This window comes from Mesoplodon bidens, assembly GCF_964165515.1.
Source record: "Mesoplodon bidens genome assembly, chromosome: 5".
Taxonomy (NCBI): Eukaryota; Metazoa; Chordata; class Mammalia; order Artiodactyla; family Ziphiidae; genus Mesoplodon; species Mesoplodon bidens.
The window spans coordinates 93,418,252-93,706,609 of record NC_138161.1 but is presented as its reverse complement, the minus strand read 5'-3'; the positions used below and the strand labels follow the sequence as shown (position 1 = coordinate 93,706,609).

General features: G+C 38.3%; 1 protein-coding gene and 1 pseudogene across 5 annotated transcripts; both read left to right on the top strand.

Annotated features, from left to right (window-relative positions):
* Positions 1-90,674: 90,674 nt before the first annotated feature.
* TBL1XR1 (TBL1X/Y related 1) lies at positions 90,675-269,824 on the top strand. Of its 4 annotated transcripts, none has more exons than XM_081235653.1 (16): positions 90,675-91,119; positions 176,924-176,998; positions 224,850-224,952; positions 237,290-237,435; positions 239,563-239,785; positions 240,503-240,635; positions 241,023-241,164; positions 243,799-243,862; positions 243,960-244,057; positions 245,291-245,351; positions 256,061-256,182; positions 256,326-256,400; positions 260,122-260,249; positions 260,844-261,009; positions 263,986-264,087; positions 264,943-269,824. In XM_081235653.1, the coding sequence occupies exons 3-16, from the start codon at positions 224,895-224,897 to the stop codon at positions 264,967-264,969; spliced, it is 1,545 nt and encodes a 514-aa protein (XP_081091779.1). In that variant the 5' UTR covers positions 90,675-91,119; positions 176,924-176,998; positions 224,850-224,894; the 3' UTR covers positions 264,970-269,824. The 4 variants fall into 4 exon arrangements, with proteins under 4 accessions (XP_081091779.1, XP_081091780.1, XP_081091781.1 ...); XM_081235654.1 differs by lacking the exon at positions 90,675-91,119 and adding an exon at positions 91,858-91,927; XM_081235655.1 differs by lacking the exon at positions 90,675-91,119 and adding an exon at positions 106,920-107,246.
* On the top strand, positions 203,746-204,475 carry LOC308618254 (translationally-controlled tumor protein-like; annotated as a pseudogene). Its single transcript has one exon. The product of its transcript is annotated as a translationally-controlled tumor protein-like (transcript).
* Positions 269,825-288,358: the final 18,534 nt, after the last annotated feature.

Genomic DNA, 288,358 nt, shown 5'->3' with positions numbered 1-288,358 from the left:
TTGTGGCTCGTGGGCTCAGTAGTTGTGGCTCGCGGGCTCTAGAGTGCAGGCTCAGTAGTGGTGGCACGCAGGCTTAGTTGCCACGCGGCATGTGGGATCTTCCCAGACCAGGGCTCGAACCCGTGTCCCCTGCATTGGCAGGCGGATTCTTAACCACTGCACCACCAGGGAAGCCCAATGAGAAATATTTCTTAAAGTATTACGAGCAAAGGAAAAAAAACAACAAAAACAAAACCTCAGACAAAAAACAGAGAAAAAAATGGTGAATAGTTGAAGTCCTGAAATAACACCCATTCAAAATGATTGTTTGTTATTTAGAAAGAATGAAATGCCCTTTTATATTTATGTATATGAGGAGGACTATCCTAGCCAGGCTGGAGTTGGCTCCCCTGCATGGTTACCCTCAGAGTCTCTGAACACTAACTAGGTCTGGAAATCAAGACCCCAGGGACTAGCAGGAGACTGAAATGCTGCCTGAACACTGGAGATCACCCTAAATTATGCTCCCTTTTCTCAGGACAGGCTTCCAATTTGGTTCTGATATATTCTTGCCACTTTCTCCCTCAGGCTTTAGAGTTCTGGGCCTATCTCAGATAGGTGATTAGAGCCTTCTGAGATGGAAACCAGGGTGCCTGACATCAAAGCACCATCTTCTCTGGATTACCTACTCTTTGATCCGTGGCCTGTACCTGTCAAAGATAATGCACAGAAAGAAATCAAGAGAACTAGCTCACTTATGAACTGTCAATAAAAAAGCCTAAATAAAATAGTGGTCAATCAAATGTAGCACTGGATTGAAAGGATCCACAAATGATGGGGACCTTTATAATAGAGGGAACAGACTGCAACACCTGAAACCATTGATCAATCACTAAACATAGGACAAGCGAGTTGCATGTGACTCCTAATGTGGTACAAAATCAAGGGTACAGCATCACCTCTGACATATTCTTGCTTAAAATTTGAACTTGAATCTAATCAAGGCTGTAGGTCTAACTACCAGTTGTAGGAAATGCGAGGGAAAGGAGACTGTTTACAACCACAGGATGCAGTCAATTGAATCTTGAATGAAGGAGGTCAACAAATGACCCCATTTCTTTAACAAAGCATGAAGAACATAAAAAGAAAGGGAGAGATCTTGTTGATTAAGAGACTTCTTAAACCAATGATTAGAAAAAGCTCAATATTTGTGGCAATTGGAGAAAACTGAACTTGGACAGGTTATTAGATGTCTCTAAGAGAACAGTATTAATTGGTACTTTTGTTAGATATCATAATGACATTGAACTTGCAATTTTTTTTAAGTCCTTATCTGTTAGAGAGCCACATTATAGTATTTACGGGTAAAATGATAGATTGTCCTAGAGTTTGCTTTAAAACATTCCACCAAAAAGGGAAGGATAGAATAGTTGAATCAAGAATGTTGATAATTATGGAATTTGGGTATAGATTATATGAGGATTCGTTATGTTATTCTCTACACTTTGAAGTTTCTTGGAAAATTTTCATAACTAAAATGAAAAAAAAATAAACACCATGACCAAATAAGGGAGTTTCCAGAAATGCAAAAATGATTTGAAAGTTAAAATACTTCACCATGACAAAAAGTTAACAGAGAAAAGTCATTTAATCAAATTAATAGACCCTAAAAAGGTCTTTAAAAAGTTCAATATGTTGTCCTGACTTTAACAACAAAAATATTGGAAACAACAGAGGATCTGGTAAATGTATTTAAGTATCTCCACCTGATAAAATACGATGCATTTGTTTAAAATGATGTTAAGAGAGAATAGTGACATGGAAACATACTCAAGATGTACTAGGTAGAAAAAAACTTTCCCATAAGATTACGGCATGATTTCATGTTATATTAACATATATACCAAAGTGTGGAGAGTGTCTAAATGTGCATTTGGATTTGGTGTTGTTTGTGGTTTTCATTTTCTTCCTTGTACTTGGCTGTATTTTCCAAAATGTCTACAGATAACACATATTACTTTTTAAATAAGGGAATAGCACACAATGTTATTTTAATTTTTTTGAAACTCCTGTGGTCATTTCTTCAGTCACAAATACACCTAAATTAACCCTGGTCTTACTAATATTTCTCCATTTTGCCCAAAAGGATATCTTAAGAGACTTGTCAAATGCCTTGTTGGAATTAAAATCCAATGTTTGCAGTGTCTCCTGTGTAATAATGTTATTGAAATAAAAATCAGAAGCCCTATTGAAACATGGTGTTCATATTAAACATCTTGAACTACCCTGAGATTATTAGGTTATATCAAATGTATTTTAAATAATTCCTATTGTACAACTCTGCATGAAAATGGCACAAAGTTTGAGAAAATGAAAAAATGGAATCAGTTTTTATGCAGCAGGAGATTGGGAATTTATCCGTTTTCATTTTCCTTGCGATGTTCCAAAGGACAAGAAACTATGTAGTACATTTTAGAATGATTTGTATCCAAAGTGAATTAAATTGTTAAAATTTCAGTAAGAGGCTTCAGTTATCTCTCTCTTTCTTTCTCTCTCTCTCTCTCACTCACACACACACACACAATGTGGTACTTCATGAGATACTTCTTTGCTGCAAGAGTATGAGAGACAAACCCATGATTTTCTTAACCAAATAATAAATGAATTATTAGGAAATAGAATTAAGCTTTATTATGAACATGCTTTAAAAAGGGCATTCCCTCAGAAGAGTATAATTAACCTTTAAAAATAAGCTCTGGAGATATCACTGAGCTGAAGGAACAATATGCAGGCTACTATCTTCATTCAAATAACCAAACTTGCCTAATTAGCACCCAGACTATTGTGACTTGAGAGGGAGCATGGCCTAATGAAGGTCAGCTGGACTGCATGCTAAATAAAATGCAAGAATATTAGGTAGCACTGACTACTGACCTTCCTCCTATATTTAGTTTTTCACATCCCTGAAAATACAAAACTATCTTTAAAATGCTCATTTTCTAAACGACTGGGGTGGACTTGACATGAGATGATCCTTGACTGGTGTGGCCTGACAGCTGTATGATACTATGTCCTGAACTTTTCTTCTAATGAAAGAAATACACTGATCCAAGTTCTCATATAATCTAAATTAAATATATCTAATTTCTATATAAATTGTTGAACTGCTATTTTAAATGAATAGGTTTTACCCTATTTTTTCTCATCCTTTTGACACAGGTTCCAAAACACTGACTGGAGAAATACATAATATTGAAAGTAAAAATTTATAATACTGAAAGTTTCAACTTGAGCCAAGTTTTGAAATACCATGAGACTTATATTAATAATAGTATCGTTTATTCATTTAATTCCAGTGAATTCAAGAGCTACATGATATATCAAAGTACCTAACAATCTGTTTTTTTCAGTATTCTTATAAAATTTTTGATATATGTTATATTGGTCTACAAACATGGAATTTTAGAAACTGGGAGAAAGGCAGATCATTTAGCCTACTCTTTTTACTTATTGTTACAAATTCTAAAGTAGACTTGGAGATGCTAGTCTATATGATAGGATGTTACAAAACATTATTCTTTAGGGTCGCAGTTTCTGTTTCCCGCCAACCTAATAGGGAAAAAGAAAATGCACACAGACACACACACACACTGCAGTGAATAGAACCCAGTGTTGATATAAATAAATCCTTTCACAGAGGAATGATTTTATCCATTACCAAGTTATTCACATTTAATTTCTACTCACAAAACTTGAAATAGTTCTTTTCTGTTGGGCGCTAGTCTTTCTGAGGATTTCTCCAGAATCTATAGTTCTAGCCACGATCTCTCTTTCCTAAGCTCCAGATCCATATTTCTACCAGACTCCTGCTCATCTCCATCTGGATGACTCACAGAACTCATTTTCCCCACCCTACATCCAACCCACTTCTTCCTTCAGGGCTCCTAAACTCAGAAAATGCAACTGCCATCCACATAGTCATACTACCATGAAGGTGGGAAATTTTCCCTTACTGCCCGTGCTTCATTAGATACCAAGTCCCAGAGAGCCTATGAAACATTCCTCAAATGTATATATTCTATTCTATTACCAATGGCTTTGTCCTATTAAGGTCATCTTTTCCTTTCAAGAGTAATATTTTAAAGGACTCTGAATAGACTTCTGTTTCTGGCCAACACAAAATAACAGTATAGTTGGTGCCCTGTAACTGTGAGTTCCACATTCAAAGATTTAACCAACTGCAGATTGAAAATATTCAGCAAGGACTTCCCTGGTGGTGCAGTGGTTAATATCCGCCTGCCAATGCAGGGGACGTGGGTTCGATCTCTAGTCCAGGAAGATCCTACATGCCGCGGAGCAACTAAGCCCATATGCCACAACTACTGAGCCCACGTGCCACAACTACTAAAGCCTGCATGCCCTAGAGCCCGTGCTCCGCAACAAGAAAAGCCACCGCAATGAGAAGCCCACGTGCTGCAACAAAGAGTAACCCCCGCTTGACGCAACTAGAGAAAGCCTGTGCACGGCAAAAAAGACCCAACGCAACCAAAAATAAATAAATAAATAAACAAATAAATGAAAGGGCGTTTTAAAAAAGAAGAAAATATTCAGCAAAACAATTCCAGAAAGTTCTAAAATCAAAACTTGAAATTGCCGCACACAGGTAACTATTTACACAGCATTTACACTGTATTTACAGCTATTTACCTAGCATTTACATTGTATTAGGTATCAGAAGTAATCTAGAGATGATTTAAAGTATACGGAAGGATGTACCATTTTATATAGGAGACTTGAGAATCCACAGATTGTGGTATCCACAGGAAGGGGGGATGGGGCTTGGAATCAATCCCAATGCCCACCCCCATTCCTGGGGATGACTGTAACTGAATTTATCATGAAACAAATAAACATTTCTTCATATGAAACAACGGTTCACAAGACTTTGGTCATCAGGCAACAGAGGACAGTGATCTTTGACAGACAGGAAACAAATAAGATTGGCACTATGATTGCCTTAGCTTTGCACTTAGAAAAATTTTTCATGCTTGGCACAGCAAGGGGAATCCAAGTGGAGCCTGACTGTCTCCCTGAGTTGAGCAGACAGAATTGTGAGTGTGAGGAAGCCAAAGCATCTAGAATTCACAGCGCAGATTACCAGAGGGAAAAGGGCTGGACATCTGCAGAGTGTAACCCTTGGTGTTCAGCTGAGTACTGATCACTGCATGCAGGTGAGGCCAAGCTAAAAACACAAAACAAAACTGAAAATATTAAAGGGAATAATACCCTATTCTCAGGTGGACTGAAAAAATTGCCTGTTCCCATCAGCCAAATTAGAAAGCCTCATAATTCATGCGGGCGTCAATGAGAATAGTTAAACAGGGCTTTGCCCAAGTAACAGGGAAAAACTAGTCCTAGATTAAACATTGTTTTGGTCCTGCTTAACAAAGTTTTAAAGCCAGCCACAAAAGTAGCTACTGTTTCAAAGGAATTTAGGCACAACCCAGAATAAACCAAAAGTTACAAAGCAAGAAAAGAAGCAGAAAATATGGCCCATGAAGACTAGAAAAATCAATCAAAATTGACCAACAATTCATGTAGATGACATATTTAGTGGATAAGGATATTAAAACAGTTATTATAGCTGTATTATATGTGTTCAAGAAGCTAGAGGAATGATAAAACATGTTAACTAGAGACATGGAATATATTAGAGACATGGAATATATAAAGACTCAAATTGAATTTCTAGAGATGAAAATTACAGTACATGAGATGAAAAATGTACTAGATGGAATTAATGGCAGATTAGACATTGCAGAAGAAAACATTACTGAATTTGAATACCTAACAACAGAAACTCTCCAAAATGAAACACAGTGAGATTAAAAAGTCTGAAAAATGAAATAAAAAGAGCTACAGTGAGCTGTGGGACAACTTTAACAGGACTAATATACTAATTCCCAAAGGAAAGGGGGAAGGGAAAAAAATGGCTAAAATTTTTCCAAATTTGATAAAAACTATTAACTCACAGATTCAGAAACTGAAAAAAAACCTCAAGTACAAGATGCATGAATAAAACTGCACCAAAGCACATCATAATCAAATTACTTAAAACCAGTGATCATTAGACAATCATAAAAATAGCCAGAGGCAAAAGATATATTACATGCAGAAGAACAAATATACATTTTCATATATATATATACACATATACATAGATATATGAAAGATTTCTCATTGGAAACAACACAATCTAAAAGATACTGGGGCATCATCATTAAAGTACTGAAAGAAAAAATGGTCAACCTAGAATACTTTACCAGTGAAAATATCTTTCAAAAAAGAAGGCAAAATAAAAACTTTTTCAAACACAAAACAGCTTTATCATCAGCAGACATGCACTACAATAAATGTTTAAAAAGGCATTTTAATGAGAAGGAAAAGGATACTATAGTATGTCTACACAAAGCAATGAAGAGCACCAGAAATGGAAAATACATTGGTAAATACGAAACATTTTTGTCATTTTTTAAAGTATCATTAAAAGACAACTGACTGTTTAAAACAAAAATAATAACCATGTATTGTGGGTATACAGTATATGGAGACTTTAAATATATGACATTTTAAAAAGCCTGGGGAGAAAGAAATGAAAGTATAGCGCAGTAAGGTTGGTACACTATATGTGAAGTAGCATCATATCACCTGAAGGTAGATGGTGATAATTTAAAGATGTATACTATAAACCATAAAGAAACTACTTAAATACCATAACATAGAGATACAGCTAATAAGATAATAAAGGGGATGAAAATGTCATAAAAATACTCAATTAATTCAAAAAAGGTAGTAAAAAAGCAAACCAAAAACAGATAACAACGGGTTTCAAGTTTTGTTAATTTTTTTCTCAGAAAAACCTTTTATACAGAGAACCTTACAGTTAAGCTGAATATAATGAATAGATAAAAGTAACAGTGCTCTGGTTAAAGTGGGAGTGGGAGAGCCTCGATTCCTCCCTGCCTGTCCCCCTGAGTAGGTCCTGCAGCAAGAGCGGCTCACGGCACCTCTGCGTGACCCACTCCCAGCCCAGAATTCCTCCTTCCCAGATGGAGAACTGAGGATAAAAAGACCAAGTGTCGCACACAAGTTACTGACCTGTGACTGAACCCTAGATTGTTTTACTCAATATTAACTCCACCATGCTGCTGAGAATAGAAAAATATGTGAAGCATACAAAAACTATCAATTGTTATATCAGAAAAAGAGTGAAGAAATTCAAAAAAGAATAATGAGCGTATCTTGACAAACCTAACCACAAATCTATTTTTTTACCCAAGATAAAAGTAAATATTAGGTATTTGAGCTGATATTTCCACTAATGTTCATTAGTATTTGTTTTCTTCGATCTGCATTGGCCACTTGGGGGCTTCTGATACATGAAGACAACCCAGGGAATAAACTTCAGATACGCTGAATTTGAAATAAAAACAACTTATTAGTTTCAGTGAATTAAAAACACCACACCCTGCATATCCTGCCAAATCAGCTGAAGGCTGAAGAAATATCTTATTCTTCTGGAAAGGCCTCTTTCTCCCCTTTTTCTTTTCATTTTAATGGTGGAAAGATGGTATAATGAATTCTGTGATAATGGCCTTCATTACTGTAAACTGAAATCCAATGCTCCAATTTCAATCTGTTTCAGATTTGAAATGATTATGCTGATAAGTAGTAAAGAAAATAGACATATAAGGGATATTTCCAAATAACGTGATATATTTATTTCAATATAACATGAGCCCTAAAAACAAACACCAACAAAATATACTGCAGAACTTGGCTATAAATTTCAGTGTATGGTTCCCTGAACTATATCAGTGGGAATACTATTTCTATGGTAAACATTTAAGTGTTTAGTTGAGAGGACCATTTCATTAACACAGGTGTGACTTTGGATGGCAGCAGAGCCAAACCTGTGTACAGTGAAGCTGCCATTCTTCAAGTACAAGAACAGTCTTAGACTCTGACCAGCTTCAACATTTCATATCAAGCTAGTACTTACAAATGTTCAGTCCCCTACTTGGTATCTCACTACTCCATTTCTGTGGCTGCCATTGAGTTCCAAAGTTACGTACCAAAAAAATATTTCATAGGTTTTTTTGTTAGAGTAGGCTAAATGAGTGTAAAAGCAGTATTATCAACTTTTTAAACTAAAACTAAAAATTGTGATCACTATATATTGATAAATAGTTTCTTTTAAAACTCTTCAATCCAATATTGCTTCTACCTAAACCAAGATTATTTTGAAAGCATGAATAAAGTGGAATGCAAAATCAATGATGTCAATGAGCTTATTTTACCTTACAGCACGTGTGAGGATATGAAACCTAGTCCTGTGTATGAGCTGCTTTTTTTAAACATGCATTTTTAAAAGGGAAATTTTTTTTAACTCAGTAATGTTGAGATTGAATAAATAAAATTTTAGTTTTCAAAATTAAACTCATAAGCAAATAAACCAGTTGGTTTGCATGATTCAGGTTTAGCTTTATTATAAACAAGGTTTATTACTCAGTCTGACTTTTGATCAAAGCTTTCACAGTTCTCCTTCAAGTCAGTAGAGAACATAATTTTCATGCCTGTGTTTTGAAAAGAATCTTAATCAAAATTAAAAATGACAGTGCAAATCTCTTGAAATCCAAAATGAACCATAAAAATTTATTAAAGTAGGATTAATACTATTAATTGTTTAATGCAAGGATTGCTTGGACATTTTGTCAATATTTACAAAAACAGAGAGCTATAAGAGATTTAGTTACCTGTCTTCAGGTGGATGAATGTCTAAAACTATTACTTCTCAATGGAGACGAGAGATGGAATATGGAATAATCTGAAAACATCCTTCAAACTATGCACATTCCCTCTCCCTATCAGGGGAAATATGAATGGCTGGGAAAATACCCAAGCTTAATCAGAAGGTCACCCCCCCACCCCCCCTTCCTAAGAACTCTCATCTAACCATCTTCATGATAATCTCTATGAATAAAGATTCAATAATAATAATGATAATGATAATAAAATAATGACAAATTCTTATATTGTGTCACTTTGCTATTTACAAAGTCCTTTTATTTAATTGTCTCTCTTTTTTAAAATATTTATTTATTTATTTATTTATTTGGCTGCGCCGGGTCTTAGCTGCGGCATGCAGGACCTTCATTGTCACATGTGGGATCTTCATTGCTGCATGTGGGATCTTTAGTTGCAGCATGTGGCCTCTTAGTTGAGGCATACGGGATCTAGTTCCCTGATAAGGGATCAAACCCAGGCCCCTGCATTGGGAGCACGGATTCTTAACCACTAGACTGCCAGGGAAGTCCCTTAATTGTCTCTTTTGAGCCTCACAGCAATTCTAAGAAGTAGGCATCCCATTTTATAGGGTCAAAGAAATCAAGGGTTTTCCCCAGTTTATGCTGCATATGCTCTTCTAGCTGTATCTGCTAGAGCTGAGGGCTAGAATTTAAGGTTACCTGATGCTCAGTTCGGTTCTCTTTCTCCTGTATAATACAGTCTCCAATGTCATAATGAGACGGTGCTCCCTCAATTTAATTTAAAAAAAAAAAAAGTTGCTCTGACTTATATGCAAGTCAGTTTTTTCATTTAGTTTCCTCTCATGTTATTCCAACTTCTGGGTTAAGACTTCTAAAAAGATATGAAAGGAAACAAAAGAAAGAATTTCCCTCCCCCAACACATTAAATTTCAGTAAAATACAGATTCAAAAACATTCTTAGGCATAGGCTCACCAAAGTCAACCAAGAAAAGAAAGAGGTGTAACCTGATGCCATATATCAAAAATTAATGGCCAGGGAAAGAAAGAGAAGATTCTGAGAGAAACAAGAGAGATGGTCTAACTCAGCTACAGACTCTAATATCAGACCCTCAAAGTCATATTTGCTTCATAAAATAAACAGAAGAAAAGGTACTCAGCTTAGAACCCTTGCTCAGAGAGGAAGTCATGTGGGAATTGAGTCAAGAAGTCTCCCATGCTGTAACAGAGGCAAGCCTGGACAGAACTGATCCAGGCAAGAACAGACTGAAAATAAATGTAAAACTCTGAAAACAAAATACAGGAAAAGAAGGAAGGGAGGAAGAAAAGACAGAAAAGATCTAGAAGGAAATCATTAACATTTGCTTCATGCCACAACATAACTTAAGGAGAATATGCATTCAATAAAGTATGAGCTCAAAGATAAACTGACAACAACACAAGAGTAAAAGGAAGATTTAACTGAAATGATATTATCATAAAACTAATTGATAAACCAGAGATGACAAGGAAGAATAGACACCACTGAATATGAAATTTTAAAAGATAAATAAAAATTCAATTAGAACAACACTAACAAATATAGAGAAAATAAAAGGTTAAAGTCTCAAATAATGGTAACTGGTGTTTCTGTGCTACCGAAACTACAAATAAAGGAGAAGCTGTGGTGAAAGGTATAGTAGCAAAAAATTCCTCCATACCATCACCCCAAGTGAAGGAAAAAACTGGATATGCAAGTCAGTTCCAAGAAAATTTGATATAGACACTACCTGGGTTAGCTACTGAACATCAGGAACAAAGAAAGAATTCTTTAGATGTCCTGGAAAGCATACTACTACTGTGATGGTTAATTTTACGTGTCAACTTGACTGCCCAGACGTTTGGCTAAACGTTATTCTGGGTAGTCTGTGAGCGTGTTTCTGGACGAGATTAACATTTGAATCCATAGACTAACTAAAGCAGATTGCCCTCCCCAGTGTGGGTGCCTCTCATCCAATCAACTGAAGACCTGAATAGAACAAAAAGGCTAAGTAAGAGGGAACTTCTACCTGACTGCTTGGGTCTTGAGCCTGCCGACTTTCAGACTTGACCTTACACCATCAGCTCTCCTACTTCTCAGACCTTTGGACACAGAATGGAACCATACATCAGCTCTCCTGGGTCTCCCACTTGGGACTTCTCAGACTCCATGACCACATGAGTCAATTCCTTATAATAAATCTCTATAAATATCATATATAGGATCTCTCTCTCTCTCTTTTCAGTTCTGTTTCTCTGGAGACCTCTCATATACCTACAAAGAAGAAATAGATCAGACTGGCCTCATCTCATATGTCTTCCAATAACATATAACAGCCAAAGACTAGAGAAATAGCCATAAAATTCTAGTGAAAAGAAACTGACCAGTATCATTCATTCGGTCATAACTTCCTAGTATAAAAACAACAGGTATTTTCAAACATGAAAGAACCAGGAATATGGTACCAATGTGTCCCTTTTGAAAAAATTATCTGACAATGAAATCCAAACAAATAAGAGATGAATTAAAGATCAAAGAAATATAGTACAAAGACTAGTGAGGAACAACACTTCCATTTAAATAAAGAAGTTACACTAAAACAATGAAATTATAATTGCAGAAAGTAAACATTATCAATCTGGATAATTTGAAAATAATAATATAACAGCATTTGAGAGATGGGCAAAGGGGAGATGGAAGAGTGATGATGTTCATGTTTTCATTTTATACCACCTAAAATTGGGGGAAAATACATTTAAATGTTCTTCACTTCTTTTGTAACATTAGAGGGATATTTAGGAAATATCCCTAATGGAGAAGAAGAAAAACACTTACTTGAAGTTTAACAATTCCTCCAGCTGTGTTTCATTTGATTTTTCTTCTATTAAATTCAAAGGTTTTGGGCTTCCCTGGTGGCAGTGGTTAAGAATCCGCCTGCCAATGCAGGGGACACGGGTTCGAGCCCTGGTCTGGGAAGATCCCACATGTCACGGAGCAACTAAGCCCGTGTGCCACAACTACTGAACGTGTGCTCTAGAACCCACATGCCACAACTACTGAAGCCCCTACACCTAGAGCCCGTGCTCCACAACAAGAGAAGCCACTGCAATGAGAAGCCTGCTCACGGCAACAAAGAGTAGCCCCCGCTCGCTGCAACTACAGAAAGCCCGCACACAGCAACAAAGACCCAGTGCAGCGAAAAATAAATTTTTTAAAATAAATAATTTTTTTTTAAATTCAAAGGCTTTTTTTAAAATTGAGAAATAGTACATATCACAATGCCATTTTTATAAAGTATATCTATTTGACTGTATGTATAGAAAAATCCAGGTCCATCCAGCACTAACTGTGGCAATTTCTGGATGGTGGCATTCCAGTTGATTCACTCTTACTGTTCATTTTTACTTTCCTAAATAGTTTTAATTATTTTTAAAACACTAACGTAGTTTTTCTTTTTAAAAAAATACTAGAAGCTAATATGCAAAGATCTTAACAGGAATGGGAATATATCCAATTATTCTTCACTTGTTTTTCATACAAATTTTCAATTTCTAAAAATACCAAGTTGCTCCATAGCTACTGTCTCGCTATTAAAAATTTGACACAGTATTTTAAAAGGATGACTCAAAATTCTTTCACATAACTTCCCCTGCACTCTCTCTCAATGGAGAGAGTTGTGAAGCTTTAGAAGGAAGAAAATTAGACCTCTTACCTCCTTCCACTGAACATAAATGACTGGAGTACCTGCATTTTACCTCCACAGTAAATAAATTAAAATGACCCAGATACTGTCCTAAATAAGACTGAATTCATAAAAGTGTGGGCAGTGGCAGTAGGTAGATCTAGGTTTGTATCAATATACAGACTCCCGCATTTTCTAGCTATATGACCTTGACAAGGTCTTCTATCAGATTCTTAGGGGATAACAACACTGAACATGATATGTGGTGGAAGGAATTAAACAGACAACGTGTAAATAAATTGGCACATATTAGGTCCTCAGTAAGTGATAGCTATTAATACTTTCAAAACAATTAATTATTTCATTTCATTGAAAGGAGGAACTGGAGGAAGAACCCAGTTGGGGGACACTCTAGAAACCTCTCAAAAGGCAGTTTTTGCCACTCCTATGACATCTATTCAGTTATTTGTGTCTATGGTGGCAGAATGGGCTCTTCTCAGGGGAGTTAAGACATGCCAGTTGTAACCAGGCAAAGCAGCAGAAGAAGCCTCTTTCCTCCTCGGCACTCTGTGGCCCCTCACGCAGTGTCACCTACCCTGGACTCAAGTAGAAAAAAGGCTTCTGCTCATTCTTTCATTTCATGGTGTCAGCTTTGTAGCATGTGTCTAGATTAATTTTTATGAGCCCTTAGACTATATCATTGACCAAGCTGTAAAGTGCAATCAGGTTGCCTGACTTCTCAGAAAACAGGTTTGTGAGATTGTGCTGAATCTTTCTGGGTGAATGAATGACCAAAATGAAAACCCCTCCCAGCCCTTCACTGAACCCTGGCATCACAGGGTGTGACTCTGCTTTTATCACTGGGCCACAGAAACGCTCTGCAGGCCAGCTTCCCAGAGCATGAGCCCTGCTCTGCATGCCTGGTCCTTCAGAGGAGGGCATTTACAGGTCACACAGCTGTGCAAAAGGAATCATTCCTTAATAAAATAGGCAGCGCACCTTAGGCTGGGCTTTTGTGAGAGAAGAATAACACATGCTTTGTGGAAATGAAAGATAAGAAAATCCTGTGTTCTGGCTGCAGGTCCAAGTCCTATCTCTTATGTTCATGGAGCCCATCATCTGAGTCAGGAGCACCAAGTTTACCAAATATATATATATCTCAGGCCCATTATTACTGGGATTATTTTCCCTCCTTCAATTTAGACCTTTGTCTTCTCTTATTATGAGACCACGTATAAACAAGGTACAAAAATACAATGTACTACTTTACGAGGCACCCTAAAAAACTCTGAACTCTCAGTTCTGTGTCAAAATCTGATGTGGGTCAGGCCTCAGGCCTAAATACTAGAGGCTGGGAAATATTTCCACAAGCATTGCTTACATTTCTTCCACCACTCATATGTCCCTCCAGAAGGGTAGAGTTTTCAGAGGCACAGTCGCCATCTTACTTCTCTGTAAGCTGTACAATGTCTGGCACCAACAGGGGCTCCATAAGTATTCGGTGAATAAAAGAATAAAGGAATTAATACAGAGATAATTACAATAACTTTCCAAATGGATTTCTTATCCCAGTCTTTTCCTTCCAAGTCACTCAATGTCACATCATTGGCAGTTTCCTCCTCTCCAAATATTTCACTCCCTCATTAAAAAATTCTCATTGGCTTCTATTTGCCTGTACAGAAAAAGGCCTCTTTAGCCTGGCCATCAAGGCCATACAAATCTCTTCCAATATAATATTTCTATAATCCCTTCATATTTCCTGGGTACCTACCAAACTCATCCACGCCCCCCTCATATCCCTACATGCTCCCCATACAAGTTGTTCTATTAATCTGGAGCCCCTTTCACTCTCATCCCTACACAGCTAAATTCTACCTTGCTGGATTTTAAGACGCAGCAGAAAGAGGCCCTTAATGAATGATAAACAGTCACTAATATCTGGATAATTAATTTCTTCTGTCTTGTTAAGTTTTTCAAGAATAGGGCTATGTACAGCCTCCACAATTGTTTTTTAAAGTTGATTTACAATATTATATTAGTTTCAGGTGTACAACATAGTGATTCAATATGTTTATAGATTATACTCCATTTAAAGTTATTATAAAACCATGGCTATATTTCCCTGTGCTGTACAGTATATCCTTGTTGCTTATTTATTTTATACATAGTAGTTTGTGTCTCTTAATCCCCCACCCCATCTTGCCCCTCTCCCCTTCCTTCTCCCCACCAATAACCGCTAGTTTGTTCTCTATATCTGTGAGTCTGTTTTGTTATATACATTCGTTTTATTTCTTAGATTCCACATGTAAGTGATAACATAGGGTATTTGTCTTTCTCTGACTTACTCCATTAAGCATAATACTCTCTAGGCCCATTCACATTGTTCAGAATTAGCCTCCGTGATTTAAGAAGAGCTCTGACTGGGCAATCTCTGTGTAAAGTCTGGCTGTAGGAAAAACTTCTATCCACACAAACAGATCCAACAGGATGCGTGTGTGTGTGTGTGTATTCATGTAATTGGAGAGGCCTGGTAAGTCCAAACTCTACAGGGCAGGCCAAAGACCCAGGAAAGAGTACAAAGGCAGTCTGCTGGTAGAATTCCTTCTTGTTCAGGGAGGTCAGTCTTTGTTCTACTCAAGCCTTCAACTGTTTGGATGAGGTCCACCCACATTATGGAGGGCAACCTGCTTTACTCAAAGTCCACCAATTTAAATGCTAATGTCGTCCAAACCAAAAAAAAATCACAAAAATATCCAGTATAATGTTTGACCAACTATCTGAGCACCACAGCCTAGCCAAGTTGACACATGAAATTAACCATCACACCTTCCAGTATAGCCTCCTCCTCCTGCCACCACTACCAACCACAAAAGGGGGAGTTTCTCTTGGCCTCTTTATTCTAGAGCCATCACCAAAACAGGCTCCAGGGATATTAGGCTCCTCCCAGAAAATCTGGGCACAGAACGGCAGAGGGTTTAGGGGAGGGGTGGGGAGGGTGGAAGTTCCCCTTAGCACAGCTGAAATTTGCAGTCAGTTTCAAGAACAATCCCAAGAGAAATAAAAGGAAATGATTACAGATAATTCAAACAAGTTGCTAAGTTCCTAAAAAACAGATTTCTGGTTTTGCAATTGCATACTTGTTTATAGTTGTATATATCTGACACCTGCCTGAGAACCAAACAATTCCTCTTTTTAATTCCTAGAATTGTTGCTTTTCTTCCCACACCTTTTTTCACTCCTCCTCCCTCCTGGAAGAGGGTTTGAGGTATCCGGGGACAGAGAGACCTTCCCAGGAAGGCAACAGGTTAGGTAATTGCAGTTTAAAGTCCAGCCAAAACCCTCTTCCTTATCTCACTGTCAATTGTCATATAAGGTAATAGTTCAGGCACAGAGATGCCCTCTCTTCCTCAGATCATGAGCTATTTTCTCACAGCTCTTTCCTAACCAGTTTTACCTCTAAAATGGGAGCTCAAGAACAAATCTCTGCCATGTTTACCCCAGGCCTGAACAGAACATGGTTTAATTTCTTTTGGTGTGAAATGGGGAAGATTTGGCCTCCTTGAAGGTAATGACCCATGCAGTTTCTATTATTATATGATCCTTCCCTGATGTAGTTGAGCATAAATTCAGCTAATGTGGACTTAGGGGTTTTGCTGACAGGCCACTAGTTCATGACATGAAGTACACAACTACGGAATTATCTGCCTAGCACATCTTTTCTAAGACACAACTCCTCCTCACCTATATTTTTTGCTACATGAGCCACTGTATGTGTACATTGGGCCCCATTCCTTTACAGGCAAGCACTGGACTTAAGCTGAGCCACAGTCCTTTTTGTGGCCTGTGGCCTTGGAGTTAGGTACAAGTTGAACTAATCTCTCTCCAGTGGCTCCATACTTTGATATAAAACTCAGATGCTTCTGGTAAGCAAGTCTTCCAACAAGTAGAGGAAGGAAGTCTGAAATGAGAGAGAGTAAAGCCAATATCCAGAGAGGCATGTGAGACTGAAAAAAATCTTGACAGCCTTCTAGTCCCTGGCTCAAAGTGTTTATAACCCAGCTGCATCTCTGCTCTTCCTGTGTTTTGATATTCAATGCTTCCTAGAAGTCAATGGAAAAAAACTCATCAGTAACCTTCCAACAAATTCTTTCTTGAATAAGGTAGTTTATTTTGGGTTTCTAACATTTGCAACCAAAAGGTTCTAAAAATTATATAATGTGGCCAATGCCACATGGTGTGCTGATAAAAACATCACCTGATTACTGGGAGAATTAAGTGAGATGATTAATGTAGAAATGCCTTGTCATCTGCAAAATACAATGCATAAATGTGGTTCTTCTAAAGTCTTTACATTCAATTAACTTGGAATAAAAATTTCTGCTTAAAGAGCAAAAGGTTTTTCATGTTTCACAATCTTCTTACTTTTTATACGTTTTGTAATATGTTATCACTTTTTGTGATCTTGAGATTTATCTATATAATATGAAGTCATCTTTACATTAATAGAACTTTGAATACAAAAGTAACATATGTCAGAGAAGTGCGATAATAACATTTGTAAAATGGCCTACTGTACATCTAAATCTGTAATACCTGGATGCTTAGGGATCTGTGAAGTTAGCAAGACATCCTGGGGCTTTTTAAAATATTGTTCAACTTCTAAAGACAACTGTATATGCACCATACATTTATTTACACAAGTTAACTATAACATCTTCTTTGTTTGGGGCTAGAATTATATCAGTTCAGTCTGGCAACTATCTAGCTCAAGTTGCTCAAAAGTTCTGATTGGCTGTTGATGGTACCATAGGAATTTCTCTGATGAAACTGAGGGCTCAGACTGTTATCAGGTTATAATATCCAAACTGAATACCCACAGCAGAATGGACCTAGGAACAGGTACAGGTTGGTAGCCAAAACTAAGGAATCTGCAGCAGGGAATATTGCTTATACATTCCTATGCTTACATAACTTCATTTGAGTGAGATAAGTATGGTTTTATTTACTAGGAAAAATATTCAAAACATGAGATAAAAGGGGAAAACCAAAAAAGGAATCCTAGGTGAGGAAAAGATTGGTAACTTCTAGCCTGTAATATAACCTATAAGGTGTTTCCCTAGGCATGTTCCCCCAAACACTAATTCTGAGGTATTACAATGGAGTTATAAAAAAGAGTTACGTAGGAAAAAATATCTATATTTGGGAAACACTGGGTCACACAAACTTGTTTGTTTTGCTACATGCTTTCTCATAGCCTTTAACATCTTTGTACTTGGTGCATTTCCGAGATGGTGTCTCCCAAACTTATCTGAGTACCATGGAACTCTTCTTTTTTGAGGCATTTTACCAGACTAGAATACCATGAAACATACCTTGGGGAAAGCCAATCTAATAAACTCTCATTAAATCCTTCCTATTTGTATTACCTGGCCCACACAGAGATTTATAAACAGAGCTGGCCCCATCAGTTGGCAGAATATGTGAAATTAGAGTTGCTTCACACACCCACCAAAGGATCTCTTCCACCTCCCATCAAACCACCTTCATTTCTATCAGTAAAGTGCCATTTCTTTGGTTCTTGAATACTTTTTGCCATTCCCAACACAGATGCTCCTAAGAAGAGAAACAAATGAGGCCAGATTTCCTCAAGCACCTGTAGGAAAACACCTCTAGCAGCAGAGCAGGGTGAACTGAGAACCCTGAGGATCTGAGTGAACCGACCTTGAAGCAGCTGAAAGCTCAACATTGATAAATCAAGTCTCCTGTTGGATTTGACATTCATACACATTTTACATTCTACACCATAATACACCCAAGTTTGCTTTAATATAAAACTGTCTTAGGCCGAGTGCCCGGCGGTAGCTGATCTTTTTCTTCAACAGTGTTTGGACCGCACAGACCCAGGGATGCCGCTTCTTCCAGCTTCCCACCACCCTCCAACCTCTTTTCCAGTCCCAACCTTCAGAACCAAGCACTTAGCCATGCTCGGCCTCTAGGACCAGCCAACACCTTTTTTTTTTTTTTTTTTTTTTTTGCGGCACGCGGGCCTCTCACTGTTGTGGCCTCTCCCGTTACGGAGCACAGGCTCCGGACGCACAGGCTCAGCACCCATGGCGCACGGGCCCAGCCGCTCCACGGCATGTGGGATCTTCCTGGACCAGGGCCACGTGTCCCCTGCACCGGCAGGCGGACTCTCAACCACTGCGCCACCAGGAAAGCCCTTTTTTTCTTTTTTTGAGCTTAGCTCCTTAGTGTGGATCAACCACGAGCTCCCAGGTTTGTCAGAATTATTCCACCTAGCGGAAGGCCACGGATAACCGCCTAGTCAACCTGCATCTGCGGGCCTCCTACACCTACCTCTCCCCGCGCTTCTACTTCAGGCTCTGTTGGCCGTCGGCACCTCGTCCAGTGGGCCAAGGAGAAGCTCAAGGGCGCCCAGCATCTCTTGAAGATGCAAAACCAGCGCGGTGCAGGACGATGCGAAACCCTCTTCCAGGACGTGCAGACGCCGTCCCAAGATGAGGGGGGCGAAACCCCGGGTGCTGTGAAAGCCTCCGTGGCCCTGGAGAAGAACCTGAGCCAGGCCCTTCTGGACCTGCGCGCCCCGGCCGCTGCCGCCTTCTGACTTCCGGGAGAGCCGCTCCCAGGTAAACAGGTGAAACTCATCAGGAAGATGGCGACCACCTGGCTGACCTGCGGGCTCCCGACCCCAAGGCGGGGCGGGGCACGTAGTTCTTTGAAAGGCTCACCCTCAAGCATGACTAGAGCCGCAGGAACCCAGAGGCTCTGGAGGGGCTCCTCTGCATCCCCCCCGGTGTCAGGGCTTGGGCCTGAGCCTCTCCCTGCAGCCACTGGGCAGCTTTTTAACCACCTTGGAGCCCTCTCCCAAGCCGTGGACCAAATGGAAACAATAAAGCATTTTTGCAGAAAAAGAAAGGAAATTTTTACTGCTTGGCAGCAAATACAATCGATACTATAAGAAGATGCACTACGTTATAGTGGCTGTAGGGGACCCTGTGTCACGTTGACCAGCTGGATGAGGAGTAAGCCTTGGGGAAGGGCTTTGGTTAGACCCCAAGGAGGAAGTCAGACAGAGGAAAGATACTGTCTGAAAGAGGAGGTTGGGCTTCCCTGGTGGCGCAGTGGTTGAGAGTCCGCCTGCCGATGCAGGGGACGCGGGTTCATGCCCCGGTCCAGGAAGATCCCACATGCCGCGGAGCGGCTGGGCCCGTGAGCCATGGCCGCTGGGCCTGTGCGTCCGGAGCCTGTGCTCCGCAGCGGTAGAGGCCACAACAGTGAGAGGCCCGCGTACCGCAAAAAAAAAAAAAAAAAAAAAAAAAGAGGAGGTAGGTGAGAACCAAAGCAATTATACGGAGGCCAAGCATGTGTTTGTAGCTGTGGGCAGGCTCAGTTAAGTGGGATGTTCACCCCACCGCCGGGAGCTGCGGAAGCGGTGCTGTGGGACCCGCTCAGGGAAGAGGCAGGCCCGGTTCTTCCTTGGAGGCTCTAATTCCCTTTCCTTTCTGAGCAGGAGGGCTGCTCTGTAGCCACAGTAACCTTTCCCTCCACTTCCTCTTTTTTTTTTTTTTCTGTTCCTTAACTTCATTTTTGTTGCCCTCTCCACTCATTCTCTTGATTTCCTCTTCCACGCTCCCCCTAATTAAGATGTAAGGGTTATTATTGTCTATGTGCTGGGAGGTGGGGGGAGCTGGGAGGGACCAGGATCAAAAGTGTGTCAGCTCTTCATAGAGAAGGAAACAATTTCAGTTCCTTTCATTCCATGCCGTAAGATCTACATGGATGTGAACACAGTGGGGAAGGGAAAAATAATGTTCCACCACTTTTTTCCCCACTCTGTACTAACTGACATTGATGCCAGTGTTGGAAGTGGCTTTCGATATCACTGAGTTTTTGCGATTTTCAAGCTTTTGAAATTGAGAACTCTTTCAAATCAATTTATCGGGGACAAAGAACAGTAGCATTATTTTTAGTGTATAGATGTTACCACTGTGTTCAGTATTCAGGACCCAGGAGAGGTAACAGAAAATACTTTATTCCTTTCTCCTCACTGCCCCTGCATGCCAGTTCTCTGGGGTTGGTGTTCCCTGTCCTTTGGATGCAATTCAGTGCCAGCCTTTTCTGGTCATTCTCAGACTTAACCAAGAAAATAAGAAAGTCCTTTGCTCACTGTCCTCCTCCAGACAATTTCAGTTCAGTTATTAATCGGATGACTCCAGTGTAACCAAAACTCTGAGCTCCTTTCCAAGTTTATGCTTCTCCACTCCCCAGTGAAGACGGCTTTAAGCTGGGTCTGGCGAAGGGGCTTTGGGCTGGCTGATTCTTTAGCTTCCCACCTTCTTGTTCCACCTGCTTTGCCCCAGCTAATTAATGGAGTTTCTGACACCTCCAGAATTAAAGGGTCAGGAGAAAGAGGGGAGGCAAAGAGGCAAGGAAATTCTCGCTCATGTCATGGGTGACACAGATGTTCACTGGGTGTATTAACTGTTTAAAGTTGACTCTTTCCTCGGGTGTTGTTATAGTTCTTGGAAGATTCTCTCTCTATGATGGACTTAACACTTGCTGTTCCTGTGACAAAGGTAAGTGAATGTCTTCAAACTGGTTTCTAATGAGTCTTTCATCAGTCCCTACCTCCAGCCTTTTCTACTGAGGTCTCCTTCTCACCCTAGGGTGCTCTCTTAGGTGGAATCTAAGGCAACCCCAAGCTAGTTCTTTCTCTTTCCGAGCCTGCATCTGGTCCACAAGAAGCATGCACCTTTGGCCTTTCACTCAAAGGGAGTGCAGTTACTTCCTAAACCACAGTCTGCCATTCCAGGTGGAAGCCAGCCACTGGCTCTAGATCTCTCAAAGTGAAGTCAGATGCAGGTCCACAGGGTCTCTTCAAACTGCAGGGGGCACAAATCAAGTAGTCCAGGTGTCCTCCCTGAAGCCCTGCTCACGGGTCATGGGGTGAGTGAAAAGCACCTTCTTTCCCCTCTCCATGGGTAAAGGGTACTAACAGCATACTGACAACACTCTCTAAAGGAATCTTCCAATTCCCATCCATTCCTGATCTCTTCAAACTTAATCCTTTTTGATTCCAAAGTGGGTGAGGGGTTAAGGTTGCAAAACTAGTTTCAACATCTCTTTGTTGGTTCTACATAGTGATCCGATTTCTCCTATGATACAGTTTAAGTTCACATTTATAACATTTGAACTAAGATGCTATTTAAATGAACTCAGAAATTTGAAAACAAGAGTTAAGAATGGTCAAAGGTCAGCCTCCACCTCCATGAACTCAAGTAAACATTTGCAGAACCTTAGAAATGCATGCATGAAGCCATCCCTGCTGATAAACACTGGTCTGTCCCAGCTCTTCCTATTAGAAAGGAGGAAACTAAGGCCTACATGCGTTAAGAGATTACCATATGACCCAGCAATCCCACTACTTGGCATATACCCTGAGAAAACCATAATTCAAAAAGAGTCATGTACCAAAATGTTCATTGCAGCTCTATTTACAATAGCCAGGAGATGGAAACAACCTAAGTGTCCATCATTGGATGAATGGATAAAGAAGATGTGGCACATATATACAATGGAATATTACTCAGCCATAAAAAGAAACGAAATTGAGCTATTTGTAATGAGGTGGATGGACCTAGAGTCTGTCATACAGAGTGAAGTAAGTCAGAAAGAGAAAGACAAATACTGTATGCTAACACATATATATGGAATTTAAGAAAAAAAATGTCATGAAGAACCTAGGGGTAAGACAGGAATAAAGACACAGACCTACTAGAGAATGGACTTGAGGATATGGGGAGGGGGAAGGGTAAGCTGTGTCAAAGTGAGAGAGTAGCATGGACATATATACACTACCAAACGTAAGGTAGATAGCTAGTGGGAAGCAGCTGCATGGCACAGGGAGATCAGCTCGGTGCTTTCTTACCACCTGGAGGTGTGGGATAGGGAGGGTGGGAGGGAGGAAGACGCAAGAGGGAAGGGATATGGGAACAGATGTATATGTATAGCTGATTCACTTTGTTATAAAGCAGAAACTAACACACCATTGTAAAGCGATTATACTCCAATAAAGATGTAAAAAAAAAAAAAGATTTGCTCAGGATCACATAAGTACAGGCAGCAAAATGATAACCAAATCACAGTCCTTCCACCGACTCCAGTAAGTTTATCACCATGCAGTCTTGGCCAACTTCTCTGACTCTCGAGAAACAGGAAACTTGCATGGGTTGGGCAGCCTCTGTGGCTGTACAGTCAGAAGCCTGGCCTCAAATCCTGCCTCCTCACACACCCCCCTGAGTGAATCTGAGCAAACCTCTTGTCCTCTCTAAGCCTCAGGTTTCTGTCTGTAAAACGACAGTGATAACAGTAGGAAGAAAATCATGGGTAATTTATAGGAAAGTGCTTTCCAAACTGCTATACCTTGGGCAAATGTTATTTTCCATTATTATTATGATATGGGGGGAGGCGTGGTGACAGTTTGTTCAGGATAACCTTAGTCTTAGGATTATTATGAGATTTATTATAAGATCACTAATGTGTCATGGTGTTTGGTCATAAGAAATGCATGACCTAAACAAGTTTCAACATTTTTCATATAACTTTTCTGCAACTATAAGGCTATTAGCCAGCCTATTAGAAATAAACATTTTAAAGAGTGGTACACATGTTATACTAATGGTACAGTGTTAAAGAGCAGAAAAGGACACATACATTTTGTCTATATCCAAGAGCTATAAAAACAGCTAGATAGGGCTTCCCTGGTGGCACAGTGGTTGAGAGTCCGCCTGCCGATGCAGGGGACGCGGGTTCGTGCCCTGGTCCGGGAAGATCCCACATGCCGCGGAGCAGCTGGGCCCGTGAGCCGTGGCCGCTGGGCCTGCGCGTCCGGGGCCTGTGCTCCACAGCGGGAGAGGCCACAGCGGGGGGAGGCCCGCGTACCGCGCAAAAAAAAAAAACAGCTAGATAAACAAACGGAGACTACAAAGTAGCATCGAACTAAGGCACAGGTGTTACCACAGGCCTGGCAAAACAGTGTCCAGAGCAAAAGGACTTTCACCCCCAAAGACTGTGGAAGAGGAAATGGCCTTTCTCCAAGGAAGCATTCGATAAGGGACCACGAGGCCCCCATTTCAACACCACGTGGTGCCTGAGAGCCTTTCTAACATGCAGAGGACAAATACACACCAGGTGTTTCCCCCAACAGGAGTGACTGGACCTAATTAAAGTCAAAGACACAGAGAATGTCAGGGGATGTCAAGGAGCATCTTACAGAGACCCACAGAAAAGGTTGCCGGCGTTGGAGGGCTCCTCCTGTAGGAAACTCTGCCCTGTATACTTGCTTGACCTCCTGGGATTGCAAAATATATGCCATGCTCTTCTCTGACCTATGAGCCCTTAACAAAGAGGGAAATGGGGCAGGAGAGGAGGACTTAATAGGGGGAAAACTTTAATCTTCATTGTCATCGTTTTCTGAGAGAAGTGAGAGAGATCAAAGGAAAGGGTTTCAATTAGACTGGAAAACTCTAGTAGTTACCATCCAAATTCAGCCTTCCTGGGCTTCCCTGGTGGCGCAGTGGTTGAGAGTCCGCCTGCCGATGCAGGGGACGCGGGTTCATGCCCCGGTCTGGGAAGATCCCACATGCCGCGGAGCGGCTGGGCCCGTGAGCCATGGCCGCTGGGCCTGTGCGTCCGGAGCCTGTGCTCCGCAACGGGAGAGGCCACAACAGTGGGAGGCCCACATACCGCAAAAAAAAAAAAAAAATTCAAATTCAGCTTTCCTGTAAGACATTATATGGCCAAGCTTACATTTGTTTTTATTTGCATTTATTAAAAGCAAGAAAAGCAAGTTTGGAATTAACCGTGTGTAAGTAAAAGCACTGAGCTCAGTAATCAGTATGTGGGTGACTAATGCCTGGGTGGGATTGGTGCAATGTGACATAGGTAAACCAAGTGTCAGTTAACTTGCCAACAGGCTGCCCAGATCCATTTATTTCTGCTATTTCATTTTGCATATTTTCTCAGCATAATCATACATGTACGTAATAAATCACTTAAGTATTTTCTTCTACAGTTTAAAAGAACGTGTTCAATGGGAGGCACATTGACTTTTATTTTTTATTAAAAAGTTGTTTTCGGGCTTCCCTGGTGGCACAGTGGTTAGGAATCCGCCTGCCAGTGCAGGGGACGTGGGTTCGAGCCCTGGTCCAGGAAGATCCCACATGCCGCACAGCAACTAAGCCCATGTGCCACAACTACTGAGCCTGCGCTCTAGAGCCCGTGTCCCACAACTACTGAAGCCTGCATGCCTAGAGCCTGTGCTCTGCAACAAGAGAAACCACCGCGATGAGGAGCCCCCGCTCGCGGCAACTAGAGAAGAAGCCCATGCACAGCAACGGAGACCCAACGCAGCCAAAAATAATAATTAATTAATTAATTTTTTTAAAAAAAGGTCATTTTCCCTTTAGCACTAGGTTAAAGAGGCTCTGAGGACCATCACTCTACTAGTCTATGAGTCTAATCATTCTACTGTGAAAGGCCAAACTGGGCTCAGCCCTGAAGAGATACTGTGCAATTTATTCAAGACATTTGGGAGACTCTTGGGCATCCAGGCAAGATATGACTGAGTGTGGTTAAATGGGGAATGGGGAGAGCAATGAACATTCTGGAATGTGACCCTAAGATTAAAATCTCTTAAGATAAAATCTGTGTTCAGTCAGCATTCATTTGCCAAGCTGGGGGCCAGCTCCGGATGCCCTCTGGATTTTTCAGACTTACTGAGCCACCATCTCTGTTCTGTGACTATGAGCCTCTCCACTGGGGAAATAGGGCCTTAACAATTTAGGTTCCCAGAGGAAGAAGGCTAATTCCTGGAATGTAACAGCGGTCCAACACTATTGAACTGTCATCAAACATCAAGCAAATCATCAAACCCTAAATGTATTTTTCATCTAACCATTCTCCTTCAGTTGCTTCTTTCTCCCACAGGGACTGGTGCTATACAGGCAGGAACTAGTGAGTGAATGAATGAATAAATGGATGTGTTAATAAATGCGTATTGTCTCATTATATATAAAAGCATTTGTAGAGCTTGTGAATGTAATAGTGTTTTTTTCCCATTGTTGTTTTCTCGAATATGGTGCCATTATTCATTATGATAAATGCACATTTATATAAGACTTTGTGCTATTTGCAAAATGCTTTCACATGCATCATCTTATTTAATTCTCACAGCAGTGCTGCAAAGTAGATATTATTATCCTCCACATTAGATAAGAGGTGATTTATCCAAAGTACACTAAGTACAGAGCTGGACTTGAACCCAAGTTTTGCCACATATACTTAGCAGTCTTTCCTGGGTTGAAGGGTGAGTAGAAAGGCAAAGGTTATAAGCATTTTAAACAGGTGCTTGTTTCTGAAGGTTTACTGGTGTGTAGTGTCCAGATAGGGGAAGTGGCATCTCTAAACGGCTGACAAGCTCTCCCACCAGTCACCTGGCTTGCCACTGGCTACATCTGCTTCTAAATGCATAGCTGGTCTTATGCCAGCTCACTCAATAGGACTTACAACATTTGATTATAGCTACTTGATACTAAAATAACTAGTGAAAAGAGGGAAAATTCAGACAACTAACCAGTTATTATTTTGTCTACACAATGACAAACAACCTCTGGGGTAGATTTTTGTCTTTGAGTTGAGTTGCTAAATTCATGGAGATACCACAATTATTTCCTCTCCAGTTAAATGTCAGCCCACAACAAGGAAGCCAGCAGGCTTGAACAGCAGGAGTCAATATTAAAAAAAAAAAATTAGGCTTCAAAATGTGGCCTGCTTCCTAAGGCCCCTGGTGCCCTTTTCTGTGCTAATGATCTGTGTTGTTGGCATTGCAGCTGCAGACACACTTTATATCCTAGAGCTGAAAGGACCTTAGAAATCATTTAGTGCAGCAGTTTTCAAACTTTGGAAAAATGGTACTGAACAATTTATTTAAATGAACTCTAATATAGAAGCCCGATGAGCAAAGCAAATCCACGCAGATTTGCTTTGGTTGAAAAGGAGATTGTGATTAAGCCTGAGGGGGCCTTCCCAACAGGGCTCTAAAAGTGGGGTAACCTATCGTTTTGCATGTGAGGAAATGAGGCCCGGAAAGCAAAATGACTAAGGTCAAGAACCAGGAAATCCACTTAGTGGTTCTGCTACTTTTAGAATGTCTACGTTCCTCGTCTCAGTTTAGCTTTCATTTCTGCCTGGATTCCAGCCTCCTTTCATATCCCATCCTAAGTCCATAGACTTACACCTGCTTACCGCATCCAGAACCACACTAGCATTCTAACCACTGCTTGGAGAACATCATATTTCCCAAATGTACCTGGTCAAGAATTCACAGAAGCCCTTGTTAAAAATGCAGATCCTGGGCTTCCCTGGTGGCGCAGTGGTTGAGAGTTCGCCTGCCGATGCAGGGGACGCGGGTTCGTGCCCTGGTCCGGGAGGATCCCACATGCCGCGGAGCCGCTGGGCCCGTGGGCCATGGCCGCTGGGCCTGCGCGTCCGGAGCCTGTGCTCCGCAACGGGAGAGGCCACAACAGTGAGAGGCCCGCATAACGCAAAAAAAAAAAAAAAAAAAAAAAAAAATGCAGATCCTTAGATTCCCTTCTTTGCAGATTCTGATTCAGTTGGTTTGGGATGAAACCCAGGTGATTAGTGAAGTTTGGGAAACCCTTGCTGGATAGAATGGGCCAAGGATGTCCTCTCACGGGGGCAGTAAAGAGTAAACCTAGGGACTTCCCTGGTGGTCCAGTGGCTAAGTCTCCGCACTCCCAATGCAGGGGGCCTGGGTTCGATCCCTCGTCAGGGAACTAGATCCCACATGCTGCAACTAAAATTCCCTCATGCCGCAACGAAGATCCCGCGTGCCACAACTAAGACCCAGCAGAGCCAAATAAATAAATATTAAAAAAAAAAAGAGTAAACCTATGTGGGCCATTCATCACCTATGCCAGAGAAGATCTCAATATTGTCAGGAAAGTTTTCTCTTTTCATCATAATCAAGGAATGTCAGTTCTCTGGCATAACGGAAAAACTTCAACCAAAAATTAAATTTCCATTCACTTTTGAGGCCACGAGGTTTTGAAGGTGCATTGATCTGTAATGTCATGTTTGACTAGCTGGGTAGGAAAGCACAGCCCACGACGTGATCTCTGCTCCCTCGCCGACTGTCAGCTTTTGCTCAGGCACTCCCATGCAACTTGCTCTTTGCCCACAGGGCCTCCTTCAGGTCCTTGTTTCCTTCCCTAACCATGGGTATGCTTCATACAATGTGCTGTTCCTCTCCATATGATCCTGGACTCCAGGATCAGCTAGACCCACTTACTTATCCACTCTAGACTTGCCAGCACGTCCGTGTAACTATATGTGGAACGCACAGGTCTGCTCCCGGGAAGTATCCCAGCCCTCTACTCTGCTGGTACCACCCTTTCTTTTAACATTTACACTTATCCTCCCCACTTGTATATGAGATTTACCCCCCTTCCATTTTGTCTCAAAAAAAATTTAAATATTTATCTTTCAAAATCTGGAGATTGTCTCCAGACAATCTCATGGTTTGTCTCATGACTTCCTTTCCAAAAACTACGTAACTGTAACCTGTCTCTCCACTGACTTGACTCCAAACCCCTCTGCCTTGGTCTCTGATTTCTTTTCTGCGGATCTTAGAACTAGAGGATCACTCTTTTCCTTTGGAATAATGCTGCTGTTGGTGATGCTGGCCTCAAAGGAAGGGGTCACCCAGAACACTGGGCTTCTCAGCACCTCATCATCCCTTAATTCCCTACATCACTATTAACACAGGCTACTATGTAAATAGACTGTATGAAGATCAGGGGATAATTAGAGGAAATAGATTTACAACTGGATGCCAAATATAAAAGTTGAAGGAAAGGGGATTTCAAACACAGGATAGGGGTTTCCTCATGGACAGATTCCGGTTCCTAGCCTTGGTTCTATCTCTCTTGAGGTCTTCAAAGAGAGCCCCTCCATGATCCTTCACTGTATGAATAAGAACCCTCCATGCCACAGATTAATTATATTTACCCTAGAGTATGTCTCAACCACACCCACGTTGCTCCCCAGCACACACACACACACACACACACATGCATGCATGTACACAGCCTACATGCATGTACCTCAGGACAGTCCATAGGATACATGGTCTGTAGCAGCACTCTGAGAGTATCACCCACACTGGAGAGCAGGGGATATGAAGACAGTTTGGGGCAGATTCCAGACTTCCATATCCTATCTATTTCAGGGTCACTCTGCAAGTATAAGGTGAAGCTCTTTATTCTCTATCTCTATCTCTACTCCTGTTTGTCTCTGGGCCACTTTATTTGTGTATTTATTTTTACTGAGGTATATAGTTGATGTGCAATATTATATAAGTTTCAGGTGTACAACATAGTGATTCATAATTTTTTAAATCTCTGGGTCACTTTTAAAATATGCACACATGCACATACATGCACGCACTCTCAAGAAGAAACAAAAAGTCCCTTTCCTAAAGCCATCCTAACCTGCAAAACTTTCCCAGCCCAAGAGAAAAATACCTTTTTATACAATTATGCAGGGGAATTAGTGATCCCTTTAGCCCAATGTCCTTGTTGCAACCCATGCCTTCTTACCCACAGCAATCAGGCTGAGTGGATTGCTCACATAGCATTTTGGCGGCACCACAAAAATGGGATAAAGCCAGTCCTGTGCTTTGTGTATCTGGTTATGATTTTATCCTCTCCCAAACACTGTGAGGTAGGTGGAGCAGATAAGGCATATTGCTAGTTATCTTTCGATGTCCACCCTCTCTTTCCATAGTAATAGAGTTTTACCTGTACACATAGCTACTTAGCTAAAGACCACTACCTTACCAAACCATTCCTGAAGCTAGAAGCAGTCATGTGACCACTGGTTCTGGCCAATGGAATGTGAGAAAGTGCTTTGTGCCATTTTTCTCAGTTTGCCCTAAAAAAGATTGATGTATGTTTCTGACCCTCTACTTCCTTCCTGATGGCTAAAGCATGGCTAGAACAAAAAGCAGGCACCTTAAACCCAAAGGTGGACTACCTGTCTCTGGGCTTCTGCAGAGAAAGAGAGAAGCATCTACTTTGTGTAAGCCAACGTATGTTGGGTACCGTTTGTTACAGAAGCTTAGGTGGAGCCCTGTCGAGTACAGTGGCCATCCTCATAGATGACAAGTTTCTTGAAGGAAACATAATCAGTAAGAAGCAGAGCTGAGCCTTGCATCTAGTGTTCTAACCATACAGCTGTCCTCATCCATCCTAAAGATGTCTTTGTCAGAACTTGAATACTTTATAAGAGAGTAGAGATATCACAGTATGAAATGTGACATTTTATTTCATGTCCTTTTGTAGTTTCCTTCTTTAGAATAGTTACTAATTTCACTTCTGTTAAGGTAATGCTGTCTGTCCAATGATCATCAGCATCTACCACAACAGCAGCCTTCACTTAGCTTGGGAGCTTAAGAGCATAACACATTTTCTGGAAGCAATGATTTCTTTCTCTTCAGTAGGTTCAGAAGGGAATTTATAGTCCTGAAACTTAAAGGCAGAAATCTTTTAGAACCAACAAGGATAAAAGGGGCTTTACAAATAAGTAGAGGAAATGAGGGTCCAGATAATGAGAGCTCATTCTTATTGACTCAGTGAATGTAACTCCCTCTCTGAATCCTTCTCCAACAGTCCTGCTAAGCCCCGCAAGTGAATAAAAGTGAAATGACCTTATCATTGCCAACAAAAAAAACACTGGGTGGCAGAAATTTAATTTTAAATCACCATTCCTCATCCTTACCAGGAAGAATAAATCACCATTTGACAACCTACGCTAACTCCATCCAAAGAATGGATGTTATTAACCCTATTTTTGGATTTACTTTAATAACGAATAATAGCAAACTCATATAGCATTTACTGTGTTCCAACACCATTCTGTGTGATTTTTACATATTAACTCTTCTAAAATTCTTACAACTATATGAATTAGGTACAATTGTTTCTTCCGTGTTACAGGCAAGGAAACCAAAGGCATAAATATATTTTACATGCTTGTTAGTAGACTAAATATATTTTAGTATGCATGAAAAATGCCACCGTCTAGAGATCTTTTTGCTGGTGGTATGCTGAATGATAATTAATGAAGTGTAAACATTCACATTTCACTCATCATTTCCCTCCCACCTGAAACTATACTCCACTGAAACTAACCTGCTTCCTCAGCAGGTAAAAATAAATTATCCAACTCTACTGGGCTTGTACCTAAAAGTCACATTATTTTCAGTTGTATCAAGTGTTCTGTTCAGGAAAGTGGTATGTTCATGTTTTATGAAGCACATCTCTGTGTTGAAAATTTTCATCATCTTGTTCATCTGTTTATTATCACTCCACAGTTTTTTTTTTCCTTAAAACATCTGGTTTATTGCCATCTAAATTTCCATAAGGACTGGAATACTAAGATTCATCCTTGTTTTAGAAAAAAGTGAATACTTATCTTTCAAAATATGTACTTAATGAGAATTAATAATTAACAAAGAACCCACAAAATTTGCATTGGATTTTGATCATTTCAGTTATGAGCCAGCTCTTCAAGTGGAATTTATTTATAACTCCCTATTTTCTTAGAATAATTCCAAAGATTTTACAACTTTTTAGTGTCAAGACAATATTATCATATTGTATTATCACATTGTTTTACAGTATCCAATTCTGCCATGCAAATGTTGAAATAGTGTTGTTGCTTGACAATTCAAAGTTGGACAGTCCAAATTGCTTTTCTTCCTTAAATAATACTAATTTTCCTCTATGTGGCAAAAATTCATAATTTTCTCCATTCTCACCTTTTTCTATTTGCGACAACAAAGTGATTGACTAATAAAAGCAAAAACTAACAAAATTTCTTAACACATAGAAGTGGCCATGTGTTCTGACCAATGAGGTATAAGTGGATGTCACTGGGTGAGACTTTTAAGAATCCTCTTTAAAAGCAGTCCAGACTCAGCTAAAAATATTTTCCCTTGCCCTTTCCTTCTTCCCTCCTGGAGAGTAGCTGTGATGCCAGGAGTTATGCCATAAGTTTGGGCTCATGAGGTAACAAGCATCCATTAAGGATAGCTGAATGGAAGCACAGAAGGAACCTAGATTGTACTGGTAGCAGGGAGCCACCATACCAGCCCTGTACTGTCTAGCTCCAGACATCACATAATGTGAAGAAAATAAAAGCCTTCATTTGTTTAAGCTTCTGTTTTTCTGGTTTCCATTACTCGCAGCCAAGTACAGTTTCTGACTTCTAAGTGATCAGAAAAGAGCAGCAGAGGATGTAAAGGTTTTCAACATCTTGAAGCTTAAAAATTGGGATAGGTCTACAAAGCATGGTTAAACATTCTGTTATATAGCCATTAGGTATTTTCAAATAATATTTGAAATCAAATCATCTGTTGGTGATTCAGATCAATCATTTGAAAATATGATCCAGTTATTAAGATGAAAATACTAATGCAACCATCCAGTCTCCATTTATTTCAGTAAAATAAGTTTGGACATAAAAAAGAAGACATGCACTATGATTTTCTTTTTCCTGTGGAAATTGACAAGAAGTACAAAAAGTCTGTGGGTTTTCAGCATGAAGAATTCTTGTGCTCAGGAATATCTGTAGTATTGTCACACAAGTAAATGGACTTTTAGCTTTAACAATGGAAGCAATAGAAACCTCTAAATTATAGAATTGAAAAAAGTATGAAAAGTACTAATAATAATGAGTTTTTCCTATATGTATGTACATGTGACGATAGTGATAATCGCTACTATTGTTTTTTTCAGAGTACAACAACATTTAGTGGTCAGAAACAGTTGTACAGTGTTACAGTCACAGAAGCTGTGCTGGATGACAGGAGCTGGCATATGGCTGGGCCCATGTCCTCATCCCTGTGGCCTGAGGGGAGACCACCATCTAATATGCCCCAGCTTCCACTACTCTTCAGAGGAGGAGTGTAAGCCCCACATGCAAGAAGAACCCCTTGCCCCCAGTGTCAAATGGGATGTGAGAGTTATGATTAAGGGGAAACCCTGTGTAAGGTGTTAATGGGGTTCAAAGGGGTAGGGATCACCCCTGTTCTCCATTTCCCAAAGGTGCTCACTTTTCCGGTTTCTTCATCCATTCATCAATGTTGGCAAAGTTCCCCCCAACTATGGACAGGTTTTCACACATCGTTATCTGCACCTGGGTCAAGAGGGTAACCTTGTCCTTGAGGGAACAAGCAATCATCTGCTGTGTGGTATCCAAGTGTGTCAGAAGCTGACCAAACTGCATGGTTTGTTCATGCAATATAGCTACTATTTTTAATGGGCCGAGTTCTGTAGTAGGTCTTGGGACTTAGAAGCAGGCCTTTTGACTAACCTCAGAATCTAGGTTTTATTTCTCTAAATCATTAGAGCAGAAGGATCCTATGCCTGAAGAAGAGAGGTGTTCAGTGGATTTATTGATGGATTGCCAAGTTTATTCTTCTTTTGTAGAAAAGAATAAAGTAGAGATTTGGAGAGGCATTTTATGTGATTAAAAATTCTCTCAGTGGTTGCTCCTAACCACAACTGTATTCCCTTTCTATTGCTGTACAATAAATTTTCACACACTAGTGACTTACGCAATACCCACTGTCACCTCACACGTTCAGTAGGTCAGAAGTCCAGTAAGCCATACTGGGTTATCAGCTCAGGCTCTCACAAGGTTGAAATCAAAGGGTCCATCAAGCCACAGTCTCGTCTGGAGCTTGGGACCCTCTTCCAATCTCACTTGGATTGTCGGTAAAATCCAGCTCTTTGCAGTGTAGGTCCCCATGACTTGCTGGCTGTCAACCAGGGTCTTCAGGTTCTAGCCATGTGCCTCCTTCTCTCACAACCTGGCAGTTTGCTTGTCCTCAAACCAGCAGGAAAACATTTTACTAATGCTTTACCTTCTTGTAAGGAGCTCATTTGATAAGTCAGGCCCACCCAGTATAATCTCCCTTGTGAATAACTCAATGTCAGTTAGTAACCTAATCATAGGAGTGATATCCCATCATATTCACTGCTCCTATCCACACTCTGAGGGAGGGAATTTTAGAAGGTATGTGCACCAGGGGACAGAATCTTGGGGTCATCTCAGAATCCTTTCTGTCACAACAACCTAGAGCATTTTGTTGCTTAGAGAAGTGGTTATAATGCTTTGGGTTTTTTTTTAATTTATTATTTAATTTATTTATTTTTGGCTGCATTGGGTCTCTGTTGCTGTGCGCGGGTTTTCTCTAGTTGTGGCGAGCGGGGGCTACTCTTTGTGGTGGTGCATGAGCTTCTCATTGTGGTGGCTTCTCTTGTGGACAAGAAACCTTTCAGGAAACGAGAATGTGTGGCTGCTTATTCAATGTGGTCAGGTTAAAAGGCAACGAGAATCCATGGCAGCAGTGGAGAGAGTTACTTATATTATTATCACTTGGTCATATGGAATGAGGAGCCGATCAATGCAAAACTTTCAGGGACCAAATAGTTGCAGTTTTGTTAGGGTAGAAAGGCATGTGGAAGAAAAGACTGAAGATAAGTCTAGATGCTTCTAATTATTATGGGAACAAAAAGGAAGTGTGATGGTTAATTTTATGTGTCAGGTAGGCTAGGTCATGGTACCCAGATATTTGGTCAATGTATGCATACATAACCACACACACACACACACACAATCCGATTGCTTCTGTTTCTCTGGAGAACTCTGACTAATACAAATAGACTTAAAGTTTACCATGACCTGGATCAAGTTACGATGATAAAGCTACATATGCCCTAAAAAAATGCCTTATGTGGCCACAGTGCTGTTACAACTGAAAACGTAACACACAGTGTTATCCTATGGATTGTTGGATTACATCAGCTGGTTTCATAGTCTCATTCCTTCTCTTATATGAAAATGAAGCTATTGTTTAGGGAAGAGTAATATCACCCCACAGATCCCTAACAATTAGAATGAGACATACGGGAGGAGTCTGGTGGTTCACTGTACTCTAAGTTGACTAGTTTCACTGAGCATTCCCGTGCCAGCTGAAGCAGCCCTTCCTGAACTATCTGATGAGGATGCCCCTGTCTTTCATGAATTCATGTATGTAATGGCCTAGACAGAGGCAATTCCTTTGTAAGGGAAATCTACTTCTCCTCATTCTCCTCCCCTGAAAATACTCATTGCCTACAGACTTATAATTAGAAATTTCCAGGGGCCAATTACAAAGTCAAACCAGGAAGGAAAAAGCATACATAAATGAATGTATACATGCATGCACACACACAAGTAAGCAAGATTTTGCTAATATATAACAGCAAAAATCTGGGGAATATATGTGGGAATGGGTTTTCAGCATGCTTGATGTAGATAGATTTTCCAGTGATGGCAGAACAATATCTTCCATTTCACATGCCCCTCTTTGACTCTTCTCCCATCAAGACTTTAGGTCTCTTTTCCTTCCTCTTGAATTTGAGTGGGCTTGTAGCAGAAGTGAAATTTTGTAAAGTTGTGTGACTTCGAGGCTGCATCATAAAAGGCAGTGGTTTCCACCTGGCTTTCTTTGGAATGCTCACCCTTAGGATCTAGACACCATGCTGTGTGGTAGTCCAAGCAACCACATGAGGAAGTCACATGCAGGGCTCTGGACCCATGGCCTCAGCTGAAATCCCGGGCAAAGTCTTGCATCAGTCACCCAACAGGTGAGTTAGTAGGCCTTTACTCAGCTCCCCACCACACTCCAGCTTCCAAATCTCTCCAGCTGAGGCCTCCAACATCATGGAGCAAAGCTGTCTTCACTATACCCTTTCTGAATTCCTGACTCTCAGAATCCATGAGCTTAACCAAAAAAAGTTTTATGGCACTGACTTTGGGATAGCTTGTTATACAGCATTAGTAGCTTAGACAGTACTTAGGCCAGTGGATGTAAATTAGATTGGTCTGAGTTATTGAAAAGAATGCACTTACTACAGATTCTGGAGTCAATATGCGAAGTCAAATATTTAGAAAGCCCAGAGATAAACCCACACACATATGGTCACCTTATTTTTCATAAAGGAGGCAAGGATATACAGTGGAGAAAAGGCAGCCTCTTCTATAAGTGGTGCTGGGAAAACTGGACAGCTACATGTAAAAGAATGAAATTAGAACACTACCTAACACCATACACAAAAATAAACTGAAAATGGATAAAAGACCTAAACGCAAGGCCAGACACTATAAAACTGTTAGAGGAAAACATAGGCAGAACACTCTTTGACATAAATCACAGCAAGGTCCTTTTTGACCCACCTCCTAGAGAAATGGAAATAAAAACATAAATAAACAAATGGTACATAATGAAACTTCAAAGCTTTTGCACAGCAAAGGAAACCATAAACAAGATGAAAAGACAACCCTCAGAATGGGAGAAAATATTTGCAAATGAAGCAACTGACAAAAGGTTAACCTCCAAAATTTACAAGCAGCTCATGCAGCTAAATATCAAAAAAAAAAACCAATCCAAAAATGAGCAGAAGATCTAAATAGACATTTCTCCAAAGAAGATATACAGATTGCCAACAAATACATGCAAGAATGCTCAACATCATTAATCATTAGAGAAATGCAAATCAAAACTACAATGAGGTATCACCTCACACCAGTCAGAATGGCCATCATCAAAAAATCTACAAACAGTTAATGCTGGAGAGGGTGTGGAGAAAAGGGAACCCTCTTGCACTGTTGGTGGGAATGTAAATTGATAGAGTCACTATGGAGAACAGTATGGAAGTTCCTTAAAAAACTCAAAATAGAACTACCATATGATCCAGCAATCCAACTACTGGGCATATACCCTGAGAAAACCATAATTCAACAAGAGTCATGTACCACAATGTTCATTGAAACACTACTTACAATAGCCAGGACATGGAAGCAACCTAAGTGTCCAACGACAGATGAATGGATAAAGAAGATGTGCCACATATATACAATGGAATATTACTCAGCCATAAAAAGAAACGAAACTGAGTTATTTGTAGTGAGGTGGATGGACCTAGAGTCTGTCATAGAGAGTGAACTAAGTCAGAAAGAGAAAAACAAATATCGTATGCTAACACATATATATGGAATCTAAAAAATAAATAAATAAAAAAGGTTCTGAAGAACCTAAGGGCAGGACAGGAATAAAGACGCAGATGTAGAGAATGGACTTGAGGACACGGGGAGGGGGAAGGGTAAGCTGGGACAAAGTGAGAGAGTGGCATATATATATATATATATATATATATATATACACTACCAAATGTAAAACCGATAACTAGTGGGAAGCAGCCGCATAGCACAGGGAGATCAGCTCGGTGCTTTGCGACCACCTAGAGGGGTGGGATAGGGAGGGTGGGAGGGAGGGAGACGCAAGAGGGAAGAGATAGGGGGATATATATATATGTATAGCTGATTCACTTTGTTATAAAGCAGAAACTAACACACCAATGTAAAGCAATTATACTCCAATAAAGATGTTTAAAAAAATTGTATAACAAAGTTTTTAAATTTTTTTAAAAGAAAAAAATAGAAAAGACCCTAGATGAGATCATGTGTAAGTGATGTATAACTCTTTCTTCTGGCCTTTCCCAATGGGATTTGCAACCATTTTGCAAGGATGACTGTGTACTACTAGAGAAAGGAAAACACTTTGGGGGATTATTGCATTGACTCTGAGTTACAATTAATCCATGGGAACCTAGGCTTGAACTATTACCCACTATTCAGAATGTGAGCTAATGGGGCCAGGTGACATGTGAACTGTGTGGACCTACTCAGTCTTAAAGTGGACCCAGTGCTTCCACAAAACCATCTTGTTGATATTTTCCCAGTTCTCAAAATAGAGTTTGAATAAAAATACTCAGTAACTGGCAAAATCCCCATATTGGCTATTGATCCCTAGAATAAATGCTTAAATTATTGTAGAAATGATCAAATGTAAGTCCCTAGAGCTACCTGCCTTCCCAAAATGTTAAAGCAAATGCAGAACCATATTCCTGTCATAATCATGGAGACTTAAAAGACTTAAGAGATGCACAGCTGGTGATTATTATCATATTCTCATCTAATTTACCTATCTGACCATTGCAGAAGAGAGACAGGTCTTGCAGAATGACAAAGGATTATTTTACACTTAATTGGACTTTCACGTCATAAGGATGCTTAGTAGAGAAAATGAATCCAGCCCCTGCATTGTAGCTAGACTGTACCTTTTGGTCTGGACAATGCCTTTTTCTCTGTCCCAATAAATGAGAACACTGGATGCAGTTTGTTTCCACCTGGCAGGGACATATGTACACCTTCACTGGCTTCACTGCCAAAGAACAATAGGAACTCACTGACTGTGCTATAATTTAGTCCACAGAACATCATAGTGGTCTATAAACCAACGACTTTATGCTAGTGCAACCCAGTGCACAGGAAGAGTATGTACCCAGGTATGTTCATAAACATATACATATCAAAAGATAAAAGATATGAAAAATAGAGACCTGTCAGTTGAGTGAAATTTCTGAAGACCATTGTTCTCAGACTTCTCAAAATGTCTCCTCCAGCATGAAAAAAAAAGTATTACACTATACATCCCCTGTCATAAGAGAGGCAAACAATGCTTGCTCAATTTTCGTATTTTGTAGAAAATATATGTGACATTTGGCTATGCTTCTCCAAATAATTAACAGGTCACAGAAAGTCGTCTAGCTTTCAGTGTGCGCAAAGCAATAGAAGACTCTCTAGAAGATCTAGATGACAGTGCATAACTTCAAATTTCAAAGTACAGTATCTTTTTCAGTAAGTAGCTATGGTGTTCTCCGTTCGAGAAAGTCTTGCCTTGCTGCTGGATCCTGGCAGAGACTGAATGTCGAGAGCAGTACACCATGTGGCTATGGAAATTAACTATCCCACCATGAAGTGTATTTTATCTCATCTACTGAGCCATAAAGTCAGATATTCCTTGCAGCAGCCATCATCCCTGGGAAATCATTTATATTTGAATTGGTTCAAGCAGGTCCTAAAAACACAAGTTGCAAAAGCAGATGACTCATACTCTGAGTGCATCTACTCTTGCCATGCTGCATTTGTTCTCTCAAACCACACCTCTAGCCTCATAAGAGATCTCTAGGACCAGGTGACTGAGAAAAAAATATTTCAGTTTACTGTTAGTTCCGCTGGAAATGACAATACTAAGAAGCACCCTCTAGGAACCTCGATGTTAGAGAAGAATTCTTTTGGTCCATGTCACATAGCAGTATTTCTTTGTCCCTTTTAATGCAGCTCAATCACCCCACCTATAGAAGTGGACTGCTACATCATGTAAATCCCACTCAGGGGTAACCTGACAGTTTGTGTAGAAAAGTAAATATTCCCAATGGGCAGAGCTTCAAACAGGACATCTCATGATCCATTTATCTGGAAAGCAAGATAAGCTACAGGTCTCTGTTAATTTATAGGCAATAGCTAATATTTTCATTGGATAGTCAGGGATGTGGGAGGAATAAGATTGGAGGATTGGTGGTAAGGAAGATTAGAGCAAAGACCAATCTAGGCTTTTAAACTCTTCTAGAGTTTTTTTAAAATAAATTTATTATTTATTTATTTATTTATTTATTTATTTATTTATTTATTTTATGGCCGTGTTGGGTCTTCGTTGCTGCGCGCAGGCTTCCTCTAGTTGGGGCGAGCAGGGGCTACTCTTCGTTGTGGTGCATGGGCTTCTCATCATGGTGGCTTCTCTTGTTGCGGAGCACCAGCTCTAGGGTGAGTGGGCTTCAGTAGTTGTGGTCCGTGGGCTCAGTAGTTGTGGCTTGCAGGCTCCAGAGCTCAGGCTCAGTAGTTGTGGCACATGAGCTTAGTTGCTATGCGGCATGTGGGATCTTCCCAGACCAGGGATCGAACCCGTGTCCCCTGTATTGGCAGGCAGATCCTTAACCACTGTGCCACCAGGGAAGCCCCTTTTCTAGAGTTTGAGAACATTTGTGTCCCATGTGAATACGGAAAAAGACTGACACTATATAGAGCTTCAGTAGATGATTGGACAAGGTGACATACCATGTGGATTTGTTAACCTCTTTCCACAGTCACCCAGTAATTATTAAATGGTCTCATGAAAAAAAAAAGTGATCATGGTTTCAGACAGTATGCATGGGCTTAACAACCTAGACTTCTTCTCCCCCAGATGTCTGGGTAATACTTCTGCTGAGTGTCCAGTCTGAAAGCAACAGTGAACAAACATGAGTCCTGCCATATGGTACCATACCCCAGAAGGAATAACCAGCCACCTGATGGCAGGTTAATTACATAGGGCTTCTTCCAACATGATGAGTGTTGGAATCTGTGCTCTATGAAATTGATATGTTCTAGACATGGATTTATCTATCTTGCCTACCAAGTTTCTGCGAGCAACGTCACCTGTGGACTCACCAAATGCCTCACTGGCTGTCACTGTAATTCACATAACATTGGTTCGACTAGAGATCTTATTTTACAGCAAAATGATTAGGACAACAGATTGATGCATTTAGGACGCATTAAGATTTCTAACTAGAAGCTGTTGGCTGTATAAAGAAGTGAAATGACTTATTGAAGATTTAGTTTTGGTACCTACTGGAAGATACCTTATGAAATTAGGATGACATCTTGTAGAATACAGCCTATGCTATAAAATAGCATCCAATACACAGCGTTTTTTCAGCCATGCTGGAACATATGAGCTTTGGAACCAAGAAATGAAATGGGAGTGGCACTTCTCACTATTCCCTTAATGGCTCACTAATGTAAATTTTACTTCACATCCTTGCCACTTTCAACTGCTTTGGTTTAAGGATCTTGGTACTCAAAGGAGGAATACTTCCACCACGAGCACAACAGTGTCTCAAAGCACTTGACAGAGCAGACAAGGGGATTATTATGTTGGCTTTGGGATTGAGCATGATTAAAAAGGAATAATTACTGTTAAGCAATGTAAATATAGAAGAATATTTCTTTAACACAAGAATTCCAATAGGGTATTCCTCGGTATTTCCATGTCTACTAGTGAAAACTAATGGGAAACTATAGCAACCTCATACAGTCAGAACCACGAGGGCTCAACTCCCAAAAAATGGAAGTTAGGGAGTTGGTAAATAATAGATGAAGAAATCCAGTTAACTGAGCCACTACTGACCTAAAGATAAGAGTAATATGGAATGGTTAGTTGTTGATGAAGAAAGTTATCCACATCAACTAAAGAACATTTGCAGAAAATGTACCTAATTTTCTGTTTTACCCTTGCTTTATTTAGTATGTTTTGATACTATTTACTTTATAATTTAGTCCACATATTAAAAAAACCAAGGTAGGATCGAGGAAACATAATCATCACTACATACATTAGACCTAGAAAAGATTGTATTAAAAGATTGTACTAAATAAAAAAAGATTATACTAAATAGTCTCCGCATCTGGGGAGAGAATGAGTTTATTTGTATCAGAGATAGTCACCTTATTAGGTGGGAATATAGTTTTTGTTGCTATTGTTGTTTTATGTTTAGAAAACGGATGTATGTCCAGATAAAGGGTGACGTCTCTCTCTTGCGGCTGCTCAAAATACTTTAAATACTCTTCTTGCTTTTGTTTCCTATTTTGTACATCGTGTTTTCCCCAGGTGGAAACCCCCAAACTACATCTTTACAGACTCTCTTACAAATAGTGCAAACAGCTTTCTGATTTCAGCCATGAGGGAAAATAGGATCTGCATGAGTCATTCATTTTTTGGTGGTGTGAATGGCACCAGAGGTAGAGGGAGGGATGGAGGCTTCCTCTCTAACCCATGACATATGGTTTTGGAGTTAGTGCCAGTGGCAGATCTGTGGAGTGGTTCTAGAGTCTGTGGTGGTGAAAAATGACAGCTCCCTCCTTAGTGCAGTTCTGTGTGTGCCTCAGGGTGTCGTTCCTGAAAGCTTTATCTGCCCTCCAACTCTCCCATTGATCCTGTATAGGGGATCATATAGTGTGCCATTTGAACTAAGACACATTTGGGAATAAAAGGGGATGCTATTGATAATGTCAAGGATAAACTAGAACTGTACTGAACAGATGGGACACATAGTAACTCTAATACTGTGATTTACTTAATACCTTTTGCTGCTTAAATTAGAATAGGCTTACTTGTTTTTTACTAAGAACGCTAACCAAAATACCATTATAATTTTAGGATTATAAAATTAGTTAACAATATAAGTAGACCCTTTGTACTATATGGTGCCTGTAACACAGGGGAGAATATTCTATTCTACAATTCTATTATAAAGAAAATTCAGATTAATTCAAATTCATAGAATCTATTATATCAATATTAGTTGACTTAATGTAGCCATATGCTTATTGCCTAAAGAGCCATGACTGACACTGATGTTATATGTGGTTAAGGAAGCCTAGGGAATGGAAACAAAATACAGTCACCCTTTGGTGTCTGCAAGGGATTGGTTCCAGGGACCCCCACAGGTACCAAATCCACAGATGCTCACGACCCTTATATAAAGTGGCTTAGGGTTTGCATATCACCTATGGCACATCCTCCCATGTACTTTAAATCATGGCTGGGTTACTTATTATAATACTTAATACAACGTAAGTACTGTGTAAATAGTTGTGTGCACATGGCTAATTCAATTTTTGCTTTTTGGAACTTCCCGGAAATTTTTTCCAAATATTTTCAATCCACGGTTGGTTGAATCCCCAGATGCCGAATCCAGGGATACGAAGAAATACAAAGGGCCAACTATATCTTGTCATGATGTTTTTATTATAAATAGTGATTCACTGACATACAAGAGAGTCAAGGTTGTTAAATGCATTATTACTAGGACAGAACATATACTTTAAAAACTCTTTAAGAAATTTAAGATTATACTTTAAGAAATCTTTAATGCATATAGCTATATGCATTTTGTTCCATGCTATAAATGTTTGCACTAAATGCTACTAAGGCCAGAAACCCAGGAAGAAACAAATACAGTCTCATTCGTCATTCCAGTGTTTTCATTCAAACAGGTGGATCACTAAGTGAACAGTTACTGGCACTTTACTGATTCACTCAGCAATTCATATAGGCACTGGGTTGGTAGCTAAGAATACAGTGATGAGCAAAAAAGACGTGATCCGGGGGGCAGGCGTCTAGTAGTCTCAAAAAGGAAATGCAGTCATCAAACTATACTACAAATAAATATGTGGTTACAAACCGTAGTGAGCACTATGCAGGAAATGCATATAGTATTCTGGGCCATAAGTTATGCAGTGAGTCAGGGGAGATTTATTGGATCAGGTGGAATTTGAAGGGACACCTGAAAATGACAAAACAATAACTAAGGGTGGGAGTTAGTTTAGGAGAAGAGGCTGTTCTAGACATAGAGAAAAGCGTGTAAAGGTCTATGAAGCAAAACTGGGCATGAATTTCAGTTCAAAGCACTGGAAGGAGACCTGTACAACTGGAGCTGACAGCAAGGAGAGTGAGACCACCGTGGACTGTTGGAGGTAGCTCGCACTACCCCAAGGCCCTGTGGACATGCATGGGAAGGAGGCCTTGCTGAGTCCTCTCCCCAACTCTGGAGAGCTGGCAGGTCAGTAACAACTCGCAACAGAATAACAAGAACAGAAATTGGGTTCTTAGACAATAGCTAGTGCAGAAAATCTACCTGAAACTGTAAAAAGCTAGGATATCAAGAGAGAAACCCAAGCCAAAGTCCTTGTGGGAAAGCCAAAAATTAGGAGTCCAGACACCAAATCATCAGCACCAAAGACAAGGCGGATGTTGAAAGAAAGACATCAGATTGAACACATACATTCACCTATCCTTTCTCTCCCAAATTCCATAGCCTACCAAAAATTTTTTTTCAATTTTTACATGTAAAGAATAATTGTGCTGAAAAACAAACAAACAAAAAAATGTACCATCACCTGACCAGAAATTTGAGGAAGAAACAAAGTGGATGGGAAATTGAAAGGAAATAAGAGACAACAAAATAAGAACACATAAAAACCCCACCCAGCCTAAAACACAAACAGGTGAAAAGTACTTGAGTAAATTCATATTTTATAAGCAAAAATTGTTTATAATCAAAATTACCATTGAAAGGGGCTATATTTTTACTGCACCCTTTTACATATTTATAATGTAGTGTATTATGCGTGTATTAGTTGAATAGTTTCAGGAGGCCAGGGTCTGCTAGCAGGGTAGGACACCTGGGCAAACAGCCCTGGGCAATTGATCTCCAATTCATCCATTCTTACAGTAAGCGCTCAGGAATGTGCCAGGGTGGTCATGAGTTAGTTTGCATCTGGTGAACATTAGAAACATAATCAAAATCTCCAGAACAGTTAAGAGTGATCAAGAGTGAGTAAAAACCTCTGAGCAATAGCAAGAAAGACTTCTTCAGAACACTTGAGTTCTCTCTGTCAACAGATGATGCTACCAGGCAAGAAACCCTTGTGGGAGATGACAGCCAGGTAAATTTCCCCTCCAACAGTGAGATTGCGATTGTGCCTTCTGCCCCGCAGAGCTGTCTGGATACAGCAGCTTACATCTTTTCTATTTCCATTTAAGGAAATTGTATTATATACCTGAAACTTTACTCTCTTCCAGTCAACACAAGCATCCTTATAAAAACTGTAAAGCTTCCTATTTCTTAAAAAATGAATAAATAAGGGCTTCCCTGGTGGCGCAGTGGTTGAGGATCTGCCTGCCGATGCAGGGGACACGGGTTTGTGCCCCGGTCCGGGAGGATCCCACGTGCCGTGGAGCGGCTAAGCCCGTGAGCCATGGCCGCTGAGCCTGCGCGTCCGGAGCCTGTGCTCTGCAGCGGGAGAGGCCACAACAGTGAAAGGCCCGCGTACCGCAAAAAAAAAAAAAAAAAAAAGAACAAATAAAAATTATCCTTGAAAAGCCCTTGAGAAAAGGCCACATTTCAGACAATCAAAGTATCTCTTAAGCATCCAGCACAAGTGATTTTCCTAAACATTGGAAAAAACTAATATTTCTTTGGTTAAACACCTGAAAAAATGCTTGGCTTACGTTTAGAAACCATGCTATAACGTACAAAGCTATATCTTTAATCATCATTGTCATACTAAATGTGGTGAATGCTCTTACTACAAGAGGCACACGGATGCTAAGTGTGATGGGAAGAACAGCAGATTTACATCTCCCACCTGAGATTTGCTCCTTCTGGGACAAAACTGATTGAACAGAATGACAGGCAAAGTCATCTGCCATATTTAAACTTTCATTTTTCCTTACGTTTCCCCTATTATGTAATTGAATTATGGAAAATTAAGTGTGAATATAACATAACTCTACCATAAAAATAAGAGCCATTTCAGATATACTCTAAGGTTAAAGGCAACAAAAATGAAAAGTAGAGTAGCCTTGGCACAGTTGTCAGAGCAATTCATTAAACTGTGATCTTTGGATAAGCTACATAAGTCAGAGCTTTTTCTCTTCCCCTGAAAGTAGTAAAGGGTAGCTACTGCTGTTTCCCCCCAAAAGCAAATAATCTGCTTGCAGTGTGAGTGTGATGAGTTTTTGAACTGGAGAAAGAAGAGCAGTGAGGTAACTACAAACCTCCATACTGATAGGAGAGAAAAGAAAAAAGCAAAGAAAAGAAATAAATCAGGCACTTGTCTCCAGGGCAATTTTTAAGATATTGTTCTCTAAGGTGGGTTTTCTGACACAAGAAAATCTAATTGGGACCAGAAAAGCAGTGAAGAATGCCAGATAATTTAAGATCCAAAAGAATGATAGGGAACCCTGCCACCATATCCAAAATCAAGCTGTTCACAGACTTTTACCTAGTTACATGTCCTATTCAACCCCTAAAGAGCATTGAGAATCACTAAACATTTGTGAAAACAATTAGCAAAAATCAACCTAAGAAAAATTACTAATCAAACAAATAAGCAATCTTGTAAGTGAAAATATGTCTTTAGCAATGTTCCAGATATCTATTGCTGCATAACAAATCACCAACCTTGTAGCTAAACAGAACTATTTTACCATATTTCACCATTTTGGAGTCAAGGAATTGGATAGGTCTCAGTTGGGTGATTTTTCTATTTTATGCCATTGACTGAGGTCTCTTGGTTATACACAGCTGACAGATAAACTCATCTAGAGTTTGCAAGACAGACTGATTCACATGCTTGCTGCCTTAGTGGGGAAGCCTACAAGAATGGACTTAGTTGGAACTGCCAACCAGAGCACCTGTAAGTTGCCTCTAAACATGACAGTCTCAGGGTAGTCAAACTTCTTACCTGGTGGCTGGCTTCCCCAGAGCAAAGATTCCAAGAAACCCGAGTCGAAGCTGCAAGGAGTCTTAGGACCTAGTCTTGGAAATTCAAGAATATCACTTCTGCCCATATTCTAATGATCAAGAAAAACTAGGGCAAAGCCTGACTCAAAGGTAGAGAATTAGATTCTCTCTCTCACTGGGAGGAATAGCAAAAATATTGTGATCACGTTGAATCTACCACAGATAGACAGTTTCCACTTATGAACATGATGGAATAACTAGTACCAGTAAACAACTAGAAAACTCGTGCAGTAAACAACTAGAAAACTGGGAAAATGTATGAAACAGCTGTTTTCAGGTATTGGACAAAAAGCGTGAAAGAGTATGATCTCTGAGAAAAGAGAAATAAATGAAGTGACCTCAACTGTCACCTGGCTTGCTGCCTAGAGGCACTTCCCAGAAATCAGTTTGTGGAGAGAAAACCTTAGCAGAGCACAGTGATGTTGATGAGCTGAGTAGACAGAGATTGAATTGCGGGAAGGCCAAGGTGACTGAAAATTGCAGAGCAAAGTACAAAAGAAAGGAGGAAACAATGCAGACAAATAGTCCCAGAAATATGCTTAAGGGCCTGTTGAAACATTGGCTGAATCCTAACTTCAGAGGATAGGAATCCACCATAATGAACAAACTAAAATTATGAGAAAAGTACAACAACAGTAGGATAAACAACTACTGAGTGAGTACTAAGCAGAAAGGTCTTTGACCAGTTGCAAAAGAAAAATTTTAAGTACCCAAAGCATTTGGTAGAGGTCCTTGGGAGGCCATGCCTTATGAGTAGGGTTAAATTAGCCTTACAGCAGTGGTTCTCAACTGGGGGTGATTTTGCCTGCCAGGGGACATTTAGTAATATATAGAGATAGTTTTGATTGTTAAACCATTGGGAGAGCTTGCATCCAGTGGAGAGAGGCCAAGGGTGCTACTAAAAATGATACAATGCACAGGACAATCTTATTAAAAAAGAAAAAAAAAAAGAACTATCTGTTTCCAAATGCCAATAGTCTTGATACTGAGAAACCCTGATTAGAGTAAGACTACTTTAGACCTGAACTAACAAAGTTTTAAAACAAGCTTCAAATTGGTGAAGCTGATATGGCATTAAATACCAATTGCAATATCAATTCTACCAATCAGAAAAAAGATCTCTAGAGTCTTTAAATGAAACAACAAAATTAAAGAAAAACAAGAAAATTCAGCCTATTTTTAAATGTAATCACAATGTCCAAATTCAACTAAAAATTTTCTAAACATGTAAGAAGCAAGAAAATGTAACCCATACAAATAGGAGGGGAATAGAGTCACTAGAAATGACAGACCCAGAAATTACAGAGATGATGGACAGAGAATTTAATGCAGATATTATAAATATCATAAATATTTTCAAGGACTTTAAGGAAAATATTAACATAATGAAGAGAGAAATGGAAACTATGAAAGAGAATGGAACTGAACTTCTGGGCAAAAATATATGTGACGGCCGGTAATGACCCTGAGCACCAAGGAGGGACGCCCAACGTAATGCCGCATGGGCTGAAAGAGCAGTCCCGCGGGAGAGTCGTGGAGGGGACAACCCAGCACCCACAGAGGACAGCTTCCTGCTGGGAGGACGGCAGTGAACCATCTACCTGGAGAAGAGTGATCCACCAGGCAGTGAATGATGGGACCTCCATTTTCTTCAATAAATGATTTGGCAACTGTGGTCTGTGATGTATTTAAGAGGTAAAACAGTTCAGACTCATCACCAGTTCCTTTGTCACCTTGAAATCAATGGTCAGGCTGAGGGCGGATGGCAATTTCAAGTTGCCCAAGGGATGAATAATATGCACACTTCAGGGCTTCCCTGGTGGTGAGTGGTTAAGAATCTGCCTGCCGGGCTTCCCTGGTGGCGCAGTGGTTGAGTCTGCCTGCCGGTGCGGGGGACGCGGGTTCGTGCCCCGGTCCGGGAGGATCCCACATGCCGCGAAGCGGCTGGGCCCGTGAGCCGTGGCCGCTGGGCCTGCGCGTTCGGAGCCTGTGCTCTGCAGTGGGAGAGGCCACAGCAGTGAGAGGCCCGCGTACCACAAAAAAAAAAAAAAAAGAATCTGCCTGCCAACGCAGGGGATATGGGTTCCAGCCCTGGTCCAGGAAGATCCCACATGCCGTGGACCAACTAAGCCTGTGTGCCACAACTACTGAGCCAGCGCTCTAGAGCCCACGAGCCGCAACTACTGAGCCCACATGCCACAACTACTGAAGCCCACGTGCCTAGAGCCCGTGCTCCATGATAAGAGAAGCCACCGCAATGAGAAGCCTGTGCACTGCAATGAAGAGTAGCTCACCGCAACTAGAGAAAGCCCGCACACAGCAACGAAGACCCAATGCAGCCAAAAATTAATTAATTAATTAATTTTAAAAATGCACACTTCACACCAAAAAAAAAAGTGAAAGTGCCACTGGATGAGCTTTTAAGATTAGAAACTGCAGAAGAAATTATACCTAAAAACTACAAAACATTCTTGAGACAAATTAAAGAGGACTTAAGTAAATGGAGAGATATAATGTGTTCATGGATTGATTCAAATTACAGAAAAGTCTATGCAATCTAAACATATTTATAGCTGGAGGAAGAAAATCGGTGGTTGCATGTGAACTGGAAGTAGTGGGAAGAAGGGATTTCAAAGGTGCCCAAGGAATCCTTTATGAGTGATAGATATACTGACTTTCTTGATAGTGGTAATGGTTTCATGACTGTATACTTGTTGCAAAACTTATCAAACTGTACTCATAAGTATAGGCAGATTATTGAATGTTAATTATACCACAATTAAGACTATTAAAAATAAATTTTTAAAAATTTGGCCAAACCTTTTTTTCCACATTTGATGAAAACTATAAACCCTTATATCCAAAAAGCTCAATAAACACCAAACAGAATGACATACAGAAAATCACATCAAGTGTTTTACACATGGAAATACACCACTCAGGTCCACCTTCAAGGAAAGATTTGTTGTCCCAACTGTGAGAGTGCTGTCAGCAAACAGCATTTAGCTTTCAGCCCCTTCAGGGATTGCTTCAGCTGCAGAGAGCTGCCTCACCCCAGGTTACGTCCTTCAGCTGGAGGCCCATGTTTGATGATTGACCTAGGCGGAGGTGTCCAGAGCTCCTGGTGAGGAAAGCTGGGCATTCATCATAGCCTGATGTCCCTCTCTGCCCAATTCCTACTTAACCTGCCATCCTTCCACAGGTGTGGAGCCCATGGGCACTCCCTCATCAACAGTCTGAATCCTAAAGGCTACCTCAGAATCTGCTTCCCAGAGAATCCAACCTGAAATGTCAAGGCACATCATAATCAAATGGCTATAATCCAAAGGTAAAGAAAAATTCCTAAAAGCAAACAGATAAAAGACACATTACATACATAATTTTTAAAAGTCTACTGACTTCTCACTAAAAAAAAATGCAAGCCATACAACTATCAAATCATTATGTTGTATACCTGAAACTAATATGTCAATTATATATATATATATATATATATATATTTTTTTTTTTTTTTTGCGGTACGCGGGCCTCTCACCGTTGTGGCCTCTCCCGTTGCGGAGCACAGGCTCCGGACGCGCAGGCTCAGCGGCCATGGCTCACAGGCCCAGCCGCTCCACGGCATGTGGGATCCTCCCGGACCGGGGCACGAACCCCCGTCCCCTGCATCGGCAGGCGGACTCTCAACCACTGCGCCACCAGGGAAGCCCTATATTTTTTAAAAATGCCAGCCAGAAGACAAGGGAGCAACACCCTTAAAGTATTTAAAGAAAAAAAACTGTTCAAACTAAAATTCTATATGCAGTGAAAATATCCTTCCAAAATTAAGGCAAAATAAAGACTTATTCAGAAAAACAGAAGATGAGGTACACCAGCAGACCTACACTGCAAAAAAAAAAAAAATGACAAAGGAAGTTCTTTAAGTGGAAACAAGATAATACCAGATGGAAAGGCTTGAAGAGTGGGAGAAATGATAAATAAGAGGATAGATACTATGTAAAACTCTTGTTTTCTTCTTGTTTCTAGTTTATTTCTGTGATAACTGATTATTTAAAGGAAAAATAATAACATTGTACTCTGGGTTTAAAACATGTAGAATGTTTGACAACAATAGCACAAAGGACAGGAGAGAAGCAATAGAAGTGTATGGTTATAAGATTTGTGTAATATGTGGCAGCCAGCTTCCAAGATGCCTCTCAGTTGTCTTCACCTTCTGATAGTCATGTGATTGTGTGGCACCCTCTCACTCTGAACCAAGTGACCTGGGTGACCAATAATTTTGTGTCACTTTTGGAGTTAAATGATGGAAGGCATTGTGGTTTCCAGCTTGTTATACTTGTTCTGAGGGAAGGTTTCCCATAACATGGGACACTCAGTCAGCCATGTAGAGTAACCCCTCTGGAAAACAACTAAGTCTGCCCACAATGATCAACATCATCCTGCCAGCTATGTGAGTGAGTCACCATGGAAGCATCTTCTCCAGCCCTAAAACAGCCTTCAGAGACTGAGATGATATTTTGACTGCAGCCTCAGGAGAGGCCCCAAGGCAGAAATGCTCAGTTAAGTCACTTGCAGTTTCCTGACCCACAGAAACTGTGAGAGATTTTTCTTTTAATGTCTATTGCTGTTTTTAAGCTACAAAAATTCCCACTCATTTTATAAGTATTATGCTGATATCAAAACCAGATAGGAATATCACTCAAGGACTTCCCTGGTGGTGCAGTGGTTAAGGATCCAGCTGCCAATGCAGGGGACACAGGTTCCTATGCAATCCGTAACAAATTACCAATGGCATTTTTACAGAACTAGAACAAAAAATCTTAAAATTTGTATGGAGACACAAAGACCCCGAATAGCCAAAGCAGTCTTGAGGGAAAAAAAACGGAGCTGGAGGAATCAGACTCTCTGACTTCAGACTATACTACAAAGCAACAGTAATCAAGACAATATGGTACTGGCACAAAAACAGAAACATAGATCAATGGAACAAGATAGAAAGCACAGAGATAAACTCACGCACCTATGGTCAAGTCATCTATGACAAAGGAGGCAAGGATATACAATGAAGAAAAGACCGTCTCTTCAATAAGTAGTGCTGGGAAAACTGGACAGCTACATATAAAAGAATGAATTTAGAACACTCCTTAACACCATACACAAAAATAAACTCAAAATGGATTAGAAACCTAAATGTAAGACCGGACACTATAAAACTCTTAGAGGAAAACACAGGAAGAACACTCTTGGACATAAATCACAGCAAGATCTTTTTTGATCCACCTCCTAGAGTAATGGAAATAAAAACAAAAATAAACACATGGGACCTAATGAAACTTTAAAGCTTTTGCACAGCAAAGGAAACCATAAACAAGATGAAAAGATAACCCTCAGAATTGGAGAAAATGTTTGCAAACGAATCAACAGACAAAGGATTAATCTCCAAAATATATAAACAGCTCATGCAGCTCAATATCAAAAAAACAAACAACTCAATCCAAAAATGAGCAGACCTAAATAGACATTTCTCCAAAGAAGACATACAGATGGCCAAGAAGCACATGAAAAGCTGCTCCACATCACTAATTATTAGAGAAATGCAAATCAAAACTACAATGAGGTATCACCTCACACCAGTTAGAATGGGCATCATCAGAAAATCTGCAAACAACAAATGCTGGAAAGGGTGTGGAGAAAAGGGAACCCTCTTGCACTGTTACTGGGAATGTAAATTGATACAGCCACTATGGAGAACAGTATGGAGGTTCCTTAAAAAACTAAAAATAGAATTACCATATGATCCAGCAATCCCACTACTGGGCATATACCCAGAGAAAACCACAATTCAAAAAGACACATGCACCCCAATGTTCATTGAAGCACTATTTACAATAGCTAGATCATGGAAGCAACCTACATGTCCATAAACAGACGAATGGATAAAGAAGATGGTACATATATACAATGGAATATTACTCAGTCATAAAGAGGAATGAAATTGGGTCATTTGTTGAGACGTGGGTGGATCTAGAGACTGTCATACAGAGTGAAGTAAGTCAGAAAGAGAAAAACAAATATAGTATATTAACGAATATATGTGGAACCTAGAAAAATGGTACAGATGAACCGGTTTGCAGGGCAGAAGTTGAGACACAGATGGAGAGAACAGATGTATGGACACCAAGGGGAGAAAACCACGGTGGGGTGGGGATGGTGTGATGAATTGGGCGGTTGGGATTGACATGTATACACTGATGTGTATAAAATTGATGACTAATAAGAACCTGCTGTATAAAAAAAATAAATAAAATAAAATTCAAAAAAAAAAAAGAATCCACCTGCCAATGCAGGGGACATGGGTTCGATCCCTGGTCTGAGAAGATCCCGCAGGCTGAGAAGCAACTAGGCCTGTGCACCACAACTACTGAGCCTGAGCTCTAGAGCCCGCATGCCACAACTACTGAAACCCTCGCACCTAGAACCTGTGCTCCTCAACAAAAGAAGCCAGCACAGTGAGAAGCCTGTGCACCACAATGAAGACTAGCCCCTGCTTGCCACAACTAGAGGAAGCCCATGCGCAGCAACGAAGATCCAATGCAGCCAATTTAAATAAATTAATTAATTAAAAAAAAAAGAATACCACTCAAAAAGAAAACAGACCGATATCCCTCATGAACATAGATACAAAACTCATAAAGAAGTACATTTCATAATTGCAAAGAAATACATGTGCAGTTTGTACCATGAATATGTTTAACAATTGAATATGTGATTACAAAATATCTGAGAAAAGCTGTATGATCATACCAATATATGCAAAAAAGAATTTGATAAAATCTAACACCTATTCATGATTTTAAAATAATAATTCAATAAACTAGAATTTAGAAGTTTAGAGAGAAGGAAACTTCCTCAATTTGCTAAGGATATTTATAAAAAGCTGCAGGCAGCATTATACTCAGTGATAAAAGATTTAATGTTGGGCGTCCCTGGTGGCACAGTGGTTAAGAATCTGCCTGCCGATGCAGGGACACGGGTTCGAGCCCTGGTCCAGGAAGATCCCACATGCCGCGGAACAACTAAGTCCGTGCACCACAACTACTGAGCCTGCACTCTAGAGCCCGTGAGCCACAACTACTGAGCCCACGTGCCACAACTACTGAAGCCTGCACACCTAGAGCCCATGCTCCACAACAAGAGAAGCCACTGCAATGAGAAGCCTACTCACCACAATGACGAGTAGCCCCTGCTCACCACAACTAGAGAAAGCCCACGCACAGCAACAAAGACCCGATGCAGCCATATGAAGGACTTGTAACCAGAAGGTCTACAAGTCAATAAGAAGACAAATGATTCCATTTAAAAATGGATAAAAGGTATCCCAAGGAAGATATGTGAATGGCCCCAAAGTCCATGGAAAGATGCACAACACCATTACACATTAGGGAAATGCATATTAAATCCATAATTAAATACTACTATACACCCATCAGAAGGGCTAAAATGTAAGCCTGACAATAACAAATGTTGATGAGGGTGTAGAGCAAATGGAACATTCATACATTGCTGGTAAGAATGCAAAATAGTACATCTACTTCAGGGTACCGTTTGGCAGGTTCTGATGAAGTTAAACATATATTTATCATAAACCACTCCTTGGTATTTACCTAAGAGACGTAAAAGCGTATGTCCACACAAAGACTTGCAAGTGAATGTTCATAGTAGCTTCATAGCCTCAAACAGGAAAGAACCCAAATGCCCATCAACTGGTAAGGCAATTAAACAAATTGTAGCACACCCAAATAATGGAATACTACTCAAAAATAAAAAGAACAAACTATAGCCATATGTAACAACATGAATGAATCACACAAACATTATGGCTAACAGAAAAACTAAGTATGAAAGACCATATATTATATGATTCTATTTATGTGAAATTATAGAACATGCAAAACTAATCTACGGTGATAAATTTCAGACCAATGGTTGCCTGGTGTGAGGAAAATGGGGGGAGTATTGACAGCTCCAAGGCACAAGGAAATTTGGAGGTGATGAAAATGTTCTATATCTTGATTGTAATAGTATATATTCTATACACATGAGTATATGCATTTGTCAAAATCCATCTAACTACCCAAAATATGACTATTTTGTTGTATGTACATTATACCTCTAAATAAAATTCATTTTTAAAAAATAAAATCTGTATTTATAAATGAAAAAGCGTGTCTCTGAAATTAAGTTCAAAACGTGGGATAAATATGTAATATATTCTATTGAAGATCAAATCAGTGAGCTAAAATATCAAAAGCCATGTTTCTTAACCCAAAAGGACATGGCAATGTTACGTATTATAGAATAGTTTGATATTTCAGATAATTAAAAAGTTCTAGCAATCATTAACAAGAGTTATATAAAGAGGAAATAGGAAGAATGGGGAATTTTCTAGAAGAAAAATACAATTTCCCAGAGCTGAAGAAAGTCAAAGGGCTTCACACTATGAGTACCACTGGCTGCAGAAAAATCAGGACAAATGAAAAAAAAGTTGTTTTAATACCAACACAAATACTGGTAAAATTTTAGTATTCTCAGGAAAACAAGAAAATTCTAAAAATTTTAAATACAGAACAATCTACAAAGGAACAAGGATTGACTGGAATCAGATTTTTACATTGGAAACACCGATTGTTAGAAGGAAATATAGCACTGGCTTTCATATTCCGAGAACAAAAGTGATGTATAGTCTAAAATTTTGAAGCAAGTCAAGCTAGCATTTACTTCTGAGGGTAGAATAAAGATATTTTCAGACGCACAAGAACTCAGAAAATTCATCCTCCTGAGACTTTCCCTGAAATACCTTGGATCTTTTCACTTCTTTCCATCTCAGCTTGGCCGACTGCTACCTCCTCTCTCTGCCTCTGGCCTTGCCCCATCCCATACCTGTTTCTTTTTGCAGCTGGCGTGATGTTTAAAAGGCAGATCTCATCATTTACTCCTATCATAAAGCCCTTCACTGAATTTCTTCTCCACACTCATCTCCAGCCACTTTCCTTTCCTTCCAGCTACTCCAGGTCTCCTGAGAGTCCTGCCTTCTCTCCCGTTTCTCCCTGGGCTAAAGTCTTGGGTCTCTAGAATGTACCATGTTCCTTCTGATTGCCTCTACTGAGAATGCTCTTCCCCTGGCTCATTCCTCATCTTCCTTCAGGTCTTTCTTAGTCTTGATATCATTTACTTAGAAAAGTGTTCCATGGGGCCCCACTCCCATCCCTGTTCTTCCATCAGATTAGGTTTGACTCCTTCGTTATTGACCCTAACAGCACCTGTAATTTTACTTATAATTACAGTCATTGTATTATACAGCCATAACTTTGTATAATTATTTGTATAATTATTTTGTATAATCTGTATAATTATTTAATGTCTTTTTTTCCTAATAGACAGTCTCATTCCACCCACAGCTCGGTGAGTGAGAATGCTGTCTGTCCCTAATATTTGTTCTTCACTTCCCTAGTAACAGACAAGATTTTCCAGTCTCCCCTGGCTGTGTGGCTAAGTTCTGGCTACTGGGTATAAGCACAACTTGTGGGTTGTGCTCTTAAAGGAAACAGGTTTGATCCTCATGCCCTCATTTCACCTTTCTGCTTGCTCGTAAGCCATCATAAATCTTACTACAGTCAAAACCTTAGGGACAGAGGAACAATAAGGCACAAACAAGTATCCCTGACTCCAAGAGGACCACCTCATACCAGTCCTGGAATAATGTTCTTAAAATGTCACATGAATGAAAAAAGAAAGATACTCCAGATGCAATTGTCAGACCCCAGCCTCCTTCCTGAGAAATCCTTCCGCCAAAGAAACAACTCTAAAATTGCCTCTTGTTTCACTTATGATTTCTTATATGCTTTTTCCTTTTACTCACAGGTGCCATAAATATTTATTATATTCAATGATCTACTTATATAATCTTTCAATTTTTTATTATCCAGTTATCTAGATGCCCTCTATAAGACCCACTGCTTCCACATTATCGATCTTAAATTATAATGGGGAAAGAAGATGTAACTGCAAAATACCTTCTTACAAGTTGTATTTGGAGTCCTAAAAGTGTCCTCACCTCAAGGAGAGATAGGATATCCATGCCGAAATAAGCAAAATTCAAGTCCGTGTAGAAAGGTCTTATTGTATCTTGAGTTTCAAGGGCCATTGGCAAGGACAGCTCACACAGATGTGGCAGTCAGTTGTATAGGGGTAAATATCTGTGGACAATTGCAGTAGCCTCTTAATTGATCTACCTGCTTCCACTATGAACCCCTCAAATCTGTCTGCCAAAACAATCTGTCTACAATGAAAATCTGATCATGTCACTCTCCCTGCTCAAAATCCTTCTTTGGATTTCCATTGGTCTTGGGATAAACACCAAAATCCCCACTGTGGCTTGCGAGCCTCTTCAGGATCCCCTGCTATGTTCTTCTCATGCCTCCCTCTCCCCTGCTCTCTGAGTGACAGCCACATTTGCCTTTCTTCAGTTCACTCCAAAACCCTGCCTCCTTCCTTCTACTCTGGACATTCCTTTTGCTTGAAATATTCTTTCCCCCATCATGCCTCCCTCGACTTATTTAACTACTACTCAAATGTCACATTTTGGGGGAAGCAAACCTTGCCTGAATCTTCAGGCTTACATTCCCCATTCTATACATGTATACTCATCTACTTTTTCATAGAACTTATACAGTTGTAATTAATTTATCTATGTGTAAGCGTATTTGGCTTTTTGTTTCTCTGTTTGGTCGTGCCACGTGGCTTGCGGGATCCTAGTTCCCCGATCAGGGATCAGACCTGTGTCTCCTGCAATGGAAGCACAGAGTCCTAACCACTGGATGGCCAGGGAATTCCCTTAATTTTTATTTTTAATTTTTATTGAAATATAGTTGATTTACAATGCTATGTTAGTTTCAGATGCACAAATAAACATATTTGATTCAAGTATCTCTCCTTTATTGGCTACAAGATTCATGAGAGCAAGTACCATGTCTATTTGGCACATGGTTATATCTCATGACTTTTGAGGGGACTTAATAAATATTGGTTGAATAAAATGAATGAATGAATAGGATATGATTTGTAGGTAAGGGTAAAAGTCACTCCTGCCTGTCTTTTCTAACAGCTTGCTATTAGGGCCTGGAATTCTTTTTATTGCTTTAATCTAGCATGGATTAAGGGTTTCTAGGATTTGATTGTTGAGCCTGAAATATATGCTTATCAGGCTCTATTTCTATCTATAACTACCAACCAGAAGCAGTGTGAAAGAACAATGCCCCTGTGGAAATGCCTACTGTGTACATAATGTTCTGGGGTTGCAAACTCAAGTGTGGAAAGGGGAGAGAGAGGCTTGCTGGAGGGGAGGTAGCATGGTGTGGTACTTAGGAGCTCAGACTTTCCAGCCCGAGTCTCTGGTTTTGAATCTCTGTCCCATCAGTTATGAGCTATTACTCATAGGCAGTTTTCTGTCCTCTCTGTGCCTCAGTTTTCTCATCTATAAAATGGAACTAAATATTGTGTGCCTCATAGGATTAAAAGGATTCAGTGAGTTAGTATTAATAAAGCACTTAGAAGAAGCAGGACAGAGGACAAGTGTTTGTATATGTGTTTGTAAGTAAAACATGTTACATGGGAGATACTGCTCCCAGATAGGTAAAAACAAGTCACTAGTCACAACAGTCAAGTATAAATAAATGCAACTTCAGAGGATATAGATCAGGTCTACCCCCTTCTCACCACCCTCAGCACACTGCTTTGGGTTAAGGAATTGTGCCCCTCAGGCATTTCTTGTTGTATACAGTTGTCATATATAAACAGGGAGCTATTTCACCACAGCCAGTCTTAGCAAGGTCCAAGTGCAAGGCCTGAGGTGATTCATTTTACTAAACAGAGGTGGGAGAGAAGTAGTTCATTTGAACTAGCGAATATTTACTGAGAATGGTGGAGGCTGGCCAGCTGTGCCCCTTTACGCATGCTCTCGGCCTCCTTGGTTGATGGCTAGTCTGCACGGTGCAGGCCCACTGCACCTAGAAAGTGACCGTGAAGAGCTCTCCTCAGTAGACTGTGGGCTGAGTGAGGGGCGGCACTTTTGCACCCTGGCAATAAAAGCAGGTGTTCCACTCTCCTGTACCCGCTCTCTGGGGATGTGCTGGAGTACTCAGACTTCCTGCGTGGGCCAGAGCACCGACCCTAATTCCAATCCAAGGTTTCTATTTGTGATGGGAGTTTAAATTGGAGCCTTAGTTATTTCAATGGGAGCTCATTACCGAGAAGCTTGATGAATGGCTTTATATTTAAAACTAGCCTTGCTATTGAAGCTATAGATTGCTATTAGACTGTTATGTGAGCAAAAAATAAACTTTTATTGTTTATTTTATTTATAAACCACTGAGACTTGGGGGCCGTTTGTTACAGCATTTAGCCTACTCTGACCAACACCCAAAGACTGGGCCAGGCACTCATGATTATGTAACTCAATTTCGATTGAGATTTCCCCGTCCATTGTAATCCAGATATGCTGTTCAAGTGTATACAGTTGTCATATATAAACAGGGAGCTATTTCACCACAGCCCATCTTAGCAAGGTCCAAGTGCAAGGCCTGAGATGATTCATTTTAATATGGGAGAGAAGTAGTTCATTTATTTATTTTTTTATTTTTTTATGGTACGCGGGCCTCTCACTGTTGTGGCCTCTCCCATTGTGGAGCACAGGCTCCGGACGCGCAGGCCCAGCCGCTCCACGGCATGTGGAATCTTCCCGGACTGGGGCACGAACCCGTGTCCCTTGCATCGGCAGGCGGACTCTCAACCACTGCGCCACCAGGAAAGCCCGAGACGTAGTTCATTTAAACCAGCGAATATTTACTGAGAATGGTGGAGGCCTTCTTCCCTTGGGAATGGTGGGAACGGCCTTCCCCAAGATTACTGTAATGTCTGTGAAGTTGAATTGTTTTGCTCATCTCTGGCACTGATCTGTTGGTTCAGCAGAATTAGAAGACCGTACTCATGCTATTTCTCAAGCGCTTTCTTTATCCCCTGCAGCATCAACTAAATATGAAATGCAACCTTGGCTCAACTTCCACCTCCCTCCCCCTGCCAATTCCACGCTCACAGTACTTTTGTCATTCGGTTGACTTTACTGAAGGTGGGAGTACAGTGAGACAGGGCAGGCATTCACCTTGCACCTTCCACGGAAACTCAAAGAGAACAGCGGGCCTTCTTTCCTCAGTCTTTCAACACTACTCCACCCCATAAAACTACAAGACAATCTTCCACCTCACTGCAATCCTTTTTTCTTCTCAACCCTCTGCCTTAGCCTGCCCCTAATTTGAGAACATCACATTTTTCTCCCCTGCGTATGTACTTCAGCAGTTTTGATTTAATGAAATTCACTTCTAAACCTTAACTTATTCCAGGCCCATCTTTGTGATGCCAAACCCATTAAGGTCATCTTCAGTGCAAAAGGGTGCTCCGTGTTTCAGGATCCTTTCACAGAGACACAAAAAATACACAATCGCTCCTACAGGAGATTTATAGTCTCGCGGAAAAGATAGGACAAATATACAAATGATTATAAATCAGAGTATAATATTACACCTCGCCAACCAGGCTACTTCGTTCACACCCCACAGGATTCTGGGGGAAAGGAGCAAATCTGGCATGGTTCCTCTCCACACTGTCACTAACAAACATCACTCAGCTTTCGGGGAATTAAAATTTGTTTTCCCTCACGAAAGGGGAAAGACCTTTGGTCTACAGCTTTTTAGCTTCATGACAGTCTTCTCTCTCCTGTGGAGACAGAATTAAATCCTAACTCTCTGTGCTAACCCCTCAAATAGTAAATGGAGGCTACAAAGACGATTCTAATTCAAGGTTTCTTTTTGTTGTGTGAGCTTAAATTGGAGCCCTGGGGTTATTTTAATGATACTTTGTTGCTGAAGAATATTACAAACGGTTTTATATTTGATACTAGTCTTGTTATTGAAGCTATAGATAAATGACTCTCAGTAATAGTAAGCTTTGGTGCTTCAGTTCTGGGATATTACATTTTAAATAAAGTACAATGCAGAAAACAACTCAGCACCTTAAAAGTCTTCTGGAATAGTTTGATTTCATCATATTACTGATTCTGAGCCAAATGGTTTATTGTATCAAATGATATAAATAGGAGTGCAGAAGAAAATACTGAGCGATTATAATCATCCATTACAGGGCTGATGTTTGATAGAAAGCATTAATTCATTTTCATTGTTAAGTGTCCACTGAAAATGCTCTCATATCATAGTAGTATGAAATAGGTACTATCATAGTAGTATGATCACTGAATAAAAGGCTGGTATTATTATTAGAATCTCATGGCTAAACCTGTCTTAACTGATAAAATAACAAAACTTTGTTCACTTAAGATAATACATTTTTAGGTCTCAAAACACTTGTTTTCTCTTTTGTTCTTTAAACATTAATAGATATAATTTTCATTTTACTATAGTCTTAAGGAAAAGTCAAATTTCATTAACTATTTACTTTTAAAATATAACATAGACTCCAAGTTTCTTCTCTGAATCACTGGCTTTATTCCTTTTATGCAGGAGATATAAAACTTAATGAGAAATTGAGGTGAGTTAGAAATATTTTGTCTACATTTATTTAAGAATGAAAAATGAGGGAATTCCCTGGCAGTCCAGTGGTTAGGACTCCACATTCCCACTGCCAAGGGCCCAGGTTCGATCTCTGGTCAGGGAACTAAAATCCCACAAGATGCAAGATGTAGCCAAAAAAAAAAAAAAAAAAGAATGAAAAATGAAAATACTACATATGATTTCTAAGCCTTCCATATTAGCCCCATTGAATTGATATTCAAAAACAGGTCTTAGATGAACCCTGTGTTCTAAATTATTATTGGTCGACTGGCTGTACCTTTGAATCAGTATATTATGTTTTACTCTCCCAGAAACAGGCTGAATCTCAATAAAACTTTTATGTTAGCATGTTCCCCACAGAGATAGAGAGTTGGACCTGCCAACTGCGTGTATATTTATCTAGGATCTATAAGTCTATCTGAAATAAAATCATAGATTTTCAGAACCTCAAGTGACTTTGGACTCTTCAATTAGAATCTAAACAGCCCACTTGCCATTTGTCAGACGGCATCTGTTTGAACACCAAGAAAAATCTTAATTAGGCTTGGAAAAATAATAAAATCTTATTTTTCAAAATCAACATTTAAATAAATTGAATAAGAAGTGAGCTAATAAGGAGTAACAGAAGTGAGATTGGTTTTAATTTGCTTTTAAAAAATGACTCAAGAGCTTTGCTTATTTTAACTAACTTAAGCTTAACCTTGTGCTGTTACACACAAAACTCTTGGGCTGCAGTGAAAACTGCGTGGGGCCTGGGGTGATGAGAAGGGGGGCAAAAAGGATGAAGGAGAGAGGCCCTGAGAGATGATAACCCGGTCTAGTGGGTCCCAACCTGCAATGCATCAGAAGCTCTTAGGGAGTTTTTGAAAATGCAGATTCCCAAGTCTTGCCCTAGAGATCTAGATTCAGTAGTTATAAGTCAAGACCCAGAAATATATGTTAAATTTCTCAGGTATTTCAGGTGATCAGTTGACCTGTTGCATCTCATTTTAGTCTAGCTTCCCATTTTCGAGTATCTGAACATGGCTTCCACAAGATTAATGAGTAATTAGAATTGAGATTTAAATCCAACTATCCATATCCCATGGATAATAAGTAATTATTCTAATCAGTAACCAGAATTGAGATTGGAATTCATATCCTATACATTCCCATATCCATGTTCCTTTCATATTACTGTGTTTGAGGAAGAGAAGAATGAAGGGACTATGGGCTGAACACTGAGAACCAAAGGCCTGGCTACATGCTTTTTACCTTAGATAGTCCTGGTTATCTGTTCAGATGAATTTGATTCAGCAGTTCCACTTAGACTAATTATGATAGTGGAAAATTAGAAACAACTTAATTGACCAACTATAAGATATTTGATACATAAATTATAGTAGATAGTTATGGTACAAGGGAAAATCTGTGGCCTTTAACAAAGGTGGTGTAGACATATACTTTGGACATGGAAATATATTCACAATATATATATATATATACACAGAAAAAAATTCTGAAGGATATACCTCAAAGTGTTAGTGGTTTTCTTAGTGAGTGGTTTTCTCACACAGTAGTAGTAAGATCATGGAAATTTTTTCAAAAGTTTGCTAATCACGTCACATATTTTGACAAGAATCACATATTGGTTGTAATCAACATATATGCACAAAACACTCACATACAAATCCAGAGGTTGTATGGCTTTGGAGGCAACATGTTATAGTTCAATGATTCTGTTGAACCAAAGTTCAGACCAGCTAGAGTAAAAATGAGAAGGTTGCACGTTTTTTCCTTGAGACACTTTTCTCTGGGCTCTTTTTTTGTGTGTCCTAATAAAACTGAAATAAAATTATGCATAATGTATATATTTAAATAAACTATTTGTTGATGGTCTGTGTTTGTGTTTAAGGCTCTTCCATAGTTCCTAGCATATAAATGTTAACATCACAATAAATGTTAATTTCCCTTTCCCTTAGGGATTTGATTGGTAGTTTAGAAGAGGCTATAATAATACATGTATAGTAGGTTTTTTATAGCAGGAAAGGAGTTAGATTCTGTAATTGACCTAATATTAGATCTACAGTTACACACCAAAGACCTTGCCTTCTACTGTGTTTATTAATAATTTAGCTATAGTGGTGTACAAAGGAAGTGGTGTGTATTTACAGAGAAAATATTGAAACCTCAGTTGAAGATAAGGTTATACGGTCTGGCAATAAAAATGTGTGCATGAGTAATATATTCCTACCTTTCCGTGTTGACTGTAGCTCTAGTGAGTCAAAGGTGGTTATTTCCTCTACAAGACAGGGTTGTTATGGAAAGAGCATTAGCTGATTTCATGATTCTAATCTTGTCCCTGCTACTGACTAGTGTGATCTTGGGTAACAGATAAATGTTAAGTTCAGGGTTCCAAACAAATCTGACACCCTCTATAGAATGTGCCCGACTTAAATGTGTGTCTATCTACACAATTGTAAGTATATGTTTATGTATGTGATATGTATCCATAAGCTATATATACAAAGTTCTTAATATATAGTCTTAAGCTAAGAATTTCAGAGTCCATAAACTAGACTTATCACTCTTTTATAGGTCATCTAAAAATAGATATCTTTTGTTAAGTCAGATGCCCTGGAACATTAAAAATTAAGCATTAAAAATAGAGGGATGGGGCTTCCCTGGTGGCGCAGTGGTTGAGAGTCCGCCTGCCGATGCAGGGGACACGGGTTCGTGCCCCCGTCTGGGAGGATCCCACATGCCGCGGAGCGGCTGGGCCCGTGAGCCATGGCCGCTGAGCCTGCGCGTCCGGAGCCTCGGGAGAGGCCACAACAGTGAGAGGCCCGCGTACCGCCAAAAAAAAAAAAAACCCAGGGATGACAGCACAAGGTACTTTTCATAATTCCTGCTTCTTACTGCCTTAGGACTTTTCTGCTAGTTTTCTAGTGGTGAGTACATCATGCTGAGGCACAAAGCAAATGGCTGGCCTGGGAATATGATTTGGTTATGTTGGCTCCGTGTTTTGAGAGTATAGCTCTATATATCCTTAAGGTATCTGGTGTATTCCAGGCTCATGGTCCCAATAGTGGTAATAACTATTATTCATTCAGTGCTATTGTTTGTAAAAAATATTTTACATGCATTAACTCATTTACTCTTAATTTTATTGATGAGGAAATGAGGCACTGAAAGGTTAATTAACTTGCCTAAGTTTACTCAGCTAGTGAGAGGCAGAGCCAGGACTCAAACTTAAAATATTGATGCTAGAATCATACCCTTAATTCTCTGCACAGCCTCCTTGATAGGATGACTGCCAAGTTCCATGAGGAGAGAGGCTAGGACTCTTGTATTTTTATTTTATTCACAGAATCTGGTTCTGGGTACATATTAAATAAATATACCTAAATAATGAATAAATGATATTGGTATTCTTCAAATCAGTTGCAAGGTATTTTGCAAATGATTTGTTTTGAATGATAAAGTACCAAAACTTTGAAGTGTCAACTTAAAAAAAAAAATAGAGCAGAATCAAGGTTGACTGGGAAGTGGTATCATTCTTTACTGATCTGCCTTTTTAAAAATTATTTATTTACTTAGTTAGTTATTTATTTGGCTGCGTTGGGTCTTTGTGGCATGTGAGCTCTTTCGTTGTGGTAAGCAGGCTCTTCGTTGCGGTGCACAGGCTTCTCTCTAGTGTGTGATGTGCAGGCTCTAGAGCACGCAGGCTCACTAGTTGCAGCATATGGGCTTAGTTGCCCTGCAGCATGTGGGATCTTAGTTCCCTGGCCAGGGATTGAACCCACGTCCCCTGCATTGGAAGGCAGATTCTTAACCACTGGACCACCAGGGAACTCCCTGATCTGACTTTTGATATTGTAATAAACAAGCTCAAATATCTCAGTGACCTAACTGCCTTTTGATATTATAATAAACTAGCCCAAATATCTCAGTGACCTAACACATTACAACATGGCCACTGTAGGCTGAGCAAGTTGCAGGGCATCTGTTCTCCATAGAATGCCTCAGTACACAGGCTGCTTCCATGTGCCCCACCATGCCAATGTAGGGCTCAGAAAAGGAGCTGCAAGTTCAAGCAGTATGCACCTCAGCCTGAAATGACATGTAAATGACCTGTCACTTCCACTCAGAACTTATTGGCCAAAACTAGTTACACAGCTCCAACTAATCACATAGGATCGGATCAGTGTGTCTTCTGTGTTCCAAGCAGAGAACTGGATATAGGTAAGCCCTAGGAATGTCTTCCATAGAGAGAAAGGGGTGGGCATTTAGTAGGTGCTGGAATTTCTCATAACATTAGAAAGATCTGTTAAAATGTGCCTTACTGACCAGTTTTGCCTTAGGGGTAGGAGAGAAATAAGAAGTGTGATGGCATAATTAAAAAGGCACAGGGAGGGACTTCCCTGGTGGCACAGTGGTTAAGAGCCTGCCTGCCAATGCAGGGGACACGGGTTCGAGCCCTGGTCCGGAAGATCCCATATGCCGCAGAGCAACTAAGCCCGTGCGCCACAACTACTGAGCCTGTGCTCTAGAGCCCCCAGCCTGCACGCCTAGAGGTGGTGCTCCACAGCAAGAGAAGCCACCGCAATGAGAAGCCCGCGCACCGCAATGAAGAGTAGCCCCCACTCTCCGCAACTAGGGAAGGCCGGTGCACAGCAACAAAGACCCAACTCAGCCAAAAATTATTAATTAATTAATTAATTTTAAAAGTTATTTTAAAAAGGCACAGGGAGAGGATGTTATCATGTCTCCTTTCTGCGCAGGAGTTGGAGAATTTGTACAGTTTGTCATATGCACATACAGAATGAAGAAAATTACCTAACCATATACAAACAAAACATTTTCAATGAGTTAAAGAGCTAAATGTTAAAAAAAATCTATAAACATATTTGCAAACATATAGGAGAGTGTCTTTACTTCCTTAGGCTAGAGAAGCCCATCTTAAGGAAGACAGTATAAAACCTATGGAGGAAAAAGACCGATTTTTAACTACAGGAAAACTAAAACTTCTCTTTGACAAAAGACGCTGCAAACCAAGTTGAAAGAAAGTCGACATAGTAGGAGAATATATTTTCAACCAGTCCAACAGGAAAAAGAATTAACAATCAAAATATAAAAGGAATACTAAACATAAAAAAACCCAAAAAACAAAAACAAAACAATGCATTGAAGAGGAAATACCAGGTACCAATAATCTTTTGAAAAGATGCTTTCCTCACTAATAATCAAGAAAAAGCAAATTAAAACAGCAATGAGATACTTTTAACTCATGAGATTGGCAAAAATCAACATGATTAATAAGAGTCTCGGAAACATTGATAGAGTTATACCTTCCTTTATAATGTTAATGGGAATATAGATGGTGATACCTTTCTGAAGGCTATTTGGCAGTAGTTATTACAATACACATTCTGTTCAACCCAGCAATTCCACCTCTAGAATTTTATCCTACAGAAATTTGTATGTATGCAAAAACGCATGGGCAAGACATTTGTTAAAACATTATGCAGAGTAGGAAAAAAAAGAAAACAACTTAAATGTTCAACAATATTGGAGCATGAAGTAAATTATAGTGTATCTATGTCATAGACTATTACACTTCACAGTAAAAAGAGTAAGAGGAAAGTAATTAGAAACAGCAGGAAAAATAAAAGCAAAACTCCATAATAAAAGGTGTGATGTTAGTTTTTTTAATACAGCATGATTTTGAGCAATTAGTAGACTGGAATAGGGAGAATTCATTGTAATATTGACTATTAAGAGTGTGTGATGTTGGAATGGCAGAGAAGGAAATACATCACATCGTTTATCTCTACATTTACATTTATCTCTAATATTTACAGTCATGATAATGTAAGTGCTGTTTATTACTTTTCATCTTTTAGAATTAACCTAGAAAGCAAAAGACTTAATTAAGGTTATTAAAGATTCAAAAAGTTACCAGAAATTGTTACCAACCATAACAATGTTACAACAAAAGTTAACACTGGCATAATATGGTTGCTGGAAGGGGCTGGGAAGCATGATGGCAAGGGTCAGTGTGCTAACATCCCCTTTTTTTAAAAAAATTTTTATTGGAGTCTAGTTGATTTACAATGTTGTGTTAGTTTCAGGTGTACAGCAAAGTGAATCAGTTATATATATATATATATATATACATTCTTTTTCAGATTCTTTTCCTATATAGGTTATTAAGTTGGTAACATCCTTATCTCTCAGAGGAGGGAGAAACACTGTCAGGGCGAGTTTTGCTTGGCCTGAATAGTTTCAAATTTTTGTAGTGTGAATATACTCATATATTCTTTGTGCACTTAATAAATTTAAATTTTTTAATTCAATTTTATAAGAAAAAGAAAACAAGTGTGAGAATAATTTTTTGAAAGCCCTCAAAGATCTAATTTAAATATCTAGATAGATCTGTGAGTATATTTTTTATCCAATTATCTGGGAAAATCTTTTTATTTTCCACTTTAGTGTGCAGAGTAGAATCATTCTTACAATTCAATACATTTTTAAAATGTTTCCTAGTATATTCATAGAAGGAATTCAAAGTGTTCCTCTTTAATTTTCCCTTTCAGGTCAATGTGTATTAAATAACATATTTGAAATTTCTATTAATATTATAGTAATATAATACCAAATGAGAAAAATAGAGCAGAAACATCACTCTAAGATGATTTTAAAAGCATTTAATTATCCAATATAATTATTTCTTAAGCCCCAATTATAATACACTATTACGTTACTGAAATGCCAGCTGTCTTGGGTCATAGACAAAAGTGGTGGTATTAAGAAAAATGTACTCCTGGTCAACATCTGTTTACTGTTTGCAAACACCTTGCTTTCCTCCAATTTCCTGAGCTATGTAGCTTCCAATCTCATGTTAAAATGAACGGGGAAGTTGAGGCATAAAAGTGTGTTAATAAGAGCTATTTCTGGGCTTCCCTGGTGGCGCAGTGGTTGAGAGTCCACCTGCCAATGCAGGGGACACGGGTTTGTGCCCCGGTCCGGGAATATCCCACATGCCACGGAGCGGCTAGGCCCGTGAGCCATGGCCGCTGAGCCTGCGCGTCCGGAGCCTGTGCTCCGCAACGGGAGAGGCCACAACAGTGAGAGGCCCGCGTACCGAAAAAAAAAAAAAAAAAAAAAAAAAGAGCTATTTCTACTCTGACTTATTATTTGTTCCCTCTGTATCTTCCCTAATCAGCAGGATGGTGCCTGCCATATCCTTACACAAAGCATCAAAGAGCTTCTGCCTCCTAGAGTCTGGAGGCTGCTGGGACTCTGCTGACTTCAGAGTCTTGAGCCCCAGGGGGGTGAGATGACAAAGGCTGCCCATCATCATCAACAGAGGAAAAAGCCAATGATGGCTGCCTTCTCCCTTCTGCCTTCCAAATCTCTCACCAATGCATCTGATTGGCAGAGCCCAAATGGTATCTGAAACCCTGCTGGCAATGAAATACGAGAAATGCTGTTTTCAGGTTTCTAGACACTGCAAAACAGGAGAGATATGCGTGTAAAGGGGCCAGATACTCATGGACAATATCTGACCCATTTGTGTATTACCACATTAATATGAGTAGCCATGTTTGAGTAGAAGAAACATTAAATGTGTATAGAGAAGACTGATTACTGGTTGGAGAGAGTTGGACAGGAGGAAGGAAAAGGAGAGAAAGCTAGACCTAAAGATGGAATGGGGGTCTCCCCTGGTGGAGCAGTGGTTAAGAATCCGCCTGCCAATGCAGGTGACACGGGTTCGAACCCTGGTCCGGGAAGATCCCACATGCCACAGAGCAACTAAGCCCGCGAGCCACAACTACTGAGCCTGAGCTCTGGAGCCCACAAGCCACAACTACTGAGCCCACGTGCCGCATCTACTAAAGCCCGCGTGCTCCAGAGCCTGTGCTCTGCAACAAGAGAAGCCACGGCAATGAGAAGCCTGCTCACCACAACGAAGAGCAGCCCCTGCTCGCCGCAACTAGAGAAAGCCTGCGTGCAGCAACGAAAACCCAACACAGCCAAAAATAATAAATAAATATAAATAAATAAATTTATATTTTAAAAAAAGATGGAATGGGTTAAAGTGATGTTTGCTAGAGATCTGCAGTGGTCCTTAACCAGGAAAGTTACATCATGAAAGCAGTCCTTTAGGGCGGTGATACTGCTGATATGCTAGAGAGGACTTTGTGTGTGTGTGTGTGTGGTGTGTGGGAGTGGAAAGAAAGGAAGGAGGGAGAAACTTGAAGTCAGGAAACCTTATTTGTCCTAAGGGGCACTTTGAAGAATCCACAAGTGAGAATACAGAGGCTACAGATTAGGATAAAAGTGGCAAGAATGGAGGCAAAAGGGCACATGTGCGAGACATGGTCCCTGTATCCAGAAAGAGAACCTTGTCCCCAAGAATATTCTAGTGTCCAGCAGTAGCAGCCCACCACGTGACTGGTCTGTGCCTCCAACACCTGTCTCCTGGGGGACAGCCAGCCCGCAGCAACCTAACAGCCTCTGCAACCAGTGGATCAGCAGTCATCCTTTTCTAAGAAAGAATCCAGCTTTGCTTCTGCATTTTTATCTCCTTTTCGAATGCCTTTGGAGTAATTACACTAAATATAGAAATGAGGCAAGATGAGCTGAGGAGTTCCATCGTGTTCCCTCCCTCTCCCATCGCCTAAGGGAGAACTTGCCTCAAATCCATCATTCTTACAACTCATGAACTGCGCTTTCTACTCCAACCCCACTGGAACACTGCTTCTATCAGGCCGACCTGATCTGACCATTCCTTCATTCAGTCACGCACACGCGCTTCAGTCAGCAGCTATTCATCGAGTAGCTACTCTGTGTTGGCCCTGCTGAGGATTTAAAAGTTAAAATAACAACAACAATAAAAATTCTTGCATTATGGAGCATACATCCTAGTAGCGAGAGGCAAACAAGAAGTATAGAGTATGTTAGAACCTAAGTGCAAAGAAGAGAAGTAGTGCAATGCCCACCATTATAGAATTCTTTTTTTTTTCTTTTTTGCTGCTGCCTTTCTAAACCCAGACTACTTTTCAAGATTCAAAGTAAATTTTCTTTCTACTCTGTGCCTTGCCTAACCCTTTCAGCCCACAACAGCCTCATCTTGTTCAATGCTTCTTATCATCTGCTCAAGTCTTTGGGTACTATTCATGCACACAACACTCCTCACTTTTGAAAGACATGTTCTAAGAAGAGATGTGGTTGCATGTAAACATAGGAGCTTGAGACTTTTTCTTTTAAATGTTCAGTGTGATCGCATGACTTCTGTAGAAAGATGATACTGTTTTATAAGAGACTAATTGATGCATCTGAAATAATGAAGCAAAACTTGGAAGAAAAAGACATACTGACCTGTGTCGGAAATTGGAGGTTAGGCAATAAAAGGGAGGGATGGGGTCCAGGCTGGACTGGAATAGATTTACAAGAAATGAAGAGGTCTTTGTAGTGAAGCCATGGGACAGCAGAAGAAAAAGGGTAGAAGGAATTTTTCTGGCGTAGAACATTTTGAGAGGAACTCTATAACAGAAATATGTAAGAGAAAAAATATGAGGACATGGAAAAAGAATAGGTAGGGACTTCCCTGGTGGTCCAGTGGTAAAGAATCCGCCTTACAATGCAGGGGATGCGGGTTCAATCCCTGGTGAGGGAAATAAGATCCCACATGCCGTGGGGCAACTAAGCCAGCGTGCCATGACTACTGAGCTCTCAAGCCTCAACTAGAGCCCGCGTGCTGCAAACTACAGAGCCCACGCACTCTGGAACCCACGTGCCACAACTAGAGAGAGAAAACCCTCATGCCACAGCTAGAAGCCCAAGCGTCACAGTGAAAGATCCTGCATGCTGCAACTAAGACCCGACGCAACCAAAAATAAATAAAATAAATAATAAATAAATCGTAAAACAGAAAAAAAGAAAAAGAATAGGTGGAGCAGCATCTGAAGGAAAAATATGTGTTAATACAACTCTGTTCATGATAATGTCCTAAGAAGCTGAATATTTTTAACCAGAGCAAGGCTAATCAGAGATATCCTCTGGACCAATAATCTTCAAGTTTGTCTGATAAGAAAAGTCCTCTGCATGTTTTTCCAAATTATAAATTCCTAACTCTATCCCTAGATCAAATGAATTAGACTCTTCTAGGGAAATCACAAGGAATGTACATTTCTGTTTTTATTTATTTATTTATTTATTTATTTATTTATGGCGACATTGGGTCTTCGTCGTGCATGGGCTTTCTCTAGTTGCGGCGAGCGCGGGCTCCTCTTCGTTGTGGTGCGTGGGCTTCTCACTGCGGTGACTTCTCTTGTTGTGTAGCACAGGCTCTAGGCGCTCAGGCTTCAGTAGTTGTGGCGCACGGGCTTTGTTGCTCTGTGGCATGTGGGATCTTCCTGGACCAGGGCTCGAACCTGTGTCCCCTGCATTGGCAGGTGGATTCCTGATCACTGCACCACCATAGAAATCACTATGTTTCTGTTTAATATGTATTCTAAGTGATTCATTTGATTTGGTAAGTTTGGAAAACACGGCTTGGCAAAGTCCGTGGCAGTGGGTATCATTTTACTATCTACAATATTTTTGTTTGTCATTAGCTTTGAGAAGAACCATAACTAACAATGGCCTAGGCCTAGGATAATTCTGGCAAAGCTGGTATGCCAACTCTCTGCCAGTTTATACTGGAAAGCTGTGGTAGATACTGTTGATTGGCCGACCAAGAGTCGTTCTCAACTGCCCTGCCATTTTCACTATAAAGTCCGGAAAAGGAATGCACTTTCCCATGTACCCTTGCTACTAGGCAGGTCCATGTGACTCATATTGGCCAATTAGATATAAGTTGAGGTTTCCTGGGGGCTTCTGAAAATGCTTTTGTTTTCTTGGTATAACAGGCAGACATGAGGTACCACCCCACACTTTCTTCCTGGTCAAATCCAGGTATGATGCCTCTGTAGTCATAGGAGCCATTTTGGGATTGAAAGGAATGAGCAGGAAGGACAAGAGAGACAATGACCCTAACATTGTGGGTCCAGATTGCTTGTTGTGGTAAAGAAGGAGGGGCGGAGAGAATTTCTATTTCTAAAAGCCATTTTGTTTGTTTGTTTGTTTGTTTTTTGCGGTATGTGGGCCTCTCACTGCTGTGGCCTCTCCCGTTGTGGAGCACAGGCTCCGGACACGCAGGCTCAGCGGCCACGGCTCACGGGCCCAGCCACTCCGTGGCACGTGGGATCCTCCCGGACCGGGGCACGAACCCGTGGCCTCTGCCTCGGCAGGCAGACTCCCAACCACTGCGCCACCAGGGAAGCCCCGGGAAGCCCCTCTAAAAGCCATTTTAAAAGCTGGTTTTCTGTTCCTTGCAACTGAAAACATTCCTAACTAAATCAAAGGAGAAGTGGGGTAAGCCCAGGCCTGAGGCAAGAAAAGACCCCCTCATCTTTAGAAACACACGTGCATGAAAGGGTGGGCTCACCTTCTCATTAGGGGATAGATGAGGACAAGAGTACAAGGATTGAACCCTAGAATCTGAGTCTGAGGGAGAGTTCTAGAAGGGAATAGAACAGAGAAAGTTGATACGTCATGCTTGGGCTATCCTAATAATAGGATATTTGCCCAGGATTAGGCAAAACTAATTTGCCTTAAAAGGATACGTTGTAACTTCACATTCCCTCAACAAAATGCAAAATTGGCACAAGCAATGTACAGAGAGTAGTAAAAAGGGATTCAGCTATCAGGGCATCTGTCTCGTGCTAAAAGCAATGCATCTGATCAATTGGTAACTTGTTTTTCTGACAATTTCATCTGGTAAAGGGTAAAGGACACAACCAGAAGAACTGCTACTTTGTATTTAATTTTAACCAAAAAAAAAAAGAGAGAGAGAGAGAACTGTTTGTGGAATGGATATGGAGTCTGGGGAGAAAGCACACAGGTCACCTTAGATGGTATGATACCCAGCAATGTCAAAAGTGCTCTTAGACACCAGGAAATTAGATTTTAGGAAGTAGAAAGGAAAGATGAGTCAGATTCAATGCCTAAAACTCTGAAGGAAAGATTATTTTGAAAGTCTTTCAAAAATGAAAATTTCGGGCTTCCCTGGTGGCGCAGTGGTTGAGAGTCTGCCTGCCGATGCAGGGGACACGGGTTCGTGCCCCGGTCCGGGAAGATCCCACGTGCCGAGGAGCGGCTGGGCCCGTGAGCCATGGCCGTTGAGCCTGCGCGTCTGGAGCCTGTGCTCCGCAACGGGAGAGGCCACAACAGTGAGAGGCCCGTGTATCCCCAAAAAAAAAAAAATGAAATTTTCAAGTCAACAAGTATTTAATGATCACCAGCAACATGGGACAATCTGTACCAGGAGCTATAAAATTCTTACTCTCAAAGAATTAATTGGCGGTGGAGGGAGGAAAAGGAGACAAGCACTCAAATGCACAGCTACCATTTATTGAACATATACTGTGAAAAACAATATGATTAAAAATTTATATATAATATGTAAAATATTTACAAATGCTTTGCAAGATAGATATTATCCTCAGTTAACAAAGAGACTAAATGTTTAGAATGGTTGAATAAATTGCTCAAAGCCTCACAGTTCAGGAGGAAATGAGCCCAGCCCCCTTCCTCTTGCATTTATTGGATCAGCTTGATCCCAGGGGCCTCGTAAAGCAAAAGGAGCAAAAGGACACTCTTTTCCCTTCTACTTTCTCCCATGTATCTTCAAGAACACCAAGAGTTCATTGGCATGGATTTGGCCCTTAAAAGTAGAAGCTTTTAGCAATTGACTGCAAAGGAATAAAATTAGTTCCATCTTTGAAACTGGAATATCTGCTAAACCCCTTGTGGGAGAATTCATTCCTTGAGCGAAGACTTACCATTATCAATCCTTCTATATTGAAAATCTTTCTCCTGAACTCTCAGGAGCATAGGTAAATCAGCACTTAAAAAACAACTGCTTAATGACAGAATATGTAAAAAAGATTTAGCATTCTAAGAGAAGTTATATATTAAAAAAAATAAATCGACTCTTTAATGTTGAAAATAACATATTGTGCAATGTGTTCAGAAGCCTAAAATGTTAAGATGTGGATAAAATTATAAGAGTTTTACTCTAAACATTTAATGAATTATATAATAAATCATCGTTGACTAAATAAAACTGAAGACTTGACCAGTTGTATGTTGATCAAATTTGGCATATACATGTATCTTTTTTTTTTAATGTGAGTAAAACAAGCTAAACACTCACTTTCTTCACTTTAGCAGTTAATTCTTGACTGAATTATTGAAAAATTAAATTTACACTCCTATTATTTAGCTATGGAAATTCAACTTACATGTTTTAATTAAAAAAAAATAAGAAAGCTAATCAGGCCACTAGATGTGAGAAGTCTAGGAATTATGTCTTCAGAGGTTCACTGACTCTGCTTAAGAGGACAGCAACAAGAGGAAGGTTCAGCCAAAGAACTTCACTGAAGTGAAAGAGCCACACAACTAACCACACCCCCTATTTCCTGTATATTCCCGGAAGGGGAAAATATCCAACAAACTGAACATGGAGATTACATTATAACACTTTTAGTGTACACAACACCAGCTTTCCTGAAAGTTGGGGGAAAGTTGTCCACGTTTTTCTTTTAGTAGCCAAAAAGGACTATGTTTAGAAGTAAATAATGATGCAATTTGGTCCATTCACATCTCTCTATATGTAGAGAAATTAGAGAAAATCATTTAGCACATTTAATCAGTTATTTGCTTTGTACAGAGACATACATGTATAGAATTGTCAAAATCCCCTCATTGTTAGGTAAGGCCTGGAATAAAATGGCAAAATTGGGGCTTAGCATCCAACCTGCTCCCTCTGGCCACACCCTGGGCCCTGGCCAGTGGTAGGTCCCAGTGGAGGAAGGTGTATCTAGTTCTAATTGGTCCACCCAGAAGAGATACAAAGACCTTGGTTTGCTGGCTGAGGCCCTCGATGGCCCTGGTCTCATGAGTAAGAAGGACAAAGGAAGTAACCCAGAAAGAGACTTTCTCATGCGGGCATAGGAATAACTGTATCAACTGGCCCTCCTGAGCTCTGTGCATTCTGGACAGCACGGATCTGAGGCTGCAGAGTATAGGGCCACATACTTGGTGCTTTGCTAGAGGGAGTGGGATGGACCTATTCCTGCACAAAACATGCAATTCTTTGCCAGAAGGTGTTTATATGACTGGCCTGGCTCTCAAAGAATATCACCTTATTTGTCTGCTGAAAACCATAGACCCCTGGCCAATACTACTTTATGGCTCTAATGGGAAAAATACTCAATAACTTGCTCTCTTCCCACCTCCTCATAGTTGTTTTCTTCCCCCTTGACCCTAAGTACTCCTTGACCTAGAATCCCAGGGTGTTAGAAATTGAGAATCCTTTGAGACCAAACCCGGCCACCTCTTGCTTTCTGCATGATAGAACTGAAGCCACTTTGCCCTTTCTGCCCCCACTTAATTCTTCTGATATCCGCTCATATTTTATATCATTCACAGCTTTTGGAAAATATGAGTTAAAAAATTTGCTTACTGCAAATCTTGCTCTGCCTACTCTCAACCCAAAACTAAGGAGTATGAGAAAAGCAAGAAAGAACATGAGAAACCTACATGTTTTGAAAATGTAAAGCATCGGTGACATTCATTATATTATTTGTATGCCATACAAACCTTTTATTTCCATAGTTAAAAACTTCTTTGAGAGTAGGGGCTGTGTCTTTTACATGATCTTTTAATATATATGGATTCCAGCACAGCATCATGAATGCCTAGGAGTATAATAAGTGTTATTTGTTGACGATGAGCCACTCTATCCCCTGGCCTCCTAGGAGGGTCCCACATAATCATCCCAGACAGACAAGAATCCATCCTGCTTTGAAAGACCTACAGGGAGTGAGAATCTAAACCTTCTTCCATAACTCATTTCAGTGTCTAATAAAGCTTAGTGTCTGCTGGAAGATTCTTCCCAAGAAGGTGGCATTTGGGAATGTTGCAGAGTAAAAGCTGAACTTCTGCTAAGGCCTTGGAGCCAGTCACTTGAATGACTAAGAACTATCCTGGGGGAATGGGTGGGTGCTGGTGGGGAAGGTAGTCATATGAGGAAGAAAAAAGGCAGAGATTAGGTTTCTTTGCAGCTCAGAGGAAGTGGCATTATTCACACTTGCTAGTAGAACTGCCCAGTGTTAAGGATTTGGGATGGGTAGAAGTCAGGAAGCTGTGGAGCTGGGGAGAGCTCTATGATGGAGGAAGGCGAGTCTGCCACTGGCTACCCAGCTGTTTACATCCCTCCCTGGAGCTGACTATGATGATAAAATTGCCATTAGTATTCCCCATTAATATTCCATGGTCATCAGTGTTAGTTCCTGTTAACAGGAAAGGAATACGCATACCCTAGCCATGCTACAAATGAGATGAATGCTTCCTTTGCAGTGTGTGTGTGTGTGTGCACACACACATGTGCAGATGAAAGGGTTTGTGGAGGTGCAGACCTGGAGTGACAGGAGGTGAATAAAAGAAGGATTAGAAGGACGCTAGCAACCTCTCAGGCCAAAGCAGACTCAAGCAAGTGGTCCAAATCAGGGCTGAAAATCAAAGCAGATGCCCAAAGGAACTGCAAATTCAGTGGAAGCCTAGGACAGGAAGTGGGAGGGCAGACTTGGAGGCAGAATAAGGATTGAAGTGAGGAAGTGCAGGTCAGAGAAAGTAGGCCTGCTGAGATACCTGGCACTGGAAGGGATGAAACAGAACTGAGCCTCCAGGAAAATGCGTTGAAAGATGGAGTTGAGAAGTAAGTTTCAGCCCAATGGTTGGGATACATGGCAGGGCTTCCATCCACCCTGTGCCCGTGTCCTGGGCTAGTGGAAGGGCTCAGGAGTGCTGTGAGCAGAGGACCTAGGCTGAAGGAAGGCATGTTGGTGGCCAGGCCTCCCTGCCAGGGGCCTGGGATGAAATGCAACCAGATGAAGTAGGTGCCACTGGTTAGATCTGAGAAAGTATTTGGACCGGGAAAAACCAAGACAGTTTTCAAATTCTGTTGTGCCCTGATTGTCTGGAAGAGAGAACAAGGCCTGCATCTAGTTAGAAGCTTGTTTTGCGGTAGCTGAGACCAGGCAAGGTTGGGGCACACAAGGCCTGTGGAGGGAACTGGTACCTCAACGACAACCAAGTAATCAGTCACTTAGAATCTAAGTCAGTTTGGGTGAAAAGCGCCCTGGTCCACCGTGCCTTAGACAGTCCTTCTCAGGGTCCCCACAAACAGAGAAGGCAGCTGATTGGAGAACAGTAGGAAGCAGTGGAATTAAAACCCTAGGATAACACAAGAAGCCCTAAGTGGTATTAAGAGCTTGGAGAGGAAGTGTGGGTGGAAGGGTAAGTCATAACTAGTGGCTTGTAAGCCTTCTAAGGACTGTCAACCCCTTGGAACAGAACAAAAGCTCCATTCACTTGTTCCAGCCCCTGTTTCTTGTTAGCTCCCACAAGTCATTTTCCATAGCCCTGCAGGAACCTGATGTTAGTTTGCTCAAATTGTAAATGATTTATTTTATGAATGCTGAATAACAGGACCATGGTTAAAGGAAATAATCTTCACATATAAGAATCCCTGATCTGCTCCCTAAACACTTCTTTTCTTCCCTCCCTTGTGTGTGTGTGTGTGTGTGTGTGTGTGTGTGTGTGTGTGTGTGTGGTGTGTTGATTGGAACATCTGTTCTAGATATCAGCATCATCTTTAAAGCACACATTTTGAGGAGCTTTCACGTCAAAAACTTGAATTCAAGTCCAAAACTGGCCAGAGCCCTAAATACCATTCCTGCTTTTCTTGGCACTTTCCAATTTCTTTGGCAAATATCTGTGAAAAATAATGGAATACCATTTATTAAACATTTTGGTTATAGTAGGCCTTTTGTACATTTTTGCTTATGTGTTATTATGTACCTGTTTTACATTAAATCAAGCGGGAGCACTTAACATATTTACCAAATGCAAACCCGATCTGAGACAATACTGGGATTTCTATAATACTATATTAGCTCAAATATTTCCTCTATAAATCAGGGATATATTTATACCTATATATCTATAGATATAGATATATGAGATTATATGCTTTAGAAAACAATGTTTTACCACAAACTGATCTAGGCTTAAGAAATTGTGAGGGTGTGGGTATGGATCTTACTTACTACTACTATCCTGATCTCATATTTTTAAAAGATTAGAGAGAAAGGAATCCTTTTTCTATATTTTGGGTGCATTTTGTAATCTTCTTATTTAAGCACTTCTCAAAGTTCTCATCCTGCTACCCTTAATGGTAGAATGTGTGCCCCTGTAGGCTGACTGGGGTGAAGGATGGGGTTGGGGGTGTCTGAGGGGGGCCCTACATTTGCTGCCCACAGATCAAAAGGTCTTTAGAATGTCTTTTATTTGAAAACTCCATAATATCTCTTGGTTATGCTATAAAAATACACCCCCCCACACAATACACCCATGAATAAACCAACCCTTCAGAACAGTATACTCTGTTTATCTAAAAGCATTGTTTCTTATGCTCCTACTAATTTATCAGATGGAATAGTTTGGCATCATGCTTACGCATAGGTTTTGTTTTGTTTTGTTTTGTTCCTAGTCAATTTTGTAAGTGGTAAACTTGTTCACAGCGTTCTAAAAGACTCCAAATGAAAAGCTGATCTACTGTTCATATAGACGTATATAATAATAACAGCTCACCTTGAGTGCTTTCTCTGTGCCTTGTACATTAATAAATAAAACAAGCATAATCTTTGCCATTAAGAAGTTCATGGTTTAGGGAACCCTCCTACACTGTTGGTGGGAATGTAAATTGGTACAGCTGCTATGGAGAACAGTACGGAGTCTCCTTAAAAACAACTAAAAATAGAGCTACCATATGACCCAGCAATCCCACTCCTAGGCATATGTCCAGAGAAAACCATAATTCAAAAAGGTACATGCACCCTGATGTTCACTGCAGCACATTTACAATAGCCAGGACATGGAAGCAACCTAAATGTCCATTGACAGAGGAATGGATAAAGAAGATGTGGTAGATATATAAAATGAAATATTATTCAGCCATAAAAAATGAAAGTGACACTTGCAGAGACGTGGATGGACCTAGGGGCTGTCATACAGAGTGAAGTAAGAAAGAGAAAAACAAATATCGTATAATATTGCTTATATGTGAAATCTAGAAAAATGGTGGAGATGAACTTATTTGCAAAGCAGAAATAGAGGCACAGATATAGAGAACAAATTTATGGTTACCAAGGTGGGAAGGAGGGAGTGGGATGAATTGGGAGATTGGGACTGACATATGTACACTACTATGTATAAAAGAGATAATTAATGAGAACCTACTGTATAGTACAGGGAACTCTACTCAGTGCTCTGTGGTGACCTAAATGTGAAGGAAATCGGAAAAAGCGTGGATATATGTATATGTATGACTGATTCACTTTGCTGTACAGCAAGAAACTAACATAACGTGAAGCAACTATACTCCAATAAAAATTAATAAAAAAAAGTTCATGGTCCAGTGGACGAGACAGACTGTAAATCAGATAATTAGACAAATGCACATGAAATGGCCACTGTGATAAGCACTGTGAAGGAGCAGAGACCTGTTATAAAGAGATCATATGAATCACGGGGACATTTGACCTTGTCAGCGGTCAGGAAAGTCTTCCCGAGGAAGTGATGCTTGAATTGAGACCAGGGGGTAGGAGTGAAAGTGCGGGGTTAACTAGGAAGAGGGAGGGTGCGGAGGTTAGCACGGGGAGAGCAGGTGGTCCACGCAGCTATTACTGCAATGGCAAAGGCTTTGTGGTGGGAGGGAGCACAGTCCATGCACTGAACTGGAACAACTCAGTGTGACCGCAACACAGCGCGGGGCAGAGGGGCACATGCAGGTGGGGCTTCAGAGAAGTTTGGGCATTAGAGGTTTTCAGCTGCTTCATGCAAACGTTTTGGAGGAAAGCCGGAAAGGAAGCAAAGACTAGGAGGTTATTGCAGATGAGAGCCACTGCTCCTTGGTCTAAGTATCAAATATATAGAGATATATATAATTCATAGGATATAAAGGGATCTCTAAGATAAAATGTATTTCAAAGCTTCCAAGTATTAATTTACCTAGACTACTCCAAGTAAATAATTATTTGTAATTTTAAACCTCCACAGAACATTTTCCTAAAATTTACTGTGGGGCAGTTCTCTTATTACTGTTTCTTGGTTGATAGGCAGTCTAGTCGGCCTGCCTTGGTCAACACAGGAACCGTTGTCAGGGAGATTGCAATGGGCCACCCAGGCAAGGGGAAATGTAATGAATTCAGTAAGTGCTTCCTAGTGTTCCCTTTAAGCAGGTCCCAGGCAGGATTTGTGAACTAGGGGAAATGGTTTCTAAGACCTTTCTGCCCCAGCCAGTGGCCACTTTCAGACCTCTAAGCCATGGTGGACCAAAGCTTCTCAACTGGATGTTTCTCTTGAACCCTTCCCTGTCTCATTTTTTTCTTCCCAAACTTCATGTTCCTACTGAAAACTTTTCTGTCCTTTGCCCCATATCAATAACCTTTCCCTGTATTCCATTATACATAGTCTCTCTGACACTTTAAATTCATGTGAAGTGTATTGGAACGTTCTAATAATTATTTGGATGCCATGATCTCCTGTAAATTTTTAGGTTAAAAAAAAAAAGCGTTATAAGTTCCCTCCCCTTTTCCCACCTCCCTGCCTTAAAACTATGCCTTTGTGTTAAGAATAGCTTTAGTAAATAGCAGTTCAAATTCAAGGTGGGAAGAGAAGGACTGTTTTGTGTCTAGCTATGAGACAGATAATTTGGGGCAGATGGTAGGACAATGAGCTGCCCCTCTAATAGCAAAATATGTAAAGCTGCTTTTTTTTTTTTTTTTTTTTTTTTTTTTAACCACTGAGCTTCCTTATTGCATATCTGGGCTCTTCAAAGGAGACATTATGACTGAAAGTCAAGTTTACTTAAAGGTACAGTTTCTTCCTGCTGAGGTCAGGCTCTTCTCAAAGACATTGGGACATTCCATTTTTGGGTACTGAGAGAAAAATTTGCTACTCCACTTTCCCTGAAATAGAGTAATACTGAGTATCATTGCTCTGCAATATTGTCTTGGGCATCAGTTCCCAAATGGAATGTGGCATGAAACATAAGTCTTGCAGAGTTGCTCATGTGTGCAACTGTGCATGGTATGATAATCCCCAGAGCAAACTTTCGGGTTGCCAAAAAGAGTTAATCCTGTAGCACCCCAGTGGAACATACCTCACTCAGATTTCAAGATGCATCACCAGGGTCAGAACATTATGCCCTTTTCCTCATCACAGTGATCCTCCAACTCCTTGGAGGGCCCTAGTTGGAGGTAAATGGCCAGTTTTGGAGAGGAGGGCAGGGTCCGACTCGGGTAAAATGGTGAGGCTTACCACTGATTTCTTTAGATCGGGAGTTGGCAAACTATAACCCGCAGACCAAATCCAGCAGCAGCCTGGAGCTAGGAATGGTTTATACTTTTTAAAAGGTTGGAGGTATAAAAACAAACAAAACAAAGAAGAACATGGCCCGCAAAGCCTAAAATAGTTACTATCTAGCCCTTTACAGTAAAAGTTTACCCCCCAGCTTCCGAGCCCGCCATGTCCCTTTCTCTGCCCTCACTCCTCTGTAGCTCCTCTCTGACTCCTCGTTAGAAGGAAGCCTGGCCCAGCTCTCAGCTCCAGGGGTACTTACTCAAGAGAGCTAATCCTCCTGCCCAAAGGCAAACCCATTGACCTGGCCGCCTTTTCCCAGCTGGAGGGAGGACTGCAGTCTGCTTCTACTCCTCCTTTCCTCCTGCTCCCTTCCCCTGGCTTCCACCTCGTGCTATGGTCTGGAGCTACCCTTCCTCAGGCTGTGGGTGCCCCAGTTCTCAATGCCTGGGGCCAAGGGTTTCTGCCAGCCAGGAGCTTTTGGAGACCGAGGGTCTCATGCATCCCCCGCTAGAGTAGTGAAGAGGTCTGCTCCTTGAGACTTCCTCGGGTTCTAACACCTGCGGTCCTAAGAGAGGCCTCCCAGGACCTCCGGGCTGGCTTGTGACCCAGAATGCTCTCTGGCTGCAGCAGTTCCGTCCCCACCCCCGCCCCTGCCAGGCTGAGATCTGCTTGCTGTGTGGAGTAGTGGTTAAGGATATGAACTCACCTGCCTAGATGAAAATCCAGCTCTGACATTTATAGCTAGGGAACCTCAGGCAAGTCACTTAACCAGCCTGTGATTTGGTTTCCTCATCTGTGGACGGGGGATAATAATAGTTCCTCATTCACCGGGCGGTGGCGAGGATTAAATGTTAATCTGCATCAAATGGTTTTGAACAAAAGGCCTAACACATGGTAAGTACTCAATAACATGCTCGCTCTTACTACTATTTGATGTTCTGAGGTTAGCTGCGTCATGAGCTGGTCTTGGCCCAGGTCTCTACTTCCTCTGGCTGTTGCTCAAAGTGACTTCTGCTCTCAAGGTTAGTCAGGCCACCCCCGGGGGGGTAGGCAAGCCTTCCAAACAGGTGAAATGTGTTTAAGAGGCTTCCCATAGCTCTTATTCTTTATACCTTTTATTATGCAGAATAATGACTAAAAATACCTTGCTTTTGAAAGGAGATCGTGATCTGCTTTCACAAACATTATTTCGTCAGAGGCAATGCGACAGCCCTGTGAAATAGCTGGCACATGGTAGTCACCGATAGACGTTGACTGAGTGATGGAGATGGGCTGTGAGCCTGCCAGTTACCAGGGTGATGTGGCGTGGCCATGCAGAACTGGCCACTTCGGAGCAATCTTGTTAATGTGCTCCCTACTTTATTCACGAGGAAGCTGAGTTTCTGAGCTGCCTGTTGCTTTGTCTAAGATTACACACAACTCGGATAGAGCTGCATCTAGAACCCAGTTCCTCTGACCTCTACACTAGCCCTGTGGTTGTTATACCTATCACTAAATGTGTCTACAATCAAGTTAATTTTATTTGATTCAGTAATAACCTGGGTACTGGCCTACACAGTCTTTACTTTGTGTTGCTCAAGGAAGATCACAACATCAAAAGCTGTAGAAGGGGAGGGAGGTCCTGTGCCCCACGAGGAGTTCTCTGAGTCTCTGCAAAGGACAGTGACTTTCAAGTGTTGGAAGGAAGTGAGCACAGGTGCTCAGTGACTTCCCCTCTCTTATTGGAGGGGACTTGCCACGGGACACATAATTTCTCTCGCCTTTTGCCCCTGGGAGAGCAGTTTCCCCTGTGGGGAAGGGCTGTGACTATTCAGTTCTGTCTGTGGCTGGGTGGGATAAGTTTAGGGGAAGGGAAGTATTAGGAAGCCCATTTAGTTGTATATCTAAGCTTTGATCTCCAAAAAGTAGAAAAATAAAAGATCAAGAATGAAAATAAAGACATTTTACCAAATTTGAACACAATTTACCAAATGCGTTCCACAGAATGCTAGCTTTGCAAGATTTTGAAAGGTACGTCTTTAAAAAGGGGGTTCAAAGGGTTTATAAGATTTTCATACTGCAAGGTTTCTCAGTCTTTAATATGCTAACGAACGTTGCAAATCTCTAGAAGGTGGATTTAACATGTGAGATATCCCAGACTTCTTTAATGTTGAACCTTTTACTCCCCAAAGTGCAGGCTATATGCCCATGATGAGTGGAACACAATTTAAGAAATCTTAACATAAGGGCATTTGGCGTATTCTTATAAAGTGAAGTCTGCTCACTTTCTAGTGGCCATAATAAGGGTGTGTGTGTGTGTGTGTGTGTGTGTGTGTGTGTGTGTTCAGAACTGCAGAGCCAGCCACAGACATGAGAATGTGCAGTTAATTTCTGTAAGAATTGTAGTCCCATCAGAGAAGGAAAAAATACAAACAATTCAGAATAAAATGAAATAATTTATAAATTGGTTGAATTCATCTATGTGTGTCAGCAATCTAGCAGTAGGGGTACAAATACCAATCACTTGGAAGAAGTAGGTTCAGCCAGAATCTATGAGCAGGAACGGTGGCAAGACCACTACCCACCTGAAGGCAAGAATTTGGGGTTCCCTTTGGCAGCATTAAGGAGGGTTCAGTATGTCTTATCAGCTGTGAGAAATACTACTCCGATGTCTGCATCTCCAGCCAGACCTCTCAGGACAATTAGCCACTTACCCTAACTCACCTGGGCCAGTAGAATTTTTTATTTAAAGCATGTTTCTTTTAGCCTCAGTAAAGCATAAAGTTAAATAAAGAGATAAGTATATCAATACTTACTTAAAGCTTATGTACTTAAACTTTTTAAGTCTACTAAAGTAAATTTTTTATTCTATGCTTAGAAATAACCTGTGCATATTTGTATTTGATGTTTTAAACATTTGTAATGTTTAAGATAATTTGATGTTTTAGAATGCCTGACAGGTTGTCCTTGTGGTGCCAATTTAAACCATTTATGTGAGCTCTGTAATTGATTTAGATTTGTGATTTCCAGTGAAAAGATATGAGAATTTTATTAAAACTGTATTTTTGTTATATTCAAAAGAACTTAAGATTCATCATATTTTATAATTAGTTTATCATATTTATGAGCATTACTTGTGATTCTTTTGTTTGTTGAGCAATGAAGTATTTTATCATTTATTTTATTTTATTTATTTATATTTTTTGTCTGCATTGGGTCTTTGCTGCTGTGCGCCAGCTTTCTCTAGGTACCACGAACGGGGGCTACTCTTTGTTGCAGTGCGTGGGCTTCTCACTGCAGTGGCTTCTCTTGTGGCTCGTGGGCTGTAGAGCACAGGCTCCATAGTTGTGGTGCACGGGCTTAGTTGCTCCACGTCATGTGGGATCTTCCCGGACCAGGGATCGAATCCATGTCCCCTGCATTGGCAGGTGGATTCTTAACCACTGCGCCACCAGGGAAGTCCAATGAAGTATTTTAAAAAGAAGATTGAATACATTAAATGACAAATGAAGTTTAATAATTCAAAGGAATTTAATTAACCAGATTGTAAGCATTCACTTAAAAGAGAGATATGGAGCTTGAAACCTTAAAGGAAAACTAGGTTTTCAAATTTGTAATAAATAAAACTGAATTACAACATATTGCCTTCTTTGCCCACAAAACCTGTCTTCGAGAACACGCCACACCCAAATTGCCATGTGGGAGCACTGGAGGCGGTGAGAGGTAGGGAGTGAGTGGGGCAAAGGTCTTCCTCGTGTAATCGTTTCTTCCTTGTGTAGGTGCACTAATACCTCAGAGTGCAAGTGACTGAATGCAGCTGGTTGATTATAACCACTGCATTCAATAAGCATTTTTTGAGATTCTGATCTAGCAGATGTGGGTCATATAAATGAGATTAAGATGTGGTTCCTCCCCTGAAGCAGTTTCTCCTTTTCTCTACTTTGCATTTCTCTCCTCCATTCATGGAAGGACTTTGCAGCAAACACTTGCACTTTCTTGCCTTGACCTGCTTAGTTGCACTCAGTGGGAAAGCAGACAAGGCTCTCAGACAGCCTCGAGTGCAAATTCTTGTTTTGCCATTTGCCATGTGAACTTAGATAAGCTATTTGGTCTTGTTACTTTAGTTCCTCATGAGTCAAACTGAGATAACAGTATTATTTACCTCTACAGGTTTTTGAGAAAATTAGGGACAGCAAAGATAAAAGTGCTTGGTAACAAGCAACAAGCTTCAATAACTGGTAGCCATTAATATGACCTATGGTTTTTTTCCATCAATGTCCTTGCACAGATAGAATGTCACCTTATATCCATCTGTGATAAAATATGTTTAGGCTTCTGAGCCCATCAAGAGCAGGGGAGACATTTTGGGCAGGAGACAGCTGAAGGTGATAGGGAACTCTTCTTTACCTACACTCACGCTCTAGCCACTTGTATCCAGATCTGTGATTTCAAATATCCTTACTTAACTGATGAGTCCCAACGTTATATTTTCAGCTCTGGTACCTCCTCTGAACACTAGGTATGTATATCTGGCTCCCTATTTGACATCTTCACAGGGATGTCTGATTGTCACATCAAATTCTAAAACAAAACTCTCGATTTTTCCCTCATAAACTTTCTCCTCTCCCAGACTCTCCCATCTTGATAAATGGACATTCCATTCTTCTACTTGCTTGGTCTAAAATCTCAGAATCACCTTTGAGTCTTGTGTTTCTCTCGCATGCCACAAATATATTTCCTGATCCTTGTTTAAAATGTACACAGAGTTTAGCTTCTTTTAACCAGCTCTTGCCACCATCCTCCATGCTGCCAACCTCTCATTGGGATTTCTGCACTAGCCCCTAACTGGTTGTCCCCTTTCCACTGTTGCACTATTGCACTTAACACTCTGCATAGTAGAACAGAAGTCGCGTCAAGTCACTTCTCCACTCGAAACCTTTCAATGGCTTTCCATCTCATGAAAAGAAAAAGGCCTTCACATGTGGTCCCTGGCTCCCTCTCCCACCACTCCTTGGCTGACTTTGTGCCATTCAACTGGCATCATTTTTATTCCTAGAATACAGCACGCTTGCTTTTGCCTCTGTTCTTTTGTATTTGACATTCCCTCTGCCTTCTTCTAATATTTGCCACTCATCCCCCAACTTCATTTCGTTTCCTGCTCACAGGTCACCTTAACTGAGCAGCCTCTTCTAAAAGCCCTGTCTAAACTAACATATGCTCCCAGCCCTCTCCCCACCTTATTTTACTTAAGCTTGGTACCTGTTATTTTCCTGACTTACTAGCAGCTAGGTATGGTCATATGCCCAAGTTCTGGCCAGTTAAGTACGAGTAGATGTGATAAGAACAACTGCCAGGACAAGTCCTGAAAGAGAAGACAGAAGTCCTCTATTTCTCCTTCTTTCTGGCCCGGTGGCTGGAATTTGAATGTGATTGTGGGAGCTAGAAAAGCCACCTTAGACCACTAGGTAGGAGATACGTGTCGAGCTAGTAGAACAATCTGGGTCCTTGATACCTTATCCGTTCTGGAATGCTTACATTTGAATGGCCATGTTAGAGAATAAGCTTTTATTTTGTTTAAGCCATTTTTTATATTGTCTTTGTTACAGAAGTCAAACGATAGCCTAATGCAGACATATTTTTTGAAAGTCTGTCTGTCCTCCTAACCCCCACCTGACTGGACTAGACCATAAATTCCATGAGAGTAGGGACTGTGTTTGGTTTACTGTAAACAGCTTCTTGAACAGTATGCTAAGCATTCAGGAAAAGTTTGTTGAATGAGTTAACAGCAAAACCATCAACATAATGTGAGGCCTTGAGCACTGCCTGAGGAAGAACATGGCTGGTCAGTATAAGTAAGTGATTGGTACAGCAGTACGCTCTGTGTGTGGCTGGTTTTCTATTCTGACTAATCACAAAGGCAGGATACAACCTGCTATTTCCATTATCTGAGAGGCATAAATACTTGCAAGATGGTTGTGTGTTGCTTTTGTAATTTAAATGAAGACTCCCAAGTAAAGTTCATTGTTGTAATGAAATAGGGTCACAGAGTCACGGAAAACTGTGACAAGGTTCACACTGATGAGGAAAGGTCACACGTCGCATGCTAAGCACAGATGGAGAAAAGGAGCTTGTGTGCTGAGATCGAGATGTGTGGCTGAGATGTGTATCAGTGTGGATGGCAAAAGCTGATGGCTGGAAGAACCACAAAGAATTGCACAAACGGAGTCAAAATGAAACAGAAACATGTCACAGGGTGCCAGCAAGAAGCTTGGGGGTAAATGCTGCAGACATAAAGCCACTGATTTCATGGGTGAGTAACAATACGAAAAAGAGTTACAGTGCCAAGATAATATTTTTGGTATCAAATACCATTTTCATGCTGTTAAGTTTGTTTTGAATATTTTAATTACATAGATCAGCTAATATATACAACTTAAAACATCATGGTGACGTTAAAAATATAGTAATGAGATCCTGAGGTCTGGGATTAAACCACCTTAATTTTAAAGTGTTCTATTTCCTGAGTGATAAAAGTTGCAAAGGTATAGGCTATCTTGCCATACCACATAACCTGGGTGTAATATTACTGAAATAAAACAAGTCAAGATTTGTTTAGTCATTTTATAATACACATGTAACTTCTGGTAACAGTTACTGGTAAGAAGTTTCTCTTCCTTGAGAAGTTAGCTAGAAAGAAGAGAACTTTCTTCATAATGTGCCTCTTTGCTTTAAAATTTCTTAGTAACAGTAATTTCTCCTTTCTAGAAACATATTAACATTTATATTCAAAACATAAGGACAGCTTTTAGATTAGGACAAAGTACTGGAAATTGGTTGTTACCTCACTCTTGTGCCTAATTATTGCTTGCATTTTGGTGAGGCCTCTGATCTGGTATACTGGATGTGTTGGAATGACTAGTGGGTGGAGTAACAATACATGCGACCTTTGTATGGTGGCTCTTTTATCTGAGTATTTCATGTTGAAGCCACAGTGTCTTATCAGATAGGTTCTGGAATATAGAAATCCAAGTGATCAAAATATGGCCTCCTTTAAAACCCCTTCGCTGAGAGAATCAAGGCTTTTCCACATTTGGTACTGTTTTTGTCCAAAGGGTGCTTCAAGTCTGTCTTCAGTGAACATAGTGGAGGAAGTTCACTTTACTGGAACAAGCTTATGGCACAGGTCCCCTTAGGTGACTTTTATTATGATATTCAAATAAAGTCAATTATGCACAGAAATACCTTGTAAACAAATGCATGGATTATTATTATCATTGTGATAATAACGATTTAGGAATTTCTGTTAGGAAAGGAGGCAGCTTGGTGTAGGGTATAAGAATTTCAGGCTAGAAGCCCGGGACCCCATGAACCTGAGGGAGGGAATGAGGTCATTTTGAAGGAAGATAAGTCTGAGGTCCCAGGTTTGGAGATGACCCTATTAAGGAACGGTGTAGTTGGGAAGTCCTCATTCACTGGATGAGCGGTTTGATTTTATAGTAGCTGCTGCCTGAACAGGACCCATGCACAGTGGTGGCACAATGTGAAACTTCAAAAACAAGCTAGGCCAGTAGATATGTTTCATTGGGTGGCTCAGATAATGAACCCTAGCTGTATTGAGATAGCTTAATAATTGAAGAGAGGATTATGCTTAGTGACATACATACATATGTTACTAAAAATATTGGAAAAAAAAGAAGATATATTCTCAGTGCTTCTGGAAAGCATCTTTGCAAAGGTACTAGTTCTCTAGCAAATAAGCCTAAGCTTTAGAATCTTACTGCAATGCAAAACTAGCTCTCTTTGTGCTGTTTCCCTGTACACTCAACACAAATGTTTTGGAAACCTGCAGTTATCTGAATTCCCATCAGGTGACATTGTTAAATCTAACATTCCCTCTTTCACATATGAAAATAGCTCTAAGGACAAACCACCGAGATGCTTTGAACTCTCTTTCTGGTGGTTCAGAGGGAGTTTCCAATCTCACTCCCTTTCCTCTGATGATTTTCCTGCCCCTCCTGCCCCGCTCCCCCCCCCCCCAAAGGTCTGGAAAGGCCTTCAGCTGCTCCTCCTGACCCTCCTCCAAGAGCTCATCAGGGGCAAGAGCCTTTGACCTTGGCCAAAAAAAGCACCTGTCTCATCACTGAGCTTATTAGGCCACCCGGAGTCCAGACGTGTAAAAGTTACTTCTAATGAACTTTTTTTTTTGGTGTGAAAATTTAGGTCTCTAATATTGAGAGGAAAAGGCTATTGCTTCAAAATAATGACTACACCGATTTCCAAATATTGTTATGAAAGTACGAAAGTAAGAAAGCAGAACCCCTTACCTAAAAAGACTGCAAAAAATGTTATTTTACTTTGAAAACAGCAATAACTGAAAATAACAACAAAAAGGTTTCTCCGAGGCCAAATCTTAAAATTAAAAGGGTAAGCTGCTTTCTTTACCCTAGGCTTATACAAAGGTCTGAGAAGGCTCCAAGATCTGCTTTTTGAGGACCTTAGATGAACACATTTGTTTCAAAAACTGTGAGGTGCCTTCCTTTTTAAAAAACAACCCGTTGCACTCATCATATTGTCACATTATCACTCATCTAAGTTGTACTCTATAAACCGCCTTGATGTGCTACACACATGCAAGAAGTACACAAAGTGGATATACTTCTACTGTCTTTGCTGCTGTAGAGGTATATATGTTTAGTAAACATTTAGTTACATTATTTTATTTTTGTGAAACGCGAACTGATCGACCAAACCTTTCAAACAGACCCACCAGACGATAAATACCACCATATGTTTAATTCACAGTACATTTGGGCATAAACACTTCAATTACAGCTTTGTGTTTAGTATCAAAACCCTTTTCTTGTGAGTGTGTTTTCTCCACAGATCCCGTGCTCTGGATTACATTTTGAATATCGCTTATTACAGATAAAGCACCTTTCCAGGTACACTTCCGAGAAACACATGTGTTTACGCACACAAAGGTGTGTGCAGATCTTTTCACAAACGTCCATATGATGCCTGCGCCGCGCTCCCCTCACATGCTCACCGCGTGCGTGTGGCCCACCGGCCACGCCGCGCAGCCCGGGTGCCCGATGGGCCAGGCCGTCCCCGAACATGCGGGAGCCCCGCCGGCCTACCCAGAAAAGCTAACCGGCGTTTCCCAACCGAGGCGACACAAGCCTTCCCGCCCCCACCGGGCCCGGGACCGCGTAGCCAACACCCAGGCTGCCCCGCACCCGGCCGCGCAAGGCGGTGGGGGCGGGGCGGCCGGGCAACACCTCGGAGCGCCTGCGGGTCTGTCTTTCTTTTTAAAAGCCTGCGCCGCGCCCACCCAGCCCCCAGAGCCGCCGCGGCGGGCGGGAGGGAGAGGAGCGGGGCCGGCAGTGCCCCCCCATCCCCCCGCCGCGCCGCCGCCACCTCCTCCCCGCGTCCGCGGCGCCCCTCCCCCGCCGGCCCCTCCCCCTTCGCACCCGCCCGCCCGGCGCAGGCCGCTTGGGTTTGTTTTGCTGCGCGGCCGCCGCCGCCGCCGCCGCCGCGGGCCTCGCGAGCTCATTTGTGCCTGGCTGGTCCCCATTCCTCTCTCCCCAGTGTTGAGTGTCTGAGCCGTTGGCTGCTCCGAACCGTTTGGCTCTTTCCCTTAGTAACAGCTTTTACCTTCTGCCTCAATTCCTCTCCCCGCTCGCGCCCTTCCCCCGCGCGCCGCCTCCCCCCGCCGCCGGCCGCGTGCGCCCCCGCCCCTCCCCCCGCGGCGGGAGCACCTCCGCTCGCCACCTGGGGACCCGCGCCGCGCTCCCCGCCCCCGCCCGCCCGGCGCCCATCCCCCGCGCCCTCCGCTCGCCGGGGTTATAATTGCCTCTCACCCCCCGGAGGGGTTATTTTGGGGGTGGTTGGAGGTGGCGGCGGCGGCGAGGAGGGGAATTTCCTTGTGTCTCCATTCCCGGGAGGGGGGAGCGGCGTCGGAGGCCACGGTTTCCAGGTAAGCGCCGGGGGCCGGACCCCGGGGTGGGGGCGGCCGCGGGCCCGGGCGGGGGGCGCGGGCGGAGGCGGCCGGGGGGCGCCGGGCCGCCGGGGGGGGATGGGCGCAAGTGGAACATGCATTTTTCAACTTGGCCCTTCGGGGAGCTGGGGGTTTGGCGGGGGAGGGGAGGGAAGGCATTTAGGGTGCCCCATCCCCCCTTTTTGCTCTCAGGCTTCTTTGAAATGCTCACGTGCCTGCCCACCCCCTACCCTTTCCTGGTCCCGGGGGATCCTCACCCTTATTATGTTGTTGTCCCCGAAAATGTGCACCTCGGCCTTCTCCCCCCTTCCACCCTTCGTGCATTTACACCCCCATTGTGTGTGTGTGTGTGTGTGTGTGTGTGTGTGTGTATGTGTGTATGTATGTGCGGGAGGCTTTCAGGAAAGAATTTGCAGCAAATTGAATCAAGGAGCCATCATGAGGCCGACTCCTTTATAGCCTATTTTTAGCAGGGGAGAGGGATCTCTTCGGTGCACGTTATTTTGTTAAACCTCAGGCAGCAATGGAAATCCGCTCCCCTCCCGCGGCGCGGCCCCGGGCCCGGCGCGGCGACCCTGGCCGGCGTGCTGGGGCTGCGGGCGGCTGTTGGGGCCGCGCGTCCCGGGCGGGGGCGGGGGCGCGGGCGGGGGAGGGGCGCGCGGCCGCGCTCCGGGACGTGTTTATTTGTAACTTAGTGCTTTTTATCGTCTTGAGGAGGTATTTGATAGAGCCTCTTTGAAGTTGGGTTCAGAAGTGTAGAATTGGCAAAGTTATTGCCAGCTTCCTGGTAAGTTTTGGGTGGCTCAGAGTCACATTATTTTCTGACAGTGTAAAGGCCACGTTGTGAGAGTGGTTTATCGGTAACTTCCTCTTTGCAACCGATGTCATTTTTTGAACAGAAGCAGACTTTTATAAGTGAAATATTAATCTGAAATGGCAGCTCGAGGGAAGACATGCGTGTGTTAGCGTGTTCAGTATTTTTGGAAGTTCCTAATTTGCTGGAACAGGCAGCACTTTGCAGTTGCAACCGAAAATAAATTTAGGTTGTGAAAATGGTGTGTTTCATGTAAAATTTGGGTTGTAGTGGCTCTTAAAAGACGCTCCCATTGTTAGGTTATCTAATAATATTCTCAAAAATAATTTGGTGATTACAAATGATAAAAGTGTTGGAACCTAGTTAAAAACTAGGTTTTTCCCTCATTGTCTGGAGTTTACTTAAAACCGTGGACTCTGTGGGCACCAAGGTGAAGAGTTTTAGTACTTATGTGATTATAGTTGACAGAGGGAAGTTGACTTTTGGCTTTCTTGTTTTCTAAACAAGACCCTTATGCTGATCTCAACAAGCTTGTTAATAAAATTTGGTGGGTGAAATGTGGGTTATTTTTAGTCTGAATGGTTTGATTCTCCCTCCCCCATATAATTAAGTAATCGTTTCTCTTTCCCCCCCCTTTTTTTTCCCTAAAGACTTCTTTATCAGGTTGGATAATGTAAGGCCCTGGTGGTGTTTTCATCTACTTACCTTAAAAAAAATTGTAATAAATATCCTGGTTACACGTTGAAGATAGAGTGAGTGACTTTTTGGTTTTCCCAGTGTGGTTTATTTTCATTTTTTGTTAAATAAGACCCATGCTGCATTGGTGTATTTTAGTAATCTTGACTTCCTGGAACTGTATGTTCTCACCATTTTAATAAGTTTGTAGTCTAGGGAAATAGGGCACCTTTGTCTCCATGAAAACAGTGTGTGTGCTGAGTTGTATCATGGGAATTCATGGCAAGCAAGCCTCAGAAATTATCCTTGAGTGCGTTCTAGAAATAGTTAGCGTTTACCTGTGGAGGAGGAACAGCAGAAAGAAAATATGCCTGAAAGTGGTTAGGCGAGTGATTCGTGTTTATACTTTTTGCTCTTAAATCGAGGTTTTCCTGCTTCTTTGGAATATGAATTTTTTCTCCCAGTTCTGCTGTTATGCACCATGTGATATATGTAATCACAACCATTAAGTCTATAAGTAACTACTATTTTTTGTCACTTGAGTTGTTATAATCAGACCTAGAGGGCAAAATACTAAACTGTATAGGGGATGAAAACAATATGTATGTGGAGAAAGTTTTTCTTACTGTTAAGGAACTTAATTAAGGTACTTGTTAATGGCATAAAAATTGTTGCAGAGCTCACCATCAGTTTCTAAGATGTTTTTATTTCAACGTGTACCAGCTTTGGTTATTAACATGGGAGATACCCGTGGTAAATGGAATGGCCCTTTGTGAAGGTTGTATTTTTTCACTGGTTGCTTCAAAGAGGCAAATATTTTAATACGTTTTTACGCGTGTTTAGGAATCTTTGTTACCTGGTGTTCACACCATAAGATTTATCATGATTACCATGATACATGCCTATCAAGAACGAGAAGTAACTGCTTCCTTTGTACTGGGAGAGTTTCAAGCTAATATGCAGAAAGGGCAGGAGCTTACTATAAACATAGGGGTTACTGATAAATAGAGATGTGACTAATGGACCTTTTAAATGACAACCTGTTGAACGAATACATCTGTTCATATATAACAATGAAACATAAGTACGACCTTGTCAAATGAGTAGCTAATAAAGGAGTTCTTCTCCAATATACTACAGCAGTTACTACTACAAACAATTTCTGACTTGACACATTTTGATGAAGAAATAATTTGTTGGGTTTGTTCATTTTCTGTGTTATTTGTATAAAAAGAGTGGAGAAGAATGTGAATAGTAGTAAGTCGGGGAGAGAGAGTGGCAGAAATATTGGCACTGTTTGGGACTTTGTATTTTTCTAGTACATGGAATTTGACTCATTTCAAATGATGTTTATAGTATAAGTCATTGACATGCAAAAAGAGAAAGCAGCTAACATTGAGACATTATACATCCCCATAGTACAGAAGGGCTAGGACCCCAGGGCTGTGTAGTAAAGAATTGGTAAGAGTATAGGCTGGTTTGGAGACCCCATGGTGGGATCTCCTGCTCTATCACCAATAGATACTTGAATTAAAAAAAAAACCTGTGTGAGAGAGCTTATGCTGGAGAAGTTTGCTGTTCACCTCCTCTGGGATTGGACTCCCTAAGTACAGTTAACTGCCCTGTTTGCAGGAGTCCAAGGAAAGGGACTCTGCTTGGGCTATACTATAGGAAAGGTGTGAGGTGCTTTCTACGTCATTTATATCCCAGGCTAACCCTGAGGTGGGTAGTATTGGGCTCTTTTTGTGGATGATAAAACAGCAAGGTCAAGATAAGTTAATTCACTTGTTCAGGGCCACAAAAGGATCAAATGATGCACTAGGATTTAAACCTCGGTCTGTCTGAGCCCTAGTCCGTGTTCTTTCTAGATGACTGTAGCTGTGCCAAAGTTTCAGCTGTTTCGTCAGTCTTTAGATATCCTTGCAAAAACTAGTGTTTCCAATCAAGTTTATAATTATGTACTTGGGAGCTGGGATCTCTACTAACTGGGTCAAGTGATTGCATGGATAAATGAAATTCATAGGGCTCAAATACCATTGGCTTAACTCTCTAGAACTGTTTAATAAGATGCCATCTTCTTGTCAACTGCTGTATTTCCTACCTTTAGATTCACAGCGGTGACGTAGCCTCTCCACATACTGCCAGCAGAAATAAGGAAATGTGGTTCCATACCTACAATTAATTAAGAAGGAAAAGCAAATAAGAGAATCATGTATTTCTGAAAACTTGTGTAAGAAAAATCATAGAAGTCTTTTTGTGCAGCATACTGATTCTGTCAGGGGTTCTCAAGATGAACTGCCCAGCTTCAAACTCAGGCACCATCCCTTACTAATTATGTCACCTTGGGGGAGTAACTCCGCTATGTCTCAGTTTTCTCCTCTGTGTAATGGGACGGTCAACTTCAAAGAGTTGAGAGGATTAAGAGAGTTGTGTGTGTGATGCAGCTGGAGATTATCATACTAAGTGAAGTAAGTCAAAGAAAAAGACAAGTACCATATGATATCACTTATGTGTGGAATCTGAAATGCAGTACAAATGAACCTATCTACAAAACAAAGAGACTCACAGGCATGGAGAACACACTTGTGGTTGCCAAGGTGGTGCGGGAGAGGGAGAGGGATGGACTGGGAGTTTGGGGTTGGTAGATGCAAACTATTACATTTAGAATGAGTAAACAGCAAGGTCCTAATGTATAGCACAGGGAACTATAGCCAATCCCCTGGGGGTAAACCATAATGGAAAAAAATATATATAAAAAGAATATATATATGTATAACTGAGTCACTTGCTGTACAGCAGAAATTATTAGCACAATGCTGTAAATCAAACTATAATGAAAACCGTATGTGTAAGTTGCTGAGAACAGTAGCTGACAAACAAGCATCATGAAAATGTAAGTTGTTGAGGATGATAATGGGTTTGGATTTGAAGTTTGTTTCTTTGTATTACATTTTATTTGCTTGTTTTTTAAGTAGGGGCATAATGTCATAGAAAGTATTTGGCAGTTTTGTTTCCTGAATTATTGGGCAAAATAGTCGAAATAAGCTTGGCAAAATTTATTTACTCCTGAAGTTGTGATTTAAGGCTTACTTGAAGAATTAGGTTGGGTTTTATTTCATTTTATTTAAAAAATTTATTTATTTTTGGCTGCATTGGGTCTTCGTTGCTGCGTGTGGGCTTTCTCTAGTTGTGGAGAGCGGGGGTAACTCTTCGTTGTGGTGTGTGGGTTTCTCATCATAGTGGCTTGTCTTGTTGCGGAGCATGGGCTCTAAGCACGCAGGCTTCAGTAGTTGTGGCATGTTGGCTCAGTAGTTGTGGCTGACGGGCTTAGTTGCTCTGCGGCATGTGGGATCTTCCCGGACCAGGGCTCGAACCCGTGTCCCCAGCATTGGCAGGCGGATTCTTAACCACTGCGCCACCAGGAAAGCCCTAGGTTGGATTTTAACACTAAGTGGAAACAATACCAAGTTCCATGGTTGGTGTAGGTAGTGGTGGGTCTTTTGTGTGTCTTTGTTGCCGTTCTTCTGTCACTTGGGCTTGGACTTTTTAAATCTGTTTGCAGCATTTGAAACATTTTCTAACTCTTTTTTTTTTTTTTTTTTTTGCGGTACGCGGGTCTCTCACTGTTGTGGCCTCTCCCGTTGCGGAGCACAGGCTCCGGACGCGCAGGCTCAGCGGCCATGGCTCACGGGCCTGGCTGCTCCGCGGCATGTGGGATCTTCCTGGACTGGGGCACGAACCTGTGTCCCCTGCAGGCAGACTCTCAACCACTGGGCCACCAGGGAAGCCCTTTCTAACTCTTTTTAAATAAAAAGTGATTTTGTTGTTCGAGGCTGGATCTGGCAGTACCTAGGATCTGCTTTTTAAAATTGGAGTGATTACTTTTTAAGTAGGTTATTGTTTTCTCCAGCCTCAACCCTTCATCTGTGTTCTTGTTCTACATTTTCAGCTGCTGTCAAGACAGTTCTGCTTGGAGCTGTGTTCCTCTGAAATATCTTTGAATCTTGTCTTATTTCCCTTCCCATTTTTTATCGTTTTTAATTCAGCAGTAATGTTAACGACTACTAGAGTTCTGTGTGTCAGGATTACGAAGTTTGCTTTGACAGGTACTTGTGACAATCTAAGCGACTGGTATCCTGGTTACTAACAGCGTGGAGACCAAGTCTCAGGTACTAAGGGCTGCAGAGAGGGGTTTAGGTCCAGTGTGTCTGGCTTCTAGGCCAGTGTTCTTATTTATTTAAATTTTTATTTGACTGCATTGGGTCTTATTTGTGGCATGCGGGCTCTTCTGTTGCGGCGCACAGGCTTCTCTCTACTTGTGGCACGCGCAGGCTCTAGAGCGCGTGCATGCACGCATGAGGGCTTAGTTGCCCCTCGGCATGTGGGATCTTAGTTCCCCGACCAGGGATCGAACCCACGTGCCGTGCATTGGAAGGAGGATTGTTAACCACTGGACCGCCAGGGAGGTCCCTAGGCCAGTGTTCTTAACTAGCAGTCTGTTTTCTCAGTGAGTGAAGGAGAAAATGAATGAATGGTTTTAGGTTTCTGGGTTATTGCATTACTTTTCAAGTAGGTTGCTCGATATCTTCTTCTCCATTCTATCTTCTCTAATCACCAACAGTGTAATTTATTTAAATATTGGTTTCATGACGTCAGTTCGCCTGCTGAAGAACCCATAATGGCTTCCCTTTGCCAACTGGATGTATTTCATATGCTTCAAGTCTGGCTTTTAAGGCTCCATTCTAACCTATGCAGCTGTATTTCCCACTCTTCTCCACCTGAGATTCTTGCCTGCCTATCAAATACTGCAGTTTTGGCATACTCATTACTCCTCTGCCTTTGTGCATGCTTTTCCTTCCCTTTATCCTTTTAATAGCTTAGTTTCAGTCCCACTTTCGTGAAGTTTTTTCTGGCCGTCCTGACTCAGGATATTTCTTTGAGATTTCATCGCATTTAATGAGTATCACAAACTCCATAATTATTTATTGTTTTGTGAGTATGTGTCACATCGCCTCAACCAAATGTTACATTTCTTGAAGGAAAGGGCCACTTTCCTTATAGTACGTAGCAAAACTCTTGAGTTTTGTATTATACTATCTTCGTAATAAAATGGATTGCTTCTACAAGGGCCCATGTTAAAATAAGAACAGTGGCAGTCCTGTTTCACTCTTGTTGATGTGGCAGAAGCTTCTTTTTGAGTTAGACCTTCAAAGTTTAGTTGTACTATAGGCACATTTAACCATTAATTTGAATTTTCATGTTGGCAGTGTTGACAAGGAAGGGGAAAAATGTCTAGTCAACTTTTAGAGTGAAATGGAAATGGATAGTTTTATCCTCTTAATCCTGGAATAGTAGCCACAGTCCTGGTGAAAAACCTAGTCTAGTTGGGAATCATGTTTCACTAAGTTGGCTTTATCTGGTTATATTTGTGTTAGTTGTTATGAAACTTAAGATTTTGAATTTTATTTTTTTAATCTTCAGGCTTTTTTTGCTTGTTATTTTCTTAGTAGTATGTCTAAATAAGATAATGTTTTTAGCTCTGAATATGTGTGACAGCATTCTGACCACATTGGCGTCCCATTTGAGCCATTACTATGAATGTATTAACATGTATCTATCATATAGTGTCACTGGGTTTACTCTACCAGAAGAATGCTGTTGTAACCATCTCTCTTCAATAGTTTGTTTTTTTTTGGGGGGGGGCACGTGGCACGGGGGATCTTAGTTCCCTGAGCAGGGATTGAACCTGTGCCACCTGCAGTGGAAGTGGGGAGTCTTAACCACTGGACCACCAGGGAAGTCCCTCTTTAATAGTTTTCTGTGGTAAAGATGTGCCAAACAACCTTGGTAATTTATTCTAAAGGCAGCTATTTTGGTATTATGTCCTTCTGAAATTTTTAATATTTAGAGTTTAAAATATGAGGGTTTCAGTGTCAAACAAAATGAGTTGGATGTTACCCTGCTTTTTGAGAGCTTAGATTCATAACTCAGAAATAATACAATCAAACTATAAGGGTCATGCTGAAAGATCAAAAATTAAATTTCAGTAAGCATAAAGAGTGTCCAGATTAAGTAAGATATTTATGCGAAATGAACAGTTTGAGGAATGAATGAGGAAGCATAAGTATTGAATGTTTAAACTGGGAAGTTTGCCACCTGTTTTCCTTTTATCTATTGGAAGTTTCTTTAAGGAGGTAGAATTTAAAATACAGAAAACATGGGGGCCAAGGGTCAGAGATGGTCATTTGGTGTCTTTTTTATCTTCTTCTTTATGTGAAATTGTACTCTGGACTCTCAAACATTTTTTTTAAACAAAGGAGATGTTTTAAATTTTTAACTACTTAAACAGAGTGAAGAATTTTTACTTTCTAAGAACTAGATATCAACTTACATCTTGGTATCTTTATTTTGTCTGAGATCAAAGTTGGTACCAGTGCTTTCCTCTCTTCCCTCCCTCCCTCCCTCCCTCCCGCATTGTGTCTTTTTTAGCATACTGAATGATAGGCATCATAACTAGGTGATCAGCGACTTGATTGGGTTTTTTTTTTGAATTTTATTTTTTTATACAGCAGGTTCTTATTAGTTATCCATTTTGTACACATCAGGGTGTACACGTCAATCCCAATCTCCCAATTCATCACACCCGCACCCCCACCCCCCGCCACTTTCCCCCCTTGGTGTTCATACATTTGTTCTCTGCATCTGTGTCTCAATTTCTGCCCTGCAAACTGGTTCATCTGTACCATTTTTCTAGATTCCACATATATGCGTTAATATATGATATTTTTCTCTTCCTGACTTACTTCACTCTATGACAGTCTCTAGATCCATCCACGTCTCTACAAATGACCCAATTTCGTTCCTTTTTATGGCTGAGTAATAATCCATTGTACATATGTACCACATCTTCTTTATCCATTTCTCTGTCGATGGGCATTTAGGTTGCTTCCATGACCTGGCTATTGTAAATAGTGCTGCAGTGAACATTGGGGCACATGTGTCTTTTTGAATTGTGGTTTTCTCTGGGTATATGCCCAGTAGTGGGATTGCTGGGTCATATGGTAATTCTATTTTTAGTTTCTTAAGGAACCTTTATACTGTTCTCCATGATGGCTGTATCAATTTACATTCCCACCAACAGTGCAAGAGGGTTCCCTTTTCTCCACACCTTCTCCAGCATTTGTTGTTTGTAGATTTTCTGATGATGCCCATTCTAAGTGGTGTGAGGTGATACCTCATTGTAGTTTTGATTTGTATTTCTCTAATAATTAGTGATGTTGAGCAGCTTTTCATGCGCCTCTTGGCCATCTGTATGTCTTCTTGGAAGAAATGTCTATTTAGGTCTTCTGCCCAGTTTTGGATTGGGTTGTTTGGTTTTTTAATATTGAGCTGCATGAGCTGTTTATATATTTTGGAGATTAACCCTTTGTCCGTTGATTCGTTTGCAAATATTTTCTCCCATTCTGAGGGTTGTCTTTTTGTCTTGTTTGTAGTTTCCTTTGCTGTGCAAAAACTTTTAAGTTTCATTAGGTCCCATGTGTTTATTTTTGTTTTTATTTCCATTACTCTAGGAAGTGGATCAAAAGAGATTTTGCTGTGATTTACGTCCAAGAGCGTTCTTCCTATGTTTTTCTCTAAGAGTTTTAAAGAGTCTGGTCTTACATTTAGGTCTGTAATCCATTTTGAGTTTATTTTTGTGTATGGTGTTAGGGAGTGTTCTAATTTCATCCTTTTTAGCTGTCCAGTTCTCCCAGCACCACTTATTGAAGAGACTGTCTTTTCTCCATTGTATATCCTTGCCTCTTTTGTCATAGATTAGTTGACCATAGGTGAGTGGGCAACGACTTGATTGTTAAGTGGATGTTTGTGTTTTTGTTCTTACTGCTTATCTACTTGAATGGTGACTAGCATTTTAATGTGAATTCAGTATTAAGGAAATGAATTTTTGCCATGTTTTTCAAAGCCATAGTTACATGGGTAAGTCATTTAGCTTCTAGAAATGTGTAAGAGGATCAGATGAAATGCTACTTAAAGTTTGCTCTTTCATTCTACCAGTACTTATACAGTCAGTTCCTGTATTAAAATTCTGAGATTTTTGTCATTTAATTTTGTGATTTTTTTTTTTTTTTTTGGAGAGAGAGTTCTAAATTTTCTTGGCGTTTTTAAGGCCTGAAAATCTACACCTTATAGAATAATAGTCAGGAACTACTTGACATTAGCGTGAGCAAACACCTAGTCAGAAAAGTTTAGTTAATAGCATATTTTGGTGGTTACCTTCAACTGTTAATAGAACACAGCTTATGGGTTAGGAAGAAGTGTTTTATGCTTTCCCCTTAATTTAAAAGGGCTAATTGGGTAGACTGCATACTAATTTTGTTCTATTTCTGTTTTGTGGCTATCAGATGTCATTAACTGACAGTGTAAGGCAATTGGGTCATCTGCTTTGGGTTTCTGAAGTAAGGTAATGGGAATAGATAATGAATTTCCTTAATATTTAATAGAATTTCCTTAATATTTTTTCTTTTTCCATTTAATTCTTTTATGGGATAAAATTTATCATACGTGTGAATTTTTAGATGCTGTTTGTAGTCATAGCAGTTTTTTGGGGCATCTTTATTTTAAAATGTAATACCCCTATGTACTTAAAATTTTTTCACCCACTAAAGTGATGGATTTTCCTTAAATCACCTTTCTGTTTTCCTTAGTAAGCAATATACATTTGTGAGATCCTAGACTGGGGTTAGGAGTGAAGTCTGTTTCTGTATCAGGGAAATATTTTTTTATTCTTGTGCAAAAACTCATAGACCCTCAAGGGGATTACTTCTTAGCCCTTGGACTTCCATATGTCCTGCCAGCAGAGGTCACCAGTTTTAACATCTGGTGAAAGATGTTTTGTGTGAATTGTTTCTTTACAGGTTTTGTTTAGATTTGATGTTTATGACTTTCTTGTTAGTATTTATAGGATCTTCTCAAAGGTACATTTAAATGAAAAAAATGGAGGCAGAAGATCTTATATAGTCTTCTGTCATTTTAGCGCAAAAAGAGGGGGAGGAATGGAAAGGAGGACACACGGGATGGAGTGTGTGTGTATGTTTAGGTGTGTTTATGTGTTCAAGGTGACTCCAGGAAGATACACAGGAGACCAGTAACAGTGGTTTGGGGGGTGGGGTTGAGGTGGGGAGATCCTGTGGCCAGATGTGGGAAAAATTTATTTTCCCGTATAATCTTTGGAACTGTTTGAATCTTACTATGTTAGTATTACCATTTCAAAAAAAGTAATGATTGTGAAAGAACAATCATTAAGAATTCTTAATCTTTCTAGTTCTTTTGATTTGGATAGTCAAAAGAAGAGAGAAAACTATGTAAATTTCTCCCCTGCTTTCCAGCCAGTTCTTAAAGAGCTGGCACTGTGTATGTTTTTGCAAACACTTATTTTTATTTCTCAGATTTGTTGGCAGAATTAGAACCACTGAATATGATTAAAATGTGTTGTTACTGTGTCATGAGTGGGTCATCAGACCAGTGGAATTATTTAGTGATAGTGAACTGATGATTTTCGAGTTCTGTCCAAGGTTGATAATTAGAAATTAACTCGATGCAAACTTTAAAAAGTGATGTTGGTTGTTCAGAAGTAAATAGGTATTGCCTGATTTCAAAAGTGGTGTTTTGCCAAGGGTTTGGAAATTGGGTGAAAATGGGGGTTCTCATAGTTTAGTAGTTAATTTCAATAATTATGGTAGTCTTTGGTATAATGGGATTCGTGGAACTGTAGATTCTGATAATTGCATGCATCCTAACATGACTTGTGAATTTGGATGTATGTGTTACTGACTTCAAGGAGACATATATTAGATTTTGATTCCATTTTGGGTTGCAATTGGTGTCACTTGTAATTGTGTCACTTGTAACTTAAGTTTTCAACTTAAGCTAGAACAACCTCTGGGAGAGAGAGCGCCTGTTTCCGTGCTTCCAATTCTGCTGCACAGACCTGACGCTAGCCTTTCCTGAGGGCAGTGCCTCTTTCTTCAGTGATTAGAGGGCTAAGTAGGGTCTGTGTCTGACCTTTGGCAGTAAAGTCTTCCTGTAGGGTGTTACTGTGGCAAAGAGCTCAGCCTCTGGAGCCAGGCATACCTAATTTGAATCCTGTCCCCCCAGCTTATCAGTTGTATGGCTTTGGGAAATTGTGTAACCACTCCAGTTGGTTTCCACTCTGACAAATGGGAATTTTTCTCTGTAGAGCAGTTGTGAGGATTGAAATGTGAATGCATGTAAGGCAGTTGTCATAGGGCCAGCACATAGGAAGTACTCAATAAATGCTAGTACTTGGTGCTTTTGTTAGCTGCAGCAGCAACAGCTGAGGAGAGAGGCAGAAAAGTGACACTGCTCCTGCAAACTATCATGGCTTTCTGTGGCAACTGCAGAGAATGGGATGGTTAACATTCCCAATTCAGAGAGCTACAACTGCATTTGATGACTGAGCTTTTGTTGCTTACTCTAAAATTCAAAATTGTACTGTGTACTATGGAGCTTTGCTGTGTCTCTGATACATATGTTGTTTTACAGTGATGTTTTGTGTTGAATTTGGTCACATCTTGATGTTTCAAGAAAAAAAAGATATTACCTTTAAAAAAAAGAAAAGTCTTTTTGCTTTTTGGAATGGAATCGCTCTTCCTTTTCTGCAGTTTCTGGGAGATCCAGCACTGTTCTGGCTCTCAGTGGACACTGCTTGGATGACCATTGCAAATACACATTCTGAAAATTTTGAATTGTACTTTCACTAAGAAATACATATTACATAACACAGGGTATGTATATGTGTAAAAATACTGAAGTAAGTTTTCAGGAAATTATGCTTATTTTAATATGTGGTACACATTCATTTTCTATACTCTTTTATTTATAAACATGCTTCTATAAACTTGTAAACTGATTCTGTTATTTTACAGGTAATAATGATTTCATTATTCACTGGATTTAGAAAAGACTGGTTCAGAGGAGTGTGGTCTTTATGGATTTAGAATTAGCACTCAAAATTAAAAACAAAGTATTATTCTGAATGATAGAGTATAGGTAAGTTACATTTATTGGTGCTAATGTCTTTAGGTAGTATTCTGAGGCTCTGTTAGGATTCTGAAGTTCTAATGCCCCAGATTTTGTAAAGTATATGTACAAAGGATAAGGAATTTGGTTGCTAATAAATTTGAATATAAATGACTTTTATTGGAGGGGTAATTTGCAAACAGCTCTTGATTAAGAACCTTGGATGTCTTTCATAAAGAGCAGTAATTATTAACAAAGGAATAACCATCATACTAAGTTTCTTATATCTCATTAGGAAAGAAATTTGGATAGTTGTTTTGTACTATTTAGGAACTAACATACATATCTTAACATATTGGCTGCCTGAAGTTACACGATTTGATTGAATATTAAGCATCTTTCTACGACATCTTTAAATTAACATCCTATGTCCACTGGTCATCTGTTTCTAGCACAGACCTCTACTTGATTGTTATTTGTTGACTCCGTCTCAATAGGCAGGGCCTTCCTTGAGGACAGTTGCATTTCACCCATCTCTATCCTCAGCATCTGGTCCAATTCCTGGCACGCTGTAGACTTTGCATTCATATTGAGTTGAATCCTTGAGGCTCTCTGAATGAGGTACAGCTTTCCTAGTATAGACCCTTACTTCTTTGAGGTGATTCAAATATACAAAAGTAGAAAAGGGATCCCTCCATTTTCACAAATTCATTGACCCTTGGATTCATCTTCTTACTGTAAGACTTGTGAGGGTCTGCTTGATAACCTAGCATTCTGTCTTTGGTGTCTGTAGAGACAATATGTTCAAAACCTGGGTTAAAAGAAACAAAGACCTTGTCCTGATGTTAGCAATTAAACTTGATTTTGGGGTGTTGTGTGGACTTGTCCGTGTGTTTCTGATACTCATGCACTTCTTCTAATGTATTCCCCCTTTTGGTCTTTTTTTTTCCCTAATTACCTGATACTGATAATGCCTTTCTTGGTTGGCTCCTGGTTCTTGATCTTAGCATGTGTGTTCGGTCTGTGCATCTACTGGAGCTCCTCCCTTTGACCGTGGCCTTCCCTTAGGGCTTAGAGGAGATGCACACTCCATGCCCTTTGTCTCTTTAAACCAGCCATTGCGGTACAAGTGATTCTGTGGCCCAGATTGGGTCTTAATTCTGACCTCCTCTTTTCCTGATCTGTAGCTACCCCCATTTTAGCATAGGGATATCCTATACTTTCTGAGTTTCTGCTATTGAGTGTAGGCTGGTAGTGGCGTTACATTTTCATTTAATGATATTAAGTCATGATGAGACAGAGGTGGAAGATAGAGGGGGGTCAGAGCTGAGGCAACATCCTCTACTTCTAGCTACTGTTGAAAATATCCAGGATAATCTGAGATATTGGGTGTTTGGAGTGGAGGTTGGAGATAAGTGGTCCTAGTAGCTGTGATTCTGTTATCATTTGGAGTCTTCCAAAGTGACCCCCCCTTCCTCCCCCACCCCCAGCTTTATTGAGGTATAAAAGATGATCCTTTTGTCAGAAGGAGATAGTTGAGTTGCTTTCTGGAAACCAGGGAGGATAAGATTTTCAGTTTTAAACTTTGAACTACAGTGGTGTTTCAAGAAATATTTGTAGTCAATACGTAAAAGTTTAAAATTCATCAGCAGATTTAAAAAATTACTAAGGATAGTACATTTAAAAGATTAACATTTTCACTTTCCTCTGAACGTTGTTGAAACTGGCAAGGTACTATTAAATGGAATGAACAGATAATTTATCATAGAATAAGCTTTTGCGGTTTTTTACCCTTTGCTTACTTGTCTGCCTGAGAGTACTTTTGTTTAAATAGGTAACTAATCTTTCATATCCCTATGCTCTTTGCTTGTTGTATTAAGTATGTTTTCTAATTTCTTCTCTACTTGGTTTGTTCCTTTTTTGGGATCATATACTCTTGTGAATAACTGGCTGCCTTATTTTATCTAGTCTCATTTGCTTTTCTTGCATTTTCTTCATGCATGTTTTGCTAGTAGATAACATTGGTTGGTTGGTTCATTTGGTCTGACAAATAAATGTAGAAGTGACTTCCTATAAGTGAGAACTGGTAGTAACAGGAAAAGGGTTTTTTTTTTTTTTTTGAGTTTGTGCATAACAGCATACTAATGATCTTTTGATAAATATTGTGATAAATACACATGGTATAATTTACAGGAATGCATATATGGTATTATAGAATGCATGGCAGAAACATTTGTACATACTATTTTGTAGGCATACGTAAAAAGTGTTAGTTTCCTTCCCTTTTCTCTTTGGGTTTTCTATCACACTCAGTATAAAATACAAATGTTTTTCCTTAGCCTGTGAGGGTCCCACCACCACTCTGCCCTTTGGCCACCTCACAAATCGTATCCTATTTCACGGCACCCTTCCCCTTATTCACTGTGCCCAGCCATACAAGCTCCACACCCACAGAACAAGCTTGTTCCTGTCTCAGTGCCTTAATTGCTTTGCTCTTTGCCTCAGGCTTTGCCCTGCGATTGTCATATGGCTAATTCTTTTATGTCATTCAGATTTCATTTCCAATGCCACCACCTCAGAGAGGTCACATAGAGGGGTCACAGTGAAGTAGCTGCCCAGTCTCTAGCCATTTTCTGTCACATAGCACTTATCTCTCTCTCTGATATCCTTAATTGTTGATTTTTTTTTTTTAAGTCACCTCTGTAATTTAAACTCCCTGAGAACAGGGATGGGCTCTGTCTTGTCACTCTGGACCTAAAACAGGACCTGGTACGTGTTCAGTAAATATTTGAGTGAATTGTTTTCTCAGGAATGTTTTCATGACCAGCTGATAGGCTTAAGTTAGTTTGTCCTTAGTAGAATACTGGAAATAATTCATTAAAAGGTCAGCATTTAGAGGAGTGTTGGAAGAGGCTTTACTATTGATACCTTGGTTATCTACGTTTGGAAGCCCAGGGACATATGTGAGTGCTGTCCACTTTCCTTGGAGGAACATACTTAAAGATGGTGTTTGAATCAGGAAAAAAAAATGTAGATGGATAATTGAGGAACCAATTTGAGTATGTGCATGTGTTAATAATAAATGTTAGATTTAAGTAGGTTAGTACTTCACTTTAACATACATATTTCATTCAAGAAAAATGATGAGGGCTAGATACCCCCGTTTAAGTTTTGTGCAGGTTCACGAGATTTTGTAATTTACCTTTAGTTACATTTACCTGTGATTTTCTGTCTTGAGTGATCATGGTCAGCTTCCCAAGGTTGGTAGATGACTCAGAGCTCTTTTAGTTGTACGATAGATACACAGTTCAGACTAGCTTAAGCCAAAAAGGGAGATTTATTGGTATATGGAATCCAAAATGGATTGAATAACTCAATTATAAGGAAAAACATTGAGCCAGCCGGGCTTTAGGGGACAGACCCATTTGAAAGCTACCAGAAATCTTTGCTAACAACCTTGGTTTTTTTGTTTGTTTGTAGATTTGTTTCATTTTCTCATAGCAGATTTGCTTTCTTTACCAGGGGGAAAATATAACGTGCCATTGCCAGTGTTTATCCTGTTTTCTCCTGCTGTAGAGTAAGGACTACCTCGTTCTCTTTTTCATTTGGAAAATTCTTGAAGCACTGGCGAGTTTGATTTGGGAAGGGGCCCACCATGGCCATTGGCCATATAAAAACTACGGCTGTCCCACGTACTCGGTGGAAGTGGGGGGAGTGAGAATTGAGTGAAGATGGGAGTTCTGGGCAGCCTCTGCCCCTCCTGCCTCCCCCGCCTGTTTCACCCCTCACAAAATGTGTGTCCATTTATAGTTGGGGAGGTTGTGCCTTTAATCCACCATGGATTGTCAGATGAAATTTTCCTTTAACCAGAACTGGCACTTTTTTGGGTTTTTTTGCTCTGTGGTTTCCAACCTTTTCAAATACAGATCCATTTTTTTTTAACGAAAAATTGAGGTCCCTCATGTGGTAGCAATTGTAATTTTATGAACTCTGTCTCTGGCTAATATCGGTATTTAAATGAATTTGTTTTCTCAAAATGAGTTACATAGTAAACAACTTGATGCTGTTTATGTTGGCTTTGTTTTTAACATTACTTCTGCTAATTTAACAGCTAATAGAAGCCAATATTTGAGGGCAGCTGTTAGAAAATTATCAACAGGTTAATTATACATATTTCGGGGATATTTTAATTTCTGAGGAAGATAACCTCCTTCCTCCTAATCAGTAGTTAAATAATTTTAGCGTGTAACAACATTAACAAGTTACATGTTCCCAACAATTATTTTGGGCAATATTTCAGCAGTTCACTAAAATAAGAAAATGGTTAGCCATGTAGGAAAAGCCTTTTATGACCCAAAAGATAGTAGTCTTCCTGGACTTCAGTTGCTTCATCTTTAAAACATTGAACCAGGTCTCTGAGGTCTCTTCTGGAGTTAATGCTCTTTGACCCTGTGATTGCACATATAATTTAAAAATTAGGTCTGTGTTCAGCCAAATTAAATGAAAATGTACAATACTGATCTCTTCAGGTTAATCATTACCTGAACAATTTTTGCTAAAGAAAATACTTGCATTTCTCTGACACCTTCTCAATTTTGAAAAAGTTAGCTATAAAGAAAATATTTTTTAGACGTCTGAAGAAGAAACTTCTGTTGTTTAGTCCAGTAGTCTTTGAGTTCAGGTGCATTTGTTACATCCGATTTCACTGTAGAGTAAATTAAAAGAAATAGCACCAAACACATTTTTGAGAATGATTTTTCTTTAATGCCCTTAATTGTGTGATTGCTGACTATCAAAGCCAATAATTTTTCAGGAGTTCAGGTTTTACTTTGCTCTGTGTACTACACATTTTAGAAGTTGTACCAAAAGTATATGTCTTAAGTACTATGAGAAAATGCTGTTCACATTCATAATTTTTTAAATACTAAAAAATAAGTTTCAAGTGTTGCCCATATTAACTACTAACTGAGAATCTATGTATATTAAAATAATTTACAATGAAAATAGATATGTGAGTGATATAACAAAAGGGGAGGACATATGTTAGGGCATAAAGATGCCAAACATGTTGATCTTTTCTCGCAAACAGTTTGGTTTATGTGTAGCACATGATTTGAAAGCTGGAGAGTTATGAGAATGCACAGGATAGGTAAGTAGGGATCATATCATGAAATGACTTCTTTGCTGTGATAAGTATTTTGGACATTCTTCTGTGACAGGAAACTAGTGAAGGACTTTAAGCAGAACTGCAGGATTATATTTTATCCCTGGATATAGTGCATGAACGATAACATGATGGTTTCAGTGGGAAAGGGGCCTAGCTCTGGACTGAAGGGAGAAAGTTGAGCTGGTAGTGTTATTGGTGAGAGTGACACCACATATTTTTGAGAGTCTTGCAAACTCGTCCACATTTCTGAATTCTGGAAAAAAAAAAGGCAATTGGAAGTTCAGGAGAGAATGGAGCATCCAGGTTTTCTTCTCTTTGGCTTGTTACTGCTCTTCTTTTTGTGGGGAACAGGGGTATGAAGACTAGGGGCTTGTGGGGATGGGGGATTAATTTGATATCCAAACGGTTAATGGACAAAATAGGGACAATGCAAGGAGGGGGAAATTGCCCTTGTCATCATGATATCTTAACTGAGGGATAACTAAATTAGGTACTTATTTGAGAATAGTCACAAAAAAATAAATTGGTATAGTACTGCTAGTTCATGAAGAGTCTAGTGGGTGTAATTTTTATTGAATTCTAGGTTAGTGACATTTTCATATATTTTCAAAGCTTTTAAAAAGAGTTTATATTAGTATAAAAGTCATTAGACTCTCAGTTTGTTAACTAGAAGTTAATCTGAATTAAGTACTGTTTAACATTACATAAATGTTGTGTTTTAAAAAACTTATTATTTTGAAATAGTTTTAGATGCACAGAAGAGTACAGGGCTGAGGTTATGGATACTTAGGGAAGAATACCACAGAGGTGATGTACCTGTCTTATATCAGGGGTACATGTCAGTGTTTACATACAATACTATCAATTGTTATAGGTGATGTTAACCATGATCACTTGGTTAAGGTAATTATTACTGGTGATGTTAACCTTGATCACTTGGTCAAGACCGTTAACCTTTCATCTAGAATTGTTTAGACTGGCACTATCCAATTACATACACTGTGTACCACACATAATTTAAAGTTTTTAGTAACCACGTTGAAAAAAGTGATAAGAAACAAATGAAATTAGTTTTTAACAAATATGTTTTATTAAACCTAATATAACTACATTATTATCATTTCAGCAGGTTTATTCATTATGAAATTACTGTTTTTCTGCTTTCCATACTCCATTCATTAGAAGTAAGTAAGTTCAGTCCTCATTTAAAGTGTGAAGGACATTAAGTTCCACCTGCTAGAGGGGAAGGTATCAAAGAATTTGTGGACATGTGTTGAAGTTACTACAGTTATTAAGAAATATTTTGGGGAGGTACTCTGAGGATTTTTCTGTACAAACGTGTTCCTTTTCCCTCATGTATTTTTTCAATCGAGTATGTGCATGTGGATCCGTAGATATTTATTTCGTTATTTGGGTTATAAATTAATATCATTTCTCCTTAATTTGTTGCTCAGCTTGTTCCAGCTTTGGCCACTGGGAACTCGTCCAGGCTGCCTCCTGCACCCTTTCAACATGACCCATCCTTTGTTTTTTTAATCACTTGCTTCCTGACATACAAGATGCTCCAGGTTCATCTTGTATTTTCCCTTTCCTAGCCCTGGAATCAGCCATTTTTCCAAGAAACCCTGGCTACCTTTTATTGGAATCACAACAAAATTTTATTCTAATTCTGGAAGTAATGTCTTTATACAGATCTTACAGAGTGTCAGTATTGGCTTGTGATTCTACAACAGATTTTTCTTATGGTTTCTGAACCACGTTTATTCACTCAGCAAACTTTTAAAAAGTGTTTATGTGCCAGTATTCTTACTGGGGATCCAGGGTCAAATAAGACATGGACATTGATCCCAAGGAGTCTAGATACGAGAAAGCAGATCTTTTTTTTTCTTCTAACATATTTTATTGAGTGCCTCTTATGTGCCAGATACTGTGCTACAAGTGAACAGGAAATACTAAGAACTGGAGGATAGTGTAGGTTTCTTTTAGGAACACATGGGAGGGATTCTTAACCCAATGTTGGGCCAGGTGGAATGTGGAACAAGTCTTGAAAAATGACTAGATATTAGCCAAATGTGGAATTGAGTGGAGAAGTAGGGCAAGGGAAGCTATTCCAAGAGGAGGAAGAGCAGTGCCAAGACCACTGGGGATGATGGTACGTGAGGTAGGTCTAGAGATCTCTGTGTGGGATGGTGGTGTTGGAGAAGATGGGAGCAAGTGGTGGCAGGATCCTGATCATGAAGGTCTTGTGGGTAAGCCAGGCTTTGGAAAGTTGAGGGACCTTTTCAAGGAGTTTGAGTTGGAGGGTAATGTGATCAGATCGTCCTGCTGGCACCTTGGAGGGTATGTTGGCTTTCTTGAGGGTCTTGCCATGGTAGAGGTGTGAGGTGAAAGTCTTAACTGAGAACTGTGTTGGTAGTTTTCAGACTTCAGTGTGGATCACCTGGAGAACTTGTTAAAACTTGTTTTAACATCTCTCAGCCCCACCCGCAGTTTCTGATTCAGTAGGTCTGGGATGGGGCTGAGAATTCACATTTCCTTGGACAAAGTAGTACTGATTATTTTCTGTTCAATTGTAATAAGTTCAGTTCAGACTCTTGATAGTTCTTAAGGATTAAAAATAAAACAAAACTTTAAACCAGACTTATTTAGGGGGAATCTGAGACCATTATGTATATTATGTGTTTATACAAGTATATCTCTGTGTGTATAGGAAATGAAGCCGATAACTGCTTTGAAAGTGATTTGACTAGGTAATTTATTCACCTTGTTCAAAATTCAAAAGTGTTCTTTCTCCTGTGCTTCTCCAGTCCTCCAAGCCACCAGTTACTTTCCTGAAACCAAGCAGTGTTATCAGTTTCCTCTGTATCCTTCCAGAGAAATATCATATATATAAAAGCCAATAAGTGCATAATTTACATTCTCTTCAGTATTGTTTTAAACACAAATGATAGGATACTAGTCACTTTACTTTTTTCACTAATGTATTTTAGATCTCTCATCAACACCTGAAGAGCTCCCCTCCTCTTTTTTAATGGTGATAAGGTGTTTTATTGTATGAATATACCTTAATTTATTTAACTTGTTCCCACAGTTGATGGATATTTAGGTTGCTTCAGTCTGCTGCTATTGCAAACAATGTTGCAGTAAATAACCTTGCTGTATCTGTCTTATGTATGTGAGGATATCTGTGTGATGCATTACTTGAACTGGAACTGCTGGGTCAAAGGATATGCGTGTTTGCGAGTGCTGTTGCTATTGCCAGACTTACTCCAGAGGCTGCCTCAGTTCACACCGGTGCTCCCAATGTGAGTCTCTTTGCCCACACTCTTGTCAACATAGTGTTAACCAAGTAAAACAGTTTTGCTTTTTGCTAATATGATAGTAAAGATGGTATTTAATGTCCTTCTAATTTGTTTTTTATTTTGATTGAGGTTGAGCATCTTTTTATATATCTGGGTCATTTCTTTTGATGAACTGTTGTATTTTGGACTCTTCATTTTTTTATTGTGGTAGAACTTGCATAAGGTAGAGTACACACATTTTAAACTCAGTAAACTTTGTTTCAGTTGAGGTATAATTTCCTGTAAAATGAACAGATCTTAAATGTACAGTTTTGATGAGTTCTGACAGCTTTATATGACCATATAACCAACCCATCCTAGATTTAGAGCATTTCCATCACCCAGAAAAAAGTTCCTTCAGGCTTCCTTTCCATTCAGTTTTCCTTTCTCCCTACCTCAGGCAGTCACTTTCTAATTTCTCTTACCATCAAATTAGTTGTGTCCATTAATTTTTAACATGTTATAAACCCATGTAACTACTAAGATCAAGATAGAGAACATTTCCTGCCATCCAGCAGGTTCCCTTGTACTCCCCCTGTAGTCAGTTATCTCTCCCACCAAAGGGAACCACTACGCTGACCTGTGTCCACTCTCTAGATTCATTTAGTAAATCTGTGAGTCACCACTGTGTCGTGTCAGTGTTTTTGGTTTTTTCCTCATTGCTATGTATGGGAATATAACACTATTATTAATTTTATTTTGGATGGACAGATATTTGGTTTTTTCAACTTTGGGCTATTTGAATAAAACTGCGGTGAATATTCACAAATATGTATTTTGGCAGATCTAAGTACTTACGTTTTCTTGGTATATTAGAAATGTAATAGGTGGGCTATAAGTTAGTTATAGATATATGTCTATTTAACTTTAGTAGATACTGTCAAACAGCTCCTCAAAATGGTTGTACATTTACATTTCCAGTAGCAATGTCTGAGAGTTCTGGTTGCCTGTATCTTTGCTAAAACTTAATATTTGTCCTTTTAGTTTCAGTCATTCCAGTGCTATCTTATTGTGATTATAATCTGAATTTCCATGGTGACAAATGATGTTGAGTGTCTTTTCATGTGCTTATTGTTGACACATGTTTTTTAACTGGGTGATGGGTCTTGGAATGACTTGTAGGAGTATTTTTTTTTTAAATTTTACTTATTTATTTTTGGCTGCGTTGGGTCTTCTTTGCTGCGCGCAGGCTTTCTCTAGTTGCGGTGAGCGGGGGCTACCCTTCGTTGCAGTGCGCGGGCTTCTGTTGTTGCGGAGCATGGGCTCTAGGTGCATGGGCTCAGTAGTTGTGGCGCGCAGGCTCTAGAGCGCAGGCTCAGTAGTTGTGGCGCACCCGCTTAGCTGCTCTGCGGCATGTGGGATCTTCCTGGACCAGGGCTCAAACCCATGTCCCCTGCGTTGGCAGGCGGATTCTTAACCCCTGTGCCACCAGGGAAGCCCAGGAGTTTTGTATATAGTGTGATAAGCCCATTGTGTTGAGTTTGGAAATACATTTTTTTGTTAGTTTGTAATGCATCTTTTACTTTTGCTTGCCTGGCAGAAATCACAGGGGGCAGACTTTAAATAAAGCAGACTTTATCTTGATCAAAATTTTCATCGTTTCAAAATTGCTTCTCTAAAAAAAAAAAAATTGCCTCTCAGTTTTGTGGTATACTTTTGAAAGGCTTTCTTCATTCTGAAGTTAACATATTTTAATGATTTTAATGTGTCATCAGATGTATGATATTTTGTTATTTTGCATATCCCCATAAAATAGGAAAATTGCTGTTAAACTAAAATTTTTTCTTTACCTCTTAGAATCTGTATCTTATAGTGTTTTTTTGTGTTATATACTACTCTTCCAGTTAAATGAGAGGAAAATATACATGAAATAAATTGATTAGAGTATTTCCCCTAATTTTTCACTTTTACAGTAGGACTTCCAAGTCACTTTTTGACTTACTAATGTTTCTCCATTGTCTTCAGTGCCACGAAGAGTGTTGGTGGGGGTGGTGGTAGGAGCACTTCTTAAAAGAATCCAGAAAAGAACCAAAAACCATTGGTGCTTTGCTCTTAAGCTGACTTTGCAATTAGGTAGACCTAGTTTATTTTTTTATTTTAGCTTTAGGAACTGTTGTAAACATTTCTTATTATTCTCCAGCTCCTGCACCTTTTCACCTTAACTCTGATATGTGGGGTTTAAAAGAGTGGTCAACTATTGTTTCAGCTTCCCAAGTTGCTGACCTCCATTGTGCAAATGTTGATGCTGGTTGCGTAATTACAAGCAAGGACAGATATGACGTGATGCTAGCTGGCCAGCACTAATTGTAAGAAAATCCTTATTTTAGACTCCAAGTCTTACATTTAATGAGTACAGCATGAAATCAAAGAAATACATTTTTTCTAGATTGATCAGTTTGAATTATTATTTCCCTAAGTTAAAGAAATAAGAGGGCTTCCCTGGTGGTGCAGTGGTTGAGAGTCCGCCTGCCGATGTAGGGGACACGGGTTCGTGCCCCGGTCTGGGAAGATCCCACATGCCGCGGAGCGGCTGGGCCCGTGAGCCATGGCTGCTGAGCCTGCGCGTCCGGAGCCTGTGCTCCGCAACGGGAGAGGCCACAGCAGTGAGAGGCCCACATATCGCAAAAAAAAAAAAAAAAAGAAATAAGAATGTTTGTTACTGAACTAATCAAAATTAGTTCAGTAACTAATTTTTTGTGTATATACGTGAATATATAAAATTTAGTTCATGGAAGGCCAAAAAACCCACCAAACACCCTACTATATATGCTGCTGAACTATTTACTGCCTTCTGAATATTCACAGCCTTGGCCAGTGCTGCTTGGGGGAATCAGTCTGGTGCTGATGGTCATTTTACAATGATTACCTTTTATGTAGGATTATACATGTTTAGTGCTGAGGTCAGAGTCTCTGACTTGCATTTTACTAATTGAAAATGGAATTTACCTAAGTGGTTCATAAGGTACATAAAAAAGTGAGGTAGCTGCAGGAAATCATCTGTTTACCTACTGCTTATAGAAATCTTTCTTTAATAAGGGTTTTGGGAAAAAGAAAACTTAAAGGGCACATAGACCAGCTAAAATAACCACATGAAAAGTGAGAAAGGCCAAGAACTGGCTTGGGTATCTGAGATAGTAGGTGGCAGAACTATCAGAAAAGTAGCAAAGCATAACTTAGTAGCAGAAATGGAAAATTATGGTGTTAAACATTTATCAAAGTTTAAAACCCAGTGTGTTTGTGCACATTTATGTATATGATTGTTGTTTAACTGGGTTTGATTGTTTAGTACTTAATTGTACATTTATAATTTTTTAAGCTTCTAGAGTGTTATAGACTAGGTTTGTTTTATGATTTAGGACTGAGTTTAAAATTACAAAACCCAATAACTGGGAGCTTGATGAAAAAGGAGAATTTATTGGAAAGTATCTCATGAAATTTGGTGTGGGGATATATTGTGGAATTGGGAACAGAGTGAGAAAGACTCAGTGGACATTCTGGACATGTGATTCTTTCTTTCTGCAAACTAGATACTTATATCTGGTCCACAAATCAGCGAAACAAAGCTTCCAGTAGCTCTTTAATTTATATTATTTGGCTAAGCTAGAGAAAAGCACTCCTACTTTTGTTCCTTCCCAATCCTTTTTTCTTTCTTAGATTAAGTAATGTTCTTGGATCACATGGAAATCTGACTCTAGCCATGCTCTTAACTACTACTTGATGTTATTAAGTTAAATTAGATATAAATTCTGAGGTTAGATACATGAACATGGTGGTATCAGTGACCGTGACCCATTGATTACACTTCTGAAAAAAAATTATTTAAATTGAAGTATAGTTGATTTACAATATTGTGTTAATTTCTGCTGTACAGCAAAGTGACTCAGTTGAAAAATTTAAACATGGTACATTTAGCATGTTAAAATTAAAACATGCGAAACTTTACTGAAATAAAATGTTGAGTCCTTGTGAAGATGTGTAACTAGTGTCTTTGAAACTCAGCAGCATAGCCACCTGGGTTTGGGACTAGCATAGCTTGTCTTAAAAATATGAATGGTCATCATCAGTCTTTACCAAGCCCCATGTACCAGGTGGCTGCAGTAATGTTATTTGCTTAGAGAGGGCTTTCTTGGTGTCATAGAAATACTTCTCTTAGTATTTACTCCTGATTGTAATTATACATTTATTTGGATGACTTTTTCCCTTCCATCTGTTTCCCACTAGAATGTTAAGGACTGACACACCTTTAATGCTTGGAAGGGGTATTATAAATGCTTACATTAAGAAAGAAGAGAGACTGGATATAAACTCATGCTACTAAAAATGTGATGAGGATTTTTTGTCCTCGTGTTTTCAAGTAATTTTGATTAGACTTGTCATTTATGTTTGTGTAAATTATATACATTGACTTTTACATAGTTTTTCTTTTTAATAACACATGCAATTCTCATAACAGTGTCAAATGTGCTCTGTTTTCAAGTATAGGGTTTTTGTTTTCAAAAGTGATGCTTTAAATTGTGCTGTAAGTGGTAATTTACTTACCATTTTTGAAGGAATCTTTTTAGCATTAGAGAATTGATATAATTTCAAGAAGCTTGTTCATGCAGTTCCTCAGCAGCAGGAATCAGGCCCAATGTTTAAAATCCATGATGGAAATGGATTTCTTCTTTTTTCCCATTGAGAAAATTCATCTGGTGCCACATAAGTAAAAAATACTCTTGTCACTACAGGAATTTAAAAAGAATTCTTCCTGTTCTTTTTACATTTTAGAACTGGAAGTCTAAAACTCTAACAGGATATCTCTACACTGAGGCTATTTGTTTTTTTTTCAACTTTTTTTTTTTTTTTTTTTTTTTTTTGCTATCAGACACTTTTATCGGAAACATTATATGTCCAAAAAGTCAACATTAGATTTAATGTTTTTAAGCAAACTTTTCATTTAACTACAACATGCATATGGAAAAGTACACAAGATTTATATTTGTTCTAAAACAATTACATCCTTGCAATTATAACCTAAATTTTAGTAAATATTGGATAAATGTTTTCTTCCACAATATTTTGTTTCATTTGTCACCATACAGTGCCAGTAACACCCTTTTACTTTTTGCATGAAATTTTGCCTTCCCCTAAGTGGATTCACTTCAAAGTGTTTTTTCCTTTTTCCCTTGTACACTTGTTCTTTTTTTTAATGAATATCTAATTTATTTATTCTTAACATCTTTATTGGAGTATAATTGCTTTACAGTGGTGTGTTAATTTCTGCTTTATAACAAAGTGAATTAGCTATAATATACATATATATATACCCATATCCCCTCTCTCTAGCATCTCCCACCTGCCCTATCCCACCCCTCTATACATTGAGGCTTTTTGAATGCTAATGAGTTAAAAATTTTTTTATACCTTTAGTTTTGCAAGTGAGGAGAGATGTCCTCTTAGTGGCCTCAGTAGTTTAAATGTGGCCTATAGGATGGACGTTCCTGTTTCTTGACTTATTGTATGTGTGTAGAAGAATATTTGTTTAGTATTACTGCAGGGAAGTGAGGTTAATTTTCTGGGTTTATATAACCTTAATGTTGTTAGTGGTTGCCCAGTGGTACCACAGATGATTCCCCAGTCGTACCACAGATGATTCCCCAGTCACAGCCACACCCAGGTCTGTTGGGTTCTTAGCTCCTCTTAGTTACTGCTTCTGAACTGTCTTCTAGAAGCAACACCACAGCAACATGCAGGATTTTCATTTCTTAATACACAATATGGAATTTAGGAATGTACCACTGCTAGAGTTGTAACTTGTTCTAAATTCCTATACTTGAACTGGAATTTGCATCAGGTTTTTCTTTAGAAATAATGTTATAAAAAGTGTTTATAGTTCTCCAATGGTAAATATTATTTACTCCCTAGCCATATAAATCGTTTTACTGAAAACTTCCATAGTGGGAACTTAAAGTATATGAGAAAGATAGGTTGGAGTATTGAGGTTATGAGCCAACTAGAACAAAATACCGAGTAAAGATAGTATTTATGACTTTTACAATAAACAGTTGAGGCATACTTTAGATATAATAAAAGGTATCCATTTGAAGTATTTATATAGTTCACTGAATTTTGACAAATAAGTATACCTGTATAACCACCACAATTCAGGCCAAGGCTCATGTTCATTACAGAGTTCCCAACTGCAGTCAGTCCTACTCTTCACTCTGATCCGCTTTCTAACACTACAGATTACTTTTGCTTCTTTTAAAATTTTATATAAATGGAATTCCATTCTGTTTCCTGGTAGGCATAATAAAAGATGTCCATACTTTAATCCACAGAACCTATGTATTTTTTACCTTACATAGCAAAAGGGATTTTGCAGATGTAATTAAGGGCCTTGAGAGGCAGAGATTATCCTGGATTATATAGGTGAGTATAATCTAATTACTTGAGTCCTTAAAAACTAGTCTGAGAGATGACTACTGAAGAATGGTCACAGAGATACAATTTAGCAAAGTAGGCTTTGAAGATTGAGAAAGGGGGCCCTTGAACCAAGGAATGTGGGCTGCCTCTGGAAGCTAGAAAGGTCAAAGAAATAAATCTCCCCCTATAAGCCTCCATAGAGGAATGTGGCCCTACTCTTACATGTTAATTTGAGCCCACTGAGACCTGTGTCAGATTTCTAACCTACAGAACTATAAGGTAATACTTTTGTGTTGTTTTAAGCTACTAAATTTGGGGTAATTTGTTACAGCAGCAATAGAAAGTGGTACATACACTTTTCTTTTGTGCCTGCTTTTTTTTTTTTTTTTTCCCTCTGTTTTAAGATTCATCATGTTGGGACTTCCCTGGTGGTCCAGTGGTTAAGAATCTGCTTCCACTGCAGGGGGCACGGGTTTGATCCCTGGTCAGGGAACTAAGATCCCGCATGCCGCGTGGCGTGGCCAGGAAAGAAAACAAAGATTCATAGTGCTAATTGTCTCTGTCAGTAATTAGTTCCTTTTTATTTCTTAGTACCATTCCATTCTATGGATGAACCACAATTTTTTATCCATTCACCTGTTGATGAACGTTTATATTGTTTCCAGTTTTGAACTATTAAAAGTAAAACTACTGTGAATGAATATTTGTGGACAGGTCTTTAGACATAATGTTTTCACTTCTTTCCACCTAGGAGTGGGATTGCTAGGTCAAGTTGTAAGTGTATGTTTAATTTTATAAAAAACTGCCAAATTGTTTTCTATAGTCGTTCCAGTTCACATTCCTGCCAGTAGTTTCTCCACCTTGGAAGTTTTAGCCTTTTTAATCTTAGCCATTCTATTGGATGTTTTGTAGTATCTCCTTGTGTTTTAGTTTTCATTTCATTGATGACATTCATATATCTTTTATGAACTGTTTAAATATTTTGCTCATTATTTATTTGGGCTGTATGTCTTAACATCATTGTTAAAGTTTTTTTTTTTTTTTCTTTTTTTCCTTTTTTGCGGTATGCGGGCCTCTCGCTGTTGTGGCCTCTCCCGTTGCGGAGCACAGGCTCCAGACATGCAGGCTCAGCGGCCATGGCTCACGGGCCCAGCCCCTCCGCGGCATGTGGGAACTTCCCCAACCGGGGCACAAACCCGTGTCCCCTGCATCGGCAGGCGGACTCTCAACCACTGCGCCACCAGCGAAGCCCGTTAAAGTTTTTTTAATATGTTCTGGATATAAGTCCTTTGTCAGAATTACATAGAATACTTTTTCCCAGTATATGGCTTGCTTTTTCATTCCTTTCATGTTCTTTTTTTTTTTTTTTTTTTTGCGGTACGCGGGCCTCTCACTGTTGTGGCCTCTCCGTCGCGGAGCATGGGCTCCGGACGCGCAGGCTCAGCGGCCATGGCTCACGGGCCCAGCCGCTCTGCGGCACGTGGGATCCTCCCGGACCGCGGCACGAGCCCGCGTCCCTTGTATCGGCAGGCGGACTGTCAACCACTGCGCCACCAGGGAAGCCCCTGTCCTTCATTTTTGAAGGGTATTTTCACTGGATATAGAATTATGTGTTGTCACTGTTGTAGCTGAGTACCTAAAAAAAGAAGTCCATCCATTATCTTCTTCCTTGCATTATTTCTGATTTCTGATGGGCAGTCTACAGTTCTTTGTTCCTATGTATTTAATTTGTTATTTTTTTCTGGCTGCTTTTATGATTTTTCTTTTTAGCACTGATTTTTTAGCAGTTTGATTATAATATGTTCAATTTTCTGTTTATTATTTTGTAGTTTTTAAATTTTGCTTGGATTCTGCTGAGCTTCTTAGATTTCTAGATTTATACTTTAATAGAATTCAGAAAAACTTAAGATTTTTTTCTTTCCCACCTTACTTCTGCAACTTCAGTTATACCTTTGTTTGACTGCTTGCTATTGTCACACAGATTACTATGGCTTTCCTTTTTTTTAATGAAAAAAAAAAACCCTTAAATTTTTTTAAAAACTCAATTTAAATCTTACAGGATAGTTGTGGCTTCGGATAGATGCTGGGTATTACTGTTTTCTCCTCAAATTTAAAAACTTTTATATTGCATCTGTGAATTCATTCTGGCACTCTAGGGTGCCTCAGTGACCTGTTTGGGAACTGTAGGCCTGTGGCTATCTTCACAAGTTCTGTGAAGGTCTTGAGATATACTACTCATGTATATTAAGGGCCTGTTACTCTAGAATGTTTTATTATTGAAGACACTCTTCATTATATACCAATGTCCTTTTCATGAGGACTTATGATAGAAATATCTTTGTGGTGTCAGTAACAGGGACTGATACACAGTCTTTTTTTAAAATTTAAATTACAGTTGTGAATTTTTTTTAGCAGTTTTATGTTCTTTTTTTTCTTTTTCATTTGCTTCTAGAAACCTGGATTTTCTGTGGTAAAATGCACTGAATATAAAATTTACCATTTTAACCAATCTTAAGTGTAGAATTCAGTGGCATGAAGTATATTCACAGTGTTGTGAATCATCACCATTATCCATTTCTAGAGCTTCATTATCCCAAACAGAAACTCTGTACCCATTAAACAATACCTCCTCATTCCCCTCTTCTCCCAGCACCTGGTAACCTTTATTCTACTATCTGTCTCTAAGAATTTGCCTATTCTAGGTATCTCATGTAAATTCGATCACAGAATATCTCTTCTTTTGTGTCTGGCTTATTTCACTTAGTATAATGTTAAGCATTCCAGCATATATCAGAATTTCACTTCTTTAAAAAAAAATTCTCCCGCAGTTTTATTGAAATATAATTCTCAGAGAACATTGTATAAACTTAAGGTATGTAACATAATGATTTGGTATATGTATCTATTGTGAAATGATTACTACAATAAGTTTAGTTAACATTTGTCTCCTCATACAATGTTACTTTTCTTTTCCTCGTGATGAGAACTTTTTAACCCCTTAGCAGCTTTTAAATATGGAATATGGTGTTGTTGACTGTAGTCATCATGTTCTATCCCCAGAACTTAACTTATCTTAGAACTGGAAGCTTGTACCTTTGACTATCAGTAAAAAAGAATTTTATTTCTTTTTATGGCTGAATAATATTCAGTTGTTTATGTATATACCATAATTTGTTTATCCACTCATTTGTTGATGAACACTTGGGTTGCTTTCTTTTGTTGGTTATTGTGAATATTGTATACAGTTCTGTGAACATTGGTATACAAATATCTTGAGTCACTGATTTCAATTCCTTTTGAGTAGATACCCAGAATTGCTGGATCAAGTGGTAATTCTATGTTTAATATTTTGAGGAACCCTGTATTGTTTCCTCCGTGGCTGTACCATTTTACATTCTCAATGTACAAGTGTTCTAATTCATACAAATCCTTTCCAACACTTGTTAGTTTTTGTCTTTTTAAACTTTTAATATTTTTAATTGTGGCAAGGCACAACAAAAAATTTACTGTCTTAACCATCTTATGTATACTTTTTGGTCATGCTGAGTACATTCACGTGGTTGTGCAGTCAGTTTCCAGAACTCTTTTCATCCTGTGAAACTTAACGTCTGTACTCATTGAACAACTCACTAATCCCCGCTCCTCCTCCAGTCCCTCACATCCACTTGTTGTCTTTATGAACTTGACTACTCTAGATACCTCATAAATGGCATCATATGGTATTTGTCTTTTTGAGACTGGCTTCTTTCATTTAGCATAATGTTCCTCAAGGTTAAAGTGTTTAATAGATGTATCAGAATTTCCTTCCTTTCTAAGGTTGACTATTACTCCATTGTATGTATAGACCACAGTTTGTTTATCCATTTCATCCATCGATGGACACTTGGGTTGCTTCCACCTTTTGGCTGTTGTGAATTATGCTGTTAGGAACATGGATGTGCAGCTGTCTCTTCCAGACCCTGCTTTCAGGTTTTTTGGGTATATACCCAGAAGTGGAATTGCAGGGTCATATAGTAATTCAATTTTAATTTTTTGAGGAACTGCCATACTGTTTTCCATAGAAGCTGCACCATTTTACATACTCTCCAACAGTGCATAAAGGTTCCAATTTTTCCATCTCCTTGCCAACACATATTTTCTATGGGTGTGGGTTTTTTTAATAATAACCATACTAATGGATGTGAGATGATATCATTGTTTTGATTTGCAGTTCCCTAGTGATCAGTGAGTGATGTTGAACATCTTTTCATATGCTTTGGTCTTTTGTACATCTTGTTTGGAGTAATGTCTATTCAAATCCTTTGCTTATTTTAAAATCAGTTTTTTTTTTTTTACTGTTGAACTGTAGGAGTTTTTATATAGTATAGATATTAATCTCTTAACAGATATATAACTTGCAGATGTTTTCTTCCGTTCCCTAGGTTGCCTTTTTTTTTTTTTTTTTTTTGAGGAACAATTTCTCTATTTTATTATTTTTTTCTCTAGGCTACCTTTTAACTGTTGATTGTGTGCTTTGATGCACAGATTTGTTTTCTGTTTATTTGGTAATAGCTATCCTAATGGGCATGTGGTGGTATCTCACTGTGGTTTTGGCTTGGAATTGCCTAATACCTAATGATGTTAAGCATCTTTTCATGTGCTTATTGGTCATTTGTATATTGTCTTTGGGAAAGCTTAAGAATTTAACAAGTGTTTTTGTGCCATAGCTTCATTACTACTTCCATTTATTTTTCTGTTCTTATTTGAATCATGCATTAGTGTTAAATTAAAATTTTTTTTTACATTGTTCTCTTCATTTTTCTATGGCCCTCTGTTTTTTTTTTTTTTTTTTTTTTTTTTGTGGCCACACCACGCATCATGTAGGATCTTAGTTCTCCGACCAGGGATAGAACCCACGTCCCCAGCATTGGAAGTGCGAGTCGTAACCACTGCACTGCCAGGGAAGTCCCCTGAATTATTTTTGAAACAATGTTTGATAAAATTCTGGGTAAGGTGTATGCTTGGTTGGTGAAGAGTTTCTCTATTGTATTAAATCTTGACCTTGCCATTATTCAGATACAAGGTACTGGGCAGATCATTTTACCTTCTCTGGGTCCATAGCAGGTAGTAGTGTTACTTGTGTTGGTTGTAAACCAGTCTTCAAGCGGGGGTAGCATCAGCTGAATAGGAATGTGAGAGCAGGAATTGTGAAGAGCAAGAGCTAAATAAACCTTGAGGAGAGCTGTGTGGAAAACGGAAAAAGAGCAGGGGGAAATGGAAGCAGTATTAGTTCATTTAGGGAGCAAAGTAAATGGGATATCAAACTCTGAGGAGGTTCTATGAATGAGGACTAGAGAGATCTACATAGAAAAAAAGTAGAAATACGTAGAACTTGGGGCCAACTTTGCCTGAGTAGGTGAGGGAAATAAATATGGAGTAGAGTGGGGCTCAAATTAGTCAATCCTTTGGCTCTGGAGAAACCTGAAAGAGAAGGATAGTGGTCTGGGAGTGAAAAGTAAGATGCATAATCCAGAGTAAGATGCCTAATCCAGAGTGAGTATAGCAATTTAAAAGTCTGACTGCTGGGAGTATCTTTGGAAGAAGTTTTGCAATGCAGCCAGGCCAATTTGAGTAATCTAACAAAATTTTTAATTTGCTATAATTGTATTTAATTTATTTCTGAAATTCCCTCACAGTTATCCATTTGAATCAACTTGGAACAAATTGTATTTAGTGGTATTTAGGACGAAAGAGTATCTAGGACTACATATAGTGGGGAAACTCCCTTTACTCTTGGGTGGTGAAAAATTATTCTGAGATTTCACCATAGGTGAGGCAGGGAGTATACCACAGGTGTTCTGGAGTGCAGCTGGTTTCTCACTCAACCTATTTACTACTTTACTATGTGAAACAACACCAACTAATACAGTCTAATGCAAATGTTTTTTAAATATTGCTTCTGATACATACTGATAAAGTTACACCATATTGGGATGTATATACATTAAAAAAATACTTGATGTGTAGAGATGGTGAAATCTGACAACATATGGCTTTAATGAGTCATAGATCTGGCTCTCTTACCAGTTTTGATTTTATATGTACCACGGTGACACTGGGCAAGTGACCCAACTTTCTCTTCACCAGAGCTGCGATATCTGTAAAATAAAGGAGTTGAACAACATCTTTAGTCAGCATTATATCTGATTCTGTGATCCTTTTTTTGGGAGGGTGGTTATTAGTTTTCCTGAGCTATCTTAGAAACAAGTATAATACATTATATATAACCTTATTCACTGGAGAGAATAGTTCTGAACAACCAACTCACGTTCCAAACCTTTTATCAATGGTAGAATTGTATTTTATTGTATATGGTGAGGTCATATCTCATGGATTCTCAAAAGTTGCTCCAACTTGTGTCTTAATTTTTAAATGAAGGTAAAGTATGAAACTTTGTGACTGTTTCTCCTTATTTAGAAGTAATTCCCTGTACTTTATTCTGAGCCTATTTGGATTATGTCACAGAATCCTTAGATAACTGATTTCTGTTAGTTGCCTTCCGAACGCATATGAATAAAGGCTTATACATGACTTATTCCACACAGTAACATCATTTTGGGGCCTGGAGATAGTTAGATAGAGCTAGAAATACTACCAACAGATGGGAAATATTTTTTTTTTCTAAAACGTTATTAAACTACATGACGGGAAAAGTGTTTGAATCTGAGTACTTCAAAGGGACAAATGATTTTTTTTTGCTAGGTAACTCAGTTCGTAGACGCTGAAAGAGGAAAAAAGAATCAGGGATGGGTACTGATCTGGTGACTTTTGGGGTCTGGATTTTGGCATGCACAGAAGGCACCCTGTTATGAGCATTTTTTAGCAGCTGCATGTTCCAGTCATGGAGTCCTGTTTGGGCTCATTTTGCTTAGTTTTAGGAATTGAGGACTTTTTATCCCCTGCAAAGCATCAACCCTTTGGACACTACACTTATTTGCTCCTTTTCTGTAATCTTGAATCCTGTTCTCCCCCCTCCTCCCCATAAAAACCTTAATGCCAGTTATTTTTTTAAAAAAAGCTCCCTTACTGCTGGCTTTCTCAGTTTCTACAGAAAATGAATAGTCAGGTACATTTGGCTCTTGGTGACTTGGTATTGTCCTGGAAATAACGTTTTTTGACACTATCTTTTAATTTGATGTGTTTGCCCTTGCTGTAGAAGCAGGTAAGTGACAGAAAAAAAAATTGGACTTCGTGGTTCAGCTTTAACTATGAGTTAAATTGTGCAGTGTTCCATGTCTTATGTTCTCAAAGTAGGTAATCAAGGATGATAGAAATACACATATATCTACTTTAACATTAGTTTACATTGGCATTTCCTCAGTTATTTTAGAAGAATTTTAGAGCAGAGGTCGGCATACTGTTTCTGTAAAGAGCCAGGGAGTAAATATTTTAGGTAGCTACTCAAGTCTGCTTGTTGTACTGGGAAGGCAGCCATAGACAATATGTAAATGAATGGGCATGGCCTGTGTTCCAATAAAATTTTATTTATGATAGACACTGAAATTTGAAATTCGTGTAATTTTTAATATTCTCCCCCAGCCCCATTTAAAAATGTAAAAACTATTCTTAGCTTGTGGATTGTACTAAAGCAGGTTGGATTTGGCCCATTAGCCATAGCTTGCCAACTCCTGCTTTAGAAGAATGATGATAAATTTGTTTCAGTCACTGTCCTGTAGTATTTAAGTAATTAATTGTAGAATTTGTATACTATAAAAGAGCAAAGTCTCAGCTTTCAAATCTGAGAAACCAGATATCAGCAGATTATCTAACAATCTAATCTTTCAGTTTTCTTATGTGTAAAATAGGAATAATACAAATATTGTAAATCATAGTTCTTTATAATAAACACAACTCACCCTGGTTATTGTAAGCAGAACAGGGAATTATTAAAGAATATTGGGTAGCTCACAGAATAAGGAATTATTAAAGGATATTGGGGAGTGCTAGAGATATGGACTTTAGTCCAAGCCTCTGGGAACATTTCCCAAAACCATACTGCAGAACTAGGTTTGAGAAAGCTACTGTTGCTGACCACTAAGTGCCACGTACTTAACTTGATTGCAGATGGTACTACTGTTGGCTATGGTGCTTTTTCAGTGACAGGAACTCTATATTGTAACCACTGGAAAATGGCTGCCACCACCATCAAAAGTCAAATGTATCTGTTGCCTTGGGCTTGAGCAAAACTGGAAGTTCTACTCGTTGTTTACTTCCAAATCAGAGTCTCTTGGAGGTTTATGTAATACAGAATAATGTGCGATGTCCTTAGCTATAAAGCAGGCTGGAAATTTTAACTTCTATTTTCTACATTAGAGATTATATCAGCAAATTAGAAACTACATTAATATATTAGGCAGTAGATCATAAAATTTGTAGAAATACCCACAAATTAAAGCCTGTTGAAATTTTTAGTAGTGATGAATATGATGGGTGTCCACAATAGTAGATACGTAACTGTCCCTATTAGTATATATACCTCCTTTTTGTACTTAGACATCAAACAACTATAATAAGCTCTCACCTAAAAACTATAATTTATGAAAGGTTTGTGTTCTGAGTTGGTATGTGAATTGGTTTTCTAGAACCTAAAACGGATTCTCCCTTCAAAATAAGAAGGTAATAAATAATGGACTTGTTTCCAGGGTAGTCAGCATAAGGTTGTTTACAAAAGCCAAGTGTCTATTTCACAGAGATAAGTTCCTTCATGATGGAAAGATCCTGAGTGTTATCAGCTTGCTACCAGGTGGCTCTTTGTCCACAGTGAAATATGGTACTGTTTGGTGTGGACGTGAGAGGGACTCAGTTGCTGCTCATGGTAGATTGTATTATTCTAAACAATTTGATTCCCTTCTTTACTGGGCTTCTCTCTGCAGGGTCCCTACCTATGGGAGGAGTACTTCTTTCTTTCCATTGACATCAAGCTTGGCCATGGGACTTGACCAAAGTCAATGGAAGATGAGAAGTGATACAGGTCATGTTTAAGAAGAAGCTTTGGAAGCCATTGCATGAATTTATTTTGCTCATTTTCCTCTGCCACAAGAAAAACAGGTGCCAGATAAAGGCTTTTTCTTCTGCCAGGATTCCAGAATGAAGAAGATACCTGTAACCAACCCAAAGTCAACATAACAAAAATGAGAAATATATTTTTGTTCTAGTAAAACAGTAGTGCTCAAAGTGCTATCTGTTGAGCCCAAGACCCTTTAAGGGTTAAAACTATTTTAATAATAATACTGAGTTCCTTTTTCATTGTGTTGACAATTACACTATGGTTCATAAGCTGTGGTGGAGAAAACTGCTGGTGCCTTAGGAAAAATCAGTGCAGTTACTTCAAACTGTGCTCTTTGTCACCATATATTTATAGTAAACAAAAAATATCATACCTGAGAATGTACTTGATGAAGCAGTGAAACTTACTAATTTAAAAAAATCTTGATCTTGAGTACGCATCTTTTTTTTTTTTTTTTTTTGCGGTACGCGGGCCTCTCACTGTTGTGGTCTCTCCCGTTGCGGAGCACAAGCTCCGGACGTGCAGGCTCAGCGGCCATGGCTCATGGGCCCAGCCGCTCCGTGGCATGTGGGATCCTCCCGGACTGGGGCACGAACCCATGTCCCCTGCATCGGCGGGCGAACTCTCAACCACTGTGCCACCAGGGAAGCGTGAGTGCGCATCTTTTTACAGGTCTTTTTACATGAAGCAGGAAGTGTTGATGAAGCACTTCTGCATGCTGAAATATGGTTGTTGTCACACGGAAAAGCACTTGTGATTATTTGAGTTATGAGCTGAACTAGCCTCTTTATGGAATATAATTTTCGCTTGAAACAGTGATTCACTAGGGTTATTTTGACATGAGCATTTGACAGACATTTTGTCAGTTGAAGTGAGCCTTTACTTCAAGAAAAGCAATTGGCAGTATTTGTTGCCAGTGATAAAATCTGAGGTTTCAAATGTAAATTAAAATTTTAGAAAATTGTCAGGCAGTGTGTGCTTGACAGCTTCCTAGTACTTAGGCTTTTTCTGCTGAGCTTGGTAGTGATAGTAGTGAATGCAATTTTTTTTTAAAATTCGATGTTGTATAATGAAATGCCAACATTTGGGAGCTATACCAAACTCAGTGGACCAGTATTTATGATTGATGGATGAATGATGTTGCAAAATTATACATGCACAAAAGATTGATTCATGTTGCCAGACTGATGGATTTTAATGCAACAGTATGAAAGTTAATTGATAAGATTCTATGTTTCAATGAACCTTTTAAAAATATTTCTTTAATTGACATATTGTTGATTTATAATGTGTTAGTTTCTTCAGTGAACCTTTAAGACACTATTACTTGTTGAGTTTTGATATAGAATCAAAGAATAATATTCATAGATACTCAAAAGAACCATCAAATATTCCTCCCTTTTCCAAATACACATCGGTGAATTTGTATTTTTTTTCATGTATTTCAACCAAAACAACATATTGCAGCTAACTAGATGCAGAGGCAGATATGGTAATCTGATGTCTTCTGTTAAGGCAGACCTTAAAGAGATTTTTAAAAATACAACACTTCTTAAAACTTTATTGTTTCTTTTTTTTTTTTTTTTTTTTGCGGTACGCAGGCCTCTCACTGCTGTGGCCTCTCCCATTGTAGAGCACAGGCTCCGGATGCGCAGGCTCAGCGGCCATGGCTCACGGGCCCAGCCGCTCCGCGGCATGTGGGATCCTCCCGGACCGGGGCACAAACCCGTGTTCCCTGCATTGGCCGGCGGACCTCAACCACTGCGCCACCAGGGAAGCCCTGTTTCATTTTTTTTGAAAATGTAGTTTATTTTAAAATAATTTTATTTGTGTTAACATGTAGTTGGTTTATTATTTTAAAATTAATTTATAAATACACATTTTAAAGATTGTTTAATTTCTAATGTAGTAAATATTGTTAAAGCTCATGTAAACAGAAGTTCGAGAGCCTCGGTTTTTTTTTTAATTAATTTTTATTGGAGTATGGTTGCTTTACAATGTTGTTAGTCTCCACTGTACAACAAAATGAATCAGGCATACACATACAGTCCCTGTGCTATACAGTATGTTCCCATCAGTTGTCTATTTTATACATAGTATCAATAATGTATGTGTCAATCCCAGTCTCCCAATTCCTCCCACCCTACCTCTTTCCCCCTTGGTATCCATATGTTTGTTCTCTACGTCTGTGTCTCCATTTCTGCTTTGCATATAAGATCACCTATACCATTTTTCTAGATTCCACATATAGGCATTATTATATGATACTTGCTTTTCTCTTTCTGACTTACTTCACTCTGTATGACAGATAGCCTCGATTTTTAAGAGTATAAAGAGGTCATCAGCCCCAAATATTTAAGAACCACTGTTGTAAACTATTAAGGGTTTTAGGATTGTTTGTTACTACATCATAACCTAGTGAAAGATGGTACATTGGCAGGGTAGCTAAGTCAACCTTTTTGTGACGTGCAAGTTGGTACAATTTCTTGAGCCTCTTTTATGATGGTGGCTGTTTTTTGTGAGGCCATTGACTAGGCATTGAAGTTGCTGGTGAAAGTTGACTGACTTCCAAGGAATGGATTATCTTGCCTCATGATTCCACATGTTTATGGAAGTCTGCACCACAGCTGGGACTTTTGGTGAGCCTTTGCATGGGACAGAAATATTTTCACACTTTGTTAATCCTAAGAGGTCCATCTATGTATCTCTTCCTTAAATCATTGTCCATACCTGTGTCTTTTGAGGACCTGAGCTTGGTAGTGATAGTAGTGAATGCAGTTCACTACTAGCAACATGATTGCTCCCCTTTTAAGAATGGATATGAACCTCACTCTGTTTCCCTTTATTGACAGTGTGGATCATGAGGTGTACTGCCCAGTGGGAGGATTTCTCTTTCTAACTTTCCTTAACAGTTACTCCAGATGGAGCAGTAGGATAGAAATAATCAGTTTCTGGGTGATAGCAGCATGTCGTGCAGAGTCATGTAATCCAGGGTCATATATTTTCTTTCTCAACTAGCTAGTCTTGGAGGATCCTCCATGTCGTGATAGGCCTTGTGTGAGGAGGAATGGGCACACCGAAAATGTGAGCTCTATGCTCGTGCTTCACAACCAGCCTGAATCCTGCTCTGCATGTATCATAACCGCTTGATGATGGAGCGTTTCTGTCACATCAGCTTTGACTTGGTAGATCAGATGATGACAGTTCCCGACGGGCAGCTCAGGTTTTATAGTTACCTGTGGCCATGTGTTCATTCTCTACCAGTACAAAAGGTACAAGAGTTATTTTCAAAAGAGGGTCTTAGTTTGATAAAGAAAGTATGACTTTGCCCTAAGAACTCTTAGGAGTCTGTGCTGTGATTTTCCTAGAGGGATTTGCCAATAGTTCCTTATGGCATTGATACGTTGACCCTTGGAACACCATTGCAGTCAGAGGGTCATTATGGTCAAGTGACAGAGCTACTTGAACTGCAACCTGGATTGGCTAGGACATTTTCTCTTCCTCTGGGATAAACTTAAAACTGCTGGATCTCAGGTCATTCAGTAAATAGAGCAGCACACACAAATTGGTATATGTTGTTTTCAATATCCAAAGCGGGCCCAGCAAGCTTTCTGCTTCTTTCTTTGTTATAGGAGGTACAAGATAATGACTTGCTTTTTATTTTGAGGGAATATCCAGAGTTGCCACTCTCCACTGGCTCCTAGAACTCCATAATGGTGGCAGGACACCGTATTTTCCTGGGACTTATTTTCTGCCTTCTGGCATACCTGTCTTTTTAAGGCATATAGAGTATTGCTATTTCTTCCTCACAAGGTCCTTTTGGCTTCAGTTTATCAGTGTCGTGGACCAGTGTGATGCCGAATGGTGTCATTAGATAACTAAGGTCATGTGAAAGTAAAAACTTGACTTAACCTGAGGCAAGATAGTGAATATGTACTGCTGTGCAAGCGAAGTGAAAGCAAATTGTAGAGACAGAGACACCATTTGCCAGAACTCTAGCGTTATACCAGGTACTGCACTAAAGAGGTCAAATTTGGATTACCAGCTTTGCTTGTAGTCATTAAGTTTAAAATACTGTTCTTCTCTAAGAACATTTGTGTGTTCTGCATTAGCCGAACAGTTGTACTAAGTGAATATCTGCTAGGGATTCCAACCCTTGTTGCTTTTGATTCTTGGATAATTCCCCCAGGAATGCAGTGTTTGATTGGTGGGAGAGCTCCAGGGGTCTCTCTCTGACTTTTCCTGATATGATACTACCCCACTGCTCCACCTGTTCTGGCATAAGTGTGGGCTTTTGTCAGTTGGTAGTCAGCTGAAACTACCCTTTTCAGCTGTATGTTCAATACCTGGAGAAATAAGCATAAGATGGGAGGATTGATCCACTCTCTGATAAATGGACTTGGGCCCAAACTTCATATATTATTTGGCTACTGTAATCCTTCATTCTGACACGTATGTCACGATGGTGCTATCTGGGTACTCAGGATTAGTTTAAGAGTTAGATTTTATAGTCCCGTAAAGGTTGGGGTATTTCTCTTTCCCAAGTGTATGGCTACTCTGATAAGTGGCTGTTGATCTTTTGTGGAAAGCCAAGAGAAAAATCACAGTGCTTGTGATGCAGTCATAGAGCCTTTTTTGAAGGGTACTTTGCCTTACCCTTATTCGAGAGGCTCTGGGTCTGGGAACTTTGAGTGGCTGTGGTTTATGTTCCCTTGGTCAAGCCTAGCTGTATGCTGTATCTAGAGTTGTTTGTATAGATTAGGGATCAGCAAACCTTTTCTGTAGGGGGCCACATACTAAGTATCTTAGGCTTTGTATGCTGGACAGTCTGTGAAAAAACTACCTGACACAGCTATTGTAGTGCTAAAGCAGTCTTAGATAATACATAAGTAAATGGATGTGTCTGTGTTCCCAGAAAACTTTACTTACAAAAGCACTGTGGGTCAAATTTGGACTGTAGCTTGTAGTTTCTGTACCTCTGGTACAAATGATATAGGATTATGGTGGGATTTCCTAATATCATGATCTTAGGGACTTTCCAAGATTCTTGGCAGATAAATCAGTTTGATAACCACTACGTTCCTGTTTCTTTAACGTTGCTTGATGTTATAATTAGGCAGTTAAACAAAATCAGACTATGCATTTTGGTCTTGCAAGATCTAGGAGCAGGGGTTGGCAGACTATGGTCTGCACGTCATATGTGGCCTACACTTGTTTTTGTATGACCCACAGCTAAAAATGTTTTTCACATTTTAAAGTAATTGGGAAAAAATCAAAAGAGTGATACTATTTCATGACAAGTGAAAATTATATGAAATTCAGAATTTCATATATAAGGATTTATTGGAACACAGCCACATTAATTTATGTATAGTTTCTGGCTGCTCTCACTTCACAACAGTAGTTTGGTAGTTGTGACAGAGACCTTCCATGACCTTAAAAAAATGACTCTTTGGCCCTTTATTGAAAATGTTTGCTGATTGCTGCTCTAGAGTTTGGAGAAGAATTCTTTTATGTTGTACTTAGTAACTGCCTTATTTTTTGTCAGTGCTTTGAGTCAAGAATTTACACTGTGAATGTCACTTTCTTTTTTTTTGAACTCTCCACCGCTATTAGAAGCAATAGTCCTGCTTTGTTTTCCTTGTATGTCTACCTCATTCCCTTCATAGTTTTGTACTACTGCTTCCACTTAGGCCCCAAAGCCTTCTTCGTTACAGACGACCACAGTTGATAATTTAATTTTGTTACAGCCTGAATGAACTATCAGAGACAGTCTTATATAGTTGTGTGTACACTGCATTCAGACCCAACCAGATTAGATAACATTCTCAGATTCCCATCACCTTGAAGGTTTGCTCATATACCTACCTCACAGAGTGATTATAGGAATTTAATGCTATAAATAATATGAGGCAATATTTTATTGAATTTTTACCATGTGCAAGGTTATCCGTGAGTAGTAAAGTACTTAATTAACTGTGTGCTATGTAAGCATTCAATAAAGGTTGGCTGATACATATATATATATTTAAAATATTTATTTATTTCGGCTGTGCTGAGCCTTAGTTGCGGCACACGGGATCTTCGTTGCTGCATGCGAGCTCTTAGTTTTGGCATGCACGCGCATGTGGGATCTAGTTCCCCGACCAGGGATTGAACCCGGGTTCCCTGCATTGGGAGCGCAGAGTCTTACCCACTGGACCACCAGGGAAGTCCCGAGCTGATATTTATTTTTATTTAGAAATAAATTACCCCCCCTCCATACTTCATGTATTATAAGAAACTTCATTAACCATTAAAATATTTTTATAAATCACATTAAGTTTAAGTTGGAGTGATTGACGTAACTTAATTTTTTGGCTTATAATATTGCTCCTTAAAAAAAAAAACTTGTAGATAAATACAATCAGTTCTCATTATTCACAGTAGTTAAGTTTATAAAGTTGCTGTGATCACTGAATTAGCAAATATTGAACTGTTGCTTCCTAAGGGAAATACGGAGTTAGGTTCCTGTGAGCCTCTGGTCACAGCAGTTTTGTCAGTGGATCAATAATAACTTTGTTTTGTGTTTAAAAGACACCTTACTGAATATATATTGTTGATTCATTAGCATTCACTCATGGGCAACAGCACTGTAACTCCTGTATGAATGAAGACCGTCTGCCACATGTTTTCTCCATAAGGCACATCAGGCCGTCTTGTGCTTAGGAACACTAGACAGCTTTTCAGCACTATGCTGGGGATATTTTAAATAGCAAAATCACCAACAAAAAGCACCAAAATATAAAAATGTGGCACTAAATGGACCACACAGAGGACATTTGTTTATAGAATGAGAGCTGAAACAATAAGGCAGAGTGCTGGGCACGTGAACTATAGGCAACTCAAATTTTTTGCTCTTCTATACATGTCTGAAGATTGCAGGAGTGTCACAAGTATTAATTTGGGGGTTGTATATAACTTTTAGCAAGTAGGCAGATCTCACAAATATGAAATCAGTGAATAATGAGGATTGACTGTATCTCCCCAGATGCCACAATTTATCTTTTATTTGTTTTAATTTTGGGTTTTTATCATTTGCTTTTGAACCTTATTTATTTATCTATCTATCTATTTATTTATTTATTTTTGGCTGTGTTGGGTCTTCCTTTCTGTCCGAGGGCTTTCTTTAGTTGCGGCAAGCGGGGGCCACTGTTCATCGTGGTGCGCGGGCCTCTCACTGTCGGTGGCCTCTCTTGTTGCGGAGCACCGGCTCCAGATGCGCAGGCTCAGTAGTTGTGGCTCACGGGCCTAGTTGCTCCACGGCATGTGGGATCTTCCCAGACCAGGGCTTGAACCCATGTCCCCTGCATTGGCAGGCAGATTCTCAACCACTGCGCCACCAGGGAAGCCCATGAACCTTATTTATTTTTTAGTTGTGGTAAAATACACATAACGTAATAGTTTGATTGCACTTGAAGATACTTAACTAATCTCCAGCACGCTTTTCATTTTTATACCCATTAAACAACAGCTCCCTATCCTTCAACTTTCTGTTTCTATGTGTTTACACTAGATACCTCTCCTAAGTGGCACTATATGATATTTGTCTTTTTGTGACTGGCTTCTTTCACTTTTAGCATAATGTCTTCAAGGTTCATTCATGTTGTAGTATGTGTCAGAATTTTCTTCCTTTTTAAGGCTGAATAATATTCCATTTTATGTATGTAGAACACATTTTGATTATCCATTCATTCGTCAGCACACACTTTGATTGCTTCCATCTTTTGGCTCTTGTGAATAATGCTGCTATGAACATGGGTGTGCATGCATCTCTTTAAGACCCTGCTTTTTTTTTTTTTTTGGTGGTACGCGGGCCTCTCACTGCTGTGGCCTCTCCCGCTGTGGAGCACAGGCTCCGGACGCGCAGGCCCAGCGGCCATGGCTCGTGGGCCCAGCCGCTCCGCGGCATGTGGGATCTTCCCGGACCGGGGCACGAACCCGTGTCCCCTGCATCGGCAGGCGGACTCCCAACCACTGCGCCACCAGGGAAGCCCAAGACCCTGCTTTTTAAAACGAGTTTATCTTTGATATATCATGCATACGTATGAAAATGAGTGAACCAGATAAACAGAACAGATGTATATTATAAAGTGACAGGTAAAAGTTCTCAGTTTGACCTCATTTTATTCACTAGAGACAGCTAAAGAGTTTGGTGTGTATTCTTTTAAATGTGCTTTTGTGCACAGTTAAGGACTATTTTATATATATATATATATATATATATATATAAATTGATATATGTATCATCTATATGTATGTATAATTGAGAAAAATATTTACTATGACTCATTTACATACAGTTTAGTAGCAGTTGGGATGATAATGCATACTGTTCTGTTGACTGGATAACCTAATATTTTTAGAGTAAAAATTGCAGTTTGAAACTACTTAGTTCTGTGCTTCCTTTTTTCCTATAAGATCATTTTAGAAATTGAAAGAGAATTACAAATTGTTTAACTGTTTTTTACTATGTAATATTTATGAGGAGGAAGATACAATACTGTCTTATTAAACGTTTGCTGTTAAAGGAGAATCTCCCACTGTCAGTGATAAGCACATCCTCTTTTATTTTCTTATTCATTTGTTATTTCTAGATCATACTCAGCTGCACTGTTTCTTCCATCTCATGTTGTGTTTTATTGGATTCCTTTTTTGCTTTGGTGCTGTATCTTTTGATTTTTTTCATAAGTAAAATTTAAGTTCTTGAATGTCTGAAAATGTCTTTATTTTGACTCTTGATGGAGAACCTGACTTCTGAGAGCAGTGCTTTCCAACTTTTTTCATACCATAATATGTATATAGAAAATGATAATATTTGTATGGTGAGTGAAATTGTTTGCAGCAGAGGCCTCTGGCTGTGCAGGCTACCTGGTAACCCATTTATTTGTAACACACATGTTGGTAAAGGTCTATAGGAATCTGGTTTCAAAATATCTTTCCCTTAGAATTTGGAGGATACTGCTCTGTTATCTTCCAGCATCCTGTATTTTTGATGAGAAGATGAATGTTAGAATGATTCTAGTTTCTGGACGCTTTCTTAGCATTCTGAAATTTTTCCAGCATGATCCTGGATATGGGTCTTTTTTCTTTTTCTTTCCTTTTTTTTTTTTAACACTTATGTTTGTTGTGTTGTATGTCTTTTCAGTTTGATTACCAAATCTTTCTTTAGTTCTTGGAAAGTTTAATATGTCCCCCTTTTTGGATTAATTTCCCTCCACTTTTAGATGTCTTATGTAAGTGGATGTTGGGCCCCTTAGATCTCTTTTTTTTAAAATAAATTTATTTCTTTATTGGCTGCGTTGGGTCTTTGTTGCTGCGTGTGGGCTTTCTCTAGTTGCCGTGAGCAAGGGCTACTCTTCGTTTTGATGCGCGGGCTTCTCATTGTGGTGGCTTCTCTCGTTGCAGAGCATGGAGGGCTCTAGGCACACGGGCTTCAGTAGTTGTGGCACGCGGGCTCAGGAGTTGTGGCTCGTGGGCTTTAGAGCGCAGGCTTAGTAGTTGTGGCGCATGGGCTTAGTTGCTCCAAGGCATGTTGGGATCTTCCTGGACCAGGGCTCGAACCCGTGTCCCCTGCATTAGCAGGCAGATTCTTAACCGCTGAACCACCAGGAAGTTCCACCGGGCCCCTTACATCTTAATTCACATTTTCTTTTTTCTTACAGTTTCCATCTTCGTGTGTGTGTGTGTGTGTGTCTGTCTGTCTGTGTGTGTGTGTGTGTGTGTGTGTGTCTGTATCTGTGTTTCTGTTTACCTTGAAAATAAGGTAAATTTCACTTCCCTCTAAGGGAAAATCACTTCAACCTTATAGTATAGGTAAATAATCTGATGTTTAGTCATGCCTGTCCGTGTGTACCCTGACCCCCGCATTTTTGTTCTCTCTGTTCATCTTGTTCCTCTTTTATGCTGTTAGGTTTCCCCAAGTGTTTGATGGATCATGGTTAATATTGGCAGTTGTATTGTGTCTGCCTCCGTGTGTAGTTCTTTCTCTACCAGGCCTCTATCTTGAATGGTAGTTTTGGTATGATGGATTCTTAGGTATGGACCAGCAGACCAGACCTCCTGTGGAGGGTGGTGCGTGAGGAGTGGGTGAGGCAGTGCCCTTCTCACCTGGGTAACTGTGGTGTCCTTAAGTACTGCAGGGGGGGTAGTACTCTGACAGATGTCACTCAAATGGTATTGAGATTGCTCCCTCTCCCCCTTCTTTTCCTCACTTTTTCCCTCCCTCCCTCTTTATTTCTCTCTTTGTGTTAGAAGTTTGATGTTCCCTCCATCTTGCTGCTTTCCTTTTCTCTCAGGTCTGGCTGCTCTCATAGGAAGCCTAATCCAGGCAGAAATTCCTGCTTTATAGAGATCAGCTCCCTGGCTTTATCTTAAAGGCAGAAGCTGCCACCACCTGTATCTCTGTTCATAAAGTGAAGGGGGGAAGGGGGATCGTGTGTCTAGAGTAAGGCAAGGCAGCACCCTGCTGAAGCACCCTAATTGTTTCCTCCTCTTTGGCGTTGTGATTAATTTGATTATAACTTGAACTTCTCTAGCATGCCCTTGAAGAGACTTTGGTGTCTTACATGTGGTTTCATCCTTTTTTCCTTTTTTAATCCAGTCTTTCTACTTTCTGTCCCCCCAGAATTCTTTAAAATTTATGATTATCGAGTGACGTCTTTTCTTGTTCTACAACAGTGCTATCATTTCATTTTAATTTAAATCTTTTTCCTGCCATTTCAATGGGACCTTGGGATGGAGGAAAGAGAGATGGATACGTTTATTCAGTCCACTGCCTTGTCCTGTAATTGACTAATTTATGACTGATTTTTAAAAGGTAGGTAAGTTCTTAAACACATGTCTCTCTTAATGTGCATGACTACTTTTGTGCCTTAGAAGATTTACTAAATCATCTTTTTCCCCCAGTAATAAAGGACATTTTAATTTTCAGTCTAAGTCATAACGTTCATTGCTGTTCTTTGGGCATATGGCCTCTTGTAGAAGAAAACATGCATAACCATAGTGACATTGCTGGCCATCACCTTCTGAATGCTTGTGTGTGTGTGTGTGTGTGTGTGTGTGTGTGTGTGAGTGAAGTCATCATCTTTTTTAAAGAAACAATATAAATTGGAGAATATCCAGTTACTCATGAAAATGGTCAGAAAACTGATAAAATTATGTTGTTACCTCTAGTGAAGCATAGCAAAGCAGGGAAACATTTTTGAAAATGATTTAGTAAAAATCTAGGGGAAGAGAGTAAAGGAATAACTAGAACATTTTTGTTCTTTGCCATCTTGTATGGATGTGCAGTGTAGTTTAGCATACACTTTGCTGGAGGGGAAAAATATGGTACTTGTGTCCCAAATACTACCTTTTCACTTAACACCTTGTAACCCTACCCCACCCTCCCTTTTTTTGGTAGTGTCTAGGATATTGGGTGACGGATTTTACTGCCCAGATGTTTTTAAACATCACGCTTTTGATGAAAAATTGAGAAGATATGTCAGTGCATACAACTGTAATAAAGACAATACTTATGTCCACGGCTTTCAGAATTTTTTGGTCTGTGGTCCACAATAAGACATACATTTACATTGCTGCCTTGTATGTGTGTGTAACATTGGAATTAGAGTTTCATTAAACAGTATTTACCCTTGATGTGATGTACTCATATTGTCTATTTCATTAACAAAAAGAGTATGACCCATTAACTTTATTTCATGATGTACTAATGGTTGTGACCTGCAGTTTGATAAACACCTGATTTAGATCCTGGTCTGTAGGAATAGTGAGAAACTGGAGGGATTTGGATTCAGGTAAACCTAGGGGGTTCTAGCTTAATGGTTTTGGGTAATTTCCTTCCTTGAATCCGTTTTTGCAACTGTAAATGGGAATAATAATATCTTGTTACGTTGATTGTGAGAATTAGAAATAAATGCAAGGTGCCTGGCAGTGCTAGGAATGATGTAGATAGTTAATAATTGGAAGGTTTGTTATTATCTTTGTTATTTTTATTGCATGCCATCTGTCTTATTAAGTAGGCACTGAGATTCAAACGTTCTTGCTTTTAGGGAGATAGATAACATTTTATTGATATAGAGACCTAACCGTCCTACAGGGTGAGAAGGATGTTACTAGGGCTTCCCTGGTGGCGCAGTGGTTAAGATTCCGCCTGCCAATGCAGGGGACACGGGTTTGAGCCCTGGTCTGGGAGGATCCCACGTACCGTGGAATAACTAAGCCCGTGCGCCACAACTACTGAGCCTGCGCTCTAGAGCCCACGAACCATGACTACTGAACCCACGTGCCCGTGCGCCTAGAGCCCGTGCTCCTCAACAAGAGAAGCCACCGCAGTGAGAAGCCTGTGCACCGCAACAAAGAGTAGCCCCCGCTCGCCACAACTAGAGAAAGCCTGCATGCAGCAATGAAGACCCAGTGCAGCCATAAATAAATAAATAAATAGATAGATAGATAAATCGATCGATAGATAAATACATAAATAAACAAACCTTAGGAAAAAAAGAGGTATAGTAAACTAAAGGACGAAGTCAGTGTTGGGAAATTACAGGCATGCCTCCCCGCCCACCACCACCCCTTTTCCCCCAAGGAACAGGGTCTCTCAAATTAGTTCCAGGTAAATGGGGTTTTTTACTTCAAGGATACATAAGGGAGGTAAGGAAAAACAGTCGTTCTAAAGCTGCAAAGCCAGGTGTTTCAGAGACTTGCAGTGCTGTTTTGACCATAATGGATTATTTTCATTTTCTGACTTCATGGATAATTGGCACATCTTCTAGAATATAACAGTCTTAGGGACTGAATTCTCATGTTTCCCTACAGTAGCGGCAACCCTGGGCCTCCAAGTCCAGTATTCTACCATTATGACTCAGTTTTGTCTCCCACTAGATCACCTTCTCCTCTACTGTTCTTTATGATTTCTGCTGTGGTGTGACTTCTGACCTTTGTCACACTCTTGGTTTCTTGACTCCTGTTTTTTTTTTTTTTTTTTGGTTGTAAGCAACAGAAATAGATTTTAGATAATTGAAGCAAAAAAGAGGAAAGATATGTGGTAGTTGAAGGAAGCAAAGAAAAACTGAAGAGCAAGAGATCTAGGTCATAGGAATCAATGAGCTGGCTTGGCAGTAATTAGTGATCTGCAATTATTTTCTATGTAGTTTTTCTCTCTTCACATTCAGAGATCTAGGAGAGAATCTGATTTACCTACCTTAAGTTGTTCCCATTCTTTGGCCAGGGGAGGAGAAGACACGCTGAATGAAAATCCAACCAAGACTCCGTGTAGTAGAAGATGTATTGTGTTTTAAAAGCAAAATTGGAGTGTTGTTCCAGAAGGAGACTGGACGTTGGCAGTCAAAAACAACAGATGTCCAATACAGTGTTACTCTGTGTGTGTGTTTGTGGAGGGGTACACATACATATTATTCAGCCTCCAGAGAGAAGTTGTGTCCGGTTCTTAATCATTATCCTATATGGAGTATGTTTACTGGGCATGCTGTGTGGTTTGAAAAAATGAACAGAACTTTGGGAAAGTAGGTGACTCGGCCTTAGGGCATATATTTTGAAACTGTGTGATACAAGAGCAGAGAGAATAAGCAAGATAATGTCATTCCCAGGATTGCAGATTCATTTATTTTAAGCTGTCAAATTATATGATTCTATTTACCTTTTAGAAAGTTTACTCTGGAGGCCTTGTAAAGGTTGGAGTGAGGGCGAAGGGCTGTTTAAACAGATAGAGGTAGCAAGACCAGTGAGAAAGCTGTCTGGTTAGTTGCAATGCACATTTATAAGGCCCTCTGTGATCTGATTTAATTTTCCACCATTTATCCCTTGCTTACCACTGTCTAGCCATACTTTTGCTCAAATCAAACTTGTTCTCACCTCAGAGCCTGTACACTTTATTGGAATTCTCTCACCTTTGTTTAGCACTTGCTTGGATTCAGCTTGTATTTCCCTTCCTCCTCTCCTGGCTATAGTCTCTAATCTCGACACCCCTTATGGCATTTCACTATCAGATTATTCTGTTTTATTTTTTTCATCACAGTTATTACATTCTGTTACTTTCTTTTTTTTTTTTAACCTGTTCGGCTAATAGTGGCAGGTAGTCAAGGTTTGATTGCTAAAGAAGACTCAAGGGACCTGAAATGATGGTGCTAATCTGTGGTTCATTGCTGAAAAAGGATGTAGTACAGCAACTGCATTGGAGTAAGGTTATGCATCACAACCACAGCTTGCCTCACAGTAATGGAGCTGAAGAGGCTGAGTGTGAACTGCAAGTGTCCTGCCTCTGTAGCATCATACCGGACATGCTTTCGCTCTCAGCTCAGGATCACTGAGGTGTGCACGAAATACCCTGCAACCAGGGAGCCCACGATGGAGTCTTAGCTGGGACTTCTTATGTCCTGCTGGCAACAAAGGCGTGTCTGTGCTACGTAACCCCAATGGCAGAGCTCTCTGGCGGTCTCACCAAAACCACGTGTAAACCATCAGTCTCACTGTTAACAATAAACATTGCTGACCAGCTGGTACAAATAGTCCAAAGCTCATTGGACCCATAGTTTCAAATCAGCACTATTAATCAGTATGTTTTATGCTTTGACCAGGCATGGGTGCCATGTAAGAGACTTATTTGAGGAATATACTCAGGCCAGTTCCAGGCCTGCTGGAATTAACCCTCAGAATGCTTTTCGTTTATATGTTTACTTATCTTTTTCTTCCACTAGAATATAAAGGCCAGTAGAGCAGGAATCTGTGTTGGAAGATGTCAATGATTTCCTTCAAGATTTGACAGTGGATATTCAGAATGACCAAAAGTATCTTTTCCATTTAGTTTTTTTTTTTTCCCTTAAACTTTTAAATTTGGGACCTTAGTGTTTTGACAAGGACCAGGCACTTTATGCAGTGTTGAGGTCAGGAAGCAGTGAGTGATAAGAAGGAATGGGTATAGAAGTGAGTGTGATTGTCTTCCCTTTCTGTTACTCCTTCATCTTTCCCTAACCATATGCCCTTAAGGGTCTTCATGTCTAAGCAATAAGGTAGTTTCCCTTCTTTGTTTGTTGCTATGTGTCTTAGAGAGTTAGATACAAAAAATTTGAACTGTCTCCTATAAAAAGAATTACCGTATATTTACAGGCAGGGGAGGCAATAATAAATAGGTGCCTTTTTCTTGGGGGTGGGGGAATGCCTTTTATTCACCAGACATTGTACCAAGGTTTGTTGTTGTTTGATTTTTTTTTAAAACATTCATCATCTCTAATCTTTATGAGAATACTACAACGTGGGTAGTAATATCCCTATTTTATAAGGCTCAAAAGTTAAGTACTGTGCTCAAGGCTGTTCTTGGTAATTACTTGGCAGAGATAGATTTGGACCTAGATCATTGGGGCTCCAAAACCAGAGTTCTTCTCATTGTATGATGTAGTAGGAAGTAGAAGATAGCAAGAACCTTATAGTGAATGCTTACTACCATAACCTTTCAACATACGCTGGGAATATAGATCTTTAAAAATTCAAAGTTCTGCCCCTTTCAGCTTGCTGATTCCATATTAAACATAATTTCCGGGGGCTCTATCATCTGTTTCTGTTTCCTTTTATAGTTACGTATTTAGAACTGTCTCATCTATCTTATTTGGATTCATGTCAGATATGTTGGGGTTGGACATCTCTGATTTGCTAAGTTCTCTTTATCATATTCTCTGAAACATAGTTTCCCATTGCTACTGTATCACTGACCTCGCAATAAGCTACAGTAATTTGATTTCCCAGTACATCTAAATCCAAAATATTGCGACCTTTTCTTTTTAAAACATTTCTAGATAGTCTTTCTCTGAGAAGTGATGAATAATTGTTTTAATCTAGACTCTGATAATCTCTTTATGGGTTCCTATTTTTGCTTCCCTTTCAGGTAATTATTTCTTAGCTTCATCGTTCTGAACATTTAAACATTTTATACATGGCTCAAAGTTTAAAATTTACAGAAGTATATACATGGAAAGATCTTGCCTCAACCACTTGGTTCTCCTCCCTGGAGCAGCCAGTGTTATTTTCTTATACGTCTTTCCAGAGATGATGTTATATACAAACAAATAATATGCTTTCTCTCAACTTTTTTTCCCCTAAAATCTTGTGTATTATACACACTGTTTTGCCTTTTTTTCCCCTTCCTCTTTTTTGCCTAACAGTATATCCTGGTGATCAGGACCTTATCAGTACCTGAGGAGTTTCTTCATTCTCTTTTTTTGACTGAATAATATTTCAGTATTACCAAGCTCCTATTGATGGACAGTAGGTTGTTTCATTTCTTTTGCTAATTCTGCAGTGAGTAACTTTGTACATAGGTTATTTTGCATATATGCAAGCATATTTTGAATGATAAATTCTCCACAGTGGGATTTTAGTGTCAAAGGATATGTGCATTTTTAAGTTTCACTGCCACGTTGTCTTCATGGAGGTTGTAGTAGTGGGCACTACTACCAGCATTGTTTACGTGTAAAGCTACAAAAGTGTTATAGCCCTTTTTATCTTTACCAAACTGGTAGCTGAATAGTACTGTCTTGTATTTTTTTTAAAGATACGCTTCTTATTATAAAATACATAATAAAAGGACACAAAATATAGCTTGCTGAATTTCACAAATTGGGCACACTCATGTAACCACTAACCCCAGTCATTGCTCCATCCCCAGCCTCTGGAAAGGTAAACACTATCCTGATTAATATTAATTCATTATTTTGATACTTCATTTAAATCATACAGTATGTGTCCTTATTTATGGTTTGCTCAGCATTGTATCTGAGGTTTAACCAGGTTGTATCAGAAGTTCTTGGTGAACTCTTAATTACATTTCTCTTACAAGAAGAGAATCTTTTCATGTTTCAAGCTTTAAATTTTTACGAGCATCTTTTCATGTTTCAGGCTTTAAAGTTTTTATTTTCTGTAAGCTATTTATTTCCTGTATCCTGAATGGAGGATCATTTTCTTATGGATGACTTTATATGTAAAGGAAGTTAATTCTTTATCTGGGATATGAGTTGTAACTGTTTCCTTCAGTTAGTCATGCCTTTTGATTTTGCATATGATGGTTTCTGCGTGAAGATTTTTAAAAATTATGTAACTGAATTAATTTTTGTTGCCATTAAACTTTTCCCTCCATAATATTCCTTACTTGTTTTCTTCAGTAAGTGTACTCACTGTTATTTGAACATCACAGAACTTTTCTTAAGCCACACCTTAATATTAATAAAAATGAAAGTGTAATAAGGAAATGAAAAGTGATAACTCTGAAAGTGATATTTGAATCAGATGTAAATGGAGTTACTGAAGAATAGAATGTTGGCACTGTTCAGGAGACTCTAGATTTGCAGTCAGAGGAACTTAATGAAAGCAAACTTATGTATAAATGAGGAAAGTGGTTGTGCTGAAATGGGTGATGTCCAGAGGAAGTGATGCTGGCAAAAACTTCACACTGATGGGACTCTTTTGACATTGAAAGTGCAATGGATAAAATGTTAGAAGCTGGTCACAATTTAGAAAGGAATATGACAATTACCCAAGATGTATAAAAGATGCTCCCTCTGTACTGTAAGTTATACCATTAGATGAGACAAGTGCTCTTCAGACTACTGGCTAAGTTTATTTATAAGCAAATAAAGCACTTTAGTTCACAGTGGTTCTCATTTCTTAAATCACAGTGTACTAAATGAATATTAGTTTTACTATATTTTTATCTTCTTACACATTTGTAACTGACAGTTTTTACTCTTTTGACAGTTTTTAAGGTCATGGAACAATTTCCCCCATTAAGTTTTACTTGGCTTGGTTTCATCTAACATGGTCATTTTTATGGTCCCACACCAGTGTACAAAATGAGGACTGCCTGTGTGTGGGGTTTTGAAAAATTAATTATTTATGCATTTATTTATTTTTGGCTGCGTTGGGTCTTCGTTGCTGCGTGCGGCCTTTCTCTGGTTGTGGAGAGTGGGGGCTACTTCTCGTTGCGGTGAGCGGGCTTCTCATTGTGGTGGCTTCTCTTTTTTAAAATAAATTTATTTATTTATTTTTGGCTGTGTTGGGTTTTCGTTGCTGAGCGTGGGCTTTCTTTAGTTGTGGCGAGCAGGGGCTGCTCTTCATTGTGGTGCGCGGGCTTCTCATTGCAGTGGCTTCCCTTGTTGTGGCGCATGGGCTCTAGGCGGGCGGGCTTCAGTAGTTGTGGCACGTGGGCTCAGCAGTTGTGGCTCACAGGCTCTAGAGCTCAGGCTCAGTAGTTGTGGTGCACGGGCTTAGTTGCTCCGCGGCATGTGGGATCTTCCCGGACCAGGGCTCAAACCCGTGTCCCCTGCATTGGCAGGCAGATTCTTAACCACTGTGCCACCACCATGGAATCCTCTTCTGTGTGTGTTTAAACAAAGCTGCTTCCTCTCCCTCTAAAACTCCTTAAATTGACCTGATATTTTTCAGAAAGTGATCCCTTCATTGTCTGTTCTGACCTGGGAGTCCATCATAGATTAAATAGGATTCCAAATATGGTATGTTAGTTTTTCTTGCACTTAGGACTTGAGTTGTTGAAGCTGCTCTGGATCGCATTTCTTCTCTAAATTGCCAAATGTAGATACTAATAGTCTTATGCACTTATATGAAGAAGAGTATGTGAGATCATGAAAGACACAGTGGTTTTGTGTATTTCTTGAGCACCTGTCATTTACTAGGTTCTGTGTTAGTTATTGGGGTATGAATAAAGTTCGGTTCTCTTTTTTTCTTGAAGGAACTGATAGTCTACTAAAGTGGGGTAACAGATGAAGGATAATATAATGGAGTTATGTAGAAAGGTAGGAGAATTATAGTTCATGATACTGAAAATTCAGATAACAGAACATTTTAAAAGTGTTGCTGAGGGCTTCCCTGGTGGCGCAGTGGTTGAGAGTCCGCCTGCCGATGCAGGGGACACGGGTTCGTGCCCCGGTCCGGGAAGATCCCACATGCCGCAGAGCGGCTGGGCCCGTGAGCCATAGCCGCTGAGCCTGCGCGTCCGGAGCCTGTGCTCCGCAGCGGGAGAGGCCACAACAGTGAGAGGCCCGCGTACCGCAAAAAAAAAAAAAAAAAAAAAAGTGTTGCTGAATTCTTTGCTGTGTTCTGTGTTGTTCTCTGATGTTGGAGATACCACAAGGACGATTCTTGTTTGCAAGGAAATTGGTGGGAACTGTGTATACAAGTTGAGCCTCTTTATATAGGTCGGGTGGCGGCATATCTAGTATATGCTGTAACTGATGTATTTTTTATATAAATAATATAGAAATACTTGTACTTGGACAGCAGGTACATACTGATTGTAATCTATCTTTGGCATATTAATCTTGAAAGCAAATATCCTGATTTTGGATTGTGCATGCATTTTATGAGCAGAGTAGGTTAACTGACCAACTCGAGGGTTATATTGTAAGTTTCTGTTGGAGCTAGGTTTTGAGCCTCCGGTCCAGTGTTCTTATTCCTACTCTTGTGCCTAAATTGTTAAGTATTATAATTTAGCATTATGTATAGTCATTTGAAAAGTGTTTGGTTCTCAATTCCTTACTCCGTAAAAGCTTGACCTACTGTACCTTCCTTCTTTTTCCAGAGATGAAATCAAAGATACAGATTCTGATTATTTACTGAACACATTTTTATTCAGTATTTTTGGAGAGCCTGTGCTAAGAACTGAGTGATATGAAAATGTCTAGCTGTTGGCTACCATGAATTTTAGTTTAATTGATGACATAAGTCTTGAATACAAATAGCTAAACCAAATAATATAATACAGGCTGGCAGTCATTATCTTATGGGTGGTACAGGTGAGGACTTGGGTTCAAAGGAGTAAGCAGTTATTTACAGCCAGGGCAATCAAAGACTTCATGGATGCAGAATAATTGATCAAAGACTTCAAAGATACTTCATGGGCATGTTAATAGAAGCATGTACCAATTGTTTGGTAAATGATGTTTGACAAATGATCATCAGATCATAAATATTACCAATTTTTGTTCTCAGTAGAATATTGTTAATATGATTCAGGATCATATAGTATAGTAGGTCTCAAAGTATGGTCCCTGGCAGCATCAACATCTTTTGATAACTTGTTATAAATGTAAATCCTTGGTCCCATCCTAGACCTAGCAGAAAGTTGGGGGTGAGGAAGGGGGAACCAGCAGTCTGTGCTTTAACAGTATTTTCTTGTTTTGAGAGAACCAGGCATTTATAGTTCATTATTATCTTTGGAAAAAATGCAGTATCTGTATCAGCTTTATTTGATAGAGCTTACTTTTTTGTACATGATCTTCCTTTAGAAGCTATTAATGATGATTAGTCACCCATTCTGTGACTTTGATTAAAAATCATTGCTCTCGGGCTTCCCTGGTGGCGCAGTGGTTGAGAGTCCGCCTGCCGATGCAGGGGACACGGGTTCGTGCCCCGGTCCGGGAGGATCCCACATGCCGCGGAGCGGCTAGGCCCGTGAGCCATGGCTGCTGAGCCTGCGTGTCCGGAGCCTGTGCTCCGCAACGGGAGAGGCCACAACAGTGAGAGGCCCGCGTACCGCAAAAAAAAAAAAAAAAAAAATCATTGCTCTCCAGGGACTTCCCTGGTGGCTCAGTGGAAGAATCCGCCTGCCAGTGCAGGGGATACGGGTGCGAGCCCTGGTCCGGGAAGATCCCACATGCCACGGAGCAAATAAGCCTGTGTGCCACAACTACTGAGCCTGTGTCCCACAACTACTGAAGCCTGCACACTGCACGCTTAGAGCCTGTGCTCTGCAACAAGAGAAGCCACCGCCGTGAGAAGCCCGCGAACCGCAAGGAAGAGTAGCCCTTGCTTGCCGCAACTAGAGAAAGCCTGTGCACAGCAACGAAGACCCAACGCAGCCAAAATTAAATAAATAAATAGATTAAAAAAAAAAAAGTCATTGCTCTCCAACTTAACTATTTGATTTTAAAATTTCTGTCACTTTGAAGGGTAATTTTTTTTCTTAAAAATTTGAAAATCTAGAAATTGAAGAAGTTAGCTGTTTTAATTGTCTGTCAGTGGTAAGTATAAAGAAAATTGCCAGCACATCTCGGCACATCAAGATATACTGGCTGCTTTATTCCCATCTAGAATTTAAAAGTGATTTATTGTGGGCATTGGTAAAACATATAGAAACATGTCCTGATACAAGTTTTTCATTTTTATGAAATCTTTTAATGACACCTGTCAGTTTTACACTAAATAATTTTTTGAAATTTTCTAATAATTCATTTTTTCAAATGAAATGGTAACAATTGAGGAACTGCCAGAATTTTTCTAAAGTGGCTGCATTTTACATTCCCACCAGCAGTGTATGAGGGTTACTGTTTCTCCACATCCTCAATAACCATTATTGTTTTTTTGTTGATGTTGATAAGCATCCTAGTGGGTGTAAAGTGGTATCTCACTGTGATTTTGATTTGCATTTCCGTGATGGCTAATGACGTTGAACATATTTTCATTAGCCATTTGTATACCTTCTTTGGTGGAATATCTATTCAGATACTTTGCCTGTTTTTTTTTTTTGTTGTTGTTGTTTTTGTTTTTGCGGTACGCGGGCCTCTCACTGTTGTGGCCTCTCCCGTTGCGGAGCACAGGCTCCGGACGCACAGGCTCCGGACGCACAGGCTCAGCGGCCATGGCTCACGGGCCCAGCAGCTCCGCGGCATGTGGGATCCTCCTGGACCGGAGCACGAACCCGTGTCCCCTGCATCGGCAGGCGGACTCCCAACCACTGTGCCACCAGGGAAGCTCTCTCATCCATTTTTAAGTAATCTTTTATATGGTATGAAGTAGGGTTTCAACTTCATTCTTTTGCATGTAGATATTCAGTTGTCCCAGCACCCATTTGTTACAATGACAGATTTTTATGAATTTAAAAAATTTTTTATTTTATATTGGAGTATAGTTGATAAACAATGTTGTGTTAATTTCAGGTGTACAGCAGAGTGATTCAGTTATACATATACATGTATCTATTCTTATTCAAATTCTTTTCCCATTTAGGTTATTACAGAATATTGAGCAGATTTTTGTGAATTTTTATCTATACTTCCTGGATCTTATTAGCAGTTGAAGAGATTTTTACTATTCCCACCCTGTTGTCTAAAATAAGAATAATTTTACTAAGTATTAAGGAAAAAATGCTGTGAATAAAAGAACTGTGTTCCATCTTAGGAGTCATATTTTTAGAAGGACACAAACTGGAGCAGCTTTTGTAATTGTTAGGTCACAATTTTTTAAAATGGGAAATAACAACGTTTGGCAATGAGACTGAGAGGAAGTCCTTCCATTCAGTACCTAAAGGTTTTCATTTGGAGCAGTTAAGATTGTTTTATGTAGCTCTACAGGCCCTAAGTAGAAGTTACAGGTAGATACATTTGAATGCTAGAGAGGAAAGAGCTTTGAAACAATTAGATCTGTCTAATAACATAGTAAAATGGACACCTAGGAGCTCAAGCAGAGGTTGAGTCATTTTGTCATTAAATTGACAGAGTGGATTTCTGCATAGAACAAAGGTTGTTGAAGGGTTTCCATTTTTCTATTCTACTTTGCTTTCATATTTGTGAAGGGTTTTTCTCTTCAGGGTTCATCCTCTTCCAGACTTCTGTCACATAGCAAAATGAGAGTGAGTTAAAATAGGAGGTTAATGTTTTGAAGGATTAAATGACAGAAGCACTGTACTCCAGTTTTTGATTGGCTGATATTATGCATTATCCTGAAAACTGGTCTCCTTCTTGAGCTAATTCTTTTCTTTTTTGGCTTCTCCAATCCTGTTGGAAAACACAATGAACAGTGGGGATGAGGCACTGTAGCAAGAGGAAAAAGTTGGTGAGAACTAAAAAATTAAAGCATTAGTCTAACATCACATTTGTGAATGGTTGTGATTTGTCAACTGTTGGTTGAAGAAAGTTTGCACGGATTTCAGGAAACTGTAAATTGTGATAGTGTAAATGGAATTTCATTGTTATCCTTTCAGGAAAGTCTAAAAGCTACCTTTTCTGATTCAGGAATTTATGCTGTTATTTTGTAAATGATCCATTAGAAGAGAATATAGTTAAAAGGAGAACATGTACTAGTACCTATTGTACTTTTGTGATAGGTGTATTTGAATCCTATGTTTTAAGGTGTGGAAGAAACCTGATCGTTATATAAGCTGATTGACGCAAATGAATTTAAATACCTGGCTTTTAGGCAGAATGATTTAAGGACCTTTTAGTGATAAAACTCTCAAACTGTGTTACTCAAAATAGAACTAGGAACTTGAAAAAATTAGGTGTCTTTATTTCTTTGAAGTGAGATTTTTGGAAGGGTTTTTTAAATAGGGGAAAACTTTTGAGCTTTGCCTGTTCCATGTTTTAAACATTTATCTTGTTTGCTCATTTTATAGGCTCTTCCTTATTTGAAAGACTATGCCAAAATCTCATTTTGAGCACAGCGTGGATCTTAGTAACAATTGGCTTAAAATAAAAGCTTTCTTTCTGTGATGTTGGTACACGTATGCCTCAATGCAAAGTAAAGATTTTATATGACTAACTTTTTAAGACAAATTAAAAATTTTTGTTAATTGTGTATTCTTTTATGCTCAAGAAAGTAAGAATACTGTTTTTAATATATATGAGTTTTCTCCTGAACTACTTACACATTAAAAAAAAAACCTGTTAAAGTATACTGTCAAGATTTTCATTTCCTTTGCCTGCTTTTGAATGGACCACCTAAAGGTTCCTACTGTTCACAGGTCTCTCTCTGTGACCCCACCAGAAGTTAGTAAAAGCCTTCACTTTTTCTCAGTTAATAGATATAAGACATATATGTGCAATACAGGATAGAATGTGGAGGAAGTGTTACACAACGTGATGTTTTCCTGTGGTTGCCTTTTGCTTGTAATGTTTAACAGCCCTATTAGCTAAATTTATTAGAGAGGGATTCACTGTATTAAAGAGTACCCTGCATCCAAGTAGAATTAGCTGCATTGCAATTTAAGAAACACTGTTGGAATTGGAAGATGAAGACATTGTGGATGCTGATTATTTGGTATTTGCAAAAGAGCTTGAAAAGACTGATACCTGACCACCAGTTTTTTCTGCATGTATGTGATCTGTGCTTTGATTCAAGCTACCACCACTTATTTAAAGAGCCTGTTGCTCTTTGCAACAGCCTATTTAGCTCTGTTAGACAGGAGCCATTGATCCAAAAGCTCTGCTTTTCCTCAAACTCGACTGTAATAGCGATATGAAAGCTAGCCCAGCAAAATTGAATTTCCAACAATGCGGCTTCACTGTTGGTGGACTTGCAGTATTTTAGGTTCTAACATTTCAGCTCAGTCTTTTAGGTTCTAATATTTCAGGTCATGTCTTCTTCAAGTGCACAAGAGTTCAAATTAGAATGTGTAGAGCCAAATTTGACGTCTGTGTTAGAGGCTGATCTCATGACAGTATTAAGGGATTTGGATTAGTACTTAGAGCTTTTCAAGGGATATGCTGAACTTTTTGATGTTCTTCTCTCCATTCTGTCATCTCACCTCTTCTTTTGCTCCAACTTGGAGTGATACTCTTATCTACAGTTGTAGGTGCTTTGACACAAGCTTACAGTGTCCACCGCGTGTCTTGTATAGCAGTTATGTCTTCATGTGTCTTATTTTAGAGGAGGAAATTTTTGAATTGTTGTATACCCTGTATCACCTAATAGAATCTACTTTACTTAATAGACACAATATTGTGGAATACGTAAATTTGACCGTAGTGCTCAGAAGCAGAATTTGGGTGAACATGTCAACATTGTATAGATATATTGTAATTTACGTGTATCTTCTCTTAATATAATAAAAGTTCACTTATTAAGACTACCGTAGTTTTTCAACACGCTTCATGGTTTTGACTTCACATTGATTAATTAGGATGCTGGAATTAACCTCATTTCTTCATCTGTGGGATAGGGGATGAGGGTGGTTCTTGTAATTACTTCAAACCCTATCTTATTCTAGGTTTCTAGTAATCTGTGCTTCTTAATTAGTTGCAACTTCCATTGATTTTACTTCTTTAGCTAAGAAAAATGTTGCAAAATCTAACAGTAGTCCCATATGAAGGCCTCTGTACCAAAACCAGGCTTGCCTTCCTTACACCTCACAGAAACAGGTTCAGTGAGGTTGTGAAGGTTTCCTCTCCCATGTACCAAAGAGAGACCTGAGTTCAGAGCCAGTGATGAAAGGTGCTACATCATCCTTTTAGGCCATGAAATTTATGTGAATCACCAGATAAGACCCTTTTTATCAAGGAGTTTAGAATTTAAAGAGAAAATTAATGCATCAGATTGTGACGTTTTTCTGGAGGAGGTAGACTGTAGAGGGAAGGAAGAGATTGACATATGGGAAGATTTCTCAGTGAAGGGCTTTGTTTTTAAACTTTTATTATGAAAAATGTCAAAATACATAAGAGACTAATGGCCAGTCTTTTGCATCTGTATCAGGGGTCAGCAAACTAAGGCCAGCTTTTTGTAAATAAAGTTTTGTTGGAACATAACCAAGCCCATTTGTTTTTATTATTGTCTGTAGGCTGTCTTTGTGTTACAATGACAGCATTGAGTAGTTGTGACAGAGACTGTATGGCCTCCAAAGCCTAAAATATGTGTTATTTGGTCCTTCACAGAAAATGTTTGAATATGCCTACCCATTCCTCTCTTAATAATATCTTTTTTCAACTTTTCTGTAAATTTGAACTGTCGCATACCTTCCAAATAGATTTACCAGTTTTAGACATTTTTGCACATTTGCTTTATATTATTATTCATCATCTCTTTTATCATTTTTATTTATCTCATTATTCTTATTTTAGCTGAGCCATTTGAGAATAAGTCCTAAATATCATGATTTTTTACTTCTCAATACTTGTGTGTATCTCTTTTTTGAAAAATAAACAAATTTATTTATTTATTTATTTATTTATTTATTTATTTATTTATGGCTGCGTTGGGTCTTCGTTGCTGCGCCGGCTTTCTCTAGTTGCGGGGACTGGGAGCTGCTCTTGGTTGTAGTGTGCAGCCTTCTCATTGCAGTGGCTTCTTTTGTTGTAGAGCACATGCTCTAGGCGCACGGGCTGCAGTAGTTGTGACACGCGGGCCCAGTAGTTGTGGCACGCAGCCTCACTAGTTATGGCGCATGGGCCTAGTTGCTCCACGGCATGTGGGATCCTCCTGGACCAGGGCTGAAACCCGTGTCCCCTGCATTGGCAGGTGGATTCTTAACCACTGCGCCAGCAGGGAAACCCTTGTGTGTATCTCTTAAGAACAAGGACATTCTCTTGTTAAAAGTAACCTCAGTGCGGTGATCTAATTTAGGGGTATTGATGCAGTATTCATACAGTACTATTATTTAATGTATTTCATATTCAAATTTTGCTAATTGTCCCAATGATCTTGCTAACAATTGTTTTTCCCTGATGTAGGATCCAATCCAAGAGCACACATTTGACTAATCTTTAATCTGGCCTCAGGCTTTCTTTGTGTCTTACTACATTGACATTGACAGTTTTGAAGAATGTTCCTCAGTTTGAGTTTGCTTCCTCAGGAACAGGATCAGATTATGTTAACTGTGGTTTTAAAGAAAAGGATGGAATCCTATAAGAAGAAAAAGCTATAGGTTATAATTGCAAGAATTCTGGACCAAAAACCAAGAATGAGCCTGAGTTCTAGTTACAAAGAAAATTGCTTATCCGTTGTGTGTGTGTGTGTTGGGGAGGGGGGTGAGAAGGAAAAAAAAAAGAATTGAAGTATACTATATTTGAAGAGCATATACTTTGGAGTGGTGACATAGTTCTTAATAGCAGCTGTTTGTGGAGTAACTATTATGAATAATTGTTTGAACGTAAGCAAATTACTTAACATCTTAGGACCATTTGTAAAATGTGGCAAATATATTCCTGCCTTTTCAAGTTGTTTTGGGGAGTAAATGAGATAACACATGAAAGTAAAAAGGTGCTACATTGTGTGATACTGATTTAAATGTAGTAGGTTTGGAAAAGAGGGAAATTAATATGAGTTAGAGCTGTCAAAAAGAAACTTGAATAGAGAAGATTGCACTTGAACTATGAGCTGAAGGATGGGTTGACTTTGGATAAAATATCATGGAGAATCCATTGGAAATTTTTAAAGGTAAAGCAATATGGTCAGATTAGTGTGGGAAATAAGATTAGAGAGATGAGACTGCAAGAACAGATAAACCTTGATTTTTAAAAAAATTTAATTTATTTTCAGCTGTGTTGGGTCATCGTTGCCGTGTGTGGGTTTTCTCTGGTTGTGTTGAGCAGGGGCTCCTCTGTTGCGGTGCGCAGGCTTCTCATTGTGGTGGCTTCTCTTGTTGCGGAGCACAGGCTCTAGGCACACGGGCTTCAGTGGTTACAGCATGTGGGCTCAGTAGTTGTGGCTCGCCGGCTCTAGAGTGCAGGCTCAGTAGTCGTGGGGCACGGGCTTAGTTGCTCCGCGGCATGTGGGATCTTCCCGGACCAGGGCTCGAACCCGTGTCCCCTGAGTTGGCGGGCAGATTCTTAACCACTGCGCCACCAGGTAAGTCCAAACATTGAATTTTGAGTATGAAGATCTGGATTATATTCCAGCCTTTGTCATTGGCTAGTTTGAATTGGGGTAAATTACTTAAGCTCTCTGGACTGTATTTTCCAGTCCTATAACATGAATTGTAAATTGCCAGAGTTCTGCAGAGAGGAGAAACATCACTGGTAGGTTGGAGTATTAAGGAAAGATTTTCAGCAGGAAGGAATTGAGCTTAGTCTCAGAAAATGGTTAGGCTCTGGATAGAATGAGAAGGAAAGGGAAAACCATTAGAATAAACATACTAAAGAAGGCACCGTTGAAATTAAACCTACTCTATCACAGGTTAAGAAAGGATGCATGTTGGACAGTAGTGAGAAACTAAGGTTCAATTCTAGGCTCTATAAGTGGGATCTTTATAATTATGTGTAGCATTTAGAGTTGTGGAGTAGGAAAATGGCCCTCTCAGTTATTTGAATAAAGTTTGGTGAGACACGTATTGCAATATAACTAGATATAACTATAACTTTATGTAGCATTTTGGAATGATGGTTTGTGGATAGTTTGATGAGGGAGCCTGAGGGCTTTTTGTTGGAGAGGAGGATACCTCAACTCTCTTCTTCCAGAAATTTGGTGTTAGAGATACCAAGATTTAGAGGAGGGAAAGGGCAACGACAGCACTGCAAATAAAATGACCTTGAAGAAAATGCAGGACATTGAAATATAGGCCTAAGTAGTTTTTGGAGTGTTTCTGCATATCAGTTGATTTTGGAGCTTCTGTTGATCTTTCAGGAACAATGAATGGTTTTCGAAGTATAGCCGATTAACAATGTTGTGATAGTTTCAGGTGCACAGCAAAGGTTTTCGTCCATACATATACATGTATCCATTCTCCCGCAAACTCCCCTCTCATCCAGGCTGCCACATAACATTGAGCAGCGCTCCCTGTGTTATACAGTAGGTCCTTGTTGGTTATCTGTTTTAAATACAGCAGTGTGGACGTGTGGATCCCAGTCCCGGTATATTATAGTGTACTCATTTTGTGTGTATGTTCTCTTCTACTAGAATATAAACTGCAGGGAGTTTTCTTTACTGCTCTGTACTTATCATTTGAAATGATGCCTGGCATGTAGTAGGCACTCAATACATAGTAATCAAATGAATGAAGAAATATGGTATTTCACAGCATAATGTGTAATTAATCCTAATAATAATTATGAATTAAGCCCCAAAAATGAGAATTCACAAAAGGATTCTTTTAAAGTTTCCCTAAAGTCTTTCTACTTACTCCCTTTTTTGTTCCCTCTTTGTTTATGGGCTTTGCTTTGGTCAGTGAAAGGGGAATATGACAGGTCACATTTTAATTTCATCTAGGAATCCAGTCATGCCTTTGGATAAAAATATGTTGGCCAGATTTTTAGCCTTAATTGGAAAGGACACTTAACATCCTTTAATAGAATAAAGCCAGCAATTTAAAAGTTTATATTTATACTAGTGATCATTTAAAATTTAAAACACATTTGGTAAAACTCCATACTTAAAGTTTTTTACCTAAAAATTATATTAAATCTCGTTAAATTACCAAATTACCAGTGATCGGGGTGTGCGAAAGGCAAGAGTAGTTAATGTTTGTTATTTGCATAAAGGAAGTTTTATTTCCTGTCTTTGGATGACCTAGAAAATCGGAAATTTCAGTGTTTTTTTAAAAAAAAAATACTGTGGAAGTAATGAATGCATGTAATAAAATAAAAAATAAAAGGGGGAGAGGACTTCTTTATTAGCGCTATCATCAGGAGACAACGATGTTAAGAACTTTTGTTTTGGTTCTTTTGCTGGTTGCCATTATTCATTCATTCATTCATTTTTTTTTGCGGTACGCGGACCTCTCACTGTTGTGGCCTCTCCCGCTGCGGAGCACAGGCTCCGGACGCGCAGGCTCAGCGGCCATGGCTCACGGGCCCAGCCGCTCCGTGGCATGTGGGATCTTCCCGGACCGGGGCACGAGCCCGTGTCCCCTGCATCGGCAGGCGGACTGCACCACCAGGGTAGCCCCTATACATTTATTTTTGTTTTTCTTGATCTGTGAGCTTTATATGCAATTTATTGTCTTCAACTTTTAAATGAAATGTCCTTGATAACGTTGTAGTGAAATGTGTTCTTTGAATAATGCCTTGGGGAGAGAAAGTTGTTGTAGACTGACATAAAGAAAACATGAGAATGTACAATAATAAGAGGTTTATCAGGCAGGAGAAATATTGGGAACTGTCGAGGAAAAGCATTACTGTGGTTTTCTTTCCTCACACACACAATACTTCTGACACTGCTGATCACCAAACGTGATCACCACACCAGTTCTCTGCAACACCAGCTGAGTGTCCTACAATTCATTTTAGTTCTGACACTGTGTGCCTGGAGTTAGCATCATCTCACAAGTTAAGGGGTCAGTCCCACAGACTGCCTCCATTTCAGACGCCAGACACAAGTCCTAGGTTGTTGCTTCTGATGAACTGGCTATAAATTGGGGTTCCCATGACCCCCTTCCTGGGTTTGATAATTTGCTAGAATGGCTCATAGAATTTAGGAAACCACTTATTGACGTTTACCGGTGTATTATAAAAGGATTTGACAGAGGATACAGATGAACATCCAGATGGAAGAGATGCATAGGGCAAGGTATGGGGGAAGAGGTGAAGAGCTTCCATGCCCTCTACAGGTGCACCACCTTCCTAGTACCTTCATGCATTCAGCAGTCCAGTAGCTCTCTGAATCCCATCCTTTTGAGGATTTTATGGGGGCTTCATCATGCAGGCATGGTCAGTCCTTAACTCAGTCACCAGTCTCTCTCCCCTTGCTGGAGGATGACAGGGTGGAGTGGAAAGTTCCAAGCTTCTAATCATGGCTTGGTCTTTTTCCTGACCAGCCCCATCCTGAAGTTATCTGGGAGCTCACCAAGAGTCTCCTCATTAGAACAAAAGACATTTCTATCACCCAGCAAATTCCCAGGAATTTAGGACCTCTGTCAGAAATCAAGATCTAACATCAAATATTAGAACAAAAGACATTCCCAGTGCTCTTACCATTAGGAAATTACAAGGATTTTAGGAGTTCTGTGCCAGGAACTGAGGGCAGATATATGTATGTATTTTTTTCTATTATTTCACAGTATCAAATGGATCAAATTAGCTGTAAGGTCATTCTAGATATACTTTGAACGAAAGTCTGGTGTTTCTCTGTGTTCTCTTTGTATACTTAATGCCAGTCTAAGAATACGTATCTGGGTGTAATTGGACTTCAGGGAGATGCAGTGTCTGCCAAGTCATTCTTTATGCACAGAATTCCTTGGGGACTTGGAGTTTGAAGCAGTTCTAGAAGTTTACTTTTGCATGTGTAGTATGGTTATAACTAGCCTGTTCTTTCACCCTTTGCAATGTAAAGTCCATGGTGCTTAAATAGGCTCTGAATAAATGAATGAATGTTGAAGGACATTGAGAGTTTGAAGAGATAAGTGATTTTGAAAGAATAGATGTTTTATATTGGCTTGGAATGGAAAACGTTTCTTAGAATGTGGCTTAATGGTAGTCATGGCCTGAGTATTCAGCATGTGCTGAATTTCTGACCAAGAACAATGGATAAAGTAAGTGAGGAAATGAAAAAAAAAGTCAAAATTTATATACCTTTAAGAGATGTATAAAAGGCCATTGGTCCTAGACGACTTATTTTTTTTAAATTTATTTTATTGAAGTATAGTTGATTACAATGTTTTGTTTATTTCTGCTATATAGCAAAGTAGACTTTGTTTACTACCTTGCATGGTCTAAAAAAGCAAATTGATGGGGTCATAATGTTCAGTGGTTCTTGGTTGACATTCATCTTATACTAGCGAACCCATTCTGCTCTTCAGTTCTGCTTTTCTGTCCTTTGAACAAAATAGCCAGCTTTGCTCTATATCTCCCAATCATTGACATGGAAATCAAGCAGAATTTATTAAAGCTCCAAGTGGGATTTGCTGACTTCTTTCAATTTAGAAAATTAGTCTCTTACTAGTGGCGTTCGAAGTTAGAGTGAATCATACTGTTAACATCATTATTACTATACTAGAGAAGATGCATATAAATGGAATTTATAGAGCGCATTAAATTGGCCAGGGTAGCAGACATCAGGAAAACTGAGAGCTTACACTGCCTGTGGGGAACTTCCTGGAATGGGAAACTACAAGTTATTTCCTATTCATGTTTGTAAATTATTATTGATGTTATATCTAGAAAGAAAGTTTAGACTTCACAGATATTCAGTAATCTATATGACATTCAAAAACAAAATAAAGGTACTATTTTAAAATACTGTTTAATTATGGAGAAGGCTTAATGGAAGCCTTATTAAACTTACCCATTATTTGCTATCACTGAAAGTTGTAATTACCTGGAATTAAGTGTTGCTGTTTTAGGTAGTAGCCTCATTGCTTCTCAGCTACTGTTTGGAAGCCAGGGAGCAGGAATAAAAATGTTAGACGGATATTTCTTTAAAATGTGGACATTTGATTAATCCAATACCCACTGTAGATAATTGATAGTGATGTTAATTAAAAATGGGTATTGTTTCTTAGGGGCCAAAATCTTGACCACCCCTGCTTCATTGTTTGATAATCCTCTTTTTTTTCTCTCATTTTATATCCAATATTTAATCCAGAAGTGATACCCCATTTTCAGAATGCCAATAGCAGTCTGTTTAAAAAAAAAAAAGAGTTCCATTTTTGTTTTTATGAAATAAACTGTGCATAGCATTCATGAAAGCACGAAGTTTTCTGCATAATTAGGTTGAGTGTATTGATTGATAGTTTATTCCAGCAAATATCTTCTATTAAAGGACAGCTCAGTGTGTTTCATCACACACAAAATCTAGTCAAGTAACAGTGCTGTCATTAATTAAGTGCTTTTTATATCTCAGGTACTATTACATGCCTGATACGCATTCTCTTTTTTAGTTCTCATAACGACACCCCTATGTAGTTTTACAGGTGAGAAGACAGATTTAGAGAGGTTGAATAACCAGCCTAATGTATCATACTCAGTAAGTGGTAGAGTCACAGTGTTTTTGCAGTTCTATTCTAGTTCTGTGGGTAGTTTCTTTTGTCTTAAATCCAAGAATTTGGTGAAGAATGGGTGAAGCTGTGAAATAGAAGACAGTGTGAATATTTATTGAACGAATGCACTAATGTAATTGAGTAATGGTAAAGAATTAGACATTTGTTTTTTATAATCGTGTATTGTAAAGAAATGGCTTGGCATGGGGTTATTAAATAATACATCTGGGAAGGAGTAGGGAATTTGGTGTGGTTAGAAGAGAGCAAGGACATAAAATATTCAAATCACTCTGAGAGGGGAAAGCAAGAAATAAAAATGATAGGTATGAGATACGGATATAATTTCATAGTGGCCACGAATAAACCTAGAAGTTCTGAAAATGCCTAGACAGCTTCATTATAGTAAACACGTAAAGAACATCCATATTCTTTCAGATTTTATTTCCTCCAATGTTAGAATGCCAGTAGAGCAAATTTGTCTACCTTCCTTGTCTCTCTTTCCAGGATCTTGGGGTTAGAAACTGATGATGAAAGGAGTCCCTGCCTATTCTGTCCAGTTTTTGTCTGTAGAACAATGAAGGGAAAAATAGCAAACCTTAGACCTTTGTCAGCGATTCATTCACTTTAAGCTGTTGATAATTCCTTCTTTTTATGCAGTTGTCTTTTGCCCTCCCAGTTCCTCTAATCTGGCCTAAAGTGATCAACGGGATCAAAATCAAACCGTGAACCCTAAAAAGAACAAAACTAGGAAATTCCTTTTAAGAGTAGCCATTATATTTTAAAATTTGCATCTGCATTTGTAGCAGAGTGGCACTGCATTGAAAGGGTTTTACTAAGTTGTGATAGTTATGATCATGTGTTTGAGTAATACAGTATTTTAGAGCAAAGCGTGGTTGTTAAATAAGTGGTCATAGTTCTTATTTTTTAGCCTTGGAACAAAAATTATACTTCCAGGATTCTGAATTTCACATACGGTTTTCATTAGAATAACATTTGACTTCATTCTTCCTGAAATTGATTTTGTGAGGGAGTGAAAAACAATACAGTGATGTTATTGTCATAGATTATGGTACCTATGCAGATAAGGTCTTCATTTTAATCACCAACCCCCTTTTGTGAGAGGGGTACATTTTACCATATTTGCCATGCTTTGTTCTAGGCATTTTTCAAGATAACATACCCTATATGGAAAGGAGACAGGCATATAAAATAAGTATCCACAGTGGTGGTAGAGCTTAGGTGGGATGTAGGTGATCGAAAATTTAGCTAGAGGATACAGCATGTCCAAAGTCATGAGGGTGTGGGAGGTTTGGGGAACTGAAAGCATATTTGTGAAGTAACACCCTAGAGATAGAAAGTAATGGTGTTTGCTGATTGGTTAAGCTGTAGGAGACGAAGGAGGAGGAGGAGCCATATTTCTACCTTGAGTGACTGGAGGATGGAGCCATACACAGAGGTAGAGAATATAAGAAGAGGAACAAGTTTGGGGTGGGAGATGAATTAAGTTTATATATAGTAAGTTTGAAATGCTTTGGGGACATCTAGGAAAGAGTGATGTCCAGTTGGTTTCAAGTAACTGAAAGTACTATTTTAAACAAATTTTTAAAAAATAGAGAGACAAGAGGTTGCTATTTTTTTATCCCATTGTCCTTAGTGGAAGGGATTTCATCCGGCTCATTGCCTCAGTTGAAAAATGGCTACTGCTTCAGGAGGAGTTCTGTTAAATAATAAAGCAGAAGGAAGTGCTGCATCTGTTGTTTATTTTCAGGAAAGCAAACGCTTCCCTAGCCTCTTCCCTTGCCCTGATGGCTGCCCTCCCCAACCCCTGTTTTTTAACTTTTAAATACACATAGCATTTCAAGAACTAGTTAGTTATATGAAATACTCTAGGTCAAAAGTATTTGGAAGCTGGGTAGGTGTGGGTGGCAAAAAAGTTGTATTTATTGGTGGGTGGACTTACACTGTCCCATGGTGGGGGTACCTGAGGTCCATACTGTACTTGACTCCATCCTACCTGCAGCAATAAGAATTTGGATATAGATTTCTTCCTCCTAAGTAAGGTGATACTTTCATTACAAATTATTTGTCGTGTTGGAGTAAGAAAACTCTTTTTGGAAACAAAGGTTTTGAAAATGGACTCCGGACACCTAGAGGAGAGTGATAAGAGTTTATTAACCCCTCATCTGATGTCCCTTATTCTTCCGTTTATTAGTGTCGCGATCTTGGTCTAATAACTTCTTTGAGCCCCAGTTAGCTTGTTTCTGAAACAGAGATAGTAATACCTGCTGTACAAGTTGGTTATGAGATTTAAATGATACTGAGTGCATAAGCAGTGCAGAGTTAAGTATTCATTTTGTTACTTCTGGTAAGAAATATTGAACCTCTGGGCCTCAATTTCTTTATAAACTAGACTGCTTTACTTTCTTTAACCTTCATATCATCAAAACAAATGCTCTATGCTATTTATAAGATACTTTTAATTTTTTTGGCTGCACCATGAAGCTTATGGGATCTTAGTTTCCTGTCCTGGCCTGTGGTAGTGAAAGCACTGAGTCCTAACTACTTGTCCTCCAGGGAATTCCCTATTCCCTGGGAATTTGGTTAGTTTGGTTAGTTTGGTTTTATGTCTGTGTTGCCTTTATTTTTCAGAAATCAGAGAGCCTGTTTTTTTGTGAGCCTAGTTCTTACTTTTTAAAAGACATCAAAGGATTTCACAGTTCAACCCAGTCATTGCTTATATAGGAGCTGAATTAGTCCCATAGAAGCTTTAAGTTACAGGTCCAAGACCACTGACATCCTAGAGGCAGAGTAGGGATAAGGACCCAGGTGTGTTGTGAGGAAAGGGTTCACCGAACCTTTCTCTTTCTGTGAATAAATGACCTTGGTTTAATTTTTAGCTGTGTTTCATGTGACACGTAAAGGTGGAATGTCAGCAATATTACCAGCCAATGTGGAGCATGGCAAAATGGTCCCTGACTTGTGAGTTGCAGCTGGAGTGGGAGTGAATACCTGGTAGGAGGACGTGGTACATTCTTCTAACTGAGCATATCCCTTGATGGGTTGGGTCCCCTGGAAGCTATACCCATGAGACTCTTAAAAGATGGTATTGGTTCCTCTGTGGAGCTTAAGGCTTCCAAGCCAGGGTGGCTTCCACACCCCTCTATGAATTCTTGCACCGTTTTACCTGAGCAGTCACGTGGCGGTGGTAGGAGGGAGAAGTGCAAAGACAGCAGCTCCTGGATTGCATGTTCTGCTGTCTGATACCCTCATAGGCTTTCCTGTCCTACAGCCTTCTGAGTGAACAGGTTACAGCTGTGGCCGGCTTAGGTCTTGTGAATTCCTCTAGTCGGAATCATCAGGGTAGTTCTTTTCATCTGATTGTTTACCCTTGACTTGAGATCAAGAGGCCGTGAACAATCACAACAGACTTTCATCCTCTTTGATTTTCCTCAAAATATTCTTTAAACAATTTCTGGCTTATTTCCCTTCTTACCAGGAAGAGGTAAGATCTTGTTGGCACTCCACAAATCTTACCAGCACTACCACCCCTGTCACTGGAATCTAGAATTACATTTTCGGTATGATAGTGGGTACAAGCTATAGAGATACTCTTATTTTTTCCAGGATTTTACAGTTGAAATTATTGTTGTTCTACTAAAGAATATGGAACACAGTGGGAGGAGGGTGAACAAGACCAGAGACCCTTAAGCATTTGAGGACACCTTGGTTTACATCCACAGTTGTGTTTAGTTCTTTTTCTCTAGTTAAGTATTTTAAGGTGATGATGGGTAGGTAAGTGTATGAAGTACTAGGCACAATATAAGCATTTGGTGGATATTAAAAAATTGAGTCTTTTTTCTAAACTGTAGTAGGACTTAAGTGACCAGGCATTCCATTTCAGTGACATTTTTCTGTTTTTCAGTATCCTGTGCCTTGAAAAAGTTTGAAGCTCTTTGATGTTAACTTTGTAAGAATGCTTGTATGAAAAATAATTTGACTGAACACACTCTGGGCAACAGTTAACGAAGTTTCTCTTATTTAGCGTATCTTTTCTTTTGCATTTGATAACTTTTATGATGGCCTCCACAATATTATAATGCTAAATATTTAAATAAACCTGTCACTTATAATGCCTAATATCTATCCTAGGAATTATAGCTTCATAATACATAGTGGATGTAGGTAAGAACAGACATTTCAGAGAAAAAATTAGAGTAATTGAAATATAAATGACCTATTTTGTGAATACGGAGGTTCTGTTTCCAGCGCTAAGCTGACAGCATCAAGATAAGGCACATCTTCATACTTGACGGCCTGCATACAAAACATAGAACGTACAATAGCTTCCTGAGTGCCTCGCCACCTCTCTATTGAAATACAAACCACTTCTGACCATCCTACTGCTACTGCAGTATGGGCACCAGCTCCTCCTTCCCCCAGAAGACTCCTAATTCTCTTCACCCTATTTGGACTTTTTCATTTTTTTAAAAATGTGTTTTGTGTTTTTTTGTTGTTTGCTTTTTGTTTTTTATTTATTTTATATATTTTTAAATTTTTTTTGCTGCGCCATGGCATGCGGGATCTTAGTTCCCCAACCAGGGATGGAACCCGTGCCCCCTGCAGTGGGAGCGTAGAGTCCTAACCTCTGGACCACCAGGGAATTCCCTTTTTCATTTTTCATAGCATTTATCACCTTTTACGTAACAATTTTAAATTCTGCTGGAATTTGAACTTTGTGAGGGCAAGGATCTTTACTGATGTATTATAGTAATTTTGTTCCATTGTTAATATTATGGATATCTAGTAGAGATGTTAATATTAATGTCAACAATATCTGGTAGAGATGTTAATAAAACTTTTCTTCCCCTTCTTTCTCCCCTCCCCCTCACTTTTCCATTCTCTCCACAGTTCTGTTGTCTATTGCAGATATATCTTAGAGTCAGCTTAAAAAAACAACAACAAAAAACCCCAAAACCTACTGTTTAACTTGGTTTAGAGATAAACATGGGTTTTAAATTACATTGCATCCTGGTCTCCTGAAGGAGAATCTGGCTTTCTTCTCAGTTTGCCTTTTCTTGAGTAACTGATGCATCTCTAATGGAGAGAGTTCATTTATAGCATGCGGATCCTTTGTTATTGACGGAACTTTTAGTTGCTTTGATATTAGAGAAGTGGGAGTAGATAAGAAAATTGACATTTTGTTTTAAATATAATTCTGTCTATAGATAATTGTATGAAGTTGTTTCTAAAAAAATAATTACAAATACACAATTTACTTGTTTCTTTCCCTGATTTATCTGTGAATTATATTATGATTTAGGAGTGTTAGAAAATGTGAAAACATCTTTTGCAGTAACAGTTTAGTTCACATTATAGAAGTGATTTTTGGTGTCCACTTACCACTAACCATGTCAAAAAAGTAAAATACAAGATCATTTTCTCTTAATTAAAAATATGCAAAATAATTCTTCTTACTCACTACTTGGTGAACATTAGCTAGTATTGGCAAAACTCATGGCCAACATTTTTTCTTGCTTCCATTTGCTCTGGCGAAGAGAGTTCATTTCCAGGACCACTTTGATATCTCTATGCCTTCATTGTTCTCTTTCTTTGTTGTTGTTGTTTTTATAAAAATATTTCCCATTGCTATTTTTATCTCATGGTAAGTCATAAAAGTCATAAAGTTTTTTTATTTAGAACCTAAATTTTTAATCTTTCAGTACTATTCTTAACCCTTTTATACTCTTACACTCTACAAGCAGTTATAAGTAGCTGATATTTATTAGTATTATTTCTGTGTGAAAACATCTTTAGAGATTTAATAGGATTGGTGCTCTCTTGTTTTTAATTCATAGTTGTTTTTTTTTTTTCTTACAAAAACCCAAACTATATGTTCATACTTGCTGTGAAGCTCTCTAGTGCTCACACAGTCTCAGCAGAGTGTAGTCTTGTAGAATAGCCTCATTCTGCAGACGAGGACACTGAGGACTTGCTCATGGTTGTAAGGGTGTGACGTGAAGGACTTGTGTTTTTAAGCAGCAAGAGTAGAAATCTTTTGTTCTTTCCATTCTGCCTCCACTGCCTTTTAAGTCTGAAGATGGCAGAGAAATACTAGAGTTTTAATACTCTTCCTTTCTGACTGAACTTCATTATTATGTATAGTGCCATATAATATGTTTGAATGCATTTGGAAAATTACCTTCCCATAGAATGGTTACATAGTTTTAGTGGAGAATGCTTGAGTAATTTATTTTTGCTTGGTCTGTTTACTTTATTTGATTAAAAAATTTTTTTTTTAAATTTTGTTTAACCTAAAAGTGTTATGCTCTGTCCTCGATCAGTAGAATTTTGGATGGTCTTGGGCATTACTTGAGGGGCAAAAAGTGTTGCCTGTAGCCCTTTTTTTTGTATGTGTGTTTTGAGTAAAGTTTTTGTGTAAACAGAAATACTCATTCATTTCTATATTGCCCGTGACTGCTTTGCGCTGTAATAGCAGAGGTGAGTGGTTGTGAGAGACTGTGTGGTCCGCAAAACCAAAAATATTTACTTTCTGGCCATAGTGTCAACCTCTATACCATTGCATGACAGTGACTGGAAAGTCAGGTGGCACCTTTGTAGTATTCATATAGTCTCCATTAGTGCTTTATTGTAATTTGGGTGGTGGGCAGGGAGAGGAGTAGTGTTTTGCATTGAAGTAAATAAATTGAATTACCTAAGAAAGGTGGTCTTCTTTCTTTTCATGACCCCCTGGAGAGAGTGAGTGTGAAAAGTGTATATGTGTGTCCCTATTCCTGTGTTTGTGTGTCCTGAGTGGATCAGGCAGACAACACAGTGTATTTGCTGGTTTAAATGTTTCATTTTAAATTTGGTGAAATTGAAAGCAGTTTGGCAAACCAACATCAGATGAGAATTAGGCATATTTTAGGATTATGAATATGTAATTTATTTTATAATATACTCAGTGAATTATGTTAAAAGACACCCCTGATTTCTTAAAGGAGTGTATTTCTGACTGCCATTCTGATAGAAACATGGTAGTTAAATGAGCAATTTGTTTTAACTTACTGAAGGCAAAACATTTGTTGGTACTGTCTAGATTATACCTTAAGCTATATGTAAGGAAATACTCTTAAGACACAGAAGAGTGCCTCTTCTGAATCTGAGAAGAGATAGAAATGTAACATTTTAAAATTTTGACGCTAACATCTAATTTAATGTAAATATATTTTTTCTTTTTGTGTCTAGAGTACTTCAGAATGACAGTTTCATTTCAGTAACTATGTGCTGGCATGTTCTTAATTTTTAAAAAGAGTTAAGAAGCATATTCCTTTGTATTACAAACTGAAAGTTGAAGACTTAGTTTGAAGAGGCTCTGCTTCAGTGTGTGTTCATTGTCACTCCGTGTGGTCACACTGGTTAAGATAACTGTCATGTTCATGCACACCGCAAATCTGTTGTAATTTAAGACTTTTATCCATCATTACTCTTTTTTGTGTGTGCATATAGTAATGCTCTTATATCAGCTCACAGAAGACAAAGCTGGACTCTACAGTCATATAGCACACAGTATAGCGGAATATGAATGGGCAGTTGGTGTCCTGCACAGAAGTTCTCAGCCAAGGGGACAAGTGGGTGCTGACATTCAGGCCACACTCTGTCAGCCAAGCCATTTCCCTGGTATTGGGACTGTGTCTTCTCAGAGGAAAGGCCTCTTTACTTATATGTATTATTTTTAAATGATTTGAATTCTGTGCGAGGCACTGTTTAGCATTTTATAAATATTAAGTTTTTCAACTCTCATAACAGTTTATTTTACAGATGAGGAAACTGAGGCACTGAGAGGTTAAGTACCTTGTCTTAGATCATCTAGCTGTAATTTCAGAGCTGTGTGATTCCACAGTTCAGGCTCTTAACTCTCTGTACTGTAATATGCCTTCTCTTTTTTTCTCATTTGTCCTGCTGGTGTCTAATTTGCACAAAGGTGCTGCAGAGGTTATTGGTGGCTCTGATAGCATACTTGAATGAGTTGGAAGGAATTGGACAGGGCACACATACAACCCCGTATCATATCCCACTGTAATAACTTCCTTGCTGAGTAATAATCCAGGTTTTGTTTAAAAATTTCCATTGATTTGTAGAACAGTTTTTCATTAGAGCGAGCAGAAAAAAAATCTTTCTATAACCTCTATCTACTACTTAGCATTTTGTGACACAAAGCTGAGTCTCATTTGGTCTTTCTTGTGTCTTTATCTAAATGTAGGTATCAGCAATGTTCCTTTTGTGCCTTGTTAAAAGATAATTCCTGTTTTGTGGTCTGTCTGGCTCTCTTTCTGTTTGAGATGTCCTCATTATTATTGTCCTTCCTTTCCTAATTCATTTTTGGGGAGAAGGATTGAGTTTATCATTTATCTTTTGTTTCTTTTGTTAATCTTAAAATCAAATTAATAAAACTTACACTCAGTGTAGTATGTTTCCCACTCTAGTTCTGAGAATGAGAGGACTCACTTTGCAATGCTGATGTTATTGAAAGAAGTGATCCCTCTGTGCTTTCTCCCTCCCACCCCCAGCCCCATAGATTAATAATTAGACTCTGACTAGTAAAACTCCCCATCCTGCCCTTTCCTGCCACGTAGTCCAGTGGTTCTCTACCCCATTGGAATCATCTGTGGGAGCTTTTAAATTCAACGGATGTGCAGATTCTACCTTAGACCAACTAAATCCAAGTGAAGGACCCACTATGTCACAGGTTAGAATCTGGAAAGGTATTTCTGTAGGACAGATAATCAAAGACCCAACATCCCTGACAAAGCTGTTCTCGTTTCTTCTGGGAATGGATTGTTCAGCAGAATTTTTGTGTTGTCTTAGCCTAATTAACTATTCAAATTTTTTGGTATCTTGAATCAATTATTCAACCCTTGGGAAGAGTAAGTAATCTAATAAGATTTGGAATTATGTCACTTTTTTCTTCTAACTTGTTAAGTGCCAAGGTACCTTACCTGTGTGGTCTTAGGCAAATTTGGAATACGGAAAGTTTAGGTTTTTTTTTTTTCAGTCCCATTATTTCTTAAATCCTTATGCTATTTCTATTGCCTCCTTTTACCTTTTACTTGTTTCTTCCTCCCAAACTACTTAAAAAAAAAAAAAAAGATTTAGCTCCTATCAGCTTTGCCTTAAGAAGAAAACAATGTCAGATCTGTCATATTTCTAAGGCATCTGAAATTATAAGTTGCACCATTAATTTAGTAACTGTTTTTTGGGGGAGAAGGAAAAAAGAAATTAGTCACAGTTACACAATGTTGATGTTCTCGCCTTTTAAAAAAGTAAATGACAATAATATATTTATTCATACATCTAAAAAATTTTTTAAAATTGGAGTATAGTTGCTTTACAATGTTGTGTTAGTTTCTGCTGTACAACAAAGTAAATCAGCTATATGTATACGTATACCCCCTCCCTCTTGAACCTCCCCCCGACCCCACCATCCTCACCCATCTAGGTCATCACAGAGCACCGAGCTGAGCTCCCTGTGCTATATAGCACGTTCCCACTAGCTATCTGTTTTACACATGGTAGTGTATATATGTCAATCCTAATCTCCCAGTTTGTCCCACCTTCCCCTTCCCCCACTGTGTCAACATGTCTGTTCTCTACATCTGCGTCTCTATTCTTGCCCTGCTAATAGGTTCATCTGTACCATTTTTCTAGATTCCACATGTATGTGTTAATATACGATATTTGTTTTTCTCTTTCTGACTTCACTCTGTATGACAGACTCTAGGTCTATCCACATCTCTACAAATGATCCAATTTCATTCCTTTTTATGGCTGAGTAATATTCCATTTCATACATTTTTATATCACCTTTCTAGCATCACAACTTAAATTTGAGTCTGAGCCTTTTCTCATATTCAAGTTCTCTACCACTGAAAGTTAGTGAACTGGAAGCCTTTGATGGGTGGTTGTTAGTGCCTAAAAATAAATTTTACTTTTAATAACACTTGAAACTGCCCAAACCAACCTTTAATTTAAAAATCTCTGTGGCTTTGTATGAGAGAGTTTATTGTTTTTATTGTTTTTAATTGCATTGCTTACTTCCTGACAGGCAAATTTTGGGGTCCTTGATAGTTTTTTGTCTTTTTCCGCACAATAGTGTTTTTTTGGTATAAATTTAATATAAAATTCAACCACATGTGATACTACCAGTGAAACTAACTCAACTGAAGTAATAATTGGATGACTAGACACCAGTGCATGTTTAATTTTTTCTTTGTGTGTGTTTGTGTATTTTTTAGTTTTAGAAAATTCGGGATCATAATATACAACTTTTTAATTCGTTTTCTCGAAATCACTTAAATAACAAAGGGAAGTGAAAATCAGAGTCAGTGATGGCAGAGTTGTGTTTGACTTGACTGTTCTGCCTCTGAGCCTGATCTCAGGGTCAGTTTTCTTAAGATAACCCTCTGTCCCAACTCCTTCCCCCTTTTCACTCACCTCATCTTTTGGCTGCCCAGAATATTATCTGTGTATATGATTCCGTGGGAAATGAGAATAGGGTGAGGAGAGTGCAGGATATAATGCTTTAGAGCTTTGATGAATGTGTAGTATGTTACTGGAGATTGCCATGTTGTAGAAGGCAACTAACAAAGTCATTCTGTGTGAAATGGATCAGTGGAATTGAGAAGATTCAGTTGAAACTTTGATTTACAAACATATTCTTTTTAAAAAAGTTCCAGTTGGAGGTAATCACCATTTATTTATTGTGCTTTGAATCTTGTGCTAAGCAATTTAATTTGAACTTTATCTGTGACTTTTCTTTTGCCCAGAAGTTCACTTAACAAACACCTTTCTAAGCAGGTTAACTATGATAGCATTGTTATGTTTTTCTCTTAATTCTTGAGATGATTTCCCCCAATTTTCCAAATTTAAAAAATTCATTTGTAACTTCTGTTCCTTAGGGATACCAGGTACACATTCTTGACTTTGATACTGACCAATAGGTTCTAGATTAGATTATGTCACTACTATAAATTATAAGCAAATCTTTTTTTGTTTGTGCTTTTTTCTAGGGAATGGGCTCATAATCCATTAGCTTTTTTTTTCTCTTGAATTTTATTTTATTTTTTTATACAGCAGGTTCTTATTAGGTATCTATTTTATACATATTAATGTATACCCATCAATCCCAATCTCCCAATTCATCCCACCAACACCCCCCCCACCCGCTTTTCCCCTTGGTGTCCATACGTTTGTTCTCTACATCTGTGTGTCTATTTCTGCCTTGCAAACTGGTTTGTCTGTACCATCTTTCTAGATTCCACATATACGTGTTAATATACAATATTTGTTTTTCTCTTTCTGACTTAATTCACTCTGTATGACAGTCTCTAGGTCCATCCACGTCTCTACAGGTGACCCAATTTCGATCCTTTTTACGGCTGAGTAATATTCCATTGTATATATGTACCACATCTTTATCCATTCGTCTCTCGATGGACATTTAGGTTGCTTCCATGACCTGGCTATTGTGAATAGTGCTGCAGTGAACATTGGGCTGCATGTGTCTTTTTGAATTATGGTTTTCTCTGGGTATATGCCCAGTAGTGGGATTGATGGGTCATAGGGTGATTCTATTTTTAATTTTTTAATGAACCTCCATACCGTTCTCCATAGTGGCTGGATCAATTTACATTCCGACCAAGAGTGCAAGAGGGTTCCCTTTTCTCCACACCCTCTCCAGCATTTGTTGTTTGTAGATTTTCTGATGATGCCCATTCTAAGTGGTGTGAGGTGATACCTCACTGTAGTTTTGATTTGCGTTCGTCTAATAATTAATGATGTTGAGCATCTTTTCATGTGCCTCTTGGCCATCTGTATGTCTTCTTTGGATAAATGTCTGTTTAGGTCTTCTGCCCATTTTTTGATTGGGTTGTTTGTTTTTTTAATATTGAGCTGCATGAGCTGTTTATATATTTTGGAGATTAATCCTTTGTCCACTGATTCGTTTGCAAACATTTTCTCCCATTCTGAGGGTTGTCTTTTCGTCTTGTTTATAGTTTCCTTTGCTGTGCAAAAGCTTTGAAGTTTCATTAGGTCCCATTTGTTTATTTTTGTTTTTATTTCCATTACTCTAGGAGGTGGGTCAAGAAAGATCTTGCTGCGATTTACATCAAAGAGTGTTCTTCCTGTGTTTTCCTCTAAGAGTTTTATAGTGTCCAGTCTTATGTTTAGGTCTTTAATCCATTTTGAGTTTATTTTTGTGTATGGTGTTAGGGAGTGTTCTAATTTCATTCTTTTACATGTAGCTGTCCAGTTTTCCCAGCACCACTTATTGAAGAGACTGTCTTTTCTCTATTGTATATCCTTGTCTCTTTTGTCATAGATTAGTTGACCATAGGTGCATGGGGTTATCTCTGGGCTTTCTGTCTCTGGGCTTTCTGTCTTTTCCATTGATCTGCATTTCTGTTTTTGTGTCAGTACCATATTGTCTTGATTACTGTAGCTTTGTAGTGTAGTCTGAAGTCAGGGCGTCTGATTCCTCCAGCTCTGCTTTTTTTCCCTCAGGATTGCTTTGGCTATTGGGGTCTTTTGTGTCTCCATACAAATTTTAAGATTTTTTTGTTCTAATTCTGTAAAAAACGCCATTGGTAATTTGATAGGGATTGCATTGAATCTGTAGATTGCTTTGGGTAGTATAGTCATTTTCACAATATTGATTCTTCCAGTCCAATCCATTAGCTTTTAAAAGAGATCTATAAATCAAATAAATTTGCCTTTGGAGACTGCAGGGTAGGATGTTTGAAGATCAGTCAAAATATACTGTTATGCTGTTTTATAGGATTTTTGCATCTTAAAAAAATCCTAATTATGTATAGGTGGTAGATTTAAGATGATGTCTGCTGAGATAGCAGTGTCAGTTTCTTTACTGAAAGATTAATACTTCATTTATTTTAGGTAAAATGTTCTGAAATACAGATTCTAAAAGCAAAGCTTTTTGTTTGGAGACAGAACCAAAGCCTACAAACATCTATTTCATCACAAGAAGTAAAGCACATGGGTTTAGTTTATGTAGTACACCAAGTAGTTGGTCGCTGTACACATTTTATAATGTGACTTATCATAGAGTTTTTTTTTTAATGGCAAAAGATCAACCTTTATTGGCCACTTTCTGGAAGTGATACTAAAATTATTGGTATAGCCGGGCTCTCCTAAGTATTTTAAAAAAACAAAACAAGATTCACTGTTGAGTTCCTCCTTATCATTGTGATTTATTTGTGTTGTAATTCAGTATCTACTGTGTTTTATTCTCGAGTATGTATGTACCTCTTCCCACACATTTAGATACTATATCATTTTATCAACAAATGCATCTCAAGAACTATGTATGCTCAGGGCACTATTCTTCTGTGGTGAGACAGCAAGATGAGCAGATTAGCCCCTGGCCTGGGGAGGTCTGAAAGGGGAGGCATGGTGAGAGAATAAGGCATTGCAGAGCTGTGGTAAGAGAGACTGGTATTTCTCTCTCAGTGGGTAAGTAATCAAAGGAGGAAGCTGATTTGGGCTGAACCTTGAAAGAGGAGGTGGACTGGGTTTGTGGGTGGAGCCACAGTAGAAGGACATTTCTGGCAGAGGAATGAGCAGTGTCATGGCAGCCTAAGAGTGCAGAGAACAGAGAGGGTGATATGCTGCAGCGAGCGTACAGGAAGTTGAGCAAGTGAGATTATAAAGGCATTTGTTAAGGATACACATGGTTTTGGTTTTTGGACAATTTGATTCACTTTAGTACAAATAGCTTTAATATATATTCTATTGGATTATCTTAAATCACTTTAGATTTTTATAATTCCTTTGTAGAATATATAATTTTATCTTTTAAAATTCAGATACTCATTTTATAAAGCTGAAGAATTGTGGTGTATGCTTTAGAAATGCACTGCACAATGGCCAGGGCATAGGTAAATGGGTCGACTAGGAAAACATTAATACAGGAACCTAAATACAGCCCTGCATACGTTTTTTAAAGTTTCCTGGGAATTCCCTGGCGGTCCAGTGGTTAGGACTCCACGTTTCCACTGCAGTGGGGGCATGGCTTCGATCCTTGGTTGGGGAACTAAGATCTGCAAGCCACATGGTGTGGCTGGGGGGAAGAATTCTCAGTTTTTCAGATTTTATTGTATGTGCAAATGGGCAGACCTGTTGATACACCATTTTCCACAGATTTATTCACCCTTCAGATCCTAGAATCAGATATTTAACCCCTTCAATATTTATTAAATCACCTTTGTGGCCTTTTCCCATAAGGAGCTGTAGTCTAATAGGAAAAGCTGAATGAGTGAATGAATGAATGAGGAAAAGAAGGGAAGAGAAAATAAGTTTAGAGAAAACTGAGATTAGAGACCTCTGTGAGAGTGATGAGAGAAGAACTCACCACAAAAAAGTAAGAGGAGAGAACCAGGGAGAGGAGGTAAAAGAAAGACTAGCAACTGGAATGATCTGATTTAGTATTTCCCTAAGGTACATGTGTGTAAGTTTGTGTGTGTTGTGTGTGTACACACAACAATAGTAGTGAAAACAAATATCCTTTGAGATACAGTGCGCAGTTACTCCATATACGTTCATTTGAGATTTTAAAAATTAAATATAATTAGTATTTAATATTGCGGTTAATTTGCACCTTCATTTGGCTGTGATGTCAGAGAGTCATGTATAACATGTGGTACATAACGGTATTCAAAAGAGTTGGGGGTTCCGCAGGGCAACAGTGGCATTCCCATTCATTCATTCCATTTCTGGGAATTGCCATGCATATGAGCTTATTAATGTATGTTTGCTTGTGTTTGATGATACAGATTTGTGGATTATATTATCCAGTTTTACCCAAACCCCACAAAACAGACTAATAATGTAAAGATTCCTGCAAAGAAACTGAATATAAGAAACATGAATAAGAACAGAAAACAAGAAAATGGTAGAGCTGATACTTAAACTATTAGAATAAGCTTTTCATCTGCCATGATCTAATTATTTTAGAAGATGGCTGAAAAAATTGGAGATTCTCAAGAAAGGTATTTGACAGACAGGCATACGTTCACTATTAGTACTGATGAACCTTACTCTAAGACTAAATTGTCTTGTGATAGTAGTTAATAATGATATAAAACCATCATGATTAAGAAGACATTTAAAAGTTAAGGACCTAGAATGTTATAAACAAGATTGTATCACTGTAAATATGTAAATAATTTATCTTTATTTTTTACTTCGGTTTTGTGTGTTTTAAAATGTATGAAATTCAGTAGCATATGTTAATTATTTATAAATAATTTGAATGTATGCCAAACTACATAGCTTAGAGCTCAAAAATTCATGAAGAGTTTATAGTAAAATAATGGATGTTCATAACAAATGACCCTGAGTTAGACAGAGCCTAGCAGTAATCTAGTTTTTATTTGAACTCAATCATGATGTCTATAGGACATTTCCCCAATAGGTGCTAGAAAATATCTACTAACTAGCTCACAAATGTTTTGTGCCAGAAAGCCTTGGGGCTCACTTACCTGTCTTGAACCCCAAAAGGCTGGTGGAATATCGTATGTTTATAGCTGTCTATAATTCCAGTTATAAGTGTGTGGCGTGTTTAATAAATATTATTTTAATTCCTAAGAATTAAAATTGGAATTATTTTAATTCCTGTTACTTTAATTTCTACAGCTCAGCTATCTGAAAGTTACATAGAAGCACTGAAGTTATTTAGTGTGGCCTTGGAGTTGGTAATGAGCACAAATGAGGGTTCCAGTCAATTAAAGATAAAATCAGAGAGGAGCAAATTTCAAGGGATTAAATTCTTTCTGTATTTATTCAGTGTATTTGCTTAGTTATCTTTTTAGTGTTACTGACTAAATTCACCTTTTTGGTGTACGAAGAAGAGCTCTTGCATTTCTTTGTTTGGCATCAGCCTGTACTCCTGCAGAAAAGTGCACTCTGCGCTTGCACACGGCGGGAGCTGCCCTGGTCAGTGTTCCACCTGAGAGTCGCCACTCTGACAGCGTTGTGAAAAACCACTTGTATATTTGCAAAAAAGGTTCTTGGAAAATAATGTGCTGTGACTCAGCAATTGAGAAGACTGGGTAAACTCCGTAGAATATAAATTCTGAAGAGATAAGGTTTAATAAGTTTTGATTGAAATTGTTTCAAAACCAATTAGGTATTTCTCTTTATTGTATTAAACAGTATATAGCATATACGTTTATACCATTCTTTACAGCTCCTGATGATAGATTATGAACCTGCTATACTGGGCCCTATTGCAGTAGTATTTGCATGAGTTGAGTTGAATGGGAGTGAGTGCCTCCTTTATGCAAATTCATCTCTTGAGTCTCATTCTGTTCATTGTGTCAACCTTTTAGGAATGTTGTAAAGATTCAGTGCCTGCCACGTACTACACGCTCAAAAGTTGCTGCTGTTTATGACAGCAGTTGTTTAGGAGGAGAAAGATACTCACTGGTTGGGACCTTAAAGACGTAAATAGTATTTCATACATGTAAAAGTTGGTATGGGAAATCTTTTAAACTGGATTTGTTTTAAGACACACTGAATATTTTACTTTCCTTTTTCTTAGCATCAGCAACAGCAATTTGTGATTGGCAGTACCAGACATTCAGTTGTACATCCCCACATCAATGCACTGCCAATGGTAAGAATTCCTCCTACTCTTTTTGTCAGAGCTTGTTTTAATTTGTTTTTATTATTCTCTTATTTTTAAGAATCTGTTAAGAATTTTGGAAGTTTTTCACAATTTGACAAAATACATGTGTTCTCAAACTGAAGAAATGTTTTTGAAAATACGTAAGTTTTAAGGTACCTCAAATAATGTTTGATTATTTGGTTTTTTTTTAAAAAGGCAAAACCTCTAATTTGAAGATTTCTATTATCTTGGCTATGGTTATCAGAATGAAGTGTTACTATACAGTTAAGATCTTATATTTTAACATGTGGACTATATTTTGTGAATAAAATTTTCTCATTAAACTTAAGTTAGAGTGACAGTAATGGCTCTTGTGTTTTTGTCCATCATCTTACTAAAATAATCATATTGGATTTCTCCTAATATTTATAGTTAATGGGCAGTTAAATGGCTAAAATTCTACCTGTCTTTAGTTAGTGGATAATTTTCAGGAGAACCATTCTTATTTATTTAACAAGGTCATTTAGAATCCTTTCTCTGTGGAATGAAAATGTCCACCATGTTATATAGCAGCAAGACCACTGGACTCTGTGGGAATTGGGAGTTGCTTTCTGCTGCATATGTCTTGGATGACTTTTGGCAAGTACTCTTGTAAAATTTGGTGATAAAATTGGACTAAATTTCTGATGTTTATTCTAGCTATAGGCTAAGTGATCTCATCAGTGTTCATTAGAATTCAGAATGGTTTTTTACCTTACAAAAAATAATTCCTTATATAGATGGTATGGCCCTGTATTTGGGGCATCAATAAATAGCAGGAGAATGAATTTTAATTTTTTTTGTTTTTTTAAAGAATTAATTGCTTAACAACTGTTTTCTATAGTGCATTATCAAAACTTTTAATTATTTTTACTTAAATTTTTATTTTAAATATTAAATCAGGGAGCTATAGAAACTGATTAAGGTTTATAGAATTTGGTGGGAAACTATAGATGCATCAGTCTGAAATAAAAAGTAGTAAAAATTAACCAGAACGAGGATGAGTGAGTGAGATGTGAAAGTTATCTGTGAAAATATTCCTAGGTAATGATTCATTTTTAAGATGAACTTGTCAGTATGTCAATAAGATTTCCTCTGCCTAAACTATCTTCTGAATTCTTACTGCTGAAAAGAAAACGACCTCTCCCCCTCTCCAACCTCCCTTTCTTCTCCCTTCCTCCTTTCCTCCAGTAGTTAATGGGGAATGTTGGGGAAAATAAGGATTTTTGTTCTGGCTTTACCTGGCACGAAGGATGACACCGTTCTTCGTTAATATATGAAAATACTTGCTGGGTTCTTTATGGTACCTGGGTGACTCATTAACCATCATTAAATCTGCTGTTTCTTCTGGAGCACTACACTTTCTCACGTAAGCAGCTCATCTTAGGTATTTTGAGTATCTGGCTTTTTTGAAGTTCACATTTGAAACCTGTGCATTTTTCTTGGTTGTTGGAGTCTTAGCTATTTGTGGCACATTTCCCCTGAGAAGTGAGTTGCACAGGCCTGTTGGGTGTCTGAGAGCCAAGTGCCATGCCACTGGCTCTCTCTTCTAAGTGCCTGTCCTCAAGTGACTTTGTAATGTGCCACTCACATAGCCGGCGTGTCGTTTTGTTTGGGGAGCAGCTTGTAGACTGTATTTTAAATCAGATTTCAGATTATCTCAAACACATTTGCCATCACAAATGTTTATGTTAGTGTTAATTCTGTATATGTGTTAGTGTGAAAGATGAAGAAGGTCAGGATTACACAAATTCGCTTATAGTCTAGCTGTGGACATCAAAGCCATTTCTACACATTTGTAAGATGTGCTAGTAAGTTTATAGATATTGGGTTCATAATGGTGGTTTTCCCATGAGCCTGAGCAATGTAGTAGCGTTCGGGGTTAAATCTGTGCTGTGTGCTATCTCACGTGGTTTTCTCTGGAAATGCCATAAAGGAATGCTTTGTGAAAAGTCGCCTGTGCCACCCCCCACACCCACTTCAACTTTGTTTTTCATATAAGAACCATGAATATTCCTTTTTTTGCCTCACTCTTCATTTGCCTAAGTGCAAGCTATTTTAACTCTCTTTGCACCTTAAGTCACCATGATTTACAGCTACTTTTCAGTATAAATGTTTCATGCTACTTTCTGTAATTATCTTATTGCATTATCTTATTGTAATTATCTTATTCTGTCTTATCTTATTGCATTATTATTTATCTTATTATTACCTGAACCCAGTGATTAGTAGGTGTATATTATTAGTTAGTGTGAAAAATTTTAGATGTACACTAGAGAGAATGGCATGATGCACTCTCACCCAGCTGCAGCATCACCAGCTTTGTGTCCTGTAACCGCTTTGCTCCCATGTTGTTATGCCTCGTTCTTCCCCACCCCCACCCCCATTTATTTTGGAGCCAATACATATGTCACATGATTACATTAATAAATATTTCAGTAGGTATTGATGGAAGATGTGGGCTTTTTAAAAGTATATACTACAGTACCATTATCCCACTTTAAAAATTGACAGTCATTTTTTTATTTGAAAAGGCATTTAAGTATACTTTAAAAAATTATAGTAAAAAACACATAATGTAAAATTTACCATCTTAACCATTTTTAAGTGTACAGTTAGTACACTTAAGTGTAGTGTTAACTATATTCACGTTGTACAACAGATCTCTAAAAATTTTTTATCTTGCAAAACTGACTCTGTCGTCTTTGAACAAAATCTCCTATTTCTTCCTCTCCCCAGCGGCTGTCAACAATCATTTTACATTTTGTTTTCATGAGTTTGACGTCTTTAAGTATCTTATATAAGTGGAATTATACAGTATTTGTCTTTTGTGACTGGCTTATTTAACTTAACGTTCTCTAGGTTTGTCTATGTTGTAGCTTATGACAGGATTTTCTACTTTTTAAAAGGTGGAACTTTTGTATGTATATATCATTTTCTTTATTCATCTATCAAAGAACATTTGGGTTACTTCCAACTTTGGCTATGGTGACGAATGCTGCAGTGAACATGAAAGTGCAGATATCTCTTTAAGATCCTGCTTTCAATTCTTTTGGATAAATATCTAGACGTGAGATTGCTGGGTCATATGATAATTCTAGTTTTAATTTTTTGAGGAAGCTCCATATGCTTTTCCAAAGTGGCTGCACCATTTTACATTCCCAACACTAATGCTCAGGGTTCTGATTTCTCTACATCCTTGCCAGTACCTGTTATTTTCTTTGAGAGTTTTTGGCTGTTGTGAGGGTTGGAGGGTTGGTTTGTTTCATTTTGGGGTAGTGAACACTCTAATAATGGGTGTGGGGTGATGGCAGTAATTTCTTAATATCACCATATATCCTTTTAGTTTGAGCTTTTACAGATTGACAACAAAATCCATACATTACGTTTGGTTGCTACGTACAGCTTATGCTTTACCTCTTTATTATATTTTCCTTTTTATTTGTCTTGCAGGGTTTCCTCGTTCTGTATTTTGTTAATTGCATCCCTGTAGTAAAATGCCTCTCTTTCCCTTGAATTTTTTAATTTAAAAGATTAATGTAATTCAGGGTTTTTTTTTTTTTGCGTTATTTTGGGGTGGGGGTAGGATGGCAGAATATTTTGTAGGTGGTACTAAGTAATTCTATGAAGAGGCATATAATATTTGCTTGTCTCTGTTTGTGATATTAGGTGACCATTGATGATCATTGCCTAGATCATCTCATTATTTATTATCTGTAATATTTCTATAAAGAGAAACTTCCCTCATCAGATATTTGGTTACTCTGTGGCACAGTTTGCACAGGAAAGGCATACCAAATTCTTGATTCTTCCCTTTATTTACCAATTTTCTACATCTGTAACTCTATTTCTGTTTCGTAGATAAGTTTATTTTCCAATTTTCAAAGTGCTAAGTTGTTTCCTAGAATGCTGGGAAAAGTAGACCAACAAAGACTTTTTAAAAAGTGTCTCTGTGAGCTTGGGGATTTAAATATTTGATATGTTATTGCATTGTAGTTTTTTTTCTTATTCTTAGGATACTCAGATTGTCTTGGCCAAAGGAGCCTTTTTAAATTGACTTCTGAATGTTTTTGACACAACTCTAGTAGTCTCTGATAGCTTCCTTGCTTTTTGACATAACAAGATGTACCTGAGCTCATCTTGCACATGTTCTTCCTCAGTCCCCAAATCAGCTGTGTCTCCAGAAAGTCCAGTTCCTTTTAGTGAAAGCAGTATGTAGAGCCACAGTCTAGTGCTAAGGGTATTCGTTGTTTCTGGATGTCTGGTATGTCTGTGATATATCTGATAAAAATGTTGGATTTTAATTTTTCAAACTTAAATTCTTTGATTTCAATATTTCTATCCTTTCTCATGCTGAAAAATCTCTTTTTCTAATGGTATTTACATAAACTTGTTTCTTTTGTATATTTATATTATGTATAATGTTATATATACTTAACATATAAATGTATAAAACAATATATTATTTAAAGGTATAAAGTACAGAATATGTAAGATATAAATATGTAAATATATAAAATAAATATGAAATCATTGTACATAATATAACTTGTATCTTTATAAATACATTTTTATATATTTAAACCAGTACCGCCAATATGATTACTGAAAACTGCTTTTTCTTTGGCCCATGACCCACTGGGGGTTTACATTCACAGTATTTTGAAGTACTCAAAGTAAATCCACTTGTATGATTTTTCTACCAACTTGGTACAGAATCAGGTCCATTTGTTTCATTTTTAATTTTTAGGATTTTAAAATATTGATTTAATCTTATCATTTTATAGAAAACATTGATATTACTTCAAAGTGAAGTATGTACTTAGTTTCTTCTTCCCCTTATAGGTAACCAAGTTTAACTAGGTTGCTATTTTTAAAAATAAGCAAACCTATGTGTATATATATACTGAACATTTTGGAGATCACCTTATAGTAGTAGTGTATAGAGTTAGTCCTCATTCTTTTTAATAGCTGTGGAGTAGTGCATTACATAGATGTAGCTTAGCTGTTTCACGAATGGCAGTTTTAGGTAGGAGCATAAATGTTCATGTAATTTTGAGGCAGTTTGCCAGATTCTTTTCTGTAGGTTTTATGCCATCTTATATTTTTTCCAGTAATGTAGGAGGGTGTCTGTTTTCCCACTTGTAAACAGTGTATAGTCAGAACTTTTTGGATATATACATATTTAATCTGATAGTTGAGAAATGGTGTCTTGATGTAGCTCTAATTTGCATCTTATGTGTTTTAGAACAATTTGTATGTTTTTTTTCTTTAAACTGTTCCAAAGATAGATTCTCATTTTCAAGAAATGTCTGTCAACTTTGTTGACCAATCCCTTTAGGCCTCCTCTTTTCTCTTGTTCTAATTCTACAGTTATCCCACAGCTTCTAAAACTTAATTTGGTTTAACAACAAGATTTTCCTGCTAAGAATAGAACCTCGCTGACCAGTTGTTTTAGGTTTGATTTCCGTGGAATCAGACCCTCGATTATAACCGTTTTATTTGAAAGCTGAACCCAGGAAGTTCCTGTGGGGAAATGAGAAAAGGAAGATAAGGAGGCCAGTACAAGATGCCTTTGAGTAAGTTAATATTTTAGGCTGTTGGGACTCACATCTTGTGGGGACCTCTGGGAGCCAGTATGTAGAACATGCCTCTCAGCTGTTCCACTCATGGGTCAAGAAAGCTGGGGTACTTTGTCCGCCAACTCCATTCCTTATTGGTGGAGTTATGCTTTGGGAAGGGCAGGGCACCAGCTCCTTAGAACTTCCCCTCTGACCTAACTGTGGCCAGAGATGACCCTCAGGTGTTTGCAGTAAGAAGCTGCCTAGTTCCTAGGGAAAACTGAGTGATCAGGGGTTATGGGCTGGGCACTGCCAGCCTCTGTTGCATCGATGAATATTCTAGTCTGCTGGCAACTATATTTCTCAGTGTAAATTAGTAAATCATTCTTCTCATTCATAAATTGCTCTAGTGTATTTTGTTAACATCTGTTCTCCTAGAACTTGATTATCCCAAGAGAACAGATAAAAGTAAATTATGGCTTGCCAGACTGAGGATAAGACCCCAGAGTTGTAACCCTACCAAGAGGTAACTCCCAGGAAGCAGTGTGGTGTGTACTGAGGAGCTAGTGATCTGTTCCCTTTTACTCTCCACTTCTCAAGCGTGTCATCTGTAAAATAATTTGTTCTGTTCACTGTAGAGAAGTTCATTGTCATTATTTATCATATGTCTTTCACTGTCCTGTACTTTTGAAGTGTTATTACTAAGTGTGAAGCATGAATGGCACTGCCATATAGACAAGATTGTGTGAAGTATTTATTTTATTTTGGTTGAGAATTTATGCCTCTGGAGAACTAATTTTCAAGTCAATAGTAAGAGGGTTACATTGAAAAGCTCTCTTAGTTTTGGGGATTTTTTTTTTTTTCCTTTTAATGGATGGAGTTGAAAATAGCTACAGGCTGAATTTCTTTCAGAGGGGTCTATGCCTTTGCTTATGTCTGAGCAAGTATCCCTTTGAAAATGTATGGTTTATTTTCTATTAAAAACAAAACAAATGATAAGCTGAAAAGAGCGGAGCACACGCACACTGGAGTTGTAGTTGACTGAATGCCTTCATCTTTACCACTGGACGTTTGTTGTGTGATGTGAGGCTGATACAACTGTCTAAAATGGAACCTGAATGACTGTGGCTTCATTCGGAAGGCAAAGAAGGTGTGGATTCTTTCACGAATTTAATCCTTAAATTAAATGTGATAGTAGAACTTGTTATGGTGAGTTGATGTTGCTATTTAAAAATTGATCTTCATGCTTCAGATAACTTGGTGTCTGTTCTACAGGTTCTTAGTATAGGCACCATGCAACCAGAAATAAAATGTACCTCTCTTTTTGTCTCAGGGAACCCAAAATAAAGTGAGCAAGAACTTCCACCTGCATGGAGGGATGAATATTTAATGGAAAAATGTTAAAACAAAAGGTGTCCTGTCATTGATTATTTTCTGGCTTTATTTTTTTAAGTTTTTGCAAGTTCTCACTCTGTTAAATTCAGTTAACTCTGTTAACTGACCTCACTCTGTTAAATTCAGTCTTAATAGGGTCTGACACATTTAGGATTGAGTTGCCTTGTCTAATATTAGCAGTGTAGCCAGATTTGAAACTACAGGCCATATTTCGTAGGTGTATTGAAGCCATTTGGGGTCTTCTGCCCCTTGCTTTCTTTCATCAATCCATCCATCCTTCCAGGGGATAGTATTGCTTTTTAAAAAAAATTGAGTTTTAAGTTTTTGCTCCAAAGAAAAACTAACATACTGAAGTTTGGTATGTAGAAGACAGGAGTTTACAAATTTAACAGATACTGTTTGTTTGCTTCTTCGTGTTCTGTCCTCTTCTGTAAGCCAGTTCATTTCAGTCATATCTTTTGATTTTTCTCTTGGTTCTTTTTAACAGAGTCCCTTCATAATGCCTATTTTTCCTCCTATGCTACGATTACTATTTCCTCCTGTAAGGAGGATCTTTTTTTAAAAAAATGCTAATGTTCTTATTTTTCTACATATTTTATATATATATATATATATATATATATATATATATATATATATATATATATATATATATATATATATATATATATATATATAAAGGACCATCTTGATTTGACATTCATTTCCAGTCAGATTTTAATGGAATCATCTTGAGTTCATTGTAATATGATATTTTAAAAAAATGATTTAGAGCGTAAGGGTTTATGAGTTTAGAACAGAGTACATAGAAACATATTAAATGTGTAGGAGACACCAAGAGACATTTTGATTAGTTTAAAGTTTTTTGATATATGAAAAAGTAAATTAAAATCAGACCCAAAATGGAAAGATGAGTGAGTGTTCTGAGAGAGAGAGTAGATGTCTTATTTAAATGTCTCTGTAACTCTGTGAGTCTGTTAATATTTCTGTCTTATAGATGAGACCATCATTCTTGTTTATAATCACCTAGATAATAAATTGTAGAGTCTGAAGTCTGAATCAGGTCTGTCTCCACAGTTCTGTCCTCTCTTCTGAGAATGTGTATATATTTCTGTTCTAATATGGAAATGATAGGAACTGTGATATGATGGAACTGGGGTGGGACTCTGGGTTCTTACAGAGATTGGTTATTGCCCTTTGTTTTACCTGAGGAACAATTAAGGAATAAAACTGTTGTAGAGTCCATTTAAAAAAAATTATATCCATGGAAAAAAAAATAGGGGTTTCGGTATTTGCAGATTTACTTAAGCTTTTTGTTATTTTCATTCAGAAGAGGGATTCAGTATTTTGGCTGAAATTTCAGAAGCTAAATAAGTCACAGCAAAGCATCTAAATTGAATATTGTGTACTTTAAAAATATATTTTGTGTATCCTTCACCAGTCTTTTTTTTTTTTTTTTTTTTTTGCGGTACGCGGGCCTCCCACTGTTGTGGCCTCTCCCGCTGCGGAGCACAGGCTCCGGACGCGCAGGCTCAGCGGCCATGGCTCACGGGCCCAGCCGCTCCGCCGCACGTGGGATCCTCCCGGACCGGGGCACGAACCCATGTCCGCTGCATCGGCAGGTGGACTCTCAACCACTGCGCCACCAGGGAAGCCCCTTTCACCAGTCTTTTAATTCATTTGATTGAGAAATGTATTTGTTTTATAAAGTCTTCTAATGTATTTCTTACATACTTTCCCCTCAGTTGTGGATAGGATAGAATAAACATTGGCTTTCATAAAAATAAATGTTCAGTACTTGTTAATTCATTTATTTTGAAATATACATAAGCCATTTTTTTTCTTTTAATTCAGTTTCTACCCATAGTAGAGATGGAACTTTATTTCAAAACCAGGCTTTCTCTGATTTGTCCTCCTGCCTGTACCATGGCAGATCTCATAACCATCAGTGGCATACAGTTTTTGTGTGTGTATATATAAGGCATATAAGCCATCGAGACACCTTGGGCCTTGTTTGCCATTGCCTCGCTTTCCCCTCCCCTCCCACCCCACATCTGCACCTGCACTGGGTAGTGTGGTGGCCACTCTATGTGTAGCTGTTGAGCACTTGAAATAATTGTAAATATAAAATGCATGCTGGATTTTGAAGACAGTTTTTTTAAAAAGTGAAATCTCAATCTTACACGGATTTCAAGAAATGATAATATTTGGATATATTGGATTAAATAAAAATACATTATTAGAATCAGTTGCCACCTGTTTCTTTTTAAGTTTTTCATGTGGCTACTAGAAACTTAAAACTAAATATGTGGTTTGCATTGTGGCTTGCATTGTATGTCTGTCGACAGTGTTGTTCTATACCTTGCTGGTCATAGCTACCAGACCTAAAGATTCTCCTTGTCTGCCAGAAACAAGTAATTAGAGCAGTGAAGAACTTAAGATCTGGGGAAACTGGACTGACCCTCAGAGTTCCTAAAATAGATCATGGGACTACATTACAAAGCTAAGTAGGTTGTCATTATTTATAAAATGAGAACCCAAGGCTTAGAGAAGTGATGCCAGATCACGTACTTTGTTATAGTGGAGCACCAGGACTTGAACCAGACCCCCTAATTTGTAGTCCAGCTTTCTTTTAAATTCTGTGTTATACAAACTGTATAGAATTGGAATATTCTTCAAAGGTGAATCATGCGTGCTTTCACAGGACCTTGAGAGGAGACAGAATAATAAGGATTAAGGCATCTTGGCTAGAGATCTCTAGGTTTTTTTCCCCACTATAGTTAAGAGTTAAAGGTACAAACTGTGAGGAAATTCTTCTTTTATTAAAATTAGATTTTTATTCTCATCTGTTTGTGTTAATTTCTTATTCAGGAAGATCAGTTATTCAATGTTTGCTCTCCTTTGTCCATACTTATTTTCTTGTCAAATCACTTTTCCCCTAGATTTTTCAGTTATACAGTTTTCGTTTGGTTTACTTCTGAGAAGTTCTGTCTTCACCATCATTTTAAGTGCCTACCTTTAGCCCATGGAGGATGGATAAAATAGCTGCCTTAACGTCTTTGTTTGATATTTCTCACATCTAGATCATCTCAAGATTGGCATCTGTTATTGTCTTTTTCTTTGAGAATTAGATTTTCTTGATTCTTTGTATGTTGAGTAATTTTTTATTGTATCCTCTCAGGAGATGATGATGATGATAATGATGATGATGATGATTTTTTTTGTCTGTTTGAAAACAGACAGGTTCATTGGAAGTTGTGTTTGTGTCATGGACAGTGGTTCCACTGTGAGTTCAGTGTTCAAAGCCTTTGCTCCACTGCTTTGGGTGTACTCCTCACGTGCATCCCTCGGTGTTAGTGTGGGATGCTGCCGGTGGCTCATATCTTCAGTTCTCAAAGCCTTTGCCTTTTTGAGTGTGTTCTGCATCCACATCCTGGGATGAACTTGGGGCCTGGGTTGATGCGTATACAGAATTACAGGATCCAGCTCCCAGAGGCCTCTTTTTCCTGGTTTAGTTTGTCTCTTTTGAATCAGGGGGACTGGCTCAATCAGGGTCTCGGGGGAAAAAACATGAGAAAGGAGGTATGTCAATTACAGTCTTGAATAAGTGTGTTCTTAAGAATAGTAGGGGGTTGGGCTTCCCTGGTGGCGCAGTGGTTGAGAGTCCGCCTGCCGATGCAGGGGACACGGGTTCGTGCCCCGGTCCGGGAAGATCCCACATGCCGCGGAGCGGCTGGGCCCGTGAGCCATGGCCGCTGAGCCTGTGCGTCCGGAGCCTGTGCTCCGCAACGGGAGAGGCCACAACAGCGAGAGGCCCGCGTACCACAAACAAACAAACAAAAAAAAGAATAGTAGGGGGTTATAATTTAGGGTAGTGGCTCCTATAGGACAAATCCTCCCACAAATAGTGACTGCAATCTCTAGACAACATATGAAAAAAAAAAAAAGTGTGAGGACACTGTAGAGCAAACAGAAACAAGAAGAAACTGGTCTGGAGTGGTATCTTAAAAGAAGGGAATGGCTTTGGGTGAGCTTCCCATTGCGATGGTGTTTTGTCAGAGGGCAGGCTCCTGTGGGCTGGTTTGCAGTCTTACTGGCTTGAGGAGCCACACTGTTCAGAACTACCACAGTGGCTGCAGAGCAGTGGAGCCCAACAGGAGGAAGAGGGGGGAAGCCTAAGAAAGGAAAGAACCACAGAGGTCGAGTACCAAATTCTGTGTATAAACTGTCAAATAGGGGGACTGACCCCTAAACTGGAAACAGTCCGAGTGTCTATCAACAAGAGAACAGATACACAAACTGTGCTGTATTTGTGTCACAGAGTACTACTGATCAGTAGAAAGGAGCAAACTATTGGTACCTGAAGCAATTCTGACTAATCTCTGAGACATTATGCTGAATGAATGTAGCCTTACATAAAACAGGACATAATGTATGATTCCGTTTATAAGATGTACTAAAAAACAGGCAAATATCTATTGTGTATTGGGGTGGAGGGTGCAAAGCTAGTTGATGTTGGGGGCAAAGTCATTGGCAGGGTTTAGAAATGGAGGAATGGGTGCTGGGGACAAGGATTACGTAGGAAAAGACGTGTGGGAACTTTCTAGGGTGATGGTAGTATCCTATGTCCTGTTAGGGATTAGAGTTACTTGAGTTTACGCATTTGTCAAAACTCATTGAATGGTACACCTTGTAAGTATCCATTGTATTTTGTTTGCATGAAATTTTTTCTTTAAGAGAAAAACCATACTAAATACTTTATTATAGTTAATGATAGGCAATAATGAAGTTATATATGGGGGAAGTTTACTGATATCTGTAACTTTTTTTGAAATGCTTAAAAAATTAAGATTAATTAATAGATGTGGTAAAACAAGTAGAAGGAAGTGTTAATTTTAAAGTCTTGGTGATAGCTATGTGAATATTTGTACAGTTCTTTCAGTTTTTCTGAATGTGAAATTTGCATAATAAAACATTATATTGAATAAAAGATACTACTAGGCAGTATATCTCTAAACTAGTTTCCTGTTGTTAGTACGTTGTTTTTAGTGGCTTTCATAAAAATTGATATTTCTTTGAATTTCAAAAATAGGTTAAAGAGTTTATCATTGACATTTTTCTGCCTATGCACTAAGCTCTGAACTGTTTAGGATGTAGAAAAATATAGAAGTAGAAATAAACAACTAAAGTGGGAAGACAAACATATCCACACAATAATTTGATTACTTCAGAGTGATATAGCAAAATCTCACTAAGATCATTTATAATACATAAATTCTGAGGGAATGGATACATAATTAGAGTGTGATCAGAGTTAAATGTAATTAGTGGGAGATGGAATCCCTGGGGTTGCTTATTTTGAACAAGTTTTGAAAATGCTATTAGAGGAAATTATTAGATTCCCTTTCCATTCTTTTAACTGGCCAATTGTGGTTTATAAAGTATGGTTTAGGACACATTTTTTACTGTGTTATATTCATCTTTCAGAAGAGGAATGCTACATGATTTTTATGCTAAAATTGTTAGATTGAATGATGAGAATTTATTTTAAAAAATCTGTATTTTAGGAATATGGTAATTGTATGTTAATAAGCTGTTCTATTAAAAAGCAAATGATCATTGTTCCAGAATTTTGTAATTCTTTTATAAAGTTTTGAGAGATAAGTATAGTGCTATTAAAAAATATTGACATAATATCCAGTATTAAGTATAACCATTCTAAAATACTGTTTCATTTTTTATCCTCAGTTTACTCTTCAGAAATCTATTCTGATAGACTGAATTTTTAGATGTATATATTGGAATAAATTATAAGTGGATAAAGATGAGAGAAAACTGAAATATTAAACTATAAATTGTAATTATGAAATGTGAGATTTTTTTAGCCATTAATTTGATTATCTCAATTTCTTTTTATTGGCAGTTTTTTCTTCCCCAATCCTGAAATGAGAACTTTGAACAAAACTAGGCAGTTATTAAATACATTTTAGAAAATAAAAAGTTATATGTAATTAATTGATGTTTAAATGGCTTGATAATTTCTAGTGAGCAGAAATTAGTCAGGTTTGGACTTATTTTTGGTCTTTTGTGTGTTTATTTTTCCAATTATATTGCAGTAATAAAAAGAATGACCATTTCTATTAAAACTTTCTCAAAGCAAATGTGCTGCAAAAACCCCCCCAAACAAACAAAAAGCAAATGTGCTGCTGTTTTGTGTGCAGCATCTAGCCACTTATAACTGTTTCTACAATTTGGTATTATTGATCTCTAAATGAGGCGTTTTGGTCTTTGGGAAAATTTTACTGTATGCTGACTTATGTAAGTGGTAGGAAGAATAACAAATGTGCTTATGTTCTACAAATTGAAATTTAGTGAGGAACAATCCAGTGGGCTTCTTGCCACATACCAACTAGTTATTTAAACATCAAATTCTCCTTTAACTGCTAATCTTGGTACCAACACCTTCCCAAAGGAGAATAATACTTTACCCAGTACAGTCATCCAGTCCTGAATTTTTGAGGAGCTGGTTTACATCTGTTTGATATTGGCTAAAAACTATACTGCTTATAGTAATCATTAGTAATAGTATTTTTATTAGTAAATAAGCATAATGTTTAAGTGTCTCTGAAAAAGTCATGGGGGGAGGGGGAAGTGAGGTAGTTGGAGTAATTGCTGAAAACAGCTTAGGCTCAAAATAGCATCCTAAAGTATGCTTCACATATCATACTGATTTCTGCTGTGTGCAGCTAAATGTAAGGTTATTTTAATCAACTCATTAGGGCTGTAAATCAAAATACTCAGATTAAAATCGAAAATATATTTCATGTGAGGGAAAATTTTGTTTCACAGATTTTCTGTCTCAGAGATACATGGATATCACAACTATTTTAAGACTAGCCAAGAACAAATTTCATTACCATCAAGACTGCTTTATTTTTGCCTTTGTTTCTACCAGACAGAGAGAAATTTTATTAGTGATTCTGAATAACATATTAGGTATTATATTGCCAGGGTGAAATGTTCAAGTGAATAATTAATGGAATTGTGTGTATGCCAATTTATTTTATAATCACTATGTAATTTGCATAAAGTAAGCTTTAAAAACAAGTTTTTTTATTGACTGTTTCATTTTATCTTTAAATCCTTTAAAAGATATAGATTACATCCTTTAAAAGAAGAGATTTTTGATAGATTCTTGATTGTAGAGATATGTTTATTGGTTCTCATATACCTAGAGTTTTAAAAATCTGCCAGGTGAAAATCATAGCATTCACATAAATTAAAAAATAAAGTATAACATCAGCTGATCTATGAACTTAAAACTGAATTTATTAGACCCTGGATGATTAGCTAGGACCAATCAGTTAATTACCTATATTTAGGAAATTGCAGTTAGGAAACCACAAGTTTTTGAGGCACCAGAGCCTTTCTATTATTTGTTACTTGTAGAAGCTTGATTTCTTTCAGTATAGAAAACTTAAACAAAAGATACTCTTCTCTTTTTATATTTCTGTGTGTCACCAGTGGAAAAAAATGTCATTTATTTCAAATTACCTTGTTGTCAGAAGAAGCCAGGTTCTATTTTGAGAGCTAACCAGGAAAGAAATTATTATGCATAGGGAAAATACTCTAATTAACAAAAAAGGATATCATAGCATAATTATTGTTTTATTGCAACTAAAAGTAATTGTTTAATTTACTCTAATCATTTTTTTGTGTCATTTTACTCTTTGTTCAGTTACTTAATTGTGGAAAGTTATGAGGCATTTTATCACCTTAAGTAATTACTAGCCCAAAGGTGTTCCTGTACTGTTTCCAAGATTTACTTGGGCATTCTGGCTGGTGAATAGGTTTTTTGAGGTCATAATTTGGTCACTCACTGCTAATCTAGTTTAGATGATAATGTTACTTACTAAGGCTGGTATATTGTAAAAACCTTTCTGGTAGTTAAAAGTTATGAAATAATTGCTTTCTGCAGTTCAATATTTGTGAACATTGTTTTCATCCCTGTTCCACCTGCTGTTTGTAATGTTAACTTTACTGTTAACAAAAATCCTGCATTTTATTGCTTCTTCCTAAATTCATCTGTAGAATCCCTCAATGTTAAAGCTAGAGGAGCCCTTTCAGATTATCTAATTCAGCACCCTCATTTTACAGATGAGGAAACTGAGGCCTTGGACTAGAACAGAGGTCTCCTGACTCAGTCCAGGACTCTTTCTATTACATCATGCTGCCTGATGTTTGTTTATGGAACTCGGCAACATCACATACAGGGTGAGCTTTTTTTTTTTCCCCCCCCAAATGAACGCACAAAGTAATTAGCTACTTATCAGGTGCTGTTCATCATTCTTAACTTTCATTTTCCTTTTTTACCCATACCTATTTTAATCCATAATATAGCCCAATTACTCATGACTTTATTTTGCTGCTACTTCTTCTTGGCATTTAACCATTATTTTTAAGAGCTAAACTCTTAGTAACAAGGTTTCTTATCAGTAACCACCGTATCCTTACCAGGCACTATAGCAACAGTAGATTAAAATTCATAACAGGAACGATTTATGGAATCTTAGGTTTAGATTTTAAAAGTGAATTATAAGTAGGTAAGTACAAGAGTGTGTATATGAGATCTAAGAGCAGATGTGATACCAAATATGAAAGCAATTTTTTGGTGAAATAACAAAATGCCAAGAAATATTAGCCAGCAGTGTGGCATGGTTGCAGTAAAATGCCTTGTCCTGTGAACTCATGGATTTAAACACAATTGGGTTTTAGATTATTGAATTATTTTCTGTATTGATGCGCATATTGTCCCATTTTTGGCTAGTGAGAGCCTCTTCAGGTTGGTTCCTTTGTCCTTTAGATAAGACCTTGGTTATAGGTAGCTGTCTTGCTTTTTGGTTTGACAAGGTATTACAGGTTTGTATGGTTTTCAAAGGTAACTCAAGGACTTCTAAGTTCTTGTAGTTAAGTTCAAGATTTATAAGTTTCTTTAGGACCAAAGTATCATTCCACTCTTCCATTTTTAAAAAAAGTTTTTTTTGCGGTACACAGGCCTCTCACTGTTGTGGCCTCTCCTGTCGTGGAGCACAGGCTCCGGACACGCAGGCTCAGCGGCCATGGCCCACGGGCCCAGCCGCTCCACGGCATGCGGGATCCTCCCAGACCGGGGCACGAACCCGCGTCCCCCGCACCGGCAGGCGGACTCTCAACCACTGCGCCACCAGGGAAGCCCCTAAAAAAAGTTTTTTATAAACACTGTCCATCATTAATTTTGCTTTTTATGAAATTAGGAAAAGACAAAATCTTTCAGCCTAGACAAAATTAACATGCTTCTCTTGTATATATTTTTAAAAATCTCATTTCATGTCACTGAAATAACCATAATGTTAACCTCTAGAATTTTAGGGTAGACTAAAGCACTAATGCTCAACTATGAATGCTGGATAAGTTTGTTGGATTGGTAGAATACTGCCATCATAGTCACACCTTAATCACTTACATATGTATTATATATATGTGTTACTGGAATTCTTTGACTGCTTAGCTATTTATCAGCCATTTTAAAGGGTCCCTACCCACCTGCCAGTTAACTAATTGTGTTTTGTGTTTCAGGTGAACTAAATCAGAGGTCCAGAAATATTACGTGACAGTAGTTTTTCTGAAAAGATATCTGTGGGGAGAAGGATTGTAGGATGTTTTACTTTGACAAAGTCATAGAACATCAGTTGTGCTTTGATTATATTTCTTACGCATGAGAGCTATATTTTATGTCTTATGAAGATGTATATATATATATATATTATATAGCTGTTATGTGTTGAGTGCTAGAATATAAAGTACAGGCTGCCTCTTTTTTTTTTTTTTTTTTTTTTACGGTACGCGGGCCTCTCACTGTTGTGGCCTCTCCCGTTGCGGAGCACAGGCTCTGGACGTGCAGGCTCAGCAGTCATGGCTCACGGCCCTAGTTGCTCCACGGCATGTGGGAAAAACTATGCTTTGGGGTACAGGTGGAAAGGAGGAAGCATCTTTTTCAAGGTTGGCGTTTGAATAGGCTTCATAAGGAGATGACATTTGAAGAATAGAAAAATTTGAACACTTGTAGTTGGAACAAAGAGCTTAAAAAGCAGAAATGTGGGAATTGGGGGGGATGTTAGAATGATACAAATATATTCACCTGAAGGTAGAGTACATTCAAGGAAGGTGCTGTACAGGTAGATGGATACTTTGAGACCATATGGAGAAGGAGAACTTAAATGCTTTGATAAACAATTTAGAGTGAATGTGGAAGCTAATAGATAGCGATGAATACATATGACATAATCAGGGTTATGTTTTATGCATAGATGTTAGAAGACAGTATGAAAAAACCTAGGAGACATTGAAGTTATTGTAGTAATACAGGTGGTAGGTACTGCAGAAAGGAAGGCATGGATGAAAGTGGTGTTGTATAGGTAAGAGAAGATGGATTCCAAAGGATTGCAGGTAAAAGCTGAGATAGAAAATTGAATCCAAAATAATACTAAAATTTAAAGTGTTGGTGAATGATGGAATTAGTGATAGTTACAGGCAAGAGGAGAAACACGTTTGGGAGTATAGGGCATAAGTTGCCGCCAGTAATGCTGAGCGATGATATCTGAAAGGACATAGATATTTGCACATCAGTCAGCTGGAACTGGAATGTTTGGAATGGGAACGATGAGGGGATGTGTTAGAGAGTGGCACGCAATGGGAGAGATGGTGGTTTTGTAATTCTTCAGAGTGGATGAGATCCTTAGTTGGGGTAGTAGAGTGAAGATCAGAGGGCTAAAAAAGAAGTCAGCTGTACACATGTTAGGGCAGGAAGAAAAATCAGTAAAAGAGATAGAAGAGGACAGAATCAGAAAGTCAAATGTTGGAAGTTTAAAGATTTTTTATTTCAGTCTTCTCAAATGCTGGAAATGGCAAGGAGTGTGAAGTAATGAAAGAGTATGAAGACCTGTTGTATTTCGAGTTGATTAGTAACAAAGTTATTTAGAGTCCATAAAATTTTAACAATAACAAATGTTTTTCTTCTTTATATGTGTACATGTATTCTTTTACTTAAATGTGTGGATATGCTTATACTTCTTGTTGTGTACTTTTTTCTTTTGCTCCCTCCTCCATCAGTTTATTGTTTTTTGATGACTTTATAATCCATGAATATTATGAATGTACCACGATCTTGTCTTGATACTCCCCTTTAATGGGCATTCACTGTATTTTCTACCCCCCCCCCAACTTTTGCCACTAAAAAAGTGTTCTTAAAATAAACATCCTTAGGAACTTGTGCTTTTATTTCTCTATGTTGTAGAGTATATGTATTAGTTGAACTACGTGACATTGCAACTGTGTGACTGTTGTAACAAACAAACAAAAAAAGGGAAATTCTTATGTTCCAGTCTAGTGTTTTTACTTTTACTAAAAAGTTGCCAGATTGTTTTCCAAAGGGATTTTTTTCACATTTCCTCTTGCATTATGTGACCTATCCCCACATTCCTGCCAGAAATAAACATTCTAGATCTTTTAAATTTTTACTAATTTTAATGAGTATAATTTTACTCCATGTTACTTTGATATGTATTTTCTTGATATCTAGTGGATCTTTATGTACTCAGATATAGCTGTCTTTTCTTGTATAGTATTTGAGTTTCCAGTCTTGGTTAAAAAGATTTTTTTCTTGCTCTCTAGATTGGACATGTAGCCTCGATGTTTCATTAAGATGTGTTGATATATGTGAAGTATCTGTGTATATTTACACACATACACATATATACACAAACATACACATTTATGTGCTTTAAATATTTTGGAATTAAGTTTTGTCTAGAGTAAAACATGTGGGCCCACTTTTATTTCCTTTCAAATGCATAGTTACTTGTGACAGCTCAAGTCTGCACAATAATGCAGCCTTTTCCTTTGTTCAGATCTTTGTATTTTTCAATTGAATATTATGTTGGGTCACATAAATCTGTGCCTTTCTTGTTAGTTTCTTTTGTAAATATTTAATAGTTTTTTGCTCTTATAAGTGGAATATTTATTTTCTCATCTGTATTTATATTATAGGTGCTTACTACTGGAGCAGAGAAAAGCTATTGTTTTTGTTAGCCACTGTATTAAATTCCTTTACAAAGGGCTAGTGATTTTACTAATTATATAGTATATGTAGGAGACCCAACAAATTACAGATTCAATGTTAGAGACTATTTTTTCTCTTTTGTATCTTTTTCTACTACTTCCTCAGAGAGGTAGCACAAGATAATAGGATGAATAAAAATAAAGATTTTTGAATTGAGCAAAAAATCAAGGAAGTTCTAATAACTTTTACCAAAGAAGTAAAGCCACCTGAGATTGAGAGGCTTTTAGTGAGCTAGGGTCCCTAAGAGAAGTTAAAATTTTTGAAAATCCATGATGGCAAATCTGATAAGGATGTTAAAAACCTAATAAAATGATTGCCAAATAGCTCAGAGGTTGCAGAATGGTTTTAGACACAACATGGTTTGGGATTTACATAAGTTACATTGCTTGAGTTGGAATTGGTAAGACTACGTGAGTTAAATGTCACAGTTCTTGAAATGTCTGATCAGTAGGTTTGCATGAAAATGGAGGGAATGCAGATACAGTTCAGGAGGATGATATGGGATTGGAGGACACTGAGAAGCATGAGTAATGTTACGTTATCTTGAAAATCTGTTCAATTAGAAACTGAGTAGAGAAGGCAGGCAGCAGAAGCAAGAAGAACTACAGTTCTTTGGCCTCTGGAAGGAAAACCACATTCACAGAAAGATAGACAAAATGAAAAGGCAGAGGACTTTGTACCAGATGAAGGAACAAGGTAAAACCCCAGAAAAACAACTAAATGAAGTGGACATAGAAAAAGAATTCAGAATAATGATAGGGAAGATGATCCAAGACCTCTGAAAAAGAGTGGAGGCAAAGATGGAGAAGATGCAAGAAATGTTTTACAAAGACCTAGAAGAATTAAGGAACAAACACCTGGAAGAATTAAAGAACAAACAGAGATGAACAATACAATAATTGAAATGAAAACTACACTAGAAGGAATCAATAGCAGAATAACTGAGGCAGTAGAATGGATAAGTGACCTGGAAGACACAGTGGTGGAATTCACTGTCGTGGAACAGAGTAAAGAAAAAAGAATGAAAAGAAATGAAGACAGCCTAAGAGACCTCTAGGACAACATTAAATGCAACAACATTCACATTATAGGGGTCCCAGAAGGAGAAGAGAGAGAGGAAGGACCCGAGAAAATATTTGAAGAGATTAGAGTTGAAAACTTCCCTAAAATGGGAAAGCAAATAGCCACCCAAGTCCAGGAAGCACAGAGAGTCCCAGGCAGGATAAACCCAAGGAGAAACACGCCGAGACACATAATAATCAAATTGACAAAAATTAAAGACAAATTATTGAAAGCAACAAGGGAAAAATGACAAATAACAGACAAGGGGACTCCCATAGGTTAACAGCTGATTTCTCAGCAGAAACTCTACAAGCCAGAAGGGAGTGGCACAATATATTTAAAGTGATGAAAGAGAAGAACCTAACACCAAGATTACTCTACCCAGCAAGGATCACATTCAGATTCAACTGAGAAATCAAAAGCTTTACAGACAAGCAAAAGCTAAGAGAATTCAGCCCCACCAAACCAGCTCTGCAACAAATGCTAAAGGAACTTCTCTAAGTGTGAAACACAAGAGAAGAAAAGGACCTACAAAAACAAACCCAAAACAATCAAGAAAATGGTAATAGGAACATACATATCGATCATTGCCTTAAACGTGAATGGATTAAATGCTCCAACCAAAAGACACAGGCTCACAGAATGGATACAAAGACAAGACCCATATATATGCTGTCTACAAGAGACCCATTTCAGACCTAGGGAGACATAAAGACTGAAAGGGGATGGAAAAAGATATTCCACGCAAATGGAAATCAAAAGAAAGCTGGAGTAGCAATACTCGTATCAGATAAGATAGACTTAAAAATAAAGAATGTTACAAGAGACAAGGAAGGACACTACATAATGATCAAGGGATCAATCCGAGAAGAAGATATAACAATTATAAATATATATGCACCTGACATAGGAGCACCTCAATACATAAGGCAACTGCTAACAGTTATAAAAGAGGAAATCGACAGTAACACAGTAATAGTGAGGGACTTAAACACCTCACTTACACCAATAGACAGATCATCCAGACAGTAAATTAATAAGGAAACACAAGCTTTAAATGACACAACAGACCAGATAGATTTAATTGATACTTATAGGGTATTCCATACGAAAACAGCGGATTACACTTTCTTCTCAAATGCACATGGAACGTTCTCCATGATTGATCACATCTTGGGTTACAAATCAAGCCTCAGTAAATTTAGGAAAATTAAAATCAAATCAAGCATCTTTTCTGACCAAAACACCCTGAGATTAGAAATCAATTACAGGGGAAAAAAATGTAAAAAACATAAACACATGGAGGCTAAACAACATGTTACTAAATAACCAAGAGATCACTGAAGAAATCAAAGAGGAAATCAAAAAATACCTAGAGACAAATGACAGTGAAAACACGACGATCCAAAACCTATGGGATGCAGGAAAAACAGTTCTAAGAGGGAAGTTTATAGCAATACAAGCCATCTCAAGAAACAAGAAAAATCTCAAATAAACAATCTAACCCTACACCTAAAGGAACTAGAGAAAGAAGAACAAACAAAACCCAAAGTTAGTAGAAGGAAAGAAATCCTAAAAATCAGAGCAGAAATAAATGGAATAGAAACAAAACAATAGCAAAGATCAATGAAAATAAAACCTGGTTCTTTGAGAAGATAAACAAAATTGATGAATCATTAGCCAGAATCATCAAGAAAAAGAGGGAGAGGACTCAAATCAATAAAATTAGAAATGAAAAAGGAGAAGTTACAAAGGACAATGCAGAAATACAAAGCATCCTGAGAGATTACTATGAGCAACTCTATGCCAATAAAATGGACAACCTGGAAGAAATGGACAAATTCTTAGAAAGGTATAGCCTTCCAAGACACAACCAGAAAGAAATAGAAAATATGAACAGACCAATCACAAGTACTGAAATTGAAACTGTGATTAAAAATCTTCCAACATACAAAAGCCCAGTACCAGATGGCTTCACGGGTGAATTCTGTCAAACATTTAGAGAAGAGCTAACATGCATCCTTCTCAAACTCTTTCAAAAAATTTCAGAGGAAAGAACACTCCCAATCTCATTCTATGAGGCCACCATCACCCTGATACCAAAATCAGACACAGATACTACAAAAAAAGAAAATTACAGACCACTATCATTGATGAATATAGATTCAGAAATCCTCCACAAAATACTAGCAAACAGAATCCAACAACACATTAAAAGGATCATACACCATGATCAAGTGGGGTTTAACCCAGGGATGCAAGGATTCTTCAATGTATGCAAATCATTCAGTGTGATACACCATATTAACAAATAGAAGAATAAAAACCATATGATCATCTCAATAGATGCAGGAAAAGCTTTTGACAAAATTCATCACCCATTTATGATAAAAACTCTCCAGAAAGTGGGCACAGAGGGGACCTACCTCAACATAATAAAGGTCATATACAACAAACCCACAATAAACATCATTCTCAGTGGTGAAAAACTGAAAGCATTTCCTCTAAGATCAAAAACAAGACAAGGATGTCCACTCTTGCCACTATTATTCAATGTAGTTTTGGAAGTCCTAGCTTCGGCAATCAGAGAAGAAAAAGAAAAGGAATACATATTTGAAAAGAAGAAGTAAAACGGTCACTGTTTGCAGATGACATGATACTATACATGGAGAATCCTAAAGATGTGACCAGAAAACTACTAGAGCTAATCAGTGAATTTGGTAAAGTCGCAGGATACAAAATTAATTCATGGAAATCTCTTGCATTCCTATACACTAATAACAAAAGATCAGAAAGAGAAATTAAGGAAACAATCCCATTCACCACTGCAACTAAAAGAAGAAAATATCTCGGAATAAACCTACCTAAGAAGGTAAAAGACCTGTACTCAGAAAACTATAAGACACTGATGAAAGAAATCAAAGATGACACAAACAGATGGAGAGATATACCATGTTCTTGGGTTAGAAGAATCAATATTGTAAAAATGACTATACTACCCAAAGCAGTCTATAGATTCAGTGCAATCCCTGTCAAATTACAAGTGGCATTTTTTATAGAACTGGAACAAAAAAATCTTAAAATTTGTATGGAGCCACAAAAGACCTGGAATAGCCAAAGCAGTCTTGAGGGAAAAAAACAGAGCTGGAGGAATCAGTCTCCCTGACTTCGGACTATACTACAAAGCTACAGTAATCAAGACAATATGGTACTGGCACAAAAACAGAAATATAGATCAATGGAACAGGATAGAAGGCCCAGAGATAAACCCATGCACCTATGGTCTACTAATCTATGACAAAGGAGGCAAGGATATACAGTGGAGAAAAGATAGTCTCTTCAGTAAGTGGTGCTGGGAAAACTGCACAGCTACATGTAAAAGGATGAAATGAGAACACTCCCTAACACCATACACAAAAATAAACTCAAAATGGATTAAAGACCTAAATGTAAGACCAGACACTATAAAACTGTTAGAGGAAAACATAGGAAGAACACTCTTTGACATAAATCACAGCAAGATCTTTTTTGATCCACCTCCTAGAGTAATGGAAATTAAAACAAAATAAACAATTGAGACCTAATGAAACTTAAAAGCTTTTGCAAAGCAAAGGAAACTACAAACAAGACAAAAAGGCAACCCTCAGAATGGGAGAAAATATTTGCAAATGAATTAATGGACAAAGTATTAATCTGCAAAATATATAAACAGCTCATGCAGCTGAACATTAAATAACAAACAGCTCAATCCAAAACTGGGCAGAAGACCTAAATAGACATTTCTCCAAAGAAGATATACAGATGGCCAAGAAACACATGAAAAGCTGTTCAGCATCACTAATTATTAGAGAAATGCAAATCAAAACTACAATGAGGTATCACCTCACACCAGTTAGAATGGTCATCATCAGAAAATCTACAAACAAATGCTGGAGAGGGTGTGGAGAATAGGGAACCCTCTTGCACTGTTTGTGGGAATGCAAATTGATACAGAGCCACTATGGAGAACAGTATGGAGGTTCCTTAAAAAACTAAGAATAGAGATCCAGCAATCCCACTACTGGGCATATACCCAGAGAAAACCATGATTCAAAAAGACACATGCACCCCAGTGTTCATTGCAGCACTATTTACAATAGCCGGGTCATGGAAGCAACCTAAATGTCCATTGACATTTGAATGGATAAAGATGTGGTACATATATACAATGGAGTATTACTTAGCCATAAAAAGGACCTAAATTGGGTCTTTTGTAGAGATGTGGATGGATCTAGAGACTGTCGTACAGAGTGAAGTAAGTCAGAAAGAGAAAAACAAATATTGTATATTAACGCATATATGTTGAACCTGGAAAAATTGTACAAATGAACCAGTTTGCAGGACAGAAATAGAGACACAGATGTAGAGAAGAAACGTATGGACACCATGGGGGAAACGTGGCGGGGGTTGGTGGTGGTGGGATGAATTGGGAGATTGGGATAGACATGTACATACTGATATGTGTAAAATAGATAACTAATAAGAATTTAAAAAAATTCAAAAAAATAAGTAAAAAAAATTAGTAGATCAAAGATATAAGGAGTTAACAGTGAAAAAGAGGGTGTGTGTGTTCTGTTTTGTTTACAGTTACAGGATTTAAAGATAAAGACGTTTTTGAAGTGTGTAGTGTGATGCGGCATGGTTTGTATGACCTGAGGAACTTGTTAAGATCGACATGCCTGGGCTGTACTTCTGACTTGCTGACACTTAATTCTTTTCCGAGTTGTCACAAAGTTTATGACATTACTTTGAAGAAGCTGCCACAGGTGATTTTGATATACCACACTAAGCAAGAGTCACTAGTGGGCCAGAAACTGGAATGTGGCCTTTTTCTTTTTTCCACCCCTTTATCCAAAAAAAAAAAAAATGGAGATACAAGTTATTGAAGTTGAGAGGGTAATAGAGATCAATATAGGAGTGGATGAGAAGGAACATTGAGTTGTAGTCATCACTGAAGATTATTTTTTGGTCTTTTTAAATACTACTGACTAGTGGGGGAAAAAACGTTATTCATTTATTTTCAACATAATAATTGGGTGCCTCTTATGAATCGGGCTATATTTCAGGCATAATTAGTGAATGTTAAGGGTTAAGTGTGTCCTTTCCCATAGCTTGTATTTTTTTAGCTTTCATTTTTAAATAAACATGAATAAGCTGTCATTCCTAGAGTATTTAATTGCGTCACCACAGTGTTTGAAATATCTAACCTATTCCACACATTGTATGATCCAGTCTGGTTTCTTTAGCATAGTGGTCTATGTAAATAAAAAATTAATTTTGTAATGAATGTTTTCACTTGCTGCTGTTCCCTCTAACTGCTTTTTTATTGTTTTAAGTATTGCCCTGAAAGTTTCCTTTACCACTAATATAAAGAGGGACAGAAAAAAGAGGTGAACCCATTTCCATTACATAGTGGAAAGGAGGAGCATTCTTTCAGTTCTGGCAGTCTTGAGCTTCCCCACAGTATGCTTCTTAAATACAGAACAATTGAAAGGAAAATAATTCCAGACTCTTACCTACTGGCTGTGAATAGGTTGAAAACCTTTCCTATATTAGATAACCCTGTGATAACTGATCGAGTAACCAGAAACTGAGAAAAGTGATGGAGGTTCTTCTTTGTTTCATCTTCTCACTCTTCCTCTCCAAACCCAAATCTCTGTATAAGTTTTGATAATAGCAGATGCTTTGTGCTCATGTCTGTTTTGCAATCACTATTTTCATGGGTTCAGTTTTGCATACTGCTCATATCTAGTACTATAGCCATCCATTTTAGGTTTTTTTAAACCAGTTTTTTAAGGAGAAAATGACTGTATATTTACATGTAAATGTTTTGAGGTTTTAATTAATAGGGGCAACCTGAAGCAGGAGGAGAAAAAAATCTCTTGTTCCCTTCAGCTCTAAAGCCTATGATTCTTAATATTTTATATATTATAGGTTGTATCAGTTAACAGTTATTTTATACCAGCAGGCCCAAAAAAATAGTACTATTTTCCTGATTTGTATTATATTTATTATAATTTATATTTTGGGCTTTTAGGTCAGTAGAGTACTTATAAAATGCTGAGAAACCTTTCAGTAGAGTGAAAATAGGTATGATTTGTGGGAACAATTTTATTCTTAAAAATTTATATGACAGTTCAAATGCTTATTGTTTCTAACTTATGTATTCATTTTCATTATAACATATTTTATATGTAACATTTTTATCATAACAATTACTCTTTTTATAACTATATAGGTATTTTAATTGAGGTTGAGTGTTTTTAGATCAGTGGCCTAAACAGAACGTCATATTTTTTTGAAAGAATGTTTCTTTTTCCTTTTGTTCAGAGAATTGTATAAGAAAATTCTGCTCCAAAAAGCAGTTTTTAGTTACATAATTGAGATTAAAAACAAAGATTAACTTTTCCACTGTCCCCGAAGCACACCATGCTCACTCTGAGCTCCAGGCTCCTACTAAGCTAGTGCCGCCGTCATCTCCACCAGTCCCCATCACGATTATCTACCAGGACCTCACGAGCCGTCATGAGATGTTCTCTGACATCTACAAGATCCGGGAGGTTGCTGACAGGCTGTGTATGGAGGTGGAGGGGGATGATGGTCAGTAGGACAGAGGGTGACATTGATGACTCGCTTATTGGTGGAAATGCCTCTGCTGAAGGACCCAGGGGCGAAGGTACTGAACACAGTAATCACTGGTGTCCGTATTGTCATGAACCATCACTTGCAGAAAACCAGCTTCAAAAAGGAAGCCTACAAGGAGTACATCAAAGATTACATGAAGTCAGCCAAAGGGAAACTTGGAGAACAGAGACCAGAAAAAGTATAACCTTTTATGACAGGGGCTGCAGAACAAACCAAACACATCCTTGCTAATTTCAAAAACTGTCAGTTCTTTATTGGTGAAAACGTGAATCCAGATGGCATGGTAGCTCTGCTGGACTATTGTGAGGATGCTGTGACCCCACATACGGTTTTCTTTAAGGATGGTCTAGAAATGAAAAAATGTTCACAAATTTGGCAGTTACTTTGGATCTGTCACCTGTCATCATAACTGGCTGGCTGCTGCTTTTCATCCACACAACACCAGGACTTAGACAAATGGGACTGATGTCATCTTGAGCTCTTCGTTTGTTTTGATGGTGATTTATTTGGAGCTGAGGCATTGCTTTTGAGAAAAATACGTCATATAGTTTGTCTAAAAATAAAATGCATTTAAACTAAAAAAAAAAAGGATTAAATATCTGATGGTAATCAAGGGGTTTTACTATACTAGTAAGAAAACTTACTACTAATTCCTTGATGTTTTTGAAGTAAACTGATTCTGAAGTTGATGTCTCTGGGTGTAGACAGTATTCTTTTTTCCCTGAATGTGTTTCCTTCTCCAAAAAAGAGATGAGGTTGAGAGCAATGAGAAGAAAAGCACTTTCACTCTCTCAGTTCTGTTTTGTGTGTGTGTGTCTGCAGTTTTTTTTTTTTTAACTATTTATTGAGCACCTAGCATGCCTTTGCATCATATTGAAGGAAAAAGGCTATTCTAATACCTGTACTTGAGAAGCAGAAAATTGATCAGCAATTTGATAGTCTGGTGGAAACCCTTGGAATATGTCTAGATGAATTTATACCAAGTCATCTTATCTGGAGTTGTTTACTATCCAGAGAAAGAGTCAAGCCCAGGATTTCATATTCAAATCAGGATCAGAAAACTAGGATACATGTTGAGTATGAAATAAGTCATTGTATTGTCTCTGCACTCACTACCCTCATCCTTATAGATTTCCTTATCCTTCCCATTCATTACTGTGGAGAAAAGGCTAGGCTTCTTATGTTACAGTGATCTAGAAAAGATGAAAGGCTTATGAGAAACTGGAAGAGGTAAAGAGAATTAAAATTTTTCTTTTGCCTTCCAAATGACATTTTCAGATGGTTACTTTTAAACAGAATCCAAACAAGGTCTGCACACTGCTTTTGGTTGCTAAATTTCAGTCTCTTCCACCTGTTGGTAGAAAAAAAATTGTCCTGTCAAATTCCCCACATTCTGGATTTGGCTAATCACATCCTTGTGGTATTACTAATACATTCTACTGTCCTCCTGTAACTTCTGTAAAGTGCTAGTTGAGGTATGATTAAATTCACTTTTAATTCTTTGATCACGAAGTCTTCTTTTTTCTTCCTTCTGCCTCACACCATGGGGCATACACCATCTGGTTGTATCACTTTCGGTGGTGTTGATGTTGATTAGTGGATTCAGTTGTTGTTAGTCTGATCTATCCATTATAAAGTTCCACATCAGATATTCCCCTGGTGGTCTTAGTGTCCATTAATGATTATTGCCTAGGTTCTTTATTTTCTTAGGGATAGAAAATTGTTGTTTTAATTATATCATTGTTTTTGCATTGATTAGCTGGAATTTTGTGAAGAAGGACTCTTCCTTGTCAAGTATTGGGATACTGAAATAGAACTTGCACAGCAAAAGCAGGGTATGTGCTTGAGTTGTTTTAGTTGTCAGTTTTTAGACTGATGAGTTGGTGGTGCCCTCTCAAGGTGACCAGTGATGTGAAGTTTATTTTTAATTTTTATAATCTCATGGATTAAGAACTATTTTTGAGGTGTTTTAATCCATTGCGGTTCCTGTCTCCTTTTGACATGACACACGTGGCCTTCGGTTGTTTCCTTGCTTTCTTGCATGGCAAGATATTCCAGGTTTTCTGCTTCAGCCCTGAAATTGGTCTTTTCTCCAAAGCATTCCTATTTTTATGAGAAGTGTTTATTTAGAGACTACAATGAAAGCATAGAGTGCTTTTTACTACTAGGTTGTCATTAATTGCTGCTAGGCCTTTTTAGAACAAGGAAATGTGTATTTAGTAAGAGAAATAAATCACAAATTTATGTTTATATTTCAATTCAAATTTAAGATTACTATAAGGTTTTAAAGCTTGATTTGTGAATTTTATTGAAAATACATCTGTATTTTCAATAAACATGAAAATAATTTTAATTTTTTGTATGCAGTTCTATCAGATAAGAGATTTTTATAAAAGTAAAATGGCCAAACTTATTTATTATCAAGAAAAATTGTTCCTTGGGATAATGTGACACATTCATCCTCTGCCTTCTCATCCTGCCTAGCATATTGCTATATATCTTTCAGGTGTAGCCAGCTTGAGGAGTACAGACAGTACTATACCATGAAGAGAAGATGAAAAGATTTTTACTGCTTCTCTATTTGTATATTTTTTTTTCTTTCTGAAAAATTTGATTTGTAATGGATTTAACATAATTTATTTGTTTTATATATATTTATAAAAATATTCAAGTTAGTAATGCTAAAGAATTACTATAATAAGACTACAGAAAGAAGTTTAAACTTTCTTTGTGATTCTTTTTTGTCCCTAGGTTGTATCCTCTAGGGATATATGAAGTCAAAATACTACTTTAAAGTATATTAGTTTTCTTTATGATTATAAATAATTTCACTGGTTTACAAAAATAAAGATTTATTTTCCAAATATTTTGCATGTAGATAATGTGGGTTGGCTGTGCCTCTGTTCTGTGTCTTCTCATTTGGGGATCCAGGCTTTCGGAGCAGGCCCCATGTAGAACATGCTCATTCATGTGGCAGAAGAAAAGAGTAAGAGCACTGGCAGATACTTTTTTTTTTTTAAGATTGTTTTGATGTGGACCATTTTTAAAGTCTTTATTGAATTTGTTACAATATTGTTTCTGTTTTGCTGTTTTGACCATGAGGCATGTGGGATCTTAGCTCCCCAACCAGGGATCGAACCCGCACCTCCTGCATTGGAAGGCAGAGTCTTAACCACTGAACTGCCAGGGAAGTCCCTGGCAGATACTTTTAATACCTCTTAAAGCTGTGATTGGACAGCTCATCTACTCAGTTTCCATTGGCCAAGTTATGTCACATAGCCAGGGTCCAAGGGTACCGTGGGGATGAATAACTATTGCAGGAAAAGAGAAGAGTGATTAAATTCTGAACAGTAATACATTTGATGACATAAAGTTACTTAAATTATTCCATGCATGTTGATGCCATCATAGTTAACATAATTAGTGTTGGTATGAATTTTGTTTTAAAGGGATTTTATCTGATAGCCAAGCTAGAGAGATAACTGAAGGTCAGGGGAAAAGGCTTTTGTTAGCCTTTGTTTACAGCTGCCATCTACACTTTTGGAGGGGTAAAATAATGGCATCTGTGTTTCCTAATCCTGGGCTTTCTCTGCTTAATGACATAGGTTGAATTGTGTCTTATGAAATTCATTAGTTGAAGTGCAAACCCCCAGTACCTCAGACTATAACCTTATTTGGAAATAGGGTCTTTACAGAGATAATTACGTTAAAATGAGGTTATTAGAGTAGGCTCTAATCCAATAGACTGTTGTCCTTATAAAAATAGGAAATTTGGACACAGACACACAGGAAAAACAGTGTGAAGAGCCACAAGGAGATATGGCAAGGTGGCTAGAGTAATGCATCCAGGAGCCAAGGAAGCTAGGAGAGATCCTTACTCAGCACCTTCAGAAGGAGCCCTGCCAACACCTTGATGTTTGGACTTCTGACTTCCAAAACTGAAAGGCAATAAATTTCTGCTGTACGCCACCTTATCTGTGGTACTTTGTTATGGCAGCGCTAGGAAACTAGTACAGTGATGTAGTTTGACAGTGCTGTCCAGTTTGGCTTGATTGTAAGGGATTGGAAGAAATATAAGCTATACCTTTAGGTTACTATATCAGAAGGGACTTTATTGTCAGGCTAAAGAATTTTGGACTTTGCTAAAGGTGTGCCTTAAAATAGAAGTTTGGCAGTCAAGGCTAGAAGAAACTAGCTTGAGGGTAGTTTATTATTTTAACCTTTATAGTTTAATAATGGAGTAATTTGCTGCTGAGGAGATGAAAGGATGGATGCTCTGTTTAAAGTACCTTCAAATCTGTTGTCCTTTCAAGCTCTGAAAATGTGCAACATAGTTGAGTTAGTTCTCTCTAAGCTGGAGTTCTTTGTTTAACTGCATAGCACTAAATTTTATAGTTGATTTGTTAGGGAAGTTTTGAAAGTTAAGTGTATGAGTTGAATTATGTCCCCTCAAAGATATGTTGAAGTTGTAACCCCTGGTACTTGTGAATGTGACCTTATCTGGAAATAAGGTTTTTGCAGATGTAATTAAGATGAGGTCATTAGGGTGGGTCCTTTTCCCACTGTGACTGGTGTTCTTATAAAAAGAGGGAAATTTGAACATGCACCCAGGAGAAGGGCGTGTGGTATGTGAAGACACAGACACAGTGGGAAGATGGCCATGCAAAGATGGAGACAGGGATTGGGTTGCCACAGGTCAAGGAATGGCTGGGGCTACTACCCAAAACTGGAAGAGGCAAGGGAAGATCTTCCTCTAGAGGCATTGGAGAGTGCATGGCCCTGCCAACAGCTTAATTTCACACTTCTAGCCTCTACAACTAAGACAATAAATTTCTGTTGTTTTAAGCTACCCAGTTTGTGGCACTTTGTTATGGCCGCCCTGGGAAACTCATACAGAAGGACACATGGATTTTGAAAGTACTTTGTGTGTGGTCTGAAGATCTGCTTCTCTTAAGTCATCACATTTTGCACAAATTATCAGAGTGCTTTCAGTTGGGTAAACAAGGACTTCCCAAACTTTGCTCTGCCCTGTATTCACCTGGAAATCTTTAAAAAATATTGCTATCTGGCTCCCACCTCCAGAGATTGTGGTTTAATTAGTATGGGATGCTACATGGACAGCAGTCTTTTTAAAAGTTCCCCAGATGATTTAATGTGCAGCAAATTTTGAAGAACCATGGGGCTAAACCTTTTAGCTTAGTCAGATATTCTCCCAGGTCCCTCTACACATGCAGTTTTGTGTTCATTTAGTTTTGATTAGCCTCTAAGTAATATACTTCCCCCTCCCCCCACCAAATTTGTTTGTGCCTTGGCCTGTCATGATTTTTTTTTTAGTGTTGTATTCTATTCTGTTCTTGCCAGCTGGTTAGGCATGTGATTATATTCATCTTCATATATGATGCATTATTTATAAAGTTGTTCTAAGATGTCTATTTGTATTAAAACACCAAATACATTTAAAAAATTTCTAAGTCATATATGTATATCTGCTTTTGAAGGTTGAATTATATTAGTGTTACATAAGTTGCAAGTAAATGAAAAACTAACTTAAATTTGTGTTGAAATAGACTTGCATTTCATGAATTATATAAGTAGTATAATTATTCAAATTATTATTGACCATTTCCTACAAGATTATATTAGGAATGATAAATTGAAGGACCTGAAAACATCTACTTTCTCGAACATTTCTTTTTGTTTTCAGGTCTCCCACTTTATATCATTTTTTTTCACGTTGCTAGATCACAAAGTGAGTAACATCCAACATCTATAGATATATTCTGGGTTAGTAATTTCTCCATGAGAAATTAAAAAAAATTTTGTCCATGTGGTAGTCTAAAAATAAAATAATATACATAACACATTTTAGATCATCTGGGTGGCCACTTTGTAACAAAGTAAGACCATTCGTGTTTATTTTAATCTTGTAGTAGACATTGTACATAAAGTACCTTGGTATTTTATTTTTTTTAATTTTCTTTTTTAATTTTGGCTCAGTTGGGTCTTTGTTGCTGTGCATGGGCTTTCTCTAGTTGCAGCGAGCGGGGGGCTACTCTTCGTTGCCATGCTCAGGCTTCTCATTGCAGTGGCTTCTTTAGTTGCAGAGCACAGGCTCTAGGTGCGCGGGCTTCAGTAGTTGTGGCTCACGGGCTCTAGAGCGCAGGCGCTCAGTGGTTGTGGTGCATGGGTTTAGTTGCTCTGCGGCATGTGGGATCTTCCCAGACCCCAGGGCTTGAATGTGTGTCCCCTGTATTGGCAGGCAGATTCTTAACCACTGCGCCACCAGGGAAGCCCAGTACCTTGGTATTGATAGGTAGTTTTTTTTTTTTCATTTTATAGTTGGAAGTGCCTTCAAGATGAGGACCATGCCTAGTGTTTTTATTTATATTTATATGTTAGTAACATAATAAAATATACAAACCAACTCTTGGGACTAGTGTGTTACTTTGTTTTCTTATAGAAGGTACTTGGTATTACTCAAATTTGAGAAACACTGAGTTAAGGTAATGTAATTTATGCATTTGTTATAAGTTCCTTGGAAAGCAGGACATCAAGCCATTATTATTCATTAGCATTTTGTTACATCAGATTGTTAAGGTTGTCATTTACCTGACTTTAAGGGATGAAATGTATTTGTTGGCTGTGTTGGTTGGGGACGTAGTGTAAAAAACCTAGAGTACAACTACCGACTGAGGAGGGCAGGGGCTCAGCTGGTTTTAGATTGTAGGGGGTCAGAGGTGGGGCTCAGGGGGAAGCTGGAGGGAGTTGTCAAGGCAGAGAGTTTCATTGGTAGAGTAGTGCTAAGTATTAGAGTGCTCGGAAAGGAGACTAGTCTGGGGAAAGGATGATGGGAGATCCTGGGGACAGCTGTGTTTACCCAGCAATTCTGCCTGGGCCTAGGTTTCCCTACTGGCAAAAGGGTGGTAATGGCTTATATACAATTTCAGAAAGAAGGGAAACCCGATTAGCTTAGGCTTGAATTTCTTCTAATATATCCATGGCAGTTATTGATATGATTTGGAGTAGCAAAATGTGTGGAATAGTTACTTGCCATTATTAAACACAGATGTGCCTCTGTTCCCTGGATCTCCACTCCCCACATCTCCTCTACATCTTTCTTTTGTGTCCTCACAGTGCAGAGGGGCAGGTATGGAATTTGTACCATGTATAGCCTGGAAATCTGACTATAAAGAATTGCAAATTTGTTGCTCAGCTAGCTGTCTCCTCTTATTTCTCATGTAGCTAACAGATTGAGTATATGATTTAATTGATTCTGTAGTGCCAAGGCCCTGCATTATTTGTTTCCATGTATATGGTGAAGAAGGCTGCCATTGTTTGCAGTGTTGAATGTATTCTCTTTAGGAAACAAAGGCTGCAAGACAGAGACCACCTTCATGTTTCAGTTGTTGGGGAAGGGATTGAAGCCCTTTGGAACCTACCACTTAACACAGATGTGAGGCTGGGCGGACACGCAGGATAGTGGGAATCCACACCATTGGAGGAGAAACTGTCACGGGGGCAGTGCTCCTTTACCACATCCTCCACACTGTTTCACAGCGTTTTGTGAAGGAATTTGATAAAAATATGGGATGCAGCCTGGAATTTGGCTGTGAAGACTATTCTGTACAATATCATTCTTTGTATTAATAGATTTCTGTATTATTGCAGCATTCAGGGCGTAGAACAGTGCCAGGCTTATATTAGCACTCAGTAAATGTTTGTTGAATGAAGGAGAGAGAAACTGAATTTCAGTCAAATTATTGAAATTTACACACAAGCGGGTGTATCTGGAAAGAAGTTCACTTAGAGGTGTAGTCTCAGAAAATGTATAATTTTCACTCCTCCATATTTTAGTTAATAGATTCCATATGTTTTATCAAAACTAGAACTTTAACATGAAGATGTTTATGGCTTTTAAGTACCTTTTTTGTTTATTAGGTATAAATTTACAGGATACCTAATGTAATTCCAATATGAACATAACAGAAATCATACCAGTCATGATTTAGGTCACATTATAGTATGAACAATATTGTGGCATAAGAGGTCTCTTTCCCCAGGGAAACTCTTGAATTTTTCCAGAAAACATTAGCACCAATATTGCCAAGAGGGAATCAGTTTTTATACTAGCAGGTCTAAAACATTTTAGACATAGTACCTCATTACATTCTTAATTTATTAATGACTCTAGAAAAATTTTCTTTAAATGGGTTATAGCTGTCAATATATACTGCATCAGAAATTAACACTGTGAAGTTTTATAGTACTAATGCATTTTAACATAACAGTAACAAACCCATCTATAACATGTTAACACACATAATACGTTTTATGGAAAATAATTTCCAAGACAAAAAATTTCCATGAGAAGAGTGGCATTGTTTTAAATTTTTGAAAGTCCCTGTTTAATCTCTGGTTTAATAGAAGACATCTGGGTTCTCACATCTGCTTCTGCATTCACATGTTGAGATACATTGTTACAGTGGAAACTTATGGGAAAAATGACCTTTCAAGGATAGATAGATGTAAATTTTTTAAGTCAAAATAAAAATTCATTTTTCCAATAAATGTGGATGTTCTTCTTTGCTACTACACCAAATCTCAACAAGTGGATAGTTTCTTAAGGGTTAGTTGCAGTGCAAGTTCTGAAATTGTATCAATGAACTTTTTGTATTCTGTTATATTAAAATCCATTAGTCTCTCTTGAACTTTGAATGGATTGTTTTCATCATGCATAATCTTATGCTAGTCATTGGGAAAATATTTGTTCACTGAGTTATACAGATCTTCCAAATGTTCATTACACAATAGAAAAAACCAGAGTCATTAACATCCCCACTGATTTCATCACAGAAATTTTGGAGTAGTATCAGGAAGCTCTCAAGCTCATGGTGGCTGATAAATTTTCCAAATCCTAATTATCTCTTAAAAGCTTAAGTTTTATTCTTGCCAACAAATATTGTTAGTTGTTTTCTTAAAAGTGACAGTTTCACTTTGTTTATTTGCAAGAAAATGTCTGCCAAATTCTCAATCTGAAAAACCATACTTTGTGAGTTGTTTGAAGTAAAAATGGTGTTCCATGAAAAAAGTAGCTAGTTCAGCTTGCAATTCAAACATTTTCACAGTGCTTTTCTTTGAGACAACCATCATTTTAGTATGCAACAGAAATACTGTATGTGTACTTTTTGTTACAGAGGATACTGAAAAGGTGTATTTCAGGGTTAAGATTTTAATAAAGTGTTTTTCATCCTTCATCAAGGAACCTCTCAGTGAAGAATTTTTGTGAGTTTTTTTTTAAGTGCCTAGTGGTGAATAGTATAATGACTACTAATACTGTAAGGTGTTAGTGCCTTGATTCCTACTAAGGTGTGAGCAGTTTTACCAACTATTGGTTTGTAATATCAGTGTAAATATCAATTCAATGAAAAAGGCATATTATTTTATAACAGTATTTTATATTACTGTAAAAATAATTTTGATCTTTAGGACCCCTTAAAAAGTCTTGGGACCTCAGGGGTCTACAGACCTCATTTCTGTACTAAATAAAATAATCAAACTTTGTCATGGGCATGACAAAGATAATGAATCTGGGTTTTAGTTTTGAGCACTTTGAATAGTGTTAGCCATTGAAGTACGTGTACTATGAAACAGAAAGAAGCATCTTTTAATGAGATACTATTAAAAGTCTTTCTTTGCAGTTATGAAGTCTATATAACCTGACTAGGTAGAGTACTTACAAAGGATGGACACGGGAGACCCTTCTCCCCGTGTGGTTATGGAGTGATGTACTTGATTTGTTTCTCTGTTGTGTTTTTTGTCTGTCTGTTTTTTAAACAGAAAATCTTACAGGATAGTTCTACTATTTTCTCTTACCCTGTGAAATTGACCTATGAGGTTTTCATGGTGGAATCCCTTCTCACTCCACCTTTTTCAAGAAAACTTTGGAAGCCTACCTCAATTCATATATATCAGCAATTTCTACTCCATTTTTCTTTTGCCTTTTGTCTTCAAGATTTACTCATAGCTGGGTTGTGTGTGTGTTGTGGGGGGTGCGTGCGTATCAGTCTCCTGAGTTTTAAACTTGGTTTTACATCATCTTCTCTTGATTTGAACAAGCATGTATTGCCCATTGGGATGAATGTGATCTCTTTACGTCTTTTTCCCATACTTGGACACCTGATCTATATTAATCATACATCTCTGCTACCAGAACAGTCTTCTGCACATTTTTACTACTGCTCTCCCAAAGAATTTACCACGTATCAGTATAACCAGTCCGTGGACACTTGTTTTGATTCACTTAGGGCTTAGTAGTCTTAGTTTTTATCTACTTAGTCTTTTTTCTTTTGAGGAACCAAAGACTATCTATTCCTTATTCAATAAATTGTTTCATAAATACTGTTATAGGTAATATTTGTTTACATCTCCATGAGTTTGTTACACCTGGTACCTTATTCTGTTTATTTCACCTGCGATATCTCAGTTTTAAGCCAAGTATCCATTCATTCAGGTGACTGTCGTCTTAAAGTTTTAGCTGCATTCCAGTCTTACGGGTCCTTATAACATTTCTGCTCCAAAGCCAGAATAGTAAGTTTTTAAGCTGAGAAAATCCTTTTACCATTCTTATATTGGTTCCCATTCCCACAAACTCAGAGCTTTTCTTGCTAGTGGGAGGGGACTAGGGTCTTGATTTTTATTTTCTTACCTGACTTTCATTTCCAGACTTTTCCTTCCCAGACTGACTGGGAATGACTAATTACTGCTCAATAGTTGAAAAAGATAGACCAGAACTATGGCCTATCTTCTGTTTCCTTGGTGTTTTAATTTCTTGTCCTTCTTTATTACCCTGTCAGCATACCTTGACTATAATTTATTCAATCATTTAACACATGTTTATTGAGTCCATCCTTGAATCATATAGTTTTATATTTTAAAGGGATTTTAGAATACATCTGTGTGAACAACCACTTTTTTATATGTTTGGGAAGTTGAAATCCACACTTGTGGACTATGAAGCAGCTCATCAGAGGCTTTTTGGGTATAAAAAGAAAGAGAGCTGTAGCGAATGTCGGTTGAACTTTAAAGTTGACTCATCACATAATGCATGCTAGTTTACTCTTCTCAGTCTAGAGAGCTTTGCTGAGACTCTTAAAATTGCTTAATTGGGATTCAAAGTTAGTGTTCCCTGTCATCAAATCAACGACACACGTTCTGTAAAAACAGTTCATTGTTTTGTGAAAACCACAAGGTATTGTGGGCTAAACAAAAATGGGTGATGGGTTGGAATTTACACACAGGCCAAAGTTCGTAAACCCCTGGTATAGATCACAGTTGAATCAAATGATTGACATTAGAAGTCTCAGTTGCTAATGAAAAATTGGTTTGATATACCATTTGCCTATGCTTTTATATGTCAGTATTTATAAAGGATAGCTGGTCCTAATAAGCATTATGCATAATAAGTTCTTAAATATTTCTTAATGAGGTGGACTCATTTATTTTCCCTTTTCCTAATTCCTGAAGATGTCCATCTGAGGTCTGACAGTTTTAAAAATCCTCTCATGCACTTGTAAGCCTATTAAAAAGTGCTCTGTTAAAAATCATTACGTGATCTGGTACTCTCTTAGCCTGCAAGATTTACATGTAATACTCTGTGTACTTGTACTGGCTCAAATCATTGAAGTTTAAAAGTGAAAGAGACTACCATCTGCTTCACTTTCCTCATTTTCTAGATGAGGAAACAGGCCCAGAAGATTTGCCTAAAATCATACAGGATACCTGAGATCTTATTTCTCTCTCATGTTATCTTTAATTTACACGAGAGCTCTGGATTCCAATGGAAGAGGAAAGGAAAAGCAATTTAGAAGTTTATCCCTTCTCAGTTATGCTTTAAATTCTTAAGATTCACCAACTTTGTTGACCATTAATCTGGTAACAAAACAAACAAAGCAACAACAACCAAAAGAAAAAATTCTAACAGCACAAAAATTGTCTACAACTACAGCCATACTTCAGAGATACTGCAGGTTCTGTCAGACCACTACAATAAAACAAGTCACATGAATTTTTTGGTTTCCCAGTGCATATAAAAGTTACCTTTATACAATACCTTAGTCCATTAAGTGTGTGATAATAGCATTATGTCTTAACAGGTATATACCTTAATTTAAAAAATACTTTATTGCTAATAAATACCGTCATTTTGACAATGCAGGGTTGCCACAAACCTTCCATTTGTTTAAAAAAAAAAAAGAAAAAAAACACTTAAGGACAATAAAACAAGGTATGACTGTGTTAAAAAAAATAAGAAACATTTATGTAAAATATACATATTGCCAGGTACACTCTTAGTAAAATTATCTGAAAGATGCTCATGTGCCAAAATTGGACGGTAAAAGTCAGTGCTAGTGCTTGCTAGGTTCCCTTCACCAAACTATCTTGTCTACCTTTTTTTTTTTTTAATTGTATTTGTTTCTCTTGGGTGGGGGTGGGTACTATAGACTTTTTCACTAGGACATTATATTCTAATTATTAAAGATACCCTTAAAAAACTTACATAAAAAATGAGATACAGAGCTAATTATTTTAAAAGGATATTTTCTCCTTTTTAATAATATGAGTAAAAATTATCTCATAAGATTGGGTCTTTAAAAATATAGTTTAGGGCTTCCCTAGTGGCACAATGGTTGAGAGTGTGCCTGCCGATGCAGGGGAGAAAGGTTCATTCCCCGGTTCGGGGAGATCCCACATGCCGCGGAGCTGCTGGGCCCGTGAGCCATGGCCGCTGAGCCTGCGCATCCGGAGCCTGTGCTCCACAGCGGGAGAGGCCACAACAGTGAGAGGGCCTGTGTACCGCAAAAAAAAAAAAAAAAAATATATATATATATATATATATATATATATATATATATACATACATATATATATATGCACATATATATATAGTTTAAATTCAGCCTTTATCCTAATGTCAAGGGTGGTAGAATTTTTGTTTGTTTTAAGGAAATGCACTACTGTGCTTCTCTTTGGGCTTAATGTTACAGACATCCATGAAAAGACATCCTTAAAATGTCTGACAAATAAACCATGGTTGTAGTCCAGGGCTAATGCTCTATAAAATGTATGTCTGCTGCTGTTGTCATTAATGCTTTAAGAAATCAGTCAAATAATTTGGTTTTATTGTACTGGGTTTTATATTTTGTTTTAAATTTGGGTAGTATTAAAATATGCTGAAATACATATTTCAATTAGAGCTTAATGTTTTTTTCTTGAGATTATGTGTTTCTAAATCCTGATTTGTTGCATTTTATAATTTACAAAAGTAAGTTTTGTAAACATGATTTCATTTAGTCTAATATAATTTTGTGAAATCTTTTTAAATTTAACATTGCAAAAGTTCAGAATGTACTTTATACACATTTTAAGCTATATTGCCAAAGACTTCAGAACTAAGTCTCAGAATACACCTTCCTTCATTGTACCATATGTTATGTACACAAAAGTGTTATTACCTAACATTAGTAGGATTTTAATTACTGTTTTTAATGTAGTGGGACATTAAGCATAATGCATTTTTTTGGTGCTGTTCATGAGAGTGTTGCATGGGGAGTGGAGGAGACAAGCGGGTACTGTGGGGAAGAGGATTATGAAGTGTTAATGCATCCTGTTAATGTCGTCGTCTTTGACAATTACAGGACAGGATAGGTTCCTAAAGACAGGCAAATTTTCAGAAAGGCAGAGCCTAGCAATCGTGAACTTAACATTGGTAGTTTTAAAGTTCTCCAATGAATAATCAGAGTTTTACAGAATTTGTGATGATGGGTATGTATCAGTTTACTAGGGCTACCATAACAATACCCCAGACTGGGTGGCTTATAAAACAACAGAATTTTATTTCCTCACAGTTCTGGAAGGTGGGCGTCCAAGATCAAGGTGCCGGCAGGTTTGGTGTCTCCTGAAGCCTCTCCTTGACTTGCAGGCGGCCGCCTTCTCCTTGCCTCCGCACGGGGCCTTTCCTCGGTGCACATGCATTCCTCATGTCTCTTCCTCCTCTTAAAAGGACACCAGTCACGTTGAGTTATATTCACATTATTAAAAGTTTACCCTAATGGCTTCATTTTAACATAATCACCTCTTAAAAGACCCCATCTCCAAATAAAGTCACGTTCTAAGATACTGGAGGTTGGCCTTCAACGTATGAATTCTAGAGGGGTACAGTTCAGACGTGAGATGGTAATAACCACCAGTGACTTAGCTAATGGATAAATTGATTTAATTTCTTTCCTCACTCTATTTCATTTCCCTTCCATACACTTTGTTTTGTTGTTGTTAGTTGTCCTAGTTTGGTATTTTTGCAGTGTGTCCTGGTTTTAACAAGACAATTTGACAATTTCCTATGATGACCCATTGAGATAGCACGGCAGTGGATGAACTGTAACTTTACTTCACAGGCAGATTGAGAATTTATATCCAACAAATTCTGATACATGATTCTTTGTGAGTTTAGAAGCTGTTATTTAGCAGGGTATTATAAGCAGTTTGTTTGTGACTGTAGTGGTGGCTGACCATTTAGGACTGCCAGTCATATCAAGGTGCATGTAAGCTGTGTAGTGATAACCTGTGCTGTACATTTATCCTTGGCAACATATGTCATGGCTTGGAATTAGCAACTTCCTAGGACCTCCTAGTGCTAAGAATTTTGATTCTTTTTATAGTTATTACATTCTTTTACATTATACATTCCATACGTTTTTTTTTTCCTTCTCTGAAGAGAGTCAGTATAGTATTTGAGTATCATTTCTGAATGCCCAGATCTGTGTATAAACATGTAATTCTCATGTGTCGGTGCTCTTGCGTTAAAATGAGGAAGATAATACTGAAGAGGAAATTATATAATATGTGTGTGAGCTAGCCCCATACATAGCATGTAGCAGCTACTCAATAAATGCAAATAGTCTCCTGTTTCATTTTCCTTACCAAATTAATGAGAAGCAGTGTACAAACAGATGGGAGCAAAGGCAACTTGGTGTGCTCCAGACATTTTGAATTAAAAGGAAAATTAGTTCTTCCAACACTGTGCCTATTACAGAAACCTGTAAGCCACCCACATTTTACATCCTTCACCTGTCTGCACCCCCAGCCTCAGGGTGTATGCTTTCATAATTTTCTGTATTTTTTCTTATCTAAGTTGGAGTTAATTGTTCTCTATCTTCCCAGCAAGATCTGGTCCTGGCATTGGGTAGCCATGTCTCTAGCACCTGTCATAGTGCCTTACACATTGGAAGTGCTCATCCAGTTTTAAACGAGTGAATAAAATAAATCTGTCAGAAAAGTAGTGCTTTAGTGCATTTTCCCCCCATAGGCTTTGTTAATTCATCACCATTGTAGTGTTTACTTTTCACTTGTCATTGCCCCATCCTCACAAATGTATCTAGTCAGCATTTGTTTGGGTTGGTTTGTCACCCCAAAGTAATATAAGTAACTGGAAGTTTGACCTTCCTGTATGAAGGGAACAGAACCAGAGGTACCGCTTTCCATGAGCAGTGAATTGTAATATTATACTCTGGAGCATTTCTGCTGGGGTGTCCTCTTTTACCTCTAGTTTAACACATATAAACTGTGACTCCCCAGAGGCCTGTGCTCTCTAGGCAGCCCATTTCTATAGGTAAGTCTCTCCACTTTCTAGTCTGGAAACAGCTGGGAATTTTTGGATTCCACCCCCCTCTCCACTCCTTATCTCTCCAAATATAGTCTATCACTGACTTTAGTCACCTTCTTGTTTTAAAACATTTCTTGGGTTGTCTGCTCTCTTTAAGTTGCAACTGACAAATCTTCACTGGATTATACAATAAAATTCATTTTTCACTTCTTCAAAATACTGTGGTAAATTAACTTCAGATAGTATTTGATCCAGTTGCACAACAGATATTTAATGTCATCAAGGACACAGTTTCTCTTGTCTCTGCTCTGCCCTCCTTCTGTTTCTCTCTGATAACTCTGTTCTAACCTCAGTGATGCACATTCATCCCAGGCTTCACAGAGTGCCCTTGTTGCCTGCCCACTCCTGTGAAAGGAGTAGGTTGACTTTCATAGAAACCAGCACACGTCTTCTAATGTTTCACTTACTGGGAGTGATTGAGTTGGGACACGTGGGGTATGGTGTGAGTCTGTGGAGGAGGAATGTCAGCCCTAAACCAAAGATATGATTTGCTGGTTGGCTTAAGCAAATAAATGCCTTCCTTTGGACCAGGAGGTCCATCCCATTTAAACCACAGGGCTGAGAATGGAATAGGTCTCCAAATGGAAGGCAGTAGTGGTAAAGTAGTACTGTCTTTCGCAGATAGTGTCAGTGAATGCTACAAGAGGCAAGCCACAGTTTTCTTCATCTTGCTAATTATGGTCACCCCGTGTCTCAGCTGCTGAGTTCCAGAGAAGCCTGAGTCATTCTTTCTGCTAGATGGACTCCCAACATATCAATCACCTTGGGCCCCTGTGGGTCATTAATGTTTATTAGGAAGGGTATCCCAACATGTCCAGGGTTACATTGTTTGATAATTATTTGTCAATATTCAAACAACTGTTATTTTAACATCAGAGTTCTTTTAACAGCTTTTAATATTGTTGCTCTTTTTTTCAACTATTAAACAGCTATGGCCAGTAGTTGTAGATACTGTATTTAAAGATACAGTTTCTCTTTTGTCACCAATCTTGATAATATTGAGTATTATTTTTAAATGTTTGCTGATGTTATGGCCAACATGTTTTTGTTGTTGCTGTTGTTGTTTATTATTGGTTAAGTTGAACATTTTCCTAATGTTTCAGCTTGAGGGGTCCTGAATTGGTTGTCTTTTGAGTGGATCTAATTTATTGGTATTCATTAAGAATCACAATAGCTATTTAGCTATACCCTTTGTCCAGTAATTTACTTGTAGGGACTTTTCCTGATCTTGAGGACTGTTCATAAATGCACACCTACCAAGAAGAAATGGAAGAAAAAAACAACTTTAGGCATAAATATTCTTCTATGAGTCTTAGAATAATGAAAATTTAGAATCATCTAAATGTTGAACAAAGCAAAAGTGAAACTAATGTGTCTGTTATGGGATACTATGCCACCACTATACTTTTTGGACTAAATTATTTTTGTAAGATAAAGAAATTTTGATCGTACATTTGATTTTGGATAATGCAAAGGGTTTTCAGACCTCTAAATAGTGTGTTGTAAGCAGGAGATTTAAGAATATCTTTATTGTTTTTTTTTCTCTCTGTCCATAAGTTTTACTGTTTTTTCAATCTTGTAAATTTAAAATAATGTGATTTAGGATCATAGTTGGGCCCTGGTATGCTCCAGAAATGGTATCAGAAAAGAATATGGTATGTGTCCTATTTGAGGCCAAAGGCAGAAATACAGTGCTAGATATATAGAAGAACAAATGAGGAGATGGTTAATATTTGGAGCAGTTATTATCCAGTTTGTGAATGCTGAACTCAGTTTTGTGGTGCTGAAAATGCCATACATATTCAGTTGAAGGAATCATATCTGAATTGCATCAGCAGTCCTGTTTTTGTAATATTTGCTAGATTGTTGTCTATAAAGTCTTGAAGTAAAATATTTCATACTAAACATTTAAAATATTAAGCGTGCTTTTAAATATAAACACTTGGCTAAATATTGGTTAAGATTGTAATTTTTGGTTTTACTTCTGGCTACTTTAATATAGCTGTGGGTTTTGAATTAAGTAATTGATTGCCTGTAACTGATGGAAGTTTTGAATAAAAGCTTTTACGATTTTACAAGCTGTTTCTGAGACTTAGGAAAGTACAAAGGTATTTAAATTTTTTTTTTTTTAGAACTCAGTCATTTACTATTTAAGGATGAATAGGTATGATCCAGCAGAATATACAAATAAAATGCTGTGTGATTTTAGGACGTGTTGGTTTATTTTGGATATCTTGTTTAAGAGTCCATCAGCTCCTTGAGGGCAGGACTTATTTTACACATAGTAACCTCTACCAGGCGTGACATTGAGGCCTGGACCTCTTTGGTATAGGGTAAAGATTGGATGAGTGTCTCACTGTTGTTTTGTGACCTTGTTTAAGGGTAGTTGTTCTGAAAGATACCACGATGGAGGAAGTACAGTGCTAAGGTTTTTATGTGCACCTTGAAAATCGGTGATAGCTGGTATGAGTATCTGGTCTTCACCTGAGGCAGATGAAGGCTACATCATATTATAGATGTATAAACAAACAAATCAAAATGGACCAGCTCTGCAAAGCTATAGTGAGTCCATTAATGAAAGTGGTGGCATTTTCTCTAATTTTGTTCTCTGGCATACAGGTTTTTAAGGTGTTTTGAAAGTGAATACTGAAGTTTTCAAGCAGGGAATGTCTTAATGTTTGTTTATTTGTTCAGTGGAGTATAATTGCTTTTTACAGGGTTGTGTTAGTTTCTGAAATGTTGTCTAATTTCCTGTTCTTTTCAGGTGACCTTTTGATGTTAGAATTTCAATAGACCAGTTTCATACGAAAGCATATTCTAGAATTAAATGTCTTTGAAAGTGGATAAACTCAGGTCTTTACAGAGTCTATGTAATTTTATTGCTACTGTGACTGAAACTTTTAATGCAGGATTGCATTGACTTTGCTGGGTTTTTTTTTTTTTTCTTTTCAAGGACACATTTGTTTGTATGTTTCTCTTCACTGAAAAACTGTCAATTCTGCAAGGCTTGGGACAACTTTATTTCGTCTCATCTATTCCTAGCTCTTAGCACAGTGCTGTCCATCCTAGGGATATACTTGGTATAAGGGAAAACAATAATGTTCTTTCTCTCCAGGAATATAAGAGCTAGCTGAAGTAGGACTAGAGCTAGAATAACCCTTGAACAATTTACCCTTTTCCCTTTAAAAAAAATTTGGTTCTGTAATTTTTGGTTACAGAAACTAACCTGGTACCATGATCAATGTAATAAACCCATTCATAGCAATTTGAACAGATAAGAACTTTCCTGTTCTTCATGTTTAGTGTTTCTTGTTGACTTTAAAAAATATACCACCAATAATATGTATTTATTATGGGAATTTTTATAGATAATAATCTATATCATTTTGACTTGTGTTTTTCTTTGCCCTGGAATATATTAGGTGATGCAGAAACACCCATGATCACTGCTTTAAGTTGGAACATTTTGGGACCTTTGCTTATTGGAACCAGGCATTGTTGAAAATTTTTACATAGGTACTTCAGCGCCATTATTCATTATTTGAATATTGGACTGAATGATATATTAGAGAAAAAGAATACTTACTCTGTTTTCGTTACCAGTCTTTTACTAGAATTCCACCTAACCAGTCTCATTTTGTGAAATCCTCTTCATCAAGCAGTGACTCATTGTTCCCCTGGCAGACAGATACCTATGATTGGTCAAGTTGTGATTTAATTTCTTATAATGATAATATGGGTGGTGTGGTTTTATTTTTTAAATCATTCAGTCAACAGGCTTTCAAAATTGACTGTTGAGTACCTACTACATGTGCCAAGCACATTATTACACATTACTGTGGGTCAGGATAGAATTGAGCAAGATATCCTCCAGAGCACAAATCATCTGCTGTGCCACAGGGACATCTAGACAAGGAGTCTTGAGCCACAATTATCATAGGAGCATTTACCTTTATCATTCTGTTAAGTGTGATGTATATGTGTGTCACATTCAGGTGACTAATTGTAGTATTTGAGTTAAATCGGGGCGGGGGTGAGGTGCTTTTTTCTTCACATGAAGGTGGTCATTACTTTTCCTCCATGGTTTCTCATCTCAGTAAATGAAGTACTACTCATCCAGATGTCCTAAAAGATTCTTCCCTTTTCCTGAACTCTGTGTCCAGTCAATCACCCTTGAGTCTGCTTCCTAAATATCTTTGGAATCCTAGTATTTCTCTTCAGCTCTAATGCCACAGTCCAGGTTTTTAGTCTTCTCCTAGGTTACTCCAGCACCCTCCTAACTTGGCTACCTTTCCTTCTAGTCTCTTCTACGTATTAGAATGCTGGATGATCTTTTTAAAACGTAAATGTGGTCATTCCCCCTCCCTGCTTAAAACCTTTTAGGGCATTAATTTTCTCTTAAGTGATGGTTTCAAGGCCCCTCTCGAGCCTTACTTCATGTTTTCTTTCTTTTTCTTTCCCCAGCCCTTCCACCGACTGTTGCTGCTCACTGGATTGCTTCTGTTCCTTGCCTTCCTCCCCAAATATTCATGTTCTCAGTCTCCTCCCATCTATCCTTTAGGTCTACTGTTGGGCTCTGAACAGGAAAAGTTTGCTGACCTTTGCTTTAAATACTTTCTGTGACATGAGAACGGATAAATATAATTAGGACATATTTAAGTTATGTCTCCGTTTCCTTCTTTCCCTCCTTCTGAGAATATCATTTGAGTTTTCAGAACTGTACTCTAACTCTAACCTCTCTGCCTTATACATTCCTAGAGCTTTTTTAAACTTGAACATTGCAGATTAGATGTTGAGAAGTTAAAGACTTCAAATTCTACTGAATTACGTAGACAAAACCAGCATGGGTGGCTCATCCCTCATCCAGTAGTCTAAAATCAGTCTTTTCCTAAATAATATTCTGATTCTTAAAATATACTGTTCTTTTACAGTTAAGGAGAAAAAAGGAACGACTTTTTTATGCTATTTGATATAATCATTAAAATATGATGCCAAAGGCCCTTTTGTAAATTTTGAATCATTTTTGCCAATATGTTGCAGAAAAAGAGACTCAGCCGTATTTTGGTTGTATAATCTATTACTAATTATTGGAAGTAACTTTATTTGTTAGGGTTTATTAATAGGCAATATCTAACCTTCATTTTACATTATTTAATAAAATAAAATGGTTTTTACAACATTGTTTACATTTTGTTTAAAATATTTTATTGAGAAAATACTTAATTAACTTTGTTTTATTTTTAGGGTTATATCCTGTGTTGTGACCTCATGGTTTAAGTGGGAATAAAGATGAGTATAAGCAGTGATGAGGTCAACTTCTTGGTATATAGATACTTGCAAGAGTCAGGTGAGTACTTTCATAAAGTAAATAGGCCTCAAATTATTTTAATATTCTCAAAATAACTTTTTATGCATTTGAAATTTGTACCAGTCCAAACTGTTGAACTTTGTATGTTTCCTTAATGTCTGGACTGCCATTTTAAAGCTATGTGTTACTGCATGGTTTAACTCTCTGACTCTTTCAAATATGTTGGAATCATCTCAGGCAAATATTTGTAACAAGTGGTTTGGCTTTCACTGTTCAAAGACCATTTTTATAATTTGTAATGAAGTGAGATTATTGCACACGGTTGGTAGGAACATACAAATTCTCAGATACGATCAATTTGATAATGTATATTCAGAATCCTCAGCTTAATGTTACTGGTCCTAATTGCAGTTAGCATTTCAAAAGGTAAATTAGCCATACTTTTTTGTAATGCTTTCATAAATGTCATCCCAATTGATTAAATGTGTCTTTGACCTGAATTTTACTAATGTATTTCATTGGGGGGTGATTAGTAAATATAAGTCATTGAAAGTCATTTGTAATCAATATTAAGTCAGTGATCTCCAAGTTTTCTAGATAGATTAAGAGGTGTTGTCATAAAACAGAAGGAAAACTACTAGGGAAGATGTGGGATAGATTAGGGGAAAAAATGTAAAAGTAGAAGAGGGAAAAACTTGGGTTGGATGGGATATAGGATGGTGGAAAAGATTGACTGCAGTGGTAAGTTAGGTTGTTAACATGAGATTGAATCATTTGGTGGTTGAAAAAATGCTGGAGAGGTGGAATTTTAGAAATTATAGTTTAAAGTTAATTGAGATGTTTAGTAAGGTATGGTTTGGTATAAAAAGATAATTTTGGTAGTCACTTTTTTTTTTGCGGTACGCGGGCCTCTCACTGTTATGGCCTCTCCTGTTGCGGAGCACAGGCTCCGGACATGCGGGCTTAGCGGCCATGGCTCACGGGCCTAGCCACTCTGCGGCATGTGGGATCTTCCCGGGCCGGGGCACGAACCCGTGTCCCCTGCATCGGCAGGCAGACTCTCAACCACTGTGCCATCAAGGAAGCCCTGGTAGTCACTTTTGAGAGGGGATGGAAGGAATAGAGTAGAATGTTGAGCCTTCAATTTTGGTTTGAAACTCTAGTTATTCTTCTTATAGGGCTTAGTTAGTTGTTCTTTCTTTTGCAGGGAATGTAAACAAGGCCTTAGATCTTAGATTCTCTGCTTGTTGAGATGTTCCCAGCTGCACTCCAGTTCTGAGCTTTTCTCTTGGGCATGGGGTTTTCTATTCCCAAGCACCATCACTTCTCTCTGGCTTGGAACAGCTGAGAAAATTATGTCCAACAGTGGCAGGGACAGAAAAAGGGAGAAGAAAGTAAAGTAACCAAGAATGCAGAATAACTTGTTATGAAGCTTTGAAATGAATAGATCTTATTTTGTTTTGTTTTATTTTCAATTGGTATACTGGTATTGAAGGCATATCCAAAGAGGACATCCATAGACTATTTTGCATAAGATATAATGATTAATAAAGTGGAAAAGGTAGTGATTTAATGACTGTTACATATGTAACATGTATGCTCATGTTTGGATATTGTTATATAGTACTTTGGACCATTTGGAAAGAATTTGTTGGGTCAAAACGAACTCTGGTTTTTCTGCCTTTGAATCTGACCACCAGTTAAGCTAGAGCTTTGAGGCCTTAGACACTAAAGCAAAAAACAGTGTGAAACATTAGTGCATGGGAAGTATATTGTAATGGCTTGTAGATGTGTTGTAGAGGCAGCTATTTAGGTTCAACTGTATGAAGCTACTGTTTCTGGAGATGAGAAGCAGTTGTAATGCTCAGCAGCATCCTGTGGTTCAGCCTACGCTGAGGTGAAGTAGGAGAAGGTGAAGTTAGAGATATGAATGAACGCTCAAATCTTATTTCCAAACAGAAACCCACAGATTGATGTTTTATGTCACTATAAGAAAATACAGCAAGTGAAAGGGACAGTAAAATAATACTCTGGATTAATTTCTGAAAGAGTGTCATCCAGTGATTAAATATTATCAAAAGTCTTAAAGTTGCTTATGTTCTCAGAGGACATCTTTCTAAATTTCATGTTTTAAGGTATTTTATATTGCAGTAAACATAAAGCAAGAATAATATTTTTTTTACAAAAAACTTTGTATGGTAGACTGATATTTATCTTATTAAGTCTGTGTAATTGTGAACTGTGTTCCTAGTTGTGCTTTGTGTATTCTTTAGAAAACTTTATACTTTACAGTCGTACTGGTGATGAAGTATGATGTTAAGCCACATCTCTAAAAATGTGAACACCAGTCCCTTTATAAAATTGGTAACTTCCTGTTTACATTATGTTTTATAGGGGAAAATCAGACTACACTGATGACATATTTTTTTTAATACAGAAGTGACTTTATTATGGGTTTACATTGTAAAATAACATTGTCTTCCAGCAAATTAAAATATAAAACAACTTGATAATAGTACATGGTTGCTAATTATTTACAAACTCACTTTAAAAACTCAAAATCGAAGATTGTGCCATTTTTCCCTAAATCTAATTCTAGTTCTTGAAATCTTTGATTATGTTGAAATTGTTTTCTCCTGCATGAACTATTAATACAAAGTTTTCTCATTCAAATATAACTTTTTAAATAATTTTTTTATAGGCAAGGTCACAACATAAATTTGCTTTATAAGCTTGAATATATAGTACACACATTTGAAAAGTACATGTTTGTTATTCTCAACACTCAGAACTTTGTATTAGGCAGTGGTTTCCATCATATTTGCTCTGGCAGTTGTTTCTTAAAAGTCTTTAATTTTTTTGTTTTCTCCACACAGAGGGAGAAATGACACCCCTACCCCCTCATATCTCTGCTTCAGAAAGACTCTGAAACTGCAACAACCAAAATGATAAACTACTGAGGAAAAAAGCCCACTCAAATTGATAGGTTCCAAATTCCTTAACTCAGCTATTTCAGACTAATTTTAGGTGTGAATAGCTCATAAGTGGTATTCTTTCATGCCAGATATGTCCGATTTATGATTTTTTAAAACATAATTGCTGTAAACGTGGGCAGTACGCAGCCTTCGTATAGGTTCTGATAGGAATAATTGAGTAAATTTCCCACTTTGCCTTATTAAATTACACATTATCTTATACTGCGTAATGTGGTGAATCTGGTGCTCATTTGAAAAGGAAGGAGGTACTTTTCAGAGGAGCTTGTGTTTTGAAGACTGTTGGGGAACGGAATGAGAAGTCAGCATAGTAGTACTTCCAGTTTCCTTTTCTGGCCCTGTCACAGAAAGGATGGACGCAGTAAGAAGGTCAGAGATAGAGGATGTGTTCCAGGGAGAGGGAAGGGGACCTGGTAGCACTGATGACATTTTGACTTTGCTCCACTGGTGGGTTGACATGCTCCAGGTGGTTCTTAGGCTCTATTAAGTTTGAAAGCCACTGGTCTGTGTTAGTTGTAGGACAGTTAGAACTTGACAAGAAAGTGTTGCATGTCCACAATATCTTTTTTTTTTTTTTTTAAAGAAGATGTTGGGGGTAGGAGTTTATTTATTTATTTATTTATTTTTGCTGTGTTGGGTCTTCGTTTCTATGCGAGGGTTTTCTCTAGTTGTGGCAAGCGGGGAGGCCACTCTTCATCGCGGTGCGCGGACCTCTCACTATCGCGGCCTCTCCTGTTGAGGAGCACAGGCTCCAGACACGCAGGCTCAGTAGTTGTGGCACACGGGCCTAGTTGCTCCGCGGCATGTGGGATCTTCCCAGACCAGGGTTCGAACCTGTGTCCCCTGAATTAGCAGGCAGATTCTCAACCACTGCGCCACCAGGGAAGCCCTGTCCACAATATCTTGAAAGAAAAATTATATTTAGTAAGTATATGAGCTAAAGTAGAAAGCCTGAAATGTACATATTGAGGTTTGGAGTGTGAGAATATCTCCTAAAGAGGGAGGTGCCCCTAAAGTGGTGTATTTTTATTTGTAGGCAAGGTTTAGCAAGAATGATGAGGCATGTTTATGACATAAAGGTTACCATGAGACATTCATTTGAAATTAACTCCAGAGATAAGAGGAAAGAGTTTAAGAAACATCCGTCAACTCAGGACAGGTTTCAGATAGAGCTCGGAATCTAACCCATCTTAACACTTGCCACTTATGATTCTGATCTCTAATTATACATAAAACTGGCCACTTTTGTAGTGGATTATAGTTTTTGGAATCACCTAGTCCAGTAATTCCTTCTCTGGGTTGTTTTGGGGATTCAGTATTTATTTATCACTGTAACTTAAAAGAATTTCATACTCTTACGGAGAATTAGTTGTTAAATAACTAAGAAAAAATGATGTAAATTACTTTCAGGCCATAGTTATTTCACTTGAAAGATTTAAAACAATGCAGAAGAAAGTAGAATCTTAATATTGCTACCTTCCCTCTAAAAGAGTGCTGAATCGGATTAGGAGATAGGAAGAAAAGTATTTACAGCAAGAAAGTATCTGTGCCAAGACATTCAAAGGGCTTGTTTGTAAAGACCTGCCACAAAGGAAAATAAAATTTCCTTCCTGCTTGTCTCATTATCTGAAAAGTTCTCAGAAAGTCTAAAAACACCTTATGAGGGGCTTCCTTGGTGGCGCAGTGGTTGAGAGTCCGCCTGCCGATGCAGGGGACGCGGGTTCGTGTCCCGGTCCAGGAAGATCCCACATGCCGCGGAGCGGCTGGGCCCGTGAGCCATGGCCGCTGAGCCTGCGCATCCGGAGCCTGTGCTCCGCAACGGGTGAGGACACAACAGTGAGAGGCCCATGTATGACAAAAAAAAAAAAAAAAAAAACACCTTATGAAAGTGTTGTTCTTTTTTGATAAATGTGTGATTTAGAAATAATGTTTCCAGTAAGAGCGTCTCATATTCTCTGCAGTGTTTAATGTTGACTGGACTGTGGTATCCATCTACAGAGGAAATAAAATCACTTAAATTGTTTTAATCTTAAATACTTTGTACTGTGTGCTAAATCTTCTATTACGAATATTATCAGCACTAGAAAATATTACCTGTTAAAAGTACCCCCCACCCCCAAATACATAACTTCTCAGAGCTCCCCATTTTCTCATTCATAAAATTTGTTACTTGTTGGAAAAGGACTATAGTGTGATAGCCTCAAATGTTTTATAAACTTCTCTTTGGAATAAGCCATCCTTCCCTATTCATTAAAATTAATTAAGAGGAAACTTTATTTATTGTGGGATGGTTTTACTGCGTTGGAACTTTTGTCTTTCTTTTTATCTCTAGAAAGTTCACCCTAAACATATTACTTTGGTTATCTTCATCATTTTGCACTATTATGAATTAGACTTTTCATATTTAATACATATTTCCTGGGGAATAAAATTTGTTAATCTTTTTTTCTTTTGAGATAACTTGGAAATTGAGTGTATTTGACATGTAGTACTGTAAGTAATGATGGATTTGATTCAGTATGCTCCCTTTAATTAGCATTCACCCAAGGCCATTAATAATTTGATTGCCCTAACAACTCCTGTCTAGCAACCATATGCAGAATAAGTACTAAGTGGTACATACTATAGATAGTTGTATATAACAGAACCTGATGCAGTGTTAATTTTAGAAGAGCTAAGCTGGTTTGCATCTGTTAACTTTTCCTTCCCCCCATCTGCTCCCCCTTTGTATCACTTGACTCTCCTGTAGTTATTCACAGGTTTTTTTTTTCCTAAAGAAACTGTTCCTGGCAATTATTTGTGAACTTTGTGGCACCCGTCTTTCTTGTTACTTTGTTTAAGATGAAATTTTATTTTGCTTAAATTATGTATTTGGTTTAGGGGAGAATTCTGGATTCTAGATTTAACTGTCATCTGTTACATGTTTAGGAACTCAGTAACATATTTATGGTGAACTTGAATGTTGAATGCTATGAAACGGTTGCATCTTATGATTGAAAACTAACTGGAAAATGCAAAAACAACATGTGCTTGTTACTGAGTAATTTTCTAGGTTGTGATTCTGAGTACTGTTATTTTTAAAAATCCTCATGTTTTTAGAACTAAGATTCATTTTGCCATGTAGTCTCCATTTATGAGAAGGTGATGATATATGTAGGCTTAAAGCATTTGCTTCATGAAAGATCATCTTGTCTCTACTGCACCCCACTTCTCTCCACTGTTTCCTAATCATTTCAAAGGGATATTGTGTCTCCTAGGAAATAGGCCTTGTACCACACCACTTCTTCTGACATGATGCTTACTTAAAATGTTATATTTGTTTTTAAGATCACACATCAAACACACCCTTAATTTGGAAATCTAAACATGATCATAGTGGGCACAAACTAATCTGAATGTTTATGTATAACATTAAGGTTCTGATTTATAACACCAAAGAGCCCATTCATTTGTCTTTTTCATTTAGTGACTTTGTATTAACCCAGACAACGGACAGTAAAATATCAGCAATAAAACGACAGTGTAGTTTCTCTTGACTCAGAACTGGGCTAGATAAACATTCCTTCCTACATAAGCCCTGCTGGTGCCATTTATAAACAGATTTTTACAGCAGGCTGGATGGAGTTAGGTTAAACTGGCTATCAGTAATGTGCCTCTAGCCGTGAAGAATGGGAGTGAGGGGAGCTCAGCATCTGGTATGTCCACCGTGAGTCTTTCAGTTTTTATGAGTAGATGGTCAGTTACAAAAGTGTAAGTAGGTATATAGTTTTGCTTTATAATAAAATAAAATATGCAGTAACATTGATTTGACACACAGAGTTGTTTTATACATGACTCCTTAGCAACAAACAGCAAGCAGTTGTCATAAATGCTGGTAATTACTATAATTTTATACTTCCAAATCAGTTTTTCTCTTCTTTTTGTAAGCTGACTGACTGTTTTTTGCTGATAAAGGAAATTCCTATTACACATTCCTACTGACATACTTGTTAAAAGACAAAAGTGCTTTAATAGTTGCCAAACAGAGAACTTGTTCAATCTTAATAGTAATCTTTTTGTTTTTTTAGGAATAGCCAGCGTAGCAAGGGTATAAGGAAACATAAATTGCTGATGGCATTATAAATTTGTACAATTTTTTGGAAAAGGAATTTGGCAATCATGAACTTCCTTTAAAATGCTGATGTCCCCTTCTACTTTTGAGGGACTCCATCCTAAGGAGAAAAAGATAGATATATATATATATATATATATATATATATATATATATATATATGGCAAAAGCCTATACACCTAGATATTTGAGGTAAGAGTCTTTTTCAGTAGTGAATATTGGGAAAGTCCAAATGTCCAGCCATAGGATGAATAATTTACTAGCTAAGTTCATTTATTGGCTGAATATTATGATAATAAAATTATTTCAAAATATAATTCATATCAAATGTTCATAGTTATATAGATATATATTTTTTAAGGGCACAAAACTGTATAGCCAGTGTATTGTGCTGGAAAGAAGGAAATAAAAACTTTTTTTTTTTTTTTTTTGCGGTACGCGGGCCTCTCACTGTTGCGGCCTCTCCCGTTGCAGAGCACAGGCTCCGGACGCACAGGCTCAGTGGCCATGGCTCACGGGCCCAGTCGCTCCGCGGCATGTGGGATCTTCCCGGAGCAGGGCACGAACCTGTGTCCCGTGCATCGGCAGGCAGACTCTCAACCACTGCGCCACCAGGGAAGCCCGGAAATAAAAACTTTTTAACAGTTGTATTTGGGTTTTGGTATTGTAATTTTTTTCTTCTTCTTCTTTTTTTTTTTTAAAGTGCTAGGTCTAACTCTTCAACATATGAGGTCCCCTATAGCATTTTTTCCTCTACTTCTTTTTACCTTTTCTAAAACCTCTTTAAGCATTTAAGTAGGGAACTTTTTATAGTAAACAAAGCTCTGGGTCTGTAGGACAGAATTGGAAACAGATTTGGGGGCAAGGGAGTATTATGGTGATGGAAGCAGGGATATAACTTTCTGGGCTTTTCTGACCTGAAGCTTAAAAAGGACCTTGGATAAATCAGATTTTGCTTCCAGACCAGGGCACTGTGCTGTGATAGTAGTTAAGCTTTGCATTTCCCCGCCCCCCCCCCAGACACCCACTTGTTGAGACACCCTACGCCATAACCGTGTTCAGGGCCCCTTTTCATGGTCCTGTATTCTCAATTTGCAAAGTAGACAGGCTCTAGAGGACTTGACTTCCCTTTGAGAATATAATCCCTGTCATCCCAAGGGAAAGCACTCCTGAAACAAGCAATATGTAGAAAATGGTTGTCTTGTGACCTCATTTCTTACATGGGAACAGTGCATGGTCTCAAGGGTAACTCCACATAGACCCCGTACCACTGCTGGTCTTTATCACTGAATGTCACTGAAGTACTGTATACTGAGCTTTGTGGTTTTCAGCCTTACTCCTCTCTGGAATTCCTTTTCTACCTCCCAAATCTTAATCACTCTAGTGAATGTGTAGAATATTTGATTACAAAATCTTTTATACAGAGTATTATTTATATCAGATTTGCTTCTACCCCTGGAAAGAAGGGATGCTGTATTAGGCAAGCAGGCTAGACTTCAGCATTTCACAGATTTAAGTTGATCCTTTTTGCCTTTTACCATGTAGATCAAAAGTTGTCCCTGAAAAAGTATTGCCTGCGTATATATTTACAGATAAATGCAAATAAATATATTTTGGCATAACCCTGGTTCAGGTTTTAGTTTCTCAAGGGAGATTTAAGTCGTATGTTTTTTCTGGATGCATAGATTTCCTGATGTGCTAAGATAAATTATAGTAGAATTGCATTCTGACTTAACAAATGTTTTTTGAGCGCTAGTATAATTAGGTGACATCTAGTTTCCCAGAATTGAAAGATTACTAGACATAAACCCCATCCTCAGGCAGCCCAGTCTGTTAGTCATATACATACACACAACCCGTAGACGCTATACATATACAAGTTACAGGGTTAGCATAGAAGAGAATGATCAATCCTGGAGCAGCAGAAGGAAGGACTTCACCTCTATTCACATAGGAGAAAAGAGCACAGGAACCCATAAGTCCCAAAGGCATGAGATAGCACAATATATTCTGGGTGTTACCTTGTAGTTGGCAGTCACTTGAATTTAATGTGCATTGGGAAGAGTGGGAGGGTGGAATTGGGGAGATGAGCCTGGGGAGATGGGTAGGGTCAAGATTACAAAAGTAACTGTGTGCCACACTTAGGAGTTTGGCCTTGATTATGAAGGCCAAAAGGATCATTGAAAGTACTCAGGAAAGGAGTGGTATGATCCGTTTTTTTGGTTTGTTTTTAAACATACTTTGTTTTTTAAAATTTATTTATTTTATTTATTTATTTTTGGCTGCATTGGGTCTTCGTTGCAGCGCGCAGGCTTTCTCTAGTTGCGGCGAGCGGGGTCTACTCTTCTTTGTGGTGCGTGGGCTTCTCATTGCGGTGGCTTCTCTTGTTGCAGAGCATGGGCTCTAGGCACGTGGGCTTCAGTAGTTGTGGCTCGCAGGCTCTAGAGCGCAGGCTCAGTAGTTGTGGTACACGGGCTTAGTTGCTCCGTGGCATTTGGGATCTTCCCGGACCAGGGATCGAACCCATGTCTCCTTCATTGGCAGGTGGATTCTTAACCACTGCTCCACCAGGGAAGCCCAGCATGATCAGTTTTTGTTTTACAAGTAGTAGTCTGGCTATAGTGTAGCAAGCGTACTGGACTGGGGAAGAGAGGAAAGGAACTTATGACAGCAGTGGTCCAGGCAGAGGATGATGGGGGACTAAATTCCACATTCTGGCACAAAAGGAAAGCTGATGACAGGGACCAGAGAGGGAGGATTGATAGGATTTGGCAAAATGGTGGAATGCCAGGGGCTGAGGTGGAAGTTTAGGATGACCTTCAGGTATAGCAAAGTAAGGTGAGAAATTTCTAAGGAAAAAGAAGTTTTAGGGAGGGAAAGAAGAAGAGTAGTTTTGAACATAATGATTTTAAGCAGTTGTGTAATGCTGTAACTAGAAATAAAAAGTTATAGTTGAGTTCAGCATGTATTTAAGCAGAGCATTTAAGTATGGACCTTCTTTAGGGTAAACATTAGCAATAAGTGCCAAAACAGTGCTAATGACTGCTTTAGGGTTATTTTCTTGCTATTTGAGAACATTCTAAGCACATACGTAATAACTTGAGATGGCAGTGAGCACCTGATCTCACAAAACAAATTTGGGATATAGGCAGCATTCCAGCCCAAAATTGACATCGTTCTACCTGCAAGTCTTAGGATATTCTTTGACATAAGTTTGAACTCTACCATCTAATTAAACAGGGTTAAATGTAATTAATGATTATTTACATTGTACTTAGGAGTTGGAGTATAGAAATCACAGACACTGTTACAATTTAGAAGGCTTATGAAGATCAAAATAACTTGCTAATAAAGTGTCTTAATGTTTCATGCACTACCGATGCCACTTTCTAATACCCTGAGATGAAACAAGAACAATGATGCAGTCTTTTATTTTTTGTTAATAAACAGGAGCTCACTCTGCCTTAACTTTATCCTTGACCATATTCTAACTGTTCAGTAGGACTGGAGAACGCCGTGGTGACGGCCATGGTCCCTGAATGAGTCCTTATTGCCTATGTGACTGTTTTCACATCTGCTAATTCAGATAATAAAGTAATAAAAGTATATGTGTGTGCATGGTATAGGCCCTCTATAAGTGGTATCATCTATCTTGAAGTCTTTTTAAATCCCTAAGCCACTTGGCTGTTTAGCTTTATTTTTCTATTTATGATCTACTGCAGAATTTATTTGGGGAGGGATATGAAATTGAGAACAGGAGTCTCCAACCTCACTGCTCATGGATTTCACTGCTGTATCTCTCACCCTTTCACCCCATCCTTCCCAGTCTTTTTTCTCAGCTTCCTATCCTGGTGATCTGGAGTCTACTCACGCTCAAGTAGTTTTGGGTTTCCTGACAGGGACAATGCAAAATGGTGCATTTTTTATTTGTATGTTTCTTAGCCTTCCTTGTGAGCTCAGGTTAAGTTGCAGACTGTACATGCGTTTAATAATGATCTTGTCTGTGGGCGAAATCAAGAAGTCAAAATTCAAGTCTTAAAGGTAACATCTTTTTACTTCTCACTATGGGTATTTACAGGAATGGTTAGGTGTCCCAAAGAGGTAAGGAGCACCCCTAAGGAAAATCAACCTTGGTGTACTTTGGCTCTCTATTAACCAATTAAAGTTTCTCCTAGCCACATGCTATTAGTGAGCCCACAGTATTTTATTATATAGACTGTTCGTAAGTGCCACAAGGAGCCTGAGAGTGGGAGCACAAAATGGAAAAAGACATGGACTAAGCACTAAACAGCTAGGCTATACAGGCTAGATAACACATTATATGGATTAAATTAGTTTATCCAAGACCCAAATAAGCCCATGTTCATTTACTTTATTTAGTATGAAAGTTTCTTAACATTCTGTACAGATGTAGAATTGAATTATTTAAAATACATTAATGACAGTTACTATTTAATGATAAGCTCTGCAGAGGATGATAATGTTGGTAAAGAAAATAACCACCCTTGGGTCTATCAGTTTACTAGAATTTTACTTTTGAATTTGGACTTGATTTTAGTTAAAAAAAATCAAGGCCAACGTAAAGAGATTTTTGTTATGTGAATGTTTTGGTTTAAGTATTTCAAATTAAAATTAAAGAATTGTTGTTGGACAATCACATTGGATTTTCACTGGTCAACTCTTCATTTTCTAAAGCTTTCATTTAGATGGGTTATTACTAAGTAACAAAGAATTAGTAACATTTTTTTAACACTTAATCATACATACAATGAAATTTAAGCATACAAATTATTTTTCATTATTAAATTTCAGTTTTCATTCCTTATAGTAGTTTGCTTTTAATTTCCTACATAGTTTTTAAAAATAACCTGCAAAATACTGAATTTGTAAGGTGTGTGATGATTTGTATGTAGAAATTTAAATATACTACAGAAATATTAAATGTCAGTATACCTTGGGCTAAATTATCTTGAGTGAAGCAGTTGAGTCACATGGTCTACAAAGGCCTTTTTCCAGTTTTAAAGTTTGATACTATTTGTTGAGGAAAATTATGTGCCACCATTATGTAATTAAGGTGAAAAGGAAAATACATAAAGGTTAACTTGTTTGGATTTTGATACTTTGTTTAAAAACATATTTGACCTTAGCTAACAGTCTGGGATTTCAGATGGGTGGAATGTGATTCTGAAAGACTGTAGAGGTCTTTCATTTGTGTCACATAGCATGTTGCCACTTGGAGAATAAATTGTTATACCTTTTCTTTTGCTTTCAGGATTTTCTCATTCAGCGTTCACCTTTGGTATAGAAAGCCATATCAGTCAGTCTAACATAAATGGTGCCCTCGTCCCGCCTGCTGCATTGATTTCTATCATCCAGAAAGGTCTACAGTATGTAGAAGCAGAAGTTAGTATTAATGAGGTAAGGAAGACTTAGTTCAAATACTGATTCTTACTCCTAAATGTTTCCTTCAGTATCTGATATCTTGCTTACTCATTCATTATCTGACTTCAGCTTCACCAGGTAAACAAGATTGAAGGGCATTATTCCTAATGTGGTGGTCAGGTCATACAGCCAAGGCATGTTGGCTCCCAACTGTAAGAGCCATTATCTTACTTCTCTTTACATGGTTTTTATAAGTATACAGTAAGAAATAATTTTCTTTAAAATAAGAAAATTGTGCTGTGGCATACTGAGAGCATAATTGATTGAGAAATTAGAAATTCTCAGGTTATTTGGTGATAACTGATTTTGGAAGGAAGTTTATAATTAAAGACAACTCTTGATACTATTACCTAGGTCTGTATGGTATAGGCAGTTTAACTCATGCGTCAGCCAACTATGACCCATGAGCCTAATCCTGTCTTGCTCGTTTCTGTAAAGTTTGCCTGGGACGCAGCCATGCTTCTTCATTTTCATAGTATCTGGCTGCTTTTGTGCCACAGTGGCAGCATTGAGCGGTTGTGACAGAGACCTTATGGTCTGCAAAGCTCAGAATATTTACTCTCTAGTCTTATACAGAAAGAGTTTGCAAACCCTGGTGTAGCTGAAAATTTTCATATGTGGTCAGGATTTATGATAAGTGGAGCTTTTTTTTAGCTTATTTTCATTTCAGAGATTAACATATCCCCCTTTCCTTATGCAGGTATTTTAAAAACTGAAGCATCCATGGTTTCTACATCGCTGTTTATTACTATAATTATATAGTCTGTTAAATTGATTATTTTTTCGTTTCCTCATCTCTATAACTGAAAAATCCACTAATACTAAATTAAAAGTGTCCTCATTGTCTTTTAGCACTTCTCTCCCAACAGTATCCTTTATTGCAGAGGATGATAAACAATTTGTACCAGTGGCCAGAGATGAAGTCTCATTTTTTCTGAAAAATTTTTTGTAGATTTAATATAGTACTCCACAATGTAGCTGTATTGGTTTTAATATTTTTAAGTTACTTATAAGTTTAAGTACTTTCTCCTACTCCTCAAATACTCCATTACATTTGGCAGTTCAGAAAGATGTGCTGTGTTTTGTAACTCGGAGCACCCCATCACACTGCTGTAGATTATCAATAGTGCATGTTCACTAGCTTAAGTGAGCCAGGCTTCACATGTGCATATTCCTATCTAATATGCACTGTTCCTATTTCTGACTTGCTCTGTATCTGTGTCTCTTCTTGTGCTTGCTGAAGAACTCATTTTGAACTTCCAAATATCAATGAGAGGAGCTTTGGAAAATTATAGCAACTTGACAAAATTAAAGAGCATTAGCCTGTGAGTTATGGCGGTACTTCTCAAATGTTAGTGTGCATAATACTCCCCCAGAGAGCTTGTTAAAACAGGGATTCCTGAGCCCTTCAGAGATTTTGATTCTGTAGGTTTGAATCTACATTTATAACAAGTTACCAGGCGATGGTGGGAGTGTTGGTCTTTTGATTGTACTTTCAATAGCACCAGTTAACAGATTCCAGCTGCGGTTGACTAGCTGTGGAACTGCAAGTCTTTAACCTTGTGGTGCTCATATTTCAACATTAGTAAAATGAGATGCTTGTATAACGTAATATCTGATGTATATTTCTGTTTTAATATTTTAATAAAATCACAAGAAACTTTTGAGTTCAACGAAGCTATTTTAAAAGTTTTTAGTTTTAGAGAAGTATTGAATATTACTAAAATGTGGCACCAAATCTCTTATCATTGTATGAACTATTCCATATTGCTTTTGACTAACAGAACTTTGGAATATAATTAATAAGCCTTTTTTTTTATCATACACGCCTACTTTTTTATTTCTTTGAAAATTTCAGCTTTAATCTGTGCAGCATTTAACAATATGAACTCTGTGAGGAGGATTTAAGCAGCTGTTTGTGGTGCATCTTGTAGGTTCCTTCTTCCCTCCTGATTCCTTTCCTTCTTACATGCATTCAGAAAATTATCTGAAAGTATTTTTTCTTGGAATGAAGATTTCCATTTCTGCTGTTGACTTCTATGAATACAAATTACTCTAAATGTGTTACCTTTGATTTTTCTTCTCACAATTTTTCAAATCCAGGATGGTACCTTGTTTGATGGTCGACCAATAGAGTCTCTGTCACTGATAGATGCCGTAATGCCTGATGTAGTACAAACAAGACAACAAGCTTACAGAGATAAACTTGCACAGCAACAAGCAGCAGCTGCTGCAGCTGCCGCAGCTGCAACAAACCAACAAGGATCTGCAAAAAATGGAGAAAACACGGCAAATGGGGAGGAGAATGGAGCACATACTATAGCAAGTGAGCTGAGAGAAGAATTTTTTTAAGTTCCTTTGCAGAAGAAATATTTGCCTTATGGGGATGCCTCATTTTAGCTGAAATAACATTATCTATTTCATTTTTGCAACTTGTTCCCCTAACTTGTATCACACAATTCAGATTTTTAATGCCTAAAGCTCCATAAGGCTGGATTTACTTTCATGAATTTTATTTTCTTTTTAAAATATTTAGAAACCATTTTTCTATTGTTAAGTGAATGTCATATCTGCATTTCATTTCTAAGTATAATCTGTAACACTAGTCATTAACAAAAACAATGAAGCTTTGACATGGAGATATAAAGGCAACTGTGATGTTATATGAATGATACCAGCAACCCCTACTGGCAGAAACTCAGAGTAGTGTTGGCATAACATTTTCTCATTTTAGCTATGTTTGGGTATAACCTCCTTTCACAGTCTTCCTCTACTCCTGCTCCCTGCAAACCCCATCTCTGAACACACACTTAGATGCACATCTCTTTTTGAAAAAAGTATGTTCATACTTAACTAAAGATAGGAATTTATTTTTCATGTGATAAATACTGTGCAGTCATTTTCACCATTACCTGACATAGTGGAAGAAAAAAAGTTACACTGTATTATGAAGGAGATATTTGCTAGTTAAGAATTCTTTTTTTTCTCCAGTATGTTGTAATATTACCTAACTGGAATTTTCCATTTATTTCTCATGATGCAGATAATCATACTGATATGATGGAAGTGGATGGGGATGTTGAAATCCCTCCTAATAAAGCAGTTGTGTTACGGGGCCATGAATCTGAAGTTTTCATCTGTGCCTGGAACCCCGTTAGTGATCTCTTGGCATCAGGGTACGTTTCTCAAAGTGAAACTAAAATGGATTTCTAAAAGTATCTTACTGAAATATTGCATTTTTTATAAATACATTACGTACATTTTCAGGATTTTGTTGTTGCTTATTTGTGGTCATTTTGCCTCTGTAAACTTTTATTCCTTCATAAAGTAATCTTAGAAGTTTTAATCTTAAAAGTTACTACCTCAGGAGTGTTTGGGCCCCCCCCCCCCCAAAATGGAGACTGAGAAAAACACTGGAAATGGAAATCCATCCCTGATAGTCTAGTTTTTATTTGCCTTATTAATATAGAATGTAAATTTGTTGCCTTGATTCTGGAATACTTGAGAATATCATGAGGATTTAAAATATGTTGAGGATTTAAAATATGTTGCATACTTTATAGGTCTGGAGACTCAACAGCAAGAATATGGAATCTTAGTGAAAATAGCACTAGTGGCTCCACACAGTTAGTACTTAGACATTGTATACGAGAAGGAGGGCAAGATGTTCCAAGCAACAAGGATGTGACATCTCTAGATTGGAATGTGAGTATCACTGTACTGTCCATGATGGATGTAGTTACTAATATACTTAACCTCTCTGAGCCTCAGACTAATCGCAGGGCATGTCAGTTTGTTCAGATATTTTTGGATTTCACCAATAAGAACCACAGACTAGAAGTCCCCACCCCCAAATGTATTAAAAACAAAGACTGGCCCTTGAGCACTCAGACCAAGGTTCATCTTCCAGCTCCTAGTTTATCTAGCTGTAGAACCTTTGTATAACTGGTGGTCGGTCACTCTGTACTTCATTTTCATCACATGTAAAGTAGAAGTGTAATGGTCCTATGTAAATGAAGTAATAGATGAAAATCAATAACAGGCACATACTGAGTTCTTAACTACTAAGTCCTTTGTTGGGGGTATAAGAGAAATCTATATAATAAAAACATTCTTGTTTTCTTATTTTGCTGTGAACTGATGAAAACTTCATCGCCAGCTGCCTTTTAGGAACCATTTGTCTAGATTACAAGCTTTATCCTAGCTGTAGGAATCTTATAATTCTCTGATTCTATATATGATTCAACATCTTTGACTACTCTGACTTACCAGGAAGTTTGATTTCATTATTGATAAAGCTTTACCCTTTCAGTTTCAAATACATGATTAACAGCTTTGTTTGTTTCCATTCCCATGATTACTTTGTGGAAAATTAGCATTTTTAAAGTTTCTATACCTTTTCCTTTATTCCATGTTGCCTTTTTTCTTCCTTATAACTTTGTACCCATTTTTTAATAACCCCCCACTGCACCACCTACCCCCCCCAATTCTAAGAAGCCTCTTAGACTATATCAGTGTTACCAAGAATTTTAGGGGTCAGCTGTCCTTTCCTGCGCATGTGGACATCCTTTCCTTCTCTGGCCTCTGTTTAACAACTTTTTGTGGGGCTTTCCAAAGAATCTTCCAAATCTCATTCCAGGAAATGAGATCTATCTTTAAAAATGATTACACTAGCTAAAGTTCTCAGTTTCTATGAAATTTTTCCAGACTTCATAGGTAAGGATTTTTAGTGTTCTTAGTTCTAAATTTCCAGCAATGTATTTATCCTTCCCCTCCTATAAAGTTGAGAATTCTAAAAATGAAAAGAGGTTTAGCACATTTCAGTATTATTTGATTGTAGGGTCAGAGCTAAGAATTATCTTCTTAATATGGGACCTTACTGTATCGTAGGTCAAAGGCGTTACAGCCTTCTTAAGCTGTTTGGCTCAGAGACCATGTTGATTTAATGAAATTTATAGTTTTACACTGAAAAGGATGGTTAACAAATGGTTTGTTGAGCTTGGTGGTTCTGAACTGCAAGTTAAAGTTTTTAAAAGTGTGGACTTTTCAAAGATTTATTATTCACTGTGAACTTAAATCTTCTGCTAAAAGGGGAAAATGTTACTATTGATTAATGGCTCATTTCCATGAATAAAGCAAAAGCCTGTGAGATACCTGATCTTCAAAGTATTCTTTTCCTACCTTAGTGGTCCGTGATGTAAAACATTTGGGGACCATTAGTTGAAAGGAAACTTTCCATCGTGCAGAGTCTAGAAATAAGCTTTTGCTGTTGGCTTCGACATTGCTCCCTCTTCCTGAGATAGAACTAGAGGGGATTTCCAAATCCTAGCAAAACTGCATCTACAACCCCTAGAACCAGCATTTGTTTGTCACTTACTTGTATAGCTAGATGGCTTGAGAGGTCTGAAAAAGGTGATCTTGTTTTCAGTGCCCTACCAAAAAGCATCAAAAAGTACTGAGTAAGGCAGGATTTCATTCTGTCTCTCCAGTAGTGTTTAATCATCCCAGCAGTAGTCTGTGTAATGAACTCTGTAACTTGCATTTCCATAGAATAAGTTGGATCTTATCAAGTCCTTCTGTTGTACCATTATTCAAGGCACAGTAGAGGAATATAAGGTTAGAGAAAATGGTATGGATTTCTTCTCATAGTAGAGTAGTTCCTGACAGTTGGTACTCACTTCATTAACTGTAAAGTCAGCCTACACTCTTTTCTGGCTGTTTTTCTTGTGTTGCTATTTTTATTGGTAAGGATTTCATATTGGGAAAGAATTAACAAAAGAAAGAAACATTTAGTGATACTTAAGAATCTGATCATCTGAAACAACAATATTGTTTGGAACATACATATACACACACACATACACAGTTTAGACAGTAAAAGATTTAGAGGGAGAATCATATAAAAACTTCTAATAGTAATGAAATATTTTGGAAGATTTTGCTTTTTACTTTTATAAAATCATCATAAGATTATGATTTTGATGTCCTTCCCAATCCACCCCCCCACCCCCATCTTTAGTCATGTGCATCTATGAGAATGCAGCAGACCTTAGCATACATAAGAGTGATGTTGATTCTGCTCCAGAGCAGTTCCTGCCATTCTTGAGATTTGGGTATGAGGCTTGCACACTGACTGAATGCTGCCAAAGTACTAGCTTCACAGCAATGAAGGGTGTTTTGTAGGCCTTTTATGGCACTTCCAAATAGACAAAGCTGAAGATTCTGAAGCAGAGAATGTCACGGATCTGCTGTACTTAGGATTTAAACATAATATATTTTAATAAAAATTAAACACCCTTTCTGGATTATATAATTGAAAGAAATGTGTTTCTCTGACAGAGTGAAGGTACACTTCTAGCAACTGGTTCCTATGATGGGTTTGCCAGAATATGGACTAAAGATGGTAAATGAAGCTTTTTCTTCTTTTTTTATTTGTTGTTATTGTTGATCTAAGTTATAAAGTTTAAAGTAATTTTAATGTTTTTCCTTTTGAATATTAGGTAACCTTGCTAGCACCTTGGGGCAGCATAAAGGCCCTATATTTGCATTAAAATGGAATAAGAAAGGAAATTTCATCCTAAGTGCTGGAGTAGACAAGGTAAAAAGAATATTTAACTTCTGTAAAGGTTAATTTGTTAAAGAGTATAATTGAAAATAATGTTTTTCTCTACTAATCACATAAACAAGAAAACATTCATATTTGGTAAATTCATATATAAATTTATGATAGGAATAGTAATGCTTTCTTAGATTTTCTGTCAGCTCATTCCTGAATCTACTCATTCAGATGCCCTTTATTCTTTATCTGTGTGACCACTCCTCATTTTTTGGGAATTTGAGCCATAATGAATGTCATACATCCTATACTTTTTGCGTCCCTTCTACAGTTTCTAGTTAATCTCATCAGTGATTATGGCTCTGGAGAGATTTCATGGGAAATCTTAGAGCCAGTCTGTTAGCTGAACTCTTAATGTTTAATTGAAAATGTAAGAAATGCTGGATCTTTCCAGCTCTTTTCACCTAACAAGACTGGTAAATATGGATAGGTTGAAATCATGGCCTTCTTTCTCCTTCATTTTCTTAAGTTACTGCCTTTACCACACCTCCCAAAATGAATACAGATTTAAGATTATTTTAATACAGGAAAGTACACACTCAAAGTTAACTGTATATTGTCAAAAAGGGAAGTAGAAAGAAAAGGAAGAAAAATGAAGGAGGCCAGGAATGGGAAGGAAGCACCCTATTAATAGTTACTGCCATTCTACAATATTTTATGACCCCAAAGTTATAAAATTAGTGATGGGAGGGTATTAAAGGAATTGTGAATATATCTATTCAGATTTATGTGTCATACTTTGATGTAATATAAAAGACATTGTTTTACTTATTATCAGAATTCAAGCTGCCTTTATAGGTAAATGTGAGTGTTAAAAATCTTAATATTGGAAATTAACTGATTACTTTATTAACCAAAAATTTACCTCCTTATAGCTAAGCAGCTATAAAAATCTTACATTAAATACACTATTGCAATGGAGTTTCTTAAGCAGTCTAATATAATGTCTGGTACTTTCTAGACAACAGTTATTGTTTTTTGAAGTAAGTTGACTGATAAAAAGTCACCAGGGAAAAATTAAACAGCTTAATAGTCATCTCTCTCCTCCCCTTCCCCCGAAGTGGAATATAGCCTCGTTGTACTAAAGGTAAATGTTATTAAATTAAATGCACTCTGACATTTCATATTGCTTTAATATAATTAGGCATCTGATTTATGCATCTGTGATAAACGCTTTCTAGCTTCTTAGCAGTATATTTTTCTCTTCTATCTCAGACTACAATTATTTGGGATGCACATACTGGTGAAGCCAAACAACAATTTCCTTTTCATTCAGGTAAATCTTCATAATTTACATGAGAATTAGAACTTTCTTCTATTTTTCTAATTAAACTTTTAATAGCATATAATTCATCTAAAATCTTAAAATATCCAATATTAGTCTTGTTACTAGTCCTTTGAGGAGTTGATGTTCTTTGACTTTCAGATAGTTAATTGTCAGAGGATCATCAAACGTTTTCTGTGAAATGTACCATAAAAAAGCATTTGCAGCCTGGTGCAATTAGAGTTGGTAATATTTAATGGTAAGAACATAGATTTTTGAGTCAGGAGGACTAAGTGTGAATGTCGATTCCACGCCACTTAACAAGCTTTAAGATTGAGCAAGTCATTGAACCTTTCTGAGCCTTACTTTCTCTATCTGTAAATGAGGGATAAAAATAATACCATTTGTTAAGAGCATAAGACATATATATGAAAATACTGCATAAACTCCTACAAATTTAGATAGTCATTTTTCATTTTGAATTTATGTATCTAAATCAGTCCACCTGCTTACCTAAAATAAAAATTATTAGGCTTTCCTGGTAGTGTTGGAACTTTGGTGCTTTAGATGTTTTTCTCTTTTAAGAAGTAATTTGATACTTAAACCAAATAAATATGATCCCCAAAATAGTGTGCTTCTTTCTCCATGATATACGGCCATGCAACAGGGCATCATACATCCTGATGTGTAGTGACACCTAGATTTTAGTACCTACACTCTTGTGCAGCCTAGAACTGTTGTGCCTACTTTCAAGGAGGTTCCTGAGGACAGGAACTGATGTTGAACTGGAACAAGATGCTTAATAACTATTAGAACAGTAGTTTTTTAGTACTGCCTGATTTAATTGCATTTTGCAAGATTTTGTTGTGGTTGGGTAGAGTTTTGCATTGGAGGCTGACTTAAGTAACTCTGGTTATTTTCAAATCTTTGGTACCATACTTTTTACAAACAGCCAGTGGCACAGTGTTACCATTAAAATCGAAATATATAGCTTCTGGCATTTAGCTTTTTTGTATTTCTCTATTTAGTGTGATTAAGCAAGCCAAATAAGGTACAAAAATGATTTTTCAGTAGTATCTGAGTAACATAATTTTGCAAGTATTATGTTAAACATTTCAGCTTGATTAACACTTAACCACATTAATAAGCATTTACACGTCAGTTTTTGTTTACCTGTTTTAATCCCGTTTCACCTTTGCCTCTAGTCCTCACCCAGATGGAATTCTCTTAGCCCTCTGGCTGTTCTGCCTAAAGTTTCTCCTACATCCTAGGAGTGATGGAAAATTGAAATAAGTGTGTGTGTGGCACTGTTACTAGCTGCTATATAATGTGTACCACCTTTGTGTTGGAGATGATGCTCTTTATATACACGATCCCGTTTAGTCTTGGCTACAGCCCAATGAGGTAGATGGTGTTGAAGTCATTTTACAAATAAATAACCTTTTTACCCATGGTATTCTTTCCTGTCATGCTTTTTTGGTTTTTTAAATGGCTTTATTGAGGTATAATTGGTGTCAAATCATCTATACATATTTACATTGCACAGTGTGGTATATTTTGACATATATATATATATATATATATATATATATATACACACACACACACACACACGCACACCACTGAAACCATCACCACACTCAAGACAGTACATCCGTTAGCTTCAGAGTTTCCTCCTACCCCCTTGAAATCATTCCCTTCCCCTTCCCCAGGTAGCCACTGATAGTCTTAACTGTCACCAGAAACTAGTTTACATTATATAAATAGAATCACGCAGTATGTATTCTTTTTGTGTCTGGTTTCTTTCACTCTGCATAATTATTTTGCATTTCTTTTGATTTATGAGTAGTATTGTATTATGTTGATATACCAGGTTGTTTATCCATTTACCTGTTGAAGCAAATTTGAGTTGTTTCCAGGTTTTAGCTATTACAAATAAAACTGCTGTCAACATTCATGTGCTTATCTTTTTATGAACTTGTGTTTTCATTTCTCTGTGTAAAGACCTAGGAAAGTTATGGCTAGATATATGGTAGGTCTGTGTTTAACTTGTTAATGCCCAACTGTTTTCCAAAGTTTATGTTTTCCAAACTGGTTTACATTCTCAACAGCAGTGGGTATTCCAGTCCCTCCATTTCCTTGCCAGCACTTGGTATGTGGTCAGTCTTTTTAATTGTAGCCACCCTAACAAGCGTGTAGTCGTATCTCACTATGGTTTTCATTTTCATTTCCTAATGACTAATGATGTTGAGCATCTTGTCATGGTTTAATTTACCATCTGTATGTCTCCTTTGGTGAAGTATCTGTTCAAATCTTTGGATTTTTTTTTTGAGGTACGTGGGCCTCTCACTGTTGTGGCCTCTCCCGTTGCGGAGCACAGGCTCTGGACGCACACGCTCAGTGGCCATGACTCACGGGCCTAGCTGCTCCGCGGCAGACCAGGGCACGAACCTGCGTCCCCTGCATTGGCAGGCGGACTCTCAGCCACTGTGCCACCAGGGAAGCCCAAATCTTTGGATTTTTAATTAAACTTTGTTGTTTTCTTATTGAGTCTTATGAACTCTTTATATATTCTGGATACTTATACATACTTGTAAATACTTATCAAGTATTTACAAATATTGTCTCATAGTCTGTGGATTGTCTCTGCATTGTTTTGACAGTGTGCCTCAAAGATCAGATATTATCAATGATGAATTCCTTAATTTATTAATTTGTTCTTTTATGTATCGTGCTTTCAGCATCAATCTAATATGCTCTTTTTCTTTTTGCTTGATGTAGAAGTTGGGGTCACTGATTTGAGACCTTTCTGCTTTTCTAATGGGGATATTCAGTGCTATAAATTACTTCTAACTACTACTTAGTGACATCTCACAATTTTTCAAATGTGTTTTCATTCAGTTCAGAATACTTTCTGGAGTAATTTTGATTCCTTCTTTGACCCATGGGTTATTTAGAAGTGTGTTAATCTCTGAGTATTTGGAAAAATTTTAAAGATCTTTGAAATATTGCTTTCTAATTTAATTCCATTGTTCTCATAAATGTCATTTAGGTCAAGTTGTTTGATAATGTTCAAATCTTTTATGGCCTTTACTGATTATTCTGTGTACTTAGACCATCTGTTACTGAGAGAGGGGTATTGAAATCATTAACAATAACTGGAAAATACAATAATTTCTATTTTCTTTGAAGCTCTGTCAATTTTTGCTTTATGTGTTTTGAAACAATGTTATTAGGGGCATGAATGTTTAGGAATGTTGCAACCTCATGTTGAATTGACCCCTTTATCATTTTGTTAGCGACCCTCTTATATTTTTCTATTTTATTTTTTGTGCTCTGAAATCTACTTTGTCTCATATTAATGTATCCCTTCCAGTTTTCTTTTGGTTAGTGTTGGCATGGTATATATTTCTCCATGCTTTTACTTTTAATCTATTAATTTTGTTATATTTGATGTATATTTTATATAGGCATCATATATTGCTTGTTCATTCAATATCAGCCTCTGCCTTTTAATAGCAATATTTAGGCTGTTTACATTTAATGTGATTATTGATAATGACTGCATTTAAATTAATCATATTTCTATTTATCTCATCTTGTTTTGCTATTTTTCCGCTTCCAATTGGATTCATTGAATATTTGTGTGATTACATTTTTCCTCCTTTGGTGGGTTATTAACTGTAAATCTTTTATTTTAATGGTTGCCTTGGGATTTATAGTACACATCTTTAACTTACCACCATCTACCTTCAAGTGATATTTTAAAGGGGTTAGATAATAAAATTTTTTACCCGTAGTTACCATTTCCAACTCTTCATTCCTTTACACAGATACGTAGTTTCATCTGGTATCATTTATTTCCTGCCTGAACTGCTTTAACATTCCTTATAGTGTAAATCTTACGTTGATGAATTCTTTTTGTAGGTATTAAGAAGTCTTCATTTCACCTTCATTACTGAAAGATATTTTTGTTGGGTATAGAATTCTGGGGTTGACAGGGTTTTTTTCTTTCAGTACTTTAAAGAAAATGTTGCTCTGTCCTCTTCTTATTTACACTATTTTCAATTTGAACTTGCTACCATTTTTATCCTTATTATTCTTGTCTTGTTTTCTCTGGCTGCTTTTAAGATTTTTCTCCTTATAACTGATTTTGTGCAATTTGCATATGTTGTGCCTTGGTTTAGTTTTCTTTATGTTTTTTCTCCTTGGAGCTTCTTGGATTTGTTCGTTCATAGTTTTCTTCAAATTTTTGACCATTATTCTTTAAAAAATATTCTACCTCCTCCCCACATTTTTTTTAACTTGAAGTTCTGATTATGTTTATTAGTCTGCTTGGTGTCCTGTAATACACTGATGTGCTGTTCATTTTTTTATCCAGTCTTTTTTGTTTTTCATAATCTCTGCTGTTTTCAAGTTCACACATCTTTTCTTCTGCAGCATCTTATCTACAGTTTATTTCATCCAGTACGTTTTTTATCTCACATGTTTCAGTTTTAATCTCTAGAAGCTTGATTAAGGTCTTTTTTACATCTTCCATGTTGCTCCTTAACTGTTTGAACAAATCATATATAGTTGCAAGTGCTTTAATGTCTAGGTCAGTTTTTATGATTTGATTTTTCTCTTCATTTTGGTCATATTTTCCTGCATCTTCGCATGCCTTGTTACTTTTGATTGGAAGTGAGGCATTTTGAATTTTATGTCGTTGGTTGCTGGATATTTCTGTATTCTTATAAGTATTTGTGAATTAATTCTGGGACATAGTTAAATTACTTGGAAATGGTTTGATCCTTTTGGGTCATGCTTGTAAGATATGTTAAATGGCAGTGAAACAGTGCTCGGCGTAAGGCTATTTATTTTCTGGTAATGAGGCAAGAACCTAGATGTAGTCTAACCAGTGTTGCATGAATCAAAAGGTTTTCTAGTCTAGTGGATTTAGACACTGTTCCCAGTCTTGAGTATCAGGCATTGTTTCTTCTAATTCTTTTGAGTGGTTCTTTCCCAGGTCTCAGCTAGTATCTTCAGATACTTGTGCTGATTCGTACTCAGCTAATTGTGTGAATAGGGCCCACTTCGGGTCTTTAGAATTCTTTCTCTGTCTGCATAGCTCTGTCCCTTCTAGTATTGTGAATTCTAGCTGCCTTCAGTTTTCCAGATTTTGAGCTTTATCTCTTCCACTCAGGAATTAATCTCTTCCTAGGGAGATTCCTCTTCCCTGTGCCAAAATCTGGACATTTTTCCAGATCATATGTTTGAGCAGTTATAGAGGCACATTGTTGGTTGATTTCCCTTCTCTCAGGAACCACGGTCCTTTATTGCCTGGTGCCCAGAGTTCTGAACTATTCTTTCATATATTTTGTAATTTTTTGGGTTGTTTTGGGCAGGAGGTAAATTTGGTCCCTGTTACTCCATCTTGATCAGGAATGAAAGTCTACCATGATTTTTAAATTACCATATTTTAATTCCTGTACTGTATTTTTGTCCATATACACTCTTACATAAAGCATAAATCATGATTATAGATGAGTTAACCACTTCATATTCATTAGGATGGCTATAAAACATAACAGTGTTCACGATGATGTGGAGAAATTAGAATCCTTGCACTTTGCTAGTAGGTATGTAAAATAGTACAGTCGTTGTGGAAAACAGTATGACAGTTCCGCAGAAAGTTAAATAGAGTTACCATATGACCCAGCAATTCTACTCCTAGGTAATTGAATTGAACGCAGGGACTTGAACGAATTCATGTCTGTCAATGTTCATAGCAGCATTTTTCACAGTAGCCAAAGGGTAGGAACAACCCACTATCCATTAGCAGATTAGTGGAAAAACAGAATGGGTCTCTATATACAATGGATTATTATTCAGTCATAAAAAGGAATGAAGTTCTGATACATGCTACAACACCAGAGAATTTGTACATGTTATGCTAAGTGAAATAAACCAGACATAAAAGGACAAAGAGTATGATTCTACATGAGTAGAATCTAGAATCATTCTAGAGTATGATTCTAGATATTTCACGAGTATGAAATATCTAGAATAGGCACATTCATAGAGACAAACGTAAAGATTCAAGGTTACAGAGGCTGGGAGGAGGGGGAAATGGAGAGTTACAGAGTTAATGGTTAATGGTTACAGAGTTTCTGTTTGGGGTGATGAAGAACTTTTGAAAATAGTGGTGATGACTGTACAACATTGTGAATGTAATTGATACAACTGAATTGTACAGTTAATTAAATGACAAGTTTTATGTATGACCATAATATTTTAAAATTATTAATGTAATGTACTAAAAACCATTGAATTGTACACTTTAAATGGATGAAATTTATGGTATATGAATTATATCTCAATGAAGCTTTTATAAAAAAAAAAGCAAATGAATATTAAATGCCTTTTTTCCCTTCCCTCATAGGTTTGTTACCTCTCTAAATTGTGAAGGATGCATAGGTTAACCAAAAACTAAATCAGAATTGGAGGACACAGAAATGGAATCTTAGCTCCAGGAATTTTTTTCTTTTTTTTTTTTGCTGCACTGCACGGCTTGTGGGATCCTTGTTCCCCAGTCAGGGATCGAGCCGTGCCCCTTGCAGTGGAAGCATGGAGTCCTAACCACTGAACCGCCAGGGAATTCCAGCTCCAGGAATTTAAAATATTTTGTAACCCTAGGCAAATTAACTTTTCTTAGCCTCTTTCATCATGTGTAAAATGAGACTAGTAATAGTAAACACACCTCTCACATATTACCTACATAAAAATACATTTTACATTAAAGATGTGTTTTTATCCTAAAGAACTTGTATTACCTAGACTCACTCACTCACTCACTCACTCACTCACTCACTCATTTATTTATTTATGCATGCATGCATGCATGTATGCATGCATGCATGCGGTACGCGGGCCTCTCACTGTTGTGGCCTCTCCCGTTGTGGAGCACAGGCTCTGGACATGCAGGCTCAGCGGCCATGGCTCACGTGCCTAGCTGCTCCACAGCATGTGGTATCTTCCCAGGCCGGGGCACAAACCTGTGTCCCCTGCATCAGCAGGCGGACTCTCAACCACTGCACCACCAGGGAAGCCCATTTTAATTTATTTTTTGAATTTTATTTTTTTTTATAAGCAGGTTCTTATTATTTATTTTACACATAGTAATGTATACATGTCAATCCCATTCTCCCAATTCATCACACCACCACCACCCCGCCCCCGCCCCCCTGCGCTTTCCCCCCTTGGTGTCCATACGTTTGGTCTCTACATCTGCGTCTCTATTTCTGCCTTGCAAACCGGTTCATTTGTACCATTTTTATAGATTCTACATACATGCATTAAATATATTTATTTTTCTCTTTCTGACTTACTTCACTCTGTATGACAGTATCTAGGTCCATCCACGTATCTACAAATGACCCAATTTCATTCCTTTTCATGGCTGAGTAATATTCCATTGTATATATGTACCACATCTTCTTTATCCATTTGTCTGTCAATGGGCATTTAGGTTGCTTCCATGTCCTGGCTATTGTAAATAGTGCTGCAGTGAACATTGGTGTGCATGTGTCTTTTTGAATTATGGTTTTCTGTGGGTATATGCCCAGTAGTGGGATTGCTGGGTCATATGGTAAATTCTATTTTTAGTTTTTTAAGGAACCTCCATACTGTTTTCCATAGTGGCAGTATCAGTTTACATTCCCACCAACAGTGCAAGAAGGCTCTCTTTTCTCCACATCCTCTCCAGCATTTGTTGTTTGTAGATTTTTTGATGATGCCCATTCTAACTGGTGTGAGGTGATACCTCATTTTTAAATTTTAGGAATAAATATAAAGTAAGGGAGGTATGGGTTCTTAGATTATACCAATCTGTTATCATTGTATCTTATGAGCCAGGCATATCACAGAAGTATTAATCATATAACTCATATGGCACCATTCCCCAGCTTCCTCCACTTATCTTTACCTGGTTATACAGTTTGTTTTTGTTTTGTTCTGAACCTATTGGTATATTTGTTTGAATGCTGTTTCAAATTTTCTCAGCCTCCTATTTAACATTTTGCAGATGACTCTACCAAATTAACACCCTGGTGGAGCATGGCAGATACTTGGCTTTCTTCATAGCATTTTGTTATACTTTTAATTGTTCTTTAAATTAGTTAGATTTCCAGGCCTTCCCCCCACCCCCCACTTCTTAACACTATAACAAAGTATTTACCAAAGGAACATTTTGTTAAAATTGTTTTTTTTTAATTACATCTTAATGCTTTTTTTTTTTTGCGCGGCACGCAGGCCTCTCACTGTTGTGGCCTCTCCCGTTGCGGAGCACAGGCTCCGGATGTGCAGGCTCAGCGGCCATGGCTCACGGGCCCAGCCGCTCCGCGGCATGTGGGATCTTCCCGGACCGGGGCACGAACCTGTGTCCCCTACATCGGCAGGCGGACTCTCAACCACTGCACCACAAGGGAAGCCCTTAATGCATTTTTGACCAGGGATGTATTACAGCCACAGCATAGTTAGATTTTCAGGCCTTTCCCCCCCGACTTCTTAACACTATAACAAAGTATTTACCAAAGGAACATTTTGTTTAAATTGTTTTTTTTAAATTATATCTTAATGCATTTTTGACCAGAGATGTATTACAGCCACAGGCGTTAGTTTCTACAAAAGTCCCCTGGTCAGTAATGTGTTAAGTAGTAGTTACTGTGAAAATGAAGGTGTTGTCACTGAATCCAGTTCCAAGGCACAAAAACAAAATCTAAACCAGGTAATCCAAGAAAGGGAGCATAATACAAGGAAACAGTTGCAGAAGTACTGGAAGAGTGAAAAATAGAGGAGGATGAGGTAACTCAGAGTTTAACAACTGCAGTAAACCTAAGACTGTAGAGAAGAAGATAGGATCCAACTACCCAGTGGGGATGGGAACCTCAAAGGAGAGGCTGCCTGGCAAGAATAGGTACTGTGGAGCAATCATAGTCACTGCCAAAGACCCAGTCTGAAAAGAGGACCACAGAAATTGCCTGTCTACCTTCTTTCTCCTGACCTCGAACTCTCGACAGTGTCTTCCACTGAATGAGCCCATCTGGAACCTGCAGGCACAGAGGCCTGGGATATGTAATTTGTAAGAGTCAGCCCCCTGCGTGCAGAGCATAGCAGGGCAAAGCGTGGTGAGAATGGACTGAAGATAAGCTGATAGGATGGTCGTCTACATTGCTCTAAGAAGTAGTGATGCACACAAACAGCAGCAAATCAAACATAGTGCTGATCACAGTGGGCCTGTATTTTTGTTCACTGACTGATTTAGTTGGGATTCTCCCAGAAGCAGGATAGGAAAGAGGGAAGGAGCCGAGAAAGGGAGCAGTTGCTGGTGAAGAAGGTTCAGGCTCAACCTGATCCAGACAGGGCTCTGGAATGTTTGTTGCACCTCAGGGTTTTCCTCATCTTGAGCCAAGGGTGCTTGGTTTTTGAATCTCACCTTTCCCCCCAACTACCTACTGCCTACTCTAAATCCAGTGTTTTTGATATGCTTCTGTTGCTTAACCCAGTTACTTGCTACATTACCTTAATCTGCCTTGCTAATTATAGAGAGGCTTTGCACTTTGCACCAGGGGAAAATGAAAGAATCTTTAATCATATCAGAGCTAAAATAAATATTAAATGCCAGCCAGCTTTTGGGCCTCTGAGGTTTTAAATTCAATGATGTAGATTTTAAGAGGTATTTGACAAGAATCACTTAGAAGAAACATGTATTTGCAGATCATGCAATATTCCATTTATCAGTTGAGTAGACAGTGGAAATGATACTTACTCAGTGTAACCTTTGTCTGACTTGTAATTTACAAAGTATTTTCCATACACATAATCTCACTTGATTTTCACAGTATCCTTGGGTACTAAGCTTAAAGGTTTTATCCCCATTTTAAAATTATTTTTTAATTTTTATTTATTTATTTATTATTTATGGCTGTGTTGGGTCTTTGTTGCTGCACATGGGCTTTTTTTTTTTTTTTCTAGTTGTGGCGAGCGGGGGCTACTCTTTGAGGTGGTGCGCGGGCTTCTCATTGCGGTGGTTTCTCTTGTTGCGGAGGACAGGCTCTAGGCGCACGGGCTCAGTAGTTGTGGCTCTCAGGCTCAGTAGTTGTGGCGCAAGGGCTTAGTTGCTACGTGGCATGTGGGATCTCCCCAGACGGAATCGAACCCCTGTCCCCTGCCTTGGCAGGCAGATTCTTAACCACTGTGCCACCAGGGAAGTCCCCCCATTTTTTTTAGAAGAGAAAAATAGCATGCGAGGTGACTTGCTTAGGGCCCACTAGTTAAGGAGTAGCAAAACAAGGCTTCTTATCCATTGTACACTCACAGAATTTCAGAAACAAAAGGAAGTGTAGCATCACATTTAATTTTATCATTTTGCAAATGAGGAACCAAGAATCCAGTGCTAGTAATTTACAGGGCAAGCTCTCAGGAACCCTCATCTCCTGGTGACCAGGCCAGTGTACTTTCTATTAGTCTGTGTCTCACATGGAGACAACCAAACGGAATGTATTAATATTTGTAATATTTAAGTACCATAATTTAAAAAATTCTATTAATACCATAAAAAGTATAAAATAAAATATTTTAAGTTCCTATTAGCATACTTCATGTCTAACCATGGTTTAAAATTAAAGCTCCTAGATTTCAGTACATGTGGAATGAATGCAAACCTTGCCTGTTTTTCTTTTCAGCGCCAGCATTGGATGTTGATTGGCAGAGTAACAACACCTTTGCTTCTTGTAGTACAGATATGTGCATTCATGTCTGTAAGTTAGGACAAGACAGACCTATTAAAACATTCCAGGGACACACGGTGAGAAACCTTTTTTTCCCTCCTTTACAGTGATTATGATGAATAAGTAATGTTTCAGAGTGGTTTTGAAGTATGCATGTTTAATACCCAAAGAACAACCAAGTCTATGAAATGAAAATGTGAATGTTCACTGTTACTTTTAGAATGAAGTAAATGCTATCAAATGGGACCCAACTGGCAATCTCCTGGCATCCTGTTCTGATGACATGACTTTAAAGGTAATTCAGATAATGGGGAGAAATGGGGTTGAGGAGTTACACAGTGTGGCTGCTCTGGCTGTTTTAAGACTGTTTAGAATGTCTCTCTTATAGTTGGGAATTATGATACTGAGTTTTGTGCTATTATAAATTGTCTTCACTATTAGGGAGTCACATATTGGTACAATTAAAGGTTATTTGCACATGTAAGGATATGACTCATAGGTAGCAAAGATCTTTGTAGGATTCATGGCTTTGACTGAAATTCTGAGAATTGTGTTAATTGGATTTTGCTGTGGTGTGAGTATATATCACCCTTTCTGGGAAACTGATATATAGTAGATACATAGCTTAATCGGTGAGTGAGTATAGTTGACATGTCAGTATTCACATCTCAATATGAATTTATGTTTTTCTTGTTGCATAACTAAAAGCAAAAACTAACACCTAGCACCTGCACGTATGACATACCAAAATTAAAGAAGAAAGGCATTTTGAGACAAAGAATAACATAATACTAATCTTCAGAATTAATGAAGCTTGCACCCTATGCTTCACCATGTTAACTGTATGAAAATAATTTATCTTTGACTTTACAGTGCCAGTGACTGCAGACGTGATGACCCTTATAGATAGGATAATCATGAAGGAAAACTGCTTTTCCTCTTCCCATGAACAGACTAAATGTAACCTTGGTAACCTGGTGGTTTTTTTCCTTAAATACCTGCTGTGTTTTTAGTTAGATAGTTTTTTCAAGCCTGGACTCCTTTGTAAACGTTGCTGGTAAAAATGCTTTTCTTCACGCTCTTGTTTGTGAGATTACTTTGCGTGCACATGCATTATGCTTATAAAATGAAAAACTTCTTCTGGAACAGAGTATGGCACACACGACGAAATGAAAGAAGGCTGATGGCTATAGAGAGCCTACTGTCAGGGACTGAGTTGCAGCTAGAGAGAGAAGTTTAAATTAGAAAGTGTTAGAGAGCTTTTTTTAGTTCTAAGAATAATAAAAGGTCATGGAATTTTAAAGCAGAAGCTAGAAGGATGGATAATGTCTAGTGAAGCCATTTTTGAGAACAAGGAACAGCAGATGAGTGAGAAGATTATGTCCAGCTTGGACAGTGCCTTTGAGTCCTGCAAGTGGAGGTGCCAGGTCGGTCTGATGCTCAGAGAACAATTCTAAGCCTGACATAAAAAATTTGGAAATTCTCAATAGGCGGGTAGTCATTCAAAGCCATGGGCATGGACAAAATTGTGTAGGTAGAAATGTACAGAGTAAAAGAAGAGGAAAGCTTAAAAAAAGTCTTAAGAAACTCTAGCATTTAGCAGCTCAAGAGGAATGAGACTCCAAAAGGAAATTGGAATGACCTCAGTGGAAACAGTGTGTAAAGAGAAGAGTACTTCAAGGGAGGTGTTGGATGAGAGTGGTCAGTGTTATCAGTGCTATCGAAAGCTCACATGAAATATCAATATGTTTTGGAAACATACCTTTTGGATTTATTTACATGGAGTTATATATACCTAGGTTACAAAAACATGATGTTATTGCTTCATTATCTCCTTAGTTTCATTGCAAACAGTGTGTAAAGAGAAGAGTACTTCAAGGGAGGTGTTGGATGAGAGTGCAGTGTTATCAGTGCTATCGAAAGCTCACATGAAATATCAATATGTTTTGGAAACATACCTTTTGGATTTATTTACATGGAGTTATATATACCTAGGTTACAAAAACATGATGTTATTGCTTCATTATCTCATTAGTTTCATTGCAGAAGTGTGAATGAAGCACAGCTAATTTTTGTTTCTTTGTTGGTACTTGGGTTTGGTGTATGTGTGTTTGTATTTGGCAAGGTTTCCCCCCATGTCTTTACGGAATGATTTAGTTAGAAATAATGTTGGTGTAGGTTTCTCTAAATTTTTGCTCAAAAATAATATGAATTATTTTTTAAGCTGTATACATAGGCATGTTTTCAACTCTAGAAAGGCGTATTCTCTACTCACCATTTTAACTTTACTGCTTTGTTACTTTTCACGGTTTCTTGTATGTGAATCATTTACAATTTCTGAATTTTATATGGGAAGAATACTTGACATGAGATCTACTCTTAACAGATTTTTAAGTGCACAAAACAAGTGTTATTGTCCATAAGCACAATGCAGTGAGGCAGATCTCTAGAGCTGAGATTTTATGCTTGTTGATTAGCAGCCCCCCCGCCTGTGACCCCACCACCTCTGGCAACCACCATTCTTTTTTTTTTCTTTTCCATTATGTTTTTTTTCTTTTTTACAGCAATAATTTATTTTTTAAACATCTTTATTGGAGTATAATTGCTTTACGATGAATGGTGTGTTAGTTTCTGTCCTTTATGGTTTATTATAGGATACTGAATACAGTTTCCTGTGCTATACTATAGGACCTTGCTGTTTATCCCCACCATTCTTTTCTTTGCTTTTATGAGTTGGACTCTTAGATACATCATGTAAATGGAATCATGCAACATTCGTCCTTAAAATTTATCCATGTTGTCACATATTGCAGGATTTCCCCATATGTTAAGGCTGAATAATACTCCATTGTATATATATGCATTTTCTTCATCCATTGATGGGCACTTAGGATGTTTCCATATCTTGGCTTTTATGAATAATGCTGCAGTGAACAAGGGCATACAGATGCCTCCTCAAGATCCTGACTTCGATTTTTTTTTGATAAATATCCAGAAGTAGAATTGCTGGATCATATATAGTAGTAGTTGTTAAAATTTGGGGGAGCACCTCCATACTATTTTTCATAGTGGCTACACCATTTTGCATTCATTTATCAACAGTTTACAAGGTTTCCAATTTCTCCACAACCTTGACAACATTTTTGAAATTTTTAATAGCCATCCTAACAGTTGTGAAGTGGTATCTCATAGTTTTGATTTTCATTTCCCTGATGATCAGTGACATAGGGCATCTCTTCATACACCACCTATTGGCCATTTGTGTATCTTCTCTGGAGAAATGTCTATTCAAGTCCTTTGTCCATTTCTAAATTGGGTTATTGGGTTTTTTGCTGTTGAGTTGTAGGGTTTCCTTACATATTTTGGAAGTTAACTCCTTATTGGATATATGGTTTGCAGTATTTTCTCTCATTCCTTAGTTTGCCTTTTTACTTTATTGATTGTTTCCTTTGCTATGCAGAAACTTTTTAATTGTATGTAGTACCGCTTGCTTTTTTTTTTTTTTTTTTTTTTTTTGCTTTGCTTTCGTTGCCTATGCTTTGGTGTCAACATGAATCATATTATATTTATCTGTATGTTGCTTATCTATTTTCTCTTCCTGATGGCAAAATAGTTCCTGATTCTAAATTCTAAGAGGAATTTATAATGTAGATCTTTTATTTTAAGGGACAGCATAAAAACTAATGCCTTAAACATTGTAGGATCATGAACTGAGGAACTTACTGAATGTTGAAGTTTGTACCATCTGAAGCTATCAAAAGTAATCTTAGAACTACAGTTAATTGAATCCTGAAGCCTCACAATGGTGAATATTTAGAAAGGACTTGAAGCTAATTTGTCATTTTTAAAAGATAAATATTAAATATTTTCTACATTTTAATTTATTTGTATGTATTCTCTTGATCTCTATAATTATTGTTCTGATTACACCGCTATATCTTGGATTGGCAAGATAATATTATAAAAGTACCCTTTGTATGGAAAAATAATTACATACCTTTTTCCTTTTTGCTTAGATATGGAGTATGAAACAAGACAACTGTGTCCATGATTTGCAAGCACATAATAAAGAAATTTATACTATCAAGTGGAGTCCAACAGGGCCAGGGACAAATAATCCAAATGCCAACCTCATGTTAGCAAGGTAACATTTCTGTTTTGCTTTTCCTTTATGAGTCTCTTACAAAGAAAACCTCTTATAAATATGACAGAAAATTAGGAAAAATTCTATGAAATGGGAATGTATCCTACAAGGAATGTATTTTTTTAATGGGAACCTTTAGACACAGAGTTTTATTATTATTTCAGGTCATAATGGATGTTTGTATCTGGAGATAGCAAATAATTTACTGATAATATCAAATATTGATTAAAACCCAAGTAATTGAGGCATAATGCAATAAAGTTTTTTCAGCATTTAAAAAAATAAGTTAAAAACATATTTAATGTAGCATTTCAAAACCGTGGGTCAATATAAAGGAGTTATTTAAAGAGTAAAGGAATACAGTGAATTAGCTCATTTATGTTTTCCAGTTTACAGACTTGGAGATGCCCTTAATGAAGCTGCCATTTCTCCGATTAGCTTTGTTTCCAGAACACTTTCTTCCTAACAGCACAGTCTGCTTGCTTCTCATGAGGAATTTGTGGCTAGCTATTAGGAATGGCTGAATATTGTAGATTGGGGGTGGGGCTGAGAGTATTTCATTACTTATAAAATCTTTTTTTTCTCCCTTGTTAGTGCATCCTTTGATTCTACTGTTAGATTATGGGATGTAGACCGAGGAATTTGCATCCATACTCTGACAAAACACCAAGAGCCTGTGTACAGTGTAGCTTTCAGTCCTGATGGCAGGTATCTGGCGAGTGGTTCTTTTGACAAATGTGTGCACATCTGGAACACACAGGTATGTCCAAGTTATTTAAATAGTCAAGTATTCTTATATAAGAAGCATTTGTCTAAACAAAAGGTTTTTTTTTTAGTTTTGGTTGTCATTCCTTTTGTGTCATTAATTCAGTTCTTCGTTTTTATATGAGCACTTTTTTGGAGGAGTCTACAGCTAAGTAAAGATTGAAACCAGCTGAAGTGAGATTTTCATAATATGGACCAAAATTTAGAGTCTCTGTTTTATTTTTTCCAACAGTTTTGCAGACATGAAATGTGAGAGTTTAAGATGCATTTATTTAGATAAATGATACCATTTCTTTATTTTCTAAAAGAATTGTCTTCGGAGAAGGTATATATGAGCAGTTAAAAAATGTGTTAAAGGACAAGATTTTATGATTGATCACATAATTTATCAGAAATAAACTTAAAACTAAGTACCACCTTTTTAGGGACAATGCTACAGAGATCCTTTCTTAAAAATGGAGAAAACAGTTTTGTTGCTTTCATTACTTTAATCTTTTCAGTGTTTTAGTTTTTACATGCCAAATACTTTTTCTTTAATATCAGACACGTGACTCTCCCTGCCCCACCCCCTGTTCGAAAATCGGATCTTTGCTGCTTGTATTATATGCACAATAAGTTATTGTGGATTGTTTGTTGCTGACCACCATAGTTGGTCAGCCTATTTTGCACAAATCATCATTTTCCCGTATTATTTTTGATTAAGTTATACATTCAAATGGTCTCCAACACCCTCCCCCCATTATAAAAAGGTAAACACTGAGAAGTTTTGCTCCCATTTTTTTCTTGATCCTCTACAGATAACTATTTTTATCAGTTTCTCTTTCATTCTTCTTGAGGTTTTTTGTAAATAAAAGCATTATGATTCTTTCATTTTATACTCCCACTGTTTTATTTTTTCATTTATATTATACTCCCTTAGAATTGGTTTTTATATATGGTGTGAGGTATAGTTCTAATTCTGTCTTTCTTTATGGATCGCCAGTTTTCTTGGCACTATTTACTGTCCCTTCAGTTTCAGAATGTCACTTCTTTCATATACTACGTTCTTGTATGTTTTGTTCATAGATTCTCTTGTATTCCACTGATTGATACATTTGTATGTACCTGCATTGTTAGTTTAATTTTAATGACTGTAACTTTGTTATTCCCCCTCAAGTTTTTTTCTTTTTCCTTCAGTAGAGTTTTATAATTTCTTCATAAAGATCTTCTTTTTTACAAAATGTATTCTGAGATGCCTTATGGATTTTATTGTTACCGTGTATAGCATGTTTTAAAAAATAATATTCCTTTTACTTACTGGTGGTTGCTCATGTTTGGAACATTATGAATTTTGGCATGTTGATGTTGACTCCATCAAACCTGCTGAGCTCTCTCATTACTTCTAATTACTTCCCAGCTTGCAGGATCTTAGTTCCCCGACCAGGGATTGAACCCATGCCCCCTGTAGTGGAAGCACAGAGTCCTAACCACTGGGCCATCAGGGAATTCCCAATCTTTCTGTTTTGATTGAATAGCAGAGGCTTTATAGATAATCTGCCGGGTGTATACATTTTCCATCACTCATTCACTCCATTTTGAGTAAATTAACTTAAAATAAAATTCAGGTATAGAACTGTAGAGTTCTAAGGGAAGATACTGCTAGACTTCTAAGGGCATTTGAGTAACCATACTGTTTTGTTGTATCACTATTGTGTATCAAAATGTCATTTTACTTTTTTTCTTTTAAGTTTGAAAATAGCAAAATGCATCTTGTGAGTTTTCAGTGCAGGAGAAAGTAATTGTCTTTTTGTCAATATGTACATCTATTTTTTTCTTTCATTACTTGGATGATATGTTATCTAAGCATTTGACAGTTAAATTGTTACAGTCTGGTCAGAACACAGGTTTGAGTAGATGCTGAGGATCCTTTGGCTTTTGTTAATGTGATAGCTCTGGCTTGTTGACCATGCTGTTGCAGTTCAATTATAGCCTGATTCAAGCTTAGAAATTGGTAAGTACTGTTGAAAGACAGTGTCGGTTTTTAACCCCAAAGTTGACAATCCTGTAGATTTTACTCTCTATACAACAGCCTATCTTAGATCTCATTGGCACCACTCCATTCTCTTCTAATTAACTGTAGATAATTAAGGCCTCCTGTACTCGTGCTTGTTCATTAATCTCTTAAATTGTGAGAAATTTTAGGTAGGAGGGAAAGAACAGTTGAGACTTCCCATTGTGATCTTCTAGCTTAGTGATTAGTTAGGGCTGGCTGTCTCAGGAGGTTATGTCTTGGTGCCATGTTGTGTTTAGGTAGTTCTGCTACTTCCAGTTTGAGTTTTTTAGTTCACCATGAAGCTGAGAGATACTTTTCTGGTTTGTCAGGACAGAACACCAGAAGCATATTTTTTCATTATTTTTCATTTCTCACAGCAGAACCTCTGACCTTTGCCCTGTTTAATAACTGGTTTCCTAGGAGAATACATTTTTGTACTAAGTTTCAGTTATTGAATGGCAGCTGAATGATTTTGGTTTCCATTGCCGAAGGAATAAAATAATTGAGTTACATTTATGAGTCGGCTAAACTGATGATGAAATTGGTAGTGTTCCTGGTTGTACTTTGTTTTCTTTTAACTTAAAAACATCTTTCAATAATAATGTACATATGCTCTTTTAGCTTCTTTGATAGTTCTCCTAGCTTAGGGGCACTTCTAGGGTCAAAGAGACCAAAGATACCTTAGCTAAGAAGCCGTGTGTGTGTGTGTGTGTGTGTGTGTGTGTGTGTGTGTGTGATCTGTTGAGAGCAGACTAGTGCTGTCTGTTTAAAAGGATCATCATTTTACGTTTCTGGTATTTCAGAACTTGTTTATTTTGAAGTTGAAGCTAAATCCTACATTGGATTGCTAGAAATAAAGCCATATAATATTTTTACCTCAGTATTTGAACATATATAATAATATATTATTTTTTAAGATTCCACTTCTCATTATTTTAGACAGGTGCTCTAGTTCACAGCTATAGGGGAACAGGTGGAATTTTTGAAGTTTGTTGGAATGCAGCAGGAGACAAGGTTGGAGCCAGTGCATCAGATGGTTCAGTAAGTATATAATGAAGTGTTTCCAAAGGGTGTGTGTGTGTGTGTAAGAAAGAGAGAAAGCATAGTGAATAAATGTGGCTTGTTGTGGTAGTGACTACAAGAGTGTTCTTCTTAAAAAATAAATTTTATGATATGGGTATTGACTTTTTTTACTGAAGGCTCTATACTTTTCATGTTCATTTCATTCAGATAATGTAAACAGAATTTAGGCTATCTTTGCCAGAAGAGTACCTTCATAATCAAGAAATGGACAGTTATTTTTAGTGTAAAACTTCATCACTGAAATTAAGTGTGAGAGAGACTTGAATTTTTAATGCCTATTTTTGCCTTCTCTTCCTTGCAGAAGAGTGTTGGCGGCCCAGGGAAGGGGAAATAGAGGCAGTTGGGTCTGCTTTGAGGAATGTGTGAAACCAAGAGACTTTCAGGATGAGGTTGGCCATGTATTCACAGAAATACTACTTATGGCTTCTAAAGTTCTGAAAGCAAAGGGAAGATGGAAAGGGGACAGCTATTAGCTGTTTACTGAAGCAATAGCTTAATGTAATCTGTAGTATCTTTCATTAAGATCCAAGAGATAGAAAATGGTCTATTTTGAGTATATTTTCTCTACTTTTTAATTAACAGAGAGTAAATTTTCAGCATGTTAGCCATGGTTCTTCCTTTGTAGTATTAACCCATGGTTGTTAACTCCATCTACTTTCAGACAATTTATCTGATTTCTGTTGGTGCCCATTGCTATAATTACTTTTGTTTTACCGGTTTCGTGAACTTCGAACTAAGAAATAGATTCCAAACTGTATAAAAATGTACAATGAAATTCTTTACACACTGGTTGATTATTTTAATTTCTTACAGGTTTGTGTATTAGACCTTCGGAAATAGCGCTACTAGTTGGAAGCCATGGACCGACTATGAATGTGTATATAGCCAAAATGACTGTCCCTGACCCAAGTACTGCTATAGTCCCACTTGAACCATGGCCAGTCCACTACAGCCAAATCTAAGAGAAATATATACATATAGTGTATATAAACAAAATTGCACCCTGAAGATGACAGAATTTTGTCACAGCTTGTGAATTCTGTTCACCAAGTGCTGGAATCTAATCTGCTGTGCCCCTAAAATAGCATTTAGAAGTTTTGGATATGAAAAACAGAAGAGAGAAAAAAATAAGCGTTATAAAAGCAGCCCATACATGTACGAGTTTTTGGATACTAATGACAGCCTTGTTTCTCCCCTTTGAATCAGCAGACACCATGGATTATATTCTTTTTTCCCTTCAGTAGTTTAGCAGTTTGTATGTACAGAGAAAACGGACTTACAAAAACTTGCAGCAGTAGTTTGTTCTTGCTTTTAAACTTTGTTTTTGGTTTAGTTTATGGATGCATGAAGTAAGGGAGTGAATCAGTTTCTTGTTTATATTTTTTTCACCTTTTAAACAAAAAATTCTTAAAAATATTTTACTGCATTCTTTTGAAGAGATAGATGTTTGGTACATTTATGGCTCCCAGAGCATATATTCGATTGGTGCATGTTGTAGAAGGGGGAATTGGAAATTAAATGGAACTATATGACTTTGGTCATGTCAATCTGTAAGACACATCAGTAAAAGGGTATTATGCTCTGTTTTTTGTTTTTGCTTTTGCTTTGTTTTTTTGTTGTGAGGGGTTTTTTGTTTTGTTTTGTTTTCTCTTTGGTTTTTTTGTTTTGTTTTTTGGTGATGTGGCTTAAATGCAATAGTTTCTTTTTTGGGACATATTTCTGCCAATTAAAGACTAGAAGGGCACAAACATTTTTTTTAATACCATAGAGAAGATGCATAAAAAAAAATCTTCTGATGTCTTGTAGCCATAACTAAATTATGGTTAAAATGTGCACTATTGTGAAAAGGAGCAAAGTAGGTTTGAGTTTTTTTTGTTGTTTGTTTATTTGTTTCTTTTGCTTTGTTTTTTAAGAGATTAAAATGTTTCTGGATAAGGATTAGCTTCTCAAAGTGTCCATCATTCTGTGTAGAAGCTTAAATATGTAATGTAACCAAACTCCAGTATTAAAAATCTCTCGTTATTTTTCTTTTTACAAAGCAAGATAACAACATATAACACTGCCATTACATGGCAAAATGTTTGCTACCTTAGTTTAAAAACAATCTTTAAAACAAAAGACTTGCTTCAAGGTGTTTTCACATAGCAGTGATTCAAAATTTTTTAAAAAGGTATAATTGCACTAACCTCCCTGCTGCTCTAATTCTGCATTTGTGGTACTTGTGACTACATTTTTTCAAATAATAGATAGATTTAAGCTGCTATGTTTTGTTTTTTCAGTAATCACTACTATGTCATGTCTTTTACTCTGTTTATAATATCACGTATTTTCTTAAAGGTATAGGTATCAGATCAAAAACCTCCTGTGCTCATGCAACTAAAAGCTAAAATATACAGAATCTACAAATGATAGCATGGGGCTGTGTTTATATGTGTGATTAACAGGGTTTGTCATGATTAATGTAATAATCCAGAAGTGTCGATTTTGAAGAGAATAGTTGTCAAATTTATGTCTCAAAGATTTTAATTAAGGAATATCATTTATTATCAAGCTTGGCAAATTTATAACACTGTCACTAATTATTTTGAAGCTCTTACTGCTAAAATTTTAACCTATGTTTTAAGTTTAAGTAGAAACTGATTTAACCCAAGTAATGCAGCTTTGATTTTCAGCATTTGTTGTTTTGCTATTTTTACAAAACAGCATTGATTGAAGCAAGTCTTGGTTTTACTAAGGTAGGATAGCATTTGCTATTGGTAAAGAGAATAAATACACTTAATTTCACAATACATTGTTATGTGTACCCCCGTTGTTGTTAGTGGGGACTATGATACTGTAATAATATTTTTTAAAATTTACATCCAGAGAGGCAGTCATTCACGATGGTTTTGTGCCAGCTGTTTTTAGGGTTTTCGATCACATTATAGATATTTAGAACTATTACCCTGTGACTTACATAGGAAACCTAATACGCTGAGTATCTGGCACTTGAAATCCTGCTTTTATTGCTGGAGGTCCACACCTATGGTTGACCTCTGTTGTTGTTTTAAAAAAGTAAATAAAATTTTAAAAATCTGTGCAATAATTTTTAAATGTGCTCCCAGGAATAGACACAAATGTTTTGAGTATGTTTAAGCTGCATTTTCCTTTAGCGATGCATTTGTCAATTGCACTGAATTTAAATCTGAAAGTCAGAGGTGATTATTGATAGTACTTTTTGTATTTTGATATGGACAGTTTATTCATTTGCATACAGTTATTGACTTTTTTCCCCAGCTGATTAAAAGATAGTCATGAAGTTCTGCAGTATAGCTGCCAAAATAGACAGCTACATGTTTATGGCGTTGTCATCTTCTCTGTTTTTTGGGGGTTTTTTTTGTTGTTGTTGTTTGTTTGTTTTTTTATCTTTAGCTATTTTACTTAAGCATAATAGCCACAATAGGACATAAAAAAGATTATAAATACAGAGCTTTATTATCCTGAAGTCTTGGGTCTTTTAAGTATAAACTATCAGAAAGGTATCCATTTTGTAGGCTTGGGTTCTTTGTGAGCATACAGTTATTTCTTTTTGCTGCTGTTCTCACCATCATCATTGCCTGCTGATGTGCCACGATGCTGCTCCAGTAGACATAAATAAGATTGCCTCTAATTTGAACAGTAACATGATTATAAGAGACCAAGTTTCACAGCCTGTAAAGTTCTATTTTTGAGGTTCTTGCTTATTTTTCCTTCCTTTTTTTCCCTAAGAACTTATCTGAAGATCTACTGATTCCAGTAGATTTTCTGTGGTATTCATTATATATCATTGTTGTATAGGCTACTGTAAGAAACTTATAAGGAAAAATAGAAAGGAAAACTTGAATGAATAGAATACTCATTGATTAAAATAGAATAAGGAAAGAGCAGCTGTCACTCTTAAACATCGTAAAGGAATATCTTTTTTCTTCTCCATGTAGGAAGTCCCCTAAGTTCTTATATTTGTTCCATTCCCAATTTCCTGTCATTGATCAGGTACCATCATTGACTTTCAAGTGACTTTTAGAAGTGGTTAACTTTTAATTTCCTAATAGGTCTTAGAGTGTATTGAATTCTGTTTTAATTAATTACTCTCTAGGTAAGTATGTTTTAGGATTAAACACCTTTTACAGATACTGAAAGTGCCTCCTTTTGTGGTGTAAAAAACAAATTATGGTGCAAAAAGTAATCATTAGATTGAATTACATGAAGGTTTTTTGCTTTTTGACATATAAAAATGTCAAGAGAAAGGCCAAAGATTTGTACTTTTTCACTTAACTTATAAAGCACTCCTTTTTTCCTTAAACTTATTTCTGTCAAATTAGATTTAATGAGAGAGTACTATTTTTAAGGAGCTATCTGTTTATGTAGAATGATTTTGTTAAGAGTAATGTAAACTATTATTGAGTAGAGGCCTGAAGAGGAGTATGCATTTTTGCTGTTTAAAGGAATCACAAATGACCATTCTTATGTCAGCAAAAATGTTGTTTTACTAGATAAGTAGAAAAAATAAATCTCAAATGCAGTGCTATTTACTCTTTTCAAACAGTTTTCATTTTCTTAAGCACATTGTACATTTCTATAGAACCCACATTTATTCTCACATGCTAAGGACGGTACTTGCATTTGGTGAATTACTATTGACAGTTTCCACAGAAATCCTATTTCAGTGGACCAACATTGTGGCATGGCAGCAAATGCCAACATTTTGGGGAATAGCAGCAAATCTACAAGAGACCCTGGTTGGTTTTTTGTTTGTTGTTTGTTTGTTTTCTTCTGAATCAGCAGGGACGGAAGGGGAGTTAGGGAAGTTATGAATAACTCCTTCCTGTAATAGCTCTGACGTGTCACATTCAATATCAGTTTTTTTTAAAAAACGTGATTCTAACTAAATGTAGAAGAGAGAGCAAAAAAAAAAGAGAGTGTTCACTTTTTTAATACACTGATTTAGAAATTTGATGTCTTATATCAGTAGTTCTGAAGTATTAATAGCATTCTTTATTTCCGCCTTTACGTTGACAGTGTTGAAGCAGGGTGAATAACTAGGGCATATTTTTTTTCTAGTAAGCTGTTTCATGATGTTTTCTTTGGAGTTTCTGGATAAGTTCAAGAAAACATTCTGCATGTTGTATCTAGTCTAATGTACTTTTCCATCTCATTAAAAACAAAAACAGACAGACTGCATTCTGTAGCTCTGTAATCCCTAAATACAGAAGTAATTTTCTTCTTTCCTGACTTTGACATTGTAGTTATAACGTTCTAATTTTGATTTTTACAAATCCTTTGGGTCTAATTCTGTGAGCCTACTTATAGCACTGGATTAAAATGTCTGCATCATTTCTTTAGTTATCCAGTTAACTTTAAAACTGTTGTACAAGTGTAAACCAGCCCATGACAGTTTTTTGTACATGTTAAAGAACTTTATTGTTCAGTTTTCATGATTATTGTGTAAGGAAGACTGATATAGATGTTCTATGCTGTCCTGGACCATGTTAATTACACTTATGATGTATTTTGGTTCCACATCACAATGATTTGTCCCCAATGACCCTTTTCTCCTTTCTAGGCACATTTTTTGTTGTTGTTGTTGTTGCAGTTTCCCTTTGCATTGTATTGCTTTGACAACTGTAATTTGAATCAGATCTGAAAGAGGTCCAGAATAAAATATATTTTGATATTATGTTGGCTGTGTACATATATAAAACCTTTGATATCTATGTAGTTTGTATAGACTATTTACTAGTCAAGTAAAGGGAGAGGGATGCTATTTCTTGTTTACAATTTCTTGTTTACATTTTATTGCAATTACTCCTCCAGTGTTCTTTTGTAGAATAAACTTTTTTGCTCTGACTTAGCCTTCATAACATATAGCATGTCTATTCTCCCATACTGGTGTTACCAGTTGTAACAACTGCCATCAGAACCCAAACCTCTGTATTTCATAAATATATTGTTTTACAAGATAGACACTTTAAAGTAAGCCCATAGATAAAATTACAAATTTTACTATTTTATTACTTCTCATAGGAGATAAGATTTTTTAAATGAAGGGATTACTTACTATTTTTATTAAAGACTAGTAGAGCATTTAATCAGCTAAGGAATAACAATTACTTTTGAATTATTTTAAGAAATCAATGTTGTACTTAGAAGACATTGTTTCACATAAACAGAGACAGATTCATTTGCTTAGAGTCCATTTGAGCACAAAACAATGTGTACATGGCGTTGAAGATTTTTAGGACAGGGTGCTCAACATCCTTAATGCCCTTTTTTCTTCATAGAAACCTATTATAATTTAAAATTTTTTTTCCTTAGCTAGCGGCTTATGTTGCTAACAAACCTTATAATCTGTGAGGAAAGATACTAGGCACCTTCCAGTTTTAATTAATCCCAACTCCTTTAGAGTTACCTAGAGACTTTTTTAAAGAATCATTGAGCATATTTTTTTGTTTTCTTTTGTTTTTTTAAAAAACTTGTATTCTCCAGATCTTCTACATTTCCCTATACCTTAAGTATAAACTACTTATGGGCATATAGCCTTGTCATGTTTTATTAAATGATAAGCTACTGCAGTTACTAGAACTTTCTGACAGCCTTTCATTTTCAAAGGGTTAACTTTTATTGCATGGCATAGATTGTTAATACTGTTCTGCATTTTACACTTTTTCCAAAAGTGTTGGACAACTAAGGATTATAGGCTGTATAAGTTTGAGGTAAAACAAGTGCAGAAGGGGTTATTTGAAATTTCCTAGTTCTTACGCTTTACAGTAGATCAGATTTCTTACCTATTATAATACATAGCAGGTCAAATTAAAGTTTACTGTTTCCCTAGTATATACGCTTGCAAATGCAGCGGAGGAAAAGACACTATGGACAGTAGTTGTACGGTGCTTTTCTCTGCTGTACCAAAGCTCTGTCAACAATGAAATGTTAACCCTATGCTACTTTTTCTGCATGTTTCTTCTCTTCAAATGTCATATATCTCAATGCTTACTTGTCCTAACTTGTAATATTTTTGTATTAAATTTTTTTAGGAGTTCCTTGTAATTTCTTTATAATTTAAAATATATTAAACACAAAGTGTTTAGTAAAGTAAGAAGACAATTATTAACGTTTCTTGGTTGTTGGGTTTGTATGATCAATTGTGCAAACAATTCACACTTCAAAACTAGGACCAGTGGGGTGTAATCTACACAGAAAAATATACCACAATTCTATTAAAAAACAAGCCATCTTAATAAGTTATACAATCCAGTGGCAGATTGGGCTGCTTTAAGAGATACTGCACTACCAGAAATACCAAAATCATAGGTCGGAGGGCTCCTGGACTGCTGTGGAGGGATTTAAACACTGCATGGATACCTCAAGTAGTCAACTCTTCTTATATTAAAAATCCGGTCACACTGAACTCAGTCTGAGATCAGACATTTGAAAACATCAGCTTCCAGAATCTCACACATTCAAATTTAGGGGATTTTGAAAAGTCTGCATATTGTCAGGTCCTTCTCCACATAAGCTTTTACTGACTTAATTTATATACACTACTTGACCAGGTGAATTATCTGTTTTCCAACTTGGGTACCTGAGGAACAGAATACCTCAGGACAAGGAATGGCGACCTACACGTCTGGCGTGGGTAGTATCATACTGAAGGCCCAGAGTCATCAGATAACTCGAGTTTAATATGACATAAAACTATAGCTGTGTGGTATGTTTTTAAATGTCTCCAGTGAAATGGTTGAAATAAACTTAAGTTTGAAGTTGGACAAGTGTGTTGAAATAAGTGAAGTCTCACTATAATCAAGACTAAATTAGAGGTAAGTAAATTTTACTTTTTTAAAAACAATGTTGACGGGCTTCCCTGGTGGCGCAGTGGTTGAGAGTCCGCCTGCCGATGCAGGGGACACTGGTTCGTGCCCCGGTCTGGGAAGATCCCACATGCCGCGGAGCAGCTGGGCCCGTGAGCCATGGCTGTTGAGCCTGTGCATCTGGAGCCTGTGCTCTGCAACGGGAGAGGCCACAACAGTGAGAGGCCCATGTAACGCAAAAAAAAAAAAAAAAACAATGTTGACTTAGAATCCCTTAAAACCCTTTTTAAAGTAATATGCCTGGCCCTACCTTAACCTACTTGCTAATATGATAGCGCTAGGTATGTGTGCCTTTTTTTAATGTTTGTGTGCCATAGATGATATTCATAAGTACACGCTCATAAAGAAATTGAAAAATTCCCATTTCCAAATATCCAACCAGTTCTTCTGTGGTTACACAGTTACCGCTTTGCTATGTGTCCTTCCAAACATTTTTAGTACATGCGTAAAGAAAAAGACAGGGTTGTAATATTCACGGATTTGAGAAACTAGCTTTTTCGCTGAACTGGTCAGGGCCTTTTGTGCCATCAGTGTACATAGGCCCCTCTACTGTAGATGTGGAGTCTACCATAGAGATTTAGGGCATAAATTCTGCCTGACTGCGTTGAATCCCAGCTCCACTCTTAAGTTGTTTGACCTAAGGAGTTACTGTCCTGGCTTTCCCATGTGTAAAATGGGGCTAGCAATAGTACCTACCTCATAGATTGGTTATGAGGATTAAAATTGTTAACGTATATAAGGCCCTTAGAGAATCATGCCTGCTTGTATAAAGCATACTATATGCTACCTTTATTTTGATTTTTAATGGTTGTATTGTATACCATAATTTAATTAGCCCCCTATAATGTATATTTACTTTTTCACTGTTTCCTATTATAAACAGTGGTGCAGTAAACAAATCAGTAGGGCAAACTCAGCAGTTGATTCTGATGTACACTCCTGGTTAATAGGCATTTTCAAAGAATCTAAAAAACTTGCTACCCACCCATTTTCTGGCATTAACTGAATATGTTATTTTGAAAAGAGTCACTTGGGAATTTGTGGAAGGGAGATTTCTTGGGGAAAATGCTCTGGATATTTACTCAATGTACATACAGGAACAAGAGAGAAAATAATTTAGACCAATAAAGGACAATCATGTGGCAGGAGTTAGCAGAAAACCACTAATGTTTTAAGCCTATGTTACTAGTCATTAAATGTTCAAGATATGAATAAAATTTTGTTTAAACAAGGAAGAATATTTCTGCCACGGAGCAAGATACATAGGTTAAATCCAATTATAAAGTTACAGAACTACCCGACTATTTAGTGACATATACTAATAATGCTGGGAGCCAAATTCCTAGTCCACGTGCTAGAATAGCAGACATTTCTTTTTTTATAGGACTTAAAAAAATTCTATCGTTACACATTTTACCTTTTCGAGTCGTGGGTCTTCTTTTGTTACTTTTTCAGCACATATTTATTTGTTGAAAATCTAGTATGTCCCAGGAAGTGCCTTTCCCACTACAACAGTAGTACAATGGTGAGCAGGAAAAGATAGGCTCTGCCTTGGTGAAGTATTGTAATTGAATGCTGTAATAGGGAATTAGGTTGAAGCTGTTTTTTTAAGTCAAAAACTACTAAACACTGGAAATTTTAAAAGGTTCAGCTTAATTTGAGGTACTGTTTCTAAATGGCAAGGGGTTTCTAACAGTTTGGGTTGTTGACCCCTTAGACTAGGTGAGCTCATCTGGCTATATATGTCCCAGTACGGCCCTCTCTGTGTTGCACGTGTAATTACTTGTTTTGTGTCAGTCTTCTAATGCTATTAAAATTTTAAATAATATGTATTTACCTCATTTATTACTTAAAACAGTGTCCATTGATTCCTTACCTGGAAAGCCAGAGAAATTAAGCACTTCATCTCTTCTCACCTCAAGAGCTCTGTTACGATTTTCACTCATTAAAAGGTGATAGGCCTATTTTTGCTGTTACAGTCAGGAACTCATAAATGTTGGAAATGTGTGCCAATCTGTGTCTCAAACCTCACCCCTACCAGGTTTCCAAAGGCAGTTACACATAAACAGTATATGAGTCAAAGTACCTCTTTTTTAATAGCTACAGGAGCTATACTTGTATTAACCCATTCAGCTCTAGAGGGAGGCTGCTTTGAGGTTTGTGGTTTAGGGTTTCGCTACTCAAAACTGGAGCCCATAGGCCTCACCTGGAAACTTGTTAGAAGTCATCCCAAGTCCCACCCCAGGACCTAATGAATCTGAAGCTGCAATGTAACAATATTCCCCCCACACACACACACGCAAGTAAATTGCATGCACATGAAGGTTTGAGAATTACTGTAGGGTCCGAAGTCAAACTAGAGGATCTTGTACCACTTTCCCCCTCCCCATGCCTATCCTGAAGTCCTTGAGACTAGCAACATATGTTGGGACACCATAACAGTTGCTGTTCATGATAGGGGTAGAGGTCCCCAAAGGGACTCTAAAACACAGCTTACTGATAAGACATGGAGTGGTAAAATTTTAGGGTATTAAAGGGTCCTCAAACACAGTACTCCTACTCAACTTAATCATATCCCAGTATCTCAGGCTCTGACCAATCAACTGGGAGACCATGGGCAAGATACCCTGTCTCTGCCTATGTCCTTACCTGTAAACGAAAATGACAGTCACCTGTCTTGGTTGTAAGGATTAAACGAGATGATTAGCATATAGTTTTGAGTACCATGCCCAGGTCATAGTTAGGCATGAGGAAAAGTATAACCATTGTTCTCTGGTGGTGGTGCTAATGGAGGGTGCTAGGATAATGCGAGGAGCAGAAGCTCCTATACCTTTATGTTGAGATGTATGTGATTTGCATTGTCTTCTGTATACACATCTGTTTATATTCAGTTTTATATTGCAGTAAGTTCAGTACTCACTTTGAGACCGTGGCTTCTTTGTTCCTGAGTTTATTTGGACCCAGTTTTTAGTTGTATGGATTTCATCTTCGTGTGGTCCTAGTGAGTTCTGTCTTCCTTGAATCCTTGTGCATTTGAGGCTCTTGCTGCGCTGTCCTACACAAAAATGAATACTTGATAGAGTATATTATTCTTGCATCACATTTTCTTAAATCTCAGTTGATCAGCATTAAAGTGGAAGTCAAGAACTCCCAACGTGAGAATAAGTGGTATTTCACCCAGGACCTGCTGAATCAGATTGCATGCAGAGTGAGGATCCTCAATCTGTGTTTTATGAGGATCCCCAGTCTGTGTTTCCAGAAGTTTCTAATGCACAGGATACCTAGAGAACCACACTGTGCTACTGGCCTGTCTTCTGGCAATCACCGCTGCTGTGCTGAAGTGCGAGACCACCGTGACTTTTGTCTCAGGTAATTATTTTCTCCTGGATTCCTAAGGATTCCTTGTCCTTGAAATTCTGTAACTTCTCAGGATATGCCTAGGTCTTGCTGCCTTCTGAATCTGTTCTGGAACCCAGCAAAACCTAGTAAACAGTAAGTCCACAGTCACGTTTTTCTTTACTTCCAAAAACCTTATTAAAATGTTGAATCTGTTTTTCCTTTTCATGGTATTTTGCTGAGCCTTGCGGCAGTCCCAGCTGAAGTTAGCAATCATGACTATCCAGTGCCACCAGTCTACACACCCTTGTGTGCTTTTTCTCCATGGTGCTCAACAGGCCTGGGGAAGAGGATGTCTTAGGTGGTGATTAAGACTAGCAGGGTCAAGGAGCTTTCAACAGTTCACACCTGGCCAGAGGGTTAGCACTCCCAAGTACTTCCAGGACACGGGGCCCTCTAGTCAGGATATGCCTGGGACAGAGTGAGTAGCACTTGTGAGAAACCTCAGGTTTCTGGAGACTGGAAAGGTTTCCATGTGTCTGGAAGGAACCGTCATGACCCAGCTTAAAGGCACAGGTGATAACTGGCTTAAGTATGCCTGGCGTTCATGCTTCCTGGGAGATAGTGGAAGTTCTGCCGCCATGAAAGAGCTTGTCCGATGGGTTAGAAGGTTATGGTTGCTCAGAGCTGTCAATGAGAATACGTGACAATGCCTGGGAAGGGGACTGTGGAACAGAGGCTAAGTGTGGGGCGGGGCAGGGGAGCAGGGTCGGTTTAGCAACGTGAAGTTAGGTGGCTGAGGCAGCTTTGTCTCTTGGATTCCGTCACATTCTTACCTAGCTATACTGAAATAGATGCACCTCCTGTAAGGTTTCTTCTCCCCTATAGTCATGTAATTCCTGTACCTGGAATGCCTTCTCCCTTGCCTAATTCCTAATTATCAGGTTCAGTCAAGCCAAGTGCTTCTTGGAAGACTGGCCGTTGCCTACTGCCTGCCTTCTGCCTCTGCTACTGCTCTGGGGTCAGTGCCCCTGCCACTCTCAGTGCCCTGTCCACAGCTCTGGTGGTAGAATGGCTTCCTAGGCTGCCCCTACTAAACTGAGTTCCCGAAGGGCAAAGCCTGTCTATTGTATTTCTCTCTGGATTCCCAGAACCTAGGATAGTGCCTGGTGGAAATAGCTGTTTGGTTGATTAATTCGAGAGATAAGGGGTGGAAGGCACTCGTGGAGAGTAAATTGTGAAAATGAGAGGGTCACATACTATAGTGAAGAAAAGCATTACCTTTTTCCTATGGATGTGAGCTGGAACAAGTTTCTTTATATGTGAGCATCAATGTCTTATGTCTGAGAAATATCTATGTAAGGTATCTTGCTTTCAAGGTAGTTTTAAGGATTAGCAGTCTTGTAACTTGTTTAGCACAGTGGCTGGCATAAATTACGCTTTTATACGTGGCATGATGATTATTGTTGCTATTTTTACGGTTATAAACATGCCAGAGAAAACATTTGTTTGACAGGATCATTTGTTGAAAATAATTAGTGGTAATTAGATTTACAAAAGCACTATTATGGACATGAATGTGGAAGTAGTTATTGAACAAGCTGTTATTTACAGTTGCATTTTGTTGTGATGGTACATTTTTAAATATGTAATTGTTTTTTATATGCAGCCTAGTTGCATGATGATGATGATGGCTGTGTGTCTGTGTAATCAGTTCCCTTGTGTTACTTCATCTGTGTTTTTTTCTGTCTTGCCCTTAGTCTCCACTAAATTTTTTTTTGGGGGGAGGCATTGTTAAAAATTGGAGAATGCACTTTTAAACGCAACTCTGTGCCAAACATCTGTTTTGTGATCTATTATTTATAGAAAAACATCAGAAATGGCATCAATATTAAGAACCAAGGTTCTAAAGGAGTAGCATTTCACATTTCGCTTTCTTTTGCCTTGATTTCAATTATCTCACTTAGACTTCAATTTCGAAACATTAATCAAGGTCAAAATAGCCCTCTACTTCTGTGTGTTTGGTCACCTTCATTTTTCAGACATAGACCATTTGATCTACGTATTTGTTTTTTTCCTTATGGTAGTAATGTGTGCTCATTTTAGAAAATCTTTTAAGAAAAAGTGTTGAGGTATATGTGTAAATAAAGAGAAAAATCACAAGTGTAAATTTTATCTAGCTTTGAGCAGGATGCTTAGGTACTGCTAAATATAGGCCTTTCTGCCATTTCAGTGAAGAGTAGGGCGTCCTGCTGACCTCCATGGGATGCATAACATGAGTAAGAAAGATTAATTGTTATTTCAGGTTACTGAGATTTTGGAGTTGTTTGTTATTGTAGCATACTCACTCTTACCCCTACCTCTGACCCACCTGGGCATTCTTTCCTATAGTAGTCTCTGTTAGCTATGTAATATTCTACACACTTTGCTACGTGTTTATAAACATAAACCAATGGTTTGTTTTAACATAAAGGGGATTATGCTGTACTTGTTTTTCTGTGGCTTGATTTTATTTCATTTAGTATATTAAAACATCTTTCCATGTCCTTTTTCAAAACAGCTTTATCGAGCTCTAATTGACATAAAGTACATATTTATTTATTTGTTTATTTTTAAAGATTTAATTTTATTTTTGGCTGCGTTGAGTCTTTGTTGCTGCATGCGGGCTTTCTTTAGTTGCAGCGAGCAGGGGCTACTCTTCGTGGCTGTGCGTGGGCTTCTCCTTGTGGTGGCTTCTCTTGTTGCGGAACATGGGCTCTAGGCGTGCGGGCTTCAGTAGTTGTGGCTCATGGGCTTAGCTGCTCTGCGGCATGTGGGACCTTTCTGGACCAGGGATTGAATCCGTGTCCCCTGCATTGGCAGGCGGATTCTTATCCACTGCGCCACCAGGGAAGTCCCAAAGTACATATTTAAATTGTACAGGTTTATGTGTTCCTACCTATGTATATACCTGTGACATAATCACACTTAAAAAATGGACCTATCTATCCCCTTCAAAGTTTGCTTTTGCCCCTTGGGAATCCCTCTCTCTCAGCCATCCCTGTCCTGACCCCAACCATTCTCAGGTTATCTTCTCCCAGCAAAGATGTGTGGCAACATGCATGGAGTATCGCCAACCAGGAAAACTTGTCCAAGCCTTGGTGTTAATGCCGAAAACTCGGCCTCTGTGCACTGGTGCCGAATTGGATCTTGGAGACAAGAGTTTGGGGGTGAAGTAGAGAAGAATAGTTTTATTGCTTTGCTGGACAAAGGGGGACACAGCAGGCTCGTGCCCTCAAAAACTGTGTCCCAACCCGGGAGGATTTGGTGAGGAGTTTTATAGCCATGGTTCAAGGGCAGGGTTGCTGATAAGGATCAGGGTGCGTGCAGGGCCTACACCCCTTTAATCTGGCCTCAGGTGGTCTCCTGATGATCAGCTTCTCTGCAATGAAGAATGCTAACATCTTCCATTTGTTGGGGAGGTTCATGCTGCAGAAGAGCTCAAAGATATTATCATGTGTATCCCTTGAGGCAGAACCAGGATCCTGCCCCAAGCCTGCGCTTGACTGCTCCTTCCTTGCCTCCGCATCCCCTCCCTTCCCTGATTAACAACCCTCTGAACCTGCCTCTTAGAGCTCAGGGAAGGTCATGGAGGCTGAAGCCTGTTACCTACAAACCAGAGACGGGGAACAGAAAGGCTTCCATGCCCAGGAGTCCCACAGGGTCCTGCTCGATTTCAGTGGTCCAGATCTTCCTGAGGGCTGGGTCACAAACACGTAGTTGACCACCCATGTGGTTGACCTTAGTTTCCAGCCCCTTTGAAGGCTGAGCTGATAACTGTCTGGCCCAAGCCCCTCCCCCGACCCTAACCATAAATCACATTGTTAGCATAGATTATCTGGCATGGCCCAATGCCTCCAGGTAAACAAAGGCATCTTATCAGGCAGGTCACTGAAGAGCTTATAAATCACCTCCCAGGAGCTAGAGGCAAAGGCCAAATCTCTTTAGGCAAGGTTAATCCTTTACTGCTCAACTGGTATTGACTTGCAAATATTTATTTTATTCTTCAGGTTAGAATCCAATGCTGTCATCATCTATTTTGATGATCACATCAGTCCTTATTTGGCCATTGAGAGGTCTTTCAGGTTGGCTTCTGTGCTCTTTCAACATGCCCCAGCACTTTTTTTTTTATAAGTACTTTATTACTTTTTGACACTTAAGTTTGTTCCAGGTTCATCTAGTATTTTCCCTGCCCCCACCATAGAAAAAGCCATTTCTTCAAAGAGCTCCATTTTCTTTTACTGGAGAATGGTATTTAGGCTGTAGGTGTTTTCATTGTTACTGTCCCTGCTTCTAAGTCCCCCTCAGAGCTAGTACACAAATACATGGATGTATATTAACCCATGTATACTTGTATATCTTGATTTATTTCTCTAGCTTTACATGTATTAAAATAAATGTGAGTTTATACTGACATCTGACTTTCTTCTAGTACCACTTGGGTTCCTTCTAGTCTTTCCCCCTTGCCTACATGTCACTTCACTCTTGTAACCTGCCTCTCATTATCTATAATGTATTTGCATATTGATTTAACCCTAGTATACATATAGTTTCAGAATTACTAAACCGTGCCCCTGTGTAAAAAAAAATTTATGAGCCATAATACAATGTTGTTTTGTACAATTCTTTACATTTACAGTGTCTAGTCAAAGCAGTGTTATCCAAAGTTAGGTAAGTTCCTTTTTTTCCCACCCCTTCAGTGAAGTTATGCATTTGTAATATAATTGAATTTATTTTTCAGCCTGGATTTCATACTGACATCCTACTTGAACTATTTCTTAATTCGCATGCAGTAAAATTCACTTTTATGGTATAAAATATGGGTTTTGTTAAATGCATAGTCGTTTATATACCAACCACCAAAATACCACAGAGAAACAGTTCCATTACCCTGAAACTTCCCTGGGCAGCTACTTTGTAGTCAGCTGCCCTCCCCTCCCTCAGCCTTCAAGCAATCACTGATCTGTTTTCCATACCTGTAGTTTTGGCCTTTTTCAGAATGTGATATAAATGCAGTAATATATGTAGCCTTTTAAGGCTGCCCTCTTTCAAATTTTTAAATGCATATGTGATTCATCCATTTTGTTAGATGAATCAATAGTTTATTCCTTTCTATTGCTGACTAATGTTCCATTGTATGGATGTACCACAGTTTTTTAATTCATTCACCCATTGGACATTTTGGTTGTTTTCAGTTTTTGGTGATTATGGCTTAAAGATGCAATAAACACTTACATACAGGTTTTAGTGTAAACAGAAGTTTTCAGATCACTTGGGTAAATGCATGGAAGTGGGAAGAAACAGTCAACTGTTTTTGCAAAGTGGCTGTACCATTTTTTTACTCCCACCACAACTGAATGAGTTCTTGTTGTTCCACATCCATGTCAGCATTTGTAACCATTAAGCTTTTTTAAAAAGCCATTCTAATAATTGTGTAATGGTATCTCAATGTGGTTTTTTTAAAACAAGTTTATTTTCTTTTTTTAAAATTTATTTATTTATTTATTTTTGGCTGTGTTGGGTCTTCGTTTCTGTGCTAGGGCTTTCTCTAGTTGCGGCAAGCGGGGTCCACTCTTCATCGCGGTGTGTGGGCCTCTCACTGTCGCGGCCTCTCTTTGTTGTGGAGCACAAGCTCCAGACGCGCAGGCTCAGTAGTTGTGGCTCATGGGCCTAGTTGCTCAATGGCATGTGGGACCCTCCCAGACCAGGGCTTGAACCCCAAATTCTCAACCACTGCACCACCAGGGAAGCCCTCTCAATGTGGTTTTAACTTGCATTTCCCTAATGACTATCTTTTCATGTGCTTATTTGCCAGCCATATATCTTCTATGGCAGTGTCTGTTCAAAGCTGGCCCATTTTTTAATTGGGATGCTTGTTTCCTTTTTTATTGAGATTTGATAGTTTTTCATATCCTGGATATGAGTCTTTTATCAGATGCTTTTTTTTTTTCTTTTAACAGTGTCTTTCTAAATGCACATATTCTTAATTTTGATGGTGTCTACTGTATCATTTTTTAAGCAGTCATTATTTGGTGTTGTATCTAAGAATGTCATATAGTTGGAATCATATGGTATGTAGTAGCCTTTTCACATAGTCTTCTTTCACTTAGTAATATGTATTTAAGTTTCCTCTGTATCTTTTCATGGCCTTATAACTCATTTCTTTTTAGTGGTAAAATTGCATTGTATTGATGTACCACAGATTTTTTTTTAATTAATTTATTTTTATATTTGGCTGCGTTGGGTCTTTGTTGTGGTGCGCAGGCTTTCTCTAGTTGCAGTGAACGGGGGCTACTCTTTATTGCGGTGCACGGGCTTCTCATTGCGGTGGCTTCTCTTGTTGCAGAGCACGGGCTCTAGGCGTGTGGACTTCAGTAGCTGCAGCACATGGACTCAGTAGTTGTGGCTCGTGGGCTCTAAAGCGTAGGCTTTAGAGCGTAGGTTGACAAAGTCTTTATTTCTACTTCACTTTTGAAAAATTATTTTGCAGGGTACAGAATTCTAGGGTCTTTTTTGTTCTTTCAGCACGAAATATTTCATTCCACTTTCTTCTTGTTTGTGTAGTCTCTGAGAAGTTGCATTTAATTCTTGCCTTTCTTCCTATGTAGGTAAGGTGTGATTTTCCTCTGGCTTCTCCCAGGATTTTTTCTTTATCTTTGATTTTCTGTTGTTTGAAAATTATATACCTAGATGTAGGATTTTTTCAGTTTTGATTTTGGTTTTGTTTTGTTTTATTTGTATTTATTATGCTTCATGTTTTCTGAGTTTCCTGAGTCTGTGGTTTGGTGTCTGATATTAATTTGAGGAGCTCTCAGTCATTATTGGTTCAAATATTTCTTCTATTTCTTTCTACCTTTCTTCCTTGGATGCTCCCATTACATGTATGTTAACCTTTTTGTGGTTGTCCTACAGTCCTTGGATATTCTGTTTTTTTCAGTCTTTGTTCTCTTTGCTTTTCAGTTTGGTAGGTTTTTACTTTTATTGAGATACCTTCAAGCTCAGAGACTCTTTCCTCAGGCATGTCCAGTCTACCAAGCCTATCAAAGACATTCTTTATTTCTGTTACAGTGTTTTAGATCTCCAGCATTTCTTTCTATTTCTTTTTGAGAATCTCTGTCATCTCTCCTTATATTACCTATCTGTTCTTGCATATTGTCTACTTTATCTATTAGACTCCTTACCACTTTAATCAGTTACTTTAAATTCTCAAGTCTGACAGTTCCAAAATCTCTCCATGTCTGAATGTGATGCTTGCTCTATCTCTTCAGATTGTGTTTTTCGCCTTTTAGTATGCCTTGAAATTTTTTCTTCATAGCCAGACATGATGTGCTGGGTGAAAGGAACTGCTGTAAACAGGCCTTTAGTAATGTGGGTGAAGTGTGGGAGGAGAGGAAGTGTTCTATAACCCTATGATTAGGTCTCAGACTTCTAATGAGCATGTCCCTCTGGACTCTGAACTTCACGAGCGTTTTTCAGTTTTTTCCTCCCCACTTACGTGGGACAGGTTGGCTAGAGCTGACTTGAGTTGGGTATTTTCCCTCCCCCAGAAGGTTAGGCTCCGGTTAACTAGTTTCTCCTGAGGGCAGGCCTTGTTAAGAAGCACAGAGTGCTCTGGCGTATTTCAAAATGGTTCCTTTTCCCCTCCCACTGACAGAAGCACAAGGGAGTTTTTCTCAGATTTTTACTGTGAGAACCTAGTTGAGCTCCTTCAGATGAAACACAGAAGTGTGGGGGGTCCCCTATGACTGGGTCCCCCTGGAGTTTTTAAACCTCAAACTTACCCTCACTGAGTCTCCAGCAATTCATCAATTACAGTTCAGGTTTTCCTACCCTGGCACTGGATCCCCTGGCTGTTTCTGTTTCTTTGTGTCTGCTTCCGTAAGCTGTGATGACCTTATTCATCCAATCTGTCTCTCCGTCTTGGAGGGAAACATTTTACCTGTCTCCTCATCTCTCTTATGGGCCCAAGAAGAGCTGTTTTTTCAGTCTGTTCAGCTTTTTACTTGTTAGGACAGAGCAGTAACTTCCGAACTCCTTACACATGGGACTGGAAACCAGAAGTTTTATCTACCACTTTTAAAGGACCCTTTATTTACATTGGGTATACTTGAAAAATCCAGGGTAATCTCTCTATTTTAAAATCAGCTGATAAGCAACTTTGATTCTGTCTGCAACCTTACTTCCTCTTTGCCATGTGGCATACTGTCATCACTGGTTCTGGGGATTTGGATGTGGACATGTTTTGGGTGTCATTACTCTGCCTACCACACCGCACTGTATCTCTTTAAAATATTTTAACAAAGATGAAATGTTGAATAGAGGGTTAGAAATCACTCTTACTACTGCTAAGCAGCTATTGTTATTTTTGGATAATATTTAGACGTACTAAGCTGTGTCCACCTCTTTCTTTGATTCCAGCAGGCAGCTAGCTCTGTGTTCATTGCCTCAGGGAAAGTATACGGCAGTGCAGAAAAATTTTCTCCAAGTCTTTCTGAGTTAGGAGAACTTAGTGGATTTGGAGTCATAGTAAGAGTATGACCAGGAACCATGAAGAAAGATTTTCTCCAGACTTCATGGCTAGTGGCAGGGGGCTGGGGAGCATATGGGGGCAGAGAGAAAGAGGTGAAAAGAATGAAAGGTCTGTGTGTTCCAAGAGCAGAGAAGACCATTTCCTGCTTCCAGACAACACTACTGTGTGGTCCACGTTATCCTGAGAGGAATGGCACTAAGCTATGTCTAGGCACATGGGATCTGTGTGGCCAAGCAGATTTCCATCTTCTGTCCAAGAAGAGCCTAGAAGGAGCAGAGAATCTCTAGGTCTAAAGAGACTATAAACTTCAGGAAAAGTGCTCATCTTTTGCTCCAACAAAGGATTATCTGAAAATCACATCTCTCCCCATGCTTTGGCATATCCGAGGGGCCTGGAACTGTAGTACCACCCAGAGGAGGAGGGTGGTGAGAACTTAATAAAGTACTAGGGTACTTTTTTCTTTGACCCTGTGGCATGGGGTAGACTGGAGGGTGGCTCAGAGTCAGAAATTAAGTTTTGTTTGATAAAAATTCTACTTTTTTATAATTTTGTCGAATGGCATTCCTGCCTGGTGCTTTGTAGTTAATTTACCTGAAAGTCATTTATTCTGCCTGAGTTCACATAGTAAACCGTTTCCGCGTTCAGCTGTGTTGAGAAAGAGTAAAAATGAGTTGTCTTTTTTTTAATGTGTATCTCTCTTAGCAATCCTAAGACAAATGAAGCTTACTTAAAAATCTTCAACTGCACAATATCATAAAAGTCCAAATGTAATTTATACTGTGGCAATCAGTTGGTTTTGACATTTTCGGTGAACAGTTGTAGTCAGAAAGATCCAGGGAGGTTTTAATCTCACCTAGCTTAAAAATTTCTGCTCTAAAGTCTCTCGAAATTTGATAACATTTTTACAAATTCCTTACTTTCCCTTAAAAGAAATTCTTTAAAATTGCTTCCTGACAGGTTATGACAGCATTTTAGACAAGTAGCCTGAAATGATGTTGCTTCACCTTCAATACTGTGTTCCCAAATGAAATTAGAGTTCTTTAGCATGAAGATTACTTCTTGAATACTCAGATTTAACTGAGGGAAAATAGAAAACATCTCAATAAATCTGAATGGAATGATTTGAGCATCCTTGCCTCATCATCACTCTGTACTAAGGAAGTAAGTTCATGAAGAAGGTGCTCCCTGGGGACAGGTGCTTCTTAGTGAAACATTTGAATGCTGGCCCATTACATACAGTAGTCTGATGACTGTGGAAGCAGCCATTATAAAAACCACAAGCTCCTCCCTACCAAGGACCATTCTTTTTCATTTTATATTTCCAGAACCTACCACATGTTTTGAATGAATGACTGCCCGAATAATTGAAAAAATCAGTCATTTGGGCTAAGTTTGTATCAGTTACATACAGGAGAGGATGTGGCACGTGGTTGGTACTCAAAACTCTTTAGTTGCATGAAGGAAAGAACAAATAAATAAATGAAATAAACATGGCAACTCATGATTAGTCATTAGTAAGATCTAATGTTTGCTATTTTCACGCAGTAGAGATTTCCTGTCTGATCAATCAGCTGTTCACACTTGCACCAACTAAGGGCCTAGGCTCGGCCAACTCTCGACTAGTTTACAGGGCTGCGGTCTTTGAATGGAGCAGACAGGAAGGAGAGTCTGGGTGTGAGTGAGTGGAGCCTTGTGCTTTTCACCTAACCTCTCAAAAACCGCTCCCTCATTTGCAACATGAGAACCACAGTGCGGATTTAACAGGGTTGCTCTGAGGATTAACCAAAAATCATACAAAGTTTTGGCACACTCTGCAGATGTTAAATATTGTTATTTATCAGGGGAAGACAAAGGTTCTGGGATTATAGCAGTGCTTACCTTTTTAAAAAAATGTATGTGCGTACCTAATGGTTTTGTTTCTGAAACTAATGTTTAATTAATTTGGATCAGTTGATTTATTCACTATACTTTCTACGGGTTACTGTTATGCAAATTCAGTAGAATTTTGTGTTCCTATCAAACTTTGTTATTGTCAGTCTCCCTTTATTACCCCTAGCTTTCACTTATTCAAAGTCATTTAGCCAACTTCTTAAAAACTTTGATAATGGGAAAAAAATGAAGCATGGTTATCATCAAGATAGGTTAACCTAATTACTTCTGGGACTTCAAACCAGTCTCCATTAGTAGCTTCTCTGCGCATTTACTAAGACATTGAGAACAGTAAATTACAAAATAATGACAATACATTAAGGATGAAATTGAAAATACATTTTGCATAAATATTTGAACCTACATGGAACGTCAAGATTGAGTTTAAAGACCTAAGAAGAGTTAGTGTTAAAAAATTAGAAGTGTTTTGTTGAGAAGATTAAGATGACAGATTATACTCTATCTTGACACAGGAATTTCAGAATTCAGAAGGAATATAGAGATAACCTTTAAACTTAACTGCTGTTTTTTTTTTGTTTTTGTTTTTTTTAATAGATGGAAAGACTGAGGCCAGGAGAGGGTAAGCGGCCTATCCAAAGTTTAACAGGGGAAAGTAAATAAATATATAACAGCTGTTAATAAACATCGAGGTAATGATACAAGACAGAACATGAATTCTAGAGAGTAGGGGCTAGACCTGTGGTATATGTAGTAATGTTTTGTTGCTTCATAAGTTGAGTCAGTGAAAAAGAGCCACATAGTAATATTTGGTCCTGGTTAATATTTCCTCCAATTAATTATTCCCTGAGACTGTGGTGGTATAGTAGAAATCTGGTTCTGAAAGTAATGATTTGAATAACCTCAGGCAAATCTTGTGGTCTTTAAAATTCTGTGTTGTTGCTTTTTTTTTCTTTTAATCTATATAGTGGAAATAATCTGCATCACCTATCTGGTTATGTACAGAACCACTTAGGAAAGAAGAACTGACTCATGTCCAAATGAAATTTTTCCATTAACAACACCCTGCCTCTAAGGGTGCTCAGGTGTTGGGCCAAGTGACCATGACCTTAATGGACTGACACATGTTAGGAGGCATCTTAACATTTGGTCTTATGATGAGTTAATGTGGTGGTGGTAGTCGTCGTGACACGGGGACAGCTGTCTGAGGTCCTTCCCCCTGTACCCTATAGCTCCCTGTTGTTGGGACACTGTTAGCATTTCCTTTCCCTGGGGTCACCCCAAAAAGCCTGCACAACAATGGTGAATTTACAGTGACAGTTCAGTATCCACAAAGATGGAGGTCAGCGCCAGTTGAATGATTATAAGGAAGATCTATTTAAAAACATACTGATTCTGATACTTGAGCAGCAATCAACTCAGAATCTTTTCCTCTGTGTCCTTTTCATTTTTACTGGAGTGGGTTTCAAGAGGAGGAGCTCTTGTACTGTCCCCTGGAGACGCTGGGGAAAAGATGGGGTGTTGTCACAGTGACTGGGTGACACTATGTGTGTTACTGCTGACATCCTATAGCGCGCCAGAAAGCCTTACACAGGAAGGAATGGCCCCACCCGCAGAGAGGAGCAGCTGCACCTTTCTCTGAAGAAGAACCGTCATAGCAGCCCTGAATCTAAAGACCAGGGCTCTTCTGAGTTCCGCTCTACGGAGACAATGTACTTCAGTGCAAGAGTCTGCATTTTGCTTTTACGTTACCTCTGGTTTTGCAGCGCAGATAACCTCTTCCCAGCTGTGTAACTTCAGCAAGTTCCTTCATTTGTTGAATGCTCCCTTTTCTCCCACGTATAATGTTGGGATAATAATACTGACCTTTTAGGGCCTGCTGTAAGGATTCAACAGCATGACGTATATATGAAGTGCTTAATGCCCACAGGAGCAGCTTGATAAATGTTTGTTTCCTTCTTTCCATAAAAGAGATGCCTGCTTTAGAAGAGAATGGAAAAGTGAATCAGCTGTTTGTTTAAAACTGCAGAGATTCAATTACAGTTCCTACTGGGCCTCCTTGGTCCTTCCATGGCAGACTGGCTGAAACCCCACTGGCTCTTTTTGGGAAAGGAGGGCAGGATCAAGCCTTCCTAAAGTGAAGTGGTCCCCCTGGGTGTGTATGACGGCGATTTGAAAGGGTCCCCCTCCCCAGCCTGTGGGCAGTGAGTGCTGTAACCTGTGTGGAGCTCCTGGGCTTCCCTTTTTTGGGGGGTGCCAGTGTCTTCCCAAGAGTAGTGAGGTTAGAGACCAGAGCAAGTGGAAGGTGCCCTCAGCTGGGGCTGGGCTGGGGTACAGGGGCAGGAGTGGGGTGGGATGGGGAGGGGAGGGGAGGGCGGGCCCGAGGCTGCGAGCTCAGGCCAAGCTGGGGGCCATGAGGTCAGAGCCAGGCTATAGGTCACCCTCACGTCCCAGCCAAGGTGAGGGTGGGGCCCATGTTCTGAAATGTCCCTGAAATGTGGGCCAGCAGAGGTTTAGCACAGGCGCAGAGCTCATTGCTGGCCTCAGGATA

Excerpts from the sequence above, each read along its gene's own strand:
- TBL1XR1 (XM_081235653.1), top strand. The coding sequence starts at position 224,895 with ATGAGTATAAGCAGTGATGAGGTCAACTTCTTGGTATATAGATACTTG. Across the intron at positions 261,010-263,985 it reads TGCACATCTGGAACACACAG|ACAGGTGCTCTAGTTCACAG; the intron begins GTATGTCCAAGT and ends TCATTATTTTAG. Across the intron at positions 264,088-264,942 it reads CCAGTGCATCAGATGGTTCA|GTTTGTGTATTAGACCTTCG; the intron begins GTAAGTATATAA and ends AATTTCTTACAG.